Consider the following 288358-nt stretch of genomic DNA (forward strand, 5'->3'; position numbering starts at 1 on the left):
AAAGGTGAAGAAAAAGGCCACAAAATGTATAAATTGGCAACACGACTAGTCCAAAATTTGATGAAAGTGACGTCTGTTTTTGGACGGGAGATTGTGTTGTCATTTAAAGGTATATCAGTTTTCACAAGTCATCAATCCGGAAGTCGGCCATATTGGCAGCACTTAACAAACTGAACTACTTGCAAATTTGGCTTATTATTGCTGCGGATTTTTTTTTTTTGTTATATTAACATATTTTGTATTTAATAAATATTATATATTAAATACTCTACTTTTAAAGCTGCAATCCGTAACTTTTTTGGGGTTAAAAATGATCCAAAATAGCCTACATATTTGAGAAAATACATAACCAGTCAGTGTTCAAAACTCTCTGCTTGCCTTAGCTCAATTCAAAGCGGTAAGCTTATAATAATGTTAATTAGATTGAATTTAGATTGAATCAGCGCGATTTACTGCAATGTCAGAACCACAACAAATAAGTGGATGTTACTTACTTGTTCAGATGACATTTTCCGGTGAAAATTATTATGTTGGTCATACTTCCAAAAAGAATAATCTGCGATTCTGGATGCCAGTATCCACACCCGCGCAACGATTGACAGCTGCACACTCAAACATTGTGTTCATCCATGCCGTGCCGTGTCGAATTACATTTCATTTCACATTAAATTGATAATTCCGCGAATAACCACAATTGCAGATTTCGAACAGAGATGGCGACAAAGAGGAAAAACTCCGGACTGCAGCTTTAAGAAAGTATTTATAACAAATATGCTATTGTCAAGCTTAGACACGTTATTAAACATGATTATTTGCACAATGACATGAAAATTAAAGATAGATATTGCTACAGTAAGTAGTGAAGGATTGAAAGTTTACCTGAGGACGCCAGCTCGCAGTTAATTTCAGAACTAGTTTAAGATTCATGTTTGTGATAACGGCCAAAATTGATGCACCCCACCAAATTCAACACTATTCCCAGACATATTTTGTTTAAAATGGTTTGATTAGGGAAAGGGGAAAAAAGAAAAAACGCTTCGAAACTTTCCTAATGAAATCTTAAGTGATTTCAAACTGTGCAAAGAAGGTGGTAATTAGGAGAGACCCTAACATGGTTGTAAAACGCTTTGGGTACATTAGTAGCCTACTACGAAAAGCGCTGTATAGCCTAAATGCCTCCTTCATTCATTTGTTGTGCAAAGAAACTTACCCAATATCATTTCCATTTTCAAGAAATTAATTTTGGAATTATGAAGTGAATGAATTTCCTGAATGAATTTCCTTCTGAGACGTCTTCATATTTTTGATGCGGATGTGCGGTTGAGTTTCTTAAGGAACGATGGCGTCATCTAGCGGTGATGGAGAGAACAGCACCCGCCACAGGCTGAGTGAGGAATTAGCGCTTCGCATGCGCTTGGAAGGCGTGGTTTTACATCTCTGACACGCGCCCAACATTCTTTCATTGATAATCCGTCGAGTGCACTAACTAGTGCACGAGCAGCGCGTCAATTGCGCACTAATCAAACGGAAAATGATGTGATACAAACGCAGACGTACCAGGTAGGATTTTTATGCGCGTGTGTTCTTATCTGCAGCTCCTACAGGGATACATCACAGTGATGAATTTGCCAACAAGGTCAAGTTATGGGATTTCAATACGAGTCAAGGCAAGGATTTGTATATGAATGGGTGGGTTACAGCATTTTTTTGCGGGAAAAAAATCATTAAACAACATATTGTTTCATGCAAAGCGTTTTGTAATATTTTTCATATGGTTTTCTTAACATAATGGTTTGTATTACTAGCAAATTCTCAGATTAAAGAGATATAGCCAGGTTTTAATTCATTTATCATAATAATGCATGGTGCTATTTAGACTTTATCTGGCGTTTTGTCCTACTGTGTGTGTGTGTGTGTGTTTGTAGGTCAAGTTTTGCCTATATTGTGGGGAACCAAATGTACACTCAAGGATATAAAAACCTGATAGCTTCACCGTGACCAATGATTTTAATTTGTTGGCTATATAAAACTGTAGAATGCAAAATTTTAGTGATTAGGATTTGAAAATCATCTAAGGGTGATGAAACTGAATACATTTGCACACTAAAAAACAGCAGCTGCCAATGAAAAATGTGTGTTTGTGTGTGTGTGTGTGTGTGTGATTGTGCACGCGCACACAACCCAATTTAAAGATCAGTTTGCTAGTATTTGCAATTGAAACGTGAGTGTCTCTTTGTTAATGATTGTATGGATTGGAGTCTGTGGTCTTATTTACAGCCCCAATCAATATGCAAGACTTCGTCCATATTAAATGGATTATTTTAGGGTCATTTGTGTAGAGTGTTAACCAGATTTCTCTGCCTGTATGTACAGTATGTTCCTGTGGGATATCTGCTGGATGGAGAAATTAACATTTAATATATGTGACACTGACGCCAGAACTTAATAATGTTTAACAGTGTGTTCCCCACCCCCATCCTCCTGCAGATGCGACCGTCCTCCGAGCGGCTCCCATCAATGACAGGTCACGATTTGAGACTTGGCGTAATTGACTTTCACGCTTTTGTCAGACAATTAGAGTGAATGTTTCCGCAGTGGCCAGTGAATCGCACTGGCTCAGTGTTTCCTTTTTTTTATTTTAATTTTATTGTATGTGTTTGTGTGTGTGTGTGTTACAGACTTCCTCTAATATTTGTAATCAACTGAAATGGAAGAAAATGTAAAATACTTTGCACTGTATATACACCATAACTATACAAACTTCACCAAAAGTGCTTTCTGCAGCTGAAAGAACTGTTTTGTTCATATATGCATATTAGTGGTTAACTGTTTGTCATTGATATTAGTCCAATGGTTAAAGTAATTGCCAATGTGTACATAAAACGTAAGATGTTGATTCATTTTGGAACTGCTATATGCATCAGTCTATAAACAAAATATTCTTAGTGATCTGATAAATATTTGTTTTATGGATACATGATGCTTTATGAAACTTCTGCATGCTCAGAGTACTATAAAACCATGGACGCTTTTCTAGGATTCTTTGGCGAAACTATCATTGTTCAGTGTTGTTGAGGCTGATCAGCTGTGTCCGACTGTCAGATTTCCATTTTTGAGGCTCCTCGGGGCTATTTGAGTTGCTAAGGTCAAACACAGAATAATTGCTCTCCAGCTCCTCAGAATAGAGAATGATACAGAATGTCTTGGAATAACTTTCTGCCTTTATTTTTTTACTAATAAGAACCTTTCAGTTTTTAAAATTAGTGTGAAGAATATTTAAAAAATCTAAGAACCCTTTCCACTATAAAGAACCTTTTGTGGAATGGAAAGATTCCATGGATGTTAAAAGTTCTTCACGGAACCATCGATGCCAATAAAGAACCTTTATTTTTATGAGTGATATTGGGAAAATGTGTTGTTGTGAGTTATCTAAATCATTTGCTAATGAATAGGACGAATGGAGCATCACCAAAGAAAACCTCTGGGATTGTTTGATTATCTCCAATATACCAAATGTTGAATTAATTTGGCACTAGATGCTTAAGAAATATATGAAACACTGCGTTTTAGTTTAATGCCTTTTGTTTGTGTGTGTGTGTTGAGCCTGTGTTGCGCAGTGTAATTGATGCAACTGTTTTATTTATTGATACAATGCTTTACAGAACAAGTAAAGGATGACACTGCTACGAGTAATGGCTTATGATGGATTAGTTGTGCTTTTGTTTTATTTTATTGGAACTTCCTATCGAGCTGTTCCGTACAGTTATAAATGACCTCAAACATTTACACTGCATCATTGAAATGCTTTACTATTTTTATTGTGTTCCCTTGGTTTGCAGATTCTCACACAGTTCATTCATAATGATCATAAGAAGACAGCAGTTGGTATGTCTCCTCTTGTGTTTCTCAAATTATTTTTTTTATCTCTCTGCTCTAGGGAAGCCTTGAAGGGGACAATATCAGGCTTTCAAAGGGGAACCAAACTGGAATATTTTGACTTTTGGATTTTCATCACATAAAAGGATTTCAACATGGAAAATGTACCAAACCCCAAAAGGACTGTCACTGTCCAGATGATGCCTCAGCTCGCCAGTATAGATGTGCTGGGAAATAAAGAGTTAAATGCTAACTGGGACATTGAGCCAAAGTTAAACTTAAATCAGGATCGCTCAGATCAGGATAATATGCATCTCAATTCCTCCATCAAAGATTCCCACACCACACTTCTTGGAGGGACTGTTCTTGAAGATAAAAACATGCCATCCCATGGCAGTGAAGATCACAGGCGACCTCAAAACAGTAACGCAAACATAAAGACCTCGGGTCAGTGTGCCAAGAGTGCTGAAGGTAGAAAAACTGATTGTGATAGGAATTCAAATTCGAAAACTGTCCTTTCGACATCCAGCTCATCATCTACAACTACATATAATGTTGACAAGGAGGAAAATGCCAATAGCACAATAAAGGCACTTGAGAATGTACAACATGAGCCCAAAGCACAGAGCAAAGCATCAGAAACTAGTGCAATCAAAGAGACACTGCATAATCAAACGCCAAGCCAGACCAGTACCAACAATACAATAAAGGACATGCCACTTTTATCTGGATCAAAAGATGTGAGTTGCAGCACCAGCATAAGCATCAGCAGTACACAGTTTGAAATGGTATCCACCACCAATGCTCCTAAAACCAATCACTCAGCGGCCGAAACATCTGGACCAGTACCTGGGACAAGATCTCAGACCCCACAACCACACGAGATCCATCATATGCCTGTTAAAGAGGACAAATGTAGCAACGACTGCATGAAAAAGGATGTTAAACCACCAGGGACCTCTCAGGAGACTTCTTCTGGATGCCCATTGGTGTCTTCAGCTAGCAGTGCAAGTCACTCGGTCCACACGGAAGTGATTGATGAGGAGGTCCAAACCCAGGGAGCTGCTCCTGAAGAGCAGAAGCAGGTCCACTGTAAACTCTTCCGTGAGGCATCTACTATGACTTCAGCAGTAGAGTTTGGCGACCAACCCGGGACGCGACGGCATGATGTGGAGGTGCAGGCGGTCGCTACGGTCTGCAGTCAGTCTACAGCCACTAGCCCTAGTCTTCTGTCTCTACAACCCCATCGGAGGTCAGTTGGGCTACTACCTGAGGAGACTGAGAGTATAGCAGTGGTTGTTGGGGTGAAGACCCCCTCAGAGGTCACATCTGTCTTTGTATCCAGTACGATCCTCCCTGGGAAGCCTACACAGTCAGACACAGTGATGGTCCATGTAGATGCTGACCTTCAGGAAGAGTCCAAGCTTGGGGCCAAGCCTAAAGAGCCTCAGCACAACAGCCAAAAAGGGATTTCGCCCCTTCAACCCGTTTATCAGATCAACATTGAGACCTGCAGTCAAAGCAAACAGTCAAACAACACTACCTGTCAACTTCAGAGCCAAGGTTCACCTGCGGTTTCAGCATCTGGTCCACATAATGTGGCATTATGTGTGCAGGAACCCAAGACAACATCTGCTCAGGTCTGCCAGGATTTGCCGGTAAAACCGGCCAATGCTCCTGCATCGAAATCCAAGGAGGCAAGTTCTGCAAAACCTCCAAAGGACATGGCAATGACCACTCCTCCAACATCAAGCTCCACACCACAAAGTAAAAAGGTAGAGAAGAAACAGAAGGGAGCTTCCAAGCTGGAGTGTAAGAAAGATGACCAAGAGGAAGAGAAGGCCAAGCAATCCAAGAGTGTAAATGACGTCGTGTGGGACGAGCAAGGCATGACATGGGAGGTATACGGAGCGTCAGTGGATCCAGAGTCGCTGGGATTTGCCATTCAAAGTCACCTGCAGTGCAAAATCAAGGAGCATGAGAAGATCATCACCCAGGCGGTTATCAGAAAATCCTTGTCTTCGCCTCCTGGCAAGAAGAACAAGAGGAGGCAGGTTAACATCAACTTGAGGTCCATGTTCCAAAATGTCCGCCGACCCAACTGTTGCGCACGGCCGGCAGTTCTAGAATGAAAGATTGATTGTCATTAGCCACTTTTCCACTGTCGGGCCAGTGCGAGCCAGGGCTAACAACGTGCTGGGTGGGGCCAATAGCACCAGTAGCCCCACAGTACTGCCCTAAAACCAGCCCTTAACACACCTGCATAAAACAACGTCACACAACCCCAGCGTTTCACAAGCTGAGCTGACTGACATCTAGGTAGATCACAAAATGAGCATGACACAAGCGAACGTTTGGTCTTTACTTAAAGACTTACGATTCTAGCACCAATATTTTACCAATTTTTTACAATAAAAAAATGTTACAGTGACATTAATTATATTAATTTGTGTCACATCAATCACACTCAATCAAACTGGTATTTACCATTTCACATAAAAAGAGAACAAACACCAATGCAGTTGTGCCTGCTTCCTCCACAGGAATGCAAAAACAACTCTATTAAAGCTTTTTAAGTCCAAAGGCTTACGCATTTAGACAAATATTGATCAAATATCCTGTTTACGTCACATTTCTTTAGAAAGAAAGACTAAGCATTTCTATTATTTTCCCACGAAATGATGCGATCTGAGGAGGTGTGAGCGATCTCTCCTGTTATCCTGTCAGCCAGACCAACAGGGGGAGCTCACGAGAAGAAGAAAACAGGAATTATTAGTTATGCGAGTTAACCGGAGTACGTACTGTATATGCTGCCTTCACTATTGGAAATTTCCAACTTCCCACTCCTAAAGCCGTGATTACGAGCTCATTGCATTCAAATTTTGACTTGAGAGGGTTTTCATGACCAATTTTATTTTTTAAATAGGAAACTATGATAATTCCAATAGCATGTGAAGGCAGCATTAGTCCGGTATCAACAAAGGCACAGGGAAGATACAGATAAAACATTAAACCGAATAAATACACAATTATAATCATATATGATTTGTAGGGGTGTAACACACAATATATCACAATACTAAAATGCAACAATATGTTTCGTGGATAGTTCCCCCTCAAAAATATTACTCTGAGAATATTCAAGTTTTCAGCGTTTTAGTGCAATTACTACATGGAACTACTAATGTTGATTATAATGTATAATAATGCATATTTATGGGTCCTGATAATGCCAAATGCCTGATGTTACCAGTAAAAAGTGTCCGATATTATTTTAAATTGATCTAGTCAGTGAAAGCGTGCAAGCATATTCATCTACAATAACTCTGGTGTCACCATTGGGTTACAAGCACCAAGTCAAGTCTATTCATTTAAACCTACAATGTAATATCAAATTTAGCATTTCAATCAACAGTTCATTTTTTGTTAACCTTTTACCATATGTCTTGGAGTATCGCAATAATATCGTATCGTGATACTGTATGTATCGAATCGTGACATGAGGGTATTGTTACACCCCTAATGATTTGTCTACGTTCTGCAAGCAGTCTCTGGTATTTTCCATTAAATGTGTATTAATTGTCGCAACAGTTAGCATACGTAGCTATTAGCATCGCATATTAATATTTTTGCCTCAAACGGTGATTTGAATCCCCATCGGATCGTAAGGAAGTTATTTCAAACACTCGCTGTGTCTGAAAGTGAGTTCGTTTTTTTACGTGTTAAATGTTAAAGTAGCCTAATGTAATAATATAAGAAATGACCAGCGGTGTTGTCGCTCTCCTGACAGACTCAGAAAAGACCTCTCCTGACCTTTGTTCATAACTCAAGCCCCATTTGGCCCGCTTTGGACCAAGGTATTCGGCGGGCCGAAAACCACTGGCCGTTGACCCAGAGGAAGGCCCGGAAGTGACAGTGGAAACGCGACTGGTCCTGGCACGCACTAGCGCTCTGGCATTTGACCTGACAGTGGAAACATGACTATTGAGAGGTCAATGTGATCTTCCATGAGACAAGCATGCTGGGACATTTGTTTCTGAAGAGTTTGCTGAATCTAGAAACTAATGGTTAATTTGAATGTTATGTGGAGAACAGAAAATATTTTTAGATAAAGATTATTTATGGTGATATTAAAGCTGTAACGACGTATAGACTGCTATGGCAATAATTATAATTAATATAACAGTAATGATAATATGTAGTAATCTGCATGTGTATATTAGTTCAGATTGGCAGTCTTCTAACTACCCAAGATTATGCACTGGAGCAGCAGATGTATGCATATTTACATAACATATTTACATATTGTATGCATAACCCTTTTTACCTACTTTATTTAGTTGAATATCTTTTCAAATTTTAGTAGCCTAGATATGATTGGTAAAAACAAATTGTGTTGCATTATTTTATTTGTAACTGTTGATTTATTGTGAATATATATTTACTTGGTGTAAACAGAGCCTGTTTATGATTTTATATTAAAATGATTTGGCAAGCATTTCATAGCTGTGTATTTTTAGCATAGCGTATAGCTAAAACTTTTAAATAATATCAAATAATGATGTGACGTTTAAATATATATCGTGGATTATTGTGGGGGTTTAGATTTCTGTTACATCTGTAGATGTGAATGTTATTTGCAGATGCTAATGAAAAACAGATCTACATCAAACCGAATTTTGATCATTTAAGCATCAAAATGCGCGGCATGATATCCGAACGGGCCGCTGGAGGCCCTATAACCCACAGATAAATGCAAAGAAATGCACATTTCAAAAGTAATCCTTCCCTGTTATTCATACCGTCATTAAGACTGCTAATAGATTCCCTGTGGATCTCAGATTTGATCTTGCTATCACCCTGCAGATGTTCTGTGTGGTTATTAGCGCATTTTTTGCTACACGGTTGTTAGGGTGGTTGCTTACTGGCCCAATCCAAAACAGATGACACCCAGATCTGAGATCTACTCGTCTTTCCTTCAATGTCGGTCTTTTTTTGTTTGTTTGTTTTGTTTTTTATCATCTTCCAGGTGAAAATCTAAAGTCTGATCACTAAGAAAAGTAAAAAGCCACATCATCTGAAGTATAGACCTTATGTAGCCACGCCCCTTTTCAGCGTTGCGCTCGTTTGGTGGACACACGGAGATTTGGACCCTAAACTTAAGTGTTACTGTGATTTTTACTGTGATTCTTTTTTAAATAATCATTTGTCTTATGAATGAGCAAATGTTATTTGATATGTATATACCAAAAATATGTGTATGAAATCAATAATTTACCTTGGTCATAAAGCCAAGTTATCAAACCTTGGTCACCAGTCCACACCAGTTCCAAGTCATTCAGAATGCAACCAAACGCAATGCTTCATTTACAGCAGGGAATTCTGCAGTTCTTGTAACTGCAAACCCAGCAAGTTCTCATGCATTTTTACAGTACATTTGGGAGTCTATAACCCCTGCATCACTGTTTGAAGATCTCTATGGGGCCAGAAGCTTCAGGAGATTACATCTCCTCTTCTCCCAGGTTGTCTGATCAGTTTTGCATCAGCTGTCGTCTCCATCACGGCTTCCTTTTGTTTACTTGCTGCTGCTGCATTAAATAATTGGAAGAGCTCCAGCGCTTGCTCTCATGGTGCCGCTCCCTGTGGAATATTTGCCCTACATATGTTTGTGCAACACACACACACACACCTTGATTTACTCTCTCTGTCCTTCTCCTATACTGCATACCCTCACGTGTTGTCTTTGTATATGGCACGTTACACATTTATGTCCCCTAAAAATCATTAAGAGACACAAACTGGCTACCTTGTTTTTTCTACTGATATCTAACTGTAAAATTAATCCTGTAAAAAAACAGCAAACTACTGGCAGCTGTGGTTGCCAGCATCATACCATAAAAATATGGTGTGTTACTGTTTTTGAAATTAACTGTAAAAAATAATCCTGTAAAAAAACGGTAAACTACTGGCAGCTGTGGTTGTCAGCATGATACTGTGAAAAAATACAGTGTGTTACTGTTTTTGAAATTAATACCCAAATACCGTATTGTCAACTACAGTATAAAACTTTAACTTAACAGCTATATGCTCTAACACAAAAACAGTAACACACCGCATGGTATGATGCTGGCAACCAGAGCTGCCAGTAGTTTACTGTTTTTTTACAGGTTTATTTTATATTGTCAGCTACAGTATAAAATTTTAATTTAACAGCTATATTCTCTAACACAAAACAGTAACACACCGCATGGTATGATGCTGGCAACCACAGCTGCCAGTAGTTTACCGTTTTTTTTTTCAGGATTATTTTTTACATATCGAATAGCTAACTACGCAAATGTCTGAATCCCTTTGAGCTTATTTTCATTAAAAAATAACAATATTGAGCATTATGTAAGCTTTATTATTTATAATGCCTTATAAATGAAATTATAAAACTAAATATATCAAATGTTTATTTTATTTATATTGTGGGGTTAGTCTGAGATTTAAAAAAAATAGAGCTTGGATGATTTCAAAAGTGACCCTAAAAAAATAGATCCATTAAATCTTTACGATTTGACTTTCAATGTCACTGAACTTTATACCATTCTTAACTCTTAACATCCAATGATTCTGTTTATTATTTCTAATCTACAAGATTAAAAATAGACTGCATTAAAAAATTATTAAGATATTGAAGGCAGGATAAAAACGTTGCACTCTTTATAAAAGATACAAGAGCATTTTGGTTATGTGGTGACAGGACTGTCACTTCCTATTTGCCACAATTTGTGAGCGGTGACTCAAAACTATTCAGACTTCTTATTTGTGGAAATCTGACGACTTGCTTTTTTTTTCTCCGTATAAGAGATGTCATCTAAATAAATTATAGTTATTTATAACTATAATTATAAATAACTTTGAGTCTCTTCATTGGCTCTTATTAAATGTTAAATAAATTAAAAAATCTGCAAATAGCTGCAGGGTGACAGACCATCATCCCCTACTTGCAACTGATCTCACACTGAGACGCCGCCTGCCCTTCACTCTCCGCCTCGTCTTATATAAAAACTGACAATATGGCGCTCTTCACTCACAGCTTCGGCTCACAGCAGACCGTGACAGTCCAAATGAGGTGTCAGTAACTGTACATTGTACCTCACACATGACTCTATGGCAGATGATATTGATATAATATTACATGAGATATCAAATCCTTCCATTTACTACCATTTTCTACTTCACTATGTGCCTCGATTGTCTGTATATGGACAGAAAAGTAGACTCTCTCTCTAATGATTATTAGGAACATCATACTAATACTGTGTTTGACCCCCATTCGCCTTCAGAAATGCCTTAAGTCTATGTGGCGTTGATTCAACAAGGTGCTGAAAGCATTCTTTAGAAATGTTGGCCCATATTGATAGGATAGCATCTTGCAGTGGCTCGAAGCTCCCGTTCCACCACATCCCAAAGATGCTCTATTGGGTTGAGATCTGGTGACTGTGGGGGCCATTTTAGTGCAGTGAACTCATTGTCATGTTCAAGAAACCAATTTGAAATGATTTGAGCTTTGTGACATGGTGCATTATCCTGCTGGAAGTAGCCGTCAGAGGATAGGGACATGGTGGCCATAAAGGGATGGACATGGTCAGAAACAATGCTCAGGTAGGCCGTGACATTTAAACGATGCCCAATTGGCACTAAAGGGCCTAAAGTGTGCCAAGAAAACATCCCCCACACCAATACACCACCACCACCAGCTTGCACAGTGGGAACAAGGCATGATGGGTCCATGTTCAAATTCTGACTCTACCATCTGAATGTCTCAACAGAAATCGAGACTCATCAGACCAGGCAACATTTTTCCAGTCTTCAACTGTCCAATTTTGGTGAGCTCTTGCAAATTGTCGCCTCTTTTTCCTATTTGTAGTGGAGATGAGTGGTACCCGGTGGGGTCTTCTACTGTTGTAGCCCATCCGCCTCAAGGTTGTGCCCAAATGCTTTGCTGCATACTTCGGTTGTAACGGGTGGTTATTTCAGTCAAAGTTGCTCTTCTATCAGCTTGAATCAGTCGGCCCATTCTCCTCTGACCTCTAGCATCAACAAGGCATTTTCGCACACAGGACTGCCGCATACTAGATGTTTTTCCCTTTTCACCAACAACCATGCCAGGCTCAAAATTGCTTACATCACCTTTCTTTCTCATTCTGACATTCAGTTTGGAGTTCAGGAGATTGTCTTGACCAGGACAAGAACCCTAGAACCCAAAAACCCACCTTTTCCAAGAGTGGTATAGATGCATTTAAAATGATAACCTTATTTACATGAGTAAACCTCAAAATGAGCAACAAAGTAAACTCTGCACTGAAAAAGTATCTATCAAAAAATGTTCTTGAGAGATAAAACCTCTCCTATGACATGAAAGTGACATTGTAATCCTGTTGATAGCGAGTCATTCCTGGTAATTTCAAGTGAGCAACACACAGTTCCTCATTATCTTTATGAGATAATGAAGTGCCACTCGGTGCAGAACTGTACGCAAAGTTATTTTCTCTCCAGAATACCAGGAAGAACCTCAATGACACTCTTTAAAGAACAAGCCAGATAGTGACACTGCCTTCCAAAGACTCCTTCAGAACAAACCTCTGGTGGAGCGACTGAGCATATATGGGCCACTTCAATGAAAGCAGCTCTTTAAAAAGATCCTCTTTTATTCTCCCAGCTCAATGCCTGAGCACACAGGTCTTGACAGTATGTGTGGCACAGCAAGCTGTTCTTTCTCTTCACTGTTGATTTTTTCTTCCCAAATACAAAGTATTCAGTCAATTGCCGGCCCTTAGGGTGTTTATTTTTAGACACAATAGATCCAGGTATTTGAATGAACTAAGAAGTATTGTGTCTGCAGACATGCAGGAAGGTCTCAAAAGGTCTTAAAATGTGTTTTCTTGCAATGACAGACAACGGCGTCCAAAACAACGGTGAACCGCAAAGACTTTCCCATTAAATGATTAAAAGCACAGAGAGTAAAGATGTTAATGAAATAAAGGTTAAATAGGCTATATCTAAGAATTACATGAATGAATGCTAATATGTGAACAGCTTGTTACGAAAAATTCAAAACTAGACCTTCCAAGACTTCCTAGATTCTATGAAAGCCTGTACACTGATTTTTATGTGAAGGACTCAAGACATTTTGCAGGGAAAATCAAATGGATGTGACGTTGTTGCTCCTGAAAGCATCTTTTTTTCTATGACACATGAAATTAATGCTTATAAAATGTTCGGGATAGTGCTAAAAGAGCCATTCTGTACGGTAATGTAAATGTGTCATGGAAAGTATAATGAATTCAAACTAGTGTCACATAGTCAGACATAATCTAGTCTCAAATATAGGCTTCTTTATAATCAAATAATCAAACTATCAACAACAGTGTAATTTTAATTACCTCATCTGTCGACACAATGCCGGTGAATTGCAGAGCTGGTGAAAACATATCCATATCTCTATGATCAGATGCTTTCTTACTTGTTTTCTCAATGCTACAAATATGTTTATTTTGGTATTGTATGGAAAGTGCACAGCACATACTGTATTTGGGCATTTTAAATGTCACTCTCATCCAGGATGTTCGTTAAAGGGTTAGTTCACCCAAAAATGAAAATTAAGTCATTAATTACTCACCCCCATGCTGTACCAACCCCGTAAGACCTTCGTTCGTCTTCGGAACACAAATGAAGATATTTTTGATTAAATTTGAGAGCTGTATAACTACCACATTGGCTCCTAAGGGACTGCCTCTTGACGGCCCAGAAAGTCAATGAAGAAAATGTTTAAATATCCCAAGTGACTACCGTGGCTCAACTATATGTTTATCAAGCGACGAGAATACTTTTTGTGCGAAAAAACAAACAAAAATAACGAGTTTATTCGACTATTCCTTTTCTTCCTTGTAGGCCAGAAACGAGACTTCCTTAGATTTCCACGACGCATGCGCGAGAACTGAACTGATCAGTAGTGTAAGGAGATCGCAATTCTCGCGCATGCGTTTAGGACTCAACGTTGTCTGTTAATATATCGAAATCGTCTTCCATTGCGATTTCCTGTATATCTAAATATGTTTAGATCTTCACAGTGAAGGGTAACACTTCTGAAATCTCTGTGTAAACAATGAGTGACATACACGCGCAAGATATTACTTACGACACTTTACGGCGCTTGCGCAGACTAAAGACTCTACACTGCCCACTTGTGGTCTAGTTTCAGCAAAGCCAGCTTGCATAAAATTCAGGTAGCTTACAATGATGCTTTGAGAATTCTGCTGAGAAGACCACGCTGGTGTAGCGCCAGTGAGATGTTTGTGGCGGCAGGTGTTAATACCCTGCAAGCCACATTGAGAAATTTCATGTACAAATTTATATGTCGGTTGAATAACTCAGAGAATTATATAATTGTGGCTTTGACCAATATCAAATTTAGCACTACACGGTATGTGTCTAAGTTATGGAAGCATTGGTATAGTTGTCTCCTTTGAAGTATGTATTTTATTGTGTGTATTGTCTTATCTGTCTGTCTTTTTTATCTGGACCGGTGAGTCTGTAATAAAGTTTATATATATATATAAAGCATCCACTTGGGCCTGGCTGTGGTTACAAGAGGTAAAAACGATATAAATACTGTTCGTTTTCTCACACAAACCGCTCGTTTCGTGTCTTAGGCCAATCAATTTGTACTTACATTTACGAGTAAGTACACATTGAACAAATTGTGTGTATATCCGGGGCCTTGAATGAAGTTCAGTCTCTTGTATGTTACGTGTGCACGAGAGTTGCTGGCTGCAGTTCACTTAATGGCCACCGGTGTCGCTAATAATAAATGTTCTGAATAGCCTCTTAAATTATATAACTAATTCATTTAAACTTCACAATCACTGCAGTATTAATAAACAAGACGTCTACTAGTGGTCTACAGCCAAGATACTTCTAATTTAGTTAATCATTTGAGACTGTTATCATTGCTTTCACTTCCGATAAGCCTTCTTAGATAAAACCAGTAAGATTTCCTAAATGTACAACCTGATCTGTCAGACACACGCAGTAAAATGCATCAAGGAGATATACTCGAAGAAATAGCTTTTGTGGTGTTGAACAACCAACCCATCCGAAAGTAAAGTACAGCTCAACAAAGGTCAACACAACATTATAAATATTAGACCATCTGTGGGGAGAACATTTCAGCTGAAGACCATCACACTGTTTCTAGATTGGATAACAAATGAAGTCGAAGAAAGGTCTGACAACAACACTAGAGAAGAGCCTGATCTTCCTATTTGTAGCCCTGATGGCAGTCACGATTGGAATAGTTGTGGTATTTGTCATTGAGAAGAACAACTCAAGTCCAAGAGGTGGGTTACTGTTTACTTCAAAGCTGTTGGTCCGAATCCAGATATATTTAATGAAGATAATGAGTTTTGCACACTTACTTAGTTCTGACTTCCCCTCAGATATAGATACACTTACAGAATCTCAGTGGTAATATAGCATACAACAATAGAAATGGTATAGTTATTTACGATTATAAGGGCATTTAATGTCAAATCAATAGACTTGATCAATGCCACAAAGATGTTTAGCCTACTTGATATTCACTCTGCTACTTCAAATTCATGAAAACAGCTTATTTTTGTTAACACTTTTAATGAAATTCTAACCCAAATGATTTCCTTGCACTCTTCTGATAAAGTCTAACTATACAATTACTTTTGAATGATTAAAGTTATTGAAAAAAACTTTAAATTACTTCTCAGTGCAACTACTGTTTGAATCAGACTCACTGGAAACACTAATGTAAAAATCTGTACCATACAATGCAGCATCCTCCTATTTAGAAAGCATATACATGTAAATTATGAAGTGAAACTGTATAATACTCTCAAAAATAGCCTTCAGAAGCTTTGTGTAATCAAAAGGACGTCTAGTACAAATTAATGTAAAAGTTTCATACTATTTAAATTACACCTAAATCTAAGTATATTTTGTTGCAACAGTTTCACTTAAAATGTACAATGCTTATGTTTCACATAGGCAAACCATTATCCATAAGATAGGCAGTTTGGTAACACTTTGCTTGAAGGGGTGTGCATAAGACTACATGATCTTTAGAATCCTGACATGACATGTTATGAATATGAAGGACGTTTTATGCAAGTTTTATGGTTTTAGAAACCACATAAGCTTTATTGGTTAACATTACATTTAACTGTCAGGTAGTTGGTTTTGACATTGGCTGTGAAACCATTCTAACTTTTTAATGACAAATTCAATTAGTAGCTACCACTGTAGCTAGTTGAGGTCACGGAAAATTTTCATGACAGTTATAATTTTTACTGCATTACAAATGATAAATGCAGAGCAATAGGCCTGTAGGTATTTTTCTTTAGTATACGACACATTATCCTTTCTTTTCAAATTCAGTTACCAGACTAAACTTGCATTATGTTATACGAGGCTGAATCCATGAAATAGCTTCACCTGCGGGGTGCTGCTGAGGAAATGCAATCAATCTGTTTACACAGGCGATGTCAAATTGTATTCCTCGCTCTGTCTCTGTCCGCAGAGGATGAGATCGATACGGGATGTGGGAGTCTGCAGGAGCTGACGGCTTCCTCAGGGGAATTTTCCAGTGGGAATTACCCCAGCAGTTACGACAATGGCATGAGCTGCAGTTGGCACATCACGGTTGAAGCCAATAAGGTACTGCGGGTGACTAGTTAGCTCAGCTCTAGCCGTTAGCTGCTCATTAGGACACTGGCTTACAGTAAGATGACCTAACATGCTTTGTTTTTTTTTCCCTGCAAGCACTTTGTACATTTATAGGCTAAGGCTTCAATTAAGGACTCAAACTTTTTAAAACAATATATTTTTCTTTTTTTAAGCGAGAGTGAATGGAGATGTTTAACTGCTATATTGATAGTGCTGTTTTTGTACTTATTTTATATTTGATTTTCAAGAATTATTTGAGAATGTTTTGAAAGGAAATACTATATTCTGTTTTTGAAAATTCAAAATGTCACGTTTAATTCAATGCGCCACTTTCCTGTTTCTTTGTAACTTAAACTAATTTTTGGTGAATTTTCAAGGGGGTAATCCATCGACCGGGAGTTGAGGCTGGCTGGGTGCCGCCATTTTGTAGCAAAACTTCACTTGAGTTAGCATTTCCCTTGACTCCCATTCATTTTGGCATCACTTTGACTGCAAATAACTTTACATCTGAGGCGTTTGAGACTCCATTTGTCCATTATTTATTTCTAAAGAAACACGACAATGTATAAAATGCTTGTATCCATTACCCATTACCTAATAATCCATTACCTTGTAGCTTATGTTATGGCCCCGTAGAAGCAGTTTTTTGTAAAAGTAGGCTAAAGATTGCGTCAACCAAGCGACACTGTCGCACAGTAGAGAGATTACTGTATGGACGAGAAGCTCGCAGGCAATAGGGGAAACATGGAGGCAAAATCATTCAAATATTTTCAGGTCATAAATGTGTACATATTCATGGAAAATTAGTTAAGTTTTATTTTCTTCTTCCAGGTGATCCATCTGTGGTTTGAAGACTTCTCTATAGAAGACTCCAATACATGTGAGGCCGACTCCGTCACTCTCAAGGATGAACTCGGCACCATTGGTGAGTCTTCCGCTGAGGTTGGTCAAAACCATATTTCTCTTCCCTGCAGAGAGTAAAAAATTGAACTGGAAGTTAATCACCATGAGCGCAGAAGAGATCTGCCTGCATTTATTCCAGAGGGCTTGAGGCAATTAACTTCTTACAGATTGACTGAATGTTACCGGTCATTATTATTTGACTGCTGAGTTATTGCATATGCTGAGCATGTCCTGCCAAATTTTCAGTTTGAATGAGAACGCTGTATTTGGGTATTTTAGTTAAGCGGTTCTCAACTGGTGGGTCACAACCCAAAGTCTTTGTTTTAGCCTGACTAGTTTTAGCAAAATTATGAGAAAAATGCCATAGAAAATCTTTTTTGTTGTTGTCAAAGGCTGTGTTCAATAAAAACTCAACGATTTGTTTTTCTTGCAGGGAAATACTGTGGCTATTCAACGCCTAAACCAATAGTTGCCTTAGGAAACAGCATTTTTGTGTACTTTGACACCAACGACAGATACACAGAGAAGGGATTCAAAGCCCTGTACCGCGCTGTGGCCCCTGAGACAACATCAGGTAATGACAATGAGAGATACATAATGACTTAATTACATAACAGTATTATTAACACGATGGAAGAACAATCATAGATTTAAAAATGCCCGTCTGCTGCACCTTTCATATCATCATTTAGTGACTGTATCTTACTCTGCCAAATACTGAGAGGCTGTTATAAGTGTCTCGCTGCTGCTGACCTAGAAAGAGACGCAGCGCGCGTGTGTGTGTGCCCGTAACTGGGGTGTATTGGGAGGGGGGCTGTCAGAATACCCTTTTGGTGTCTCTCTATGCAGCTAAATCTCTCTCGTTCCCATGCTTCTAGAAATAGTTGGGGTTGGTGGTGTTCTTCAAGGTGACCGTGGGGAGCTGTTGACCCCTGGCTTTCCCGCACAAAACTATGAGAATGGCGCGCTCTACCAGGTGCTTCCAATGATCAATATAACCTCTACACCTGCTCTTGATTTATCACAAACTTTCTTTTTCCTCTTTGTTCCCTGGAGTCTGTATCTTTGTCCTTCTCCCCCCATTATTCTATTGCTGTTCAATATCAGCTGCCTTAAAGGAACAGTACACCCAAACATGAAAAAATCCTGTCATGGTTTATTGACACTCGTGTTGTTCCAAACCTGTAAGACTTTCGTTCATTTTTGGAACACAAAAATGTTTTTTTTTATGAAAGAACAGAGCTTTCTGTCCTTCGTAGACAGCTACATAGCTACCACATTGACTCATCAAAATGTGCATAAAGAGATCGTAAAACTAATCCAAATGAATTGAGTGATTTAGTCAAAATTTTCCAGAAGAGACTAGATTACTTTTATGATGAACGGATTATTCACATATAAACATTCTTTAACTCACACATTAGTTCTGGCAAGCATGTTCCCTTGACATGCGAGAACCAATGAGGTTCATTCTCGTGTTACGCATCATGTTTGAGCCTCTTTAAAAACCAATGAGGTCCATTCTCGTGTTACGCATCATGTTTGAGACTCTTTAAGAACCAATGAGGTTCATTCTCGTGTTACGCATCATGTTTGAGTCTCTTTAAGAACCAATGAGGTTCATTCTCGTGTTACGCATCATGTTTGAGACTCTTTAAGAACCAATGAGGTTCATTCTCATGTTACGCATCATGTTTGAGACTCTTTAAAAACCAATGAGGTTCGTTCTCGTGTTACGCATCATGTTTGAGTCTCTTTAAGAACCAATGAGGTTCATTCTCGTGTTACGCATCATGTTTGAGCCTCTTTAAAAACCAATGAGGTCCATTCTCGTGTTACGCATCATGTTTGAGACTCTTTAAGAACCAATGAGGTTCATTCTCGTGTTACGCATCATGTTTGAGTCTCTTTAAGAACCAATGAGGTTCATTCTCGTGTTACGCATCATGTTTGAGACTCTTTAAGAACCAATGAGGTTCATTCTCATGTTACGCATCATGTTTGAGACTCTTTAAGAACCAATGAGGTTCATTCTCGTGTTACGCATCATGTTTGAGACTCTTTAAGAACCAATGAGGTCCATTCTCGTGTTACGCATCATGTTTGAGACTCTTTAAGAACCAATGAGGTTCATTCTCGTGTTACGCATCATGTTTGAGTCTCTTTAAGAACCAATGAGGTTCATTCTCGTGTTACGCATCATGTTTGAGACTCTTTAAGAACCAATGAGGTTCATTCTCATGTTACGCATCATGTTTGAGACTCTTTAAAAACCAATGAGGTTCGTTCTCGTGTTACGCATCATGTTTGAGTCTCTTTAAGAACCAATGAGGTTCATTCTCGTGTTACGCATCATGTTTGAGCCTCTTTAAAAACCAATGAGGTCCATTCTCGTGTTACGCATCATGTTTGAGACTCTTTAAGAACCAATGAGGTTCATTCTCGTGTTACGCATCATGTTTGAGACTCTTTAAAAACCAATGAGGTTCGTTCTCGTGTTACGCATCATGTTTGAGCCTCTTTAAAAACCAATGAGGTTCATTCTCATGTTACGCATCACGTTTGAGCCTCTTTAAGAACCAATGAGGTTCATTCTCGTGTTACGCATCACGTTTGAGCCTCTTTAAGAACCAATGAGGTTCATTCTCGTGTTACGCATCACGTTTTAGCCTCTTTAAGAACCAATGAGGTTCATTCTCGTGTTACACATCATGTTTGAGACTCTTTAAGAACCAATGAGGTTCATTCTCGTGTTACGCATCATGTTTGAGCCTCTTTAAGGACCTCTTTATTATTTTTTTACTTTGAGGTTGTTAAACCGCCAATCAATCACCGGCCAATAACCTAGCAACCATTCAGAACCACTTAGCAACTGCATAGCAATGTCCTTGCATCTATCCACAACACGGCGGAATGTTTTGCACTCACAAATTATTTCATAACTTCTAAAAAATATTGCTCCATCATGGTTTTTTGACCAAATTTTATGAATAATGACAACAGTGACAATCAGATTGCACATACAGAGGAAATTGTGGAGTTTGTGAGGAGTATTTGAAGATGAGGGGCTTTGATTGTGGAAGTCAGATTGCTGGAAGCTTCCACACAGCGCGGCTCCATCTGGCAGGATATTTACCCACATTAGCTAATCCACCGCCGGCCTTCAAGCCTTGACTTGAAACTAACTCAAGATGCATGAGAAAGCACAATTTCAATCACCAGCCCTGTCAGGATACCCAAATTGCATTTGGATCAGTCTATGTATTGTGCATTTGCTAAAGTCTGCAAAATTCCAGAAGCATTTGAATGCACTGTAATCTACTTATTCCAAGGTTAGGATTAATGTTAAATGAATTCATTTTTTCATTATGTTGCCCAGTGGATGATACGCGTGCCTGATGGGGAAAAGGTCCGGCTAACATTCACAGCTTTTGACCTTGTCCCAGAATCATGTGGTGACTTTGTGGATGTCTATGATGATGCTTCAGGTGGTGCCGCTCAACTGGGTGAGAACTGACATTTACTGAATCCAAAAAGCTTGCCTTTGCTCCACGGTGAACATCTGTGCTCTCGTTTTTATCTGCCAAAAAACATAAATCTCAATCACTGTAGGTCGTTTCTGTGGAAACAAGATCCCGGCTCCGGTGTTGTCTAGTGGCAGTAGTATGGTGGTCCGTTTCAAGTCTGATTCGAGCGGGACTGCTAAAGGCTTCAGTGCAACCTACACCATAGCAAGTGCCCCGCCGATTACAACCACACCAACAACCACCACCAAAACCACAACCACTGGACCAACAACCACCACACCTGCCCCAGAAGGTACAGTATAAGTAAAGTCATGGTATTTTCTACGCATCCCTTACCTGATCATATTACAGGGCTGATGATCACTGAACCTCTGACTTAACTTTCAAATGACAGGAATAAAAATGCTTTTCCCCACCTGAAGAAGCATCTTACATCATACAAGAAAAGTGAATTTAAGGAAGCACCCATAATCAGGGAACTATGTGAGAAGGGTAAATTAATATGTCTTGTTGAGACAATGAAGGCGATTAAACTGAACAAATAATCCATTTATCTAATTATGGCATTAAAGGTTGACCCGGAAGACAACTGTATTGCATGTTAAGTTTATAAGTTGCTTTAAATATGTTGTATATAACTTTGTCTTAGATAATATTATTAAATGTATTTATATTTATATCATATATATAAATTTATACTATAACATTTTAAAATGTTTATATGCGATTGTCTAGATCTTTCCTGCTTTAATTAAAATGTATTTATTATTATTTCACATTGCATTTAAGCAACTACAATATTTTATAAAAAAAATAATTAGTAGCAGTTATATAATTATGTTTAGGGCTGTCAAATGATTAATCGCGATTAATCGCATCCAAAATAAAAGTTTGTGTTTACATAATATATGTGCGTGCACTGTGTATAATTATTTTGTATATATATATATATATATATATAAATACACACACATGCTTGTATATTTAAAAAAAATATTATTTATATGTAAAATATTTATATTTATATATAATATAAATTATATATACATCTATATACAGTATATACATGAAAATATTTCTTAAATATATATAAGCATGTGTGTGTATTTATATACATATATAAAATAATTATACACAGTGCACCCACATATATTATGTAAACACAAACTTTTATTTTGGATGCGATCAATCGCGATTAATCGTTTGACAGCCCTAATTATGTTTTATAGATATTAAAATTAATATTTTAGATATATCTATTTTATTTCAGTTTAGTAATTTTAGAACTTGCACATATATATGTAATCTTTCAAGCACATTTTGCAGTGCCATCATGCTATCTACCCTACATGAAGCCAGATGATATTTTAAAGATTGCAGGTCCTGATGAATTTCTTTTGAGCATTATTGTCTGTTCAGACTCTGGCTGTGGGTCCCCTGGGAAGCTGTTCGGACGTAAAGGTCAGATAAACTCCAAGAACTATCCTCAGGCTTATCCTGCAAACTTGAGCTGCTCTTGGGACATCACAGTGGACGAGGGCTTTCTTGTCAAACTGCACATCACTGATCTGGCCACCGTGGGGGAAGCGGGCCAATGCGGCAAAGACAAACTCACCGTCGTCGATAGTCAGCAGTCACTGGGTAAGACACGACTCAAAAACAAAGATACAATGAAACTATAGATTTATGTTCAGTAAATGGTGCTTGAAACACCCTGGAAACCACCCAAGCATCATGGTGGCGAGTTTTGCAAGGACATTTCTTACAGAAAACATACAAATTTAGTCTGTAATCAAAAGTGCGCTCTAAACAATGTTTTGTTTAAAACCAAAAAAACTTCTAGTTTTGCAATTGCCCAAATCTGCATTATTTAAACTGGGGTTAACGAGGACCTATTATGCTTTTTTTTTTACATTTTCAACTTTCTTTAGTGTATACTTGCTGTTTGACCATTGAAATCATTCCAAAGTTAGTTATTCTCTATATCAGTGCGTAGTGTTTCTGATAACACCTTGAGTGTAATCTCGAGTTTTCTTCTTGGAACAAACACGTCACACGTCACACACTGGTCCAGCCGACCAATCAGAGCACATTGTGCTTTTCAGAAGGACAGGAACTAAACAGAGCGCGTTACAGACTGAGAAGAGAGGTGCTGCAACATTTAAGCTTGAAATCCTATTCTTCTACAGCCCAAAAACAAAATCAAGACTTTGTAAAAGGGCATAATACAGTAGGTCCTCTTAAATATGCGAACAGACTTTTCCTATTCATGTGACACATCTTCCAGTAATTTCATTGGATAAAATGTGTCAAGTCAACATAGCACAAAACATGGCCTATCAGGGATGACCTTCGACTGTGTTGGGGCCCATATCTAACACTAAATGGCACTGCTGGTGCAAGAGTAGCTGCGTTCTCATCGCTCTCTCTTATCCCTTGCACAAAAGGACTGTAAAAACTGATTATCATCAGTCTCAGCGAGGCATGAGCCAGCAGGCGAGTGCGCTATAAATTACGGCTCCTTATTACTGAACATCAAACAGAGCTGTGAGCGGCTGATATGCTTATCTGCAGCAGCTTTTCAAGGACTGCACGCCAGATACTGTCAATAATATTGTCCTGGTGCAGGTTGAGAAAGAATGGAAGAGAAAGTGTGACGGAAAATACCAAAAGTTTGGGATGTTTGAACTAGAAGAAATGGCAAAAAAAGGACAAGTGTTTTACTGGCTTTTTGCAGAGCAGTGAAAGTGTAGACTAGAGGAACAGGAACAGTACACCCCCTCAAATGTCCCTATTGTAAATGCATTGAAAAGAGTGACTAGTGTATTCTTTAACCCTCTGGGGTTCTTCGTTTAACAGTCACACTCGGGAACTTCGGGTCAAAATTGACCCAAAGGGCGGGATTCATATTTAAAAAAGAAAATCATCATTTTTTTTACTTGTTTTTTATAATATTTTTTCTTTTCTTTTTTGGTGTTATTGAGAAAATTTCAAAAATGCAAAAATTTATAATTAGTATTAATGGAATAATTATGACCAAATTTCCCCCCATTGAATATAATAGAAAAAAACTATTTTTACATTTTTTTTAAAGCTGTATTTCATTTTGGAGTCAAGCCTAGGCCTCATAAAAGCAATTTTTGAAATTAGATGGATGCCATCTCGTGGACAAACTGAGTTTTTTAAAAATGCAAAACACGTATAATCTGAATTTTTTGGTGTGTTTGTTTATAAAGGTGTGTGTGTGTGTGTGTGTGTGTGGATGTGTCTGTTTTGCACTCTTGATGTTTTATAGATTCACCTCTTCACTGTAGTGTGCTTTTTTTCAAGATCGTTGCTGATTTGTAGATTGTACGCGCAAGAAAACTCAGTATTTTCACATTTTTGCCAATTTCCCATTCATTTCCTATGCGAGTCATTTTTGAGTCCTGAGTGTGATTATTTTTTTTACGACCACTTAGACTTTTCAAATCCTGTCCCCAATATTTTTGGGTGTTCATATACCAAGTACCATTAAAGTCACCAAGTTTCGGACCATTCCGATGAAGCTACTATTTTTTTTTTTTTTAAACATTATTGACCCGAAGAACCCCAGAGGGTTAAAAAATAATACATGCAATAAAAGAACAAAAATCCAAAGGAGAATTAATTGCTAATTGTTTTAGGTCAACTATCAAACATCTGAGGGCTTTGAAATTCATTAAATGAATAAAAACAAGTTCAGTTTTGGTCCACCATGCAGCAGCAGTCATGGACTGCATGGCTCATTTGTCTTGACATTGTGTCCTTACTTGCCTGTTGCAAGTGTGTGTATACTGTATGTGTGTGTTCTTCACATCACTTCTTCATCCTGGCTGTCAAGACCAATCGGTGTGTGAGTGTTAGTTCTGCTGACAGTCTGTATTACCCTGAAGATAGGAGTAGCACAAACAGTTTCAATGGAGATGTTAACCTGAGCTGCACAGTATATGAAATTCTTAATATTAATAATGAATTTGACTTGTATTGCAGGAATACTGATTAGCACACTTGGCACGAGTTCATTTCTCTCACATAATTAGATGCCATTCAACAAATGAAATAATCATTATCTTCAAATGAAATGGAGATGATGACTTCCTAACTGCATTTTTTTACTATTAAAGCTGAGGTATTAAAACCTGAAGCTGAAGTATTTTTTAAATGCATAACAACTTTTTTGGTTTATTGTTTATTATTGACGAGTCAAATCTACATTAACAACAAAGCTTGCACAGGCCGATCGTTGAGTAAAAAAAAGTATAGCTACCATTATTTTCTATGTACCAATCATAAACTGAAACTTGCGGTGTATTTCGTTTTTATCAAGGAAAATTAAAATATCAAACGGTAAACACTATTCATACTTCTATTCATACAGTTATGGTCCGAAAAGTCAATTCAAGGCAAATGGGAATCGGAATAGTACAGTCAGGAATGTCTGTCAATATTATTATTATTATTATAATAGCCTTTAATATTATTAAAAATAGCCTGTTTATTTCTAAGAGCCAGGAGGAGGTGAGTCTTCTCGTGAAACAAAATGACAATTGTTGATAAAATAAAGTTTAACTAACTTTGTAAGTGGACTTAAAGGAGTAGTTCACTTTTAAAAAAACTTTTGCTGATAATTTACTTACCCCCATGTCATCCAAGATGTCCATGTCTTTCTTTCTTCAGTCAAAACGAAATTAAGGTTTTTGATGAAAACATTCTAGGATTTTTCTCCATATAATGGACTTCAATGGGAACCAAACGGTTCAAGGTCCAAAAGACAGTTTCAGTGCAAACCGCAAACTGTTCAAAGGGCTTTAAACGATTCCAGACGATGATTAAGGGTCTTATCAAGCGTAACTTAAAAAAAAAAACAAAGTTTACGTTTTATAAGCTCAAATGGTCGCCTTGCTCTAATCTGTGATGCGCGTTTGTGACTTTCCTGTTCGAACTCGTTCATCAAAATGAACGAATATTTTCCAGAGTCAACTTGTTCATTTCGTTCGTTGAATGAACCAAAAGACATGAAAAAGATTTGTTCATTTTGATGAACGAGTTCGAACAGGAGAGTCACGAACGTGCATCACAGAACAGAGCAAGGCGAACATTTGAGCTTATAAAACTTAAACTGTATTATTTATTTTTTAAATGAGCGATCGTTTCACTTGATAAGATAGCCCTTTGAATAGTTTGCAGTGTGCACTGAAACTGTCTTTTGGACCTTGAACCGTTTGGTTCCCATTGAAGTCCATTATATGGAGAAAAATCCTGGAATGTTTTCATGAAAAACCTTAATTTCTTTTCGACTGAAGAAAGAAAGACATGGACATCTTGGATGACATGGGGGTGAGTAAATTATCAGCAAAAGTTTTTTTAAAAGTGGACTACTCCTTTAAGTGCAATTGATGCAAAACCAGTAATTTCAATGTTCTGTTGTTGGGCAATAAGATTTTTCTCTCTCTCTCTCTCTCAGGCACACACTGCGGGTTTGTTCTTCCCCCAGTTCTAATCAGTGTCAGTAACAACATGTCGGTGAGTTTCCAGTCAGATGCTCGGCTAGCCGACCGTGGCTTCTCTGCCACATGGGAAGCTGTGTATCCAGAGGACCTTTCTGGTAAAACCCCTTACAAACTCATAAAGACATCTATCTACTCACACCTACGCACACACACCTCGGATGAATCCTGCTGATGCAGCTGCGAGCGTCAACAGCCATCAGCAACCCTGTGTGTCTTGTGAGATTTTATATGTGTGTGTGTGTGTGTGTCCCATGGAGATTTTAAAATCCAGACAATGAGGGTAGAAAAACAATGCAGAATAACCATGGGAAAAGAGTGTGGTCGACACAGTCAAATTCATTTAATCGTCCAATTTTAGCAATGATTTAATACGATTTTAGAAATCTAATTATATGTTGGAAATCTCATTTTAGAGATCTTCAAACTGGAATAGTGCCAAATGGCTCAAATAAATACTCTGGCTGACACATTGGCAATTGAAAGAGCTATATTTCACAGTACATATACACATTCCTGGATTTATGAAAAACATTTCCCCCTTCACCAGATGCTACACCCCTAAAAAAGGAGGGGAAACCATCTGATTGAAAGTCATGCTGATTGACGCCTGCATTAACATGCATTGCAAGTGTTCACAGTTATGCTTGTCTCTATGACATATTCTACTTAGACTCGCAGTAAATTCTGCCTGTAGTTTCCCTCCGCCTCTGCAGCGAACCACAAATGGACAGAGCAAAATGGCATTACATACCGTATACTGTACATGTATTTTAGCATCTTTAATATAATTTTTATAAAATACCAAAATGCTGTTAAAGGGGATCTTTTATGAAAGTCTTGATTTTGTTTTTGGGCTCTACTAGAATAGCTTTTCATACTTAAATATTCATAAATGCATTATTTTTTTCTCATATCTGACATTGTTGCAGCACCTCTTTTCTCGGTCTGTCAGTAACGCTCTTTTTAGTTCCTGTCTCTATGAAGCTCCTCCTTCTGAAAAGGACATAGTGCTCTGATTGGTCAGCTGGATCAGTGTGTTGTGATTGGTCAACCACTGGAGAAATGTCACGCTCCTTTCCATAACCACATGTTTCAACACACTACTAATTAACTCAACCATTTTTTGCTTATATGCCGTATATATATATTGTGACGTGTTCGTTCCCGAAAGAAAACTGCCTTTGGAGTGAATTTGTGTTTTGTAGATTTGCAGACCTGTTTCATGCTCAGTACAGTAACATTACAAAGAAAGTTAAAAATGTAAAAAAAAAAAAAAAAAAAAAAAAAAGCATAACAGGACCCCTTTAAAGGATTAGTTCACTTTTAAATTTTTTTTTTAAAAGTGTCATCCAAGATGTCCATGTCTTTCTTTTTTTCAGTTGAAAAGAAATGAAGGTTTTTGATGAAAACATTCCAGGATTTTTCTCCATATAATGGACTTCATTGGGTACCAGACTTTCCTGTTTGAACTCATTCATCAAAATGAACAAATCTTTTTCGAGCCATTTGGTTCATTCAATGAACGAAATGACTCAAAAAAAGATTTGTTCATTTTGATGAATGAGTTTGAACTTGAGAGTCACGAACGAGCATCACAGAACAGAGCAAGGCGACCATTTGTGCTTATAAAACTTAAACTTTGTTATTTATTTTTTAAATGAGCGATCGTTTCGCTAGATAAGACCCTTATTCATCGTCTTAAATCGTTTAAAGCCTTTTGAAGTTGCAATGAAACTCTCATTTGGACCTTGAACCGTTTGGTTCCCATTGAAGTCCATTATATGGAGAAAAATCCTGGAATGTTTTCATCAAAAACCTTGAAGAAAGACTGACATGGACATCTTGGATGACATGGGTTTGTTTTTTTAAAAAGTGAACTACTCCTTTAAGATCGTACAGACCATTTGCACCAATTGTCTCTACAATCTACTTAATCTGCGGTCACATTTACCAATGTTATGATAAATTTCATGAGCGAAATCCATTCATTTCAATACAAATGGTTGGGTACCCAAAATACCCAACCAAAATACCATGGTTGGGTATTTTGCGCAAGGGCGAAACATTTCCCGCATCGGGTCGGATTAATTAACCCGAAATCGAATTGATGTGAAAGCGACTTCTGTGCATGCGGTACTTCATGCATCACTATTGACAGTGTGCGATGGACCTTTTTTTACTGGCAACATTTTCCTAAAAGTGTCCACACCTTAATAAAGTAAAGCGTTTAAAACAATGCGACCCTGTACTGAGGAAAAACAGCGAAATTTTCCCATTGTCAATGGGACAAAATATATGTTTGTATAAAAGTTTCTCAATTCACCTTCCAGTCTGTCAAAAAGTTAATTTTGGACCATGGTGACATAGACCTGGGGCTAAATCTTGAGATTCCATGTACAAGCTGACTTCTGCTCTAACAAGACACAATTTCGTGACATTTTGCTTGGTTGGATCAACTCTACCTTCTAACTGTCACATTTTATAGCCGTGAGTCTGTCCGAAGGCACCAACCCGCACTTATGATGTCCTGCAGATATCCAGGGATGTGGAGGTTTCTCACAGGAGGAGACAGGCATCATCAAATCTCACAACTGGCCCATGAACTATCCGGCTAACAGCATGTGTCTATGGACCATACGCCATCCAAAGGGGAAGACCATTAAATTGACGTTCACCGATTTTGACGTGGAAGAGCCTGGCATCCTTTTCGGCCAGTGCAACGACAACGTGGTTGTCTACGACGGGACACGACCCGGAGCAAAAAAATACGGTGAGCAAGGACGAGGAATGCTTTGCAAGGACGCCTGTTTATGAGAGCCTTTAAATCAGTTAAAACCGTGACACATTTATAACCTCCATTCAGTCAAACCAGACATGTGTTTATAATTTACCGTCCACTAAAAGGGTAGGACTTGCTTGCTTTTAAGGGCTATAGAAGGCAATACATTCAAATTGACTTTCTCACAGGCCCCTTCTGCGGCTCCAAAACGCCTGCTGTCATCAAAAGCACAACAAATGAACTTGTGATACGTTTCCATGCCGACTTTTTCATTGAGGGAAAAGGTTTCCGTGCTCACTGGACTACCGATTCTACCTTACCTACCCCTACCGAACCTCCGGTGCCACCCAACCCATGGGACGACATCACCATAGGTATGAGCAAAATCCTCATTGGCACGTAAACATCATTTCCAGCTAATATAAATCAAGAGCTGATCATTCTAACCAGATGTCTGTATTGTCACATAGTGATTGGCAAGCACCAAGAAACATCTTTGCAACCCCCAAAACTGCATATTTTATGTTTCCATGAAACAATACTGCACATTTGACATACAATGTCAATCAATTTTGCATGCTGGAGCTAAAAGATCCCATGATCCCAAGCTGACTTATATGACATTTTGCTTGGTTGGAACAAATCCACCTTTACCTGTCACATTTTATAGCTGTTACTCTGTCTAAAGGCACCAATTCACACTTATGATGTCCTGCGGATATCCAGGGATGTGGGTTTGATACATAGTACCTAAGAATAATAATTAACCCCTCAACCAATAAAAACGGCATAATAAACTAATTAAAAAAACCTTATCTCTTTTACCGTACATAAAACACAAGATATTGTTATAAATGTTTTTTTTAATGTGTGAAACCGTCCCAATTCCAGTTCACCTTGTTACATTGGTGCTACTTCCCCTTTAAAATCGTAAGCATACGCCCTAAATCACATGACTTGATAGACGTGACCATAGATAACTATATAAAGGCTAGATATGTCGTCCACGCTGCTGGCCAATGGAGGTCGACGTCTGCACCTGGCGGCCATCTTGTCACAGGCAGCTCGCTCACTCGTAACATTGTGTTAATGGTACACGTACTATTTAAATGACCATAACTTGCTCAATTTTCCACCGATTTTCAAACGGTTTGTTTTGTTATAAACCTCAGAGATGTAGTTATGACACTGCATACTTATATCAATAAAAAGTGTATAAATAAATAATCATCCAGATAATTATAGCCACGTTAATAACGTTTGTAAGAAACCAAACCGTTTGTAAATCCGTCAAGATTTCAACGAGATAAGAGTATTTGTGTTCATGCTGACCATTCATCTTACATCAGCTTGTCTGTGACAGGATGGCCGCCGGTGATGACGATGTAACACATCTAGCCTTTATATACATATCTATGGACGTGACATAATTTCTTCGGAGGGAAATTTCTAAGGTTGTGTCCAAAATCGCCCCCTATAGGGTATAAAGGAATAGTTCATTTAAAAATGAAACTTCTGTCATCATTTACTCCCCATCAAGTTGTTTTCAAACCTGTATGAGTTTCCTTCTTCTGCTGAACACAAAAGAAGATATTGGTTAACAGAAAGTTGATGGACCCCATTCAATGGGGTCCATCAACTTTGTGGTTTCCCTGGAAACATGGTCAATTTTACATGCACCACTCACATTTTCAATATATTCCTGTGCACTACCGAAATATCCTTTGAAAACGCTGCTCTATTTTTCTGGGTAACTTGGAGCGAAGGTAATTGACAGCTGAAATCACTCAGCATGATAGAAATCTCCTCAGATAAAGCCTTCATCTGAATGCACAGACTGGCCTGAGAGCTGTGGGAAGCCCGCGATCCCTCCCGCTGTCAACACTCGCATAGTCAACGGAGAACCTGCCAATCCTCACTCCTGGCCATGGCAAGTGTCCATGCAGGTACGGTCAAGCCTTCGTCCAATCTCAATCTCATTCAGATGTCTTATATGACCGGAAAGTTAATGTTTGTAATGTTAAAGATAAAATGATGTTTATTCAAAGCTAATGATATGTGAAATGAAATGAGATATTACCAGGGTTAGAGTGCTTTAGTTATAATCATGATTGTTGGTTATGTTTGCTAAAGGAAGCATCTGTATTAAAGGGGTCATGAACTGGCTTTTTAAATTTGATTAAATTGTTGTCTGAGGTCAACTTATGACATTCTCTTGGTTTTTGCATTCAAAAACATCAAAATCAATAAGTAATAGGCTATTTTCTACCCTAGTTTTGAGCCTAGCTTCGAAACGCTCAGTTTTTATGGGCGTCTCACACTGAAGACTTGGAAGTAAACGCCCACTGCTGTGAGTGGATAACAGTTTTGCATATTATAATGAGTTTCAACTCACCCGTCGATGCACTTGGGTGAAATTGTTTTGAAAACGTCCAATGTTGTAAAATGGCAACTGGAATGATTCGCCCATACATGTTCGACCCAGAGTCCGTGTGTTGCATCATTCCTGTCGGATCCAATATAGACGGCACAGCACCGTTCTTTACTCTTAATCGGTCTGCAAATCCAGTCTTGTTTACAAAACAATCCTCAGTGAAATGAAGCGAACAGACGGACAATGTTTTACCCTCATCTGCTGGAACGTCATTAAAAATAAAGTTTAACTATGCAGTCCTATTGGAATCCAGAGGAAGCTTATGCAGCGACTGTCTTCTTCCACAACCAGGCACTGCACAATATTCATTCACGAGGTAGGCATCTATGTTATTTAGCTATGCGTGTAATGCGCGAATTGGTGGGCGGGGCTAGGCGTCGATCTTCTTCTGCGGGGGTGGTGTTTTATCCTATTTGTCGTCATAGTTCCCCACTTTGAAAAACGAGTCGTTTGCTGGGCCTGGTGTCAATAAAAGCTTTTATTGGACTAACAAGAACGTTTTCAGTTCTGAAACTTACAGGATCTTTTTATACGGTAATATGATGACCTCTTAGATGTCAAAAGCTCAAGGAAAACTTGATTTCTCAGTTCATCACCCCTTTAATATTGGTCTTACGAAGGACAGGGGATTTGAACAAACCTCTAACCCTAAGTGTTAAACATGGGCTACTGCATAACTAGTAAAAATAGTACAAATATCATTTTTATTCTCATGCATATTTATTGAAGGTTTGGCGTGACTCGGAGCCTTCACCTAAGTTGGGTCACACATGTGGTGGAACGCTCATCCATAAGAACTGGGTCCTGACTGCTGCTCACTGCTTCATCAGGTTACAAAAATGATTTCCACTCTCTGATATTTATATATAACATTTATGTATGTATCTATCTATGAAAGAGACTCTTCTGCTCACCAAGGATGCATTTATTTGATCAAAAAATACAGTAATATTGTGAAATGCTATTACAATTTTTAATAACTGTTTTTTATTTGTGTGTGTATATATATATTCAAATGTAATTAATTCCTGTGATGGCAAAGCTGAATTTTCAGCATCATTACTCCAGACTTGATCCTTTAGAAATCATGATGATTTGATGACCGTTTTGATGTGTGTCGATTTTGATCAGGTATGCCGATGAGCTGCAGCGCTGGAAAATGTGTTTAGGGAAACACAACCTGACCTTCTCTGAGCCAAGCGAGCAGTGCTTTAACGTGCTTGGCATCTATCGCCACGAGGGCTTCCAGTACCCAACTGTGCCAACTGTGGAGTTTGATATCGCCCTGGTGCGACTGGATGGAGAGGTCACACCCACCGACTACGTTCATTTCGCCTGTCTGCCTTCAGTTGAGGAGGTCCTGCCCGCGGGCAAAAGATGCTACGCCACCGGCTGGGGAGATGAAACAGGTTAGTTTACTCAGTGTAATCGCATGATATAGTTGTGTTGTCCAGTGAATTATATTAATTCTTCGGAATTGTAAAGTTTTGTGGTGGTTTTGCTCATTTAAAGCTGCTGTAAGTGGTTTTATTTATGCCACATAAAATGTATCTTACTTGGCAGCACTTGTTAGTCAATCAAAAAACTTGGAGGGGGTTTGAGTTTGCGTTTTGGGGAGGACTTCCTGTTTGTGTGTAGTTCACGTCAGGAAGTAAATGTCTTGATGTCTTCACTTTATTTGGGGAAACCATCTTTATCCTCTGATAGTCATTAAAAGTGACTGTGTGTTTCAAAGTCATTATATTAAATTATTAAAATAAAATACAATCTTATTGTATTTCAAATGCAAATTTAAATGATAATAATATTCTAGCATGCAAAATCATTGTCATTGTTAAGCTAAAACTATATATATATAAAAAAAATAAATTATTAATATTTTGAATACACTTTTATTTTATTTTTTTTTATATTATAATTGTAAAGTTTTAGTATTTTTTCTTGTGCTCTTTTTATTTTATTTTTATTTGTTTTATATTTCATTGATTTAATTTTGTCACTTTTTTATTTCAATTAAAGAATTTTATTTTTAATTGTTTAGTTTTAGTTAACAATAACAACACTGGATGAAATAAAATAAAATATAAATATTAGATTAACTTAAAGAAATTAAATGAAAATAGATGTTTTATCAGTGATGGATTTTTGGTGGGGTTTTATTTTTCTGTCTGCTACTAGTAGCTAATATTATAGAGTGATCTGTCTCAAGGTGTTTTTACACTTAAGGCGATTGGATAGTTTTTCAACATCCCCATCTGAATTTGATTTATAAACATATTTGCTCGATGTATAAAAACAGGCACTAAAAATATAGAGATACTACATATCCAATATATACTCACTCACTGGCCCACATTTCTGACAGTGCTGACTCCCGATAGTCCCCAAAGACTCTGGGGCGATTGCTCCCTCTGCTGTTCACTTTTGATAATGCATCCTAGAATGCACAATCATATTAGGTTAGATTTGAATCCTTATTCATCTTCCAGTGACCAGCTACCTCTGCAGAGCGAGACAATAGGTAAAATAACTACTAATACATAATGCCATCTTGCCCACAGGTAACTCCACTGCTCCTAAAGTCGCTGAGGCGTTGAACCAGGTGGCCCTGCCGGTAGTGCCGTACGATACCTGTAAACGTATGGACTACTGGTGGTTCCAGGTCAAGACCTCCATGATCTGCTGTGGCTACACTTTACCTGATGAGCTCAAATCTGTATGCCAGGTATGGAACGTCTCTCAGATGACGTACAGTTAACATCTGTTGTACATTTATTTATTGGCCATTTCCAATTCTAATTTGTGCAGATTGTCTTACATATCCAATATATACTAAACACTCCAAATATACTGTTATTTGTAATTATACCACCAAATGGAAGAGCGGATCAAACAACAAACCAACCAAAAGCTTATGTAACCGGTCTTACCTGACCCACTGCGACTGGGATTGAGGGCATGAAAGGATGCTAAAGACCGCAGTCTCTAGCGTCAGTTGCTAGTATGCCTCTTGAAGCCATGGCGTGAGGTTTACACACACAGCTCTTACCAGCTTTCCTCCATTATACTTAGCCCCCAAACCTTACTCCCACCTGGGTCACGGCACCAAATTTAACCAATCCTACTTGATTCGAACCGCTGTCTCCGGACGGGAGGTGGGCATGCTAACAAGGATGCTAATAACCGCAGTTTCTAGTGCCAGTCGCTAGTATGCCTCTTGAGGCCATGGTGTGAGGTTTACACACACAGCTCTTACTAGCTTTCCTTAATTACACTTACCCCTCCAAAACTCACTCCCACCTGGGTCACGGCACCAAATTTAACCAATCGTACTTGATTCAAACCCCTATCTCCGGATAGGGGGCGGGTATGCTAACAAGGATGCTAAAAACCACAGTCTCTAGCGTCAGTCGCTAGTATGCCTCTTGAGGCCATGGCGTGAGGTTTACACACACAGCTCTTACTAGCTTACCTCCATTACACTTACCCCCCAAAACTTACTCACATCTGGGTCACGGCACCAAATTTAACCAATCCTACTTGATTCGAACCGCTGTCTCCGGATTGGAGGCGGGTATGCTAACAAGGATGCTAATAACCGCAGTCTCTAGCATCAGTCATTAGTATGCCTCTTGAGGCCATGGCAAGAAGTTTACATACTCAGCTCTTAATAGCTTTCCTCCATTACACTTACCACCAAATTTAACTAATCCTACGATTCGAACCGCTATCTCCCACATGGGAGGCGAGTGTGCTAACAAGGATGCTAAAGACTGCGGTCTGCGCATCTTGAGGCCAGGGGAGTGAGGTTTACGCACACAGTTCTTACTAGCTTACGCTCATAACATTCATTTAATGTGATAGGGTGACTCGGGTGGACCCCTGGTATGCCAAGACAGCCCCTCTGCCCCTTGGGAGGTGCATGGCATTACTAGTTTCGGTCCAATCGGCTGTGTCTTTGATAAGAAGCCCAGCGTCTTCACTCGTTCCTCTGCCTACCTGCCCTGGATTGAGAACATCATTCGCAAAGACATCTATGACCGCATCGGTATGTACGTTAGCATCGCTGGTCGCGAGAATCTTGATTCTTTTGGAATCAGTTGAAGATTTTAGAGTGTATTTTAAAAAGCAAGGTTCTCTCTTTTCAAGTTTCTGGTTGTGGCGGACTGAAGGATCTGGTTGGCTCGGAAGGCATGCTGGCATCAATGGATCATCCATATAGTTACAGTAACAAAGCTTCCTGCCGATGGAATATCCGTGTGCCCACAGGGAAAAACATCTTCCTTCACTTTAGCAACTTCTCCCTGGAGGAGACCTCACTTTGCCTCAATGACAAAGTCACTCTCAGTGATAACATCGGGACTTTAGGTAGCCATATTCCATGTGGCATATCCAAATATACTAGTGTGCCCTTAGATGCCCGCCGTAGTGTTTAGGAAATGTGTATGTGATATGATATACTCTGCATCCTGCCTTTTTTTTCCTCAGGTACCCACTGCAGCACATCTCCTCCGAGAGATCTAGTCACGGCTGGAGACACACTGACTATCAGTTTCTCCTCCAATGACAAAATTGTGGACTCAGGGTTCAGTGCCGCATGGAAAGCAGTGGATCCTACTGACATAGAGAGTGAGTGAAAAAGCAAAACACTTCTTTACCCCCTGAGAGAATATTGCCATTCCATTGAATACATTTTATGCTAAAGATTTGGGTTATGGTCAGTGGTGTTTACTAAGACAAGTGTCAGTATTACCATTGATCAAATTTCATTTGAGCATGGCAACTCTATAACAACCAACATGTAAATGAATGTATTCAAAATAACATCACTTCTCCTCATTTCCAAACTTTGGACCACCTTGTTTCTGTACGTCTCCAGCTGCTGTTGGTTGCGGTGGGCTCTTCACCAGTCAAAAGGGGGAGCTCCAATCACCCAACTGGCCCAATGAGTACCCAAGCCAAGCGGTGTGCACCTGGACTATCCACATCCCCTCGGCCACTGCAATCCATATCGTCTTCACTCACTTTGAACTGCAGGCTGTTAATTTGCTGGTCCAGTGTGTGGATTATGTGGAGGTCTTTGATGCTGCTGGGTCATCACAAGGTTTGATTATAAACCATAGCATAGTAAATGTTTTGTTGATTTTATAATCGGCTGCATTTTCCACTGTCATATTGCATACTGCTTATTTTATTCATTCAGGCAAATTTTGTGGCTCTATCCCACCATCTTTAACTGTCAATGGGGACAAGGCCATCATCCGCTTCCTCAGTAATGATGCCAACCAGGAAAAGGGGTTCCAAGGACACTGGACCACCAGTCCGGCTGTTTTTTCTAAAAAACACATCTAAAGTGGGGAAGTTGTGCGAATGACTGTACATTTTTGTCAGATATGTTGTAGTTTTGGGTAAAATCATACCCTATTGTCAAGTCATGAATTTACCATTATATTCTGTGTAACTATTTTAGTTTGTGTCAGTGTTTATTAAAAACTTCCACTATGATCAGCCTTATTGTGTTCAACAATCATTTTTAATTTTGGAACCCGACTGTTGCACTATATGAAGACCTCACCGATGACATCGCCCTGATGCGATTGGCCAAAACGGTTACGCAAGATCAGACCCAAACCCGAGTCTGCCAGAGATGTTGGTTACGTAACAGGCACGGGGAATGAGAGAGCTCAGAGGAATAATGAACTGTTCATCTGAGTTGATTCATTTAGTTGAGCATCTGTTGTCATTTGTTCTAGTTGCTATTCAGTGATTAGTGAGCATCAGAGAACATTAACGATGCATTTGTTGTGAAGGTGATTAAGATGCGAATGCTGGGTTATACTGTGCCCTTTGACCTTGATGAAAACATTTCAAGCAGTACTTGGACTAATAACTATTAATTATGTGTATTTTTATGTATTTGAATTGAATATAACATTTCCAGTTTTAACAAAAACTGTTAAACTTGATGTATAATTGTCAGTTATACATAAACTGGTAAGATTTTTGCACTCAAAAAAAAATAATAATAATTGAGATTTCTGAGAATCAGCATAAATCTGTTATAAAGTATGAACGTGGGCAAAATATGGTTATCATATACAACAATTTGGATTTATTGATGATTATCCTGGTTATAACATTCAGGTTTATTAGTGCTATTACAAAAACTTACCTGTTTGATTAATGTAGAAAAAGCAAGTTATTAGTTGGTTTATGTTAGTATAATCCAAATTTATGCACATTTTGTATGCAATTCAATTATATAAATCTTAAATTTAAATGTTTTTCGAGTGTAGTAATGTACATTATTTTCTGTCAATGGACCTCCTGGAATCAGCCTGTGGGGAATGACGCTTGAGAAAAAGCTATTGTATGAACAAACTTTGTAATGTCCTTCAGGTGTGTTAATGCTTAACTGGAAATGTCAGTTTAAATTCTGATATTGTACTTCCTTCTAGTGGTTCCTGCTCCTGATTTCATACTCTAATAAACAATCTCCTCTTTTACCTATGGGGCAGTCGTGTCCTAAGAGAGTCACACTTGTAACATGAAAGTTGCAGGTTGTATTCTCAATACTGCAGGAAATGACTGATGATGTGTCAGAATTCACAGTACTCTAAAAAGAGTAAGCAAAAAGACCTACGACTTCCGGCGAGATCTATTTGTCTATTCGATTTATGAATGACAGTGAAGCGACGCAACTGACGCTGTTAGATCACGTGATAATGACAACATGGTGAATATAGTACGTCCAGATTACATTCATACTCAGTACTTATTTGCACTGTTTATTTTTTTTCCCCCTCCTTCATAAATCAGCAATAATAAGCCATGGATAATGTAGGGTAAATTGTTTCTAAAAAAATTCTTTGATCATATCCTTTGGCATATATGGAAGCTTGTTTCCGCCACTGAATAAAAAAATAATAAAAAATTGCAACTTTTTATCTCACAATTGCGAGATATGAAGTCAGAATTGTGAGAAATAAAGTTGCAATTCTGAGAAATAAAGTCGCAATTGCGAGATATAAAGCCAAACAGAATTGGGACTTTTTATCTCACAATTCTGACTTCATAAGACAAAATTCTGAGTTTATATCTTGAAATTCTGACATCTTTTCTCAGAATTGTGAGGCATGAACTCGCAATTTCGAGTTATCAGGCCAATTCTATGGGGAAAAAGACTAACTTTTTCCCCCTTCAGAATAGTTTATATCTCAAAATTCTGACTTTACAACACAATTTCGACTTTATATCATGCATTTCTGACTTTATAACACAATTGCGACTTTATATTAATTAATTCTGACTATATTTCTCAATTCTGACTTTATAACACGCAATTGCGACTTTATATCACACAATTCTGACTTTATATCTCGCAATTCTGACTTTATATCTCACAATTGCGACTTTATATCACACAATTCTGACTTTATATCTCGCAATTCTGACTTTATATCTCGCAATTGCGACTTTATATCACACAATTCTGACTTTATATCTCGCAATTCTGACTTTATATCTCACAATTCTGACTTTATACCTCGCAATTGCGACTTTATATCACACAATTCTGACTTTATATCTCGCAATTCTGACTTTATATCACACAATTCTGACTTTATATCTCGCAATTCTGACTTTATATCTCGCAATTGCGACTTTATTATATCACACAATTCTGACTTTATATCTCGCAATTCTGACTTTATATCTTAAAATTCTGAATCGCAATTGTTAGAAAAAAACCAGAATTGTGAGATAAAAGTCGCAATTACCTTTTTTATTTTTCATTAAGTGGCCCTTGATCACAAAACCAGTCACAAGTAGCACAGGTATATTTCTTTTATTCCAAAGATCATGTTCCATGAAGATATTTTGTACATTTCCTTCCTACCGTAAATGTAAAACACATTTAAACACATGCAAAGAAAGACAAGTTTAAGTGAAATTAAATTATTCTTTAAAATGTTTTCAACAGACACCAAAGGCCCCTCATACCAACACAGAACAGTTGTGAATTGGTATTAAGTCTAGTTCACACTACATGATTTTAAAATGTCGGGATGAACTGTGCGGTTCACACTACATGACTTGCTCTCAGTGAAATCATGAGTGTTCAAGTTGTTTAGCTGTTCACACCACACAACACAACGTGATTGATCCACAACAGGAGGTAACTCACTACAGGAGTTAACAACGCACTACATAGACCACGATCGGATGATAAGAGCATATCATTTGTGACTCAAGCTGTTTCAGTACTATAGTACGGTCTAAATCCTGAAAATAATCAAACAAATAACGAGTTGACAACAACACGATTCTATCTGGTCTAGAAACCATGTTTTGTCACGAAAAACCACGCAATAAAACGAACCAGAAATGACGCGAAACTGCAGAGAAGAACACAACACGCGAATATGGACGTCAGACAGTAGGTGTTTCTCAATGTCAAGGATACTTCCTTGGCAGGACGGGTCCTTCCAAGTCATTTCCTTCAGAGGCTAGGCAAGGGTCCTCTTTAGCATATCGGAGAACATGTAAATGGAACAGGCTAGCAAGTGCACGTCATTGCGTCATTACATCAGTGAAAGGTCCGCTTTGGCGCTGCAAAAATCATAGTGCTGGTGTACTGCACTGTTTAAATACACTTGACAGTCGTTATTTTTTTCTTGTCAGTCCTCATAGAAATAAATAAATAAAGTATAAGGGATAATGTATAACCAGGCAGTTGTTTTAGTGAATTCAACCCCGCAAACTCTAAAGCAGAGGCAGCCTGAAGGGGTTATTCGCAACCGCCTGGCTATTTTCCCACTTATAACATATACCTACCAAATAAATCAATAATTTAACACTAAATATTTATTTAAAAACGAGTTTATTCTTTCAAAAACGATTACCGGAGTGAACAGAACTACCTCCATAGCAACATAATCTAGCTGTTAAAACATGCAATTGTAAAATATGTGACCAACAAAAAAAGGCTATAACGTTATATGAAGTAAAAATTAAAAAGTTATAATCACTAGTAAAAGGGAACAGCTTTAAATCCCCTCAGCAAATTTGAGCCGATATGTTAAATAGTTTAACAAACATTAAATAAATGGCTAAACTGAAATAATACTTTCTTACATTTGAAAGCATATTGCCGTTATCACTCCGACTCCGCTAACGGTCGACATTTTTTAGTTTTTGAACAAGACAGCAAAGCTGCGCATAGGATTGTGGGTGATTTAAGAGCGCGAAGGCTACACATATGCATCCTTTCCTGTGTATGGGATATTTTCCGAACGAAGGACTCAGTCCTTGGTTGAAATTCTGAGGATCCTCGACATTGGAACAGTCCTTCGACGGACGTCGATGACGTAGCATCCTCGAAATTCCGGCTTCCGAGGATCCTTCCTTGACATTGAGAAACGCCTAGAAACTAGTGCTGCACACTGTTTGCTCGACGATCTGCTCTGAGAAAAAAAAATGCAAAAAAGAAAAGAAAAAGTAAGATTTACCTGGTGTCCTCAACCCATGCGTTGCTATGATTGGCTGTACTCATGACATCACTGAGATTGAGTCGCGCGACTGCTCGAGATATCTAGCATGCTAGATATTTTTCTGAGCTCGGTGACTTGTCTGTGAGGTGTCTGCGAGCTGTCTTTGGTGCGTTGTTGGCTCTTTCACACTTACGGGTTGGCGAGCGTTAATCGTCCGCTAATCGCCCGCGATTTGCACGCGATAACACCCTGACTTGTCAGCGACTCAACGATTTGCAAATCGGGCTTAAATCGGGCTTAAAATCACGTAGTGTGAACTAGGCTTTAGATGCAGCTTCCCTTCCTTTGTCCCATTTGGAGAGACTTTCAAAGGTTTGGGCCAACTGGTCATGTGACTCACAACACCAGCCAATTGGAGCGCAGGGCTCAGATTTCATCTGGTGTGGAGAGGAGTCACTAAACTCCACTGAGCTTTTAGGAAAGGGAGGCTGACTCCTCTGCTTAGCCTCTGAAGTTTTCCGATACATACAGTCTGTCCAAAGATGGACAAAAACAACACATTATGAGCTGTGGACTTTGTTATGGGATGCTAAGGAGGCCTCTGTAAGAAAGCAGAAGGATTTGGGGGAATTAATACTGTTTGACCACAGGCTCTTCCTGGAAGAAGAGGGAGATGGGGGCTGGAGCAATAACCATCTGTGTAAGTACAAAAAACATGCTGGTCAACTCCATATAAGGCTGCTAGTTTGAAAGAGTGTGTTTGTGTTTACACATTGAGGAGTTTCTGCATACATCAATGTGAATAAGTGCTGGCTGTGATCCTGGACTTAAACTGGGTGAAATCCGCTAGACTGAGGTCATTTCTTCCCATCTGCTCGCAATGACTCCTGGAAATGAAAACATCTTCTGTCAGCTTCAGTGAAACTTTATATATAAATCAACATTACTTTGGTGCATTGAGAACAGCATCCGAAATGTGTACCTTAAGGGGTATAACAGCTTGTTACTGGGAACTGAGTACAAATTTTTACCTTGTTTACACCTAACAGGCCCACAGTTGTGACTGTAAGGGTACTCTGAAGCCCTCATGTACCTTTAGGGGTAGATAAGGCACAAAGTTGTCCTTTTAAAGGTAACTTTACCGCTGGCAAGCTGTTGAACTTCTGAAGGAACAGTTTTGCACATTTGTTCCTGCAATGTTGTAAACTATATGCTAGTTTCTACCTTATAGTAGCATGGATGTTCTGCAGCTGTTGTTAGCGTTCATTGCTACAACCAGTTGCTCTCAGGACCACACACACTGACACTGCATATGTGCACGCATGCGTGTGAGATATGAATGGACATGCTGAGACTCGCTTCTAACCTAATAGAGTTTAGTTTTTGAGCTAGCTTAACTATTCAGTTAGATGTAGACAAGGTTAGACATGTATGTTGAAGTAACTCATGTGATTTGAGGGGCTTACTGAGGTGTGTTTATCAGACTGTGGGGGAGGGGTTGAAGATCCATTGGCCTCCCCCAAGAGTCAAAGCAGGGGGTGTCATTAACTAATAAGGACATTGTCTGAACCTGTAATGGAAACTTACGCACTGACTTCTTTGTTTCTCTCATTGACTAAATAGCATGACTGTATGTTAATGTTAACACACGTGTGGCCCTTTCACATAGAGTATGAAGTGTTGCGAGGGTTAGGGGTGACTTCATGGACATCTGTTCCTGTAGGTCTCTCATGAGTAGCTCAGACGAGCTTATGTTCTTAATGCCAAATTCAGGGACTTTGGGAAGCATAATGAGATATAGGGCTTCCATGCTAATTAAATATGTACTGTTCTATATATATTTATATATATATTAGTGCTGTCAAACGATTAATCGCATCCAAAATTAGGGATACACCGATATGAACATTTTGACTGATACCGATAACGATAATTCTTTATATTTGAAAGCCGATAACCGATATATCGGCCGATAAATCTAAATCCAATTTTTTTTAAATAATTTTTGGAAGCCTGATTGCAAAAACAAAAGTCTCACAATTAAAATCCGTTCCCTAACACAATTATAATGTTCTCATTATAATTTCATGTAGCCGATATTTATTTTCCTTTTTGATTCCAATCATATTTCAAGCAATTAAGATCAATCATGTTGAACAGTGCGCATCTTAAGTGCCTCAGGTGTCAAGTGTTGAAGGAAATAATTCATTATTTATCAGCTTTAATATATCGGGCCGATAACGATAACATAAAAATGAAAAATATCGGCCGATACCGATATGGTGGCCGATATATCGTGCATCCCCATCCAAAATAAAAGTTTGTGTTTACATAATATATATGGGTGCACTGTGTATAATTATTTTATATATAGCACACACATGCTTGTATATATTTAAGAAATATTTTCATGTATATACTGTGTATAGATTTATATATAATTTATATTATATATAAATATAAATATTTTAATTCTTAAATATACATGCATGTGTGTATATATATATATATATATATATATATATATATATATATAAAATACACACACAAAATAATTATACACAGTGCACCCACATAAACACAAAGATGCAATTAATTGCGATTAATCGTTTGACAGCCCTAATATATATATATATATATATATATAATATCATGTATTACACACACACACATTGTTTTTTCATGTTTTATGGGGACTTTCCATAGACAGAATGATTTATGTACTGTATAGAAGTTTTACTATTACTATTTTATTCTATATAGTCCCCTCCGATTTGGCTCCTGAACTTACACTGACCCTATCCTTCTACTATTGAAACAGAAATAATTGGTATTTGAGCTGATTATGCATTTGAGCATAAAATAAATACATGTGTTCACAATGGAGCCTGGGTTACGCTTTGCTGGAAAAGGACATTTGGTACAGAACACCCAATTAGAAGATCGGCTGAAGAGCACAGAATGAGCAGCAACCTTCTCCTTTACTGAAGGACTAATAACCTCTGAATACTGTACAGTCTGTTGCTCTTTTACTCATCAAGGGTGCATTGTATCTGTATGTCTGTGACGCATAGAATGAATTTTGATGAATGTTACTTTAAAATATTTGATGAAAAAAGCTTTTTGTTAAGCACTCTTTCATGATGCAACTGGATACTTCATAATTGATTCATAAATGGTTTGCTGGTCTTGAGATGATCTAGCTATATATATATATATACATATAGGTTTATTACTGTACATAATAAACATGTTTACAGTTACCTTATATTGTCTCACCAAACTCTTTTCATTGAAAAATAATTACATTTTTTTATATCATTGTAAACATTTGTTCACCATATTAGTGTAACTTCCTGAAAGCATAACATCCAAAGTCCAGACCATAACAAGCCCTGTTCTCTGGCCACAGCTGAGTTTGATATATTGTCAGCTGTCAGCTTGAGTCTGTGTGTTTCCTCTCACCTGGTAACAGGTGCATGGCAACCCCTGCTGAAGTAGACACTCTCTCACACACACACACACTAACTTCCCTCCCTCCTTTTTCCTGCCAGTGACAGATCCACCAACACTGGCAGTGGGAAAGTCTCGGGTATAGAGGCTGATATATGGACTATAGGGGTCTTAATGATGCAGACGGTGGATGTGGTTGACTGCTCCTCTCTCTTCTGCTTTTCAAAGCACAACAAGGCAGCGGTTCAGATTAAGGAGGATGTAAAGAAGATGGTGCAGTTGCCCATGCTTAAACCCTCTCCGGCCACCGGCTCTGGGGGAAAGAAGATCTTCGGCGTGTCCCTGGTGAAGTTGAGCGATCTGGGACTTGTCAAGGACGGAGTTCCTGTGGTGGTCCGGTGTATGGTGGAGTATCTGGAAAAGCATGGTGAGTGTCAAGGTGTTGGTGTAAAGAAATCTGATGGGGGACAATGATAAAGAATTAAAAGTAACCTGAGTTTTTCTTTGGTGAGCAATTATAATGCTTTAAGCAACTAATAACATGTCATAATCTAGCCTGCATTCTTTCAAAGAAATTATCAGTTGTCTGAAATAGGCCTAAGTGTTACTTGGCAATTTATAATATTTTACATTATAATTGTTTTCAGAGGTGCAACAGGTTCTAAAATAACAAATAGCAGAATACTTAAATGTAATCGATATGATTCCAAGCATTACATTATATTATAGCCTACACTGTTTTTAAAAAACAGCACGTTTTCTTTTATATTAGACCTTTTATATTTTTCTCTTGCTATGGTTGTTAACATAAAATATATATCATCAATCATCAATTCATTTTACACGATCAATGGTTAATTTACATTTAGGCCAAAAAAGGGTATTTTCGAGACTTTTGTTTTATAAGAGCATCACAGTCCCGCCCACAGCCGGTGCCGGAAGTAAAAATTTAATACAATTTCTCCATTGACATTTGAGATATAAGCCATAAAAACGTAACCATACATGGTAGACTTAAAACCGGCTACGCCTGTACTAAGCGATTGTATATGCTCATATAAACGCCAAAAGTTCATGGGGCACTAACCTTGTTTTAAGATAAATCCCTTTTATTCGCGATGTATTGGATAAGTACTTCATTACCCAAAATCCTGAACAATCCCACAATCCAACAGTGATGATTCTGATTGGTGGAAGTCGTGTCACGTGTCTGAAACCCCGCGAAGGTACGTGAAGACTGAAGGTGCGTTCCATTCGACCATAAGTGGACTGCGAAGTGGACTTCACAGGGTATTTCGCCATCTTAAGTGAGATTCCAATTCGAAGGGAGCGAACATGTTCAGTTCAAAGGGCACTGCAAACGGCATAGGGAATAAGGGAACATCGATACATCACTTCACAGGAAGTCAGTGAAGTCCACTTCAACTGATATACCGTGTTCAGGGAGTAGGGAGCAGTGAACACTGCATAGGGACCCTGTCGAATGGAACGCACCTTGAATATCGCGTGATGACGTAGGGTTAAGTTCATTGGTCGCACTTCTGAGACGCCCGCGCGCCATTGGATGTGCAGTTGCCACAGCTTAGCTAATGAGCGAGCCAGAAACTCAATGTTTTTGCATGTTGAGCTGCAAATGCGTTTGCTTCAGTAATTCGAGGAAAATGGGTTTCCCTGTACATTCACTATATAAAATTCACTGGAGGAAAAAGTTTACGTGCCCGTCGTCAGATTTGGAAGTCGCTCAAAAGGCTCTTTCATGGTGGTTTTCAGACGACTTTAGTGAGGCGCGGTGGTTTATGGGAGGAGTGGTCCTTTTGCTCGGAAATGAAAACATGTACACAGGCTTGTACCCTCGATTCTTTTGTATTTTCTTTTCGTTTTTTCACTCGAAATGATGTGTTGTATGCTTATCAGAGTTTAGCCGTAGCTGATTATCCTCAGACATGCTCTAGTACTCTTTAGATATGGATTTTACAAAATGTCAATGGGAGAGATGAATGGGAAATTTACTTCCGGCACCATCGCTCTCTCGGGCTGTGGGCGGGACTGTGATGCTCTACAATGGTGGCATGCATTTTTAAAGATATAAATATTTGAGGTCATAGAAAATGTTTACGTTTTTTTTTTATTAGGAAAATAATTTTTGCTCAATTTTTGCTCAAGATCAAGAAAATAATGAGTAAATACATAATCAATCTTTCTTCTACAACGTGTGTTTGTGTTACCATTTGTATTTACTATAGTAAGCCTATTACAGTATATTTACATTGACGGGATGGTCTTCGTGGGAAATTGCGTACATACGTAATGAGTGCTTGGTTAGTTACTTGTCAAAACCTGCTAGAATGATCGAGATAGAAGAGCTAAATCTAGAAGCTCCGGGGAATCTGCCGTTAAAAACAAAGGAGAATATGCTGGCAAAAAGCGAACGCCACAGAAAACCAGATTCAACATTGGCTTGGCTTTTCGGAGATAATGGATTTGAAATGTTGTAAAAGCGACACGGAGATGAAGGCGTTATTATTACTCGTGAGTGAGGTATTTTATTGAACGGATAAACTGCCATATGTAGCGCTAAAATACTTCTCTATTGTGAAGGTGACAGGGTCATTCATCCACACAGTCACGCAGAGCCGAAGCACAGCCACTGCTAAATGAATGCGGTTTTGTTTTCTTTAACCGCTAGAGGGCCAAAAGTTTGTGTAGGCGGTTGACATTACATTGACATTACCTTTAAAAAAAGTTGTTTTTTTTTGTTTTTTGTTTTTTCCAAGAATACTGTGTGGGTATAATTAGTGGACTTTTGGCTGTTGGCTGCTGTGAATGTGAACTGGCAAAAAGTATTTTTTTTTCCCTTCCTGGCAGTACTATAAGAAATAAAGTCACAGCTTTTAGTGAACAACTTCAATTCTTTAGCCATTTAGTAAGCCATATAATTGAAGCCCTAGTCAGTCCCCTGAAAAGCTGTTATAGATACACTTCTAGGTTAAGACGATATTGGTGCAATAGCCTGTATATCAAGCTAATATGGAATTTTTATGTATGTATCTTTTATTTATGTATCTCCGTTTTGTACTGTATGATGTGTTATATAAACCAATGTCTGCAATAAATCCTTATATATTATATTTGTGTGATATTGAACAAAATTCAAACTGGTTATAAACCTGAATCTGTAGTTGTGCTTGTTCTTCACTGGGTGGCGCTGTGCCCTTTCAGATCAACTAAACACTGCACTGGGCCTTCGAGAAAACATGGCAGTGTGTCTCTACTTTTGAGCCTGTGTTTTGAACAATTGAAGTGTTTTACATGAACTTGATTTCTATTTAATTACGTTGAAATATCTTCCCATCTTTGTTTATTGATATTAGCTCTTCATTTGAGCGAAGAGTGGCATACTTTTGTTTATTACTTGCTGTTGAAACGTTTGCGTTTCTCTTATGATGCCGCAATCTGTCAGGTCTTCGTCAGGAGGGTCTGTTCAGAGTGAACGGCAGTGTTCGGACAGTGGATAACCTGCGGCAGAGGTTTGATGCTGGACAAGAGGTGGATCTTCATCAGGAAGCAGACACTTTTGCTGTCGCCAGTTTACTCAAGCAGTTTTTGAGGGATCTACCTGAAGGTCTCATCCATCCCTCCATCCACAATCGTCTCATTCAGCTGCAACAAGGTGAGTCACCTGTAGTTTTCATTCATGGGTGGTGTGGTATAGTGTTTAAAGGTATACTTCAGGATTTAGCATTAAGCTTTGTATTAGTAGAGAACCTGTAGTATTTTTGGATTACCGTGCTTTCTACCCTCATATCCCCCTGAGACGAGAGATTTATGTATTCTTTTGTCTGGAAAAAAATCCTCCGATGACGCAAAAATCGGCATTTTGCGTCATCGGAGTATTTTTTGGCCTGAGACTAAAGACAGTCAGTAGTAGGGCTGTCCTGCATGTTCTCAACCCGCCCATAGAGGGAGGATCTCACTCACAGAATGAACACATAGTGTCGGCCATCTTTTTTTGGAAGCTAAGCTAGCAGGCTCTTGTTCTGTGGCATAGACATATACACTAGACCTCACCTTGGGGCTCTAAGCATGCGTTAAAACCGCCGCCATCTTGGAACAGGGGTCTTGTCATAGGAAGTAGCTAGGTAACACTGCTATCTTTGCCTTTACGTTGAATTCATTGATGGTGGCGGACTTTTGTGCAGCGTATGATGTTCACGGATGAAATCTAAACTAGGAAGAATGTTTAAAAAAAAAAAAAAATTCTTTCTGGAATCAATGATAAATACATGTCTGACCGTTGGAACAAACCAAAAAAACAAGAAAAATCGCATTCATGATGATTTATGGTGATTTTATTACCGTTAGACCTGTGTCTACTACATTGACGCTGATGCATTAAAGTGGAGGGGCTCCCCTGTTTCAAGATGGCGGCTCTATTGACACATTCGTTCCAATGAACTGCCGTATCCAGGGTGAGGTCTAGTGTATATGTCTATGGTTCTGTGGAAAAAGCGGAGTTGTAGGGGTTGCCATCCACTTTTTCCCGGACATGTCCAGCCGTCGATGTCCGGGATTCAGCTTTTGCTTTCTGCAGTCGACATTCATTGTTTACATGCACAGCTTTTGTTTCAATCTAAAACTGAATTCATTCCAATTGGTGAATCTGAATGTAGTGTTTACATGAACACTAAACAAGTGATCGGTTGATGTGCGTTTTAACATTTCTAAGAAAATTCCCGCTCCTCCGTGAGAGATACGAGACCGGTGCGTCTCACAGGTGTTGCTCATCGGTAATCACGCCACCGGCCTCGCGCTTTTCTCCCGCGGCCCTCACTCGTCCCGCTCAGTAAACATAACGAATGGCGACTGTAGAACGCAAAAGCCGAATCACGGACATTTTGGGCGATCTCAAAACACATTTTCGGGCAGACTCATCACTAGTAGCCTAGACTTGTTGTTTAACTACTGCACTCTGTTACCGGTAGGCGTGGCCTCCTAGGGCAGCGAAGCAAGTGCATTCTGGGAGTTGTTGTCTTTTATCCACATGAGCCAAAAATACATTTTCTGGCTTTTCTCAGTCTAGAAAGCTCCAAATTCAAAATAATTTGAACTATCCCTTTAAACTTCTGTGCTGGTAACCAAAATATTGTAGGTTGTAGAAAAAAAAAAACGGTGTAGAAACCGTTTTGAAAGAAAGAAATGGCAAGTAACACGTTGAATTAAAGTTCATACTCATCCCATGTAAACGTTTTTGATATGTTTACATATTATACAATATTATTTACATATAAAATGTATTTTTATTCATAACAGCAAAGTAGGTCAGCGGTTAACCACTTAACTGTCACCGTCCCACAGGTGGGACGTTTGCCACTATATTTTTAAAACAATAATATCTTAGTAAATACCTTAAATAATATTGACAAACTATATATCATTTGAAAGCTTACAATCTCTAGTTTCCATATTTGGTGACTGATTTTCAAAATATATTACAGAGGAGCCATAATTTATCAATATAAAACAAGAATATTTTCATACTCATAAGGCGTGTTCAGACCTTTATTTTAAAATAGCAGTAAACATGAAAAATCATGAAAAAATGGTAGATACCTCAGTTTGTTTCCATGCCAAAAGTTCAAAAGATAGAATCCATTCAATTATTTTGGAAAAAAAAGGTTTGAAATATCAAGAAAAAAATAATAAAATCACCATTTGTGACGTGGCAGCTAGCTATGACTTGCATGCGTGTTCTTTGTATGTGTTTCTTAGAGGTTCAATTCATATCAAAATCTGCCAAACTTCCCATGCTACTTCTGAATAGGATCTCTACTTCAGAAATTGTATGAAAATTGTGAAAATAATGGTTCATATCACTCAAAACACGAATGGAAATGGAGACGCCCTTATATGGGCAGTAATGGAGTCTGATTGTGCCCTAGTGAAAAAGTTTGGTACTGCGCTCAAACAAAATCATACTGAAAGCTCATTTTTTGAGATATCAACCTAAAATTTGAAACACAACTTGTTCAGATTTTTGGCTTTGATCTTTCTGACATTTTAGAGTAGCCCAGGTTTTGAAAATATATATTTTATGTAAAATATGAATAATTAATATTTTTACATTGTACATTTCCATAAACTCAAACTTCTATAACTTTTTTTCTGTCTCACTTTCTTAATTTATTTCACTTCTACAAAAATCTGCCAAATGTCTTCTTTAAAACAAGACCAATCATATGTCTATATTCCAAAGCATTCTTGAATTACAACCATTTAAGTTCGAAATGTGCATTTTCATGTCTATTCAAAAAAAGGGGGGTGACAGTTAACAGGTTAAGTGCCAGTCATAACTGTTAGCTGTTTATCGACTGAAAAGATTTGGGTGAAGGTTATGCTTCTATCTTAAGCACATGAGTCAACTTCAGGCCTGTGACTGAGCAGAGCGGTCTAAAGTTTAATCTAAACTGCATTATAGTAAGTGCTCTAAATCTTGCTTTATGTCTTTTCACACTGTTTGAGGAGCTCTAGGAGGGATTTTGGCTTCTGATTGGTGTAAAAAATTAGACAGGGCTTTAATAAACAGCATTGTTTTACTGGCTCTCATCCAGTGGATCCATTAAAATCAGAAAAAATATTGAATTTGCAACTGTATCATCCTTCACTGACCTCTACAAGGAGACTTTGCTTAATTAATGTGGTCTTGTGTCCGAGATCAGCAGTGCATCGATACTGTAAACGCCTCAGCTTCATATTAAAAACGGCAAAAGACTTGATTTGCTGCAGTTTTTCCTCTCTCTCCCTCTCTGTTGGTGTCCCAATCTCCCTTTTTGTGGCATGTGTGAGACGCTATATATCCTGCGCAGATGGTGCATTTTGGGTGCCAGAAAACAAGGATTAATAAAGACATATTTGTTTTGGACAGTTATCTTGGATTTGATTTCAAACTGACAATGTATTTTTTTTTAAATCATTTGTTATATTGAAAAGAATTTGCCAATTTATTTATATTTTACCACATTTTAACAGCTTTTAAAGGAAAACTCCACCGTTTTTTGAAATATGGCTTATTCACATTCTTTCCTACATTTAGATATGTGTGCAAATTCATTTTTGTCTCAGTGCATGCATTGTTTTAGTTTGACAGGGTCGGCGCTAGCTTAGCTTAGCACAATGAATGGATTCCCTTGTTGCCAGCTAGCATGTCCTGAGTAAAAGTGGTTAAAAAAAATAAACAAACCCACGTAATTACTTCTTGTGGCCTGCGTATTCACAACGAGTACAAATAGATTAACACTCGGCGATTTCCTTGGCAGATATTGACTTGAAGTCGTGCGATTTCATGTGTTGCGTGACGTCTCTGCGCCCAAGTAGCAGTGATTCGCCTTAGCAGCAGTGCTTCGCCTGTGCTTCCCCCTAATATAGTCCCAAGTCAATATCTGCCTAGGAAATCGCCGAGTGTTAATCTGCGTCGCTATTTGTACTTGTTGTGAATACGCAGTCCACAAGAAGTAATTACGTGGGTTTGTTTATTTTTTTTTAACCACTTTTACTCAGGACATGCTAGCTGGCAACAAGGGAATCCATTCATTGTGCTAAGCTAAGCTAGCGCCGACCCTGTCAAACTAAAACAATGCATGCACTGAGACAAAAATGAATTTGCACACATATCTAAATGTAGGAAAGAATGTGAATAAGCCATATTTCAAAAAACGGTGGAGTTTTCCTTTAACATATTTAAATATTTGTGCAAATGAAATGTTAAATTATTGCTAAAAGAATTGCATCATTTTGCCCCTTGTTTTAAATCACCCACATACCCTCATTCACCATTCCCTACATTACTCCACTAATATAGTTCACTTGAAGGAGGGAATGAAAACGAGTTAGTGAATTCGGACACTGAGTGCCGGAAGGGCTGCTGCTTTTTCATAGTTTTAGCTTAATGTTTAATAATTAAAGAAAAATTAAAAGATTCATCTTAAACTCTGTCATAGTAACTAGCATGTTTAAACTTTATTCAATCACTTTAGTAATCAAGTAAAAAGGAAATATTTATACCTGTATGATATTACACTGTACCCACATTGGACCAGCGGTTTGGAAGATGAATGGATCTTCACACTTGTTAATGCGGTGCATTGTGGGATTGAATGAGTGCACTAGATTACGTCCACTATGTTTTCGGACCCCACTACAAACAGCTGTTCCCTCAAATAATGCCCAATTTAAGCATATGGGGGTGATTTTGGACACAGCCATGCTCATAATGAGGTTCTCTTTAGTGGTTATGAAGCAGACATTTTGTCCAACTGTCTATACTAGAGACCGCTTTTGCACTTCCACATTTACTACTCACCTTAAAAGCACCACAAAAAATACTTGTCGCCACTTCCTGTTTTCCAGCTTTTTCCCAACCACTGTTCCTGAGTTCTGCTTCTATTTGAAAATCATCTAAAATAGAATATTATTTTTTTACAATATATGCTCAGAAGATTCAGATTTTAGCTTTACTGGACACTATATGAATGTCTTCCTTTTTAAAAAATCAAACCCTTCGTTATATTTCTGCCAGAATCTGATGAGGATTACTTCTGTAAGGACCTGGGTGAGCTCCTACATCAGCTGCCAGATATCCACTACAGTCTCCTGCATTACCTATGTCACTTCCTGTCCCAGGTGGAACAGGAACACGCTTATAACCGCATGACTGCGACCAACCTGGCCACAGTGTTTGGGCCCAACGTCTTCAAGTAAGTCTCAGTCGCACAGTTCAACACAAGCAAACCAATGAAACTGATCAATGAATTTGATCAATTCAAATCTCTAACTTTACATTTAAGTTTTGTTGCACAGGTTCATTTCTGAAAGCTGTAAATGCTTTTCCCTGAAATAATCAGAATAATTTTAGCATGTATGTGCATGTATCTGCAAGCTATGTGAATCATGTCTCGACTGCCCAATGTCAATAGCTGCATGTTATGTAACATGGGTGTCATGTTCTCAGTCTTACTTCTCATTGGCTGAATTTTGGAGTGATCAGCACTTACACTACACAGAAAACCTGACCAACCCCACATACCAGTGCATAGTTTAAATGCTCTGCTGTGATGAATGATTTTGTTCACACACATATATATCTATATCTATATACTTACATACACATACACTCACCTAAAAGGATTATTAGGAACACCATACTAATCCTGTGTTTGACCCCCTTTCGCCTTCATAACTGCCTTAATTCTACGTGGCATTGTTTCAACACGGTGCTGAAATCATTCTTTAGAAATGTTGGCCCATATTGATAGGATAGTATCTTGCAGTTGATGGAGATTTGTGGGATGCACATCCAGGGCACGAAGCTCCTGTTCCACCACATCCCAAAGATGCTCTATTGGGTTGAGATCTGGTGACTGTGGGGCCATTTTAGTGCAGTCAACTCATTGACATGTTCAAGAAACCAATTTGAAATGATTCGAGCTTTGTGACATGGTGCATTATCCTGCTGGAAGTAGCCATCAGAGGATGGGGACATGGTGGCCATAAAGAGATGGACATGGTCCGAAACAATGCTCAGGTAGGCCGTGGCATTTAAACGATGCCCGATTGGCACTAAGGGGCCTAAAGTGTGCCAATAAAACATCCCGCACACCATTACACCACCACCGCCAGCCTGCACAGTGGTAACAAGGCATGATGGATCCATGTTCAAATTCTGACTCTACCATCTGAATGTCTCAACAGAATTTGAGACTCATCAGACCAGACAACATTTTTCCAGTCTTCAACTGTCCAATTTTTGGGAGCTTTTGCAAATTGTCGCCTCTTTTTCCTATTTGTAGTGTAGATGAGTGGTACCCGGTGGGGTCTTCTGCTGTTGTAGCCCATCCGCCTCAAGGTTGTGCGTGTTGTGGCTTCACAAATGCTTTGCTGCATACCTCGGTTGTAACGAGTGGTTATTTCAGTCAAAGTTGCTCTTCTATCAGCTTGAATCAGTCGGCCCATTCTCCTCTGACCTCTAGTGTCAACAAGGCATTTTCGCCCACAGGACTGGCGTGCCGCATACGGGATGTTTTTCCCTTTTCACACCATTCTTTGTAAACCCTAGAAATGGTTGTGTGTGAAAATCCCAGTAACTGAGCAGATTGGTTGGTTGGCTTCCATTAATGAGAAATTGAACAGGAGTTCCTAATAATCCTTAAGGTGAGTGTATATATTAGGGCTGTCAAAATGAATGTGTTAACACATGCATTGTCAGACCAATTGACAGCACTAATATATATTGTATAAATGTGTGTGTGTGTGTGTGTTTGAAGAAATAGTTTATAAAGGTATATAGAAGCCCATTTTTGCAACATAATTATGATTTACCAAAGCATGATTTTTTTCTTATGATATTAATTAGAAATTATGACAAAAAAAAGTATGTCTTACATGACTTTCGCATGATTGAAACGGTTCATGCCAAAATTGTGAAATACCAAACCATGATTATTTTTTTTCCCAATGTGAGTGATGGGAACATTCCTATACATTTTAACCTAAAATCTTGATTTAATTCTCATTGTATCCGTAATAAAGCATGTTTTATGCAAATCTTATCTCTACCTATATCCTGGCTTTCGACTCCAACAGAGGGGGCCAAAGCCCAGGTTGAATTCTTCGCTCAATGTCAGCGCTAACACAAATAGCACTTACATACTTTCTATGGTCATAAATTCTTTGGTTGTTATTTTCAGCCACAGAAACATTTAGGCTGATTATTCACAAGTGAATTTCTCTGACAAATAACAGCCCAAGATTATTTGAGAGACCATCTGCCCCTACAGAGTTGAATGCAACTAACTATATATTCGGTTTTAGGCAAACACAGTTAAATATTTTCAATGTAGTTTTTTAAGTAAGTTGGACTTAAAGTCATGTGATTTTAAAGAAATTAACTGAAATAATTGATTAAATATAGTTTAAATGTTACCTGTTGCAGTAGTGACGAACCCCAAGTAAGTTCCCAGCTGATGCAATATGAGCGCCACCCCTAATAATATATCACCCAGTCAGTTTCAGGGCATCCCTGTCACCACAGCATGTGTGTTTGACACCTCAGCGTTTGTGGATATGTGATGTGTGTATGTATCCATGGCTCAGTGAGGTGGAAGTGACAAAACTGTTGCCCGTTTTAGCCACATACTTCTCCGACTTGTACCCTAGTACGACATGTTCTTTTTGTCAGGAATAATTAGACCACAAATCCAGCTGTCAGTCGAGCACTCGGCGACCCCTTACAGTAGCAGCGTTTAAAGATTTATGTTTTCCTGTCATGGGGTAGTAGGCCTATCTCATTGTGACTCCACACACTGAGGGGAATAATATTATTTATTTATTTTCCGAAAGTCTGAAATCCGAGCGTTAAAAGATAAATACGACCTCAAGTTATGTCAGTCACGCTTGCCTCCGAAACTTTCGTCCGTCATAAAAAACAATCGGATCGGGTTTGATTTTCTGCGTTTTTCGCATCCGTAGCAAGCAGTTTGAATGGTGTTCGACAATTCAGAGCCACCAAATCATGAATACGAAAAAAAAACGTATTTGAAAATTTCGAACTTGGTGTGCAAGGGTTTTTAATCTTAGTAATCTTTTTTTTTTTTTGACCTTTTACCTAAATAACAATAAATGGAATTTGACTCTGATGTGTAACCTAGATCCCATGAGGACACTTTTATTGCATTTTTTGGTTGATTTTAATATATATATATATATATATATATATATATATATATATTTAATTTATTTAAAATAATTTATATTGCATAGATATATAATATTGTGTGTATATATATATATATATATATATATATATATATATAAAATTGTGTATATATACTGCATATATAATTGTAAAAGTGATATTGTTCCTGATTTTATCATTTCATTTGGCAGCATTCACACATAGTTTTCACAGCCTGTTTGTGTATGTGCTTTTTATTCTGCAGTGTGTCACCTGGTTTTGATGGTATACGGGAACAGAATATCTGTAATAGTATTATGGCTAAGCTGATCCAGAAGTACAGCGCCATCTTTGAGTCTGTGGTGGAGAGAAGACTGATTGAAAAGGGACCAAACATCCTCATGGTCAAAGTGAGTGTTGACACAACGCATTAACTCCCAGTAAACTGACACTTTACTTGCCTTTGGTTGGCAATCATCTAAATATGTGTTAGAGAAAAAAATAGAAATAATTATAAATGGGCAGTGCAAGGGAACTGAATACTCTTTAATGCATATAATATTAGTTCAAACAAAATAAAATTGGGGTTCGAAAACAATGTTTTTTGTCGTATCATAACTATACTGAATTTTTTAGTCCTATTTTTTGTCTATAATTTTATTTTAGTTGTAGTCATTGTAGTACTTGCATTAGAAAGTTAGAAATTTTGCCTTCGTAAATAACTGATAATAATTTTGTATTCTATTTTATTTCTGTTAACATTTAATTGATCTAATTAAACATTTTTTTGTTAGTATTTTTAGTTTTAGTTAATAACAACACTGTTTCTAAACATTAAAGAAGTAGTTCACTTTTAAAAAAACTTTTGCTGATAATTTACTCACCCCCATGTCATCCAAGATATCCACGTCTTTCTTTCTTCAGTCGAAAATAATTTTTTTGATGAAAACATTCCAGGATTTTTCTCCATATAATGGACTTAAATGGAAAACAAACGGTTCAAGGTCCAAAACACAGTTACAAACTCTTCAAAGGGCTTTAAACAATTCCAGACGATGAATAAGGGTCTTATCAAGCGAAACGATCGCTCATTTAATAAATAAATAACAAAGTTTAAGTTTTATAAGCTCAAATGGTCACCTTGCTCTGTTCTGTGATGCACGTTTGTGACTCTCCTGTTCTAACTCGTTTATCAAAATGAACGAATCTTTTTTTCGTGTCATTTGATTCATTCAACAAACAAAATGAACGTGTTGACTCTGGAAATGATTTGTTCATTTTGATGTTCGAATCGGAGAGTCACAAACGCACATCACAGAACAGAGCAAGGCAAGCATTTGAGCTTATAAAACTTAAACTTTGTTATTTTTTTAAATGAGCGATTGTTTCGCTTGATAAGATCCTTATTCATCATCTGAAATCGTCCTTTGTACAGTTTGCACTGAAACTGTCTCTCGGACCTTGAACCGTTTGGTTCCCATTGAAGTCCATTATATGGAGAAAATTCCAAGAAAGTTTTCATCAAAAACCTTAATTTCTTTTCGACTGAAGAAAGAAAGACATGGACATCTTGGATGCCATGAGGGTGAGTAAATGAAGAGTTCAGATGCAAAAGCCTCTAAATGCCATTTGAAATTTTCTTCTTTAATTATGATTTTTATCAAACTTATATATTTAAGTTCAGTAATTTCACTTAAATAACAATTAATAGGTAATTATCATTGCTATTTAAGTGAAATTGCTGAACTTAAATATACAAGTTTGATAAAAATCATCATTAAAGAAGAAAATTTCAAATGGCATTTAGAGGCTTTTGCATCTGAACTCTTCAAATTATCAACAAAAGGTTTTTTAAAAGTGAACTCCTTTAAGTCATATACTCATGTAAGCGATACAAGTTTGAATTGAATGCCACATTTCCCCATCCCATTCTCCCCTCTTCATTTAGGTAGTTGATCAACCAACGTCCGAATTTTGTTAAGACGTGGCTCAGTATGTCAAATGCCTTCAGTAGAGCAGACCAACTGATATCACCACACTCACACACCCCTAAACATGCCACTCTCTCGTGCTTTATCCTGGTTGTCACATGATGGCACGTGTGTCTCCCTGACCTTGCTTTGTTGCTGGCTGCACTGACTCTCCAAAACTTCAAGATGTCATTGCACTTTCTTATCTCTCTTCTGCCACCATCAACAATGTTTGTTTTTTTGCATTTGCACTTCACTTTCAATTGTCACATGGAAGCAATTTCTCCTGATGTGCAGAGCAGTCATGCGCACTGATGCTTCATTGCTGTGGTCAGTGGGTGCATGTGGACTCACGTGAATCCCTGTGTATTGTTTTGTTCCCAGGAGGCCAACACAAACACCGAAAACGCAGAGATGCCGCCTTACAATCCCGCTCCAAAGGCACACACTCCACGTGTCAAGAAGATCAAGGTACTGCTGATCGTATGTGTGTGTGTGCGTTCGCAGTATATGCAACCTGCTACGGTACACTGAGAAGTGTGGGGATGTTTCCATAGTCATATGCACTTATAGTGTCAAACCCTGTTAAATCCCAGTGACGTAGCAACTCAGAAACGCCAGGAATCCAATAACACTACTCACCCTGAGGTGAAAGGTACAATCACAAGACTCAGCTTTCAGTTTAATCCAAATGATGCAGTTCTTAAGTCAGTCAAAGGCTATTTTTTAAAGCCCAGTAATGCAGTCATTTGGGTTACTTTTTCTTTAACAGCACATCAAGATGATTAGAAGGGGATGGGACTTAAAATCGGGGGCTCGTCCGGGAACTTAACACTTGATATTCATATCATGTTGACTTTGGATCGAATTGTTGTTCCCGTCAAAGGCCCCGACGTTACACGTGTTTGTCTTTCCGATTGGTGTTAAAGTTACACCCCTGAGTATCCCACAAAATGTGTTTTTGTGGACTACAGGATGTTTGCTTATGCTCTGAGGAACAACATTGAATGAAAGATGAGGAATAGATCTACAGTAGCTTGTGCCAAGTTCACATCTTAAACACTAAATCAATAAATATATAAAGTCATTTAGTCAGATGTGTATTTGCTCTCTTGATAAAACTGCACAAACGCTTGCTCTCACGCGGCGTCTGTCGTTGCTATGCAACGCCAACGAGTTTTTATTATGAGCGCGCTTGAATCGCGCCTATATTTGAAATTGCGAATTTGCGTGTAATCGGCCTCTTATGGCGACGTGACATTAGCCTAATCCAAAATATTTCCATATGTGGCTCTTTCCTCCTTTCGTTTCAACAAGTGGATTCAGAGAGAGAGAGAGCCATATCAGCGTTATAAAGAGGACGCAACTGTGCACGTTTCAGACATCGCGTCTAGAACAGAACTGGATTAACCTGGTACTCGGTACCTAGAAAAGCTGGTACCGTAACATTTTTTTTTTTTTAGTACCGACTTGGTACCGAAGTACCGAGTTTTTTGACAACACTAGTCAGATGTGTATTTGCTCTCTTGATAAAACTGCACAAACAGGCATCTTGTAATTGAGTAGCCCTCCCCATGCTAGGTTTTCACAATACGTACACTGAATGACAGTTCTGTTTTCTGTTAATTTAATTCCCCTCTCAATCTAATTATGTCAGTTGCGTATGACTGCGGCCATGCGTACGTGCTCAGAGACGCACTGTGTTGTGTTTGTGTGTCTGCTGGAGTCGGGCTGGATCTCGTGTTTGTGTGTGTTCTCTCTATGAAGCAGGGTGAACCGTGACCCTCTTAAATGACTGGCATGATGTTTTGAAAACAATAATATTGTTTCTGTATATTGAGGTGGTACTTGTAAAAGAAAAAACTTGCCGTCTGGCTTTTCAAAGTACACTATCATTTAAAAATCTCTTTTGCTCACCAAGGCGTCATTTATTTGATCAAAAAATACAGTAAAAAGTGTAATTTGTGACATAAAAAAATGTACATCATATTTTAAGTCAATCAAAACTGAATTTTCCCTCCCGTTTTTCACATGATCCTTCAGAAATCTTTCTAATATCCTGATTTTCTGCTCATTAAACATTTCTTATTATCAATTTTGAAAACAGTCGTGCTGCTTAATATTTTTGTGGAAACCGAGATACGTTTTGTTTTTCAGGATTATTTGAATAGAAAGTAAAAAAACAGCATTTATTTGAAACATATATTTTTTGTTACATTATAAATTTCACTTTTGATCAATTTAATGCATCCTTGCGGAATATAAGTATTAATTTCTTCCATAACCCCCCCCCCCCCCCCTTACTGACCTCAAACTTTTGAGCGATTTTGCAGTTCTTAAACTCCCCTGTATTTTATACAGTTTTACTGATTTTGAAATGTCCGTGTTTTTATTAACTTCGATGGCTTTTCACACTGAAAAATGTCAAATGCTGACTGAAATCAAGACAATTTGAGTGATAAAGAGACCTTTCATTATCTTTTATAGTCTAAAATGTCCGTTCATTTCTGAAGCGTCCATCCATTTAACGATACTGAGACAAGGTTGAGTAATGTACAGTGTGAAACGTCTGCTTCTGAATGATTGTTAACCCTGGGTAAATTATGAGGAGTGTGAAACGTGAGGGAAGATGACCCAGGGTTAACTTTTCAAGTGTTTTTCAAGCCGTTTAGATTATATCTCCTGGAGGGCCACTGTCGGGCAGAGTTTAGCTCCAACCTGAACACACCGGACTGGAAGCTTCTGGTAAGACCTTGAGGAACTGGTTCGGGTGTGGTTTGAGCAGGACACTGGCCCTCCAGGAGCACGACTGGACACCCCTGCTCTATGTTAAGATCATTTGACAAATCACTGTCTTTTTGTCAGGTCACTCAATGCACTCCAGTAGAAATAACAGATTCCTCAAGAGAAAAGGAATCAAGTTCGGACAACCCTATTCCGACACCAAGAAAAAAGAAGGTAAGAGTCACCAACATTTAGATATAAACATTTATATTTATATATACATGCAAATATTTCTTAAATTTTATATACAAATTAATTATACACAGTACACAAACTTTTATTTTGGATGCGATTAATCGTTGCCCAGCTCTATTCTTTTTTTATTTAGGGATCAATATCTGTTTTAGAGACTTCAAATATACACTTGTGTTTATTTATATATAAAGTGTGATTCATTTGAGTTCGCTAGCTATTAATTTAAAAATATTTGTTAAGCTACTTCATATGACATATAAAACGTATCACTTCCTGCTTTTAGGACTAATAAATTACAACCTCCATTCGCAAGTTACACAACAACATAATATACAGTTACTTCCACAGAAGAATTAAGTGCTTGTTGTATTTACTAAAGTGAATTTATTATTAAACTTTCTTCGGATCTTCAGAGACTCATTGCGGCTTCCTGTCAGGAAGAGTCTTTGCGTTTGCAAATCTGAAATATTTAGCCATCTTCCACCTTCCTGAAATATCTCAGCCGAGGAAGGTCTTAACACGTTCCGGCTTATGCTGTGTTTTTGTGTTATCTTTGAAATCCAAAGCTATTGAAAGTCCTCTGTTTACATAGACATGTGGTGCTGATCAAACCGAGTTTGACCAGATAAGGCCTGTGGGAGAACCGTGTAATCGGCAAAATGATGTTGTAAACAGATTCAGAATTGCTGATGGAAAAAAAGACATGACGTGACTTTCATGAAAAATAAGACCACTTCCTACAGCGGAGACGTTTCCATTTACATAAGGGGTCAATGAAATCATTCAGCTTAACACGTAGCACTGGACGGACTGGCTTGCTCGGGTTACCTCGTTTTTGTTTTGGGAAAACCAGCATAAACAAACATAACTTTATACAGCAGACATTTCTTGGCCGATTATTTTCAAGTTATAGTTTAATGGGTTTGTTAAGTGGACTGAGGAGATGCATATTTCTTTTGTTTATTGACTTATTTTATAGCATTATGAGTTTGTTTGAGTGGAACTTATCTCTCAAAGGTTCCTTGTATAGGAGAATTTCATTGTACTTGTCTACGTTTTATGATTTGATTTTTCTGTTGTTCTGATCCGAAGCTGAAACATAGTCACAGAAGCGTGAAGGAAATGGTTTGTTTATCATTAAATTTCACTAAACAAGGGTCAAAGGTTACAGAGGGTTTATTTGTCCTTTACTTGAACTTTGCATTGGGATGGTCTTGGGTGTCTAGAATCTAAATGTACAGCATATTTGTGTGCACAGGTAATTTAGGGCTGTCAAAATGGCTGAAAATCTAATATTTAACTTTACAAGGTATATTTTCAGTTATGGGGGAAAAGCTTTTGGCTTGTCTTCTGAGGGTTAGGCAAAAAATATGAATGCACTGCAAAAAGTTTATTCAAAATATCATGACTGTCTTTAAAAAAAATGCATTTCTTTTAAACTAATGTTTATAAATCTAATATTTTTTCATAAATTCCATAAACAATGATGAATTCATCTATATTTATGTTTGCATAATTTTTTTGAGTGTTTTGTTTACTGTTCAGTCAAGGTGATTGATTATCTTCATAAGTCTATGAGTTGAAATGTAACTTGTCAGTTGTTATTGGAAGACTTTCTATCAGTGAGAGATGAGGACAGAGAACTTTTTTTTTTTCCAAAATCAAGTTTTACAGTTTACCCTTAAATATAATTTATTATTGTTTTATGAAAACTATAAATTAAAGATTGGTGACTGATCACCTGGTCTTTTCGTTAGGTCAGCCCAGGCACTTCAGCTGACAATACAGGCCCGTCAAGAGAAAGTGAGTCGAGTCCCGACAACCCTATACCTACGCCAAGAAAAAAGAAGGTAAGAATCACTGCAAGACTCTGCAAAGAGCAGAGAAACATTTATTTTGTGTACCTTAAAGAAATAGATCCCTGAAAATTAATGAAAATTATTATTCTGTTCAAAACCGTAAGACTTTCTGCCTTCTGTGGAACACAAAAGGTCAGTTTTTAATGAAAATGATCACCCTTTTCATCAAAACACACACACACGTGTATATATATATATATATATATATAGTGCTGTCAAACGATTAAAATATTTAATTGCAATTAATCACATTAATGTCATATGTAACTCGCGATTAATCGCATTAATGTCATAGTTAACTTGTGATTAATCGCATTAATGTCATATTTAACTCGCGATTAATCGCATTAATGTCATAGTTAACTCACGATTAATCGCATTAATGTCATATTTAACTCGCGATTAATCGCTTTAATGTCATAGTTAGCTTGTGATTAATCGCATTAATGTCATATTTAACTCACGATTAATCGGATTAATGTCATAGTTAACTCGCGATTAATCGGATTAATGTCATAGTTAACTCGCGATTAATCGCACATTTTTATCTATTCTAAATGTCTCTTGCTTTCTTTTTGTTCCATTATTTTTTTCTCATTTTAATGCTCTTATCAACATGGAAAAGTGGATTGGCTTGCTTTGTGCAAATTGTTTTAATTGAAAACAACAATGGCATATTCTGTGTTCAATTTCACACTAACGTTCTCACTTGGAGCAAATAATCTCTCACACAATGTAACACTGTCCATCAATAAAAGGGTGAAAGAAATACTGACATGGTCCTGGTATTGACGAGGGGGCAGAGAATTCGCATCAGCTGTATGTGTATGTGTGTGTGCTTGGCCATCAGCTGGTATTTCAGACTGGACTGTTACTATGTTGATAGCTCAGTTCATAACAACAAAACACACAGGTCACTTTGGTCTTGTCAATGGAACCATTTGGCAACATTTTAAAGTCTACTTTCCATTCAGAATCTTATTGGCATCCATTTTAAAAGATTAAAAAAAAATTAAAATTTGCTTGACAGATTTTGACAACTAGTTTAACATTTTTGTATGTGATGACTCAAGCAATGAAATGAGGACTATTAGTTTTATATGGAATGACTATTCAGCATTCACAAGTATAGTTAATTTGGACTGATATGACATAAGCAAATGATAATGTCATAAAACAGCAGTGAGTTGTATGAAAGAAATTGATGCATGTCCAAAAGCATTTGCAATTTGTTGGAAGGAATGAGAAACTGCTACTATGATGTGCACAAATGACAAAATGTTGTGGAGGTTGAACTAACTGTTGTGCAAATGTAACTAGTGATGTGAGAAATGCAGCAAAGTGACTGAGAAAAACTGTAAAATAGAAGATAGAATAATATGTAATAATATTCACAATATTGCTCTCTATTGCATTTTTGATCGAATAAATGCAGCCTTGGTTGGGAGAAGAGACTTCTTTCAAAAACTAAAAAAATAACACACGCACACACACAGCAGGTAATGTCCATGTGAAGCCCACTGACCTGTTGAAATTGTGAACGGTAGTGTAATTGGGTGACCTTTTCATTTACGTCCACTATCTTAAAAGATCACGCCACAATTCAATGCCTTTGTGTGACCTTAGTGCTTCAATACACAGTCAGTCGTTTAATGCAGGATTCAATAAAACAATGATTTTCCGGCGCGGTTTGCATCATCATTAGCATATCGATGTCCAGATCTCACCCTTAAATGGGTCCCACATGGACTCGATCGATAGTGTCCTCTTTACCGTGGTTAAAGCCATTTCCCACTGACCCGCCTGTGCCTTCGGGACTAGTTGTGTTGAAGATCAATCTAATCCCATTGCAGTCTTTGTGTTGCGTGAATTTGTTGCACGATCTCATTTGCTCTGTGAGCTAAATCTGGTCATCTCTTCTGCTTCGCTGTGCGAGATTGGTTTGTTATTTAAAAAATCAATGTTTAAAAGTTTAGATTTCAGAGTCAGTTTTGCAGCCGCTGTCCCAGGATGATGGTGCCATTTTCTGCGGACCCTAAAACAAGTGGTTTAGAATAGTTTAAGGTCTGTTTACCAGTAATACATGAGTATTATTCTTTTAAAGGTTAATTAGCTGTTCGGCATCAATAAGTGACAATGAATCGATCTGAATTTGACATGGCTCTTGTGCGGGTCCGTTTTTTTACCTCTTACACTTATTCAACCGGTTTTCGGCGTGTACAGCCTTTATCGTTTAGCAAGGTAAGACATGTGAGCTAAGCTTATTTATAAATACCTTTTACTTGTGTCTTTATGTCAGTCAAAGGGTGTTTCCTTCAGGAATCCAACAAAACCACAGCTTCACCCTCTGTTCCTCTACAGTATCTTTATCTTTCTTTTGCTTTGTATCCTTCAGGTGAAGAAGTTAAAGACAGAGGAAATGCCTAGATGTTTTCCTCAACCGGCGTCCTCTGGTGATCCCGAGTCCAGGCTTTTGTCCCATCGTCCAGACAAAAGCTTGAGGGCTAGAGATCAGTTTCCTCTGCACGGTCCAGGACGGAGCATAAGCTTCAGCGCTGACGGCATGAATCTGACCCCTCAGACCACCACATCCACTGAGACCTTCAACAGGTCAGTTTATACTTATAGCTTTCAAAAGTTTGGTGGCAGTACCATTTTTTTTTCCTGTTTTAGAAAGAAGTCTCTTATGCTCACAAAAAATGCCGTAAAAAAAGTAATTTTGTGAAATATATTAACGATTTAAAATAACTGTTTCTATTTGTATATACACGTATTGCAAAATGTTGTTTATTCCTGTGATCAAAGCTGAATTTTCAGCATCATTACTCCAGTCTTCAGTGTCACATGATCCTTCAGAAATCACTCTAATATGATGACGGCTCAAAGAGACCAGTCTTTGATTCAAAGAGACCGACTTGTAGTTCATTACAAACCCCAACGCAAACTCCACGTGAGACAAAGAAAAGAAAACTTTTGTCTAGTGCCAGGCGTCGGGAATAAGACAAGAGTCAACATCGGGAAGGCTTTCAAAATATAACCATGCAAAATATGAGCTAAACTATACCAGTGTATGCAGGTTAATTCTTTACCTTTACAACAGGGCTTTAGAAATGTCAAAGAAAGATTCAAACCAGACAATAATCCCAGTGAAATCTTTTATTTTATTAACTTACCCCTTGTCCTTCGCACTTGTCCTTTCCAAAAATGTATTTTTCTTCAAAGAGACCGGCCTTTGATTCAAAGAGACCGGCTTGTAGTTCATTACAAACCCCAACGCAAACTCCACGTAAGAAAAGTTTTGTCTCGTGCCAGGCGTCGGAATAAGACGAGAGTCAACATCGGGAAGGCTTTCAACAAATGGAGAGATCTCCGGTCTGCTCTAGGGCTCAAACGGGATCCTATACAGAGTAATAACTTGTTCATGAACGCGTTTCCATAATAATACAATCATAAGTGGATACAGTAAGCACATAAAACAGTTCAACATGGAGATAGATGGAAACAAAAACATAGTTTTCTACTACCCTTGTTTTCCCCTCACACACACATAAGTGTGTAATTTACTCAAATGCCTTTCCTTTCGTTTATTTAAAATGACTTGCAGATTTATAACTTTATTACCTCTGAAGACATTATGACTGTAACAAAAGATTTGTGCGGCTGATGCTCCTTTGGTTATGAACAGCTCGTGCAAGCGTGCGTGTGCTCCATGAGCGTGCACACCTCTGGTTGCAGTTTCGCTTGTCGCCAGAGGGGGCGTAGTTCTGCAAAAACTCAGAGACTTGCGCAATGCACCTTTAATTTGTGCAGCAAAACGGTACGTACTAATGAAAATATAATCATGCAAAATATGAGCTTGTCTGAGAATAAAGGTAAGGAATGAGCAAGTTTCATTCTTTACCTTTACTACAGGGCTTTAGAAATGTCAAAGAAAGATTCAAACCAGACAATAATCCCAGTGAAATCTTTTTTTTTTTATTAACTTACCCCTTGTCCTTCCCAAAAATATATTTTTGTTTAAAAACACCACTATATGTACATGGGTATGTCAATAAGTACAATTGATTTGAGAGTTTCTGTACCTGACACACTTATGTAACACTGTCTGGGGTGAATGTCTTCTCAGACAGGCTAACTAATATTAAAATGGTGTTATGCTCATCATAATATTTCAGCAAAATAATATAATAACATGCTCCACCTTTGGTTCTATTCTACGATTTAGGAACAACATTAAAGTCACCATGAAATCAAAATTGACAATTAAAAAAGAAGCTTATTGCAGTATTTATTTAAAATGATTTATCCGTGCACATCTTTATTTATTTTCTTAAATCGCATCTCCTCGTAATCTTTAATCAAAACAACTTCCCCCTTTGCACTGACATCTCTTCTCATTCTCTTCTCTGATTACGTGTTTACTGAAGTGAGGGCGGAGCAACCTGTCAATCATATGAGATCAACCAATAGCAAACCACAACCATCCAATCAGTTCCCCATGGTATTTGGAGAATATATATATATATATATATTAGGGATGCACCGATATGAAAATTTTGGCCGATACCGATAATTCTTTATATTTGAAAGCCGATAACCGATATATCGGCCGATAAACTTAAATCCAAATTTGTATCTAATTTTGAGAGCCTGATTACAAAAACAAAAGTCTCACAATTAAATCCATCTCCCATTCTCATTATAGTGTTGTATAGTCGATATGACAGATTTGCGCTGCACATGTTGTACCGAACCGTATTTTCATTTTTTGAAGAGATTTCAAGACATAAAACAAACAGTGCTCAACAAGTTTCTCAGCTGAAGGGAATAATACATTATTTATCGGCTTTAATATATCGGCCACATTTTCTTACCAGGCCGATAACGATAACATTAAAAATGAACATATATCAGCCAATACCGATATGCTGGCTGATCTATTGTGCATCACTAATATATATATATATATATATATATATATATATATACACAATTCCCCATTGTAATATTTTATCCAACAAGTCAGCCTTCCAATAATTAACCCTTGAATTCAGAAAACTACAGTTTTTCAGTTGATCGAGCTGTCTTGTCAGCTTGCTGTCACTTTCAGTACGTATATGTGGACCTTGCATCTTCCTGTGGGTCTTTGAAGGGAATAGCAATCCCGCAATCTCGCCTTTGTGCCAAATATTAGACGACAGCATACTTTTGTGACTGCTGTTGGATTATCAGCATACAGACCTCAAGAATGCATTTAGTAAAATGCTCTTGTGGTTGTGCAATAAGGAATCTGTAGATGAATGCATTGATTTAACTGCAGTCAGTAATGATCATAAACATTTTCCTTGATATAGTCAAGTAATTTTCCATAATTTCTCACAGAACAAAAGCTCAGTAGAAGGGCCTTGTTGTTCACTCAGGGAGGTAGTGGCTTAGCAGGATTTCCGTTTTGTAATTCATGACGATAGTCATTATTTTAATACCCTTGTCAGACTGTGTAACACCCCTTAAGAGCTCCAGTGAAGTGGACAAATATTTCCCTTTTATTCAAATTCTCCAAGAAATCTTGCGAAATGTCTTCAGGTATGTGCGGTACCCTAATTCTTAGTAGGCTTTACGGTGAGATGGCAAGGGCCGTTTCACATTTTTACAACAAAAGGGAAGCTTCCCGATAAACATACAAACACACTTTTTTGCAACTTTGTTTGGTAATCATGTGATTTACGAGCTGTTTGGAGCCAAATTGGCTTGGTTTTATTTATTTATTTTTGAATTCCTGTGTAAACGGGACCTAAATCCTTTGGATTGGATGGTTATGATTTAGTGTGGCCAACTCTCTGATTATTTAATTCCCTTTTCTGACACACACACACTTAGAACAGCATTCATGGTAATGTCGCACGTACTCACGAACAGTGCATGCCAAGTCTCTCAATGAATGGACCTTTCAATGATCCCAACATTTCTAGTACTGTTTTTAACACATTCCAAACGTAGTAATTACATGGATTATAACAAGAATTTGGGCCCACAAAAAGGTACACAGTTTTCTACACAATTTGAATATGTACATTGTCAAGTTATTCAAATGTAATGCCCCTTTCATGTTTGTTTATGAATATTATGGATTATTTGACTACGCTTTCAGCTGTGCTGAAAAGACATGTCTCATAGGGGACCTATTATGCTCCTTTTTTACCAAGTGTAATATAAGTCTCAGATGTTCTCATTTAAAAAAAAAAAATCTCATAATGTGGCAGCCAGAGTATTAGGCTGCTGTCACTTTAATACCTGACACACGGATCCGTTATACAGTTAGACATGTGTTTTCTTTCTCAACTTCACTTAACACATAACTGACTGTTTACATGAATACTCGCCAAGACCGGCATTTTGACATTTTGTGTGTATTTGACTTTTTAAGCGCAATAAGCAATGAAAAATAACTCAATTTAGTGCTGAGAGGCGGCTTTATGTGCCACACTTTGGGTCAGAACACAAAATCTGCGGGAATGAGTAAAATTATGCCCTATAAGTGCAATCACATGCTGAAATTCAAGTCCTGTCACGCCAACTATATTCATCTGGAGCAAATGAAAGGAGTGAGTGGAGACGGGTTTGTGTGTAACTAGCTGTCTAGGGTTTACAAAGAATAATGTGGAAGTGGAAAAACATCCCGTATGCGGCACGCCAGTCCTGTGGGCGAAAATGCCTTGTTGATGCGAGAGGTCAGAGGAGAATGGGCCGACTGATTCAAGCTGATAGAAGAGAAACTTTGACTGAAATAACCACCCGTTACAACCGAGGTATGCAGCAAAGCATTTGTGAAGCCACAACACACACAACCTTGAGGCGGATGGGCTACAACAGCAGAAGACCCCACCGGGTACCACTCATCTCCACTACAAATAGGAAAAAGAGGCGACAATTTGCAAGAGCTCATCAAAATTGGACAGTTGAAGACTGGAAAAATGTTGTCTGGTCTGATGAGTCTCGATTTCTGTTGAGACATTCAGATGGTAGAGTCTGAATTTGAACATGGATCATCATGCCTTGTTACCACTGTGCAGGCTGGCGGTGGTGGTGTAATGGTGTGGGGGATGTTTTCTTGGCACACTTTAGGCCCCTTAGTTGCATTGTTTGGGTATTGTCTAAATGCCACGGCCAACCTGAGCATTGTTTCTGACCATGTCCATCCCTTTATGGCCACCATGTCCCCATCCTCTGATGGCTACTACCAGCAGGATAATGCACCATGTCACAAAGCTCGAATCATTTCAAATTGGTTTCTTGAACATGACAATGAGTTCACTGCACTAAAATGGCCCCACAGTCACCAGATCTCAACCCAATAGAGCATCTTTGGGATGTGGTGGAACAGGAGCTTTGTGCATCCCACAAATCTCCATCAACTGCAAGATGCTATCCTATCAATATCGGCCAACATTTCTAAAGAGTTCTGAAGGCGAAAGGGGGTCAAACACCGAATTAGTATGTTGTTCCTAATAATCCTTTAGGTGAGTGTATATATTATGTATCTGATGATTGTTTATCAATGTTTTGTAAAAATCTGCTAAATACGTTTTACAAAAATTCTGTTTAATGTATTTATTTTGGGGTGTATTACATGTTATACTCTTTTTAATCCATTTCCATTGATATTCCTCCCAAAAAGCAAAGCGTTGTTGTCTTTTCTTTTTTTATGGGCCATTCAGCTACTACATCATGACTATATTAGCCATTGTTTATTGATTCTAATGCAGTACCACTGGTTTCTTGGAGATGTGGGTTGTTTTGTTCTCCATAACAATATTGTTTCCCAACACATCTGAATGTGTGGAACATCCACTCCTGAGCTCATCATGTTTTGTTGGCCGGACTCCAGCATGTGGAGTGGATACGGTTCTTTCCAGCTGTAGTAATTACTGGAGACAAGTCAAACAAAAGCCCTAAACTGCGGCACTACGTGTTCATTGTTCTCTCGACAATAGGCACTCTTAGACACTCCAAAAAAACAGTTTTGTTTACTCTGACAAATACACGATATGTGTAGATTGAGCTGTTCAGTGATTCTGACCCCTTTCTTCTCCATTCCAGCTTCCAAGAAGATGAAAGACCAATATCTCCTTTTTACATTAGGTAGGACCCAGTCACAGTTTCTCTCTCTCTTTCTTTCCTTCTGTTCTCCCTGCTGCTGAAAAACATGTTATTTTGGTGGTGTGAATGAACTTTTTATAATCTCTCAAAATGGAAATGATCTACATACGAGTTGTTTTATTGTGTCTCAATTTACGCCCTCAAACTTTGCGTTCATTTTTTTACATTAAGCTTCAGCTGCTTGGTGAATTCTTGTGGTATTAAAGTAAATGTCACATATCTTTTACATAACACAACAAATGAAAAATCTGAAATCCTCTTAGCGTCATGTCAGGGACAGCTGCTAATGGTTTTCCGGTTGAGTACGGTCTGAATCTGGGAGCGAACAGGTCAAAACAAACCTCTCCTGTGGTTGTTTTCTCAGTTCCTTCATGTGTTGACTCATTGCATCAGCTCAGGTCCCCTCTCGTACCATAGCAACTGACCCTTCACACATTTCCCATCGCAGTTTACCCAACCCTCCTGCTCCTGACGCTCACGCTCTCTCTCGGGCACTAGTGCTGTGAACATGAGCAGAGAGCCTTAAGGAATAGTTCACACAAAAATGTAAATTCTCTTTATTGTGTACTTATCCTCATATCATTACCAACGCTTACGACTAAGGTGAAAGCCTTAAAGGAGTAGTTCACTTTACAAAAAAATTTTGCTGATAATTTACTCACCCCCATGTCATCCAAGGTGTCCGTGTCTTTCTTCAGTCGAAAAGAAATTAAGGTTTTTGATGAAAACATTCCAGGATTTTTCTTCATATAATGGACTTCAGTGGGAACCAAACAGTTCAAGGTCCAAAAGACAGTTTCATTGCAAACTGCAAACTGTTCAAATGGCTTTAAACGACTCCAGACGATGAATAAGGGTCTTATTCATCAAACGATCGCTTATTAAAAAAAACAACAAAGTTTAAGTTTTACAAGCTCAAATGTTCGCCTTGCTCTGTTCTGTGATGCGCGTTCATGACTCTCCTGTTCAAACTCGTTTATCAAAATGAACGAATCTTTTCCCTAGTCAGTTCATTCATTTAGTTCGTTGAATGAACCAAATTTCACGAAAAAAGATTTGTTCATTTTGATGAACAAGTTCAAACAGGAGAGTCACGAGCGCGGATCACAGAACAGAGCAAGGCGAGCACTTGAGCTTATAAAATTTAAACTTTGTTTTTTTTAAACGAGTGATCGTTTCGCTTGATAAGACCCTTATTCATCGTCTGGAATCGTTTAAAGCACTTTGAACAGTTTGCACTGAAACTGTCTTTTGGACCGTGAACCGTTTGGTTACCAGTAAAGTGCATTATATGGAGAAAAATTCTTAATTTCTTTTCGACTCAAGAAAGAATATCATGGACTTCTTGGACGACATGGGAGTGAGTAAATTATCAGCAAAAATTTTTTAAAAAGTGAACTACTTTAAGGAGTGCAAGCAAGTAAATATAATATACTAGTGTGTTTTCTGTAACCTTTAACCTCTTGTTCGGGTGTGTACATGGTTGAGGTGTGTTTGAAAAGATGGCAGTCATTGAACAAATCATTTTAGCCTGCCAAGTTTGTTGTTTTATAGTTATTGTGTTTTCTACTGCAACAAAAAGTTAGAAATCTATTGAGAGAGATCTATACAATTATGTTGATCGGCAAGATTTAGTTTTACGTTTTTGAAAGCTGCTCAAGACTGCATTTATTTGATCAACAATACAGTAAGAACTTTTAAAAATCCAATTTTTAAAATCAAAATGGCAAGTCACTTAAGCTTACCCTCTTAAGCTTATATTGATGACATGATAATTGCATTATGATCCTTAAAGGGGTAGTTCACCCAAAGATTCTGTCATCCTTTACTTACCGTAAAGTTGTTCTAAACCTGTATTCGTGTTTTTTATTCTGCTGAACATTAGAGAAGATATTTCGAAACAGTTGACTTCCCCGTTTACTTTTTTCGGTTAGCATCGCTAGTTTGGTTCCCTCCTTTTTTGCCCAGAGCTGTTAACTAGATTTGGGAGATGACTGTATGGAAGAAATGACTTCGGTATCAAGACGAGTTTTCGTGCCAGCTTCGTCTCAGTCCTCGCCCTATGACCGCTGTGTTATGCAAGACCGACAGACCTCATCAAATCATCTTTAGTGCTGTGTCTCATCGCTTATCTGTTCTCACTGCCATATTCTTGCCAGTCTTTAACAGCATCTACGTTTGCATTCCTTTTGGTACTGGTCAATACTGAGAAAATTGTTTACTCACTCACATGGTGTTTAAATAGCGAGTAGTCATCTGTGAGCGGTCAACTGGCTCTGACCATGAGAGCGCTGCTGGTAAAGACTGTTGTGTCTGCAGTATTTCCGGATCCAAAAGATAATGCTGCTATTTTTAGATTGTAAGAGGATTTACCACCACAAAAACTAAAAAAAAAAAAAAAAAAATAAATTTTTTTTTCTGGATGGTCGGAAAGGGTTAGTAATCTAATAGGAGATTCCCTGGCTTCAAAACAATGCAGTGTTCTATTCAATGCTTATACTACGGGGCTGTTGAATCCTTGAATCCGATTGGTTGATGAACGTTCTAAGGTGTGCTATTATTTTCAGGGAAACACACACGGCTACGCTTCCATATCACCTCACCAAGTGATTTCAATTATTTCAAAGGTTCTTACAGACTACAACAGCAAAAGAACAAAAACCTACAACGACACTGACCTAACAAAAAAATATAGTAAACAATAGGATATCTCTGATATCAGTTTACAACTGTTTAAACCTGATTAACAGGGAAACTCATTGAGTTGACTAGAGTAACTATATGTAAATGTATATTACCGTTCAAAAGTTTGGATCAGTAAGAATTAAAACAAAACAAATAAATGACTTCTGTTTGGCAAGAATCCGTTAAAATAATCAAAAGTCAAAGTAAAGATAGTTTCATCGTTGCAATAAAAATGTGTGTATATATATATATATATATATATATATATATATATATATAATATATTATAATATATATAATATATATATAATATATATAATATTTATATATATATAATATATATAATATTTATATATATACATTTAAAATAAATGCTGTAGTTTTTATGAAAAAAGAAAAATAATGTGCTCAAAATGATGTGCACAAAAAATATTAAGTAGCACACCACCCAGAACACCCTAGCAATGCCCTAAAACTACTAAGAACACCTTAGCAACCCCATAGTTACACCCTTTTAACCACCCACAACATCATAGAGATTCATTGTGTATATATATATATATGAGATATATAAATCTCAATGCAGTTTATATTGGACCCATTTACTATATATAAATTGTCAATGGGTCCAATGTTGTTTTTGGCCCCATTAAATTTTATCAAAGCTTAATAATCGAGTATTTTGTCCCTTTTTTCATATGTTCTTCTCTTTAGCTCACAAATCTCTCCTGGACACTGCAGACCTGACTTAACAAAGTAAGTGATTATGCAATGCCAAAATATGACAATTCAATTATTTGAATCAATGATTAGTCAGTCTTCTAGATAGACAGAAGAGTTCCATTGCTCATGTAATTAAAGCAATCATGGTTTGAACATTTACATCCCTCTCTCTCTCTCTCTACCCAGTTTTCTGGAGGAGACCATTCGCTCAGCGGTCGAGCAGCACCTCTTCAACACACGCATGCACACAGGTCAGAGTTCAGAGGGCTTGGATACGACTGCCTACTTTTCTTCTCCTGTGACAACGGCCCGAGAGAGGAGGAGACATCTGCGAGAACAGGAGCAGAACTTCAGGTAGGGGCAGGTTACTCCTGAAATACAGCTTTCCTTGGGTTCTGTTGACTCTGGTGCGGATGCAGCCAAAGGGCATGGTAGCCGGTCTTAGTAGTGGCCAACCAGATATCCAGTCACAACGTTTACATGCTTCTTAGTTGCTCAAGGTGTTTTGCAACTCATCAAAACTGCAATAATTTAATATTTTTGTTGTTGAATGAAATTATTTATATTCAGCAAGGATGCATTAAATTAATATAAAATGACAGATGAGACAGATGTATAACGTTGCAAAGTATTTCTGTTTCAAATGATGTTCTTTTAAATGATATTGACATTGACATTTTGAACTTTTTATTCATTAAAGAATCCTGAAAAGAAAATGATCACAGTTTTATCTCAAAAATATGATGCAGCACAACTGTTTTCAACATTGATAATAAAAAAATGTTTCTTGAACATCAAATTTGCTTATTAAATGATTTCTGAAGGATCATGTGACACTGAAGACTGGAGTAATGATTGGAGTAATTTTTAATGTATTTTTGATTAAATAAATGCAGTCGTATTTAGAATATTTTATTTATTTATTTATTTTGGAAATTATAAATTCAGAAATTTGATACCAAATGGTCTCCAAATGTATATACACCATCTACGTAAATGATATATACCATATAAATTATATGTAATGATATATACACATAAGATGCACTAACACATTAACACTTCATTTTATTCAAAATATATTAAAACTAGGTTTAGTATTAAAGACTGTATTAAAACAAATGTTTTTAAAATAAATACAACAAATTTTTTAAATGTGTTTTATCCATTAACAAGGATGTTCAGCTTCCTACAGCAGACACTGAATATGAATATTAGTAGATAAATATAGTAGATACTTGGCTATTTTATAATAATAATATAGAGTTTATTATTAATAATAATATTATAGTAATATTATAGTAATAATAATATGAAGTTTATTATTATTAATAAGAATAATTATTATTAATAATAAACTTTATTTTATATAGCGCCTTTAAAAGTATCTTAAAGCGCTTCACAAGATTAGAAACATAATAAAACATAAAAATGAAAATAAAAACAAAAACAAACAAAAATGTAATAAAATCCAAAATAAAAACGTTCAATATAGGATTATTAATAATAAGACAATTTTAAACAATTATGTAAAAGACTACCCCAAACAAATAATTTTTAAGATTTTAAGATTATCAGCAGCTCAATCGGCCTATAGCTAATTTTAACTTTACAAAAGTGTTTAGTTAATCCCATATAATCACAGTGATTCATGGAAAAATCACTGAAAAATCTAAATCATTCTTATGAATCTGATTTCCATTCCAGCTTGGGTTGTTGATGACTGGATCTCAGAGCGATCAAACTAATCCTGTTGACAGGAACTCTGAATCAAACTATCTACAGACACACTGCAAACATTAGATTAGTGGCTCAACAGTTGTGCTGTTACATAGATGTAAATAAACAGTCACGCCTGCTTTAAGTAGCTGAGGTATCACGACTAAGGGTTCATTCTACTGTGCTCTTCGGATTCGATCCCTCGAGTAAAGGACAAGCACAGGAAGTCTCATCTCTCATAATTCTGTGGTGTCTGAAAGCGAACGGTGTCTTTCTCAGGGTCGAGGGTGATAAAGAGAACATCCCGTCTCCGGGTGTGGCGGTTACAGAGGAGTGTGACAGACGTCTGCTGCTGCTGCCACACGAGGCTCAGAGAAACAGGAAGCCCAAACACAGTCCCACACTGACTGAGCTCTCTGACAACCAGGACGCCCCCACTGTAAGTCTGATTTTTAGTCTTATCTCCATGGCCTTCTCTGTCTTTCTGCAAGCAAGGCAAGCATCACTATTGCAATTGCTCTTACTTGGTGGTTTTCAACAAACCACTAATCTAAAGTATTCAGTTTAGGAGTGTAACTTGTCCCACATGCAATAAGACTTACAATTTTCGCTTGCCGGACAGTTACGTTTTTTTATTTTTATTTTGCTTGGGCCAGTAAGCAACCAATTGGCATCAGCTGTGCAAGCACTTAAAGGGATAGTTCACCCAAAAATGAAAATTTTGTCATCAGCTGTTCCAAACCTATAGACCAACGCCACTTTTGCGTCATCGAAGGGTAACGCCCCCTTTTGGGGGAAAACACCTCTATACTGTCTATGGGAAAACATACGGATTCCCATGAGAACAGAACTCGCACTAGATCTGCAAAGTTTCTTGATAGCAAAAATGGCACAAACTTAAAGAAGCTAACGTTACTGAATACAGGGTTACAGAGGTTTCCCTTTGAAATGGTCGAAAACTGGATTAATGACCCCACACAGCGGCCAAATATGGACTATTCAGACATCTAACGATACCACTATCTCGTGGAATCACCAAGTAAGTAGCCTTTTTTATTTATTTATTTATCATTTACACACTCACAGTAGCCTATGACAAACTACTAGACGATGAGGCCATGTCACTTGGATCATATTTAACTTGATTTACGCTATTGACAGTTTTGTTGTCGACTAGCTATTAGAAAGACTAAGCTGTTAGCAGCTAACATTACCTTATTAGACTATGTCAATAGCTTAAATCAAGTTAAATATGATCCATTCATCGTCTAGTTTGTCATACTGTGAGTGTTAATGAAAAAAAAAGGCTACGTGCTTACTTGGCGATTCCACGAGATAGTGGTATCGTTAGATGTCTGAATAGTCCATATTTGGCCGCTGTGTGGGGTCATTAATCCAGTTTTTGACCATTTCAAAGGGACACCTCTGTAACCCTGTATTCAGTAACGTTAGCTTCTTTAAGTTTGTGCCATTTTTGCTATCAAGAAACTTTGCAGATCTAGTGCGAGTTCTGTTCTCATGGGAATCCGTTTGTTTTCCCATAGACAGTATAGAGGTGTTTTCCCCCAAAAGGGGGCGTTACCCTTCGATGACGCAAAAGTGGCGTTGGTCTATGAGTTTCTGTCTATTTTTGAACTCGAAAGACGATGCTTTGAAGAATGTTGGTAACCAGACTAGTCACTTTACATTAGAAAATCGATTTCACAATCGATCGGACCAACCAACACAAGTTTCGAAAACGGAAAAAGAGAATCGATTTTAACGGCTGTTTACCAAAAATTTATTTTTACAGTACATGTAGGATTTTGAAAAATAACAATGTCTTTTCTGTTTACCAAATGCTTTTCAATATTCGCTTTTACTTCAATGCAAGTGAACAAGCGCGCCGTTATTTGTTGCTTAGTGACGTGTGTGTTCAAGTAAGCCAGAAATGCACAGATTCTGCGCAATACACTGTATTTAATATATCATGAGGACTCACGAGTTCTCCGTGCAGATTTGGCTTACACAAACTTCCCCAGCAAAGTGAGTAAACATAGAAACACGTCAAATTGGCTCGTGATTTGGCCGCATTACCCGTTTTTATCCGCATTTGGTGGGTTGGAGGGTTAATTTTAATCCCTGAATGTTGCGCTCCTGTTTGTCATTGTGCACAATAAATCATCAGAAGTATTGCTGACTTGTGCGCGTCTCACGCGCCCTCTTTACATTCGTCCTAATGCCTGTTAGAGCCCTGAAATGACTGTTTCTTGAATTGTCATGTTTGTGTGAACTATCCATTTAAATGACGTCCCAAAACACTACACATTAAAGTGTAATGTGGTACGAAACAGTGACAGGAACAGCTAATTATCTTAAAATCCCTCATGTCCTTGTTCACAATGTGTCTCTGTGGAAAATCAGAGGTAAATTGCAGGGCTCGCTTTTGTCTTAATAGTGTTTTGATGAAATCACTGACTCATGTTTATGCTAGGTGTGTGATTTTATATTTTGTATTTACCTCAGCAGATCAGACCACAGTGTTCAAAGCATTTGTCGGCACACCACAGTGACGTGCATTGGACTCCATTAAATATGTTTTAGTAATGTCTTGGTTATACAAAAACATCTCTTGGTCAACTTGTGGTGACCAATGTGTTCATTTTATTGGTAGATAACCAATATAATTAGATGTTCGGTTTGTGATGTAGACAAAAGTCTGACCACATAAAAATCAAAACATAACTTGTGGTAAACCTAGAATTAAAGCAAATGCGTTGAAAATGATGGACTTATTACAGAAATTACAAAGTTCATGTTTTTTTTTTAATTGTAATTTTCAACCAAAGTGTTGTACACAGAATTTATAAACAATTTTTTAGACTTTATATATTTGAAGTTACACTAGTAGGTTGATGCTATCCAGTGCATATCACTTTTACAACTGTTAAACATGATAATAACCCTGGATTTGACTGCTGCAAAAACTTAGGTAATAGCATAGGATTTTAGCACACCTTACTGTCACATTATTTACTTATTTTGTTGTTTATTTAATGTTGGTTGTCTTACTCTTACATATTAAGATACATGTGTTGGTTTTCTTTTAAATCTAGCCAATGGAATGCCAAGAGCCACCTCGGGCTTACGATAGAAATGCTACGGATAACATGGCATCAGCTGACGACAGGTAATTTAAACCCCTCTCAATCCATTATTTGCAGTTCTATGTATGTTGGGGAATGGGTCACATCACGAGAAATCTTATTGAAACTAATCTTGTATAACTGAGCCCCTTGGGTTTCTGAGAACTTGACCATGTAGCCCACATTTACAGTGCAATGTTGCTTATTTAATGGTTTTAACAATACAAGTAAAATCACTGAAGGTCAAATCTTGTATTGTTTCTGACCTTGTGTACCATTCTGCACACTGGATCCCAGCATGTGAAACAATCATTTTTTTTTTTCAAAACAATATCCCTGATCATTTCAGTCTGCTCTTTACAGCATCATTTTAACTAATAGCAATGTTATGCTGCTACAATATCACTAATGAATTATATTTTTTAGGGGGAACCATCAAAAGGGACATGGGTTCAATTTTATTCAGGTGAGTGTAGTCATTTTATTTTTTTTCCTGTATCATATTTCCTGCCATGAAATATATTTTTCTTTCCTGCTTTGTGTATCCCTTTTTTTGTTTTTTACGTTTGAGCACCCTACACAGTTCACTTATTATTATTATTATTATTATTTAATTGCGACAAGTTCCTGTAATCACAGCCTTGTTTTTTAAAAGAAATATGTAGATGAACAACATACTTGTGTGAGTGAATTATTCGCAGAAAGGACACCAAATAGACCGCTGTAATAAATCTTTAGGCTTTCACAATGTCTTTTGATCGTGTGTCACGGTGGCGTTAAGACTGTTTGGTATATGTCAACATTGATATACAGTATCAGATCTTTGGATAAAGGCATTAGTAAAGCATCTGAATTGCATCAAAAACAATTGTATCTATTGGTGTTACTGTGAGAACATTCTGGATTTTAATCCTGGACCCTGCCGTCGTGCCGTCTGGGCTCTGGCAACGTTTGATGTCAATGTGCCAATTGACTAAAACTCTCGGTTTAGTTGTCTTCCTGCATGTTCAGACCAATCGGTTTATAAAGCTGTTACAATTATGTTGCACAGTGTTGGTTGTCCTCCAAGTGCTGATACACAGTGGTCCCATAGTATTTGAACACTTTTTAAAGGATCCTTTAAAGGGATACTCCACCATTTTTGTTCATATTAAACTGTTATTGCCTTAACTAAGACGAGTTGATCTCTCTCGTCTGAATCCGTGCACTCAATAGCTAGCCCAGTTCATTCATTAGGATCCAAGCAGAGAAGCGACCAAACACCTCCACGTTTTTCGTATTTAAATACAGTAGTGTAACTCGACCAAGAATGGTAACACAAAATAAAACGTGCTTTTCTAAGCGTGTAAAGTGGATGACTATAATGTATGGCAGAATACGACAGCAAGTGCTTGGGAGCACTTCGTCTCGAAGCATATATATCATCACTCGTGAAAAATCCTCTCCCTCTCCGGACTGATGATATTACTCTGGAAACTTGTTCCGCCACAGAATGAAAAATTAAAAAGGTAATTGTGACTTGTTTTTTCAGAAAAGATGTCAGAATTTTGAGATATAAACTCGCAATTATGTGTTATAAAGTCAGAACTGTGATGTAAACTCGCAATTGTGAGAAAAAAAGTCTGAATTGTGAGATAAAAAGTCTCAATTTTGTTCGACTTCATATCTTGCAATTGCGTCTTTATTTCTCACAATTGTGACTTTATATCTTGCAATTGCGACTATTTCTCACAACTGCGACTTTATATATCGCAATTACGACTTCATTTCTCACAATTGCGACTTTATATATCGCAATTACGACTTCATTTCTCAGAATTACGACTTTATATCTTGCAATTGCGAATATTTTTCACAACTGCGACTTTATATCTCGCAATTGCGCTTTTTTCTCACAATTGTGACTTTATATCTCGCATTTGCGCTTTTTTCTCACAATTTTGACTTTATATATCGCAATTACGACTTCATTTCTCAGAATTACGACTTTATATCTTGCAATTGCGGCTATTTCTCACAACTGCGGCTTTATATCTCGCAATTGCGCTTTTTTCTCAGAATTGCGACTTTATATCTCGCAATTGCACTTTTTTCTCACAATTGTGACTTTATATCTCGCAATTGACTATTTCTCAGAATTGCGACTTTATATCTCGCAATTGCGACTTTATTTCTCAGAATTGCGACTTTATATCTCGCAATTGCGACTATTTCTCACAATTGCGACTTTATATCTCGCAATTGCGACTATTTCTCACAATTGCGACTTTATATATCACAATTGACCATTTCTCAGAATTGTGACTTTATATCTTGCAATTGCGACTTTATTTCTCAGAATTGCGACTTTATATCTCGCAATTGACTTTCTCAGAATTGCGACTTAATATCTCGCAATTGCGCTTTTTTCTCACAATTGCGACTTTATATATCGCAATTGCGCTTTTTCTCACAATTGCGACTTTATATATCGCAATTGCGACGATTTCTCTGAATTTCGACTTTATATCTCGCAATTGCGACTTTATTTCTCACAATTGCGACTTTATATCTCGCAATTGCGACTTTATATCTCGCAATTGCGACTTTATATCTCGCAATTCTGACTTCATATCTTGCAGTTGTGAGATAAAAGTCGCAATTATTTAAAAAAAAATTTATACAGTGGCGGAAACAAGCTTCCATATATTACTGTAATTCCATATATTACTCAGTATATTACTGAGTTACAATACTCGTGTAACTGTATTTAAATAGGGAAAACGTGGAGCTGTTTGGTCGCTTCTCTGCTTGGATGAACTGGGCTAAGCTAAGGGCTAACAAAGTCTCTCGCGCACCAGAGCTGTGGAGTGCACGGACTCATATGAGAGAGAAATGTATCAACTCGTCTTAGTTAAGGGAATAACATGGTTTAAAATGAAAACAAAAACGGTGGAGTTTCCCTTTAAAATCCATAGAATCTTTCCATTCAACGAAAGGTTCTTTATAGTAGCAAAAGGTTATTGAGACACTTTACAATAAGGTTCATTAGTTAACATTAGTTAATGTATTAACTATCATGAACTAACCGTGTTTTTTATTGTTTGTTCACAGTGCATTAACTAATGTAATGTATTAATAAATGTTGAAATTAATATTAACAAAGATGGATAAATGCGGTAAAGTGCAATTCATTATTAGTTCATGCTAATTAACTAATGTACGTTATTGTAGAGTCAGAGTGTTACCCTTGAGATGATTAAAAGTCTTCAAACTAAGAAAAAAGTGGTTCTTTCTTTCAATGAACCCGGACTGGTTTTTTTCTGGCATTCCTTTTTAGGACCTTTATTTTTAAGTGTATTAAAACGATTAAACTCCTTAAAATTGGATGTCGTGCTTGTGCTATTATTCTTTCAAAAGAAGGTCACTTGGTTTGTTTAATTAACTGATGCAATGACACTTGTACACTTTTAAGAGTTATTCAAGCGATACTTTGAGGGTCAATGAAAGAGTTGATATAGTCACAAACATCCTCTGTTGAAATATTTCTGTATCAAGTAGTCTAAATAAGACTATATAATAAGACTAAATATAGAAATCAAGTTTCTTTTCCCTTTGTCCTTCAAAGATGTTTGCAATTTTCCCTTTTAAAATTAAAGACTACTTTGATAAGGAATATTGGTTTTAAGCCCAAACATGATTGGCTTACATCACAATGGCTGTCATTGTGATGTCACATGCATGTTGAATCAGTGTCACTGCATGTGATGCGTGAGATCTTACTCATTCATCCGCTCTAACAGTTAGAACATGTTGTACACAGCTGTGACACGTACGCAATGCATTGTGGTATAAGAGTTTGCCGTCTCGTTGATTCTGCCAGCTGATTAGAGAACTTTTTCTTTGAACGTTTGCTTTCTACATGGAGCATGGCAATTCAGTAATTTATGGTAAATTCATAAATTTAGTTTCACATTTAATGACTGCTTTTAATGTGCACTCTCTACCTTTGTTCTTATTAAAAGTTTGAATCAGTATATAAAGATATTAATAGTATTTTTTAGAAAAAAAAAGTGACACATCAAGAGCTTTGCCCTGTGGGGTCTGTCATTTTGAGATCACATGACCAGCCAAATACTACTCAATTTCTCTGAGTAGTACGACACCAGACGATGAATAAGGGGGTTATCTAGTGAAACGATTGGTCATTTCAAAAATAAATAAAAAAGTTTAAGTTTTATGAGCACAAATGCTCGCCTTGCTCTGTTCTGTGATGAGTGTTCGTGACTCTCTTGTTCGAACTCGTTCATCAGAATGAACAAATCTTTTTTCAAGTCATGAGATAAGTCCCTTATTCATCATCTGGTGTCATTTAAAGCTGCATTGAAACTCTCATTTGGACCTTGAACCATTTGGTTCCCAATGAAGTCCATTAGATGGAGAAAATCCTGGAATGTTTTCATCAAAAACCTTAATTTCTTTGCGACTGAAGAAAATAAGGCGTGGACATCTTGGATGACATGGGAGTGAGTAAATTATCAGCAAAAGTTTTTTTTTAAAAAGTGAACTACTCCTTTAAGGCCTTTAAGCACAAAAGCATCAAAAGGCATTCAGTTTTATTTAGCATACATTTATCCACTGACATAATAGATAGAAACACCATATACAGCCAATACATGCAATTTACCATTGGAAATACATGGTTTTAAAGCTTTTTAACAGTTATAGCATATGTTAGGACACATATGCTCATCAATTTTTGTGAAGTTCTGACTTTTCCTTTAGGATTTATTGGCTTTTGGCTGTATTTTGCCACAGACCACATTCTAAATGACCCTGTTATAGCGAACAAACTGCAAAATTTCAATAATTATTTTAATTATTTTCGATAATTATTGATCTAGAGTCCAGAGATTAGGCCTAGACTGGTTTGGTTGTGATCGGGCGAAAAACCAGGGACTAGTTCGCAAAAGTAAGTTTTGGACAATATTCGACGTAACTTTTTTTTTTAGGCCCAAATCGAAATCGGAGATATAAATCTTGTCCGTCTTGAGCCACGCATCACAGTGGTGTAAAAAACCTTGAGGCTAAGTCAATCGGTATGGGAGTAATATGAACAATTTAGTACTTTTGGTTGCTGTAGCGCCACTTATGGGCCAATCGGGTTCATACTCTGAGAGGTTCTCCCCAATTTGAGGCCCTACCGTCTTGACTTTGAGTTTCAAGTCTCTAGGCCTTACGGTTTGGGCTGCACGATGCGTTTTTGGGGGATTTTTTTTTCTCTAATAGTACATCTTTAACTGTAGGATTACTCTGTTTGAAATGCATGCATTATGTACAAAAGGTCTCCATACTATTTTTTATTTATTAATTTTTTTATGCATGGCATTTTCAAATAATATGTTCATAATGCATGGAATCTTTTTTTATTTGATTTCATTTTATTCACCTCTTATTTTAAACGCTTAACAACTCTTCAACCTTTGCTTCAGAGCTTTTAGGCCACAGTTTGAGTTTCTAGACCAGATTACTAGTGTTTTGGCATCTCTGGATATGATGAAATGTGTAGATTGAAATATTTATATCCATAACAACTCCAATCTCATCATCAGCCATATAATCTCGTTATAGATGTCTCCTCTTTAATCATTACGTGAACAGGCGATGACAAGATTATCAGATGAGTTGTTTACTGTTGATTGCCCTTGATTGGAGAGATTTCTCTGGGACAAACATCATGTGAAGGCTCCAAATCTGTGGAAAGCCTGTTGATCGGGTCTTTAAGTCGTTTTCGTCATGGTTTAAGCCAAAGCATGTAGTTGTTGTATATACATTAGGTTTACGTTCATACTGTTATAAATGAGCAGCTGGCCTGCACACGAACTGGTGTTTATTTTATTATCAGTTTTGATGAGTGTTGTGTTTGTGCAATGGGGCACATTTCAGGTTAAATGTTTACTTACATTGAAGTGTTTCCAGAGTTTTCACATTCAGGATGTCTGGACCGTTTGTTTCCCATTCTGTTCCTTATCTCCTCTGGAAGTAATAAACATCACGTCTCTTGGCATGTGGGCAGGGGTATTTTACAGAGTCATGTACACAACTTTAACCTGCACAAAGTCCTCATTCCAAGTTTGGATTGACGCATAACCAGGAGTGTTGCAATTATAGGACCATAATGTGCACGTAATGAAAATCACATCGGCAAAAATAGCACGTCTGCAATGGCACAAGTACGTTTCAAATCCAATAGCATTAGCATGAGTAAGCCCTGTGTGCCGTAATTAACTGTTTGTCATGCTGTCGGTACACTGTAATAAAATATTGTTGGTTCAACTTGAAAAATTAAGTTATTAAGTTCATTGGAATGGAAAAATTGAGTTAATACAATGGCGATTGATTTAATCATCAGAAACTCAAAATATGATGTTATCTGATCTATATAAATTATTTAAGTTGATTTGACAAAAGAAAAAATCTTGTGACTACAAATTTTTACAGTGTACTGTACCAATTTTCACTCTTGTTAGTAAATTGAACAAAATGGCAATTAAGAAAGTAGAAAACGTGCAATTTTAATGTAGAAATCTTTCCAATAACCTTTGTTTTATTTGAAACTCTTGAAAAGTCCCCCTTTGCTCCAAAAATAGACCCCATCCCACGCCCTAGTGGCGGAAGTGTGTTTGTTTGTGCGAGTGACCGAGTTGTATGATTTGTCTGCACCCTTCACGACCCCTCCTTGCGTGATTTGATCATCGCCGAAACGGTGGGAGGGGGGGAAGAGTCCCGTCAGTGATAAAGTGAAAAGATTGGGAAGGCATTTCTGCCTGCGTGATTTACGTGCTCGGTATGCTACCCCCCCCTCCCTCTCTCTCTCTCTCTACGGGACACACAGCAGCTCAGAGAGAAAGGGAGGGGTAGAGAGATAGAAAAAAAAAACACAAATTAGCCACACCTACCCTGCACGGAATATGGGTGGGGCTTGAGCAGGGCAGACAGCCAATCAGCAGGCAGGGGTTTGTCCAGTAGTGCCGCCCCCTGCCTCCTCCCAGCCTGTAAGTAGACGAGGGCAGACGCAGGCAGGGTATTGCTCAACCTAAGAAGCGCACTACCCCCCACTCCGCTGTAGTTGGTGTTTATCCTTCGCTCTTTTCTCTGCTAGACGCCTGCCATGAAGATCCTGGAGGCTCTCAGTGGCACAGAGCCGTGCGACGATGTCCCTCGACTGGACCTTTCCACTCTGACAGACGACAGCAACTGGGCAGGTCAGTGTTTTTTTTTGTTTTTTTTTTATTAGTGTCTCACTTTGTTGCTGTCTCTCTCTGCACATGGGCGGCAGCTGCAAGTCTGCCTTGCCCACATTGTGTCCTCATGCAGTGGGTCACTTAATAGAGGAAGAAGATTACAAGTAGTCTGCAATCTGTTTTCCTCCTTAGTCTAGAGAGGCTTATTTTGCATTGCAACGGCGTGCTTTTTTGTGCATTGTTGTTGCAAATACTGAGATTGTAGCCACAGCTACTTCAAAGCCCTGCGATGTCCCTTGAGAATTTTTGCCTCGGATGCCTCTGGGATTTATTGAGTTTGCTCTGGATTCAGCTGCATGTTTTTTCTCTCTTCCCACACTTCCCCTTTCACCATAATTCTCTGTTTGTAAACAGTCGAAAGGCTGTTGATTTGCATATTTGTGCTTTTTTGTATATATGTATATCATATTTGTTCAGAAAAAAAAAAATATATATAATAGGTTTTATTTTTTTATTTAATTCTAATATGTATTGTTAAATATGGATTATAGCACTTTCTTGTTTATTCATCATATTATTTGAGATAAAATGAAATATTCTTTTTTTTTTTGATAGATTATGTATAGATTAATTTATAAATATAGATTATAGACTATATAAATACTATATATTATATATACCGGTATATGTAATATGTATATTTAATGAAGGTATGAGTGTTTTTAATTTTTGGGGGGGGGGGGGGGGGTTAATTTTAATGTATAGATTGATCTATAAATATTTTTTATTCATCAAATCTTAGATAGATAGATAGATAGATAGATAGATAGATAGATAGATAGATAGATAGATAGATAGATAGATAGATTATTGCACTTTTTTGTTTTTGTTTTTCGGGCAAGTTCATGGTGACGAACCGCATTTGTCATCTTCAGTTTGGGCTGTAGGAGGGTGAGCCTAGCAACAAGCGGACGTTGGGCTCTACAAGCGGAGGTCCGGATAGTCATAGCAACCGAGAAGTGAAACAGAAGGAGGTTGAATCCTGTAGTCTGAGAGCTGTTGCTATGTGCACATCACGTCTCAGCCTTTTAAACTGGTCTTGGCTAATCACAGCTGTCTCTTTTCCTGTTTCCTCTCCTGTTCGTGCAGCACGTGCCAGTTGTAGACTTGTTCCAACAATGCAAACACACCCCTTTCACATTGACCTTGGAAATGTTGTAGTTCACGATTTCTAGAGATCTCAGGCACAGACCTCAGGCGTGCCCTAGGCAGTGAAGTGCTCATATATGGAGCTGCCCTGCTGACAGGTTTGCCATGTTGATTCACTGTTACCCTTTACTTTAATATAGTGCTTAATATTGTGGTCACAGCCTTGGCAGGATCTTTATTCTGTATAATGTATTTGTTCTGTGGCACCCTCTAGTGAGAGCTTCAAACGGCTGCTTACATAATGACACATGACTAAAATGGTCCACAAAAAAAAATCGCCCTGTGGTTTTGCAAGGTAGAGACATTCCTGGGAGTGCAACATGTGTTATTTCCTCCATACGCTGTATTTTGTTTAGACAGAAACGTTTTCGAAGGTTTTCTGTTTTTTTTGTGGTAGTATTGTGAAAAGCGTTATCACTAGTAAATTAGTAGAATTTGGAATTAACTTTAATCATTGTATCACTAGTTAATAAGTACAATTTGGAATTAAATTAAATAATTTTAAGGCCATTCAGAAATTTAATTTGGCATTTTGACGACTTATACACAGATCCTTGCAATTAATTTTACCAATGAAATTTCAGAAAACACAATGAAAAAGATTAGTTTTTGGACAATTTTATTGTAATATATATATATATATATATATTTATATTTATATTTATATATATTAGGGCTGTCAAATGATTAATCGTGATTAATCGCATCCAAAATAAAAGTTTTTGTTTACATGATATATGTGGGTGCACTGTGTATAATTATTTTATATATATAAAAATACACACACATGCTTGTATATATTTAAGAAATATTTTCATGTATATACTGTATATGGATTTATGTATAATTTATATTATATATAAATATAAATAATATTTTTTCTTAAATATACATGCATTTATATATTGTGTGTATTTATATATATAAATATATATATATATATATATATATATATATATATATAAAATAATTATACACAGTGCACCCACATATATCATGTAAACAAAAACTTTTATTTTGGATGTGATTAATCACGATTAATCATTTGACAGCCCTAATATATATATATATATTACAACTAAATTTGCTATTTTTGGTGTGCATATTTCCTAGTTTATTCTGCAAATCCTTGCTGTTAATGCAAAATGGAGCAACTCAATTTAGAAAAAACATGAAAACGATTTCAGAATATTTATTATTGAAAAGAGCTATACAAATCAGTCATTTAAATAGTTTTGTGTACTTTACCTAGTTCTATTCTACACATCCTTGCAATCGTGTTTGTTGTGCTGATCAGAACAACTTAATCACACGTAACGTAACATGATAGTTTTGGGACAAGATTTTTTGTAAAATTCAAATAAATAAATTCTCTAGTTTTTTTTTGATATTCAATGTCATGATAACATGATTCTTTTAAAACAAAATTTATTTTGAAATGAACTACTATTTTGAGTAGTTCACGCTCCTTTTTACCTAGTTTGTTATGATGAGTGAAACTTGAGCACTGATAATGTGATCGTGTTAAAATGTGTAAAATACTTTGTTGAAATGTAACAAAAGAAATGTAATGCATTTTGTTGTGCATACACAGTAATATTCTATAAATTGTAGCAATTATGCTAAGTGGAACGAAACCGCAGATGAAAAGTGTAAATGATTTTATACAAGCTAAAAGTGTTTTGTTAACATCTTTGGAAGCGTATGGTCGCTGGAATCGAGTTCACATGTCTGTAAATATACAGTGGCAGTAAAAACAATCTGTAGCTCCAGCTCATGGGAGTGTTCAGGACTGTAACATTGAGCTGCCAGACCTTTGTCCCACTGCAGCCGGTGCCAAAGCACATTGCGGTTGACCCACTGCGGTGCCAAGAGGCAGTGGTTTGCCCAAATGTTTGTCAGCACATCTCATTATAACAGTTGCGTCATCATTAGTTACCTTTCTTTCCTTTTGTCTTTCAGATTCGCATTTCTTTAGTGCTTCTTTCCTTGATTTCAAAAGCCTTTTAAAATCAAGTCACAATGAGGGTAAGGGCTGAGATCTGCTTTTGTTATCAACTTGATATCCCTGAGCCCCGTCTCTCACGGGTGACCTTTAAACTGGCATGTAGCTACTAACATCTAACATACTGCAGCCTTTGCGGACAGGCACAATAATATGTGGCTTTATTTATGTTCTCAATAGCCTACTGAGACTTTGTGAGCCTTTCACTGAAAGGCCATCTTGTAGCACATGCTTGGATGCATTATGCCGGCTCAACAAAATGGCTCCAAATGCGCTGCATGAGGGAGAGATCCACCTGACCCATTAGCTCCTCAAGCATGACTTGTAAGCACATGACACACAAAAATTGCAAAGAACCTGTAGGATTTTAAGCTGTACCAGATTGGTTGCACTGCACAGCACTTTTGAAAAGCATGTTGAGCTGTTTGTTTGTGTGTAGGATTGTGTGTGCATGTATTGAAATAATGCAATAGCATCCCTGCTAAGGTACTGCTATTACTGCTAATATTGTGAGTGTAGGATTAGTTCACTTTAAAAAAAACATTTGCTGATAATTTACTCACCCCCATGTCATCCAAGATGTCCACGTCTTTCTTTCTTCAGTCGAAAAGAAACGAAGGTTTTTGACTTTACTGGGTACCAAACGCCTTGCTCTTTTCGTGACTCTCCTGTTTGAACTCGTTCATCAAAATGAACGAATCTTTTTTTGAGTCATTTCATTCTTTGAATCAACAAAATGACATTCATTTTGATGAACGAGTTCGAACATGAGAGTCACGGACGCGCATCACAGAACAGAGCAAGGCGAACATTTGTGCTTATAAAACTTAAACTTTTTTTATTTATTTATTAAATGAGCGATCATTTCGGTTGATAAGACCCTTATTCATCGTCTGGAATCGTTTAAAGCCCTTTGAAGCTGCACTGAAACTGTCTTTCGGACCTTGAACCGTTTGGTTCCCATTGAAGTCCATTATATGGAGAAAAATCCTGGAATGTTTTCATCAAAAACCTTAATTTCTTTTCGACTGAAGAAAGAACGACATGGACATCTTGGATGAAATGGGGGTGAGTAAATTATCAGCAAAAGTTTTTTTAAAAGTGAACTAAAAATTTATAATGATTAGAAACTGAATTTTAAAAACACCTAAGCAATCACCCACAAGGTTAAAAACACTTTAATAGTCCCATAAACCATTGATGTGATGTATTTTAATGTTCTTTTAGAGTTTAGTAGGTACATCTATTAAAAAAAGTTGTGTTTTTCCTAATGAACATTGCCTTGTGGAAGGGGTTTTACCTTCACTTCAACACTGTAAATAGGCCATCATCAACTTTACAACAGCAGATAAGATCAAGTTCGAGCCATCATGCATCCGAGTTCCACAGGTCACATTGCAATCAGCGTTTATCGCCACATTCTTCTCGCTGCTTCATTAAATTGCTCTTCTGACCTTACTTTATGATCCCGGTATCTGCATAGTAAATAAACACAACATTGCGATATCACAGCATGTGCTCACGATGTTTGATTAATAATCTGTAGTGCATGATACACTTTGTGAGAAATCACACATGCATTGTGTATTTAACAAAGGTGATAAGTGTACTTATCTGTCTCAAAGATAAAAACAACTGTCTGTTGAGGTGAATAACTCACATTCTTGTGGGTGTGACTATAACAATATTGTCCTCAGGATGCCTGAAAATAGCAACACGGTCAATAGAATATTAGCCTAGTTAAAATGTAATGTTCTCCACGTTTGTTTGGCCTTGACTTTACATCAACACAGTCAAAATCTACCACTGGTTCCCTGTTTGGCTTGCTATTACCAAGTGCCTTGTGAAATCTAGGCATGCTGCTTTGTCATTTCCCTCAATTTTAAGTAACGCTTGTGTGTTGACAGAACCAGTGCCAGCCTACTCGTCGTGGCAAAGGGAGAGTATGGACCGCGAGGAAGCTCGCCTGTCTCCCCATGCCGGTGGCAAGCCGATTCGCCAGCTCCTGGAGGAGGACAGCGACCCAATGGTCTCGCCGCGGTTCTACGCTTACGGAGACGGTCGGCAGTATCTGGACGACACAGAGGTTCCTCCATCACCACCTAACGCCCACTCCTTTGTCAGGTAAAACAGCAAACCCTTGTCCGGTTTGAAAGAGGAAATCCTGTGTTTTCGGAGGGTGAAATGAATGCTGTTCTCCATTTAGTAGGCGGAGAAGTTCGTCGTTAGGCTCCTGCGACGATGACCGGGAAGAGTTGACCTCTGCTCAGCTTTCAAAGCGGATCCACGTACTCAAGAAGAAGATCCGGAGGTTTGAAGAGAAGTTTGAGGATGAGCGCAAATACAGGGTGAGTGAAAGCGAGATCTAAGCAGTAAATATTATCTCAGTCCCTTTTTAATGTTGCGACAACTCAAAATCCTACGACTTCTACACTGATAAATCGATCCCATTCTAATCAATGATCTGGAAAACATTGTCGATGTACCATTTTCATGATGAAAGTAACTGGTGCAAAATGTGTTTAGCTCTGTTTGCTACAAATATTGAGTCTAGTGTTTTCTCTACAGCCTTCACACAGCGACAAAGCTGCCAACCCAGAGGTTCTGCGCTGGATGAATGAACTGGCCAAGATGCGCAAAGACTTAAAAGGTATTGAATTAAAGTCGTTTGTTTCATGTAAGCTAGAGCTGCTTGATTCATTGTTAAAAAATCGCGATCTTGATTAAAAACACTTAAGCAATTATTCCTAATTGCGAATGTCTATTAAAACTTTGACAAAATCATTGACGCTGCTGCTGACCCAGAGAGTGTATTTTCAAACACACAGTATCATTATTTCTGTTACAAAAATTTTATCGCAGAAGTACCGTGATAAAACTTTATAGGTCGAATGTAAACAATGTCTACGGTAGCGATCAAAATAGATCAGATCACTTTTTTAAACGTAACATGGTGCTACAAATAACGATTATATCGTCGCTACCAGGTGACGACAAGTTACTGTTAAAAAATGTATTTGGCATTGAGTCATTCAGTCGAGATTTGTTCAAAAAGCGTTGATTCATCCAGTAATGATGAATTATTCATTTAAACCAATTAAAAATAATAATAATTCGGATTAAACATTTTGAATAAACTGCAGCAATTAACATTTTGTTCCCAGATAGCACAAGTCTATTTGATGTAATGTTTACATCTGGAAGACGTATTTTTTAGAGTGTTTGCTCATCTGCAATACGTCTATAGGACGTTTCCTGTCAGATGTCAAATAGACGTTTATAAGAATTCAGTTTAACATGCATTCTAAATCATTACATCTTAAAGACATCTTCTAAACGTCTATTTGACATCTGACAGGAAACATCCTATAGACGTATTGCAGATGAGCAAACACTCTTAAAAAATACTTCTTCCAGATGTAAACATCACATCAAATAGACTTGTGCTATCTGGGTTAGAGCCTCTAGGAAATTGCATGTTATTTTGTTTAGTTGTGTGGTCAGAAGATTTGTGATGTTTGAAAAATACAAAAACGCTATTCTCAATTTATCCAGAATCGTGCTGCTCTAATATAAGCCACGATAATCCAACCTTCATGATGTTTTGTTCAAACAAAATGTTTCGGGTGTAATTTCTCACTTACATTTGTGGGTTGGGCCTGCCAGGAAAACAACATCTGATCTAATCTGCTCTGCTCTGCTCATGGCTTGCAAAGTTCTTATAAACAAGTGGCTCCATGTTCTGGCTCTACATCACAGATCACAAGTTGCTAAAGTCAGAAGAGGATTTGACGCCCATCCCCCGCCAGCGTAGCAACACGCTTCCCAGGAGCTTTGGGTCTCAGCTGGAGAAGAAAGCTCCTGAGACCAAAGCCCCCAAACCCCCTGTGGAAAGCACACTGGATGCAGTCATGAACAAACTGCAGGAGAAACGCGATGAGGCTGGCCGACCCGAAGACATTAAGGTGCGGTTTTAAGGCTTTCTTTTGCCCTTTTTTATTATAAACAAATGCACGCATCTTTAAAATGTCATTCTCTGTTCTCCATTAGGACATGACCCGTGAACAGATTGGAACAGAAAAAGTGGCCCTTCAGAAAGCTCTTCTATATTATGAGAACATCCATGGGAGACCAGTGAGTGTGCATTTCTTAACCTTCAGAACTTATCCACATAGTCTGAGGTTGATTTTAATATCTGTGTTTTTGTCACTCATTCTAGATCACCAAGAATGAGAGGCAGGTCATGAAGCCTCTCTACGACCGGTACCGACTCGTCAAACAAATCCTCTGTAGAGCTTCCTCCATTCCAGTCATTGTAAGTTCTGTTTTTGAAGTTCATTGCATGCTTCTGTCCCAGCTCTGTTTCTCTATTCACTGGAGAAATCTCTCATCTTGGGAGTTCATGTACAGCAAGAGTGTCCAATCCTGCTCCTGGAGGGCCACTATCCTTCAGAGTTTAGTTACAGTCGTGGCTGTTGCAACTTCATTGTTCTGCCTCCTAAGATACCTCACTAAAGGCCTGTTCACACCGGGACGAATTTCGCATGCGATATTCGCCGACGTTTAACGCCTTCTGACTAAACAAAGGGCGCCAATGTGAGTGTGCCCACCGACTCGGAAAATCGTTACGCGTAAAAGCGTAATTTTTTTATAAAGCGCCTCGGGTTCGTTTTTTTCAGTTTGACACGTCGCATCAAAAAATATCCGACCAATGAGATTGGCGCTTTTGCTCACGTGTTTGGAGCTTCTGAAGTTACAGTAAAACACAACTTGGGGGCGCTCAAACTCAAAACGGTCTTGCCAAGCACACATACGTAACGGAGAAGAAGATCTACGCCAAGTAGCGTCACCCTCTACACCATAGACATCATGGTCTACACAGCCAGGAAGAAATAAGACGAGGAAGACGCAAGGCAAGATGAATGTAGAGCTGCGGGTCTCGTTGGTGTCGGAACATAAGAACTATGTGACAAACGCGACTGCGACTACAAACATCTTGATAAAAGAGAACTGATATGGAGTGGTATTGCAGAGAAAATGGGCGCCATCTAATGTCAGGGAACATTCACTCGGCTCATCATCAGTGAAAATCGATTGGATGTGAACACAAAAAACACGTTGAAAAACGCTGACGAATAACGCGTGCTGATATTCGTCCCGGTGTGTACGGGCCTTAAGGCCAAATTGACTTTCTCCTTCACAGGCCTTGTTTACACCGATGCGTTTTGGTTGATCGGATCACATGTGGAAGACTCTAAATACAGGTCCGGGGTCTAAAACGTAAGCTTGTCCACTTTTGACCACTTCTGGAAGATACTCAAACACATTAGACCGGATTACTTTCGTAGTGTAGACGCGCATGTTGTCGAATGTGTTCAAACAGCCACAAAAGACCGCCTACTGACCGAATGTGTGGACACCTTATGAAAGGCGCGCTTGCCAGATGGGACTTAAACTGACGGCTGGAGACCAAAGTTTCGTACCAGTGTACCAAGCACAATGTTTTCTCTCCATTCCTGATTTCTAGCACACACTCAAAACATTCGATTGGTCTTGCAACTGTCAAAGCAGAAACGAAAGCTACTGCTCTCCGACGTGTTTCCGTCATCTCCGGGAGCCTATTTATGTAAACAGGGCAAGCTTATTTTGTCCATTAGATCGAAAGATCTGAAAAAAAATACATACATTTACCCACCCATAGACCCTCCCCATGAAGAAATCAGGACAGAAGTGGTTGAAGGTGGACAAAAGAGAAGGAAAACACCAGGTGTCACCCTCGTCTACTTGTTATCCGATCGACCAAAATGCATCTTAATACCAGGTGTAAACAGGGCCTCGGATGCAATGAAGCAAGATGGCTGACTAAGCAAGAGAAATTTAATTCAGTAGTAAAACATAGTAATGAAAATAAAATTTTTCTGTATACTGTACTGTATTGAAACCATTACGAGTCGAGTGCCCCACATTGGGCGCCATATTTGAGCTCTGCCTATGTAGACCGTTCCAAATCGGCCACTTGTGAGGGTCATTAGGGTTCGGTTGCTGGCCATCTAGGCAGTTGGCAGCATGGCTAGGTTTGGGTATAAAGCTAATACTTATCTGAGCCACGCTAGCAGATATGCATAAGCTAGTATGGTTGTATTAAAGGCTAGCTAGCTTCTATTTCTACTTTATTCATGAGCTAAACCGTATGGATAAATCTCCATGGTATTAGTAGAGAAAATAGCATTAGCAGTAGCACAATATAAGCATTTAGATTTTGTATTGCGGCAATGGCAGTGCCGGGGCTTTTTAGCGCCTATAAGCCCGTCTTTAGCAAGAGCTCAAGAGTAGCTCACTTAGGTCATATCCTGTTGCTGGATATTTGCAACAGTGTTCCTTATAATTCCCAATTCTCTTACATACATACTCTAAAAACTTTAAGCAGCAACCCTGGGCATATCCCCACACCACAGGAAGTGTTTTCCCACACTTAATAACAGACTGTAATATTGGTATGTTCCGAAAACAATTGGCTTATGTAAAACAAAATGGATGTTATGTTTAAACTTATGTGCACATTTGAATTGTCTTTTAGCTTTAGCTTCTTAGTCAATGATATGGTTCTCTGGTTACATTTTCTCTTAGCATCAGTTGAACCGTGGGTTTCCAATTTGGTGAAAATGCCCTAAACCAATTACTTGAAGTGCCACCTTCAGATGTCAAGGTTTCTTTTAATGTGAATCTTCTAGTCCATTGGTGGAGTGAGACCTGCCCTGAAGTGGGCTTATGTGAAGGTAGTTTACCGGGTTGTAATGTCACTATTAACACCCACCACAGGGCTCGCCTTCCAGCAAGCGCAGAGGCCCCCTGCTGCAGCCCATTATCGAGGGTGTACCAGCCCTGTTCTTCAGCGACACAAAGGTGAAGAGCTGTGACCGCTCAATCAACCAGTGATTCGGCTGACCCACCTCCTTTCCCCCCACTAGTTTCCTCATTAACCTAATCATGAATCAGTAACTTGCATGGGCACATACTTTGGGAGTGCTGTGAGATTCGACTCCTGCTGATTCCAAAGCCGTTTGATCACATCCCTGTTGGGTTTTTGGCACCAGGGATGTGAAAACTTGAATTGGTGACTCAAATGGAAGGCAGTGCACTAAATACTCCAACTGAAATGAAAATAATTTAAATTTATTGCACTGTTAAAGCACTGATGCTTTTCATTTGTACTAACACTGAGGCTTGATGCACAATGATTACTAAATGATTCCCATTGAGATTCGCCTTCCAAATCAATGTTAGGCGTGATGCTGCTAAGCCATGGTGGTGTAAACCCTCGGCCATAACTGACCGGCGCCATCTGCTCTTTTCCAGGAGGAGGAGGATGGCTCGGATGACGACGACACCAGGACACAGTTCACGGTCACGGTCAAGCCAGAGCTGAGCATGCTGGGACTTCTCGACCAACTGGATGAGGTCACGGATGGTTTCATCTCACCTGTTGATGAATCATCTCCCTCCAAGAACACCATGGATATGAGATTGTCCAATTTGCATGCTGCTACCATGTGAGTCTTAGGTTTGAGTAGAAACGTATATCTCACAAGATAATGCTTGGACAGATTGTTTTGGGATCCATTTTGAAGATGTGGAAAGAGTCGTACCAGACCTCAAATGGCCAGGTCTCTCTCTCTCACACAAGAAAGGGACTAACCTTCTCAAAAGCATTGTGAGCTGAGTTGATCGTAGAGACCACTGGTGGTTACAATGGTTCTACAATATACTTACAAAGGAAACACAGCCTTGGACTGGTGTATCGTAGAGACCATTAGTGCCAATGGTTTTTACAGCTTACTGACACTTATGATGCTTTTGGAAAATTAAAGGTATAATAAATAAAATAAGGCAGATTTCCCAAATCACAACTGGAAAAGTTGTCATTGGTCAGTGGTAGTTGTCGAATATGTAGCGCAAGATTTCCTTGCTATGCATCATCCCCATTGACGTCTATGAATTTGCGTGTTTTCTGACGTAAACTCTTGTGCGTAAGCGCCCTTACAGACCTCTTACATTTCTTGTATTCATAATTTATCTTGTGGAGCTCCAAGGCCAAATACATACAAATGGCTAATTTGTACATTTAAAAAAGTGAATTGTTTGGTAATGTTTACCGACTATTGAAACAGCAAATTATTGAATTGAATCGCGGCTGTGGGTCGAAAGAATGTTAAACCTTTCCACTCCCTCTTAACCAAACACACAGGCAAGAACTTGTAGAGCAACTCCAGGAAGCCCGTGAGGAAAAGAAAAGAATCCGCCAAAACCTCCGTGAATTTGAGGATGAGTTCTTCAAACAGAATGGCAGGTAAAGAAAACTTTCACAATACAAATACAAAGGTAACTTGTTTGCTCTTCATATGGTGGAATCTATGTCTCTGCAGAGAAGGAAAAAAGATCGTATTATTGAATGTTCTACTTGTGCTTTTCCCATAGAAACGTGCAAAAGGAAGATCGCTCACCCTTGGCAGGGGAATACAATGAATACAAGCATATTAAAGCCAAGCTAAGGCTGTTGGAAGTGCTCATCAGTAAAAGAGACTCCTCCAAGTTCATTTAGTGCTCAAGACTTACTCTGCTAGCCAAGCAAGGACCAGCCACTGCTATCCAGTGGGCACAAAGACATGTTTTTCAGACACATTTGGCTTTTAAGGACACGGAGACATGATTGGTTCACCAATAGCAGATGTACACTGCCGTTTGTTCCACTGTACAGCGAAGAGGACTTGTGGATTCGGAATACAATCACATATTGCGAATCTCCTGATTCCCTTTGAAGCCCAGAAGAATGTTTCGTGTTCGTATTGGTATGTAGAGTTCGTTTTTTTTTTTCTATATTAATATCGCTATAATATAGAAACAATTGTGTTTTCACAATCAGGCACAAGCTTTTGAAGAACATTGAGATGTTGCGTCTTAAATTGTCTTATGTATATTGAGACGAGGAGAGTTTATCATTATAGGAACTTTTAGTATTTGACGAATTGAAGAAAGTAACCAATTAATGGAAGGAAGGCTCTCTGTATATAATTATTTTTTGTTATTTACTGGTGCCATAATTCATGCAAATGGCTTTATTTTGAATATTAATGCTTCTGAGGAAATGCATAATTTGCATTGTTAATCTAATTCCCCTCCGACTTTAAAGCTGTAATCTTTAAGACCATTGACTAAGCTAGATTTTCTTTACAAAAAAAAAAAAAGTGCAAAAAACTCTCTTGCTACGCTGTTAATGGTGTAGAAACGCACAAACCAAGGTTCTATAAACCAGCTTTCATTGTTCATGTTTTGTGTATATTTTTATACTAAATAGTCTCAAGTGTCGAACTGGTCATCACATGAATCTCACTGTTTAACAGTGGTGTGGGCGGATCAAATCCCCTCAAACACATCTCTATTGTTAGCGAGCAATAGAAAGCGAATCTGTGGGGCCTCACTGAGCGTGCCCGGTGAACGCGGATACAAACCGAGTGAGCACGTCACCCCCTTCTCTTATTCTCCAGATTGGAAAACTGTAGCGTGAATTTTGTTTTTACTGAACGTGACCAGAATGATGGATAAAGATGAATACTGTGTGTACATTTTAGTACATGATTGTATTTGTATTTTGTACATATGATATAAAACCAAAATATTTTTTCTGACTATACTGGTGTTGGGTGTTCATTTCAGGGTCATTAAAGAACAAAATAAAATGCTTGATCATCAGAGGTGAAACAATTTTATTGTTCTGGAAAAAAATAGATAAAACAATATATTCCATTTGAAAGCTATAAAAGTAAATATACTTTACTAAAATAACAACGCATCAGTAGCCACTAAGAAGCCCTTGTTTGCATACATTGACAGAAAGGAATACGTTGGATCGAAACACTTCTTTCTATGACCTTCCATCATGTTCAAACAAACACATCTCGCGCAGCTAGATGCAAAACATCACAGCAAACACATCACCGTTTTCCCCATCTCAGAAAACCGCCGAGGAACCGTAGGTAAAGCACTCGGATCCGACGACGTCAGAAAGAAAACTGAGTAGAAAACAAAATTTTACAGCACATGACCTTCCTGTGAGTCAAAATGGGATTCAATTGAAAGCCGGAAGAACACAACCGTTAGAATATTCACATTTGCTGGATTTAAACATCCCATAACTAGTAGACGTCATACATCACCCAGTAGTTATTGCTGGATCACATCCTCAAAGAAACCCCATATCATTCTAAGAGAAATCCACCCCCCACCCCCACCCCCAACGTTAATGAAAATATTTCTGAAAAGCAGCTGGGCATGGCATGCTCATGCACGCCTATTATTAATAAGAGACATTTTTAAGCTAATGACCTGCTACTGTACATAAACTGGAATGGATTCAGGAGCTGTGTAAATGCTTGACGTCCGATTTGAGAGGATTAATCGAGATAAAACCTTTTAATGGATTTGGCCTGTAACTGTCGGTCTGGTGTACCGTGCTGATGGCGCTGTGTTATCGTTACCATCCTGATCCCGGACGAGCCCCCGATTTACAGGCCGTTTCTGAATTGAGCTCTGTTCTACGGTGGGCATTTCATACGCTTAAACTAGTGAATTTGATCCAAATTTCAGTCAAAACGGCAAAATAACATCCGGATACGATTCAAAAACAATTATACTTAATAACATGTACAGAAAGTCGACTCTTTTCATTTATTTAGCCAACTACTCCATCCCAATCTTATAATTTACTTTTGTCATTTTAAAAAATATAAATTTGAGAAGATAAACAAAATTTGTGCACATCTGGAGACGCAAAACCAAATAAGCAAGTCTGTAAAAATAAGAAAATAATAGATTTACTCGTATGAGATTGGAGATGTGCTCTTCTGTGGTTAAATAAATGCGAGAGCAGCGTTCGTTTCCATTTCTCCACAGGTTTAAAGTGCAGTGTGGGCATACAGAAAGCCACCTCTGTAGTTCCCGCTCAGACCAGACTGAAGCCCTCGTACTGCTCCACGGCTTGTGTGAGCCTGTGCCGCAGGGTCTCTTTGGTCTGGTAGCAGGGCATGTCCAGCATGTTATAGCAGGTGTGGGCCACAGGCAGGTAGTACTCTTCCGTAGCTGTGGACTGGAGGACGATGCGTAGACTGGCCATGCCGTGGATGGGGATGCGGTCACTGCCGGTCAAGAACACTGTTGGGAGGACGAAAACAACGCTTGTTTGGTCTGCGTTTTAAAGCGAGACACCACAGGTGAATAGGATAAAATTTTTCATTTACAGATGTCACCATGAAACTTTACCAGTTGATTACTCGCATAAATTGGACAAAAAAAAATGCACTGCAAGTTTTCTGTAATTTTATGTTTAAATATGCTAATCAGGCTATATCTACTTAAATATGCGCTAATTTGCAAATATTTTGAAGTGACTAATCTGACCATTGAGAAAAAAACAACGTTCAAAAATTATGTTTGCATTTTGTTGATATATTCAATGAAAAGACATTTTCAGAGGGGATTATGAATATCTCCTTTTTTTTTTACCCTGTAAATACTGGCAATAGCCTTAAAAAATAGATTTCCGCCCATATTTTTAGGCATAAAATGTCATATAAATCAGGCCAAGAGTGATATATCAACAAATCCCTCTGAACAAACCTTCACAATATAGTTGGTAATACGGCTGTAAAGTTTGGTGTGTGTTGGTGCTACAGAAGTGGAAAATCGTCACTAGAAGTGCGAGAAAAAAAGTTTTGAGAAAACGGCCTTTAAAGATTTTAATGGGATTGCGCATTTCGAGTTAAATGGACCATTTTTCTTTCATGATTGGTTGCTGATTAACAGGAAATGACCATTTTTGGATCCGACAGCATTGAAGAAGAGAGAGAGCTTTCTAGTGGTGTTTGCGATGACGGGGTGCGGATCGCGATCACGGACGGAGCAGCGGGATGATTTACCGTAGAATGCCAACTTTTGAGGAATTAAGGTGAAATCTACACACGCAAACAGACAAAGTGTAGTCTGAAAGACGACATGTTATTGAATTCAAATAGCCCAACATCTCAAAATTGACCATGTTTTTGCCTGGCGCAGTCAATTCAGATCCACTTTCAAACCAAGAAGTTTTCAGCAAAACACGAAGCGTCTCTCCTCTGCAGTTTATGGACAATATATAGTTCTGGTGTACATTTCAGGTGCTCAATATATTCAATAGCACAAACTGTACTTACACAAGAACTGCTTTTTTTTCTCCAAGGGAAACTCATGAAACACCTCCCAAAACATCTGAACTGTTGGGTGAGATGCCGAGAACTCGCCCTTGTAGGAGGCATTCTGGGACAAAACAAAACTCAAGTTTAATATGAACATTAATAGGGCGCTGACAGTCTTAAAATTGTCGGAGCGCGGCTGTGTGTCCCACCTTTTCCATCTCCTCCCAGTTGTAGTTGTTGTTGCCCACCACCATGGCCATGAGCTCAGAGGGCTGGAAGAGAGAGAGGATCTCCCCACCGCAGACCTTCAGGAACCCGCTGGAGAAAGCCGAATACAGCTCCTGTACGGCATCGCTGAACACATACTGCAGATATGCCTGGACAAACTCCTTCCTGAGAGAGGAACACACACACACACACAAAATGATTCATATTCATCTTTGATTAACGTTGCATCTAGCATTTTCTATTTTATTTTACTTTTCAAGAAAATTAAGCGTTTTTTAAATTCTTGTTACCGTATTGTAGAAAAACCCCTCACACGTACAAAAATTCAAAAACTCAAAAAAAAAAAAATATTATTTAAATTTAGCTGGAGCATTTTTTATTGTCTGTGTTGATTTAAGTTTTTTGTTAAATAAAGACGATGCGTGTTATTTAATGATAATTCTTTTATTAATAAAAAATCTGTACTAACTAATTAGAATCTAATCACAGGAAATAATGAGGAAAAAGTAAAAATAAAGCATATCTGCTGAATGTAACTCAATGCACATATTTACATGCACTCACGTCCCAGAGCGAGTGAATTTAGATTGATAATCTGAGCTGGGCTAAAGGCCTGTAATATCTTCAGGAGCTCGTCAGAGCTTGTGTGTGTGTGTACGGGCCTTGATCTGAGCTCAAGATGATTGGCCCTCTGCCTAATCTCACCGTCAGACAGCAGGACGCACGCACATATGCAAACAAAACACACATGCATGATCCAAACAAACACTTTCGCCATTTTCTTAAACCCTTTTTCTATTCTTAACCATCTCAACTTAATGTGTTTCCCGAAATACACACTTGATTGCGGCAACAATTGTTCATACATCCCAAATGTGTGTGCATTTACATGTTTTTGTGTGTGGTTTGGGTTGGATTTGTGTTGATGCAGTCCCATCTGTTCCTGCAGCTTCTGAAACTGTGCAATTTTGTCCCCGCTGACAACACACACACGCACACACACACACTCTCTTTCTCTGACAGACACTGAAAGATGGAGCACAGGCCGGAACAACATGACCTCTTTCAGACCTGCATTTAAAGAGACACACCACAGACTCTATATTCCTAACAATCGCACCTGTTGGTCTTGTCCACAGCGATGTTCTTCCCACCCTGAATCAGCTCCTTGACCTCTGTGATCCCATAATACTCTCTTGTAATCTGTGGACACAGTTTATATATTCATTTACTGATAAGTCAAAAGTCAATTTCACACGTAATATTGTCAAAAGCTTGAAACGGCTGCGATTGTTTAATCTCTACCGCCGCCCATCCCTAATTCTAAATCATAACTCACAAAACATCTGTTCAATATCGTTCTATCATCCGACAGGAAACGTTGACGGGCCATATGGCAAGTGAGCAAACTCTCTTTATCTTCCTCGTGTAAAAGTGCACACATTGGAATAACCGTCTTGGCAGCATGTGTGTGATATGAAGGATAGGTTCAGTTGAATTCGTTGATTTACCAAAGCAGTGAATTGTAAATTGATCAATAATATAAATTAACCTTTGGCTAAGCCCCGCCCCCCTTAGTTACTGTTGCTACATCCGTCAAACTTCATCTGCGCTGCATGCTGCATCCACAGCATGGCTTATGCTGTGACAGCTCTTCCTGCTGAAATGTTATCAAACTTTTGTGAAGTAGCAAATAAAGTGTCCGATAGAAGTAGACAAAAGGGGCTGCAATATGCATTCGAAGGCTATATTCAAGACATACAGGTGAAACGCAAGAAACAACAAGGCATCCAAAACAGAGCCAAAAGCATAAAGTTAAGTTACCGGTCACAGTCAAAAAATGAACCACCGCATTTCCTACTAATGGAGACAGGGGTAACACTGTCGTTTTTTTTTTTTTTTGGCTCGAATTTTTCAGTTTCTCTGACTTTCTTGAAACTCTGGATTCTGGTAGAGGGCCATGGGACTTAGACCTGAGTGCAAAAATGAAGGCTCTAGACCCTTCCAGACCTGAGATATTGAGATATTTATAATGGCATAAATGCTACGTGGGATGTCCATATCTCAGCTCTGGAAGGGTCTAGAGTCTCCATTTTTGCACTCAGGTCTAAGTCCCATGGCCCTCTATCAGAATCCAGAGTTTTGAGAAGATTGGGGATACTTAATTTTTCGCCCAAAACAAAAAACGTAAGGGGTAACACTGTCGTTTTTTTTCGGGTCGAAATTTTGAGTTTCGATATCTCAGCTCTGGAAGGGTCTAGAGCCTCCATTTTTGCACTCAGGTGTAAGTCTCAGTGCCCTCTATCAGAATCCAGAGTTTTGAGAAGATTGGGGATACTTAATTTTTCGCCAAAAAAAAAAAAACCGTAAGGGGTAACACTGTCGTTTTTTTTTTTCGGGTCGAAATTTTGAGTTTCGATATCTCAGCTCTGGAAGGGTCTAGAGCCTCCATTTTTGCACTCAGGTGTAAGTCTCAGTGCCCTCTATCAGAATCCAGAGTTTCGAGAAGATTGGGGATACTTAATTTTTCGCCCAAAAAAAAAAAACGTAAGGGGTAACACTGTCGTTTTTTTTTCGGGTCGAAATTTTGAGTTTCGATATCTCAGCTCTGGAAGGGTCTAAAGCCACCATTTTTGCACTCAGGTGTAAGTCTCAGTGCCCTCTATCAGAATCCAGAGTTTCGAGAAGATTGGGGATACTAAATTTTTCGCCCAAAAAAAAAAAAACATAAGGGGTAACACTGTCGTTTTTTTTTCGGGTCGAAATTTTGAGTTTCGATATCTCAGCTCTGGAAGGGTCTAGAGCCTCCATTTTTGCACTCAGGTGTAAGTCTCAGTGCCCTCTATCAGAATCCAGAGTTTCGAGAAGATTGGGGATACTTAATTTTTCGCCCCAAAAAAAAACGTAAGGGGTAACACTGTCGTTTTTTTTTCGGGTCGAAATTTTGAGTTTCGATATCTCAGCTCTGGAAGGGTCTAGAGCCTCCATTTTTGCACTCAGGTGTAAGTCTCAGTGCCCTCTATCAGAATCCAGAGTTTTGAGAAGATTGGGGATACTTAATTTTTCGCACAAAAAAAAAAAACGTAAGGGGTAACACTGTCGTTTTTTTTTCGGGTCGAAATTTTGAGTTTCGATATCTCAGCTCTGGAAGGGTCTAGAGCCTCCATTTTTGCACTCAGGTGTAAGTCTCAGTGCCCTCTATCAGAATCCAGAGTTTTTAGAAGATTGGGGATACTTAATTTTTCGCCCAAAAAAAAAAAACGTAAGGGGTAACACTGTCGTTTTTTTTTCAGGTCGAAATTTTGAGTTTCGATATCTCAGCTCTGGAAGGGTCTAGAGCCTCCATTTTTGCACTCAGGTGTAAGTCTCAGTGCCCTCTATCAGAATCCAGAGTTTCGAGAAGATTGGGGATAGTTAATTTTTCGCCCAAAAAAAAAAATGTAAGGGGTAACACTGTCGTCTTTTTTTCGGGCCGAAATTTTGAGTTTCGATATCTCAGCTCTGGAAGGGTCTAGAGCCTCCATTTTTGCACTCAGGTGTAAGTCTCAGTGCCCTCTATCAGAATCCAGAGTTTTGAGAAGATTGGGGATACTTAATTTTTCGCCCAAAACAAAAAACGTAAGGGGTAACACTGTCGTTTTTTTTCGGGTCGAAATTTTGAGTTTCGATATCTCAGCTCTGGAAGGGTCTAGAGCCTCCATTTTTGCACTCAGGTGTAAGTCTCAGTGCCCTCTATCAGAATCCAGAGTTTTGAGAAGATTGGGGATACTTAATTTTTCGCCCAAAAAAAAAAAACCGTAAGGGGTAACACTGTCGTTTTTTTTTTTCGGGTCGAAATTTTGAGTTTCGATATCTCAGCTCTGGAAGGGTCTAGAGCCTCCATTTTTGCACTCAGGTGTAAGTCTCAGTGCCCTCTATCAGAATCCAGAGTTTCGAGAAGATTGGGGATACTTAATTTTTCGCCCAAAAAAAAAAAAAACGTAAGGGGTAACACTGTCGTTTTTTTTTCGGGTCGAAATTTTGAGTTTCGATATCTCAGCTCTGGAAGGGTCTAAAGCCACCATTTTTGCACTCAGGTGTAAGTCTCAGTGCCCTCTATCAGAATCCAGAGTTTCGAGAAGATTGGGGATACTAAATTTTTCGCCCAAAAAAAAAAAACATAAGGGGTAACACTGTCGTTTTTTTTTCGGGTCGAAATTTTGAGTTTCGATATCTCAGCTCTGGAAGGGTCTAGAGCCTCCATTTTTGCACTCAGGTGTAAGTCTCAGTGCCCTCTATCAGAATCCAGAGTTTCGAGAAGATTGGGGATACTTAATTTTTCGCCCCAAAAAAAAAACGTAAGGGGTAACACTGTCGTTTTTTTTTCGGGTCGAAATTTTGAGTTTCGATATCTCAGCTCTGGAAGGGTCTAGAGCCTCCATTTTTGCACTCAGGTGTAAGTCTCAGTGCCCTCTATCAGAATCCAGAGTTTTGAGAAGATTGGGGATACTTAATTTTTCGCACAAAAAAAAAAAACGTAAGGGGTAACACTGTCGTTTTTTTTTCGGGTCGAAATTTTGAGTTTCGATATCTCAGCTCTGGAAGGGTCTAGAGCCTCCATTTTTGCACTCAGGTGTAAGTCTCAGTGCCCTCTATCAGAATCCAGAGTTTTGAGAAGATTGGGGATACTTAATTTTTCGCCCAAAAAAAAAAAAACGTAAGGGGTAACACTGTCGTTTTTTTTTCGGGTCGAAATTTTGAGTTTTCGATATCTCAGCTCTGGAAGGGTCTAGAGCCTCCATTTTTGCACTCAGGTGTAAGTCTCAGTGCCCTCTATCAGAATCCAGAGTTTCGAGAAGATTGGGGATAGTTAATTTTTCGCCCAAAAAAAAAAATGTAAGGGGTAACACTGTCGTTTTTTTTTCGGGCCGAAATTTTGAGTTTCGATATCTCAGCTCTGGAAGGGTCTAGAGCCTCCATTTTTGCACTCAGGTGTAAGTCTCAGTGCCCTCTATCAGAATCCAGAGTTTTGAGAAGATTGGGGATACTTAATTTTTCGCCCAAAACAAAAAACGTAAGGGGTAACACTGTCGTTTTTTTTCGGGTCGAAATTTTGAGTTTCGATATCTCAGCTCTGGAAGGGTCTAGAGCCTCCATTTTTGCACTCAGGTGTAAGTCTCAGTGCCCTCTATCAGAATCCAGAGTTTTGAGAAGATTGGGGATACTTAATTTTTCGCCAAAAAAAAAAAACCGTAAGGGGTAACACTGTCGTTTTTTTTTTTCGGGTCGAAATTTTGAGTTTCGATATCTCAGCTCTGGAAGGGTCTAGAGCCTCCATTTTTGCACTCAGGTGTAAGTCTCAGTGCCCTCTATCAGAATCCAGAGTTTCGAGAAGATTGGGGATACTTAATTTTTCGCCCAAAAAAAAAAAACGTAAGGGGTAACACTGTCGTTTTTTTTTCGGGTCGAAATTTTGAGTTTCGATATCTCAGCTCTGGAAGGGTCTAAAGCCACCATTTTTGCACTCAGGTGTAAGTCTCAGTGCCCTCTATCAGAATCCAGAGTTTCGAGAAGATTGGGGATACTAAATTTTTCGCCCAAAAAAAAAAAAACATAAGGGGTAACACTGTCGTTTTTTTTTCGGGTCGAAATTTTGAGTTTCGATATCTCAGCTCTGGAAGGGTCTAGAGCCTCCATTTTTGCACTCAGGTGTAAGTCTCAGTGCCCTCTATCAGAATCCAGAGTTTTGAGAAGATTGGGGATACTTAATTTTTCGCCCAAAAAAAAAAAAAACGTAAGGGGTAACACTGTCGTTTTTTTTTCGGGTCGAAATTTTGAGTTTCGATATCTCAGCTCTGGAAGGGTCTAGAGCCTCCATTTTTGCACTCAGGTGTAAGTCTCAGTGCCCTCTATCAGAATCCAGAGTTTCGAGAAGATTGGGGATAGTTAATTTTTCGCCCAAAAAAAAAAATGTAAGGGGTAACACTGTCGTTTTTTTTTCGGGCCGAAATTTTGAGTTTCGATATCTCAGCTCTGGAAGGGTCTAGAGCCTCCATTTTTGCATTTAGGTGCAAGTCTCAGTGCCCTCTATCAGAATCCAGAGTTTTGAGAAGATTGGGGATACTTAATTTTTCGCCCAAAAAAAAAAAACGTAAGGGGTAACACTGTCGTTTTTTTTTCGGGTCGAAATTTTTAATTTCGATATCTCAGCTCTGGAAGGGTCTAAAGCCTCCATTTTTGCACTCAGGTCTAAGTCTCAGTGCCCTCTATCAGAATCCAGAGTTTCGAGAAGATTGGGGATACTAAATTTTTCGCCCAAAAAAAAAAAACGTAAGGGGTAACACTGTCGTTTTTTTTCGGGTTGAAATTTTGAGTTTCGATGTCTCAGCTCTGGAAGGGTCTAGAGCCTCCATTTTTGCACTCAGGTGTAAGTCTCAGTGCCCTCTATCAGAATCCAGAGTTTTGAGAAGATTGGGGATACTTAATTTTTCGCCCAAAAAAAAAAAAACGTAAGGGGTAACACTGTCGTTTTTTTTTTTCGGGTCGAAATTTTGAGTTTCGATATCTCAGCTCTGGAAGGGTCTAGAGCCTCAATTTTTGCACTCAGGTGTAAGTCTCAGTGCCCTCTATCAGAATCCAGAGTTTTGAGAAGATTGGAGATACTTAATTTTTCGCCAAAAAAAAAAAAAACGTAAGGGGTAACACTGTCGTTTTTTTTTCGGGTCGAAATTTTTAATTTCGATATCTCAGCTCTGGAAGGGTCTAGAGCCTCCATTTTTGCACTCAGGTGTAAGTCTCAGTGCCCTCTATCAGAATCCAGAGTTTCGAGAAGATTGGGGATACTTAATTTTTCGCCCCAAAAAAAAACGTAAGGGGTAACACTGTCGTTTTTTTTTCGGGTCGAAATTTTGAGTTTCGATATCTCAGCTCTGGAAGGGTCTAGAGCCTCCATTTTTGCACTCAGGTGTAAGTCTCAGTGCCCTCTATCAGAATCCAGAGTTTTGAGAAGATTGGGGATACTTAATTTTTCGCACAAAAAAAAAAAACGTAAGGGGTAACACTGTCGTTTTTTTTTCGGGTCGAAATTTTGAGTTTCGATATCTCAGCTCTGGAAGGGTCTAGAGCCTCCATTTTTGCACTCAGGTGTAAGTCTCAGTGCCCTCTATCAGAATCCAGAGTTTCGAGAAGATTGGGGATAGTTAATTTTTCGCCCAAAAAAAAAAATGTAAGGGGTAACACTGTCGTTTTTTTTTCGGGCCGAAATTTTGAGTTTCGATATCTCAGCTCTGGAAGGGTCTAGAGCCTCCAATTTTGCATTTAGGTGCAAGTCTCAGTGCCCTCTATCAGAATCCAGAGTTTTGAGAAGATTGGGGATACTTAATTTTTCGCCCAAAAAAAAAAAACGTAAGGGGTAACACTGTCGTTTTTTTTTCGGGTCGAAATTTTTAATTTCGATATCTCAGCTCTGGAAGGGTCTAAAGCCTCCATTTTTGCACTCAGGTCTAAGTCTCAGTGCCCTCTATCAGAATCCAGAGTTTCGAGAAGATTGGGGATACTAAATTTTTCGCCCAAAAAAAAAAAACGTAAGGGGTAACACTGTCGTTTTTTTTTCGGGTTGAAATTTTGAGTTTCGATGTCTCAGCTCTGGAAGGGTCTAGAGCCTCCATTTTTGCACTCAGGTGTAAGTCTCAGTGCCCTCTATCAGAATCCAGAGTTTTGAGAAGATTGGGGATACTTAATTTTTCGCCCAAAAAAAAAAAAACGTAAGGGGTAACACTGTCGTTTTTTTTTTTCGGGTCGAAATTTTGAGTTTCGATATCTCAGCTCTGGAAGGGTCTAGAGCCTCAATTTTTGCACTCAGGTGTAAGTCTCAGTGCCCTCTATCAGAATCCAGAGTTTTGAGAAGATTGGAGATACTTAATTTTTCGCCAAAAAAAAAAAAACGTAAGGGGTAACACTGTCGTTTTTTTTTCGGGTCGAAATTTTTAATTTCGATATCTCAGCTCTGGAAGGGTCTAAAGCCTCCATTTTTGCACTCAGGTGTAAGTCTCAGTGCCCTCTATCAGAATCCAGAGTTTCGAGAAGATTGGGGATACTTAATTTTTCGCCCAAAAAAAAAAACGTAAGGGGTAACACTGTCGTTTTTTTTTCGGGTCGAAATTTTGAGTTTCGATATCTCAGCTCTGGAAGGGTCTAGAGCCTCCATTTTTGCATTTAGGTGTAAGTCTCAGTGCCCTCTATTAGAATCCAGAGTTTCGAGAAGATTGGGGATACTAAATTTTTCGCCCCGAAAAAAAAAACGTAAGGGGTAACACTGTCGTTTTTTTTTCGGGTCGAAATTTTGAGTTTCGATATCTCAGCTCTGGAAGGGTCTAGAGCCTCCATTTTTGCACTCAGGTCTAAGTCTCAGTGCCCTCTATCAGAATCCAGAGTTTCGAGAAGATTGGGAATACTAAATTTTTCGCCCAAAAAAAAAAACGTAAGGGGTAACACTGTCGTTTTTTTTTTCGGGTCGAAATTTTGAGTTTCGATATCTCAGCTCTGGAAGGGTCTAGAGCCTCCATTTTTGCACTCAGGTGTAAGTCTCAGTGCCCTCTATCAGAATCCAGAGTTTTGAGAAGATTGGGGATACTTAATTTTTCGCCCAAAAAAAAAAAACGTAAGGGGTAACACTGTCGTTTTTTTTTCGGGTCGAAATTTTTAATTTCGATATCTCAGCTCTGGAAGGGTCTAAAGCCTCCATTTTTGCACTCAGGTCTAAGTCTCAGTGCCCTCTATCAGAATCCAGAGTTTCGAGAAGATTGGGGATACTAAATTTTTCGCCCAAAAAAAAAAACGTAAGGGGTAACACTGTCGTTTTTTTTTCGGGTCGAAATTTTGAGTTTCGATATCTCAGCTCTGGAAGGGTCTAGAGCCTCCATTTTTGCATTTAGGTGTAAGTCTCAGTGCCCTCTATCAGAATCCAGAGTTTCGAGAAGATTGGGGATGCTAAATTTTTCGCCCCAAAAAAAAAAACGTAAGGGGTAACACTGTCGTTTTTTTTTCGGGTCGAAATTTTGAGTTTCGATATCTCAGCTCTGGAAGGGTCTAGAGCCTCCATTTTTGCACTCAGGTGTAAGTCTCAGTGCCCTCTATCAGAATCCAGAGTTTCGAGAAGATTGGGGATAGTTAATTTTTCGCCCAAAAAAAAAAACGTAAGGGGTAACACTGTCGTTTTTTTTTCGGGTCGAAATTTTGAGTTTCGATATCTCAGCTCTGGAAAGGTCTAGAGCCTCCATTTTTGCACTCAGGTGTAAGTCTCAGTGCCCTCTATCAGAATCCAGAGTTTTGAGAAGATTGGGGATACTTAATTTTTCGCCCAAAAAAAAAAAAACGTAAGGGGTAACACTGTCGTTTTTTTTTTCGGGTCGAAATTTTGAGTTTCGATATCTCAGCTCTGGAAGGGTCTAGAGCCTCCATTTTTGCACTCAGGTCTAAGTCTCAGTGCCCTCTATCAGAATCCAGAGTTTCGAGAAGATTGGGAATACTAAATTTTTCGCCCAAAAAAAAAAACGTAAGGGGTAACACTGTCGTTTTTTTTTTCGGGTCGAAATTTTGAGTTTCGATATCTCAGCTCTGGAAGGGTCTAGAGCCTCCATTTTTGCACTCAGGTGTAAGTCTCAGTGCCCTCTATCAGAATCCAGAGTTTCGAGAAGATTGGGGATACTTAATTTTTCGCCCAAAAAAAAAAAAACGTAAGGGGTAACACTGTCGTTTTTTTTTCGGGTCGAAATTTTGAGTTTCGATATCTCAGCTCTGGAAGGGTCTAGAGCCTCCATTTTTGCATTTAGGTGTAAGTCTCAGTGCCCTCTATCAGAATCCAGAGTTTCGAGAAGATTGGGGATACTAAATTTTTCGCCCCAAAAAAAAAAACGTAAGGGGTAACACTGTCGTTTTTTTTTCGGGTCGAAATTTTTAATTTCGATATCTCAGCTCTGGAAGGGTCTAGAGCCTCCATTTTTGCACTCAGGTGTAAGTCTCAGTGCCCTCTATCAGAATCCAGAGTTTTGAGAAGATTGGGGATACTTAATTTTTCGCCCAAAAAAAAAAAACGTAAGGGGTAACACTGTCGTTTTTTTTTCGGGTCGAAATTTTTAATTTCGATATCTCAGCTCTGGAAGGGTCTAAAGCCTCCATTTTTGCACTCAGGTGTAAGTCTCAGTGCCCTCTATCAGAATCCAGAGTTTCGAGAAGATTGGGGATACTTAATTTTTCGCCCAAAAAAAAAAAACGTAAGGGGTAACACTGTCGTTTTTTTTTTCGGGTCGAAATTTTGAGTTTTGATATCTCAGCTCTGGAAGGGTCTAAAGCCACCATTTTTGCACTCAGGTGTAAGTCTCAGTGCCCTCTATCAGAATCCAGAGTTTCGAGAAGATTGGGGATACTAAATTTTTCGCCCCCCAAAAAAAAACGTAAGGGGTAACACTGTCGTTTTTTTTTCGGGTCGAAATTTTGAGTTTCGATATCTCAGCTCTGGAAGGGTCTAGAGCCTCCCATTTTTGCACTCAGGTGTAAGTCTCAGTGCCCTCTATCAGAATCCAGAGTTTCGAGAAGATTGGGGATACTTAATTTTTCGCCAAAAAAAAAACGTAAGGGGTAACACTGTCGTTTTTTTTTTCGGGTCGAAATTTTGAGTTTCGATATCTCAGCTCTGGAAGGGTCTAGAGCCTCCATTTTTGCATTTAGGTGTAAGTCTCAGTGCCCTCTATCAGAATCCAGAGTTTTCGAGAAGATTGGGGATACTAAATTTTTCGCCCAAAAAAAAAAAACGTAAGGGGTAACACTGTCGTTTTTTTTTCGGGTCGAAATTTTGAGTTTCGATATCTCAGCTCTGGAAGGGTCTAGAGCCTCCATTTTTGCACTCAGGTGTAAGTCTCAGTGCCCTCTATCAGAATCCAGAGTTTTGAGAAGATTGGGGATACTTAATTTTTCGCCCAAAAAAAAAAATGTAAGGGGTAACACTGTCGTTTTTTTTTCGGGTCGAAATTTTTAATTTCGATATCTCAGCTCTGGAAGGGTCTAAAGCCTCCATTTTTGCACTCAGGTGTAAGTCTCAGTGCCCTCTATCAGAATCCAGAGTTTCGAGAAGATTGGGGATACTTAATTTTTCGCCCAAAAAAAAAAACGTAAGGGGTAACACTGTCGTTTTTTTTTCGGGTCGAAATTTTGAGTTTCGATATCTCAGCTCTGGAAGGGTCTAGAGCCTCCATTTTTGCATTTAGGTGTAAGTCTCAGTGCCCTCTATCAGAATCCAGAGTTTCGAGAAGATTGGGGATACTAAATTTTTCGCCCCGAAAAAAAAACGTAAGGGGTAACACTGTCGTTTTTTTTTCGGGTCGAAATTTTGAGTTTCGATCTCTCAGCTCTGGAAGGGTCTAGAGCCTCCATTTTTGCACTCAGGTGTAAGTCTCAGTGCCCTCTATCAGAATCCAGAGTTTTGAGAAGATTGGGAATACCTAATTTTTCGCCCCAAAAAAAAAACGTAAGGGGTAACACTGTCGTTTTTTTTTTCGGGTCGAAAATTTGAGTTTCGATATCTCAGCTCTGGATGGGTCTAGAGCCTCCATTTTTGCATTTAGGTGTAAGTCTCAGTGCCCTCTATCAGAATCCAGAGTTTCGAGAAGATTGGGGATACTAAATTTTTTGCCCCAAAAAAAAAAACGTAAGGGGTAACACTGTCGTTTTTTTTTTCGGGTCGAAATTTTGAGTTTCGATATCTCAGCTCTGGAAGGGTCTAGAGCCTCCATTTTTGCACTCAGGTCTAAGTCTCAGTGCCCTCTATCAGAATCCAGAGTTTCGAGAAGATTGGGAATACTAAATTTTTCGCCCAAAAAAAAAAACGTAAGGGGTAACACTGTCGTTTTTTTTTTCGGGTCGAAATTTTGAGTTTCGATATCTCAGCTCTGGAAGGGTCTAAAGCCACCATTTTTGCACTCAGGTGTAAGTCTCAGTGCCCTCTATCAGAATCCAGAGTTTCGAGAAGATTGGGGATACTAAATTTTTCGCCCCCCAAAAAAAAACGTAAGGGGTAACACTGTCGTTTTTTTTTCGGGTCGAAATTTTGAGTTTCGATATCTCAGCTCTGGAAGGGTCTAGAGCCTCCATTTTTGCACTCAGGTGTAAGTCTCAGTGCCCTCTATCAGAATCCAGAGTTTTGAGAAGATTGGGGATACTTAATTTTTCGCCCAAAAAAAAAAAAATGTAAGGGGTAACACTGTCGTTTTTTTTTCGGGTCGAAATTTTTAATTTCGATATCTCAGATCTGGAAGGGTCTAAAGCCTCCATTTTTGCACTCAGGTGTAAGTCTCAGTGCCCTCTATCAGAATCCAGAGTTTCGAGAAGATTGGGGATACTTAATTTTTCGCCCAAAAAAAAAAAACGTAAGGGGTAACACTGTCGTTTTTTTTTCGGGTCGAAATTTTGAGTTTCGATATCTCAGCTCTGGAAGGGTCTAGAGCCTCCATTTTTGCATTTAGGTGTAAGTCTCAGTGCCCTCTATCAGAATCCAGAGTTTCGAGAAGATTGGGGATACTAAATTTTTCGCCCCGAAAAAAAAACGTAAGGGGTAACACTGTCGTTTTTTTTTCGGGTCGAAATTTTGAGTTTCGATCTCTCAGCTCTGGAAGGGTCTAGAGCCTCCATTTTTGCACTCAGGTGTAAGTCTCAGTGCCCTCTATCAGAATCCAGAGTTTCGAGAAGATTGGGGATACTAAATTTTTTGCCCCAAAAAAAAAAACGTAAGGGGTAACACTGTCGTTTTTTTTTTCGGGTCGAAATTTTGAGTTTCGATATCTCAGCTCTGGAAGGGTCTAGAGCCTCCATTTTTGCACTCAGGTCTAAGTCTCAGTGCCCTCTATCAGAATCCAGAGTTTCGAGAAGATTGGGAATACTAAATTTTTCGCCCAAAAAAAAAAACGTAAGGGGTAACACTGTCGTTTTTTTTTTCGGGTCGAAATTTTGAGTTTCGATATCTCAGCTCTGGAAGGGTCTAGAGCCTCCATTTTTGCACTCAGGTGTAAGTCTCAGTGCCCTCTATCAGAATCCAGAGTTTTGAGAAGATTGGGGATACTTAATTTTTCGCCCAAAAAAAAAAAAACGTAAGGGGTAACACTGTCGTTTTTTTTTCGGGTCGAAATTTTTAATTTCGATATCTCAGCTCTGGAAGGGTCTAAAGCCTCCATTTTTGCACTCAGGTCTAAGTCTCAGTGCCCTCTATCAGAATCCAGAGTTTCGAGAAGATTGGGGATACTAAATTTTTCGCCCAAAAAAAAAAACGTAAGGGGTAACACTGTCGTTTTTTTTTCGGGTCGAAATTTTGAGTTTCGATATCTCAGCTCTGGAAGGGTCTAGAGCCTCCATTTTTGCATTTAGGTGTAAGTCTCAGTGCCCTCTATCAGAATCCAGAGTTTCGAGAAGATTGGGGATGCTAAATTTTTCGCCCCAAAAAAAAAAACGTAAGGGGTAACACTGTCGTTTTTTTTTCGGGTCGAAATTTTGAGTTTCGATATCTCAGCTCTGGAAGGGTCTAGAGCCTCCATTTTTGCACTCAGGTGTAAGTCTCAGTGCCCTCTATCAGAATCCAGAGTTTCGAGAAGATTGGGGATAGTTAATTTTTCGCCCAAAAAAAAAAACGTAAGGGGTAACACTGTCGTTTTTTTTTCGGGTCGAAATTTTGAGTTTCGATATCTCAGCTCTGGAAAGGTCTAGAGCCTCCATTTTTGCACTCAGGTGTAAGTCTCAGTGCCCTCTATCAGAATCCAGAGTTTTGAGAAGATTGGGGATACTTAATTTTTCGCCCAAAAAAAAAAAACGTAAGGGGTAACACTGTCGTTTTTTTTTTCGGGTCGAAATTTTGAGTTTCGATATCTCAGCTCTGGAAGGGTCTAGAGCCTCCATTTTTGCACTCAGGTCTAAGTCTCAGTGCCCTCTATCAGAATCCAGAGTTTCGAGAAGATTGGGAATACTAAATTTTTCGCCCAAAAAAAAAAACGTAAGGGGTAACACTGTCGTTTTTTTTTTCGGGTCGAAATTTTGAGTTTCGATATCTCAGCTCTGGAAGGGTCTAGAGCCTCCATTTTTGCACTCAGGTGTAAGTCTCAGTGCCCTCTATCAGAATCCAGAGTTTCGAGAAGATTGGGGATACTTAATTTTTAGCCCAAAAAAAAAAAACGTAAGGGGTAACACTGTCGTTTTTTTTTCGGGTCGAAATTTTGAGTTTCGATATCTCAGCTCTGGAAGGGTCTAGAGCCTCCATTTTTGCATTTAGGTGTAAGTCTCAGTGCCCTCTATCAGAATCCAGAGTTTCGAGAAGATTGGGGATACTAAATTTTTCGCCCCAAAAAAAAAAACGTAAGGGGTAACACTGTCGTTTTTTTTTCGGGTCGAAATTTTTAATTTCGATATCTCAGCTCTGGAAGGGTCTAGAGCCTCCATTTTTGCACTCAGGTGTAAGTCTCAGTGCCCTCTATCAGAATCCAGAGTTTTGAGAAGATTGGGGATACTTAATTTTTCGCCCAAAAAAAAAAAACGTAAGGGGTAACACTGTCGTTTTTTTTTCGGGTCGAAATTTTTAATTTCGATATCTCAGCTCTGGAAGGGTCTAAAGCCTCCATTTTTGCACTCAGGTGTAAGTCTCAGTGCCCTCTATCAGAATCCAGAGTTTCGAGAAGATTGGGGATACTTAATTTTTCGCCCAAAAAAAAAAAACGTAAGGGGTAACACTGTCGTTTTTTTTTTCGGGTCGAAATTTTGAGTTTTGATATCTCAGCTCTGGAAGGGTCTAAAGCCACCATTTTTGCACTCAGGTGTAAGTCTCAGTGCCCTCTATCAGAATCCAGAGTTTCGAGAAGATTGGGGATACTAAATTTTTCGCCCCCCAAAAAAAAACGTAAGGGGTAACACTGTCGTTTTTTTTTCGGGTCGCAATTTTGAGTTTCGATATCTCAGCTCTGGAAGGGTCTAGAGCCTCCCATTTTTGCACTCAGGTGTAAGTCTCAGTGCCCTCTATCAGAATCCAGAGTTTCGAGAAGATTGGGGATACTTAATTTTTCGCCAAAAAAAAAAACGTAAGGGGTAACACTGTCGTTTTTTTTTTCGGGTCGAAATTTTGAGTTTCGATATCTCAGCTCTGGAAGGGTCTAGAGCCTCCATTTTTGCATTTAGGTGTAAGTCTCAGTGCCCTCTATCAGAATCCAGAGTTTTCGAGAAGATTGGGGATACTAAATTTTTCGCCCAAAAAAAAAAAACGTAAGGGGTAACACTGTCGTTTTTTTTTCGGGTCGAAATTTTGAGTTTCGATATCTCAGCTCTGGAAGGGTCTAGAGCCTCCATTTTTGCACTCAGGTGTAAGTCTCAGTGCCCTCTATCAGAATCCAGAGTTTTGAGAAGATTGGGGATACTTAATTTTTCGCCCAAAAAAAAAAATGTAAGGGGTAACACTGTCGTTTTTTTTTCGGGTCGAAATTTTTAATTTCGATATCTCAGCTCTGGAAGGGTCTAAAGCCTCCATTTTTGCACTCAGGTGTAAGTCTCAGTGCCCTCTATCAGAATCCAGAGTTTCGAGAAGATTGGGGATACTTAATTTTTCGCCCAAAAAAAAAAAACGTAAGGGGTAACACTGTCGTTTTTTTTTCGGGTCGAAATTTTGAGTTTCGATATCTCAGCTCTGGAAGGGTCTAGAGCCTCCATTTTTGCATTTAGGTGTAAGTCTCAGTGCCCTCTATCAGAATCCAGAGTTTCGAGAAGATTGGGGATACTAAATTTTTCGCCCCGAAAAAAAAACGTAAGGGGTAACACTGTCGTTTTTTTTTCGGGTCGAAATTTTGAGTTTCGATCTCTCAGCTCTGGAAGGGTCTAGAGCCTCCATTTTTGCACTCAGGTGTAAGTCTCAGTGCCCTCTATCAGAATCCAGAGTTTTGAGAAGATTGGGAATACCTAATTTTTCGCCCAAAAAAAAAAACGTAAGGGGTAACACTGTCGTTTTTTTTTTCGGGTCGAAAATTTGAGTTTCGATATCTCAGCTCTGGATGGGTCTAGAGCCTCCATTTTTGCATTTAGGTGTAAGTCTCAGTGCCCTCTATCAGAATCCAGAGTTTCGAGAAGATTGGGGATACTAAATTTTTTGCCCCAAAAAAAAAAACGTAAGGGGTAACACTGTCGTTTTTTTTTTCGGGTCGAAATTTTGAGTTTCGATATCTCAGCTCTGGAAGGGTCTAGAGCCTCCATTTTTGCACTCAGGTCTAAGTCTCAGTGCCCTCTATCAGAATCCAGAGTTTCGAGAAGATTGGGAATACTAAATTTTTCGCCCAAAAAAAAAAACGTAAGGGGTAACACTGTCGTTTTTTTTTTCGGGTCGAAATTTTGAGTTTCGATATCTCAGCTCTGGAAGGGTCTAAAGCCACCATTTTTGCACTCAGGTGTAAGTCTCAGTGCCCTCTATCAGAATCCAGAGTTTCGAGAAGATTGGGGATACTAAATTTTTCGCCCCCCAAAAAAAAACGTAAGGGGTAACACTGTCGTTTTTTTTTCGGGTCGAAATTTTGAGTTTCGATATCTCAGCTCTGGAAGGGTCTAGAGCCTCCATTTTTGCACTCAGGTGTAAGTCTCAGTGCCCTCTATCAGAATCCAGAGTTTTGAGAAGATTGGGGATACTTAATTTTTCGCCCAAAAAAAAAAAAATGTAAGGGGTAACACTGTCGTTTTTTTTTTCGGGTCGAAATTTTTAATTTCGATATCTCAGATCTGGAAGGGTCTAAAGCCTCCATTTTTGCACTCAGGTGTAAGTCTCAGTGCCCTCTATCAGAATCCAGAGTTTCGAGAAGATTGGGGATACTTAATTTTTCGCCCAAAAAAAAAAATGTAAGGGGTAACACTGTCGTTTTTTTTTCGGGTCGAAATTTTGAGTTTCGATATCTCAGCTCTGGAAGGGTCTAGAGCCTCCATTTTTGCATTTAGGTGTAAGTCTCAGTGCCCTCTATCAGAATCCAGAGTTTCGAGAAGATTGGGGATACTAAATTTTTCGCCCCGAAAAAAAAACGTAAGGGGTAACACTGTCGTTTTTTTTTCGGGTCGAAATTTTGAGTTTCGATCTCTCAGCTCTGGAAGGGTCTAGAGCCTCCATTTTTGCACTCAGGTGTAAGTCTCAGTGCCCTCTATCAGAATCCAGAGTTTCGAGAAGATTGGGGATATTAAATTTTTTGCCCCAAAAAAAAAAACGTAAGGGGTAACACTGTCGTTTTTTTTTTCGGGTCGAAATTTTGAGTTTCGATATCTCAGCTCTGGAAGGGTCTAGAGCCTCCATTTTTGCACTCAGGTCTAAGTCTCAGTGCCCTCTATCAGAATCCAGAGTTTCGAGAAGATTGGGAATACTAAATTTTTCGCCCAAAAAAAAAAACGTAAGGGGTAACACTGTCGTTTTTTTTTTCGGGTCGAAATTTTGAGTTTCGATATCTCAGCTCTGGAAGGGTCTAGAGCCTCCATTTTTGCACTCAGGTGTAAGTCTCAGTGCCCTCTATCAGAATCCAGAGTTTCGAGAAGATTGGGGATACTTAATTTTTCGCCCAAAAAAAAAAACGTAAGGGGTAACACTGTCGTTTTTTTTTTCGGTTCGAAATTTTGAGTTTTGATATCTCAGCTCTGGAAGGGTCTAAAGCCACCATTTTTGCACTCAGGTGTAAGTCTCAGTGCCCTCTATCAGAATCCAGAGTTTCGAGAAGATTGGGGATACTTAATTTTTCGCCCAAAAAAAAAAAACGTAAGGGGTAACACTGTCGTTTTTTTTTCGGGTCGAAATTTTGAGTTTCGATATCTCAGCTCTGGAAGGGTCTAGAGCCTCCATTTTTGCATTTAGGTGTAAGTCTCAGTGCCCTCTATCAGAATCCAGAGTTTCGAGAAGATTGGGGATACTAAATTTTTCGCCCCGAAAAAAAAACGTAAGGGGTAACACTGTCGTTTTTTTTTCGGGTCGAATTTTGAGTTTCGATCTCTCAGCTCTGGAAGGGTCTAGAGCCTCCATTTTTGCACTCAGGTGTAAGTCTCAGTGCCCTCTATCAGAATCCAGAGTTTTGAGAAGATTGGGGATACTTAATTTTTCGCCCAAAAAAAAAAACGTAAGGGGTAACACTGTCGTTTTTTTTTTCGGGTCGAAAATTTGAGTTTCGATATCTCAGCTCTGGAAGGGTCTAGAGCATGGGTCACCAAACTAAGGCCCGCGGGCCGAATCAGGCCCGCCACACCCCTTTGACTGGCCCCCCAACCCCTCTGCCCCCAAGTACTTGAACCGGCAATCCCCAAAAGTCGTCATGGCCTATTTTTTTAAATTGCTTTTTGGAAAATAATAACATGTCTGCATTTGGTATTTTGTTGTTTACTGAGCATGCTCACCTGGATAGGCATAAGAGCTGACTAGTTCTATTACTCATGTTGTTGTTATAATTTCAATGTTTATTTATTTATTTTATAGGCCTATTTATTTGACCTTTATTAAGTGCTGTACACAATTATTATAAATAGTAACAGGCCTACCTATAATTTATAATTTTTCATTCATCCTTACCAGTGCCACTCACCTCAACTAGGCAGATGTTTCTTACCTTGACAGGTTTGATGTTATTTGTATTCGAAAATAAATAAATGGAAAATCTGTGGTATTTCAAATTAAAACAAAGTGTGAAGACTCGATTACTACTTTTGCAAACAACTATTAATGATAAACAAATATGGCTGTGCCAGGCTAGTAATCTCTACTATGAGGCCTGCTGGTGGTCAGTTTGGTCTTGGTCACACAATTCTATTTTATATAGCCCTGGCCCCCCATCACAGTCAGGAACGATAATGTGGCCCCCAGAGAAAAAAGTTTGGTGACCCCTGGTCTAGAGCCTCCATTTTTGCATTTAGGTGTAAGTCTCAGTGCCCTCTATCAGAATCCAGAGTTTCGAGAAGATTGGGGATACTAAATTTTTTGCCCCAAAAAAAAAAACGTAAGGGGTAACACTGTCGTTTTTTTTTTCGGGTCGAAATTTTGAGTTTCGATATCTCAGCTCTGGAAGGGTCTAGAGCCTCCATTTTTGCACTCAGGTCTAAGTCTCAGTGCCCTCTATCAGAATCCAGAGTTTCGAGAAGATTGGGAATACTAAATTTTTCGCCCAAAAAAAAAAAACGTAAGGGGTAACATTGTCGTTTTTTTTTTCGGGTCGAAATTTTGAGTTTCGATATCTCAGCTCTGGAAGGGTCTAGAGCCTCCATTTTTGCACTCAGGTGTAAGTCTCAGTGCCCTCTATCAGAATCCAGAGTTTCGAGAAGATTGGGGATACTTAATTTTTCGCCCAAAAAAAAAAACGTAAGGGGTAACACTGTCGTTTTTTTTTTCGGTTCGAAATTTTGAGTTTTGATATCTCAGCTCTGGAAGGGTCTAAAGCCACCATTTTTGCACTCAGGTGTAAGTCTCAGTGCCCTCTATCAGAATCCAGAGTTTCGAGAAGATTGGGGATACTAAATTTTTCGCCCCCCCAAAAAAAACGTAAGGGGTAACACTGTCGTTTTTTTTTTCGGGTCGAAATTTTGAGTTTCGATATCTCAGCTCTGGAAGGGTCTAGAGCCTCCCATTTTTGCACTCAGGTGTAAGTCTCAGTGCCCTCTATCAGAATCCAGAGTTTCGAGAAGATTGGGGATGCTAAATTTTTCGCCCCAAAAAAAAAAACGTAAGGGGTAACACTGTCGTTTTTTTTTCGGGTCGAAATTTTGAGTTTCGATATCTCAGCTCTGGAAGGGTCTAGAGCCTCCATTTTTGCACTCAGGTGTAAGTCTCAGTGCCCTCTATCAGAATCCAGAGTTTCGAGAAGATTGGGGATAGTTAATTTTTCGCCCAAAAAAAAAAACGTAAGGGGTAACACTGTCGTTTTTTTTTCGGGTCGAAATTTTGAGTTTCGATATCTCAGCTCTGGAAGGGTCTAGAGCCTCCATTTTGCACTCAGGTGTAAGTCTCAGTGCCCTCTATCAGAATCCAGAGTTTTGAGAAGATTGGGGATACTTAATTTTTCGCCCAAAAAAAAAAAACGTAAGGGGTAACACTGTCGTTTTTTTTTCGGGTCGAAATTTTTAATTTCGATATCTCAGCTCTGGAAGGGTCTAAAGCCTCCATTTTTGCACTCAGGTCTAAGTCTCAGTGCCCTCTATCAGAATCCAGAGTTTCGAGAAGATTTGGGATACTTAATTTTTCGCCCAAAAAAAAAAACGTAAGGGGTAACACTGTCGTTTTTTTTTTCGGGTCGAAAATTTGAGTTTCGATATCTCAGCTCTGGAAGGGTCTAGAGCCTCCATTTTTGCATTTAGGTGTAAGTCTCAGTGCCCTCTATCAGAATCCAGAGTTTCGAAAAGGTTGGGGATACTAAATTTTTCGCCCCAAAAAAAAAAACGTAAGGGGTAACACTGTCGTTTTTTTTTTCGGGTCGAAATTTTGAGTTTCGATATCTCAGCTCTGGAAGGGTCTAAAGCCTCCATTTTTGCACTCAGGTCTAAGTCTCAGTGCCCTCTATCAGAATCCAGAGTTTTGAGAAGATTGGGGATACTTAATTTTTCGACCCGAAAAAAAAACGACAGTGTTACCCCTTACGTTTTTTTTTTTGGGGCGAAAAATTTAGCATCCCCAATCTTCTCGAAACTCTGGATTCTGATAGAGGGCACTGAGACTTACACCTAAATGCAAAAATGGAGGCTCTAGACCCTTCCAGAGCTGAGATATCGAAACTCAAAATTTCGACCCGAAAAAAAAACGACAGTGTTACCCCTTACGTTTTTTTTTTTGGGCGAAAAATTTAGTATCCCCAATCTTCTCGAAACTCTGGATTCTGATAGAGGGCACTGAGACTTAGACCTGAGTGCAAAAATGGAGGCTTTAGACCCTTCCAGAGCTGAGATATCGAAATTAAAAATTTCGACCCGAAAAAAAAACGACAGTGTTACCCCTTACGTTTTTTTTTTTTTGGGCGAAAAATTAAGTATCCCCAATCTTCTCAAAACTCTGGATTCTGATAGAGGGCACTGAGACTTACACCTGAGTGCAAAAATGGAGGCTCTAGACCCTTTCAGAGCTGAGATATCGAAACTCAAAATTTCGACCCGAAAAAAAAAACGACAGTGTTACCCCTTACGTTTTTTTTTTTGGGCGAAAAATTTAGTATTCCCAATCTTCTCGAAACTCTGGATTCTGATAGAGGGCACTGAGACTTACACCTGAGTGCAAAAATGGAGGCTCTAGACCCTTCCAGAGCTGAGATATCGAAACTCAAAATTTCGACCCGAAAAAAAAACGACAGTGTTACCCCTTACGTTTTTTTTTTTGGGCGAAAAATTTAGTATCCCCAATCTTCTCGAAAACTCTGGATTCTGATAGAGGGCACTGAGACTTACACCTAAATGCAAAAATGGAGGCTCTAGACCCTTCCAGAGCTGAGATATCGAAACTCAAAATTTCGACCCGAAAAAAAAAACGACAGTGTTACCCCTTACGTTTTTTTTTTTGGCGAAAAATTAAGTATCCCCAATCTTCTCGAAACTCTGGATTCTGATAGAGGGCACTGAGACTTACACCTGAGTGCAAAAATGGGAGGCTCTAGACCCTTCCAGAGCTGAGATATCGAAACTCAAAATTTCGACCCGAAAAAAAAACGACAGTGTTACCCCTTACGTTTTTTTTTGGGGGGCGAAAAATTTAGTATCCCCAATCTTCTCGAAACTCTGGATTCTGATAGAGGGCACTGAGACTTACACCTGAGTGCAAAAATGGTGGCTTTAGACCCTTCCAGAGCTGAGATATCAAAACTCAAAATTTCGAACCGAAAAAAAAAACGACAGTGTTACCCCTTACGTTTTTTTTTTGAGCGAAAAATTAAGTATCCCCAATCTTCTCGAAACTCTGGATTCTGATAGAGGGCACTGAGACTTACACCTGAGTGCAAAAATGGAGGCTCTAGACCCTTCCAGAGCTGAGATATCATACTCAAAATTTCGACCCGAAAAAAAAAACGACAGTGTTACCCCTTACGTTTTTTTTTTTGGGCGAAAAATTAAGTATCCCCAATCTTCTCAAAACTCTGGATTCTGATAGAGGGCACTGAGACTTACACCTGAGTGCAAAAATGGAGGCTCTAGACCCTTCCAGAGCTGAGATATCGAAACTCAAAATTTCGACCCGAAAAAAAAACGACAGTGTTACCCCTTACGTTTTTTTTTTTTGGGGCGAAAAATTTAGCATCCCCAATCTTCTCGAAACTCTGGATTCTGATAGAGGGCACTGAGACTTACACCTAAATGCAAAAATGGAGGCTCTAGACCCTTCCAGAGCTGAGATATCGAAACTCAAAATTTCGACCCGAAAAAAAAACGACAGTGTTACCCCTTACGTTTTTTTTTTTGGGCGAAAAATTTAGTATCCCCAATCTTCTCGAAACTCTGGATTCTGATAGAGGGCACTGAGACTTAGACCTGAGTGCAAAAATGGAGGCTTTAGACCCTTCCAGAGCTGAGATATCGAAATTAAAAATTTCGACCCGAAAAAAAAACGACAGTGTTACCCCTTACGTTTTTTTTTTTTGGGCGAAAAATTAAGTATCCCCAATCTTCTCAAAACTCTGGATTCTGATAGAGGGCACTGAGACTTACACCTGAGTGCAAAAATGGAGGCTCTAGACCCTTCCAGAGCTGAGATATCGAAACTCAAAATTTCGACCCGAAAAAAAAACGACAGTGTTACCCCTTACGTTTTTTTTTTTGGGCGAAAAATTTAGTATTCCCAATCTTCTCGAAACTCTGGATTCTGATAGAGGGCACTGAGACTTACACCTGAGTGCAAAAATGGAGGCTCTAGACCCTTCCAGAGCTGAGATATCGAAACTCAAAATTTCGACCCGAAAAAAAAACGACAGTGTTACCCCTTACGTTTTTTTTTTTTGGGCGAAAAATTTAGTATCCCCAATCTTCTCGAAAACTCTGGATTCTGATAGAGGGCACTGAGACTTACACCTAAATGCAAAAATGGAGGCTCTAGACCCTTCCAGAGCTGAGATATCGAAACTCAAAATTTCGACCCGAAAAAAAAAACGACAGTGTTACCCATTACGTTTTTTTTTTTGGCGAAAAATTAAGTATCCCCAATCTTCTCGAAACTCTGGATTCTGATAGAGGGCACTGAGACTTACACCTGAGTGCAAAAATGGGAGGCTCTAGACCCTTCCAGAGCTGAGATATCGAAACTCAAAATTTCGACCCGAAAAAAAAACGACAGTGTTACCCCTTACGTTTTTTTTTGGGGGGCGAAAAATTTAGTATCCCCAATCTTCTCGAAACTCTGGATTCTGATAGAGGGCACTGAGACTTACACCTGAGTGCAAAAATGGTGGCTTTAGACCCTTCCAGAGCTGAGATATCAAAACTCAAAATTTCGAACCGAAAAAAAAAACGACAGTGTTACCCCTTACGTTTTTTTTTTGGGCGAAAAATTAAGTATCCCCAATCTTCTCGAAACTCTGGATTCTGATAGAGGGCACTGAGACTTACACCTGAGTGCAAAAATGGAGGCTCTAGACCCTTCCAGAGCTGAGATATCGAAACTCAAAATTTCGACCCGAAAAAAAAAACGACAGTGTTACCCCTTACGTTTTTTTTTTTGGGCGAAAAATTTAGTATTCCCAATCTTCTCGAAACTCTGGATTCTGATAGAGGGCACTGAGACTTAGACCTGAGTGCAAAAATGGAGGCTCTAGACCCTTCCAGAGCTGAGATATCGAAACTCAAAATTTCGACCCGAAAAAAAAAACGACAGTGTTACCCCTTACGTTTTTTTTTTTGGGGCAAAAAATTTAGTATCCCCAATCTTCTCGAAACTCTGGATTCTGATAGAGGGCACTGAGACTTACACCTAAATGCAAAAATGGAGACTCTAGACCCTTCCAGAGCTGAGATATCGAAACTCAAATTTTCGACCCGAAAAAAAAAACGACAGTGTTACCCCTTACGTTTTTTTTTTTGGGCGAAAAATTAAGTATCCCCAATCTTCTCAAAACTCTGGATTCTGATAGAGGGCACTGAGACTTACACCTGAGTGCAAAAATGGAGGCTCTAGACCCTTCCAGAGCTGAGATATCGAAACTCAAAATTTCGACCCGAAAAAAAAACGACAGTGTTACCCCTTACGTTTTTTTTTTTTGGGCGAAAAATTTAGTATCCCCAATCTTCTCGAAAACTCTGGATTCTGATAGAGGGCACTGAGACTTACACCTAAATGCAAAAATGGAGGCTCTAGACCCTTCCAGAGCTGAGATATCGAAACTCAAAATTTCGACCCGAAAAAAAAAACGACAGTGTTACCCCTTACGTTTTTTTTTTTTGGGCGAAAAATTTAGTATTCCCAATCTTCTCGAAACTCTGGATTCTGATAGAGGGCACTGAGACTTAGACCTGAGTGCAAAAATGGAGGCTCTAGACCCTTCCAGAGCTGAGATATCGAAACTCAAAATTTCGACCCGAAAGAAAAAAAACGACAGTGTTACCCCTTACGTTTTTTTTTTTTGGCGAAAAATTAAGTATCTCCAATCTTCTCAAAACTCTGGATTCTGATAGAGGGCACTGAGACTTACACCTGAGTGCAAAAATTGAGGCTCTAGACCCTTCCAGAGCTGAGATATCGAAATTAAAAATTTCGACCCGAAAAAAAAACGACAGTGTTACCCCTTACGTTTTTTTTTTTGGGCGAAAAATTAAGTATCCCCAATCTTCTCAAAACTCTGGATTCTGATAGAGGGCACTGAGACTTACACCTGAGTGCAAAAATGGAGGCTCTAGACCCTTCCAGAGCTGAGATATCGAAACTCAAAATTTCGACCCGAAAAAAAAAAACGACAGTGTTACCCCTTACGTTTTTTTTTTTTGGCGAAAAATTAACTATCCCCAATCTTCTCGAAACTCTGGATTCTGATAGAGGGCACTGAGACTTACACCTGAGTGCAAAAATTGAGGCTCTAGACCCTTCCAGAGCTGAGATATCGAAACTCAAAATTTCGACCCGAAAAAAAAACGACAGTGTTACCCCTTACGTTTTTTTTTTTTTGGGCGAAAAATTTAGTATCCCCAATCTTCTCGAAAACTCTGGATTCTGATAGAGGGCACTGAGACTTACACCTAAATGCAAAAATGGAGGCTCTAGACCCTTCCAGAGCTGAGATATCGAAACTCAAAATTTCGGCCCGAAAATAAAACGACAGTGTTACCCCTTACGTTTTTTTTTTGGGGCGAAAAATTAAGTATCCCCAATCTTCTCGAAACTCTGGATTCTGATAGAGGGCACTGAGACTTACACCTGAGTGCAAAAATGGAGGCTCTAGACCCTTCCAGAGCTGAGATATCGAAACTCAAAATTTCGACCCGAAAGAAAAAAAACGACAGTGTTACCCCTTACATTTTTTTTTTTTGGGCGAAAAATTTAGTATCCCCAATCTTCTCGAAACTCTGGATTCTGATAGAGGGCCATGAGACTTAGACCTGAGTGCAAAAATGGTGGCTTTAGACCCTTCCAGAGCTGAGATATCGAAACTCAAAATTTCGACCCGAAAGAAAAAAAACGACAGTGTTACCCCTTACGTTTTTTTTTTTTGGCGAAAAATTAAGTATCTCCAATCTTCTCAAAACTCTGGATTCTGATAGAGGGCACTGAGACTTACACCTGAGTGCAAAAATTGAGGCTCTAGACCCTTCCAGAGCTGAGATATCGAAACTCAAAATTTCGACCCGAAAAAAAAAAACGACAGTGTTACCCCTTACGTTTTTTTTTTTTGGGCGAAAAATTAAGTATCCCCAATCTTCTCGAAACTCTGGATTCTGATAGAGGGCACTGAGACTTACACCTGAGTGCAAAAATGGAGGCTCTAGACCCTTCCAGAGCTGAGATATCGAAACTCAAAATTTCGACCCGAAAAAAAAAACGACAGTGTTACCCCTTACGTTTTTTTTTTTGGGCGAAAAATTTAGTATTCCCAATCTTCTCGAAACTCTGGATTCTGATAGAGGGCACTGAGACTTAGACCTGAGTGCAAAAATGGAGGCTCTAGACCCTTCCAGAGCTGAGATATCGAAACTCAAAATTTCGACCCGAAAAAAAAAACGACAGTGTTACCCCTTACGTTTTTTTTTTTGGGGCAAAAAATTTAGTATCCCCAATCTTCTCGAAACTCTGGATTCTGATAGAGGGCACTGAGACTTACACCTAAATGCAAAAATGGAGACTCTAGACCCTTCCAGAGCTGAGATATCGAAACTCAAATTTTCGACCCGAAAAAAAAAACGACAGTGTTACCCCTTACGTTTTTTTTTTTGGGCGAAAAATTAAGTATCCCCAATCTTCTCAAAACTCTGGATTCTGATAGAGGGCACTGAGACTTACACCTGAGTGCAAAAATGGAGGCTCTAGACCCTTCCAGAGCTGAGAGATCGAAACTCAAAATTTCGACCCGAAAAAAAAACGACAGTGTTACCCCTTACGTTTTTTTTTCGGGGCGAAAAATTTAGTATCCCCAATCTTCTCGAAACTCTGGATTCTGATAGAGGGCACTGAGACTTACACCTAAATGCAAAAATGGAGGCTCTAGACCCTTCCAGAGCTGAGATATCGAAACTCAAAATTTCGACCCGAAAAAAAAACGACAGTGTTACCCCTTACGTTTTTTTTTTTTGGGCGAAAAATTAAGTATCCCCAATCTTCTCGAAACTCTGGATTCTGATAGAGGGCACTGAGACTTACACCTGAGTGCAAAAATGGAGGCTTTAGACCCTTCCAGAGCTGAGATATCGAAATTAAAAATTTCGACCCGAAAAAAAAACGACAGTGTTACCCCTTACATTTTTTTTTTTTTGGGCGAAAAATTAAGTATCCCCAATCTTCTCAAAACTCTGGATTCTGATAGAGGGCACTGAGACTTACACCTGAGTGCAAAAATGGAGGCTCTAGACCCTTCCAGAGCTGAGATATCGAAACTCAAAATTTCGACCCGAAAAAAAAACGACAGTGTTACCCCTTACGTTTTTTTTTTTTGGGCGAAAAATTTAGTATCCCCAATCTTCTCGAAAACTCTGGATTCTGATAGAGGGCACTGAGACTTACACCTAAATGCAAAAATGGAGGCTCTAGACCCTTCCAGAGCTGAGATATCGAAACTCAAAATTTCGACCCGAAAAAAAAAACGACAGTGTTACCCCTTACGTTTTTTTTTTTTGGGCGAAAAATTTAGTATTCCCAATCTTCTCGAAACTCTGGATTCTGATAGAGGGCACTGAGACTTAGACCTGAGTGCAAAAATGGAGGCTCTAGACCCTTCCAGAGCTGAGATATCGAAACTCAAAATTTCGACCCGAAAGAAAAAAAACGACAGTGTTACCCCTTACGTTTTTTTTTTTTTGGCGAAAAATTAAGTATCTCCAATCTTCTCAAAACTCTGGATTCTGATAGAGGGCACTGAGACTTACACCTGAGTGCAAAAATTGAGGCTCTAGACCCTTCCAGAGCTGAGATATCGAAATTAAAAATTTCGACCCGAAAAAAAAACGACAGTGTTACCCCTTACGTTTTTTTTTTTGGGCGAAAAATTAAGTATCCCCAATCTTCTCAAAACTCTGGATTCTGATAGAGGGCACTGAGACTTACACCTGAGTGCAAAAATGGAGGCTCTAGACCCTTCCAGAGCTGAGATATCGAAACTCAAAATTTCGACCCGAAAAAAAAAACGACAGTGTTACCCCTTACGTTTTTTTTTTTTGGCGAAAAATTAACTATCCCCAATCTTCTCGAAACTCTGGATTCTGATAGAGGGCACTGAGACTTACACCTGAGTGCAAAAATTGAGGCTCTAGACCCTTCCAGAGCTGAGATATCGAAACTCAAAATTTCGACCCGAAAAAAAAACGACAGTGTTACCCCTTACGTTTTTTTTTTTTGGGCGAAAAATTTAGTATCCCCAATCTTCTCGAAAACTCTGGATTCTGATAGAGGGCACTGAGACTTACACCTAAATGCAAAAATGGAGGCTCTAGACCCTTCCAGAGCTGAGATATCGAAACTCAAAATTTCGGCCCGAAAATAAAACGACAGTGTTACCCCTTACGTTTTTTTTTTGGGGCGAAAAATTAAGTATCCCCAATCTTCTCGAAACTCTGGATTCTGATAGAGGGCACTGAGACTTACACCTGAGTGCAAAAATGGAGGCTCTAGACCCTTCCAGAGCTGAGATATCGAAACTCAAAATTTCGACCCGAAAGAAAAAAAACGACAGTGTTACCCCTTACATTTTTTTTTTTTGGGCGAAAAATTTAGTATCCCCAATCTTCTCGAAACTCTGGATTCTGATAGAGGGCCATGAGACTTAGACCTGAGTGCAAAAATGGTGGCTTTAGACCCTTCCAGAGCTGAGATATCGAAACTCAAAATTTCGACCCGAAAGAAAAAAAACGACAGTGTTACCCCTTACGTTTTTTTTTTTTGGCGAAAAATTAAGTATCTCCAATCTTCTCAAAACTCTGGATTCTGATAGAGGGCACTGAGACTTACACCTGAGTGCAAAAATTGAGGCTCTAGACCCTTCCAGAGCTGAGATATCGAAACTCAAAATTTCGACCCGAAAAAAAAAAACGACAGTGTTACCCCTTACGTTTTTTTTTTTTTGGGCGAAAAATTAAGTATCCCCAATCTTCTCGAAACTCTGGATTCTGATAGAGGGCACTGAGACTTAGACCTGAGTGCAAAAATGGAGGCTTTAGACCCTTCCAGAGCTGAGATATCGAAACTCAAAATTTCGACCCGAAAAAAAAACGACAGTGTTACCCCTTACGTTTTTTTTTTTGGGCGAAAAATTTAGTATTCCGAATCTTCTCGAAACTCTGGATTCTGATAGAGGGCACTGAGACTTACACCTGAGTGCAAAAATGGAGGCTCTAGACCCTTCCAGAGCTGAGATATCGAAACTCAAAATTTCGACCCGAAAAAAAAACGACAGTGTTACCCCTTACGTTTTTTTTTTTTGGGCGAAAAATTTAGTATCCCCAATCTTCTCGAAAACTCTGGATTCTGATAGAGGGCACTGAGACTTACACCTAAATGCAAAAATGGAGGCTCTAGACCCTTCCAGAGCTGAGATATCGAAACTCAAAATTTCGACCCGAAAAAAAAAACGACAGTGTTACCCCTTACGTTTTTTTTTTTGGCGAAAAATTAAGTATCCCCAATCTTCTCGAAACTCTGGATTCTGATAGAGGGCACTGAGACTTACACCTGAGTGCAAAAATGGGAGGCTCTAGACCCTTCCAGAGCTGAGATATCGAAACTCAAAATTTCGACCCGAAAAAAAAACGACAGTGTTACCCCTTACGTTTTTTTTTGGGGGGCGAAAAATTTAGTATCCCCAATCTTCTCGAAACTCTGGATTCTGATAGAGGGCACTGAGACTTACACCTGAGTGCAAAAATGGTGGCTTTAGACCCTTCCAGAGCTGAGATATCAAAACTCAAAATTTCGAATCGAAAAAAAAAACGACAGTGTTACCCCTTACGTTTTTTTTTTTGGGCGAAAAATTAAGTATCCCCAATCTTCTCGAAACTCTGGATTCTGATAGAGGGCACTGAGACTTACACCTGAGTGCAAAAATGGAGGCTCTAGACCCTTCCAGAGCTGAGATATCGAAACTCAAAATTTCGACCCGAAAAAAAAAACGACAGTGTTACCCCTTACGTTTTTTTTTTTGGGCGAAAAATTAAGTATCCCCAATCTTCTCAAAACTCTGGATTCTGATAGAGGGCACTGAGACTTACACCTGAGTGCAAAAATGGAGGCTCTAGACCCTTCCAGAGCTGAGATATCGAAACTCAAAATTTCGACCCGAAAAAAAAACGACAGTGTTACCCCTTACGTTTTTTTTTTTTGGGGCGAAAAATTTAGCATCCCCAATCTTCTCGAAACTCTGGATTCTGATAGAGGGCACTGAGACTTACACCTAAATGCAAAAATGGAGGCTCTAGACCCTTCCAGAGCTGAGATATCGAAACTCAAAATTTCGACCCGAAAAAAAAACGACAGTGTTACCCCTTACGTTTTTTTTTTTGGGCGAAAAATTTAGTATCCCCAATCTTCTCGAAACTCTGGATTCTGATAGAGGGCACTGAGACTTAGACCTGAGTGCAAAAATGGAGGCTTTAGACCCTTCCAGAGCTGAGATATCGAAATTAAAAATTTCGACCCGAAAAAAAAACGACAGTGTTACCCCTTACGTTTTTTTTTTTTGGGCGAAAAATTAAGTATCCCCAATCTTCTCAAAACTCTGGATTCTGATAGAGGGCACTGAGACTTACACCTGAGTGCAAAAATGGAGGCTCTAGACCCTTCCAGAGCTGAGATATCGAAACTCAAAATTTCGACCCGAAAAAAAAAACGACAGTGTTACCCCTTACGTTTTTTTTTTTGGGCGAAAAATTTAGTATTCCCAATCTTCTCGAAACTCTGGATTCTGATAGAGGGCACTGAGACTTACACCTGAGTGCAAAAATGGAGGCTCTAGACCCTTCCAGAGCTGAGATATCGAAACTCAAAATTTCGACCCGAAAAAAAAACGACAGTGTTACCCCTTACGTTTTTTTTTTTTGGGCGAAAAATTTAGTATCCCCAATCTTCTCGAAAACTCTGGATTCTGATAGAGGGCACTGAGACTTACACCTAAATGCAAAAATGGAGGCTCTAGACCCTTCCAGAGCTGAGATATCGAAACTCAAAATTTCGACCCGAAAAAAAAAACGACAGTGTTACCCCTTACGTTTTTTTTTTTGGCGAAAAATTAAGTATCCCCAATCTTCTCGAAACTCTGGATTCTGATAGAGGGCACTGAGACTTACACCTGAGTGCAAAAATGGGAGGCTCTAGACCCTTCCAGAGCTGAGATATCGAAACTCAAAATTTCGAACCGAAAAAAAAACGACAGTGTTACCCCTTACGTTTTTTTTTGGGGGGCGAAAAATTTAGTATCCCCAATCTTCTCGAAACTCTGGATTCTGATAGAGGGCACTGAGACTTACACCTGAGTGCAAAAATGGTGGCTTTAGACCCTTCCAGAGCTGAGATATCAAAACTCAAAATTTCGAACCGAAAAAAAAAACGACAGTGTTACCCCTTACGTTTTTTTTTTTGGGCGAAAAATTAAGTATCCCCAATCTTCTCGAAACTCTGGATTCTGATAGAGGGCACTGAGACTTACACCTGAGTGCAAAAATGGAGGCTCTAGACCCTTCCAGAGCTGAGATATCGAAACTCAAAATTTCGACCCGAAAAAAAAAACGACAGTGTTACCCCTTACGTTTTTTTTTTTGGGCGAAAAATTTAGTATTCCCAATCTTCTCGAAACTCTGGATTCTGATAGAGGGCACTGAGACTTACACCTGAGTGCAAAAATGGAGGCTCTAGACCCTTCCAGAGCTGAGATATCGAAACTCAAAATTTCGACCCGAAAAAAAAACGACAGTGTTACCCCTTACGTTTTTTTTTTTTGGGCGAAAAATTTAGTATCCCCAATCTTCTCGAAAACTCTGGATTCTGATAGAGGGCACTGAGACTTACACCTAAATGCAAAAATGGAGGCTCTAGACCCTTCCAGAGCTGAGATATCGAAACTCAAAATTTCGACCCGAAAAAAAAAACGACAGTGTTACCCCTTACGTTTTTTTTTTTGGCGAAAAATTAAGTATCCCCAATCTTCTCGAAACTCTGGATTCTGATAGAGGGCACTGAGACTTACACCTGAGTGCAAAAATGGGAGGCTCTAGACCCTTCCAGAGCTGAGATATCGAAACTCAAAATTTCGACCCGAAAAAAAAACGACAGTGTTACCCCTTACGTTTTTTTTTGGGGGGCGAAAAATTTAGTATCCCCAATCTTCTCGAAACTCTGGATTCTGATAGAGGGCACTGAGACTTACACCTGAGTGCAAAAATGGTGGCTTTAGACCCTTCCAGAGCTGAGATATCAAAACTCAAAATTTCGAACCGAAAAAAAAAACGACAGTGTTACCCCTTACGTTTTTTTTTTGGGCGAAAAATTAAGTATCCCCAATCTTCTCGAAACTCTGGATTCTGATAGAGGGCACTGAGACTTACACCTGAGTGCAAAAATGGAGGCTCTAGACCCTTCCAGAGCTGAGATATCGAAACTCAAAATTTCGACCCGAAAAAAAAAACGACAGTGTTACCCCTTACGTTTTTTTTTTGGGCGAAAAATTTAGTATTCCCAATCTTCTCGAAACTCTGGATTCTGATAGAGGGCACTGAGACTTAGACCTGAGTGCAAAAATGGAGGCTCTAGACCCTTCCAGAGCTGAGATATCGAAACTCAAAATTTCGACCCGAAAAAAAAAACGACAGTGTTACCCCTTACGTTTTTTTTTTTGGGGCAAAAAATTTAGTATCCCCAATCTTCTCGAAACTCTGGATTCTGATAGAGGGCACTGAGACTTACACCTAAATGCAAAAATGGAGGCTCTAGACCCTTCCAGAGCTGAGATATCGAAACTCAAATTTTCGACCCGAAAAAAAAAACGACAGTGTTACCCCTTACGTTTTTTTTTTTGGGCGAAAAATTAAGTATCCCCAATCTTCTCAAAACTCTGGATTCTGATAGAGGGCACTGAGACTTACACCTGAGTGCAAAAATGGAGGCTCTAGACCCTTCCAGAGCTGAGAGATCGAAACTCAAAATTTCGACCCGAAAAAAAAACGACAGTGTTACCCCTTACGTTTTTTTTTCGGGGCGAAAAATTTAGTATCCCCAATCTTCTCGAAACTCTGGATTCTGATAGAGGGCACTGAGACTTACACCTAAATGCAAAAATGGAGGCTCTAGACCCTTCCAGAGCTGAGATATCGAAACTCAAAATTTCGACCCGAAAAAAAAACGACAGTGTTACCCCTTACGTTTTTTTTTTTGGGCGAAAAATTAAGTATCCCCAATCTTCTCGAAACTCTGGATTCTGATAGAGGGCACTGAGACTTACACCTGAGTGCAAAAATGGAGGCTTTAGACCCTTCCAGAGCTGAGATATCGAAATTAAAAATTTCGACCCGAAAAAAAAACGACAGTGTTACCCCTTACATTTTTTTTTTTTGGGCGAAAAATTAAGTATCCCCAATCTTCTCAAAACTCTGGATTCTGATAGAGGGCACTGAGACTTACACCTGAGTGCAAAAATGGAGGCTCTAGACCCTTCCAGAGCTGAGATATCGAAACTCAAAATTTCGACCCGAAAAAAAAACGACAGTGTTACCCCTTACGTTTTTTTTTTTTGGGCGAAAAATTTAGTATCCCCAATCTTCTCGAAAACTCTGGATTCTGATAGAGGGCACTGAGACTTACACCTAAATGCAAAAATGGAGGCTCTAGACCCTTCCAGAGCTGAGATATCGAAACTCAAAATTTCGACCCGAAAAAAAAAAACGACAGTGTTACCCCTTACGTTTTTTTTTTTGGCGAAAAATTAAGTATCCCCAATCTTCTCAAAACTCTGGATTCTGATAGAGGGCACTGAGACTTACACCTGAGTGCAAAAATTGAGGCTCTAGACCCTTCCAGAGCTGAGATATCGAAACTCAAAATTTCGACCCGAAAAAAGAAAACGACAGTGTTACCCCTTACGTTTTTTTTTTTGGGCGAAAAATTTAGTATTCCTAATCTTCTCGAAACTCTGGATTCTGATAGAGGGCACTGAGACTTAGACCTGAGTGCAAAAATGGAGGCTCTAGACCCTTCCAGAGCTGAGATATCGAAACTCAAAATTTCGACCCGAAAAAAAAACGACAGTGTTACCCCTTACGTTTTTTTTTTCGGGGCGAAAAATTTAGTATCCCCAATCTTCTCGAAACTCTGGATTCTGATAGAGGGCACTGAGACTTACACCTAAATGCAAAAATGGAGGCTCTAGACCCTTCCAGAGCTGAGATATCGAAACTCAAAATTTCGACCCGAAAAAAAAAAACGACAGTGTTACCCCTTACGTTTTTTTTTTTGGGCGAAAAATTAAGTATCCCCAATCTTCTCGAAACTCTGGATTCTGATAGAGGGCACTGAGACTTAGACCTGAGTGCAAAAATGGAGGCTTTAGACCCTTCCAGAGCTGAGATATCGAAATTAAAAATTTCGACCCGAAAAAAAAACGACAGTGTTACCCCTTACATTTTTTTTTTTTGGGCGAAAAATTAAGTATCCCCAATCTTCTCAAAACTCTGGATTCTGATAGAGGGCACTGAGACTTACACCTGAGTGCAAAAATGGAGGCTCTAGACCCTTCCAGAGCTGAGATATCGAAACTCAAAATTTCGACCCGAAAAAAAAACGACAGTGTTACACCTTACGTTTTTTTTTTTTGGGCGAAAAATTTAGTATCCCCAATCTTCTCGAAAACTCTGGATTCTGATAGAGGGCACTGAGACTTACACCTAAATGCAAAAATGGAGGCTCTAGACCCTTCCAGAGCTGAGATATCGAAACTCAAAATTTCGGCCCGAAAAAAAAACGACAGTGTTACCCCTTACGTTTTTTTTTTGGGGGCGAAAAATTAAGTATCCCCAATCTTCTCGAAACTCTGGATTCTGATAGAGGGCACTGAGACTTACACCTGAGTGCTAAAATGGAGGCTCTAGACCCTTCCAGAGCTGAGATATCGAAACTAAAAATTTCGACCCGAAAAAAAAACGACAGTGTTACCCCTTACGTTTTTTTTTTTTGGGCGAAAAATTTAGTATCCCCAATCTTCTCGAAACTCTGGATTCTGATAGAGGGCCATGAGACTTAGACCTGAGTGCAAAAATGGTGGCTTTAGACCCTTCCAGAGCTGAGATATCGAAACTCAAAATTTCGACCCGAAAGAAAAAAAACGACAGTGTTACCCCTTACGTTTTTTTTTTTTGGCGAAAAATTAAGTATCTCCAATCTTCTCAAAACTCTGGATTCTGATAGAGGGCACTGAGACTTACACCTGAGTGCAAAAATGGAGGCTCTAGACCCTTCCAGAGCTGAGATATCGAAACTCAAAATTTCGACCCGAAAAAAAACCGACAGTGTTACCCCTTACGGTTTTTTTTTTTCGGCGAAAAATTTAGTATCCCCAATCTTCTCGAAACTCTGGATTCTGATAGAGGGCCATGAGACTTAGACCTGAGTGCAAAAATGTAGCTTTAGACCCTTCCAGAGCTGAGATATCGAAACTCAAAATTTCGACCCGAAAAAAAAACCGACAGTGTTACCCCTTACGTTTTTTTTTTTTGGGCGAAAAATTTAGTATCCCCAATCTTCTCGAAACTCTGGATTCTGATAGAGGGCACTAAGACTTAGACCTGAGTGCAAAAATGGAGGCTTTAGACCCTTCCAGAGCTGAGATATCGAAATTAAAAATTTCGACCCGGAAAAAAAACGACAGTGTTACCCCTTACGTTTTTTTTTTTTGGGCGAAAAATTAAGTATCCCCAATCTTCTCAAAACTCTGGATTCTGATAGAGGGCACTGAGACTTACACCTGAGTGCAAAAATGGAGGCTCTAGACCCTTCCAGAGCTGAGATATCGAAACTCAAAATTTCGACCCGAAAAAAAAACGACAGTGTTACCCCTTACGTTTTTTTTTTGGGGCGAAAAATTAAGTATCCCCAATCTTCTCGAAACTCTGGATTCTGATAGAGGGCACTGAGACTTAGACCTGAGTTCAAAAATGGTGGCTTTAGACCCTTCCAGAGCTGAGATATCGAAACTCAAAATTTCGACCCGAAAAAAAAAACGACAGTGTTACCCCTTACGGTTTTTTTTTTTGGGGCGAAAAATTTAGTATCCCCAATCTTCTCGAAACTCAAAATTTCGACCCGAAAAAAAAACGACAGTGTTACCCCAGTCGAAGATTGGAAGATTGGAAGAGTGGAAGATTGGAAAAACTTATTTTTTTGCACCAAAAAAAAAAAAAAAAAACGACAGGGGTAACACTGTCGTTTTTTTTTTTTTTTTGGGTAAAAATTTTGAGTTTCTCTGATCTTCTTGAAACTATGCATTCTGGTAGAGGGCCATGGGACTTAGACCTGAGTGCAAAAATGGAGGCTCTAGACCCTTCCAGACCTGAGATATTGAGATATTTATAATGGCATAAATGCTACGTGGGATGTCCATATCTCAGCTCTGGAAGGGTCTAGAGTCTCCATTTTTGCAGTCAGGTCTAAGTCCCATGGCCCTCTATCAGAATCCAGAGTTTCAAGAAGATCTTGAAACTCTGGATTTCAAGATCTTCAAACGTGATTCAAATGTGACCCCTCAAATGAGGCTGCGCTCTGATTGGTCAATCTACATTCTAGGGCGTGGCTTAGCCAAAGGTGAATTAGTCATCAGTCACATTCGCATGCTCTTGACTTGGCGTGGCCTCATTTGAGGGGTCACGTTTAATATGGTGTCCAGTAACTTACAGCAAAGTTCAAACAGAAGGTCTCCTCCACGTCCCCCTCATAGTCCAGCAGCTGCTGAAGACTCCTGCAGACAGATGGACACGTGACAAAACAGTCACTGAAAATATACAGATGCGCAAGCCAAACTTTCATATTCTCAATGTCTCCTTTTATCTGTAGGGTAATCGACAGGCCTTTAATTGTCTTTCTCTCCTGTAATCGCAGCTAAGAGCTCAGCGGCTGCATGGAATAAGAGCAAACCCCGGCTTACCCGAGCTGGGACAGTAGCACATCATCTACTTTTAACAAATGACTCTCTTCTGCCTATGACATTATAAACCACTTATAAATCATGATGTTTGCTTTTCACATAAGCAGCCAGTCGAACTCAGAAAACAGATTCAACTGAGGCCTCAAAACAAGGACTAGAATATCATGTGTATAGCTAGCTGCATGAATACATCCACATTATGTTTAAAGTTACTGTAGTAACATTTAAAGAGCACCTATTATGGAAATTTCACTATTACATGGCGTTTGAACATAAATGTGTGTTGGCAGTGTGTGAGCAAAACCACCATAGAATGATAAAAATCCACCCAGTGTTTTTTTTTACAATCTCAATAAATCAAAAGCACTGTCTCAAAACGAACTGTTCTAAGATTCAGCGCTTTGTGACGTAGAATTGAGCAAGGGGTTTGATTGACAGTGTGGTTGTGGCGTAGACCCCGCCCTCGGTGATCTGTACACACCATCCTCCATTGTTTCAACGACAGCCGGATGTAATAATGACATACAGTAGTAGTTTTCACTTATTTCCGACATCAGAGCCACTGAAAACACAGTGGATGTATTGAATTTTGGAAGTTTAAGTGGCGCCTTTCCTTCATAAATAAGTTTATGTTTGAGCGAATCATTTTCTGACTGACTGTTTTGTGAACGAGGGTCAATTCAAAGCAGGTCTTGCTTCAAAGTTAATCCTCAAGAGTGGAGCGTCGCGATCCAACGACATCTCCAGTAACAGTAAGTGTATTTTATGATTTTTGAACAAATAATCATTTCAGTCGATGTCAGCCAATTCGACAACAAATGTGTCTAAAGTTGTTGTCGTCATCGTCATAGGATGTCTATGTATATAATTGAAACCTTGTTTGTATAGTGTGTTACCACATGTTTATAAATATATATATTTTTAAAGATAGTGTATTAAAAACTGCATATATGTTGTTGTTCTGTAAGTTAGCCATCTTCTCACATTTGCCACAGAAGCACCTGTATGACAAGTAAACATGACGCAACAGGTCCCTCGCATAAATGTAATTTCGCTTGTACGTAGCAAACTTTATCACAGTATGTGTATGTAGTTTCAAAAAACTGCGCCAACGTTAGTGTTTGTGTGTGTCTGTGTGTGAGTGTTGCACATCCATAATTTCAAAGGGGACACGATTACAACTCTATAAGTACATAAATGTATCAAATGTACTGGTCCATTCTCATTTGTGTTTATTCTTCCAAAGTCTCTTCGTCATCTGGGTCTGATCAGAGACTATTTATATATTCCGATTCAAACATGTACGGCTGAATGACATTCAAAACAGCGGGTCTCTCACTCTCTCAGCCCCTCTGCTTACCGACTGCCATAGTTATGCAAGTGACGCCCTCATCCAAAGGCAGGGCGGGGATGTGCAGCTCATTTGCATTTAAGGTCATATAGCCCAAAACAGCTCATTTTAAAACAGGCCCCAAAAATGACTTTTTCAAATGGTTATAATAAATTAACTATGGGGTATTTTGAGCTGAAACTTCATAAATACATTCTGGGGACACCCGAGACCAATATTACATCTTGTAAAAAGGGGCATAATAGGTGCCCTTTAAAGGTTTAAACTTAAAATTGAAACTTTATTGCCCTCTTAACACTGAGGTTTGCTTCCACCAGTCTGTTGTGATTGGTCTACTCTGCTCTGATTGGTCAGATGGCCCAGTATGTTGTGATTGGTCTACTCTGCCCTGATCGCGTTTGAGAGTGTGGCTTAGCCATAGGTCAATTACTGACGACTCGTTTCAGGCAGTTCAGAATCAGTTATTTCTTTTTGGAGACAATAACTCCATTTATTCTACACTTTGATTATTAAACCTTTTACATTCACAAACAGCTATATTACACACTATACAAAAGGTAATACAAAAAAGCATAATAGGGGCACTTTAATGCTGCTATCAGTTAACAAATTCACTTTAAATTGAACGGCAATTTAATTTGCAACATCAAGTGGAAAACAACACAAATACATTCAATAAAATTTAAAATTCAAAACTATAACAAGACTGGCCTATATTTGCATACTTGCTATTTTGAATCAAATAAGTTGAGTATTCTCTTCAATTTCATGTTGCTGTAAATCTCCTTCCTTAGCTCCTGATCAGATTAAAACCCATCCACGGATAAATCCAACAATTTGGCAGGACTGTCAAACACATCTAACTGAGAGAAAGCCAATTAATCCCAGACCCTTTTAAATGCATTAGCACACAAACAAAATCATCTCCCATGGAGTTGTAATTGCCAGGTCAAGGCCAACTGATGGCTGTTTTCATACGGTGATATGACTCATGAAATGTGGGAAACAGCCTTGAAGACGCAAACCACAAACACGATTACAGGCTTGAACCGGACATCAACTCTGAGCCGACTGGTCTCTCCTTCTGCAACCATTTAGTGGTCTGATGTTGACTCACAAACTTCAAAAAGCTTTTTGGGTGGCTTTTAATTAACGTTACATAAAAAAACAACCTGTTTATGTAACCAAAGTGGCAAAGGACAACAGCGTAGGGCAAAAAACAAGACAAAACAGTTCCTCTTCACTGGTCTATGCAGTCCGTTTAGGACTTCGATTTCTCAGTAAAGCCTCGGGGGTCGCAGGAGCTCCATTGATTCAGTCTAACGAGGGCAGTGATACAGTGTTCTGTGGGAGGCCGAGCTCATTTGATCAGCGAGTGATGACTTTTAGTGGAAAAACAACATGTTGCCTACAAGAGCTAAGTGGTACAAGTTTAGATACAGACAGGCTTAATTTAAACAAACTGGATCCGCCACCTGTTTTAAAGAATCCCCAACCTCATAAAATCAAGTCCCGGGCCGAGAAGCTGTGTTTAACTTGTGATATTCTTTTCTTCCCTATTGTGACATATATCCATCTTTTATTTCGTGCCGACAAAGACAAAAAAAGCATCATGTTTTATACCTTCCCTCTGTAGGCGAAAGCTCTTTCAGGTCATCCAGAGTGGGCGAAACATCCAGAAGCTTCTTGTAGAGCACCAGGGGAAAGTGCAGATCCACCACAGTGGAGTTATAGATGGCCAACCCGCAAATGATCCCGATCAAGTGGAACCAATTGTGCTCCACAAAACACTGCAATGCAAACGCACACACATGAGTTATCCATAAAAATACTTCTGCATACCAAGACTCCTTTATCTAAAAGCCATCTTTCCTTTACAACCCTTTAGTTTGTCAACAAAATAAGATCTCGCCAGCAGTGAAAGTAATTGAAACTCTTTAAACTTTGTACAATCACGTGTCGTAGTCTTGTTTTGTACACATTGCAGTGCCCTTGAAGTCATCCTGCCATAGAGAAATCCAGCAGGATCATCATGTTTGCATGGAAACAGCTGAGCTGTTCCAGATTCTTCAAAATCACCAGGCCCATAAGATTATCTGATGATGTTCTCAATCACGCAGCACTTTGAGAAACACCTACTGTATAGAGAAAAGTATTTTTCCATATGTTGTTTCTTTGTCAAAGCATTATAAGCCATGAACCAAACAAACCAGCTACGAGGTGAATCACAACATTACATACTCTAATGTGAAGCAAAAAAGTATTTGGAAACCATAAAAAACAATCGCTTAAAGGAATAGTTCGTCCAAAAATGTCTTTCTTCTGCTGAACACAAATGAAGATATGAAAGAATGTCAGTAACAAGACATTTGGTGGACCCCATTAACTTCCAAGGTGGGAAAAAATACTATAGAAGTCAATGGGGTTACTGACATTCTTCAAAATATCTTCTTTTGTGTTCAACAGATGAAAGAAATTCATGCAGATTTGGAATAGCGTGAGGGTGAGTAAATAAATGACAGAATTTTTATTTGTATGTGAACTATTCCTTAAAGTGAGGGAAAGAATTACAATCAAAAATGATGAACCTCATAAAAAATTAAGAATCACTCCCTTTATTTTAGTTTTACTTCTTCCTACTCCTTTTCGCACATATAATAGAAGTATGTCAACAGCAAAGAATGTTTTTTTTTCTTTGCTGCTCATTTGTTTTAATTTTTCCTAAGTTTTTAAACTTTGTTTTATTTTATTTACTTTCTTTTTACGTTCGAAATAAAGATTTCAAATTCAAAAATAAATCTTACAGATGGCTTCAGTCAAATCAAAACAAAACCATCGATTAACAACCTCTGAACTCACAGTAGGACTGTCTTTAAAAATCAATTTCCTTATGGAGAAAATTAAGTTTTTACTTCCCAATCCTGAATGTTGCTCAAACATTTCAACTGATATTAAGATTTTTGGAGTACCCTGCATATGCAATTAAATTCTGTTTTGAATTCACATTATATCTGGGACATATTATCAAAATAACTCCAAAAAAAGGAGAAAAGATGCAACCCTTTTCATTATCTTAGTTTAATGTTGAAATCAGTATTAAAAACTAAGGCTGAACTCACTTTATCAGAGAACCACAGCAGATTGGACTCTGAATACTGGGTGAACATGCCGTAGATCGGATCCATCAGCTCTTTCAGCAGGAGCAGGAAGAACTCCTTGGTGACTCCTCCAGCATCTACAGCTTCCTCTCCATCAAAGATGACCTGCCATGATTAATATGCAAGTCAAACGTATGTCTAAGTAGGCGTTTCTTGGTCAAAATATGCTACAATGTGGTCTAGAAAAACTTAACTGTGCATTTTGCAATGGGATGACAAAGACAAACCTTGAGTGGCTTCTTCAAGTCTACGTCATTGTAGACCGTGAGCTCCCGGAGAGCGTCACTGACTAAGTGATTTCTGCGTACGTGAAGCACCAGGAAAGGGTTCCTTGCTAGCAAAGGTTCCATAGTCAACAACATGAAGACGTTGTGCAAGTTAGCGCCGCTTACAGCCATCTGTACAGTAATGAAGCAGGCAAAACAAGACTGAATAATAAGTCAGATTCATAAGAGAGATAGTAATATTCATTCACCTGCTCTGAAACCAATGGAAAATCATGTTTTTGCCAGGCTGTAACTGCACCATTGAACTAATGTAATATGTCAGATTTAACTTTGTAGATTAATAGGAAACATTTTGTTTGTCAAAACAACATTTTTTGAAGATAAAATGCATAATGCTTATAAATATATGACATACTATTTGTAAAAGCTAAGATCAGCTTTAGTAAGATTTCTTTTTAAAAGATATTACTACTTTTATTTAGCAAGGACGAATTAAATTGTTCAAAACTGACAGTAATGTTACAAAAGATTTCGATTTTAAACTTTTTGAACTTTTTATTCATCAAAGAATCAACCGTTTTCAACATTGATAATAATTCAAATGTTTCTTGAGAACCAAATCAAAGCAAGTAATGGCTGCTAAAAAAATAATTTTTACATCACAGAATTAAATAACATTTTAAACTACAGCAAAATAAAAAAAAGTTATTTTAAATTGAACTTTCACAATATATTTTTACTCAAATTTTTGATGAAATAAATGCAGCCTTGGTGAACTTCTTTCAAAGCATTGACAAATCTTACCGACCCCAAACTTTTGTCAAAAACGTGAGCAGTACAACAATCCTAAAAGTTGAGTGTTGAGTTGTGTTAGTTCCTTTACCTGCATTTGCAGCTCGGCATCTGTTTGCAGCACGGTTGTCTTGGCTTGCGCGTTCAATATGAACGGATAGGCACATAACGTGACAGAACCCTGGGAAATAAGACTCAGATGATCAAGCTGAGACCATCACAACCGTCTAAAAACAAACTGATATTGAGTTATTAAATAAACAAACCTGCACTGGAGGGTATCGCATTTTCTACAATAAGACAAAACGAGAACATATGTTACAATTCTGAGGTACTTCTATTTTTCAGCTTGGGATGATCAAGATTTGAGGCGTCTATGTGAAACTATAACATTTTGTGTGCATAGTGGGGTCTAGTTCACGTTCACATTAAAGGAGTAGTTCCCTTTAAAAAAAACTTTTGCTGATAATCTACTCACCCCCATGTCATCCAAGATGTCCATGTCTTTTTTTCTTCAGTCGAAAAGAAATTAAGGTTTTTGATGAAAACATTCCAGGATTTTCTCCATATAATGGACTTCAATGGGAACCAAACGGTTCTAGGTCCAAATGAGAGTTTCAGTGCAGCTACAAAGGGCTTTAAACGACACCAGACGATGAATAAGGGTAATATTAAGCGAAACGATCGGTTATTTAAAAAATAAGTTTTATAAGCACAAATGCTCGCCCTGATGCGCATTCGTGACTCTCCTGTTCGAACTCATTCAACAAAATGAACAAATCTTTTTTCGAGTCATTTGGTTCATTCAACGACTGCAAACTGTTCAAAGGGCTTTAAACGACACCAGACGATGAATAAGGGTCTTATCTAGCGAAACGATCGGTCATTTCAAAAATAAATAAAAAAACTTTTATACGTTTTATACGCACAAAAAAAATTAATGAATCTTTTTTCGAGTCAGAACCAAATTTTTTTGTGCGTATAAAACAACGTTTTTTTTATTTATTTTTGAAATGACCGATCTTTTCGCTAGATAAGACCCTTATTCATCGTCTGGTGTCGTTTAAAGCCATTTGAACAGTTTGCACTGAAACTCTCATTTGGACCTTGAACCGTTTGGACCCCATTGAAGTCCATTATATGGAGAAAAATCCTGGAATGATTTCATCAAAAACCTTAATTTATTTTTTCCACTGAAGAAAGAAAGACATGGACATCTTCGATGACATGGGGGTGAGTAAATTATCAGCAAAAGTTTTTTTTTTTTTTTAAAGTGAACTACTCCTTTAACTTTAGCTATGCTTCCATCCACCTATTTATATGCATATTTTGGGTTATAACGCAAAAAAAAAAAAAACACTGGATGGAAATGCCAGGACGCAAATAAATTAAAAAAATGTGACGAAAAAGCTTAAGCGCTGCATTGAGGTGGATAATTTTTTTTTGTAAACGTAGCAGGCGTGTTCAAACTATGGGGGACCCAATTTGCAACTTTGGATGGAAACATATACTGTACATGCAAATGTATAAATTCATAACTGTTCATAATCATAATCTGCAATATGTGCAGCAATATACGCACAATATCAGCTTTGCGCAGAAACCATTTGAGGTAGTCTTCCTGGATGTCCACCAGGGTGGTGATATCAGGGATGTAGAAGGTGTTGTATTCCACATGATGGGCTTTCAGATTGACCTGTAGCAAAATACTTGGATCCATCACTAACAGTAGTTTATCATTCAACAACACAAGCTAAATTATATAAGTATGTCCGAAAAAACATGAAAAACAGCAATGCAGCTGGGGAATATTCAATCAAATAGCTTATTAATAAGCAGTTTATCATTTACTCTTTAAAAACGAGATCTGTCGTGTGGGTTTTGGTCGTACCTTGTGTAGTTTCTCCAGCAGTCGGAGGGCGGCACTGGTGTAGCTCTCCATGAACACAGGCACCAGGAGCGCCTTCCCGCCAGTCAACAGAAACACAACGATGCTTTTGTACATCTCCACTAGTCTGGAGAAAACCTTGCAATCCATCAGGGACCACCAGTTATCTGAGAAACAGCATACAGATTCATTTCAAAAGCCGTTTTGATCTTGGACTTTGATAACGAAGCAACAGTTAGCGGTGTTTATAGGCGGTGAAACGTGTTGGCGACGTCATACCGAGCACTTTGCTAGGGTTGGCGTCCAATCTGAGGATGGCCATGGCTAGAGGGATGGTGAGAGAGATGTAGTTTTTGGAGTCCTGGAGAGCGGGACATTCAGACAGGATCAGGTAGATCCGCATGGCTTCCACGTCAGGAGGAGAGCAGGGCAGCTGGGGGATCAGGAGACTCTCAAAGCTCTTTGTGGCCTAGAAGAACACATTTGAGAGAGGTTTATAGTTTAAATGCATATATAATGATCAAAAGTGACATTTATATTTCTAAAGTATGAACGGTTTTCAACATAGGGATGGGCAACGATTAATCGCGATTAATAGCATCCAAAATAAAAGTTTGTGTTTACATAATATATGTGTGTGTGTAGTGTGTATAATTAATTTGTATATATAAATACCTACACATGCATGTATATATTTAAGAAAAATATGTTATTAATATATCAAATATTTATATTTATATATAATATTAATTGTGAAAAAATATATATAAAATATATACATGCATGTGTGGGTATTTATATATACAAATTAATTATACACACTACACACACATATATTATTTAAACACAAACTTTTATTTTGGATGCGATTAATCGTTGCCCATCCCTAATAATAATTAGTGAATGTTTCATTAGCATCAAATCAGCATATTAGAATGATTTCTGAAGGATCATGTGGAACTGAAGATAGTAAAGATGCTGAAAATTCAGCTTTGAAACAGAGGAATAAATTACATTTTACATAATAATAAATATTTCATAATAATTCTGTTTTTTTACTGTATTTTGAATCAAATATATGCAGCCGTTATAACTGCAAACTTTTGCACAGTAATAACGTATAATCAGAAGATTCCTCAAATGAGATTGGAAAGTTTATCACATTTCACCCAGTTAAAACACAAACAAGGCTTTAAATGTGTTAGAAACTTGATCATGTTCGCAGCCGAGTAATCGCCTTCCAAGTACGCAGTGTGTTAATAAATGATGAGGCAATGGTGACGTATCAAAGCACACACACCTGCTCCAAAAGTCTTGCGAAGGCTGGTTTCATCAGCATTTCAAAAAGCAGCCGGACAGCATTGAAATCGATGCCCGGGACTTTGGGGTTTGTCTTGAAATGTCCGTCATCACTGTGAAAACAGCAGGTGAAAATTAGTTTTCAAATGTTGGTTTGCAACAAGATGTGAAATCTAATACTGTACTAATCTAAGATAGACCAGTCTATTTTAAGCACGTCAGGGTAAGATGGTTCATGGTTCACCTTCTATGATAAACGACTCTTCACACGCCAAGAAAGGTTTTTAATACCAGTCCCGTTTCAATGAGATGGCAATATGTGTTTAACCATAATACAGTTCAGTTAAAATGAATCAATCTGACTCATTTGAACTAGATTCAAATAGATCTGAATAATCAGATTCATTCCAATTCAATTCAGTTGAGTAACATATTCATTTTGAGTAATCTGATTTATTTCAATAAGATTTGGTCTATCTGATTCATTTCAATTCAGAATTCAGGTGGATATTTTCAATTAAAATCGATCTAATGAGTTTGATCCTCTTTAATTTGTAGATTTCAAATGGATCTAGAGTTCATCGTGTGCACCATGTGTCGCTCCAAATGCCCGCCAACCCCGAGTTGGGACATGTGCACAGCAGAGTTTTAATCAAATATTCAAAACCGAATTATAAAATGCAGACTTGACCTCCCAACCCATAATACCCCGTCTGAACGCCAGCGACACCAGTTGTTCCTTATGTAAGCAGATAATCTCTTGAAATGCAGTGCAGATTATGAACATCAAGGACTGCATCCGGCAGAATGAGGTCTCTAGAGGCTCTCGTCAGAAAAAGATACCCATCGAATCATGCTTTCTCTGAAAGAGGGACTGCTCTTTTAAAGGCTGAGCTGTAACCGGGAGCCCTGCGGGGTGACTGTGAAGAATTTGCCTCCTGACATTAAGAAGAAGTCACCTATGTAAAATTCACAAGCGCTCCGTTCTCCATGGTGTCACCCTGTGTGCATATGCTTATTGACATGACATTTACATTTAATTAGATTGAAAATGCAAGGGAGGAACATTTTAACTGCTCACCTTTGGTCCAAAAAGCTGGCATTCCAGCATGCAGTCGAGGACATCAGGAGTATGATGTCACTAGAAGGGGAGGGAAATCAGCATCGAAATCATAACAGATACATTATACACAAAATATTTATTAATTATTGAAAATATTTATTTTCTGCTGATGTAAATAATCACTAATGAATATTATCCAAAAAAAAAAATTGGCCTAACATGTTTTATTTCCTCACCTCCAGATAAAAACTGTTTTTTTTTTTTTTTAAAGAAGTTGACACTTTAACTTTGCAAGGATGCATGAAATTGATCAAAAGTCACAGTAAACCATTTATAATGTTACAAAAGATTTCCCATTTAAAATAAATGCGGTTTTTATCCTACATATCAAAGAATCCTGAAAGAAAAAAAAGTTTCACAGCTTCCAAAAAAATATGACGCAGCAAATCAGAATGATTTCTGAAGGATCATGTGACACTGAATGATGAAAATTCAGTTTTGCATCACAGGAATAAAATACATATGACAAATTGTGATAATATTTCACAAGATTATCTTCTTTATTGTATTTTTGATCAAATAAATGCAGCCTTGGTGATCTTACTGACCGAATGGTAGCGTGTCAGTCAGCATTATGAAAGTTAAATACTTTAGCTAATTCTGCCTTAGAAATGATAAAAGTAGCACATTTCAGATAATAACTGTGACCAACCTGGATGTAGTCACACACTCACTTGGTGATGCTTGAATCGCTGTTGTCATGCAGCTTCATCCTCCAGCTGTCCAGACTCTCAGAATTAATCAGAGCGATGCTTTTGGTGGTGTTCATGATACGGAAATCCTCAGGGTAAAACGAACCCTGTTCTCAAACACACAACGCACACACTTAGAAATTGTGACCTCAGGGTAAAATGAACTCAAATTCCTGATTTGTCCTACACAGTAACTTAAGTAATAAAATAATACAAATCACATCGGTGGCAAAGCAGGCAAAATCAATCTTTCTGTTGATCCTGAAAAACCATCGCATTGTGGTATCGGCGCCACCATGTGGATAAAAGTGGGTACTGACCAATCAACCTTGCAGATGAGATTGATCAAATAAACATTGAATACATCACATTAAAGGAGTTCACTTTTTTAAAAAAAACTTTTGCTTATAATTTACTCACCCCCATGTCATCCAAGACGACCCATGTCTTTCTTTCTTCAGTCGAAAAGAAATTAAGGTTTTTGATGAAAACATTCCAGGATTTTCTCCATATAATGGACTTCAATGGGAACCAAACGGTTCAAGGTCCAAAAGACAGTTTCAGTGCAAACTGTTGAAAGGCCTTTAAACGATTCCAGACGATGAATAAGGGTCTTATCAAGCGAAACGATCGCTCATTTAAAAAATAAATAACAAAGTTTAAGTTTCATAAGCTCAAAGGCTTCTGTGTGACTCTCCTGTTCGAACTCGTACATCAAAATGAACGAATCTTTTTCCGAGTCAATTTGTTCAACTCATTCGTTGAATGAAACAAAAGACAGGAAAAAAGATTTGTTCGTTTTGATCGGAGTCACGAACGCGCATCACAGAACAGACCAAGGCGACCATTTGAGCTTATAAAACTTACACTTTGTTCTAGATATGACACTTATTCATCGTCGGGAATCTTTTAAAGGCCTTTAAACATTTGCAGTTTACACTGAAACTGTCTTTTGGACCTTGAACCGTTTGGTTCCCATTGAACTCCATTATATGGAGTAAAATCCTGGAATGTTTTCATGAAAAACCTTAATTTCTTTTCGACTGAAGAAAGAAAGACATGGACATCTTGGATGACATGGGGGTGAGTAAATTATCAGCAAAAGTCATTTTAAAAGTGAACTACTCAATTAAAGCCTACAGTATGAGCAGGTACAAACTACTCTCGATTCATAAGAAGATATTGAGGAATACACATATGTATTGAATATTCTAGTAAAGTAAATGCGTCAAAAAAAAAAAAACAGTACATACAATATCAGCTGTGGTGTTTCAAAGCAGCAACGTTACCTCCTTGGTAGACAACAACAGGAAACTGTGATCACCTCCACTGTGGATTTTACTGACGGTGTAGCGCTCGGCTTCTGTAGAAAAAGAACATAAGAGATCCTGAGAAATGCCACCTATTAATATCTGACTGTCCCTGTCAATCCACATTGCTTATCACTTGTTTAGAGGATTTATACAGAATGTGACACAATGGCATGGTGATCATATGTACGTACTTGTGTATGTGCTTCCCAAGCACAGGGGTTGAATGTTCCTGACAGGAAGTGGGCTCTTAGCGTTTCCTCTGAGTCCTGTGCCCAGCTGGCCCTGAGTGTTGCAGCCGAAAGCGTAAATCAGGCCTGTGGAGGGCACGAATGCCAGGGTGTGGTGCCTGTGACACACACACACACACACTGTGAAATATCCCATCTCATTCTTACCCGATGACTGCATGCATAATGGTAACCAAAAGTCAAATTGAGAGTATTTGAATGTTTAATATTACAGCCTGGTATGGTAACTTAGGAGTGAGGAATAAAAAGAAGTTACAGAAGTAAAATAATACGATGCCAGCAAACACAGCTTGATAAACTATATTTGCTGGCAATACACAGAAGAGAAACAAGGGATGTATCTGACTGCACACACACCCGCTTAACTCAGAACTTGTAATGCTTCCAACCTGGATGAAGGTCCCGAAATATCTTGGAAATGTGTATAAACTTTCCTTTATACCAGTGGCAATTAGATTATTATATCAAAGATATGAGAATATTTTTTATATTGATATATTGTGTATGTGTATAACTTCAGCATGGTATAAATAAATGAATGTACAAAAATTGATGTGCTTTTTATTATTTATTGATTGCTGTTTAAAAGTTTGGAGACGGAACGATTTATGCTCAAGGCTGCATTTATTTGACCAAAAATAAAGTAAAAACATAAATATTTTGAAATATTATTACAATTTGAAACGCCTGTTTTCTATTTGAATATATTTTCCTGTGAATTTTCAGCATCATTACTCCAGTCTTCACAGAAATCACTTTAATATGACGATTTTCTGCTCAAATCAAATTTCTTATCATTGTCAATGTTGAAAACAGTTTTGCTGCTTAATATTTTTTGTGGAAACCACCATGATATATTGTTTTTCAGGATTATTTGATGAATAGAAAGTTCTTATATAAATCTTTTATAACATCATAAATGCACTGACTGTTACTTTAAGTCAATTTAACGCATCCTTGCTTAATAAAAGTATTTTCTTTAAAACCCAAATTTTTCAATGACCCTGTAATTAATGCACAGTAGCTACTCCAAAATACAAAAAAAATTACTCATACAGTGTCAGTATATTTTTGGACGAGACCCAAACGAAGAAATCTGCACATCAATCTGAAACAGATGGACACAGAAATGTACATATACGTACCGCCCACAAGCGATCTGAGACACCTCGGTGCCCATGAGCTCCATAACTCTGCGTGGAAGAGGCTCGTTGTTGGTGGAATCGTGGCCCAGCTGTCCTCTTGAACCGTCTCCAAATGTGAACAGACCCCCTTCCTGAATCAAACACGGCACAAACAGCAATGCTTCAATGCTCAAGATTGAAAACGAAGCTAGCTCAACAGAAATTCTTATCAACAGTCGCTAAAAAAGATTAAAGATTAATCTTTAATTTGTCTCTTTCTTCAAAATTTTACATATTTTAAAAATGTGGGTAACACTTTACTTGAAGGGGACTGACATGACACCTTCATAACCACGACATACAGTATGTCATAAATATGAAGTAGGGTTTATGCAAGTGTCTTTCGCTCAATAATGACATTTTGAATGCAAATATGACATTGTTTGAGATGTGTTTGTTATGACATCTTGACATAAACCAACACATCATAACCAGTCAGTGTCTTTGTCATGACAACTTGACATAAAATGAAGTTCAACTGTCATGTGGTTGGCTTTGACATTGGCTGTCATGAGGCCATTATAACTGTGTCGTGAATATTTTCCGTGAGCTCAACTACAGTGCTACTAATTGAATTTGTCATTAAAAAGTTATAATGGCTTCATGACAGCCAATGTCAAAACCAACCACCGGACAGTTTAATGTAATGTCAACCCATAAAGCTAAGTGGTTTCTTAAGTTTGATGATTAATCTGCTGTCATGTTTATGACAGGTTGTGTTGTCTTAGTAATGTCAAGTTGTCATGACAAAGACACTAACAGGTTATGATGTATTGGTTTATGTCAAGGTGTCATAACAAAGACATCTTAATGTCATATTTGCATTAAAAATGTCATAACTGAGCGAATGACACTTAAAACTGCATAAAAACTGTCATGTCATGGTTATGAAGGTGTCATGTTAGCATTATGCACACCCATTCAAGTAAAGTGTTTTTCAGCACACTGCTATAATTTGGCTGTATGATCACAACCTTTGTCAAGGCAGCGGTGTGTTCATCTCCACAGCTGATGTACACCACCTTCTGAGACCGCAGGAACTTGATGTGGCAGGGAACAGCACGATCTATGAGATATCAGACAAAAATATTAGGCAATCTTAAGCCATTCTTTTAAAGAGGACCTATTATGCCCTTTTACAAAGTCTTGGTTTTGTTTTGAGGGTTTACTAGAATTTATTTTCATGCTTGAATGTTCGAAAACCATATTGTTCACATATCTGACATTGTTGCAGCACCTCTCTTCCCAGTCTGTCAGTAACGCTCTGTTTAGTTCCTGTCTCTATGAATGTGCTCTTTGGTTCAATGGTGCTCTCAATTGGTTGGCTGGACCAGTATGTTGAAATTTGTCAACCACTTTGAGCATGTTTGTGAAATGTTAAAGGAGCTGTATGTAAGAAATTTATTTCAAATAATCATGTTCATTTCATATACTTATATCACTGACAACAGTAGTCCGGCCAGGATATTGTCATTTAAAAAAAAAAAAAAAGTAGACATAATATGTCCTCTTGAAAAATATTCAATCAATCAATCAATCAAAAAGTTTCAAGAATCATCAGTTCCAATCACACTTTTGGTTCCCAGACGGGTGTGTGTTTTACCTTGCTCGTCATTGAGGCCCAGTTGTCCAGCGCTGTTCTTCCCCCATCCGAACACGGCTCCAGAGAGGGACAAGGCAAAGCTGTGGTCTCCTCCGGCGCTGATGTGGGCCAGTGGGATCCCACACAGAGATTTGAGCGGTTGAGGAGACAGAGTACTCGGCTCTCCCTTCCCTAAACCCAGCTGCCCACTGGAGTTCTCTCCCCACACGAACAACTGACCATCTGAGAAGACGAGGACAGCGGGATCTTCTGTTACTGACACAGCAGAAGTACAACGGAAAACAAAACCACTGAATCGGCAATCAAATTCATCTGCTCTTACCTTTTGAAAGTGCTATACAGTGTTGGTTGCCACACATTACTTGTGAGATTCGATGCTCGCACAACTTTTTAATCAACCTAAATAAATAATAATAAAAAAGGAATACAGAAGTCAAGTTCTGGACTACATCAATCAAATTCACCAGGTTAATGCAACTCCATTTTAACTATTATGATGATGGAGAAGTAATAACCATTCTACATATCATGTAATTGATGACTAGGTTCATGTGGAATGTGTATTTTTCTGCACCAATTGTGAAATTCTATGTAACGGATTTAACACTTTGATTATTAATTATTAAATTCCAACTCAATTCAATTAAAATCAATTTTTTTTTAAAACTACTAAACAATCATTCCCAATGATATTATATCATTTTTGTATAATAATCGAAAAGATGTATTTTGAGAGAGAGTTTTTGTTGCACATGTGTGCAAAAAAACAATCCAGAAGGTATCATATAAATAAATATTAATATTCTAGAGCATTACCAAATTTATTTATTTTTTTCATACTTTCTACACTGAATGTGGAGGGAAATTTGAAGTATTCTCTGTAATGCATTTACATTTTTTTGATGCATGAGTTATTTAAATCAATAGAATATTAATATTAAATTAATATTAGAAAAGAAAATATCATTGTTTTTTCCCCATCAAAACAAAAACAATCACACTAAAATTATTTTGATTAATTGTAAAATAATTATATATATTTATTTATATATATATAAAATCGCATCCAAAATAAAAGTTTGTGTTTACATAATATATGTGGGTGCACTGTGTATAATTATTTTGTATATGTTTATAAATACACACACATGCATGTATATTTAAGAAAAAATATTATTTATATATAAAATATTTATATTTATATATAATATAAATTATATATAAATCTATATACAGTATATAAATGAAAAATATTTCTTAAATATATACAAGCATGTGTGTGTATTTAAATATATATATAATAATAATTATACACACTGCACCCACATATATTATGTAAACGTAAACTTTTATTTTGGATGTGATTAATCGCGATTAATCGTTTGACAGCCCTAAAATATATTAAATATAATAATAATAATTTTATATTATTATATGCGTTTTAAGAGTTACACATCTGTGCAAATGAGATCAACACTTTCTCAGCCACTTTTGTTGTCATACATTTTAAAAAGGCATATTATTAGAAGGACAGACTTACAGAATTATGGAAAAGGGTCAAAGGTCCAGTGAATGTTATGCAGCAAATGGCTACATGAGAGCACTGCATTATTATTGGCAGCTAAATTATCAAAGCATCCAAATATTTAATAAAGAAATTCCTGATTTACTGCCTGGCCAGGAATCTCACAGTCAAATCCCAGTGGTCTTCATCTCATCACAAGATGCGAAACCAAACAAATAACCCTCAATTATTAACTCGCTCTGCTTGTATTGTGCTTGTCAAGTTATTAAAATAACTGAGATGACAAGTGATGAATGTCAGGAAATGCTGTTTCATCTGTTGTGGTTTATTCAGCAACACTAAAGCAAACATTCAATCCACAATAAAACAGAAGAGCTTTCAGTAATAGCACGTTATAACTATCATTAAGTCTAAACCCATGCAGAGACCCCCTCACGAGCCAATTAAATCCTCATTAGATTACCCTATCTAGAGCAGCCTTTACAATGCAAAGGAAGTCAAATATGAGAAAGCATATCTACCACAAAAAAAGGATGTAATAGGTAATGTGGTTTAAAATGCATTTACACTGGAATCAAAATAACAGGAAACAGTGTTTGAAATTGTTCTCATGCAGAGCCAACAAAAACAAGATGTGCATTAAAGGGATAGTTCACACAAAATTTTTAGTTCCTTTCTCATTCACTCACCCTTCATGCCATCCTCAGTGTATACACGGATTTGTGTTTAAATGAAGAAAAAGTGCATCAGGGATGGCATGAGGGCGAGCAAATGATGAGAGATTTTTCATTTTCATGCGGAGTATCCCTTTAATTTGCAGAACACCATATTAATACAAAGTGTTTTTCAAGAAACTCTGATTTCGACATAATGCATGTGCTTCACACTCACAGAGGACTTTCTATTAGGTGTTTTGATCGGACTGCTCACATTTATATTTTTATGAAGCATTTCTGAAAACTTTGCATTAAAAAGTGATGTTTTACCTGGGCACCCGGACCGCCTCTTCAGCCGTACCCAGCCCGAGCTGCCCTCCTTCTCCGGCCCCCCAGGCGAACACCTGCCCTTGCTCATTCACCGCCACAGAGTGAGACTGACCACACGACACGCCGGATATCTTCTGAGCATCCAGAGCTCCAACCAGCTCTATAAGAACACACACGCATACAAATACATCAGATGGAAACATCACACCCCGGTCTTGATGCTGGCGTGGACATTACTCATATCCCGTCTACAGATTTGCGGCGTGTACTGCTAGATTTGTTTGGTGCAGCAAAAGGTGTGTGATGGCTATATTGTTTTTGACTAATTAAAATGGTAGATTTCCCTGCACACTATCCCATTCAAAAGTAAAAAAATAAAAAATTATACTTTTATTTAGCAAGGACGCATTAAATTGATCAAAAGTGACTTTATAATGTAACAAACGTTTTCTATTTCAAACAAATGCTGTTCTTTAGAACTTTCTATTCATCAAAGAATCCTGAAATGAAGGATTTCCGCAAAAATATTAAGCAGCAACTGTTTTCAACATTGATAATAATCAGAAATGTTTCTTGACCAGCAAATCATCATCATATTAGAATGATTTCTGAAGGATCATGTAACACTGATGATAGTAATGATGCTTAAAATTCAGCTTTGATCACAGGAATGAGTTACATTTTACATATTAATAAAATAATAATAAATATTTCATAATAATCCTGTTTTTACTGTATTTTTTTATCAAATATATGCAACTTTGGTGAGTAGAAAAGACTTATTTAGAATATATATATATATATATATACACACACACACACATATATATCTATATCTATATATATATATATATATATATATAAACTCGCTGACGAAAACTTTTGAACAGTAGTGTATATGAAACCAAAAGAAGGCACCTACTGTAAGTGACCAATCAGTCACAATTGTTGGTATGTGTTTGGCATCAAAACACTGTCACATGTCAAGATGAACAATACAGCACTGGCTTAAAGGAAAGCGAAAAAACAAAACAAAAAAAAATCCCCTTTGGCATGAGAATGTGGTAAGATGAAACTGAATGCCTAATAAACCAAAATGGCATCAGAAAAAAAAAACACACACACACACACACACACACACTTTCATTCTCCAAAACAGAATGTAGGGCGAAATTTTTCATTCAAGCTGCAGTTCGGATGGAAGAAAAAAAAAGAGAATAATTGCTCAAAATCTGTTAATAATTATATGCTTTACCCAGTAAATATTAAGTAATAAAGAACAAAACGTCACCAGAATGCGTTTCTACAATCCCATCCTTTTAGAAACAGAATATTGTTTGATTATGTTCTTATTTAACATTTTGGACACTGACGCAGTTTCTTGTCTCCTTTTACACGTCTCTCTCATACCAACTGGCATAACCCGGGCCTTGTATTGAACAAACGGTGCGATCTCATTAGCACAGACATGTGAGGGACCGTCTGCTGCTTGGAATTGTTTTCTTATTAGCAACGGATTAACAACCCTGGACTGGTGAGCCCCAATGCATGCTGGATAAAACTAGATCTGCCGTCATCATTGACTGTTAATACACTGTAACACAATAATCATAATAGTAACAAGCAAGCAGTGTTTTACTATCCAGGCCACTTCATTAGGTCGTTGCCTCATTACTGAGTCTGAGAATGTCAATTTTGATTTTAGGTGAGTGCCAAAATATGATGGCGTTACATGGCATTGTCACATTAAAAGACAGAAATTAATGATTTTTAAACGCAAACATTCATTAAACTACATTCATTAAAAAAGGCAAAGATGTGCAAGTCATCCGCAAAATCTGAATCTATTTGTTGGGGCATAAGCACGCCCCGAAATATATATATATATATATATATATATATATTATTTTTTTTTTATATAGTTTTCGAGCATAATAAATAGGTTTTAAAGTTCAAATAAAATATCTGTGGAATAACAGGTTTGGTGTGAATATTCTAATCTAATTTTTGAGCATCATCATCAAATTCTGAACAGTGCCATGTTCCATAATGTATGTTCGAATTGAATGTATGAATTGTAGGGGCATAATAAATGTGTCCTGAAATATCATATACAATTTTTGAAAACATACTGTATATGTATTCCGAACATTCGACGTTTTAAAAATTTAAAAATTTGAATGGAATTCTGGAACATCACTGCCATGTTCTATGCCATATGTTCAAAATGAATTCATGGCAAAGATACCCTTCTAAACATTAGAATTACATTTTGAAGCCTTATAAATAGGTTATAAAAGTCTGAACCTAATTTCTGTGAAACAAAAAAATTCCAAACGCCCAAATCGAATTGTTTGGCATGTTATATAATATTAATCTTTTGGAGAGACATGAGCATACTGAATATTTGACTTTTTTTCGTTCTGAAAGTGTAATTCAAATTCTGGAGCATCGCTTTCATGATCCACGCATGTTCAAATTCCGCTTATGTCAGTTACCTGGCCTGCATCCTAGCTTGTCATGGCCCAGCTGACCACTCCTGTTGGAGCCACAGGTGTAGACGCTCCCATCATGCAACAGGAAGAGCGAGTGTTGGCTGCCGCATGCCACATCTTTAAGACCCCTCCCATCAAACATGCAACAGCTCCTCGGCTCAAAGAAAGGAGCCTCTGACGCGCCGATGCCCAGCTGACCCGAGACACTGCTTCCCCAGCACAGCATCATGATTCACACATAAAGAGAGAGACAGATGGAAGGATCCGGAATAAGGGAGAGCTCCTAGGCTGTGCCGCCTTGCCGCCTCCGCCTGTAAATGATAGATCTGGAACAGAAGAAAAAGTCTGGCATTAGAGACTTTGGAAGCAGATGAGAACTCAGATGAGAAGAGAAGAGGTCACACCCTATTCCTGTAAATGACAGCTTGTGCGGGCGGCCAGATACTTGAGACTAGAATGCAGATCATAAACATAGATTAGCAAATCCAATTGTCCGAATGTGTACGGAATCATCACAATTGGCTTTTTTCACTATGTGGAATGTACAAATATGTACTAATAAAAGTGGGAATTTATAGACATTAATAGGGGACAGTTATTATTTGAATAAACCCACCTTCATACATAAAGTACATACAAGAGATACGTAAGCAAATAAGGTATGAGAGGCTGTGCTGTATCTTGAATAAGTAACGGCTGAAGGGCGTTGTTAGGCACGACGGGAAGCGGAGTAACCCATTCAGCTTCAGCTGTTACTTATTCACGATATAGAACTTGCCTCGAGTACCTTATTGCATTTATAAAACGGTTACCACACAATACAAATATTAAAGTAAAAAAAAAATGTATTAGTGCAACTTTAATGAAGTAAAATCACTAATAGCGTTCCTTCCGCTAGAAAGAAATAGTCCCTGACCGTGGACCGCAACGTTCCAATGTGTGTTGCGCAGTGATAAATAGAACCGTTGGGTGAAGCGGTCATAGCCGTATTTTTTCATGAATAAAGCACTGCTATTGACCAATCAGAATCAAGGATTGGAAATAACCGTTTTATATATATATATATATATATATATATATATATAACAAAAATCAATAATGAATGTTAAAATTATTTTATTGCACTTGGCACGTTTCTAAATTCTGAATCAAATCCTGGAGTCTTTTCGTTTAAATTAAATATAAATTCTAATTGAAAGTTCAAATTTATGAGCATTATAAATAGCCATGGGTCAGACTGAACGTCATTTCTGCTGAATCATGGGCATGTTCTGAACATTCAAGTTTAAATTTTGAGTATCAACAAATTTCGAACGTTTAAATCTTCTTGGGGCATCATAAACCTCTCTCGAAATATCATTAAATTTGATCTTACTTTCAATGTAAAGAGCTATACGATTTTATATACTAGATTTTTTGTTATGTGTTAAAGTTTGAAGCGAATTCTAAAACATCACTTTCATGATCCAAGCTATATATTTAATATGAATTTATGGAACAGGTACGTTCTGGACATGTGAGGCATTATGGATTCCAAACATTCGAATCTAATGTCCGGGGAATCACATGTTCTGAACATTCGAAACACATTTTTGAGCATCATCAACAAATCTCGCACCTTCGAATCGAAATGTTAGGGCATCTCGTTCCGAAATATGTTATTAAAATGTTGGGCGTTCCGAACGTCCGACTTCTTGCGTATTACTGGTGCGATTTATGGGCGTCAACAATGCATTTCGACCGTTTTAATCCAAATTGCCTATAATATCTAGAACAGTTCTCTAGGTTGGTAGCTCCCACAACTAGGTTTAGAAACACAGCTGATTTGTCCAAATGTGGGTCCAATATGAGTTCGGCCTGCAAGAACAACCCTGGCATATTCCAGTTTCATGGAAGTCAAAACAAGCTATAGTTCATTTACTGCAGACATTAATGCGTAAACATCTGACCAGACTGTCAATGCGTTAAATACTGTACCTCGATACTAATATTCAAGATGATGTCAGAACAAACTAACAACGCAGCGCACTGCCACTCATCAAACTCTCATTTTCTATCACGCAAATGCAGTTTTCTATCTGACACAAGTCAAAAACAAACATGTTCTTAAGTAGCAGATAGTGTTACCTGGTAAAATGCATTTCGTCTCCTCTTTATTTGACCGTATATTACTGAAATGGTTTCAGTTTAATGGTTCCGACAAAAACAAGGAAGTTACGACTCAGATTACGGAGTCACTGATGATCACGTGACTTCTGTCAACCAGCTGTAATTGCACTGGAGTCAATAGAGGGCGACACTGAGTCTTTGTCATTTTGTACATGTGCCACTGATATGTATTTTTATTTTATTTTTATAGTTTATTAACAAGATTGACTTGATTTAAGTGCTGCCTTTAGAAAAACAATAGAAAATCAACAAATACGATGGAAAAAGAGACAATATGCCACTGACATATACACAATAATATACTACAATACATTTATTATTCGATTTTTGCAGGGTATTTATTTATTATTTTGTTGATATGCTTCTTAGTTTTACTTTTTTTTCTCCTAAACTTTCTGCCCCAATCTTACATTTTCTTTATAAAGATTTTATATTTATAGACTTTTAGTTTACTATACTATTTTTTTTATAAAGTCCAACATTTAGCTTGGTCCTTTGTTATTACTTAAGCCTGACTGGCAAGAAAAAATCTGTTGGAGAAATGTTAATATTTCATTGCTATAATATTGGTTTATAAAAATGTAAAAATAAATAAACAAACAAACGTTTTATTATTAAGACATGTTTATTTGAATTAAGTTCATAAATGGAACACGTTACATAGCATTCGGAAAAGAAACCTCTCCACCTCTCCTCTCCACTTAGAGTGATTAGCTATGCTGAATATCTTGCTCCAACAAATCCACTTTTTATCAGATTAAATATATTAAAATTTCACGATCTTGTTGATGTTTACACAGCAGTTGTGATGTACAAGGCTTACAATTTCAAGCTTCCTCACTGTTTACAAGAGATGTTTCGAATCAGAGAATCGAGATATAGCCTCAGAGGAACTGAATTGTTACAAAAACCCATGGCTAAGAGTAATACCAAGAGAAGATGTTTATCAGTTAAAGGAGTAGATTTATGGAACAGTCTTCTTATTCAACTTAAGAGCTCTAAAACTATTAAGGGATTTAAGAAAGGATATAAGTTGAACATTATGGAAAAATATAGAACACTTAAATGAAGAATATAAGAAAAGTAAGCGATAGTGGAAGGATGACATAATTTTGATTGTTGAGGATTAATTTTTTAGTGTCTACATGTTATTGTAATAGTCAGGAAAAGTTGTTGTTGTAAAAGGGGTTAGGCAAAATAAGTCTTGACTTCAGCCTAAACCCCTTCGGTCAGTATTTATGTGTTATTTTTTATTTTTATTTTTTCTCTCTTTTGTGTTACATGATTTATGACATGATTTCTAAATGACTGACCGAAGAAATAAATAAATACAAAAATACAATACTCTTGCGTCAAAGTACTGTAAACAGAAACGTCTTGCCAACAGAAATCTTTATCTGTTTGTGGATATAAATCATAGATATAAACTTTGTTATCTCTCACACACATGCACATGATTGTTGAACATAGGCTGTTGCAAACCCAGCGATTCAACCATCTCGGGTCTCCACCATATACATAATTTATGTGATTCATGTAATTCATAACTGAATGTGACAAGACAAGAAACATTAACATAGTTTTTTCCCCCACATAAAATTAAGAGTGATGCATGTGTGCATATTTTAATATAAAAATATTATTTGCAAATAGTGTCTTTCTTCTAGTTCTTTAAGAGTTCTTCTTATTTTTCTTTATTCCCTTATATCCCTTTACAAAATTAAATACCCCTCTGAAAATGGTTTGGTCCAGCAGTCTTTATCATGGATTGACTATCAAGTTATTAGATCTGTGACTTGTGTCCATGGATGATCTCAGAACTCCTGTCTCTTCCCAGAACCCCCTCTTGTGGTTGATGGCTTCAATGACTTTAGCCCTGAGTGTTTCCTTGTTCTGGTAAACGGGAAGATACAACAGAGTATGGCAGGTGAGGGCTTCTGGTAGATGATCCTGAGTAAACTTGAACAGAGTTCCCACTCTCATCTTCACCGCACTCATACCCAGAATGGGCACTTTCTCAAACCCTGTTATGAACACTTCAGAGAGGAAAACGGGAGAGATTTATTTGAAAGCACTCTGAACGTGTTCTGGCAAACAAGACAAAGTCACAACCTAAAAGGCATAGGAGCAGCCAGAGTAGATGCAACAACAAAAAAATAGATTTCCTCTGGGGTTGTTCGTTTAACAGTCAGACTTGGGGTGTTCGGGTCCAAATGGACCCAAAGGACGGGATTCATTTTTATAAAATAAAATCTTTTTTTTACTTGTTTTTTATAATAATTTTCTTTTCTTTTTTTGGAGTTTTGAGATATTTTCAAAAATACAAATAATTTATAATTGATATTAATTAATTAGCAATAATTATGACCCATTTTTTTTTTTTTTTTACATTTTTTTAAAGCTGTATTTAATTTTAGAGTCAAGCCTTGGCCTCATAAATGCAATTTTTGAAATGAGATGGATGCCATCTGGTGGACAAACTGAGCATTTTAAAAATTCAAAACCCATATATAATCTGAATTTATTAGTGTGTATGTGTATAAAAGTGTGTTAGTGTGTGTGGATGTGTCTGTTTTGCACTCTTGATGTTTTATAGATTCACCCCTTCACTGTTGTGTGCTTTTTTTCTGGATCGTGGCTGATTTGTAGATTGCACGCACAAAAAAACTCTGTATTTTCACATTTTTGCCAATTTCCCATTCATTTCCTATGAGGGTCCATTTGGACCCCGAATGTCCTGAGTGTGACTATTTTTTTTATGACCACTTAGACTATTCACATCCTGTCCCCAATTTTTCTGGGTGTTCATAAACCAAATACCTACCAATCCGATTAAGCTATGATTTTTTTTTTTTTTTTTTTTTTAAATGATGTGGGTCCATTTGGGCTGAACAACCCCAGAGGGTTTTAAATTAGAAATTTAGAGACATAACTACACCACCATATAATCACAAGTGAACTTACATAGAAAGCCCTTCTTCTGATCTGGTGTCAGTTCATCAAACACCTCCCAGAATGAGATGATGGTTGGATGCTTAGCATGAAATCCTTCATATGTTGTGTTCTAATGATCAGAAGATATATTTAGTCAGTATTTACTAGCTCACAAGGTCAAGAGCAGAGTAGTTTTGACTTTTTGTTATGGTGGACCTTTTTGAAGATGTCCCAGTCATATTCCTCATTGCCCACCAGAACTCCTCTCAGCTCCTCTGGCTCAAACATCTCCACCAAGCATCGGTCACACGCACTGAAGAAGCCTTTCTTGAATTCTTCAAATACCTCCTCGACTGATTTATTCAGGATATAATCCACATACTTGTCCACAAAATCCGTTCTGTTGCAGAAATTATATGAAAACAAGTTTGGGATCAAATATTATCCTTCATCCAAGATTAAAAGAATACAATGTTTTAGAGACAGGGTATTTAAAAAAAAAAAAAAAAAAAAAAAAAAACCCTGACCTGTTATTATTTGTGACAATTTTTCCTGGCTCAGCTGGATCAAGTTCGACTTCGGTCCCATCCCATTCGATCTTATGTGTGACGATTAAAAAAACTGTTATTTTTAAATAATATTGGGTCTGATTTAAATTTTACAAACCTTGTGTGCAGACAATTTTGTGCATGAATTCAGCGTATACATTTGAATCATCTACGCAACTATGAATGCAATTATGAATAAAGTAATGAGACCCAATGTGTTACTTCACATGACAACACAAACTAACCGTGAAGTTCATGTCCATTTCCTCAACATCATCGCTGTAGTCCAGGATGTACCGCAAACTCCTGAGAACATCATGTTTCAGGTTCATTAAACAATGTTACTCATTGATAAATAGCAGCAAATAAAACATGGACAAACATTTTAGTAGTCAATATTATACAACAATATACTGAGAGAATCCAGATAACACTGATTGTAAAAACACTCACTTGCCAAGAACCGGACTGAACTCGATCAAGTCTTCCAGACATGGTTTGACGTTGAGAAGCTTCTTGAACAAAGCTAAAGGAAAAGGCAGATTCACTACAGAGTTGTTGTTGAAGGCCAAGCCACACAGAATCCCAAACAGGAAGTACTTCTCCTTCTTCACGCGGAGCTGGTGTGGGAGAATAAGTGATTAAAGCCAAATTGAACAATAATAACAATGTATACAAAAGAGACATTATCTTAGGGGCTGTTCACACAGGAAGGATCTCTGTCCTAAAATCCTAAAAATATCAAAATTGAAAATACTGTGGAAACTAAAACACTTACATCTTGGATGCCCTTGAGGTAAGCTAAAACATATCAAAAATTAATTTCAAAGTGAACTTTCCCTTTAACTAAACTTTGTCACCACCTCATGAAAAGTCTTTGCCTTACCTTTGTGGGAAACCAGCTCAAAGTTTTGTTGTCATTGTCCATGAGCAGCTGAGACGTTGGCCCACAAAGCTCTTTAAACACGTTGAGAAAAAAGTCTCTCTTGTTCACATCTGTTTTTCTCATATCCTCTGTGTAAAACACCTGTTAGATAACCAAAAGAATGTATTCATTAAAACTGCACACAAAGATCACCCTGTGTGTTATTGAATCAAAACATCGTTTTTGTTTTCCTTACCGCCAGCCAATGTCCTCTGAGATATTGCAGGTTGGCCGTCAGCTGAGAGGAACAATCCTCCAGCAGAGCTGTGCGTCTCAGAAACAGCTGAAGACTACCCTGTTATTAAAGCATTTCATTCTGTGATTGAAAAGAACTGAAAATAACTCCCATGATTTATTTTTTTAGGTCAAGACAAAGTTACCTTCCATACTCTGTTCTTCATATAGCTACATTTGGCCTCCAGGTTAAAGATGCATGGAAGTGATATGAGATTTTTTAAGATTGTCTGTAATAAAACAAATAGTAACATCATGCTTTCTTGATCTGAAATGTGCATACATATCAGATATGGCCAAAATTCGTTGGAGCTCACATTATAGTAGTTTAGCTGTGCCACCAATGTCTGGATTTGTCCATTCAAGTTAAACCACAGCCACATGTTATTCACATCTTCATTAATGGTTCGCTGCTGTTGATTTGGGGAAAACAAAATTATCAGGGTTTTTTTCTATAGTGGTAATTAATGTTTGATCTATATATCATTACCCATGCGTGTCAGAAGTATTAGTGCCCTCTTATGTCACTTCTAAAATCGTCTCGGTTACTATTGTAACCCTGTTCCCTGTCGGAGGGAACGGGAGACGTAATGTCGACGTAATTGGGATCACTACAGGGAGCCCTATCAACATTTGAGTATCTACAGAAAGAGCCAATGAATGTTGGCATGCGCGAAGCGCGTCATGCGCCCCCCTCGCTCAAGTTACAGCCATTACGGTAGAGATCCACTTGTCCAACACGACAGTCACGTGTTGTCACGACGCCTCCCCACATTTGTACTTTGATGGGCGTTCCTCAAGTTTACCGCTATGAGCGTGGTTTGGAGCCAGCGGCCAGTCTAGAACAGAGGACCTGCGAAAGACTTCCCCCGTCTCCATATGCTCTACTTCTATTGGATAGTCGCGGCGCGTTCAATGGAATTCATTTGCATAAAGATGGGCATCGGCCAGCTTTTTGACGCACAACATTTTTCTTAATGAAGCGCCGCCTTCCCAGAATGCTTTACAGGCGCGTCAAAGTCGCGTGACGTCACCCATAGGAATAAAGCGGAGCGCGGCGCGACAGAAGTGCCGCACGGACAAGTGGATCTGCAGCCTTAGAGATGCGCGGATGGGCTGTTATTTAATCCGCAACCGCATCACAAAACTCATAATCCGTCCGCCATCCATCCGCACCAATGTTTTTGACCAATTTTCAAAACCGCACCCGCCCGCCATCCGCTGATTGGGCGATACAAGGCGCTGCTGATGACAGCCGCGAGACTAGAAAACTCTCAGAATATCAGCAGTGAACTCCGTCTCCGATCGGAAAAAATAAATAAATTAAACGCGCTTCGGCAAACCTGACTGTGGCGAGAGGGTCATGATTTTGCGAAGTCTGTAGCGGGAGAGAAAGGACGGAGCCGTGCGGTAAGTAAGTAGGTCAAGTGTCTGATTGCAGTAATTGGCGTGGAGAGACCGCATATATAGATTAAATGAATTGGAAATGAGACAGCAAGAGAGAGTTGGACTGGGACTGCAACCGAGACTGAGAAGCAAGTGTTGGATCGCGTGTTCTGTTTATGGTGGCGAATGCGCTACTGTGCGCCTCGTTTCTTTTTGTTTTCTGAATAAACGCGAGTCCCAGTCATGCCGACCCTGTCTTCTTCCTTCCACACACACTGAACCTCTTCACACTGACCTTATCTGATAGGCTACTGTACAATTTTTTCATCGTAGCCTAATAGAAAACGCATTTTGGCACATAATTTGGTTCAACCGCCTGCCCGCCCGAATTTAATTAAAATATTTTTTTTAGTCACATCATTCGCCCCTCACGGAGTTTTTAGTCTACGGCTGTAACCGCCAACCGCGCATCTCTAACAACCATACGAGTACTCCGCAACGTCTGACTACCGAAGGGGTGCAGAGGAACTCTACAAGGTTCATCTAAATGGGGAACTCGACTGGAGAAGAAAGAGCACGTATGTGCTCCGTGTGCAGTGGAGAGGCGCAGCAAGCCGACACTAGAGCGGGAACTTCGGTGTTACCAGCTAGTTGAAGCGAGCACACAGGAAGAAACTGGCTCAACACGTAGGCTATAAAACCTAGCGAACGTGTTAGGTGTCACCCAGCCCGCAGCTCTACAGATGTCTGTCAGCAAGGCACCGTGTGCCAGAGCCCAAGAAGAAGCGACACCCCCAGTGGAGTGGGCTCTCAACCTGGGCAGCCAAGGTGATGGCATCCACTATCCAATGGGCCATCGTCTGCTTGGAGACAGCCTTTCCCTTCTGCTGGCCTCCATAACAGACAAAGAACTGATCTGAGGTCCTGAGGCTCTCCGTTCTGTCCACGTATAGGTGCAGAGCGCAGATGGGACAGATAAAACCCAGGGCTCCTCTGGAGGCTGCGCTTGCAGTTTCACAACCTGGTCCTGGAAGGGAGTGGAAGGAACCTTCGGCACGTTTCTGGTCTAGGGTCTCAGGATCCTGTGAGAGTTAGCAGGGCCGAATTCTAGGCACGACTGAGAATGCATGCAGGTCCCCTACCCTCTTGAAGGAGGCCAATGCAACCAGGAGTACTTTTTTACAAGACAGAATTTTTAGCCCGGCTGATTGCAAAGGCTTGAAGGGTGGTCTCTGAAGAGCCGAAAGGACCAGAGACAAATCCCAAGAGGGTATAGAGAGTGGGGATTTAGGATTCTCGTCCCCCTCAGGAATCTGGCGATCAGCTCATGCTTTCAGGTCAACGACTTACCTTCAACTGCATCGTGATGTGCGGCGATAACGGCAACATACACTTTAAGGGTGGAGGGAAACAGCCTTTGCGCCAACCCATCTTGCAGGCAAGGCTGCGATTGGGCCAACAGTGTTGTAGTCGAGACCACCTCACTCGAGTCCGAGTCGAGACCGAGACCAGAGAGAGTCGAGTCCGAGTCAAGACCGAGTCCATAGAGAGTCGAGTCCGAGCCGAGTCCGAGACCAGAGACGGTCGAGTCCGAGTCGAGACCGAGACCAGTGAGGGTTGATTACCTAATTTACTTTTATTTACTTAGAGAAATCCTTTTTTTTTTTACTGAATTTACTTAGAGTTTAAAAAATATGATCAGTTTAGGGTAAAAAGGCCACATAGTAGGTGGTGTTAAAAGTAATTTTATTACAATTTGTCATGCGCAGTTTCGCACTAGAAAATCACCAATCACTGGGCGTGTCAATCAATTTAAAGAAATATTTTATTAACATACATTAATAATCATGAAAAATATTTTGAATTGAACTCGAGTGGACTCGGGAATAAGTCCGAGTCCTAAAAAAAAAATGTTCGAGTACGAGTCAATTCCGAGTCCAAATGCACACGAGTCCATGACAAGACCAAGACCATTAAAATATGGTCTCGAGACCGAGTCCGAGACGAGTCCGAGTCTCGAGTACTACAACACTGTGGGCCAATACGGCACAACTAACAAGATCTAAGACCTGCTCCTCATCCTCCCTGACCTTGCACAAGGTCTGTGCAGGAAGGTTCACAAACAGGGCTACCTGAGTGATCCTGAAGTGCCTGAAAATCAACTGGACCCAGTAGCACCAGCACAGTTGAGCAGGCAATCTCCATGGGTCCCTCACAAGCGGTGCCGCCGTTGGAGCTTCTAAAGAAACGCACTGGCCTTTCTGTAATATGCTTGCGGCCACCGCTGATCGCGCCGTCGCACCAGCACTGGATACAGAGTTTTTCTTCTTTCTGGAGTCTTCAATATTTGGTGTTCACACACACCAACGTTCATTGGCTCGTTAAGTTGATGGTACTCCCTGAAGTGATCCTGATTACGATGTCAAGTCAACGTTATGTCGAACATGAGCGACTGAGAGGGAACTAACAACAGTACCGTCAATTCGTAGTTTTTTTTTTTAATATAAATTGAGTAATTTCAGTCATTATTGTAAAATAAATACAGTGATTACTGCCATATTTACTGTAACATATATTAGAAAGATATATCATAAATCAAGGGTGTTCAATCCTGCTCCTGGAGGGCCACTGTCCTTCAGAGTTTAGCTCCAATCCCAGCTCCAATTTAACACAACTGACACAAGGTGCTCAAGGTCTTTAGGATGGCTAGAACGGTCAAATCAGGAATGTTCGACAAGTTGGAGCTAAACTCTGCAGGAGTGGGATTGGACACCCCTGCAGTATATAACACAGTAACATCATCGGCCATTGAAAAGCTCATATAGGTTCACCAGTAGATTTTCAAAATGTTTTGGTTCTCACCACATCTTGGAGAACATTGACCTCGTGAATGATGAAATCACTCTTTGAGATGTTTCTGTGTGCACTGCGGCAGACCTTTCCAACAGAAAAACACTGTTATTGAAACTACAATCAAAATGTCATGGTTAAAAGTTTATTTTTAATCTAAGTTTGATCTAATGTTTAATAAAAGCACCTGATAGACCATCTGAAGGATCCGCACAAATTTCAGTAGAAGTTTCTCTATGTAAGAGTCCAACTTGCCAACAGCAATCCTGTCAATTAACATAGCAGCCTCTTTTTGAAACAAGTCCACCAAGATTTTGAGCAAATCATCAGGGAGTTTGGACCAGTACATCTCTGAGAATACAACATGCATGTAACATAAAATTACAAACAGCACAAGGACGACAACTCAAAGGATGTAAATGTCCTCCAGCTTTACCTAACACCTTGAGAACAGCAGGATTCAGATCAAGGATTTTGGAGGCCATTGCTTTAGTGAGTTCAGTTCTTTGTTGTCCCTGGAGTCCTCTGATGAGCTCGGGGAGGAGAAGGTAAAGTCTCAGAGCTTCCACACCAGCTGGATTTGGATTTAGAGACGGCAGGAGTGTCTGTTGAACTACCCTCACTACCTGAGGTACGGAAAAATATCAACTGCGTCTCACTGTTTAAAATGTTATGAACATTTTTGTAAATGCTGGATTTAACATTACCTCTGAGATCAAACTTTCATTGTTTGATAACTTTGCAAAGAATGCTTTAACCAGATCGAAATCCAACCCACAATGCTCCTCAGACATCTGATAATGTTCATCACAACTACAAAGACAGACACTTACATTAACATCAAAGTCATTTTAGTAGGGAGGAACTACTACATAAAACAGCCTATTTACCTTGTTTTGAGGAAACTTCCATTCAGAGAGGCAGCCGAGGAGAACACTTTGTTTATTTCCCTACAAACAACACAAATATACTTTAAATAATATTTATTATCTATTTATAATGTAACATTTATAGTGTATTGATATTAACTCATGTTTAAAATTCATCATGTCCTTGGCACATATTTTTTGATTTAATTATGTTAAAGCTATAGCTTTAATATGTCCGATTTTTGTAATAAAATATCCAAACATCACTTGCACAGTGTGATTTATTTCCTGGCATTCAGAATCACAGATTATTCTTTTTGGAAGTATGTCCAACATAATAATTTTCACCAGAAAATGTCATCTGAACAAGTAAGTAACATCCACTTTTGTTGTGGTTCTGACATTACAGTAACAATCGTTTATCATATCACGTAAAACCGTGCAAATAATACTTTGCTCTCAAATTGTTAATGTTCAACATCAGCACTGCGTGACTACATTTAAAGGAGCCGTAGGCAAGATTGTATGCTTGATGTCGCCATCAAATTGAAGTTTAATTATATCAAGTGCTGTGAGAAAAGGCTACAAATCTCCACCTCCAGCACCCTACCGCACAATATAGTCTACTAGCCGAGACTCCTTCTTTATGTGTACAGATGTGACGTAATGACGCAAAGACATGCTCGAATCTCCCACGGAAATCCACCAGTACCGCTGGAATTAACATTATTACAAGCTTACCGCTTTGAATCGAGCTAAGGCAAGCTACAAAAAAGCTACAGACTGCAGCAAGACTATTTCATGGACCTACAGTAGTTTACACAAACTAAGGAGTCTTAAAGGGATACTCCACTTTTTTTTTGGAAATAGGCTCATTTTACAACTCCCCCAGAGTTAAACAGTTGAGTTTTACCGTTTTCGTATCCATTCAGCTGATTTTCTGATATTTAGACGAATATCAGTAACCAGACAGTTTCTGGTCTCATTGACTTCCATAGTATATATTTTTTTTCCTACTGGAAGTCAATGAGACCAGAAACTGTCTGGTTACTGATATTCTTCTAAATATCAAAAAAATGGCTGAATGGATTCAAAAACGGTAAAACTTAACAGTTTAACTCTGGGGGAGTTGTAAAATGAGCCTATTTCCAAAAAAAGTGGAGTATCCCTTTAAGCATTAGTATCTGAAAGGAAGCACTGTCGTTAAAACGACTTAACACTCACTTCTTTATCACTTTCCCTGAATCAGTTCCAGACACCCATCGCTCAATCATTCTGTCGTCTAATGTCAAAATCCCTCTGCTTGGATTTGGTTTAGACTCATTCCCAGGTTCCTATATCACATAAAAAACATAAGTAATCACATAAGAGCATTTAATTGTTAAACCATTTGTGAATGAAAACTCTAACCTTGAAAAACAAGGTAAAGGAATGATTCTCCCCAGCAATCAGTTTTTTAATCATATGATCACATTCTGTGTGCAACAAAAATGTAGTTTAGTTTAGCAACATCATGATAACAAAAGTTCAAAAGGAAATAGACAATTGCTAAAACATGATTTAATTACCAGTTGAGAGATCCACAGGGAAAGGCACAGACTGCTTGATCATTTCTCCATTTCCCAGCTTCCCTTGCATCCCACATCCAAATGAATAGATCAGCTTTGACGATTCGACTGATACGAGTGTGTGACGTCTTTATCCAAGAAAGAATCAAATGCCTAATTACTATGCTGATCTCAATAAATCTGCACTACTGCATTGAAACAACTGATTGCTTATTAAAAGTCTAGTTTACCTTCCACATGTGACCTGGGACACTTTAGATCCCCACAGTTCAGCAACGACCCGCGGATGATGTTCGTCTTTATATGAGTTGTGCCCAAGCTGGCCAAAACCTCCAGATCCAAATGTGAATACTGTGCCACCCTGTAACATGAACAATTAAAGGAGTAGTTCACTTAAAAAAAAATGTTGCTGATAATTTACTCACCCCCCTGTTATCCAAGATGTCCATGTCATTCTCTCTTCAGTCGAAAAGAAATGAAGGTTTTTGATGAAAACATTCCAGGATTTTTCTCCATATAATAGACTTCAATGGGAACCAAACGGTTCAAGGTTCAAGACAGTTTCAGTGCAAACTGTTCAAAGGGCTTTAAACGATTCCAGACGATGAATAAGGGTCTTATCAAGCGAAACGATCGCTCATTTAATAAATAAATAAATAACAAAGTTTAAGTTTTATAAGCTCAAATGTTCGCCTTGCTCTGTTCTGTGATGCGCGTCCGTGACTCCCCTGTTCGAACTCGTTCATCAAAATGAACTAATCTTTTTTCGTATCATTTGGTTCATTCAGCGAACGAAATGAACGAATTGACTCGAGAAAAGATTTGTTCATTTTGATAAGACCCTTATTCATTGTCTGGAATCATTTAAAGCCCCTTGAACAGTTTGCAGTTTGCACTGAAACTGTCTTTTGGACCCCATTGAAGTCCATTATATGGAGAAAAATCCTGGAATCTTTTCATCAAAAACCAGAAATTAAGGTTTTTGATGAAAAGATTCCAGGATTTTTCTCCATATATATACATTTCAACTGAAGAAAGAAAGACATGGACATCTTAAATGACATGGGGGTGAGTAAAATATCAGCAAAAGTTTTTTTTAAAGTGAACTAGTCCTTTAATTACATTTTCTGTCCAGTTTGTTATATGCTAAATATGGTATTATTCATAATATGGATATCTAAAATATTATGAAATACTACCTTTGATAAAGTGGCAGTGTGTTCCCCTCCACATGAGATGGACACAGTCTTCTTTCGATTCAGACTATTTACAACCGTTGGAACGCGTCTGTCTGTGGTGGAAAAACAGTAAATTCATCACTTCCAATGCTTTCATGTGGATTTGACACAGTATTACACAAATGCAGTACAATTGTATGTGCTTTTATACCATTACTGATTTAGTTGCATGAGGAAATATTCAGACCTGTAGTGTCTCCGAGACCCAGCTGTCCAGCCGAGTTCTTCCCCCATCCGAACACGACTCCAGAGAGAGACAACACAAAGCTGTGGTCTCCCCCAGCGCTGATCTGAGCCAGTGGGATCCCACTCAGACCCTCCACACGTTGAGGAGCTGAGAGAGACCTGGGCTGTGCTTTCTCCAAACCCAGCTGACCGTGAGTGTTATCACCCCATACAAACAGCTGACCATCTGAAAAACCAACAACAGCTCTGCATATCTCAAATGCAAATAACTTTTTATCAACCATAAGATGTTAAAAAAGATTAAACAGATATTATATGAAATGGTTGTGAATACCCCTGGTTAGTGCCATTGAATGCTATGGTCTCCACACGCGATCTGAATCACCTGCCTATTTTCCAGACCTTTAAGAGGACTGCAGAGAAAAGACAATCTGTCAGACATATTATTATAATTCATGGTAATTTATACTCTTATGCCTACAAACATACCTGCACACGGTAGATTTGTCCATAACGAGAACATTTCCTCCATCAGCAAGAAGAACCGCACCAGCTCCTCCACAGACAATCGATGTGAACATGATTCTGTCATTCTTCAGCTGTGGTTGCTCTGGAGTAAATTATATTTTTATCAATTCAACTTCTGTTCAGAAGCGTACCTACAGACACTTTGGCCTAAATAATTATAATTCAATTACCAAATCACAAATAGTACACAGTTAGGCTACTAAATTGACTATAGTCTATAAATGTAAATAAAAGATTCAAGACTGTTGTTTCGTATTATGATGTCAGCTTTATGAATGAAAATGGTGTAATTTAGTACTTAGTCTTCCATCCTGGTCACAGTTTTCACCGCGCAATTTCAGGACCGAGACCTTCCCATTCCTGATAAATCCAACAAAACTCCTTCCAGCTGACATGTCCTGAACTGCTGATTTCGGACACACGGATCGTATTCCACATTTGCCATGTTTGACTTTGTCAGGCTGTAAGAGACCGAAGCCCTCTCTGACCTGCGCTCCCCAGTAGCAGAACATGTTCACATCAGATCTGATGGATGAAACCTTCAGACAGACTCCAATCCGTGGACAGAACAGCACGCTCTCTGAAGAGGCTAAATCGAAAATGAGAGTGACTGCTAGACTGATAAGCAAGTTCTCGACTATTAAGCGAGTTCCCACGAAACGAAAGTTATGTTTGTTGTTATTCTTCCGCGATTAGCGAGATTAATTTATTGATGATGATCGGAAAAGGAAAGCAAAATCACGTGAAATTCCGAGCCTGAATTCAGAAATCTTTGTAAGATATCACTGAACATTTTAACCGTAGCAAAAATACATTTCTTATTTAACTTAATTTTTCATCTATATTTTTTGTGTTTATTTAAAATTAGACAAATCTGATATATTTTGAATCTCCAATCTGTTGTTTAACAGTTGATATATTTCTATGCTTCGCTACTCTAACAGGGTTTAAACCCCATGTTGGGGCATGTTGTAGGCTAACACTGCGTTATAAAGTGCCCCTATTAGAAATATGCTATAATATTCTATACCTTTATGAATTCTATTGAAAAAACATGAGAAACATGTAAAGACTGAGAGTATAAAAGGTGTATTAAAGGCTCCCGGCGAAAGAAGACTTTTATTGTGGAACTTTTATTTTGAAAGTTATTTTAGAGTGCGATACCTGTTGCTTCCAGCAAGAGGCATTATTATTATTCTTTTGCTGTTATTTGGATGTTGTATGCGGATTTAAGGATTTTTAAATCTTTGTAAATAAATATAAAAGATTTACAGGACAGTAAATGTCCTGTTTTGATGTATTTGCTATACAGAATTGTGGGTGATCTGATGTTTTGGTTACACTTTATTTTACGACCCGCAAACAACTGTGTAAGTACACTGAGGTGTACGTTTCTGTAGGTATAAGGGAACAATATGTTAAGTTTTTGGTAATAAAGGGGTAACAAGCACCACTTTCATTTACAGGAGGAGTTACACTTACCCTGTAACTATGCAGAATAAGGGGGTAACAAAGCTACATACTATGTAGCAATATGAAACAACACTATTTGCACTGTAATTGCAGAGAAAGGTACTGTTATACATTTTTTTTTAAATCGTTTTAATTACACAGTATATGACATTTAAGTGTCATTGAAATTTAATAGTATAAGGTAAGTACAAATAAAGTAGGTACAAATTTTGCCTGAAATAGATTAACAGAATAGGTACCTGTTATTTTTTAACTAATTAAATCATTTGCTTGTATATCTGCTTGTTACCCCTTTATTATAATACCCCAAACTTAACATATTGTTTCCTTACACGGAAGCACACTATAATTACAGAAATGTAGCAATTTCAGTGTACTTACACAGTTGTTTGTGGGTCGTAAAATAAAGTGTTAAAAGTAATTTCGATGATATGAGAACAGCCTGGATCCCAGCTTATCTTGTTGTCACAAGTCAAAGTTGAATGAATAACCTTAAATTTGTATATAAAGTGTACTTGAAGGAATGAAATGACATTAAAAACAGGATTCACCCTTCATTTTATTAAACATACTTTCATACAACATAATACAGATTATTTATCAGAATATTTTTTTCATTTCTATTACTCAAAGTTTTAACACATAGATTGCTCATGTGTACCTTTGTTGTATAGAAACTCAGCATCTAATTAATTTATTGGAAGATATATTTTATTGAAAAGAAGGAAAACAATGTCAGTTCCGAATCACATTATTATACCTTTAAATATATACATTTCACTTGTGCCCTTTCTGTGGCATAGAGGAATGTTCAGATTTATCAGAAAGTTTTCTTCATTTCTATTACTCAAAGATTAAATACATAGATTGCACATGTGTTTCTTGGTTACCAAAAAAATAAAATAAAATAGATCCTTCAGCATCAAACTAATACACTGCCACTTGTATGGAATGTTCAGATTTGGCTTTAACCGATCCTCATTTTTCCAGCAGTGAACAGAGGAAAAATGTCCTTTTTGTAAAGCACAGGACAAAAAAATATAACTCACAAATACCTTTTGTATCACCAGACTCTATATGTGGCAAGAAAGACCAGTAAATGTTACAGCTAGATAGATTCTAGAACTCGTTTTGCTTTGTGATTTGACCAAAAATATCGGAGATGTCACAGTCATGTTTTAGTAGCATGATTTTGTGATTAGTGCATCACAGCTGACAAAAGAAGTGACGCCAGAGTCATCCACAAAGCTGTGAGCATACTAGCCAGGACTGGAGACCGGCTAGCTGTAAAAAATAAATAAATAAATGTATTATTAACAATTCACACATTAATTAATCATTTGAGCCAGTAAACAAAGTCTTTGGAAACAGCTTAAAAATCCCTTTATGGACTTCCATGAATTAATAAAATGAATTCATTCATTCATTCATCCAGTTTGCTTTTGCTGACTGTAAACACAACAGCCCACACTACTCATACTCCTCTCATTCTTCATGTTACTTATATTTCTCTAAGGGTTGACGTGATCCGTGTGGATGTTGTAAATTACTTATTGATTAAGGAATATTATTAGAGCTGCTACATTTTTAGAGACATTATGTATAAATCATTACATGAAAACAGAAATAAATGTACACTTACCAAAGACTCCATTGGGATCTGTAATTTTGATGGATGCTGGATCAATTGCTAATTTGACTGTTCCATTTCTGACAGCTGCACCAAGACCCTTAGCCAGCTCCGACACAGTAGGATTATTAGCAACAGTATTGTTGAATACAAGTTGACCATCTACCACAATAGAGCCATTGCTGAGAGGGGACAATGTTCATAAATGAATACATGGAAAAACTGTAATACAACAACTGTAATAATGACTTATAAGCAACTAACCATTAAACTACTAAATCAACCATATGTAAAAAAAAAAGTAAAAAATTGCATTGAGCATTGACTGAATTTAGAATTTTAAAATCATTTTACCTGAACTTCAAAACCTTCGAGCGATTGAAGTTCCTAAAACCTCTGTAAAATCCATTAAGCTATAATAAAAAAAATGAATAAACAGTTCAGGAGATATTACTGAAAAACTAGAGAAACGTTCAAATTGTTTTTCAACTAAAATATTACCGTTATTTAAAGGACAAGACAATTACCTCAGTGGTGATGTTTGTTGCCAGCTTTGTGGCTAAATTAGATGACATATTTGAAAGCTCCGTTTGAAATTGGTCGTTCAGTTTGAAGGTTATATTGTATTCTGCAGAAACTGGAGTCGTAGTCGCTTTTGTGGGCAGAATTGAAAGGAAAATGGGTCATAATTCAATAATATACTTTGTAGACTTACCAAGATACACTCATTCTCAACCACAAGGACAGCATCGTTTATCATCAAACAAGAATGATCATGACTATGTCCTTCATTCACAAAGGATTCACAATGTAACAGACATCTACTGCAACAGGAAAACAATTAATTTGTAAATACACTGACCATTGGTATCTGTGATCTCAGTAGCACTGATGGATGACTCATTAATTTGTAAAGTTAAATTTTCACTCCTGATAGCTGCAACAAGGGTGTCTTTCACTTGCGTCGCATTGGGAGCAGAGCCATTCGTGGCGTCAAACTCGAGGACAGAATCAACCACAATGGAGCCCTTGCTGAGGAGATACACAGTCAGATAATTAACAACCAACTGAAAGATCAAACTGAACAATCAAATGGTCACGTGACTTACAAACTGATCAACTAAACCAGTCGGGAAAGCGTTCACTGATCAAACAAATCATGGATATATCCATCTATGTTAATAACAGGCTATTTGGTAATGACTACAAATGAATGTACTGTTACCTGAACTTCTGAATGACCATGCGGAAGAAATTTGCAAAACGTCTCTTGTAAACTAGAGTAAACTGTAACACACAGATAAATAATCACATACATATAATTTTCCTCGTGCACAAGCATTTCTGTTTTTCAGATCAAATTTCTTAGCAAACTATTCAGCGTGTTAATGCATAAAGTATATCACGAGTGGTATCTATTTTTAATTGCCGATAAACAACATTACCAGAGTCTACTGCTATTGCAATCAACATCCATGCCTCATAAGAGAAAAAAGATTACCACACTGGTGATGTTTTTTGACAGAATTTTGGTCTCAGGATCACTGAGATTGTTGTAGATGTCCTTGAACTCTTGAGTAATACTGAAGCCTAGATTAATCTTTGCCACTTTAGCAGGTGTTGTTTGGGTCGTAACTGGAGGTGGAGATGTTGTTGGTGCTTTGGGTAAAATAAAAAAAAAGGGACAAACAAAAAAGTTCAACAAAAGTGTCTCTGAAGATTTACCATCATAGTTTAGCATGCGGTGAGAAAGCAATCCATACATAAAATATATATATATTTTAGAATTCTCTCTCTCTCTGATTCTGTACATAAATCCTAAACTGTTGTAGCTTGTGTCGGAGTCACTTTTGTTCCATTTTGGGGCAGAATTAAAAGGAAAATGGGTCACAATTCAATAATACTTTGTGGACTTACCAAGATACAATCAATCTCAACCACAAAGACAGCATCTCCTTCAAGATTGTGTGTGTGTGTTTGTGTGATTATCAACAAACAAGAATGATTATGACTATGTCTTTCATTCGCAAAGGGTTCACAATGTAACAGACATCTACTGTAACAGGAAAACAATTAAATTGTAAATACACGTACCACTGGCTTCTGGCATTTCAGTAGCATTGATGGATGTGTTAGTATTAGTAATATTGAAGCTGAAACTTGAATTCCTGATAGCTGCAACAAGGATGTCTTTCACTTGTGTCACATTGGGACCAGAGCCATTTGTGGTGTTAAAGTCGAGGACAGAATCAACCACAATGGAGCCATTGCTGTGGAGATTTCATGTTGAAACAGTCAGATAATTAATAAACAACTGAAATATCAAACTGAACAATCAAATGGTCACGTGACTAACAAACTGATCAACTAAACCAGTCGGGAACAAATCATGGATATATCCATCTATGTTAATAACAGAGAATTTGGTAATGACTACAAATGAATGTACTGTTACCTTAACTTCAGAATGACCATGCTGATGAATGTTGGCAACCGGCTTTTGAAAACATTAGAACACTGTAAAACACAGATAAATAATCATATAAATATAATTTTACTTGTATACAAGCATTTCTGTTTTTCAGATCAAACGTCTGTTCAAATATCCATGCCTCATAAGAAAAACATATTACCTCATTGGTGATCTTAGCTGTCAGATTCTTGGTGATAATATTATTGAGATCGTTGTAGTTTTCATTGAATTCTTGAACAATACTGAAGCGTAGATTGATCTTTGCCACTTTAGCAGTTTGGTTCATCGTAGTTTGACTCATAACTGATGTTGGAGATGTTATTGCTGCTTTGGGTAAAATTAAAAAAAGGGACAAAGTTCAACAAAAGTGTCTCATAATTAATGCTGAAGATTTACCATCATAGTTTAGCATGCGGTTAAATTCAGATCGCTTGGACGTGGCTGTGGTTACAAGAGGTAAAAACGATATAAATACTGTTCGTTTTCTCACACAAGCCGCTCGTTTTGTGTCTTACGCCATCAATGTGTACTTACATTTACGAGTCATTAAATTAGGGCTGAACGATTTTGGAAAATAATCTAATTGCGATTTTTTTTACCAATATTGCGATTGCGATTTAATATGCGATTTAAAAAAAAAAAGTTATTTACCTTCTGTATTAGTCGACAAAGACAAGCAATAAATCATTGTACAGTGGGGATAGGAATCCTTAGATAGCTCATGATCCGATCTACTTTTTTTCTTATTAATTAATCTTAATAACTCTTAAAATATGTATTTAATAACATGTGTAAAAACACATTCTTTAAAAAACAATTATAAAAAAAACCCATTTAATTAAACCAATTACATGTTAAGAATTTTAAATAGGCTATATAAAATAATATAGCTTCAAAATATAAAAGCTAGTAAATAAAGAGAAACAAAAAAAACATAACAAGCAATAAACAAAGAGTGGTCTCAGTATTTAAAAGTAGGCTGTCTGAATGTTTTTCATTCAAGAGCTAGAGTGATTCCCTCAGTTTAGATACGATAAGCTGCATTCACACTAATGCATATATCTCTTTTGAAATTGTAAAAGTGGTTTGTCCTGTGGGTTTAAGAACTGACCGTGTTTACATTAATTTCGCGTCATAAAAGCATTTTGACATGCAAGTACATTTACCAATGAGTCGCTCACGGCCGCATGCACGAGCGCTCTTCACAAAGCACGCGTTAGTATTTTAAAATGAAAGCAGCCTTCACTGTGATTTTCATGGTTTTAATATACAAGCCAACTGCATTCCAAAAGACATAAATAATGCCTCTGTGAAGCATTTGTAAAGAAAATTCCCGCGGGAGAGAACGCGCACTGCAAGAGCAACGTTATAACATCAAGCAAAGCGGCAAAACCTGTTCAATGAAGCCCGCGAATGTCCTTGTAATTCGGCTCAATCCCGAACTTTATGAAATAACGTTACTATATTTTTGGAAGGTTCGAGCGGTGTCGTGTGTGTGAGTGAGGAAGAGAGAGAGCGAGAGAGCGCGAGAAAATAGAAGCAAGCAGATTCAGAACACCGTTCGTTTCTAAAGCACGCGCAGCGTCATCACGCATCTGTGTTTAAAAACTAAGCTCAGACTCGATTCTGAAATTCTCTGAATCCAAGATTGTTGAGGAGAGGAGAGAATAAATAACACAATATCACATACATTAAAAATAAACTGTTCTTTTCTGAACGCCAGACCGCGTAGCGTGGCAAGTTGATACTTTATCTTGCAGACTGCTTTTCTCTCGCGTGTCACGTGACCAGTGTAATCGCAGCTCTTGCGATTACAAAATCGCGTTTCATCATATCGCGATTTTATCGCAAATGCAATTAATCGTTCAGCCCTACATTAAATCATGTTTAATTTCGACTTCTCTGTGCATGCTCTTTGAGGTGGTGACCATAGACCACCATTATATGACTGACAGACAAAAACGGTCTGACCTAAAAATATCAAAATTGATACTACTGCGGAAACAAAGACGCCTACATCTTGGATGCCCTCGAGGTAAGCTAAAACATATCAAAAATTAATTTCAAAGTGAACTATGCCTTTAAGTTAATAAATAGTAGTGATCTTTGTAACGGAAGTGTATAAATCAAAACTAACTTTAGCTGGAAAATAACATTAGGCTATTCTAGAGCTGCTATAAAACCAAAACAATCTTTTTGTTACTTTAATGTCCTAATTATCACTGTAAAGCTGATTTGAAACAATCTATAGTTAAAAGCGCTATACAGGTAAAACTCGAAATATAATAATATTTTGCTGATAGCATCCATGTCATGCCGCTTTGAGGTAGTAATTCATGCAAACGAGGCCCAAAACCAAGTACTGAGTACATAAATGATTATAGCCTACTTTTCCGAAGGCCGTCATTTCTGTATTTAAAATCTTTTTTTTTTTAGTTCATGTAGTGCTGGGCGGTATACCGGTTCATACCGAAAACTGGTGTATATTTTTGTTATGATATTCATTTTTAATATACCGCCATACTGATTTCATTCGCTGCGCCGCGCGCAGGCCACGGGACTTTTTCTGACGGACCGTTTTCAATGTAGCACTTTTAAGCAGCAACTGCATAAAATGAAATCCAAGGGGAGGAGTCTGATCTAGATCCAATTCCTCCCACCTTACAAATACCAAAACCTACACAACTCCACCCCTCAGATCTGGATCGGACTCCACCCCCTGGATCTCGTGTACTGCAATGAGGTGCTACTGGGCGAGGCCGAAGGTATACAGCATAGACATGATATAGATTAATGTGGGCCGCCATTTTAAACCGGTTATCCGCTCCACACAGTGTAATCTGTATGACAGGTGATATACCGTACTGATTTTCCCGTGGGGGTGGGAGGTTTGCAAAGGTCATGTAGCTGTACAGGACACATGGAATATTTTATTCACAAAATATAACCAATAGTAGGTACAGTAATGTTAAATGTTAAATCTTACTTGTGAAAAGTAATTCCCGAGCGATAGTCCGCCGATTTGAGCAGGAATATGCAGCACAGTGCTCTGGCATCTACTGCTGCTATGCAACACAATAGGAATACGACCGGTTCAAAATGGCGGCCGGATTTCTCAGTGCCCAGCGGCCAGGGCATCTAGTCTCTATATGATATATATATACAGCAGTGCTCTGGTGTTACGTTACAGGGAAGATGGATGCTGCAGAACTATTATTTTCCTGTCAATTGTCGAGAGTAGCGCGAAAGAAGGATATCCTCCTCGAGCGCGAATACCTCTGCTCACGCGCGAAATATTTATGTGCCGCGCGCGCTTTCAGATACACGCTGCTCTTTTAAGGATAGGTCTGTTTTCTCTAGGCTCACTCAGAGAATCCTGCATAAACGTGTTCAGTGCAATCGCGAATCTCTCCTCTTCTCCAGATAACAATTTTAGGTTAACTTATAAGAACGTTTTCATAACGTTTCCATTAAACGTTATTTCTAAATGTTCCAGCAAGATTCAAAACGTCCAGTTTTTTAGACGTTGTATTAATATTTCTTGGTTCTAAGAATGTTATTCAAAACGTTATAAGAACATCCAGTTCTCCCGTTATGTAAACGTATAATTAATGTACTTGCTTGGCTAAGAACATCATTCAAACGTCATTAGAACGTTTAATTCTCCCGTAATATGAACGTTGTATTTTAAAGTTATTTTCTGGTTATAAAAATGTTAGCCTATTAGAATGTTAAGAAATGACAATTCTAAATGCTTTGTGAAAAAAAAAACCCGCCATAAACCGGAAAACCGGCTTAATTTTGAAAAAACGTAATATTAATTTTTGGTCAAAGTCAAACCGCCCAGCAGCAGCATTAAGTTTATGTAATCTATTCTAATTTTTAGTCTTTATATTAGTTTCACCTTTTAAGTTGAATTACTAAAAATGAACCTTTGCAAAATATTCTAATTTTTCGTGTTTCACCTTGATAAATAAAGGTGACTTGACTTGATTTCAATGTGACAGCTGTCAACAGACTAAATATCAATCTATTTACGGGTTCTTGTGAAAATCACTTTTTAGAAAAGAATTAGAATATTCACTAACCTTTCATGTGGTTAAAATGATTTTATTTAGCATTTTGGTTTCAGATAAGCCCTGTCTTTTGTAATTCAAGTGCAACGATAAAAAATGATTTGGAATGTACAATTAAGTATCGCTTCTAGATCCTTACCAATTAGACACAGGACAGGTAAAATAATCCTCCACTCCATTGTAATCTTCTTTCAGCAATACGCCTAAAAAAAATGAAGCACACAGTTATGATGATCTAGAGTCAAACATTTCTTCATGCAAGATTAAATAGAGAGGAAAAAAAAATCCACAGGGCTGGTGATCTTGATGCCACAATTTCAAAAAGTATCAAGAGCTGAATAGCACCAAACAAATGCAGTTATATTTACCAAGTACTTGTTTATTTAATAAAACATAATATATTCTACCCACTCCTTTCAAGGGTGCATTAAGATAAATAAAAAAGTGCACACTTAGCCTACATAATAATGTTTGTATTTTTTTATCACATGGATACAAAAGACCAACCGAAAAACTTACTTTTTAGATGAAAAGGCAATCCCGGTTACTCCGTATAGCAAGCTTTTCAAGGAAAGTTCCTGTCTCACGTTAAATGGTCCCCTCTAACAGAGCACAGCAGACAGGTGAGATGGCATTTAAAGGGAGACCGTTTTTTTCTTCTTAAGAAGAATGGACCAATGAGAGTTCAGTTAAGAGTTTGTTGACAAACTTGATTAACAACTTTATCCAGAATAATAGCTTTGTTTCCTGGTGACGGTGGCCTACATGATGACAGACTACATGTTGCATGTTTTTGACCCATAAAATAAATTAATAAAAATGACACACAATAGTACTCTGTGCCATCACTTAGTAAAATGCATGTACTTCAACACCTTTGACTGAAGTTAATGTTTGCAAACATTTTCCCCCATAAAAGTTTTCAAATGTGTTCACAAAAACACTTTCGGAAAGTAAAGCCATTTTCTCTTTTACTGACTTTGAGAAGGTGATACCTCCTCATTCCCAGTAGTTACACAGAATTTTTAACTGTATCTTTTTTTCTAGTCTGAGTAGCTCTATTTTGTGTCTTGCTGTTTTTTTGTTTTGTTTTTTTGTCCCTTTTGCTATTTTTTATATGGTGAATATTTTGATGTACAGTACATTAGTCAATACCCTGTTGTTTTAATAGTGCTTTATAAACAAATAAACTGAATTGTTATAGGTCAGGGTCCTGATTATTATTATTACTATTTTTAATTTTATTTAAATTCAACTTTCATAAAAGCTTACATCAGACATAGACATACAGATCTTATGTAAAACATATAGGTACCGAGTAAAACATTAAATTCTACAAACTATTTTTTTTTTCAAAATATGAGTTGTTTTTATGCACTTTTTATTTCTAGTGATTGAATTCAATGAGTCATGGAATATTTTTAACACATTTACAAAAGAAATTAAAGGAGGGTGTTATAGACATTACTTTAGCTTTATGTAATATGAAACTTCCCAAGAAGAATTAATAACTTTAAAGTGATATCAATTATATCTGAGTCAGTACAATCCAAGAAGAAGATCATAGCCTCATCTATTCTGATTATTTTGTAGAATCTATCAAAAAAAAAAAAAAAAAACATCATAGACACTTGCTTCCAAAAATCCAAAATCCAAAAATCTAAATGTATGAGGGGGTAGGTTTAGGGGTAGGTTTAGGTCTAGGGTAGGGTTATGATCCTATAACGTCATCTAACCGACGTTTAAGGGTACCCTAAAAAGGCGGATGTTGACGTATGGTCAAAAGAAGACGTCAGTTATATGACGAGTTGGGATGAGACTGTGCATTAAACGTATTAAGAAATGCTGATTATCTTGATTAACACACTTTCTGATGTAAGATGTCCTAATATGATTTAGACATTCCTGATATGCCCTTGGAGGCCTCTCAAAAGCAACAATGACGTTTCTATTATGACAACTCTCACACGATTTTAAGCGTGATAATTGATATGACAATGTTAGTGTATTTGATCTTGGTGGAATGCTGATGAATTGCTGTTGCAGAGCAAGTAAACAGGAACTTGCTACAGCCAACACATACGCCGACACACTGCTGTGGCACAAATAGCACATATCAATTACCCATAGCAGATTTATACAGGTGGAGCTAGGGAAGTTGGAAGGTTTTAGGTTTTTAGGTTAGTTTTTTACTTTTAACTCCGAAAGCACGCTGCAAACTGCTATAGTGAATGGTAACCAGCCATTAATGTATTGATCAGCAAGCTCATTGGCTGCAGATGTGACGAACCAGCTTATGCCAAGTGTGTTAATGCTGTAAATATCCTCAGTTTGCGTTAAGAACCCATTACCCTGCGTCATTTATGTGTGTGTGTGTGTGTGTATTTTTCAGTCCGGGATGATATAGGAGTCACTTGTCTTTAGAAACAAAAGGTGTGGTAATAATGTTGTTTTTCAAGTTCTTGAACAAAACTTCGGAAACTACGCAACTGGCTCGTCCAGCAAATGCATTTCTGTGTGACTCATACTGGTTGTTCCAAAACAGAGTAAAAATTTGCTAACCGCAAACATCTCTTCTTGTAATCTCTGGATGCTCTTATATAAATTCTACACAAATGTCTATATGGATTAAATAATAAATGCAAACCCAATAAATAATATTTCCATATCATCATGGTGTCATCTGAACGTGGAAAACTCTTCTCAGTTTTAAACACATCGTTGTCGTGTAAACATACCGTAAATTATATAGAAATTACACTTTAAATCATAACAAAATAGAAAAGTTATTGTATTATTACAGTCGGTTGTGTGGCTGTTTTTAATTGTTGCATCCTTATTTTTCTTAGATTTTCCTTGTGACTTTTGGTAAACAGGCAAGAATGCTTTTCCTCATGCCAAAGCTTCAAAATGAATGGTCACAAGACTCTTATAATTATAGCTGTAGTTTTTTTTAGGTTCCGCCTCAATTCTTTAAAAAAAAAAAAAAAATCACATTAACAAGTATTATAAATGCTTTCATTTTAATATGTTTTTTGTTTGTTTGTTTGTTTGTTTTTGAATGACATTTTGAAACTGGTAAAATCATTGTGTCCATTTTATCACTGCTAAAAATGTTCAACTCTTAGCAAATAATAAATGTGAGGTTTCAGACATGAGGACTGTCCAGAAAAGGAAAAGTTGACACCAGAGTTTGAGTTGACTAGCTCTAGATAGTTTAAAGGGCAGTTCCTAATGTGTTAAGCATGAGATACATATCAATGTATCATTTTATTAAACCTGGTTTCTGCAAGGCAGTTTAACCTGCTTGTGTGCCCCTCCCTTTTGAACAGAAACCCAAAATGACATAAGCCAACTATGAACAGGCGTAATTATAGCTTCTTTTGAATAAAGGCATTTGGCTGTTTTTAAAGTCATGCATACAAATTATATTTTTAGAAAGAATCTATTTGCTTAAAATATGTTTCTTAAATGAATGTATGACATTGTCAGAGCTTGCAAACTGAGTGGAATCAAAGTCTTGCGCTTTTTGCATGTTCCATATCAAGTCTAAAGCAATAGATTTAAAACTCTGAATGAGTTTCATAAACATTTTCTCATAATTCCCAATCTCCACACTGAAAACCTTTTCACATTTTCCCGTACGAGTCTCAAACCTGCATCTCTTTGCTTGTGTCCTCCACCCTCATCATTCCTCAGATTCCACACATTTATCATCTTTGACATGGTTTCAAAGGTATTCAACCTGTTACAGGTTTTGGAAAGCATTTCTTTTCACCATATATCCAATAAACATCTTGATATTACCAGATTGTCTGATTAATAACTTTCTCTCAAATGTTACCATTTTGAAGATTAAAAGGCATACATCAAATAGATGTCTGAGTGATTTGGATGTGCTATCATGTTTATGATTTTTTTTGTTGATAGTTAAGTCACCTTTATATTACTGATAACAGGAAAACTGCAACGCATTTTGGCTGAAGTCATTTCAGTGCCGATTCAGCTCCGTTGAAAAGATAATCAATTATTTGATTTGTTAATTTCATCTATAAAAGCAAATCTGTTCTCATACAGTAGCGTCAGTGCAGTCCTATCAAAATCAATGACATGAATTATTCTATCTAAGTAAACACCTTAGTAGCCAATACCTGTACTAACAAGTAAAATGTACAAATAAAGGAATTATTATTGTTAAAACTTTGCTATCATTAAACAGTCTTCACGTTTTAAAGCTGTCAAATAGGCCTAATGTATTAGCTATCAAGATTAACACAGTAAACCTGGTGACCCACCCATTGTGGAGAGATTAAATTTTATTTTTTACATTTTGCGGTAACACTTTATTCGACGGTCCACTTAAGACATTCTGTTGAGAGTTGACTAGAAGTAACTTTGCAACTACATGCTAACTACCAGTCATTAAATAGTAGACTGCGTTTGCTAACTCTTTATTCTGATTCTCCCCCAATAGACATTCTACTGACTATAAGTGAAACTACACTCTTAGAAGAAAAGTTTCTAAATAGAACCTTAAAAGGTTCTATCAGTGCTACATATTTGGAACCCCTAAAAGGTTCTATACACTCGTAAAAAGGGTTCCATATAGAACCCTGGGGTTTCATAATTGGCCAATAGCACCTTTTACCAAAAAACAAATGGTTCTATATCAGCCCATTCTCACCCCCAAGGCGTCACTTAACTGACGCCTTGGGAAGCATTTGGACATGCTTCAATATCTGACGCTTTAGGCGCCCTTTAGCGTCAGTTAGATGACGCCCTAGGATCGCGTGTACCCTACCCCCACCCCACACCTAAACCTAACCGCGTCCTCTAACTGACGCTTTCCTTTAGCGTCAGTTAGATGACGCCGTAGGATCGCGTCATGTAAGTGACGCTAAAGGGCGCCTAAAACGTCAAATATTGAAGCATGGTCAAAGGTGACGCCTTGGGGTGAGAATGCGTTGTCTATATAGAGCCATTTTGGAGTTCCATATATGAAGCGGGGAATGGAACCATGTAGGTTAACTTAGTCTATTATCCCTAACACTACCAGTCTACTAATATATACTCTAATGAGAATGAGTTGACATGTAATGAGAGTTATATTCAAAAGAATAATGCTGACCATCAAAATAAAGTATTTGATCAGTGAATTATAAAAAGGTGCATCTTCCTCCTGAGAATAGGCCTTCTTTTGTGAACAAGGAGACCGTCATCATGTAGAAAACCAAAAAAAAAAGCCAGGGAAGTCAACAGGTTTGCGCAGTTACACTTTGAAAGCAGCCTCACTTTTCATTGCATTCCTCAGCCTTCACATTACAAGGAGTAGTCAATTTGACTGATTCACCAGTTTGCCATTTACTAACTGCGTGCAAGAGAGTGTCAAGTGAATGGATGATGCATGCACACTTGTTCATGAGATGTAATTTCCCAATCCCCACCCAAACTGAAACTATGTAATATAATGGCACATTAATTGTATGCTTGATTCCAGATATGTAATTGAGTCCATTCAGGCCAGAATAAAAAGAAACAAACCACAAAACAAACAACTATTTATTTGAATTTAGATTTTAGATATTACTGTTGCATGCAATACAACATAAAACTAAGTTAAAATGTTAAATTATGAGAAAAAACAACAATAATAAGAGCAGGGGTTGACAAAAATGGCAGAAGATAGCCTACTACTATAACCAAAAAACATTTACAGGTTTTTAAAATCTCATCCACCAATCACATTCAAGTGATGGACTCCACTCATCTGACATGGAAAGAGTTTGAACTGCCACTCCTTGTAGGGTGAGTCAAAGGAATGAATACAATATACACTAATTTTAAATAAATTAATCATGACCTAGTCCCACCCATTTTCAACATTCATTGAACAGATGAACGTAACACAATGGAAATGGCTTTTGGATTGGCCCGGGAATGCACATGTATCCTTTCAATACAGTTTCAATACAGCAATTCATCTTGGCAACAAGGTTGCTATACATACACTACCAAAATCAAAAGGTTGGGTTAGTAAGAATTTTTGTTTGCCATCAAAGTCACTAGGGCATTACTAGTGTAGCTGTCAGAAATCGGTAACACTTTACAATTCGGGTGCACTAATGTGCATTAATTCATACTTAACTGATGCACAGGACAGATAATCATGAGTTAATATATAACTCATGAAGAACTAAACCATTAATTAATGATTAGCCTACTGCATCAGCAACTAATAAAGAGTCTACATGATTAATAGATTAAGTAATACATGAATTGCTATTAATTCAATGTGTCATTGTGTATTAATTCCTTAATAACATATATTAATAAATAATAGTGTAAATGAATGTGTTAATTACCGCAATTAGTCAAAGCTAGCTATGCACTTCAACTTCCAGTTGTCTGCTTTAATTAATCATTAGCTAATGATTTGCAAAGGTATCATTATGTTATGACTTTACTTGTTGGGGCACATCATTATTAACTAGTCATTTAGTAATTGTAGTAATTTGCACATGAATTTGCACTAACAATGAAGTAATTAATCATGTATTAATGCATATTAGTGTACTGGTCATATTATTTGGAAATTAAAATACAAGGCTTTGGCTCATTCTGGTAATTAACATATTGATTAACACTATTAGTTAAAAAATGAGTTATTATGGAATCAATCCACGTTTACATATTTAATTAATAACAATTTATGTATGAACTAATACATTAACTCTATAGACTCTTAATTAGCTCCTAATGTGGTAATCATTAATGAATATCTTAAATAATCATTAGTTACCCATTAATTCACTATTATCTGTGCATTGTATTGTAAAGTGTTCAAGTCAGGAATCTTGGTGTATCTCTAGAGTCAGACCGTTGTTTCAGTGGTCAGGTCAAAGCAATAAACAAATCAGCATATTATCATCCGAAAAAAAATTGCAAGAATTAGATCATTTGTTTCCAGTCAAGACTTAGAGAAACTTGTGCATGCTTTTCACCAGCAGGGTGGATTATTGTAATGGACTCCTCATTGGCCTTCCTAAAAATACCATAAACCCAGCTGGAGTACTGCAGTAGCTGAGGCCATACAGCCCAGCATCCTCTGAAAAACTCTGCGGAGATTTTAACAGAGGTATGTGTGTTGAACACCATTGAAGACTATGTTAGCATCTATTAGATTTGGTTAAAATGGTTCAATTTGAGTTTTTTCACGGTTTTTTGTCTTATATCTACGCTAGCCTATCTCACGACCAATTCGTACAAATTCGTACGAGTGATTCAAAAGTGGCTAATTCGTACTAATTCATATGACCTTACTCGTACGAATTCGTACGATTTGTCTAAACCCACGTGACAGTTATGTTTAGGGGCGGGGTCAGGGGTAGGTCATTCGTACGAATTCATACGAATTGGCTAATTTGTAAAATATGTACGATTTAGCAAAATCGTACTAATTTGTATGAGTGAGGTCGTACGAATTGTTACGAATTAGCCACCTCGTAAAATTCGTACGAATTCCTGTGAGATCGGGTTGCTTATATATATATATATATATATATATATATATATATATATATATATATAAACCACTACATATTTTATAATAACATTGTACATGTAGCCTACATTAGTATGTTTTAAATAGGGCTGTCAAACGATTAATCGTGATTAATCGCATCCAACATAAAAGTTTGTGTTTACATAATATATGTGGGTGCACTGTGTATAATTATTATATATATATATATATATAAATACACACACATGCTTGTATATATTTAAGAAATATTTTCATGTATATACTGTATACAGATTTATATATAATTTGTATTATATATAAAAATACATATTTTATATATAATTAAAAATATATATATACAAAATAATTACACACAGTGCACCCACATGTAAACACAAACTTTTATTTTGGAAGCGATTAATCGCGATTAATTAGACAGCACTAGTTTTAAATAGAATTATTATCAATGTAGGCTAATATATGTACCAGGGCATTCAGTTACATTTGAAAGGACAATAATAAAGTGTCAGTGTATTTCATAAGACTTTAACATTGCCAACTATATAAAAAATCTAGCATTTCCACATGTTTTACCACTGCTTTCAGTGACAGCTGATTTGCATGGGGACTTTGGCGATGACAGTGATGGCCATACCACACACACTCCCTCCCTTCTTCTCACAGCTATCCACGCCCATTTAAGCTGCATTTTTCAAAAAGACTGAATATTCTTGATTGACAATGTTTTTGTCATTCACTACCTGGGAAAAAAAAAGCATTTTGAAAGTGATTCCAACATGGTTACTTTGTGTCCCACTTATTATTATAGCAGCAGCGTGGACTTTTGCTTTTCTTTTAAATTTCGAATGATTTATAAGTATTATGTTTTATGGCTTTATATAGAACATTTTGTATTATGGAAAGGGTTAAAGATAACAACACTACCAGTCAAAAGTTTTGGATCAGTAAGACTTTAGCCTATTGTTTTTAAAATAAACAGTACTATTGTGAAATATTATTACAATTTAAAACAGCTGTTTTCTATGTAAATATTTAGTATAGTGTCATTTATTCCTGTGATACAAAGCTGAATTTTCAGCATCATTACTCCAGTCCTCAGTGTCACATGATTCTTCAGAAATCATTCTAATATGATGATTTGGTGCTCAAGAAACTTTTCTCATTATTATCAACGTTGAAAACAGTTATTTACATATTTATTTCAAGATTCTTTGATTAATAGAAAGTTCAAAGAACAGCATTTATCTAAAATAGAAAGCTTTTTAAACACTACCGTTCAAAGGTTAAAGTATATCAATATTTTTATTGTGGATCAATTAAAGTCGGCATGAAATCATTTTCATTTTTATGTAATATTGCAGTGTTTATTATAAATGATTTATCTGTGCACTAAATTATTTTTTTTAAATGTATGTAATCTTTAATCAAATACATTACCCTTCCCTCCCCCCTCGAAACGACCTCTCTTCTCTTTCGGTCACGTGCAATGGGGGAGGGGTGCGGCCAGAGACGATGAGGGTGCGGCTATCGGTGCACCGCCTCTCAGAATGTAAACTGGCATTCAAATCTGCCTCCATTTTGTTTGCAACGCCCAACCTTCAACGATCCAATCAATCAATCACGAAGGACGAAATCAAGCCCCGCCCTACATTTTTTTTTCTAATTTCTGAAGCTTTTCACTCGGATACGTCACAACAAGGAAAAATGACAATCTCAACTTCCGTTTCATGACGAGTTTAAATTGAATAATAGTTACAATAAAGATATTTTATAATATTACAAAAGATTCTTTCCCAGATCAGTGTTGTTCTTTTGAACTTTTACACTTAAAATTAAGGTCCCGTATTGCCATCTTTGGTTCCATGGGGAACCTTTAGCATTCAACCATAACCAAGTCTCTACCACATGTCAGAAAAAAGTGAATCCAGAAGTGAATTTTAACTGTTTCTCACTGGGGCAGGGCCCTTATGTACCTTTCAATGTTTGCAAGCTTGAAACCTTTTCAGTTAACACAATCAATCAAGAAGCCAAATAGAGAACAAATAAAATGGAATTCGAATGACAAACAGAAAATCAAGAACTGTGATGTAATCACATGGTCCTGCAAAATCCAAAACTAAATATAGGCATGACTCAATAACTGACTAAACGATGAAACTAAGGCAAAGTTGGTCCGCACCATACACCATGTCATTCGAATCATCTGTGCGTGTTTTTTCCATCTTGCATGTCAAACTAGTTTTTGTGTGTAGCCTATATAATACGCGTTTTTCGTTTCGCGTGCACATGATACGTAGCTATTTTTGTCGTATAATAAGTACGAACTCCCCACCACCCCCTTCCCCCTAAACCTACCAGGGTTTTTCAGGTGAATAAATGCCACGAGAAATGACAATCGTGAATCGTGGTATAGATACGCACTTTCGTGAGACTGTGTTGGAACTGATCTAGAAAACACGTTGAAAATGCAGAATTGCAAGCTGGAGTGGCATAGTAACAAATGTAAATATACAGAAAATATAAAATGTACGGAAATATCTAATAACCTAGAAAATTCAAATACGTTTTCATGATCATATTGTTTAGGTCTCAGAAATAGCCTAGATCCATTTAAAACCCTCATGAAATATCATACATTTTTTCCTGTGTTGACTTATTTGCTTCTGAAACATGTATTTAGGGTGGGACATTATGTTTTTTAATAGGCTAGTCATTAACGTTTCGTATTGTTGTCAGCCATGAACCATGATTTGTTACTTTTAGTCAAAGTTGGTGGTTTTAGAGGGATGTAGGCTATACATTCATGTAAAGAGGAAGTCATTTGTCAAAAATGGGATATTTTTGTTTGTTTTTCTGGAAAAGATAAAAAGGCAAAAAATGTATTCATAATTTACCACATATATGCTAAATGACACTTTACTTTGGTCTATGAGCTAATATAGAAATGAGCCGCAAAACAACCACTTTAATTTTAGATTTTTAATCTGAAACTTAAGAAGAAATTTCTATATTTTCTATATTTATATTATCTGTTTAGGACAACACAACATTCTAATTTACTTTGTTGAGCTGTTGCTTCTGTCCAATGTTATATTTTTTTGACATATATTTTGATCATTTGATTTCGTCTGATGGGGATTTGCTGGGTGATAAGCCTATGTTTGGATCGTGAGTCTCTAGCTTTATGAAAAGCAATAGGCCTATTTCATAGGTATTTGGTGCCATCTTGCTCCAAAATCGAATAGCCTAAATGAACTTAAAGGGATATTTAAACTAAAATGTTGTCATCATCTACTCACACATGTTGCCAAATGAATTTCTTTATTTTGTTGAACAAAAGAAGATGATTGATGGTAAAACAGTTGATGGTAGCCATTAACTTGCATAGTAGCCTACCTATGAAAAAAAATATGGAAGTCAATACTACTGTTTAATTAATTCATTATTTTGTGTTCAACCGGAGAAAGAAACTCATACAGTTTGGAACAATATGAGAGTGAGCAAGTGCTGAGAAGGGCGAACTGGCTATCCCTTTGAAACCTTTGATGGAGAAGCCCCCTATTTTTTATCATTATTTTTTTTTTTTTACAGAAAAATTAATACACTAATAATAATAATACACTAACATTAATTCAAGCATGCTCGAATACACGGCAAATCAAGAATTGTGGCAAACATGTCATTTAGCCTACATATAGCGCAGCAATTGTCAATGCAAAATTACACAAAATAGCGATTTAAACTAAAATCACGGTCACTCTAGGGCTCAGTAATGCTGTAAAATATAGCCTATAGGTTCAGCCCACATAATGCAGTTTTTCTTTTTTTTTTTACTAATAATACAATTATAATGATAACCTTTTAATGACTACTAATGTTTCTACACAAATTATTTTTTTAAATGTAAACATAAATGGTGGCTGCCATAAAAACTGTTTTCATTAATTATTCAAACCATCTTAATGTAACAGTGCAGCGAGCTGAAGAGGAGCTGCTGCTACATCTTTGTTGGATTTTAACAGCAGCAACACTACCATCTTCTGGAGTTAAAGGAGTAGTTCACTTTTAAAAAAAAACTTTTGCTGATAATTTACTCACCCCCATGTCATCCAAGATGTCCATGTCTTTCTTTCTTCAGTCGAAAAGAAATGAAGGTTTTTGATGAAAACATTCCAGGATTTTCTCCATATAATGGACTTCAATGGGAACCAAACGGTTCAAGGTCCAAAAGACAGTTTCAGTGCAGCTTCAAAGGGCTTTAAACGACACCAGACGATGAGGGTCTTATCTAGCGAAACGATCGCTCATTTCAACAATAAATAACAAAGTAAATAACAGCTGTCATTTTAGGTACATTAATGACAAATTCCAGTCATTTACATTTTCATACAGTATTTTTTCTGTTTTCTTAAATTACATAAAAATGAATGTAAAATTATAAATATAATCTGTAATTAAACAGTAACAAAACAGTTAAATGACTGTCAGCCCCCCCCCCCAAAAAACCCAGTAAAATTAAAGTAACATCATAAATTAAATAAACTGAAAAACACTGTTAGCAGTTAATTCCTGCATTATTATGATCAAATACCATCATTGTAAAAAATCGTAAGAAAAGGGTCAATTGTCTGGCAGCTATGGCTGCCATACAAAAACCATAACATTAAAGTAAAATATGATAATTTAAATAAAGTAACAGAAATTTGATGTCACCATGGTTGGGCTCTTGAGCCTTGGATTTTGAACGTTTGAGTATCTCTAGATGCTTAAACTGTGTTGATAAACTTTTATTATGGCATTAAATGCTGGAGAAAATATCAGCACGAAACATGAAAATATCATGTTGGTCATTAAATCATCATATGGTGACCTGATTCACTGATATGACATGAATATGAATATGAATACTGATATGAAAAATCTAAATATATTAGTTGAGATTACATTATACAGATGGACTTTAGTTTTAAACAAAGTAATTGATGTCTTAATTTTTGCTGCCCATGAACCTTGAACTATGAAACATCAGTATTATAACAATCTGATATATATATATATATATATATATATATATATATATATATATATATATATATATATATATATAGTAAAGAAAATTTTTTTTTTTTTTTGTGATTAGTGATTAGTTCATTCAAGACAAATTTTGGACTTAACTAAACACACAGGCTGGATCAATGTTATAATTCAGAACATTCTTAATGATGTTTCTGAAAATGATCAGATCTTTAAATCCTCATCTTAACATTAAGTTTAGTAGCCTAATCTTTTTTTATATAGGCCTAGCCTATATATATGGCAGTCATAGTTGATCAACAGAGTGCGCCAGAGAACTGCCCTGCAACTGGTTGTCAATGCACACTGTTCTACTAAATCCACTTTTTTTGACCCAACCCAACCAATCCCCTCTTCCCAGCAAACAATGGGAACGTAAGTTTTTGGTTCCCAGAACGTTCCCTATTGGTTCCCCATAAGTTTTTTTTACGTAAATAGAACGTTCCCTTAAGGTTAGGGGGATGTTCCTTTTAGGAGAACCTACAAAATAACCTACAGGGAAGTTCCCAGAACGTTCTTATTTGGTTCCCAAAAAAATAACCAAATAGGAACCATAGCCTACATACAGTCGGCAACGCGTCATAGTTGGGGGCGTGGGGGAAAGCAGCGCGACCATCCTATCTATTAGAACGACAAAAATGTCATATTGCGAGTCATTGACGTCTGCCGACGGGCAACGGTACATTGCAAAATGAACTGTAATAGGTTATGATTGCCGTTATTTAATTAAAAACTGGGTCAATGACCCAACCAAATGGCCGGAGGTGTCGTTTCCAGACTGTTATCTGGTTGAATCTCAAGACGCGTAGCTACCCGGCAACATAACCCTAACTCAATCAACTTACGTATAAGTTACTATAAGTCCATAAAACCTTGTCACGAATTGTATGCTTCACTCCAAAACTATTAATCCTTTTGTAATCCTTTTCTGTGTTAGGCCCTCTGCTATTTTCAATGGGCTCTATGCACGGCGTTATTTCCGGTGAAGGATTAAGGATGCTCGATAACTTCCGCCGATCATAGTCCAATGCAATACCGAGAATTTATATTGAATTTTATACTCCATGGTTATACTAATGAAACATTAGTCACAAAAACAGATAAAACAGACACCCCTCGTTGTGTTTATGCTTCTTTTTAAAATTATATTAAATAAACATAACTATATATAAAATTACACCTAAACGTATGTACGTTTCGTTTCAAAGACGGGAGGACAGTATATTGAAGACTCTGCCATAATCCCGTTTTCTCCGGTTTTCCTCCGCTTTAATCTCCACAACCGGAAATGGACGAGCATCCTTACGTCAAATGCGGAACTTATGCGTGCATATAGCCCATAGCCACTTGGTAATATTATAATAAAACATGGAATTGGTTTCCAATGCTATGCGGATGATACTCCGCTATATATTTCATCATGAGATGAAACCTCTAAATTATAGTTTAGTAGTTGACAGAGTGTGTTAAAGATATAAAAAAAATTGGATGACTTGTAATTTTCTTCTATTAAAGTCAGATATCTTTCCTGTTGCTCAAACAGTAGTTTTGGCTCTTGCAACATCAAGTCCATGGATTCAATTCCCAGGGATAACAAGAACTGATAAGAATGTAAAATGTGTACTTTGGATAAAAAAAAGTCGCTTTGGATAAAAGCGTCTGCTAAATGCGTAAATGTAGATAACTGAGGTATTACTTATTGGATCAAAAAACTGTACACAGAATCTTTCGGAATACAATTTGTAGTAGGATGTGCTGTTCATCCTCAATTGAAGACCTTGTCTTTTCATAATAAAATCCAAATTTTTTGTTACACACACGACTTCCTCCACCTCAAAAAAATCGCCAATCTACGGAACATGTTATCTCTTTCTGATGCAGAAGAATTTGGTCATGCATTCATAACCTCTAGACTAGATGGATGTAATACATAACTGGTTGTTCTGCATCCTCAATAAACAAGCAAGAATTAGTATACGTGTGTGTGTGTGTGTGTGTGTGTGTGCGTATTAGTGCTGTCATATGTAGCCTATTACACTGTGTTCCAGAATTTCAAGAACAAGTTCAGTGAAGTCCATTAGGGTGTGGGGTGTAAATCTTTTGACAGCTGCATCGTTGCCCCAACCAGTTCTTTTGGATAAGAATGTTTTACATTTTCCACAGTTTGTGACATCAACAGAAAAAAGGGAGAATGATGTTAAAGTGTCATCATTTTACTTGCCTGTTTTTAATGCTGTTACGAACAGCTCAACACTCTTTGCACATTAGCATCAAAGTCAAAGTCAAAGTCAACACAGTTGTTATACATTTTTGTAAAACAAAGCAAAACACAAATACACTGTATGAAAATACCTACACCCAAGAAAAAGAAAAAAACAGGTTACAGAACTTGTTAGGCCTCATTCAGCATTTGGTGATAAATGTTTCGAAATAATTCCATAGGTTAGCCTAAAGGCATGAACAAATTCTAAAGAGCAGTTATGCTTTACTTTAAAGTAATGAACTCACATTTAACAATAGTAGCTATTGCTGATTGTTGAGAACAAACCTTTTGCAGGCATCCGTACCAATTTGGTTTATTAGGATCAATAAAGTATTTATTGTGGATTAATTATGCATTTCCTGTGTTTAAATGTACAATATGCAGTACTGTAATAAAATATCCAAAAATCACTTGCCCAGTGTGATATATTTCCTGCAGTTGTGTACATACAGTATCTCAAAAGTCTCCAAAGATTTTTTTATTTCAGAGAAATTCCAATTTTAAATATGTGGCCGTCCCAGAAAAAAATATCGCCTGTCAATGACGCAATATCCTTTCCTCTGTTTCCGTTCATACTGCTGTAGCCATGACGTAACCATGGCGATAGACGTGGCCGTCCCGGAAAAAATGTCGCCTTCCTGCGCTTTCCTGCAGTTGTGTACTCAGAGTATCTAAAGATTTTTTTATTTCAGAGAAATTTTAATTTTAAATAAGTGGCCGTCCCAGAAAAAAATATCGCCTGTCAATGACGCAATATCCGCGCTTTCCTCTGTTTCCGTTCATACTGCTGTAGCCATGACGTAACCATGGCGACAGACGTGGACAACTGCGTAGTGCGTAACGTTTAGCGGCACGCAGTTCTTGTTTCTTTCAAACATAGACCATGGCAAGCAGACTTTGGTACAAAATAGTAGAACCAAAATGAGGATCAATATCAGCGCAGCATTTTTGAGATGCCGAGAGTTCCACGTCCGCGACTAACTTGGACTCAACAGAGCTTCACGAGTCACGACTTGACAGCTCTATTAGACAGGTGGCGAAAGTGCATAAAACAAATCAATGTTATATAACGTTAGCACAACATGATGAAATGTTAGAATATGGGCAATGTCATTCTGTGTTGATCTAGCTTACTGCTAGTTTCGTATAGCAAAAAAAAACTAACATGTAGTCTAACATTACAACTTTCAACACACATTTAAATGCCGTTTAGTGTGATAGTGTAACGTTAGACCAAGTGAAGCACCGTTACCTCACAAGTTTAATTCGTCTAATAAACTGACCTGTGTGAGTAATCCAGCACTTGCGGGTTGTTCGGTAGAAAATAAATGTCCTTATTCCTTAATATCCGCGGGACTCGTGTGTCTCTTTAGCAATCAAGACCATCCAACTGTAATGTTATAAAATATGAATGTTTGCACTCATCCATAAACATTATTAGATCCATCAGCAAGTCCCATCATTCAGCTCATCACTGCGTCATCAACCTACGCCTTTGTTAACCTTGTGGCGAAAACCTACATATTGTGCCTTTTTAATTATTTTTCATGCTACAAAGACAAACCCTAAGTTTATCTAAAAGGCATTACTTACAGCTGCCATAGAAATCTAAGCACAAACTCAAGGTCATTGTAGCAGGGGACCTAAAATATCACATTGCATTGCAAAGTGCTCCTCTAAATAACTGACATGTGACATGTCTTCATATTTCAACAACTTGAAAGGTTCTGGGGCGACATGTAACCTTTTCATTATATTCAAATTTAGTTCACTTACTATTCAAAACAGAAGATCTAAATAAGATTACTACCTTTCAAGATGAGTCTCATTCCTGGTTGTTTCTCCACCTACAGCTAAAAAGATATTTTGTCTTTATTTTCTTTAATATCTTGTTGTTTTCTTGTAACAGTTGTTTCGGAAGCCGTGAAGTGGATGTTGTAATTTGTGTATTGTTTAGCTATACTGAGTAAGGGGAGTTAAATATTTTATTTGGGATTTTTCTTTTGCTAAGATTCACTTTTTGTGAATTAGATTCACTTTCTCAACCCCTCTTGAGATATGAATAAGTTATGCACTTTACAAAGTTAAATGTTAAACTAAATTAATATTTAGGTAAAAAAAAAAATATTTCGAATTCCTGTTTTTACCTTAAACGTGCTATCAATCACATCAAATGGCGCTTTTAGATCAATGTACAAGATTACCTTAAAGTTTCAGCAATATCTCAGTGATGAATAATTCTCAAGGTTTCTAAAAATATAAGCTACTTTGAATGTTGTTTTAACATTTTTGACATTCAACATTTTTCAACATTTTGAAATGACAGCATGTGTTCAATTTCACACTAACATTCTCACAAGTTGGAGCAAATAATCTCTCACACGGTTCATCAATAAAAGGGTGAAAGAATACTGACGAGGTCCTGATATTGACGAGGGGGGCGGAGAATTCGCATCAGCTGTGTGTGCTTGGCCATCATCAAGTGGTATTTCAGACTGGATGATAGCACAGTTCACAACGACAAAACACACAGATCACTTTGGTCTTGTCAATAGGACCATTTGGCAACTTTTTAAAAGTAAACTTTCCATTCAGAATCTTACTGGCATTTCGGCGCCTCAAAACGTCCACTCAAAACGTAACGTTAACCAACTATTTGGCCAAACCGAGTGTGTGCGGCGTGCCTGTTGTTTTGTTTCCGGTCTAGCTAGATCCGCTTGCGCTTTGTTAGACAAAGCAACAAAACGTCCTCGCGCGGCACAAGCCATTAAAATTAGTGCTGGGCGATACCGGTTCATACCGAAAACCGCTGTATATTTTCGCTATGATATTAATTTTTAATATACCGCCATACCGATTTATTTCATTCATGCGCTGCGCGACACTGTTTCAGACGGTCCCTTAACAATGTTGCACTTGTAATCGGCGACTGCGAGGCAAGGCTGAGGGTATACAGCAGTGCTCTGGTGTTACGTTACAGGGAAGATGGATGCTGCAGAACTATGGCGTTATTTTCCTGCCAAATGTCAAGAGAACACTATTGTAGCGCGAAAGTATATTCATATGATGCGCAAGCGCGAATCTCTCTGCTCGCACTCGCGCTTCTTAACGTTCTTGCTTGGCTTTAAGAACATCATTCAAACGTCATTAGAACGTTCAATCCTCCAGTTATATAAACGTTGGATTTTAACGTTATTTCCTGGTTATAAGAATGTTATTAGAATGTTAAGAAATTTTCGTTTATACTGGGCGCTATTCTATTCTACAATATTCACAAATGACAGTAAAATAGACAATCCAAAGTCAATTTATTTCAGCAATTCCTCTCTCAACCAATAGAAAACACCTTTGAACACCTGATTATGCATGAAAAAAACCTGTCATAAACCGGACAACCAGCTTACTTTTTTTTGTAAAAAAAAAAAAAAAAAAGTGATTTAAAATTTTGGTCAAACCGCCCAGCACTAAATGAAATGATGGGTTTCATAGCGCATGCCACGTCCTGTTGCAAAAGCATGTGAAAAAAACTACAAAGTTTACTATAGGCCAAAAAGAAATGGGTTAAACTGGGTTTGCCTTAACGCCGTTAATAATGTTAACTGACAGCCCTAATTGGTTTCTAAAGTCATGAATGCCAAATTACAAAGCATTAGATAACTTTTATGTTTCGCAGGAGCACAGCCTCATGACTCAGTTTATGTATTGCCAACAGAAAAACATAAGCCCTTAGGGCACTTTCACCCTCAAAGAATGAGTGAATGCTTGTGAATGCTAAAGACTGAAGAGATTTAACCAACACCCATCTTGTACTTGTGTTAAGACTATTTCACTCAATAAGAGGTACAGTCAATGACAGCAAAGAACAAACATTTATCTATATTTGCACACGTCCACAAATATAGATTGAATGAATATTGATACAAAAACAACAACAAAAAAACATAATAGAAACACTAAAAAAGTATCATTGAATTGTGATCTTTGGTGTCTAAAATTTCATAAACACTTGAAAGTCTCAATGCATTTTTTAAAAGGTTCACTAATGAGGGCTGTCGATCTAACTCATTCATTTAAGTATTTAGAAACGCGAATAAAATTATTTAACAATTCATACAGTAATGACTCATACAGGTGAGTGGTGATGACAAACATGAAGAAGGGCAAAAACTCAACTGCGTGATGGAGCCTATAGAATGCAGTTAAGCCCTTAAGGCCAATTTATACTTCTGCGTAGGGTGCGCGCAGTAGGTACGGCGTAGCATACGCACAGACGCGTCCCATACCGTGTACCCTTCGCCGTCGCCTGACGCGCACCTCTTCAAAAATGTAACTACACGTCGCGACGACGCGGACCGCAAGATCGGCGATTGGTCGGCTTGGTAGCATCGCATTTCCTCCTATGCATTTCCGCACGTACCTTCTCACGCATTTCCACCACTATCTATGATTTCCACACTTACCATCTCCTTCGACGTCTTCTCTCATTTCTGCCTTTCAGTTTTAGTAATTTCACTAAAGTGAACTGTTTTTCCACCTCAATAAGCTCCAACTCCAACATTATCAGCTGTCTTTCAGTCGCTATTGCTTGTAGCCGCGAGGAATCTAAACACAGTGGAACATTAAAACGCTCTCCCTCCTTTTGTGGACTCGGATATCCTAGGTGCTACCAAAATCCGAGAGTTTTGTGACCTTAAAGAGCATGATGAATAGTAGGGCAATAGAAGATCAGTTAAATAAACAGGAGCTAAACCATTTAGGGGCTTATAGGTCAGTAATTCTTTATAATTGATACAAAACTTAATAGGTAACCACTGTAGATTTGTTAAAATTGGCGTTATATGATCATATTTTCTTGACCTAGTTTGAACCTCTGCTTCCGTGGGCTCCCTTCTCCTGAAGCCAGTTTCACCATGAGCCCGGTTCAAGTGTCGGCTTGCCTCTCCTTTGGACTGGATATGTGCGCCTTCTACTCCACTTGAGTTCCCTTAAACCAATCCCTGTTGAGTTCCTCCACACCCCTCCGACATCGGACGTGCGGAACATCTGGTGTTAGGCCTACCTCTTGTAAGCAGTGTGGAACCTGTGTTAGGCTGAGTTCATATGCAGCAGTCCCTATGGCAGGGCTGGACTGGCCATTGGGCATACCGGGCATTTTCCCGGTGGGCCGACGTGCTTTGTGGGACGATACATCTCATACTTTCATTATTTATTTATTTTTGTCTGAACGGCCCATAAAACTCATACATCGGCGGCCCGTGTAATTGGCGGCTCTGGGATCTTGGTGTCCTGCATTTTTTTTTTCTCGCAAACCGGCACATGATGAAACGAGTAGATCGCGTAAAGCCATTGTTTATTTTCTTGACTGACACTGGGCTGGTCCAATCACATCTTTAAATAGCTTTGAGTGAGCGAGGAGTGTCAGTTTGTATCTGTCAAAATAGTCAAAGCGGTGGAGAAGAAACGCAGGGAATGTGCAGAGAAATACAGTGGGAAAAAAAGTTCAACTTCAAAGGCCCTTCAAGTGTCTGATGAGGATAGTGAGGAGTATTTTCCTCTTGTGACCACAGCCACGTCCAAGTGATCTGAGGGAGCGGGCGCTTTTGAGGTAAAAACGATATAAATACTGTTCGTTTTCTCACACAAATCGCTCGTTTCGTGTCTTAGGCCATCAATGTGTACTTACATTTACGAGTCATTAAATCATGTTTAATTTGAATGGGCATAACCTTTGAACGGTTTGACCTAAAAATATCGAAATTTAAAATTCTGCGGAAACAAAGACACCTACATCTTGGATGCCCTTGAGGTAAGCTAAAACATACCAAAAAATAATTTCAAAGTGAACTATCCCTTTAACAACGTTCAGTCTGACCTTCACGGCCTTCAAAGGATGCAGCCAATTGTATGGAAGCTTAATACCGCCACAGAATACGAAAGTAAAAAGGTAATTGCGCCTTTTTATCTCACAATTCTGACTTTTTTTCTCTTGAAAAACACAATTTCTTGTAATAAAGTCAGAATTGTGAGACATAAACTTACAATTGCGTGTTATATAAAGTCACAATTGTGACTTTATATCTTGCAATTGTGAGTTTATATCTCGCAATTCTGAGAGATAAAGTCAGAATTGCAAGATGTAAATGTAGACTTAAAACTGTAAAAAAAATATTGTTGGTTTAACTTGAAAAAGTAAGTAACCTGGGTTGCCTTAAAATTTTAAGTTGATTGAACTGGAAAAAGTGAGTTAATACAATGAAGGAGAATGATTTAATCATCCGAAACTCAAAAGTATATGTTATCTGAACTAAATAAATTATTTAAGTTGATTTGACAAAAGAAAATATGTTGTGATAACAAATCTTGAAAATATTTTTTTACAGTGAATAGCTTCCCCCTATTATTGTTGAATCACAGAAGCGACACCAGTTACTTTTGCCAAGAGATTTATATTTATTATGTATCATGTGTCAGACAGAGAGAAACACAGGCATATAAGAATATACTACACGAGAGGAGGTCATTCCAGATTTCTCTATTCCCCATTTCTCATCCCATCATGCTAGCTGTAAATGGTTTCTCTGGGTTTCTCCTACCTTTCCCCCATAATCTCTATATTTCTCCTTCCTCTCAGCCCATTGTAAGGGGTTTACAGTCAAAGACCGAGAACCAGATATGAAGAATGAAGACCCGGAGTCAGAATGATAAAAAATTAAAGAACTGAATATAGTTTGCAGTGTAATCAGCAGAAGCATATCTCCATCGAATATGCCTTTGACACTCAGAGGCACGTCATGACCCGTCAGGTTACATATTTGGGTTGCTGGGGGCCAGTATGTCCAAAACAACAACTCAGTCAATCTTCAAAAATGGCAGTGGTTCCTTAAGACTTACACATACACAGACGCACTGCTTTTCCAACACAGTCTCACTAAAGTACGTATCTATACCACGATTGTCATTTCTCGTGGCATTTATACACCCAAATTGGTTTTTGCATACATATGCTACGCACTGAAAACCCCCCTGGGTAGGTTTAGGGGGAAAGGGGTGGGGGGTGGGGAGTTCGTACTTATTATTCGCCAAAAAGTGCGTATCATACGCACGCGAAAAACGCGTACCATATACACGTAAAAACTAGTTTTGGCGAATAAATGCCACGAGAAATGTCATTCGCGCTATATATACGAACTTTCATGAGAAAAAGTTAGTATCTACTTTTCGTATTTAAGGCTCGCTTTTTTGTATCTAAGCCTTCGTATCTAAGGCTCGCTTTTCCAAGGTTGGATTTGGCCAGGCTCTAACTATAAACAGGAGAGCTGTCACAAAACATCAAGATAATGCCTTCTTTCACTCAAGGATAGCTAAACTTTAGTGTAATTGAAGTTTAACATCAAACAATTGGCTTCAATGGCCCGTTTTCACTGTAAAAAATGATTTTTTTGGCGAAGTAAATACTACTGGAAAAAAAACCCAATGTAATTTACATGAAAAATTTGGTTCAGACAAGAATAAAAAAACCAAAGTGAATTACATATCAGTACTTAATTCAAGTGAGTAGAAATGAAAGTGTAAATATCAAATATAATTAATTAAAAATTACTAAACTTTTCTGATACTGGGGATCCCATCATGCACCGGACCTTGAATAATTCACGAGGTTCATTTTTCACTGTTTTCCAGCAGTATTTATCATTGATTTGTGTTGTCAGTATTAGTAACTTGCCATTTTTTTGACATTTTGAGTATTTTTTTTTTGCTCAAAATGCTTCAAACACAAAATGCTTCAAACACTTTGCTTCAAACACAAAAACGACCCATCAAATGTTACCGCCATTGCGTATTGTCTACCAAGTATTGAGGTCTTTGCATTCACATGATGCTTAACAATATCTGACATGCTGTAATATAAATTACTTAGATGATCTAAGTAAAGCACATACTATAAATGACTAATAAAATTCAATGTTATTGTTTAAGTGAAATGTAATGCAAAGGCAAAGGAAATCGATATTAATAAACCTTTTACTAGCCAAGTTAAAATGAATTATTTTCTGTAAAGTTTACTTAATTCCATATTCCAAATTTTACTTCAAGATTTGGGTTTTACTTGGCAAATGTTTTTAAATTTACTAGCATTATCTGAGTGATAAAAAGTTAGCTAGCTTTTTTCAAGTAAATCCTACTCCAATTTTTTTTCAGTGTATGTTTTAACACTTTGGAGACCTTTCTCAAACACAAAACAAATCCCTATTTAGATATTAAATACAGACATTAGAAAATACATGAAAAGAACATTTCAGTAATCACACTAGTAACTTCTATACAAAGTAAAATCTCACAAGCCTAGAGAAGTCATTCAACAGAAAAATATTGATTAGATTCACCATCATGCCTTTGTTTCTCTAATGTAGTAAGATTGAGCATGACATCACACTGTAAAAAACAATAAGTAAAATTTATTTAATTTTTTCAAGGCAAGTTTTTTGAGTAAATTTCATTAAGTAAACTATACTTTACAAAGTTAAGTGAAATTAACATAAAAACTAAGTGATTTTTATTTACCTAATTAAAGATTAAGTAATATCTATTCTATTTAATTGAATTTTTCTCAGTACAACTTTTCACTCTAACAATATAACATTGAATTAGACCACACTGTTACAGTCACTTTAGGTAAAGCATGTGTGAATGCAGACCTCAATACTTGGTAGACAATACACAATGACGGTAACATTTGATAGATCATTTTTGTGTTTGAATGTGTGATTTTAAGTAGAAAATGAACTCCAAATGTCACAAAATGGCAAATTACTAATCCTAACAACAAAAGTAATGATAAAATAGTCTAAATACAGCTGGAAAACAGTGAAAAATCAACCTTTTTTTATTGATGGGAACACCAGTATCAGAAAAGTTGAGTAATTTTACTTAATTTAATAATGTTGATATTTACGCTGTCATTTCTACACAATTGAATTGAGTTCTACTATAGAATTTACTTATTTTTTTTAGATTCTTGCCTGAACTAACTTTTTTCATGTAAATTACATTGTTTTTTTTCTGTAGTATTTACTTCACCACAAAATCATTTTTATCAGTGCACAGAGAGACTTACAACTTCCTTGTAAGGTAGCAAAAAATTGTTCTTATGTTTAAAAAATGGAATTTCTATGTCATACATATACACGTGGTGGTACGTTCCACTTTGTACATTAAGAAACTATTTTTTCAATTTTGCAGCAGTTGAAACATTCATCATTCATTATCATATAATCATCATTGGAACATCTCTGCTAAGTGAACATTGCACTCCAGCTCTCTGCTCAGGACACATGTACACACATAGTCTGACTTCACATGAAATTATTATGAAAATGAATAAAAATAACATTAAACAGTACATTTTTAAGTCTTCAGTAAACTTCAGTAGATTGTTCTTAGTCATTTTCACCAAGCCGTGAGAACAGGGATCGGTTTGACGTGCAAATGTACCCTGTGACTGACCTGTGTCATAAAGATACACAGCACCTGCATTTTTTTGTACTGAGGGGTAGGAGGGGTATTCTGCTGAAGTCACTTAACCAGTTAACCAGGTATTATTTTGCTATATTTTTGGTATTCAATACAGAATATTAGTGACAGCCTCTAAACATACTTGAGCACTTGTGATCTACTAGTAAAGAAAACACATCCAACATCCATTTAGTGACTCAAAGTGGATTATGTAAACATTTATGGATTCATGAAGGTGAGTATTTTGGTTTAATTCATTCATTTAAAATTGGGTAACTGATTTAAAATGAATTGTTTAATATGTTTTGCTGTGCCCCACACTGATAAAAGTATGTATTAATATGCTGAATAATTTAGAAAGGTTGTCATACTACGCTTTCAAGGATTCTGTAGCTCCAAATTACAGTCCCCAAAATTGCATGTTTTTTTTTTTTTACAGTATTCATAAGTGAATGCATTTGGATTAAAGCATCTGCCAAATGCATAAATCAAAACACCTGAATAATTTAACATTTATCTTGTTGTGCTATGCATTAATAATTATTATAACGTTAATGTCTTACGAATATTGATTAAGTCATTAATTACTGAATTAAGTGTGTAATGACTGCATCAAATCATATTAATTAAAAATGTATAAATTAGTATTAATGAATGAATGAATCAATTAATGTATGTATGTATGTATGTATGTAAAATTATACTATAACTGAATAGATTAGAAAGAAGAGTGACTACTTGCCACCTTTAAAGGTACCCCACTGTATTTGGAATTTTTTATTTATTTATTTGTTTATTGCACCTATAAAGTTAACAAATGCAAATAAAGCAAAAGGAGAATAAAGCACTCATAGCTAATTCTTAAGATGTAATTCCGCGAAAAGAAAGTTAAAAAATAGTCTAATCACACAATTTAGTGTTACAAAGATCAATTAGACAAATTACATGGAACATTGCTTTTTAGTTTTGATCAAATGTATTATAAAGGAACTGTTAAATTAAGTGTCAATAGACCACAGTGTAAAAAAATATTACACATAAATAAACATTTTTCTTTTGTCAAATCAACTTAAATAATTTATGTGGTTCAGATAACATAATATTTTGAGTTTCTGATGATTAACTCAATTTTTCCATTTCAATTAACCTAAAATTTTAAGGCAACCAGGTTACTTCACTTTTTAAGTTAAACCAACAATATTTTTTTTTAGTAATTATTACTCAATTATAATTTGTTCAATTTAATTAATAATATTGGTTGTAATCTGTTGCCACAATTTTTATTGATTAGATAAAGCATGTTCATTTTTTACAGTGTAGAAGACCATCAAAACCAATATGAAAATAAATTGAGCAAATTTTGGGGAAAAAAAAAAAATCAGTAAGTATTATATATTTATTAAACAACTTCATTCAAACCAAGAATGATAATGTCACTATCACCAGCATCACAGACTGTTGTTCATTGCCATTCCAAAACATTTTGTAACAGATAACTATAAAGACTTTTATATAAGTATAAACTATTTTAGCGTCCACTCTTATTTCTATTCCTCTGTCCTGTAATTGTTATAGTGTTGTGTGGGTTATTTTATTCATTTTAATTTAAAATGTCCAAATCATTACTGTTATCATGCTTAGTGTAATTAAGCCTTTATACACTCTAAACAATTCTGAGTTGTTTCAACCCAAACTTGGGTCAAATATGGACAAACCCAAATGTTGGGTTAAAAATGTAAATTCAAATTTTAACCCAACTTCAGCTTTCCCTTTCAACTGTACATTTTTTAATTGCATTTTTAAACCAACTTTTAGGTTTGTCCATATTTGACCCAAATTTGGGTTGAAACAACCCAGCATTTTTTTAGAGTGACTATTTTCAGTCATGAATCATTTCCTCCCTAGATCGTGAAGAATAAGTCAACATGAAGACATTATTGATATTTGCAGTCCTGTTCCTGACTGGTAAGAAACCTGTTTTCATAATATTCATACACTGTAAAAAAATATTGGAAAAATAAGGAGATGATTGATTTGAAAAAAAAAAAAAAATACATTTTCTTTATACAAACAAAAAATAACTTTTAAACATCCACAGCTATAATGTCAGAGTCTAACCATCCAGGAACAACAACTGTTACAGCATATACTAGTACTACGACTAGAAGTGTAACACCACCGATGACAACTACTGGCCATGACAGTACTAGTATAACAGATGAGATAACGCAATCGACAAGCACAAGTAATCCTCCAGATACTACAACTAAAACAACTCATGAAAGCACGGTTTTCCCGAAAACCACATCAGCTGTTCCAAGAACAACCGGTGAGCCATTAACATTTACAATGTATGAGACATCATCTGTAACTGAACCAATCACAAACACAGGAATGGCAATGCAATCAACAAGTATGAGAAGTCCTCCAGATAAAACAAGGGTAGAATCAACAACAATGACTCCCGAAAGCACAATTGCCATGCCGGCAACCTCAGATCCGACTAGTGAACAATTAAAACCTACAACCGATGAGACAACTGGAACACCACCACAGACGGCAACAGTAACAGATCCAGCCACAACCAATGGGCTTTCAGATACACCAGTCGTGATGCTACCTAAAACCTCAGTTGAACAAGCCACTGCTTCACATTTAATCACTACCACCCTAGCACCTCTTGATCTTGATCCCGCCATGGAGAATGAGGGCTTTATTTATCTACATTTTCGAATGACGCTGGATTTCATAGAAGATTATTATTACAAAACAACACATGAATATAAAGAATTGGAAAGAGATGTAATAACCGAGGTAATGTACATTTGCACCCTTGCACATATACTTTACACTCAATTTGGAAATGAAACATTTAGATTAGAACATCCAAATGTTTCATGACATACAAATGGAATGTTCTGCTTTAATGTATATAATATTTTTTTTTATAGTTTCTGGTCTTTGTTTGCTTTTTCAGCTAAATCAAGGATGCAAATCTCAATACCCATTTACGTTTCGGAGATCAATTGTCATCCGTTTTTGGTGAGTAAAAATTAACCTGATGTTGACATAAACATACTGTACAATAATAAGGGAGATTAAAAGGACTGTACCTTTTAACACTTCTTTATGCGTTTTAGAAATAGCCATCTATAAAATGTATTCACACTTACAATCAAAGAAGCCGTCTACATAACGTCATATCGGGAACACTTTACAAATGTATATTACAGTAATATTACGCATTATAATAACGCATTACTATTAACATTTAGTAATATTACACCCATTACAGTCACAGTACAATGCATTTTAACCTGAAATTAAAGTTCACTTTTAAAAAAACTTTTGCTGATAATTTACTCACCCCCATGTCATCCAAGATGTCCATTTCATTCTTTCGTCAGTCTAAAAGAAATTAAGGTTTTTGATGAAAACCTTCCAGGATTTTCTCCATATAATGGACTTCAATGGGAACCAAACAGTTCAAGGTCCAAAAGACAGTTTCAATGCAGCTTCAAAGGGCTTTAAACGACACCAGACGATGAATTAGGGTCTTATCTAGAACCATTCGAGTCATGACTCGAAAAAAGATTCGTTCATTTTGATGAACGAGTTTGAACAGGAGAGTCACGAACACTCATCACAGAACAGAGCACGGCGACCATTTGTGCTTATAAAACTTCCACTTTTTTATGTGTTTTTGAAATGGCCGATCGTTTCGCTTGATAAGACCCTTATTCATCGTCTGGAATCGTTTAAAGCCCTTTGAAGCTGCACTGAAACTGTCTTTTGGACTTTGAACCGTTTGGTTCCCATTGAAGTCCATTATATGGAGAAACTCCTGGAATGTTTTCATCAAAAACCTTAATTTCTTTTCGACTGAAGAAAGAAAGAAAGACGTGGACATCTTGGATGACATGGGGGTGAGTAAATTATCAGCAAAGTTTTTTTTAAAAAAATTGAACTACTCCTTTAAGTGGTTCAACTTCATTCCAGTGCCAGAAAAAAAAATGCAGTAAAAAGAGAACATCTATTTCCTGTAGCTCAAATTCGATGAATGACTGCATTGACGGATTCTACATTTTTGAGATCATATCATGTGTTTATGAAGCCTTTGGGTGTTTTGAACAGCAGTTCAGTCTGTATTTCTCACAACAAAATGAGAAATGACTTGGGCTGCTTCAAACAATTACAGAGTAGGCATGAGAGAGGTGGTGCTTTTTTATTGAATGTATTGTATATAATACAATTAATTTAATTTCAATTAATTATATTAATATGTTTAAATGAATTGTAATTGATCTTGCGGCCCCACTGAAGGTCGGATCACCGGTCTAAAAAGTATGCTACACCACATCGACCTCCACCAGATGTAGGCCTATAATGAGCAAAAAACAGCATTTTTGAATACCCAGTGGTACTCCGCGGTTATTTTGGTTAAAATGTTACTCAAAAAGTAATGCAGACGTATAGGCTAGTGTAATGCATTTCAGTTCAGAGACACAGACAGTTGTGATGAAACTCATTACATTAGTTACTTTTGTAGTTGTCACTTACTTTTAACGGCAGTAGGCTAACTGCTAATATATAATTTATTACATTTTGGAAGTAACTTGCTGAACTCGTTCATAACACAACACGTTTGACAAGAAAGAGCAACAGCTGTAAAATGTGTTTAAGAGCATCATCATTATTACCCAATATCTCATCCGTAAGATTATTACATATCGTTGTGAGACTACTGGTTTTGAAATCAAACTGTCTGTGTCTTGCATTATTGTATAGGCTATTTCACTATAGCCTATACAATATAGCGGTATACTGTTGATTTCATAACTGAATAGTGTCATCTTTGACTTCATTGTAAAACAAATACATTTAATTGTGTGCAAACAATGAAATGTGCAAACTGTAATTTCTCTTAAAAACTGTGCCTACAATAAAAGGAAAATATTGAACAAGAAAGGGACGAAGCAGAACTTTATCTAATTAGATACAAAAAAAAAAATCATATGAGGAGACAGTTTTACTTTGGTGAGATTTGTAGTTTAAAAAAAGGTAATGAATCACAAATTATCATAGTATGTCATTTCAATGGGCTATATGCACGCATAAGTTCCGCATTTGACGCAAGGATGCTCGTCCAATTCCGGTTGATTATGGCAGAGTCTTCAAAATTTACTGTCCTCCCGTCTTTGAAACGAAACGTACATACGTTTAGATGTAATTTTATATATAGTTATGTTTATTTAATATAATTTTAAAAAGAAGCATAAACACAACGAGGGGTGTCTGTTTTATCCGTTTTTGTGACTAACGTTTCATTAGTATAACCATGGAGTATAAAATTCAATATAAATTCTCAGTATTGCATTGGACTCTGGGGATTCCCACCCCAATCAGTAGTCTTGTTTTTAATAGTTGTTTAAAAAAAATGATTGATTATATGATTGGCTGTCTTAAAAAAAAAACATATTAATATTATTCAATTTGACCACTACTAACATGGGTCAATTTCCCTTTCATTAGGCCTGGTTCTGTAGGGGTGAGCAGTCAGATCATTTTTGAAAACCAGACTGTGGTTCCTAGCACAACAGATATGGAAGAGTCACTGTTAGAAACTCTTAGCTCATCCTCTTTAAATGTCATCGTATCAAGTATTGTTGCTGGTGAGTATTACATTCTGTTTTACATATATGTTTCCACATAAAATATAATTCACATTTTCCATGAATATTGTGAAAATGTATTACTTGTTTATTATAAAACATCAATAAATCAGGTCCTCAATCTGAAGACGCCACAACTGAGAAGCCAACAACCTCTCAAGAAGGCACATATCTTTTCACAACCTCAGAAACTGTTCAAACAACAACTCCTCAAGAATCGATGTATGCAACCTACAAAACAACAAGTGTCACAGAAACAGTCACAAGCAATGGACTTGGAACAAATATGCCCGAGACAACTGATTTTTCAACAACTGAAAAGCAAGCAACAACAGCTGAACGAACAACACTTCAGCCAACAATGACAGAAACTTCTCAAACAACAGCTGGTGAGATGTCATTATTTACAGTCTCTGAGACAAGTCAATTCAAATTTATTTGTCTAGCGCTTTTTACAATACATATTGTTTCAAAGCAGCTTTACAGAAAGTGCATTTCAGAAATGCACATAGAAAAACTTGCGTCCCGAGATAACAGCAGAAAAGCAGATGGGAAATAATTAGCATAGCCGCTGTTCATAATAATGCATTCGATCTGATTCAACAGGTAGCATTATGTGAATGCTTAGCTAAAGAGATGCATCTTTAATCTAGTTTTAAACTGGGACAGCGAGTTTGAGCCTCGAACAATATCAGGAAGGCTATTCCAGAGTTTAGGAGCTAAATGCGAGAATGCCCTCCCTCCTTTAGTGGACTTAGATATCCTAGGAATAGCCTCGAATTTAGTGATCTTAAACAACGCGATGGATTGTAGGGCGATAGAAGGTCCATTAAATACACAGAAGCTAAACCATTTAGTGCTTTATAGGTCAGTAGTAATACTTTGTAAGTGACACACACTCTTAGAAGAAAAGGTTCTATATAGAACCTTAAATAGTTATCAGTGCTACGTATTTGGAACCCCTAAAAGGTTCTATTCACTCTTAAAAAAGGGTTCCTCTGGGTTCTATATATATACTTGGCCAATAGAACCTTTTACCAAAAAAAAAAAATGGTTCTATATAGAACCATTTTGGAGTTCCATATATGAAGCGGAGGATGGAACCATTTCTGGTTCTAAATAGAACCATTTCAACTTAATAGGTTACCAGTGTAGAGATGATAAAATCGGTGTTATACGATCATATTTTCTTGACCTGGTAAACTAAGAACTCTAGCGGCTGCATTTTACGCTGACCCTAGCTTGTTTATTGAGGATGCAGGACAACCGGCTAATAAAGCATTACAGTAATCTATTCTCGAGGTCATCAAAACTAACTTTTCTGCATAAGAAACATACAGCATGATACATAGCTTAGCAATGTTTCTAAGGTGGAAAAAGGCTGTTCTTGCAACATATGAAATATGATGTTCGAAAGACAAGTTATGATCTACTATAATGTCCAGGGGCCTCATTTATAAAACTGTGCGTAGGATCCTTACTAAAAGTGTATGTGCGCCCGAGAAGCCAAAAATGGCGTACGCAAAAAGAATATTCAGACTTATAAAACCGTTCGTACGCCAGAACCTGCGCAGAATTCCCTTTATAAATCCCAGGCAACGGAAGAATGCGCACACACGCGTCTCGTCCCCGAAATAACCATATATGGAGATTACAACGCCTAGTTTTACTATGCATATCCTCATCTGCATTTCATTTGCATATGATTATTCATCCACTGTTTAACGGTACAAGACCTTAATAAAATATGAAATACGGATGTACCGTCACATTATTACAAACATCATTTTTTTAGTAGCCTATCCTTGCCTTGTTTTTGAATAAATAATTCAAATAGTGTTACATACATTTCAGAGAAAGTTTTTCTCAATCTTTTACTGTAGTGGATAAATTAAATTAAAGTTGTATTGTAAGAGGTTTTGAGGTTGTAGTTTTTTCAGTGACATCTATTTGTTAGTCTGGCCACAGTGTTAAATAAAAACCTTGGATTATTTTGGTTATTTTCTATTAGTTTGCGAAGATGCTCAATCCTGGCTACTTTCAGGGCCTTTTTTGCAACGTGACATACTGTCTTTCCACGCGAGTCTAAAGACCTCTAAATTAGTTTGTTTCCATTTACGCCAGTGGTCTCAAACTCAACTTAACCGGGGGCCGCTGGAGATAGAATCTGGGTCAGGCTGGGCCGCATCAAGTATTCCACAAAAATAGTATTCAAGTATTCAACTCAATTATACAACTGATCCAATCTTCTCAATCTTATTTCTTGTGAACAGTTCCTCTGAATTTCAACATTCCTTTCTGTAAATGATTGGTTCTTCATGAGCTGTCCTTCTGACAGCTGAAGTTCATTTTACATGCGTTCTTTCTCTTTTCCTCATAACACATCTTTGTGATACTCATATTTGCTCATGTCCTTTTTTATTTTCTTTATACAACACATTAATGATGTTAAATGTTTTTTTGGAAGGCACATTTTCTTTTATTATTATACTTATACAAAAATATTGCTTTTGAAACCTTCTTATCAACCTTTTGGACACATATTACAAGCTAAAAAATGATTATTCTCACATTGTTTTAGAGCAGTGGTCTCCAACACGTCGCTCGTGGCCTGATTGATGGTACGCATATCGCGCTCACATATTTTGCACGCTCAAGTTCGTTATTTCAAACATAGATATATTATTGAGACTAGATGCCTTATTGGCTGCTGGGCACTGAGAAATCCGGCCGCCATCTTAAACCGGTCGTAATCCTATTGTGCCAGAGCACTGTGCAGCATGTTCCTGCTCAAATCTGCGGACCATCGCTCGGGAATTACTTTTCACAAGTAAGATTTAACATTTAACATTACCTGACAAAAGTTTGTATTTTGTGAATAGAATATCCCATGTGTCCTGTATCATAGCTACACGTATGACCTTTGCAGCAAAAAAACCCGTGTGAAAATCAGTTTGGTATTCAGTGGGATATGATTAATTAAATGTGCTGACAGCTCATATCACCTGCCAAACAGATTAGAATCTTGAGAATTTTGAGAATCTATCTATAGTGGTTGGAGGGATTGTTCTGCCTGGTCGATAACGTGGCGCAACATGGCAAATTTCAGCAGTACGTACGTAGTATGCAAGTTACCATGAAATGATCAGTGACATCATCACTTTGCTGTATAATTAACTAAATTGGTTGGATTGGTTCCATATGATATAATTAAATCTAGTGTATGATTTAGATGATGAGTGGGACCACTCAGGGTTCAAAATGACTTAGGACTCTTGGGGGGTCCCCTAAAATGTATATAGGCCTAATTATTAAATGATAAGAAAAATCTGAAGACTACCTTGCTACACTGTGGACCGGTGTCAGGGTTTTTCTTGGCTCAAAATGAAGCAGAGGTGGAAAAATCGTATTCAGGATCTCTAGACAAACTTCACAGTTTTTGGACTACTTGAGGTGAACTGATCTAGTACCTTTTAAATAGTACATTGACTTGTTATAGGTCAAAAAATGAAAGAAAAATTAACTAATTAATCATGATCATGTAATAGCCATTTTAACCCTCTGGTGCTCCTCATTTAGGAGTCGAACTGGTGCTCTTCACAGTCAAAAGTGACCACATTTATAATCTATTTTTCAATTAATGCAGTATTTCAAGTTGAAAAAGAGACTAGGCCTTAAAAAAAATATGTACAGCGCTCTCTATAGAGAGGCTTGTGAATTCCCTAGTTGTTTTCGGACATAATTGATTAATTTGTTTAGGCTAATTTGTTTACATTCTCAATTTCATTCTCAAAGATTACTTTTAGTCAAACTTTAGAATTAAATAGGGAAAAATCTTATCCTTTGATCTTGCTATCAGCCTTTAATCTTACTCTGTATTTGTGTGTACTGGCTTTTTTATCCCGGTGGGGACTTAAACCTAAATGCACAAAGAGTCATGGGGACGCGGTGTCACTGTTGACACATGGGTACACAAACTTATTAAAAAAGTTTTGCAGAAAGTTTTGTGTGATGGGTAGATTTAGGGGCAGGGTTAGTGTGTGTGGTTACCCCTCAACTGTTGTGTGTTTTTTTTTCTGCATCGTGGCTGATTTGTAAATTGTACACACAAAAAAAATCTTTTTGATTTTTAGGCTATTTTTGCCTATTTCTTATTCATTTCCTGAATCGTGCCCTGATGTGTTGTATTCATACACAAAAGGCTATAAAAGTCACCAAGTTTCATACCATTCCAATGAAGCTACGAGCTTTTAAAAATTTCCACATGTAAAATGTTTTGGTCAAAAGTTACAGAAGAGCACCAGAGGGTTTTAAAAGAACAAAAATAGGAAAATATCAATTCTTTACTAAATATAATCTATTTGTCGGCATGTCTAAATAACAGATACAGAACTTGGAGATTCTACAATTTTGCCAACAACAACCACATCGACAGCTCAATCTATGGCTGTTGTGGCAACAACATCTACAAACACAGTCCCTATTTCAGTCACAACATCTGAAATGCCATTGACAACAAGTCAAAGCACTACAGTTTTGCCATCAACTTCTCCAAGCTCAAGCCATGATGATGCAACAACATCTGAAATGCCACTTACAACAACTGAAAATAGCACTACACTATTGACAACAACCTCATCAACAACCTCATCAATGGTTCAAACAAGTGTTTTGCAATCAACTTCAAGCACAAGCCTTGATCTTGTGGCAATGTCTGAAATGGCAATTACACCAACTGAACTAAGTACAACAATTTTGCCAACAACATCATCAATGGTTGAAACAACAAGTGTTTTGCCATCAACTTCCACAAGCACCATCTATGATGCTGCAACAACATCTGACATGCCATTGACAACAAGTCAAAGTACTACACTTTTGGCAACAACCTCATCTACGATTGAAACTTCAAATGTTTTGCCATCAACTTCTAAAAGCACAAGCCATGACGCAGCGACAACATCTGAAATGTCAATTACAACAACTGAACAAAGTACTACATTTTCGCCAACAACCTCATCTACAGTTCAAACAACAACTGTTTTGCCATCAACTTCTACAAGCACAATAAGTGATGCTGTGACAACATCTGAAATGTCAATTACAACAACTGGACAAAGCACTACACTTTTGCCAACAACCTCATCTACAGTTCAAACAACATCTGTTTTGCCATCAACGTTTACAAGCACAACCAAAGACGCTGTGACAACATCTGAAATGTCAATTACAACAACTGAACAAAGCACTACACTTTTGCCAACAACCTCATCTACAGTTCAAACAACATCTGTCTTGCCAACTTCTACAAGCACAAGCACTGATGATACAACATCATCTGAAATGTCAATTACAACAACTGAACAAAGCACTACACTTTTGCTAACAACCTCATCTACAGTTCAAACAACAACTGTCTTGCCAACTTCTACAAGCACAAGCCGTGATGATACAACATCATCTGAAATGTCAATTACAACAACTGAACAAAGCACTACACTTTTGCCAACAACCTCATCTACAGTTCAAACAACATCTGTCTTGCCAACTTCTACAAGCACAAGCACTGATGATACAACATCATCTGAAATGTCAATTACAACAACTGAACAAAGCACTACATTTTCGCCAACAACCTCATCTACAGTTGAAACAACAACTGTTTTGCCATCAACTTCTACAAGCACAAGCCGTGACGCTGCGACAACATCTGAAATGTCAATTACAACAACTGAACAAAGCACTACATTTTCGCCAACAACCTCATCTACAGTTCAAACAACATCTGTTTTGCCATCAACGTTTACAAGCACAACCAAAGACGCTGTGACAACATCTGAAATGTCAATTACAACAACTGAACAAAGCACTACACTTTTGCCAACAACCTCATCTACAGTTCAAACAACATCTGTCTTGCCAACTTCTACAAGCACAAGCCGTGATGATACAACATCATCTGAAATGACAATTACAACAACTGAACAAAGCACTACACTTTTGCCAACAACCTCATCTACAGTTCAAACAACATCTGTTTTGCCAAGTTCTACAAGCACAATAAGTGATGCTGTAACAACATCTGAAATGACAATTACAACAACTGAACAAAGCACTACACTTTTGCCAACAACCTCATCTACAGTTCAAACAACAACTGTTTTGCCATCAACTTCTACAAGCACAAGCCGTGACGCTGCGACAACATCTGAAATGTCAATTACAACAACTGAACAAAGTACTACATTTTCGCCAACAACCTCATCTACAGTTCAAACAACAACTGTTTTGCCATCAACTTCTACAAGCACAAGCCGTGACGCTGCGACAACATCTGAAATGTCAATTACAACAACTGAACAAAGTACTACATTTTCGCCAACAACCTCATCTACAGTTCAAACAACAACTGTTTTGCCAACTTCTACAAGCACAATAAGTGATGCTGTAACAACATCTGAAATGTCAATTACAACAACTGAACAAAGTACTACATTTTCGCCAACAACCTCATCTACAGTTCAAACAACAACTGTTTTGCCAACTTCTACAAGCACAAGCCGTGACGCTGTGACAACATCTGAAATGACAATTACAACAACTGAACAAAGCACTACACTTTTGCCAACAACCTCATCTACAGTTCAAACAACAACTGTTTTGCCATCAACTTCTACAAGCACAATCAATGACGCTGTGACAACATCTGAAATGACAATTACAACAACTGAACAAAGCACTACACTTTTGCCAACAACCTTATCTACAGTTCAAACAACAACTGTTTTGCCAACTTCTACAAGCACAAGCCATGACGCTGTGACAACATCTGAAATGACAATTACAACAACTGAACAAAGCACTACACTTTTGCCAACAACCTCATCTACAGTTCAAACAACAACTGTTTTGCCATCAACTTCTACAAGCACAAGCCGTGACGCTGTCACAACATCTGAAATGACAATTACAACAACTGGACAAAGCACTACACTTTTGCCAACAACCTCATCTACAGTTCAAACAACAACTGTTTTGCCATCAACTTCTACAAGCACAATCAATGACGCTGTGACAACATCTGAAATGACAATTACAACAACTGAACAAAGCACTACACTTTTGCCAACAACCTCATCTACAGTTCAAACAACATCTGTTTTGCCAAGTTCTACAAGCACAAAAAGTGATGCTGTAACAACATCTGAAATGACAATTACAACAACTGAACAAAGCACTACACTTTTGCCAACAACCTCATCTACAGTTCAAACAACAACTGTTTTGCCATCAACTTCTACAAGCACAATCAATGACGCTGTGACAACATCTGAAATGACAATTACAACAACTGAACAAAGCACTACACTTTTGCCAACAACCTTATCTACAGTTCAAACAACAACTGTTTTGCCAACTTCTACAAGCACAAGCCATGACGCTGCGACAACATCTGAAATGTCAATTACAACAACTGAACAAAGCACTATACTTTTGCCAACAACCTCATCTACAGTTCAAACAACAACTGTTTTGCCATCAACTTCTACAAGCACAATCAATGACGCTGTGCCAACATCTGAAATGACAATTACAACAACTGAACAAAGTACTACATTTTCGCCAACAACCTCATCTACAGTTCAAACAACAACTGTTTTGCCATCAACTTCTACAAGCACAAGCCGTGACGCTGTGACAACATCTGAAATGACAATTACAACAACTGAACAAAGCACTACACTTTTGCCAACAACCTCATCTACAGTTCAAACAACAACTGTTTTGCCAACTTCTACAAGCACAATCAATGACGCTGTGACAACATCTGAAATGACAATTACAACAACTGGACAAAGCACTACACTTTTGCCAACAACCTCATCTACAGTTCAAACAACATCTGTTTTGCCAACTTCTACAAGCACAATCAATGACGCTGTGACAACATCTGAAATGACAATTACAACAACTGGACAAAGCACTACACTTTTGCCAACAACCTCATCTACAGTTCAAACAACATCTGTTTTGCCATCAACTTCTACAAGCACAATCAATGACGCTGTGACAACATCTGAAATGACAATTACAACAACTGAACAAAGCACTACACTTTTGCCAACAACCTTATCTACAGTTCAAACAACAACTGTTTTGCCAACTTCTACAAGCACAAGCCATGACGCTGCGACAACATCTGAAATGTCAATTACAACAACTGAACAAAGCACTATAGTTTTGCCAACAACCTCATCTACAGTTCAAACAACAACTGTTTTGCCATCAACTTCTACAAGCACAATCAATGACGCTGTGACAACATCTGAAATGACAATTACAACAACTGAACAAAGCACTACACTTTTGCCAACAACCTCATCTACAGTTCAAACAACAACTGTTTTGCCAACTTCTACAAGCACAATAAGTGATGCTGTAACAACATCTGAAATGTCAATTACAACAACTGAACAAAGTACTACATTTTCGCCAACAACCTCATCTACAGTTCAAACAACAACTGTTTTGCCATCAACTTCTACAAGCACAAGCCGTGACGCTGTGACAACATCTGAAATGACAATTACAACAACTGAACAAAGCACTACACTTTTGCCAACAACCTCATCTACAGTTCAAACAACAACTGTTTTGCCAACTTCTACTAGTACAATCAATGACGCTGTGACAACATCTGAAATGACAATTACAACAACTGAACAAAGCACTACACTTTTGCCAACAACCTCATCTACAGTTCAAACAACAACTGTTTTGCCAACTTCTACAAGCACAATCAATGACGCTGTGACAACATCTGAAATGACAATTACAACAACTGGACAAAGCACTACACTTTTGCCAACAACCTCATCTACAGTTCAAACAACAACTGTTTTGCCATCAACTTCTACAAGCACAATCAATGACGCTGTGACAACATCTGAAATGACAATTACAACAACTGAACAAAGCACTACACTTTTGCCAACAACCTCATCTACAGTTCAAACAACAACTGTTTTGCCATCAACTTCTACAAGCACAAGCCGTGACGCTGTGACAACATCTGAAATGACAATTACAACAACTGGACAAAGCACTACACTTTTGCCAACAACCTCATCTACAGTTCAAACAACATCTGTTTTGCCAACTTCTACAAGCACAATCAATGACGCTGTGACAACATCTGAAATGACAATTACAACAACTGAACAAAGCACTACACTTTTGCCAACAACCTCATCTACAGTTCAAACAACAACTGTTTTGCCAACTTCTACAAGCACAATAAGTGATGCTGTAACAACATCTGAAATGTCAATTACAACAACTGAACAAAGTACTACATTTTCGCCAACAACCTCATCTACAGTTCAAACAACAACTGTTTTGCCATCAACTTCTACAAGCACAATCAATGACGCTGTGACAACATCTGAAATGACAATTACAACAACTGGACAAAGCACTACACTTTTGCCAACAACCTCATCTACAGTTCAAACAACAACTGTTTTGCCATCAACTTCTACAAGCACAAGCCGTGACGCTGTGACAACATCTGAAATGACAATTACAACAACTGGACAAAGCATTACACTTTTCCCAACAACCTCATCTACAGTTCAAACAACATCTGTTTTGCCAACTTCTACAAGCACAATCAATGACGCTGTGACAACATCTGAAATGACAATTACAACAACTGGACAAAGCACTACACTTTTGCCAACAACCTCATCTACAGTTGAAACAACAACTGTTTTGCCATCAACTTCTATAAGCACAAGCCATGACACTGTGACAACATCTGAAATGTCAATTACAACAACTGAACAAAGCACTACATTTTCGCCAACAACCTCATCTACAGTTCAAACAACATCTGTTTTGCCATCAACTTCTACAAGCACAATCAATGACGCTGTGACAACATCTGAAATGACAATTACAACAACTGAACAAAGCACTACACTTTTGCCAACAACCTCATCTACAGTTCAAACAACATCTGTTTTGCCATCAACTTCTACAAGCACAATCAATGATGCTGTGACAACAACTGAAATGTCAATTACAACAACTGAACAAAGTACTACATTTTCGCCAACAACCTCATCTACAGTTCAAACAACATCTGTTTTGCCATCAACTTCTACAAGAACAATAAGTGATGCTGCGACAACATCTGAAATGTCAATTACAACAACTGAACAAAGTACTACATTTTCGCCAACAACCTCATCTACAGTTCAAACAACATCTGTTTTGCCATCAACTTCTATAAGCACAAGCCATGACACTGTGACAACATCTGAAATGTCAATTACAACAACTGGACAAAGCACTACACTTTTGCCAACAACCTCATCTACAGTTCAAACAACATCTGTTTTGCCATCAACTTCTACAAGCACAATCAATGACGCTGTGACAACATCTGAAATGTCAATTACAACAACTGAACAAAGCACTACACTTTTGCCAACAACCTCATCTACAGTTCAAACAACAACTGTTTTGCCAACTTCTACAAGAACAATAAGTAATGCTGTGACAACATCTGAAATGACAATTACAACAACTGAACAAAGTACTACACTTTTGCCAACAACCTCAAATTCCCCTGCCCGGATAACCATGCAATCAACAAGCATGAGCGAATCAGTGGTTTCAACAGAAAAATACACCACAACTCAACAGACAACACCCAAAACCACCCTCGCATCTCTTGATCCCCCCACGGAGAATGAGGGATATGTTTATCTAAAATTCAAGTTGGTGCTTGATTTTCTACAAGATTATTACGACAGACAATCATCTAAATATATTTTACTGGAAAGAAAAATAACAACAGAGGTAATTCATTGTATATTTACATTAAATTTTAAAATAGAACATCAAATACAGTATTGATTAAAGTAATACAGAACATGTTGCTTAATTCTAATAATGTGTGTGCATTGTGTGTGTGTGTGTGTGTGCATTGGTTTTACTGCTCATTTCTCGTTGCAGCTTAATCGAGGATTCAAACACCAATATCCTTTAACCTTCCGGAGATCGATTATCATCCATTTATGGTAAGAGAAGCAATAAAATTTACTGCATTCATTCATAAAATACTTATTGAATTTAAAATGAATGAATGAGGTAAACATTACATTACATGATTGTTGAAATGCTTCACGTCGGGCTCCTGATCACCCCGTTGAAATTAAATCCCATCACCAGCCATTTTTGTCCAGAAGTAGGTCATTTTAAATAGGCAATTTCAGATTTATATTTAGCAAGTAATGTTACTGCTTAGATAAAAAGAAAGTCTCTTAACGAACCACTGGGACGAAAATCAAGTTTTCTCTGCAGCAGGGGAGTCTCAAGAGAAGCCGGGTTATCCCTGTATATTTTTCTGTTGATATGCAATACAGCGGGTGAATTATGTATATGATGTATATTACGAATAATATGATGAACTATCTGCCTTTTTCCACTGATGTTGTAAATTGTTCAAAACGTTTGTAAGGATAGTGAATTTTTAGAAGGCAGACAGATGGCGAACGGGAACAATGTTTGTGGAACATTAAAAACACATTATGAGCTGTTTGATAACATAAGACACGTTTCCATTACAAATTTGCTTAAAACTTATGCCAATAACTATTGTGAAATCACTGCATTTCTATTATCCGATTATCCGGTGTGCGACTTTCCAGTCCAAAGATACCGTGTCAACTTTAAAGAATGATAGACTTTTACAAACGCCAGATGACCTGTAAATGCAAAGAAACTGTTTCCATTGTAGTTTTGCAAAATATTACTTTTTTCGAATTGCCTGAATAACCACCTCATACGAGCAATGTTCCCTCTAAGCCGCACACCTCTAATGTCACGGCCACGCACTTCTGAAGCTGCGGCCGTGCAGAAAATAATAAAATGCCACGTAGAAGACTGACGCGAAATGTGTGGAAATCCATTTGATTGTAGTTTAAGTGAGAAGTAATTTCAGTGCTCTGGCCAACCGCTATAGAGTGAAAACTGGTGAATGCAGTTTACAGCTTTCATAGAAAGAGAATGACGTGAGCGCGTGTGATTGGCAGTGAGTCGTGTGTGCGGACCAAATACCTTCAATACGAGAGGGAACGAGAAACGTAAATACATGTGAAATAAAATCAAATCATAATGTTTTAAAGAAGAGTGATTTGATTAATGTGGTGGAAATAATGGTTGATGGACACAGAACGGTGAAGATGTTTTTGTGTGTGGGGGAGTTTCAGGCATGGTTAAATTACTATAAAAGAGTTCACATATTCAATTTTCTTGAAAATATTTTGCTATTAGATCTATTTAAATGCTTCAGTTTGTTTTCATATTATAATAATATAATAAGAAGCCAAATTGAAGCATTTAACCTGATATATTACATCACTTCAAATACTTCAATTCGTTTGTTTTTTATATTATATTATATCATATTATATTATATTAGGCCTATATTTTATTATATTATAACCCTAAATAAATAATCTCACACAGGTATTGTTTAGGTTATATTAGGCCTATATTTAATTATATTATAAGCCTAAATAAAGAATCTTATAGGGTGTTGTTTGGGGCTCATTGCCATTAAAAAGTTTGAAAAACCGTGCTAAAGGAAATATTGGAAATTCATAAGGAATAAACAATCATTTAACTTTGATGGTTTAATTCTTAATAATCGCTAATAGACAAGTCACCGCTCTCAAGCTGGTCAATGTCCACCCCTACAAAACACACCAGATCAAGTGTGTGACCCTTATTATGAGTAAGAAAATTTCACATGTTGAATCATGTTAATACAACCAAGTACCTCTACGAATTCCACCGTTAGATTACTATTAAAATTATCCACAAAGATATTAATGTCTTCAGTGAGAATCAGCCATTTATGAAGTCATTTGGCTGGTGCCAAGTCTCTTAGATAAAAAATAAATCCAGTGCAGTTCAATATGGTATAGTAGACTAGAGCACTCTAATTGTTCAAAGAACAAACATTTAGATGTGCAAATCGTGAAGTGTCGAGTCACATTTTCTGACGGGTCATTTGTGGATAATACAAGTTTGCATTGCAAACACAGCGTAATGAATGCTTTTTTGTTTCCAAGTTCATTGACCGAGCGCATAAAACTTTAATGCCACTCCCAGTCCCAATAGTGTCAACATTCTGCCGCGACTCTCTGTGCAAATATTTCAGGCGACGTAGAAGTCGAGACAATTTCAGGGTCTTTTGAACACAGACGTCAGCACCTACATGACGATCCAACAAGAGAAGTTCAGTGAAAGAGTATCTTATCATAATGAATTCCAAATGTTGAAGGACCCGCTCTCCACGAAGCCCAGACCGGGTCAAAACGATGATGACGATAGCAGGGAAATCCACATGATAGAAACAGAGAAGTCCAATTTGGCTTACTCAAAGCGTTTTTGGCAATAAAGACTGTCCTCAGATCAGCCTTACCCTTGATGACTTCGTTTGTGAGCGCCACGCCACATCCCATTCTTTTTGTGGGGGAGCCGAGACGCAACACTCTGTTTCTGCTGCGCCCGGTGTGAGGAGCTTGTCGACGACCGGGACTGCTCCCGCCCAGCAGCCCCAGGGACATGAACGCAGAGTGGGAGGTACTTCTGGAATGCCGCCATCTGCTTTTTTTCTTCTTGAAACCTATCCATGACCAAATTTACAGAGTCACCGAATTGGCCAGAAGGAGAAAGCAGGGCGCCCAGAAGGAAGGTTTTCTCTTTTTCATTCATACCAGAAAGATTGAGCCATAAATGTCTCTCCGTGGCCACGAAGAGACAAATCTGCAGCCTGACGCAGTTCTCAACTTGCGTCAGCGCTAACCTCCTCACTCTCACTAATGTCCTTTAACAAATCGGCCTGACCTGTCGCCGAAGACGCCTTACCAACCAAAGCCGAGGTATTTCTGAGAGGCTTGGAAGGTAACACTGGTGCTTTAAAAAGGTCTAGAAAAAACGGTTTGCACAAGCGTGGAGGTTTTAGACAAGCAGGTAGAAATCGTTCATCGAGATTTTAACTGTTTAACTGCACGAGTGAGAACCTCCATAAGCAAGGGTCCTCAGTATCCCCTGTCCCAATACTGACAACATCCAGCTCCTCAGAACTAGATAATTGTAGTATGGGAGCCTCAGCATGGGCGGAAGAAACCGCAGTGCCTGCTTCCAAACCCTGAACTGAGGCTGTGGATCTGGCAAGTGGAGGCTAGGAAAGGACAGGGCCCGTCTCAAACCCGCTATCAGATCCATTTACGATCCCCATGACTGAAGCACGGCCCGAGCCGCGGGGAGCGCGAGCCGAAGCAATCTCCTCGAAGAGTGATCGGCGGCAGTGGATTATTCTTAGAGGCAAACGCTCGCAATGCTCACAATCAGCCCCTTCGAGAGCTAACGACCTCTGACATATATAGCAATTGTAAGTCGCTTTGGATAAAAGTGTCAGCTCAATGAATGAAAATGTAAAATATGACGTTCCGTCTCGCCATTGGACTGATTCCATATGTGCTTCAGGACGCACTGACGCAGGGGCGTTCACACAGCGTTTGACGCAGCTCGAGTTCCCTTGAAAGGGAAATGGTTTGTATTGATGTCTTTGCGAAGGGTCAGTTGTGCAGTAAAAATTACCCCATAGCACCACCTAGTGTCCAACCAGCACTAACATCGGTAGCTAGAAGAGCTTTACTGTCCAGTGCGAAAATTAAATAAGGGAAAGTCTACGAAGGACTAGACTGAAAATTGGGTTTTGTATTTATGTTTACAAGTTGAACAGACATGAGCTATTGTTGCTTTTTTCAGCCTATGAAATTAACCAAAAATAGCAGTTAGCTTTTCAGAAGGCAAAGTCTTTTGTCATGACTCACTCCAAGTCTCTCACTCATGTCTACTTGTGAGTGTTATCTTGTGGCACATGGACATATTTTTTTTTCAAACTGTGCTTGTAATTGTTTTGTTATATAAGCACAAATGCTTTTTTTTAAATGTAAGTATACACCCATGTTACAATTTTATTTTTGCCTATTTTCAAATAACTGTGGCTGTACAAATACAAAGCAAAGGACACACAATGACAATTTATTTATAGTGAATTATAAAAGTGGATGAAAAAAAAAATATTTAAAAGTTTAATTTAGGTTCCAGTACAATAGTATATAAACTGAGAAAGTCTAGTAGACTGAATTTAGCATTTGAGGTATAAATGAGCAGATTACTGGGACTCTTTGTCTTTAATGGCTCTGGGAACCCCTGGCTCAATCTGAATAGTTATACTCAGAGTGTCTCCCCCTCAATGTAACCCGGAAGGGGTTACCTCAGTGTACTTCCGAGTCTCCTGGTCTTCGCTTCTGAGTTTTCAAACACTTTAAAAGAAAAAGTTCACAGCAGAAGTCAAGACAAAATAAGTAAATTTTGTTTTCTTATCTTGACGTTTTTTTTTTCTCTCTTTACTCATTAGGCCTGGCTCTGTAGAAGTGTTAAGTCAGATCATTTTTGAAAACAAGACATGTCCCGATGAAGAAGACATAAAGAACACATTAAAAGAAGGTCTTGATGAATCCCTTATATTCTTAGATGTCATCCGATCCAGCATTGTTGCTTGTGAGTATAATATTCTGTTCTTATAGCTTAGTAAGCAAGTGTAAGTAAGTGTATACAAGTGATACCATGTCAAATTACTAAGAAATATAAAACCTTTTAATGTTCAGATGTAAAAGAAGAAAGAAAACATTAAAAGGGTTCCTTTTTTTAAAAAAAAAATCAGAAGTTCATTAGTTTTACAGTTTTTTACAAATACATAAATTATACTAAAAAATTACATAACATGAATATTTTTCATATTACTACCTTTTGTCAGATAAACACAATTATTGTTTAACGTCTTCTAGGGTTGGGCCGATGGCTGACAAACGCTCAAACGCTCATCGCTCTATTGCACATTTATCGCTTTTATGTCACAATATTTGCTTGACTTGTAACTTGCTTACCATTTCATGATGAACCATTTTATATAACAATTCTCAAACGTGTAAGTGAGTTTGTTTTGTCATTTTTAAAAAAAAAGAAAAAAATCTTGATCTATAACGTGAGATGGGCACTGTGTTTGGGCCGCAGATCAGACATTTCTGTCTGTTGGATGTATTACAGTGCGGGAATTCATCAGTTTCTCCTGAAATACATGAAAGTAAGTGGCCCAGAAAAATAGAGTTGACTTTATAATCATTTAAACTGTGTCTCTCTGACATGAATAAAAACCGTCGTCAAATATTTGAATGGGTTGTTATCTTATTTAGGGAAGTGCGGGGCACAACCTAACACTTTTTGGTTTTGGCTCAATTAATTAAAAATTAATTAGGTTAGATTAATACTTTTTTTACACAAGCAACATACACATCTCTGATACAAATGCACACTTAAAGTTTTTTTTTAGGACATACCATTTTCGTACATTTGCACTTAAAGTGACAGAAGTGCAAATGTTACAACTTACCCCATATGCGGGGTTAATTGTAACAGACAGAGGGGTTAGTTGTAACACTTGTGGGTAACACACATAATTCAGAACTATTTTATTTGTATAGTTTGATATTGTTTGTGCATCTGTATAGACAGATACCCATACATATCCCTCATCCAATCATCCTTCTATTATGGATCAATATCATGGATAGAGACATAGAAAAGGGCTGCATAGTTTTGCAATAAATAATAATAAATAAAATTATAAATATTGTAATTTCAATTAAATTAGATTTGTGTGTGATAGCTGCATGATGTACAATTATTATTAATAATAATAATAACAGTAATGATAATACAAATGAGCTTAAAATAAATATGTAAATGGTTTATTGCATTAATAACAGGCCATATTTTTTAATAAATAAACAAGTTATCATTCATAGTACACTCAATTTTAAACATTTTCAATCCCAACATTGTTTGTGAAAGTCTAACAAAGTTAAATGTACACTCAAACCTGAAAAGTTGTGTGGCTCCGTTTTCATTTGATTATCATTGTACGCTTGGAGGCTTATTTAGTTGAAACACTCTGTTACAACCAACCCCGCTGTGTACTACATATTTTAAACATAGCTAACAGTCGCTAGGAATTGCTGACAAGTTTCAAAACGGTGCTATGTTTGAGCCAACAAGACAGTGATTAAGGCAATATAAAGTTAGATTTGGAAACGTATACACCCAACTCAGAAACCGAAAAAAAAACCTATGATGAAAAAAATTACTTTTATGGTGTCAAAACACTCTTTGTCCAGTATCTTCACGAAATATTATCAAAACTTTCCGCAAATTCACGTGAGACCGTCTTCTGGCAGCAAGAGAAAAATAGCGGAAAGACGGCCGGCTTGATCCTGACGAACTATGTAAATGGTCCGTGTTACATTTAACCCCGCTTTAGGTTGTGCCCCGCGCTCCCCTATCTACTTCCATAGACACCATTGTGTATTTTAAAAACTAAAAATGTATTGTTTTGCTATTATATATTATATATATATATACTGGTTTTTAAATGTCTGAAACCTAAAATAAATATTATGTGGTTAAAAACACTGAACAGTTGTGATATAGCCTATGACAAGCGCTGCGCGCGTCCGTCTTTGGCTCAGCGCCAGCCATAGTGCGAAAGCACGCAGTTTGAATCTTGCAGTTATATCACTGTACATTCGCTCCATAGACTCGCTCTGTTTCGCTGCTGCAGAGCGTGCCGAATTCAAAATTGCTGATAAGATATAGAGGAAAATATGTTGTGGAAAATGAGAATATTACGAAAATACCCCCTCCCCCCACTCCCTCCCGATATCATCGTCCATCGCGATGTTTCACTATAGACATCGTCTGATGCCAAATTGATAGACATCGCCCAACCCTAACATCTTCTTTACGACATCCAGTGTTACAAAGGTGATTGCTAAGCCACCACAAGTAGCCCAATGGAGATTGAGAAAAAAAGATTATTTCTGGAACACAAACTTTAGAAATTTTGGACCACTTGAGATAGACCTGAGATACACTAACAATGACTTGTTATAGGTCAAAAGATGGAAGAAAAACTAAATAATCATGATCAAGTCATAGCCATTTTAAAAGAAACAAAACATGAAAACATTAACTATTTACTAAATAAAATCTATCTCTTGACATGTCTAAATAATAGATACAGTACTTGGATATACCACAACTGAACAGCCAACAACACCACCTCAACTTGCAACATCTGAAATGCCAATTACAACAACTGAACAAAGCACTACACTTTTGCCAACAACCTCATCTACAGTTCAAACAACATCTGTTTTGCCATCAACTGCAACAAGCACAATCAATGATGACGCGACAACATCTGAAATGTCAATCACAACAACTGAACAAAGCACTACACTTTTACCAACAACCTCATCGACAGTTCAAACAACATCTATTTTGCCAACTTCAACAAGCACAATCAATGATGCTGTGACAACATCTGAAATGTCAATTACAACAACTGAACAAAGTACTACATTTTCGCCAACAACCTCATCTACAGTTCAAACAACATCTGTTTTGCCATCAACTTCTACAAGCACAACCAATGACGATGCAACAACATCTGAAATGTCAATAACAACAACTGAACAAAGCACTACATTTTTGCCAACATCCTCATCTACAATTCAAAAAACATCTATTTTGCCAACTTCTACAAAAACAAGCCAAAAGGCTGTGACAACATCTGAAATATCAATCACAACAACTGAACAAAGCACTACACTTTTGCCAACAACCTCATCTACAGTTCAAACAACATCTGTTTTGCCATCAACTTCTACAAGCACAATCAATGACGCTACAACATCATCTGAAATGTCAATTACAACAACTGAACAAAGTACTACATTTTTGCCAACAACCTCATCTACAGTTCAAACAACATCTGTTTTGCCATCAACTTCTACAAGCACAATCAATGACGCTACAACATCTGAAATGTCAATTACAACAACTGAACAAAGTACTACACTTTTACAAACAACCTCATCTACAGTTCAAACAACTTTTGTTTTGCCAACTTCTACAAGCACAACCAATGACGATGCAACAACATCTGAAATGTCAATAACAACAACTGAACAAAGTACTACACTTTTTCCAACAACCTCATCTACAGTTCAAACAACATCTGTTATACCATCAACTTCAACAAGCACAACCAATGACGCTGCGACAACATCTGAAATATCAATAACAACAACTGAACAAAGCACTACACTTTTACCAACAACCTCATCTACAGTTCAAACTACATCTGTTTTGCCATCAACTTCTACAAGCACAACCAATGACGCTGTGACAACATCTGAGATGTCAATTACAACAACTGAACAAAGCACTACACTTTTGCCAACAACCTCATCTACAGTTCAAACAACATCTGTTATACCATCAACTTCAACAAGCACAACCAATGACGCTGCGACAACATCTGAAATATCAATAACAACAACTGAACAAAGCACTACACTTTTGTCAACAACCTCATCTACAGTTCAAACAACATCTGTTTTGCCATCAACGTTTACAAGCACAACCAAAGACGCTGTGACAACATCTGAAATGTCAATTACAACAACTGAACAAAGCACTACACTTTTCCCAACAACCTCATCTACAGTTCAAACAACATCTGTTTTGCCATCAACGTTTACAAGCACAACCAAAGACGCTGTGACAACATCTGAAATGTCAATTACAACAACTGAACAAAGCACTACACTTTTACCAACAACCTCATCTACAGTTCAAACTACATCTGTTTTGCCATCAACTTCTACAAGCACAACCAATGACGCTGTGACAACATCTGAGATGTCAATTACAACAACTGAACAAAGCACTACACTTTTTCCAACAACCTCATCTACAGTTCAAACAACATCTGTTATACCATCAACTTCAACAAGCACAATCAATGATGACGCGACAACATCTGAAATGTCAATAACAACAACTGAACAAAGCACTACACTTTTGCCAACAACCTCATCAACAGTTCAAACAACATCTGTTATACCATCAACTTCAACAAGCACAACCAATGACGCTGCGACAACACCTGAAATGTCAATTACAACAACTGAACAAAGCACTACACTTTTGTCAACAACCTCATCAACAGTTCAAACAACATCTGTTATACCATCAACTTCAACAAGCACAACCAATGACGCTGCGACAACATCTGAAATATCAATAACAACAACTGAACAAAGCACTACACTTTTGTCAACAACCTCATCTACAGTTCAAACAACATCTGTTTTGCCATCAACGTTTACAAGCACAACCAAAGACGCTGTGACAACATCTGAAATGTCAATTACAACAACTGAACAAAGCACTACACTTTTCCCAACAACCTCATCTACAGTTCAAACAACATCTGTTTTGCCATCAACGTTTACAAGCACAACCAAAGACGCTGTGACAACATCTGAAATGTCAATTACAACAACTGAACAAAGCACTACACTTTTCCCAACAACCTCATCTACAGTTCAAACAACATCTGTTTTGCCATCAACGTTTACAAGCACAACCAAAGACGCTGTGACAACATCTGAAATGTCAATTACAACAACTGAACAAAGCACTACACTTTTCCCAACAACCTCATCTACAGTTCAAACAACATCTGTTTTGCCATCAACGTTTACAAGCACAACCAAAGACGCTGTGACAACATCTGAAATGTCAATTACAACAACTGAACAAAGCACTACACTTTTGCCAACAACCTCATCTACAGTTCAAACAACATCTGTTTTGCCAACTTCTACAAGCACAATAAGTGATGCTGTGACAACATCTGAGATTTCAATTACAACAACTGAACAAAGCACTACACTTTTGCCAACAACCTCATCTACAGTTCAAACAACATCTGTTTTACCAACTTCTACAAGCACAATAAGTGATGCTGTGACAACAACTGAAATGTCAATTACAACAACTAAACAAAGCACTACACTTTTGCCAACAACCTCATCTACAGTTCAAACAACATCTGTTTTGCCATCAACTTCTACAAGCACAACCAATGACGCTGCAACAACATCTGAAATGTCAATTACAACAACTGAACAAAGCACTACACTTTTGCCAACAACCTCATCTACAGTTCAAACAACAACTGTTTTACCAACTTCTACAAGCACAATAAGTGATGCTGTGACAACATCTGAAATTTCAATTACAACAACTGAACAAAGCACTACACTTTTGCCAACAACCTCATCTAAAGTTCAAACAACAACTGTTTTACCAACTTCTACAAGCACAATAAGTGATGCTGTGACAACATCTGAAATTTCAATTACAACAACTGAACAAAGCACTACACTTTTGCCAACAACCTCATCAACAGTTCAAACAACATCTGTTATACCATCAACTTCAACAAGCACAATCAATGATGACGCGACAACATCTGAAATGTCAATAACAACAACTGAACAAAGCACTACAATTTTGCCAACAACCTCATCAACAGTTCAAACAACATCTGTTTTACCATCAACTTCAACAAGCACAATCAATGATGACGCGACAACATCTGAAATGTCAATCACAACAACTGAACAAAGCACTACACTTTTGCCAACAACCTCATCTACAGTTCAAACAACATCTGTTTTGCCATCAACTTCAACAAGCACAATCAATGACGCTACAACATCTGAAATGTCAATTACAACAACTGAACAAAGCACTACACTTTTGCCAACAACCTCATCTACAGTTCAAACAACATCTGTTTTACCAACTTCTACAAGCACAATAAGTGATGCTGTGACAACATCTGAAATTTCAATTACAACAACTGAACAAAGCACTACACTTTTGCCAACAACCTCATCTACAGTTCAAACAACAACTGTTTTACCAACTTCTACAAGCACAATAAGTGATGCTGTGACAACATCTGAAATTTCAATTACAACAACTGAACAAAGCACTACACTTTTGCCAACAACCTCATCAACAATTCAAACAACATCTGTTTTTCCATCAACTTCTACAAGCACAACCAATGACGCTGTGACAACATCTGAAATGTCAATTACAACAACTGAACAAAGCACTACACTTTTCCCAACAACCTCATCTACAGTTCAAACAACATCTGTTTTGCCATCAACGTTTACAAGCACAACCAAAGACGCTGTGACAACATCTGAAATGTCAATTACAACAACTGAACAAAGCACTACACTTTTGCCAACAACCTCATCTACAGTTCAAACAACATCTGTTTTGCCAACTTCTACAAGCACAATAAGTGATGCTGTGACAACATCTGAGATTTCAATTACAACAACTGAACAAAGCACTACACTTTTGCCAACAACCTCATCTACAGTTCAAACAACATCTGTTTTACCAACTTCTACAAGCACAATAAGTGATGCTGTGACAACAACTGAAATGTCAATTACAACAACTGAACAAAGCACTACACTTTTGCCAACAACCTCATCTACAGTTCAAACAACATCTGTTTTACCAACTTCTACAAGCACAATAAGTGATGCTGTGACAACATCTGAAATGTCAATTACAACAACTGAACAAAGCACTACACTTTTGCCAACAACCTCATCAACAGTTCAAACAACATCTGTTTTGCCATCAACTTCTACAAGCACAACCAATGACGCTGCAACAACATCTGAAATGTCAATTACAACAACTGAACAAAGCACTACACTTTTGCCAACAACCTCATCTACAGTTCAAACAACATCTGTTTTACCAACTTCTACAAGCACAATAAGTGATGCTGTGACAACATCTGAAATTTCAATTACAACAACTGAACAAAGCGCTACACTTTTGCCAACAACCTCATCTACAGTTCAAACAACAACTGTTTTACCAACTTCTACAAGCACAATAAGTGATGCTGTGACAACATCTGAAATTTCAATTACAACAACTGAACAAAGCACTACACTTTTGCCAACAACCTCATCTACAGTTCAAACAACAACTGTTTTACCAACTTCTACAAGCACAATAAGTGATGCTGTGACAACATCTGAAATTTCAATTACAACAACTGAACAAAGCACTACACTTTTGCCAACAACCTCATCAACAGTTCAAACAACATCTGTTTTACCATCAACTTCAACAAGCACAATCAATGATGACGCGACAACATCTGAAATGTCAATAACAACAACTGAACAAAGCACTACACTTTTGCCAACAACCTCATCAACAGTTCAAACAACATCTGTTTTACCATCAACTTCAACAAGCACAATCAATGATGACGCGACAACATCTGAAATGTCAATCACAACAACTGAACAAAGCACTACACTTTTGCCAACAACCTCATCTACAGTTCAAACAACATCTGTTTTGCCATCAACTTCAACAAGCACAATCAATGACGCTACAACATCTGAAATGTCAATTACAACAACTGAACAAAGCACTACACTTTTGCCAACAACCTCATCTACAGTTCAAACAACATCTGTTTTGCCATCAACTTCAACAAGCACAATCAATGACGCTACAACATCTGAAATGTCAATTACAACAACTGAACAAAGCACTACACTTTTGCCAACAACCTCATCTACAGTTCAAACAACATCTGTTTTACCAACTTCTACAAGCACAATAAGTGATGCTGTGACAACATCTGAAATTTCAATTACAACAACTGAACAAAGCACTACACTTTTGCCAACAACCTCATCAACAATTCAAACAACATCTGTTATACCATCAACTTCAACAAGCACAATCAATGATGACGCGACAACATCTGAAATGTCAATAACAACAACTGAACAAAGCACTACACTTTTGCTGACAACCTCATCTATAGTTCAAACAACATCTGTTTCGCCATTAACTTCAACAAGCACAACCAATGACGCTGCGACAACACCTGAAATGTCAATTACAACAACTGAACAAAGCACTACACTTTTGCCAACAACCTCATCTACAGTTCAAACAACAACTGTTTTACCAACTTCTACAAGCACAATAAGTGATGCTGTGACAACATCTGAAATTTCAATTACAACAACTGAACAAAGCACTACACTTTTGCCAACAACCTCATCAACAGTTCAAACAACATCTGTTATACCATCAACTTCAACAAGCACAATCAATGATGACGCGACAACATCTGAAATGTCAATAACAACAACTGAACAAAGCACTACAATTTTGCCAACAACCTCATCAACAGTTCAAACAACATCTGTTTTACCATCAACTTCAACAAGCACAATCAATGATGACGCGACAACATCTGAAATGTCAATCACAACAACTGAACAAAGCACTACACTTTTGCCAACAACCTCATCTACAGTTCAAACAACATCTGTTTTGCCATCAACTTCAACAAGCACAATCAATGACGCTACAACATCTGAAATGTCAATTACAACAACTGAACAAAGCACTACACTTTTGCCAACAACCTCATCTACAGTTCAAACAACATCTGTTTTACCAACTTCTACAAGCACAATAAGTGATGCTGTGACAACATCTGAAATTTCAATTACAACAACTGAACAAAGCACTACACTTTTGCCAACAACCTCATCTACAGTTCAAACAACAACTGTTTTACCAACTTCTACAAGCACAATAAGTGATGCTGTGACAACATCTGAAATTTCAATTACAACAACTGAACAAAGCACTACACTTTTGCCAACAACCTCATCAACAATTCAAACAACATCTGTTTTTCCATCAACTTCTACAAGCACAACCAATGACGCTGTGACAACATCTGAAATGTCAATTACAACAACTGAACAAAGCACTACACTTTTCCCAACAACCTCATCTACAGTTCAAACAACATCTGTTTTGCCATCAACGTTTACAAGCACAACCAAAGACGCTGTGACAACATCTGAAATGTCAATTACAACAACTGAACAAAGCACTACACTTTTGCCAACAACCTCATCTACAGTTCAAACAACATCTGTTTTGCCAACTTCTACAAGCACAATAAGTGATGCTGTGACAACATCTGAGATTTCAATTACAACAACTGAACAAAGCACTACACTTTTGCCAACAACCTCATCTACAGTTCAAACAACATCTGTTTTACCAACTTCTACAAGCACAATAAGTGATGCTGTGACAACAACTGAAATGTCAATTACAACAACTGAACAAAGCACTACACTTTTGCCAACAACCTCATCTACAGTTCAAACAACATCTGTTTTACCAACTTCTACAAGCACAATAAGTGATGCTGTGACAACATCTGAAATGTCAATTACAACAACTGAACAAAGCACTACACTTTTGCCAACAACCTCATCAACAGTTCAAACAACATCTGTTTTGCCATCAACTTCTACAAGCACAACCAATGACGCTGCAACAACATCTGAAATGTCAATTACAACAACTGAACAAAGCACTACACTTTTGCCAACAACCTCATCTACAGTTCAAACAACATCTGTTTTACCAACTTCTACAAGCACAATAAGTGATGCTGTGACAACATCTGAAATTTCAATTACAACAACTGAACAAAGCGCTACACTTTTGCCAACAACCTCATCTACAGTTCAAACAACAACTGTTTTACCAACTTCTACAAGCACAATAAGTGATGCTGTGACAACATCTGAAATTTCAATTACAACAACTGAACAAAGCACTACACTTTTGCCAACAACCTCATCTACAGTTCAAACAACAACTGTTTTACCAACTTCTACAAGCACAATAAGTGATGCTGTGACAACATCTGAAATTTCAATTACAACAACTGAACAAAGCACTACACTTTTGCCAACAACCTCATCAACAGTTCAAACAACATCTGTTATACCATCAACTTCAACAAGCACAATCAATGATGACGCGACAACATCTGAAATGTCAATAACAACAACTGAACAAAGCACTACACTTTTGCCAACAACCTCATCAACAGTTCAAACAACATCTGTTTTACCATCAACTTCAACAAGCACAATCAATGATGACGCGACAACATCTGAAATGTCAATCACAACAACTGAACAAAGCACTACACTTTTGCCAACAACCTCATCTACAGTTCAAACAACATCTGTTTTGCCATCAACTTCAACAAGCACAATCAATGACGCTACAACATCTGAAATGTCAATTACAACAACTGAACAAAGCACTACACTTTTGCCAACAACCTCATCTACAGTTCAAACAACATCTGTTTTGCCATCAACTTCAACAAGCACAATCAATGACGCTACAACATCTGAAATGTCAATTACAACAACTGAACAAAGCACTACACTTTTGCCAACAACCTCATCTACAGTTCAAACAACATCTGTTTTACCAACTTCTACAAGCACAATAAGTGATGCTGTGACAACATCTGAAATTTCAATTACAACAACTGAACAAAGCACTACACTTTTGCCAACAACCTCATCAACAATTCAAACAACATCTGTTATACCATCAACTTCAACAAGCACAATCAATGATGACGCGACAACATCTGAAATGTCAATAACAACAACTGAACAAAGCACTACACTTTTGCTGACAACCTCATCTATAGTTCAAACAACATCTGTTTCGCCATTAACTTCAACAAGCACAACCAATGACGCTACAACATCTGAAATGTCAATTACAACAACTGAACAAAGCACTACACTTTTGCCAACAACCTCATCTACAGTTCAAACAACATCTGTTTTACCAACTTCTACAAGCACAATAAGTGATGCTGTGACAACATCTGAAATGTCAATAACAACAACTGAACAAAGCACTACACTTTTGCCAACAACCTCATCAACAGTTCAAACAACATCTGTTTTACCATCAACTTCAACAAGCACAATCAATGATGACGCGACAACATCTGAAATGTCAATCACAACAACTGAACAAAGCACTACACTTTTGCCAACAACCTCATCTACAGTTCAAACAACATCTGTTTTGCCATCAACTTCAACAAGCACAATCAATGATGACGCGACAACATCTGAAATGTCAATAACAACAACTGAACAAAGCACTACACTTTTGCTGACAACCTCATCTATAGTTCAAACAACATCTGTTTCGCCATTAACTTCAACAAGCACAATCAATGACGCTACAACATCTGAAATGTCAATTACAACAACTGAACAAAGCACTACACTTTTGCCAACAACCTCATCAACAATTCAAACAACATCTGTTATACCATCAACTTCAACAAGCACAATCAATGATGACGCGACAACATCTGAAATGTCAATAACAACAACTGAACAAAGCACTACACTTTTGCTGACAACCTCATCTATAGTTCAAACAACATCTGTTTCGCCATTAACTTCAACAAGCACAATCAATGACGCTACAACATCTGAAATGTCAATTACAACAACTGAACAAAGCACTACACTTTTGCCAACAACCTCATCTACAGTTCAAACAACATCTGTTTTACCAACTTCTACAAGCACAATAAGTGATGCTGTGACAACATCTGAAATGTCAATAACAACAACTGAACAAAGCACTACACTTTTGCCAACAACCTCATCAACAGTTCAAACAACATCTGTTTTACCATCAACTTCAACAAGCACAATCAATGATGACGCGACAACATCTGAAATGTCAATCACAACAACTGAACAAAGCACTACACTTTTGCCAACAACCTCATCTACAGTTCAAACAACATCTGTTTTGCCATCAACTTCAACAAGCACAATCAATGACGCTACAACATCTGAAATGTCAATTACAACAACTGAACAAAGCACTACACTTTTGCCAACAACCTCATCTACAGTTCAAACAACATCTGTTTTGCCATCAACTTCAACAAGCACAATCAATGACGCTACAACATCTGAAATGTCAATTACAACAACTGAACAAAGCACTACACTTTTGCCAACAACCTCATCTACAGTTCAAACAACATCTGTTTTACCAACTTCTACAAGCACAATAAGTGATGCTGTGACAACATCTGAAATTTCAATTACAACAACTGAACAAAGCACTACACTTTTGCCAACAACCTCATCAACAATTCAAACAACATCTGTTATACCATCAACTTCAACAAGCACAATCAATGATGACGCGACAACACCTGAAATGTCAATTACAACAACTGAACAAAGCACTACACTTTTGCCAACAACCTCATCTACAGTTCAAACAACAACTGTTTTACCAACTTCTACAAGCACAATAAGTGATGCTGTGACAACATCTGAAATTTCAATTACAACAACTGAACAAAGCACTACACTTTTGCCAACAACCTCATCAACAATTCAAACAACATCTGTTATACCATCAACTTCAACAAGCACAATCAATGACCCTGTGACAACATCTGAAATGTCAATTACAACAACTGAACAAAGTACTACATTTTTGCCAACAACCTCATCTACAATTCAAACAACATCTGTTTTGCCATCAACTGCAACAAGCACAATCAATGATGACGCGACAACATCTGAAATGTCAATAACAACAACTGAACAAAGCACTACACTTTTGCCAACAACCTCATCTACAGTTCAAACAACATCTGTTTTACCATCAACTTCAACAAGCACAATCAATGATGACGCGACAACATCTGAAATGTCAATAACAACAACTGAACAAAGCACTACACTTTTGCCAACAACCTCATCTACAGTTCAAACAACATCTGTTTTGCCATCAAATTCAACAAGCACAATCAATGACGCTACAACATCTGAAATGTCAATTACAACAACTGAACAAAGCACTACACTTTTGCCAACAACCTCATCTACAATTCAAACAACATCTGTTTTACCATCAACTTCAACAAGCACAATCAATGATGACGCGACAACATCTGAAATGTCAATAACAACAACTGAACAAAGCACTACACTTTTGCCAACAACCTCATCTACAGTTCAAACAACATCTGTTTTACCAACTTCTACAAGCACAATAAGTGATGCTGTGACAACATCTGAAATGTCAATAACAACAACTGAACAAAGCACTACACTTTTGCCAACAACCTCATCAACAGTTCAAACAACATCTGTTTTACCATCAACTTCAACAAGCACAATCAATGATGACGCGACAACATCTGAAATGTCAATCACAACAACTGAACAAAGCACTACACTTTTGCCAACAACCTCATCTACAGTTCAAACAACATCTGTTTTGCCATCAACTTCAACAAGCACAATCAATGACGCTACAACATCTGAAATGTCAATTACAACAACTGAACAAAGCACTACACTTTTGCCAACAACCTCATCTACAGTTCAAACAACATCTGTTTTGCCATCAACTTCAACAAGCACAATCAATGACGCTACAACATCTGAAATGTCAATTACAACAACTGAACAAAGCACTACACTTTTGCCAACAACCTCATCTACAGTTCAAACAACATCTGTTTTACCAACTTCTACAAGCACAATAAGTGATGCTGTGACAACATCTGAAATTTCAATTACAACAACTGAACAAAGCACTACACTTTTGCCAACAACCTCATCAACAATTCAAACAACATCTGTTATACCATCAACTTCAACAAGCACAATCAATGATGACGCGACAACACCTGAAATGTCAATTACAACAACTGAACAAAGCACTACACTTTTGCCAACAACCTCATCTACAGTTCAAACAACAACTGTTTTACCAACTTCTACAAGCACAATAAGTGATGCTGTGACAACATCTGAAATTTCAATTACAACAACTGAACAAAGCACTACACTTTTGCCAACAACCTCATCAACAATTCAAACAACATCTGTTATACCATCAACTTCAACAAGCACAATCAATGACCCTGTGACAACATCTGAAATGTCAATTACAACAACTGAACAAAGTACTACATTTTTGCCAACAACCTCATCTACAATTCAAACAACATCTGTTTTGCCATCAACTGCAACAAGCACAATCAATGATGACGCGACAACATCTGAAATGTCAATAACAACAACTGAACAAAGCACTACACTTTTGCCAACAACCTCATCTACAGTTCAAACAACATCTGTTTTACCATCAACTTCAACAAGCACAATCAATGATGACGCGACAACATCTGAAATGTCAATCACAACAACTGAACAAAGCACTACACTTTTGCCAACAACCTCATCTACAGTTCAAACAACATCTGTTTTGCCATCAACTTCAACAAGCACAATCAATGACACTACAACATCTGAAATGTCAATTACAACAACTGAACAAAGCACTACACTTTTGCCAACAACCTCATCTACAATTCAAACAACATCTGTTTTACCATCAACTTCAACAAGCACAATCAATGATGACGCGACAACATCTGAAATGTCAATAACAACAACTGAACAAAGCACTACACTTTTGCCAACAACCTCATCTACAGTTCAAACAACATCTGTTTTACCATCAACTTCAACAAGCACAATCAATGATGACGCGACAACATCTGAAATGTCAATAACAACAACTGAACAAAGCACTACACTTTTGCCAACAACCTCATCTACAGTTCAAACAACATCTGTTTTGCCATCAAATTCAACAAGCACAATCAATGACGCTACAACATCTGAAATGTCAATTACAACAACTGAACAAAGCACTACACTTTTGCCAACAACCTCATCTACAATTCAAACAACATCTGTTTTACCATCAACTTCAACAAGCACAATCAATGATGACGCGACAACATCTGAAATGTCAATAACAACAACTGAACAAAGCACTACACTTTTGCCAACAACCTCATCTACAGTTCAAACAACATCTGTTTTACCATCAACTTCAACAAGCACAATCAATGATGACGCGACAACATCTGAAATGTCAATAACAACAACTGAACAAAGCACTACACTTTTGCCAAAAACCTCATCTACAGTTCAAACAACATCTGTTTTACCATCAACTTCAACAAGCACAATCAATGATGACGCGACAACATCTGAAATGTCAATAACAACAACTGAACAAAGCACTACACTTTTGCCAACAACCTCATCTACAGTTCAAACAACATCTGTTTTGCCATCAACTTCAACAAGCACAATCAATGACGCTACAACATCTGAAATGTCAATTACAACAACTGAACAAAGCACTACACTTTTGCCAAAAACCTCATCTACAGTTCAAACAACATCTGTTTTGCCATCAACTTCAACAAGCACAATCAATGACGCTACAACATCTGAAATGTCAATTACAACAACTGAACAAAGCACTACACTTTTGCCAACAACCTCATCTACAGTTCAAACAACATCTGTTTCGCCATTAACTTCAACAAGCACAACCAATGACGCTGCGACAACACCTGAAATGTCAATCACAACAACTGAACAAAGCACTACACTTTTGCCAACAACCTCATCAACAGTTCAAACAACATCTGTTTTACCATTAACTTCAACAAGCACAACCAATGACGCTGCGACAACACCTGAAATGTCAATCACAACAACTGAACAAAGCACTACACTTTTGCCAACAACCTCATCAACAGTTCAAACAACATATGCTTTGCCATCAACTTCAACAAGCACAATCAATGACGCTACAACATCATCTGAAATGTCAATCACAACAACTGAACAAAGCACTACACTTTTGCCAACAACCTCATCTACTGTTCAAACAACTTTTGTTTTGCCAACTTCTACAAGCACAACCAATGACGATGCAACAACATCTGAAATGTCAATAACAACTGAACAAAGCACTACACTTTTGCCAACAACCTCAAATTCCCCTGCCCGGATAACCATGCAATCAACAAGCATGAGCGAATCAGTGGTTTCAACAGAAAAATACACCACAACTCAACAGACAACACCCCAAACCACCCTCGCATCCCTTGATCCCCCCACGGAGAATGAGGGATATCTTTATCTAAATTTCAAGTTGGTGCTTGATTTTCTACAAGATTATTATGACAGACAATCATCTAATTATATATTACTGGAAAGAAAAATAACAACAGAGGTAATTCATTGTATATTTACATTAAATTTTTAAATAAAACATCAAATACAGTATTGATTAAAGTAATACAGAACATGTTGCTTAATTCTCATAATGTGTGTGCATTGTGTGTGTGTGTGTGTGTGTGTGTGTGTGTGTTTGTTTGTGTGCATTGGTTTTACTGCTCATTTCTCATTGCAGCTTAATCGAGGATTCAAACACCAATATCCTTTAACCTTCCGGAGATCAATTATCATCAATTTACGGTAAGAGAAGCAATCAAATTTACTGCATTTGTTTATAAAATATTTATAGACTTTAAAATGAATGAAGAAGGTAAACATTACATTACATAATTGTTGAAATGCTTCACGTCGGGGTCCTGATCACCCCGTTGAACTTAAATCCCACCACCAGCCATTTTTGTCCAGTAGTAGGTCATTTTAAATAGGCAATTTCAGATTTACATTTAGCAAGTAATGTTACTGCTTAGATAAAAAGAAAGTCTCTTAACGAACCACTGGGACGAAAATCAAGTTTTCTCTGAAGCAGGAGAGTCTCAAGAGAAGAGGGTAATCCCTGTATATTTTTCTGTTGATATGCAATACAGCGGGTGAATTATGTATATGATGTATATTACGAATGTTATGATGAACTATCTGCGTTTTTCCACTGATGTTGTAAATTGTTCAAAACGTTTGTAAGGATAGTGAATTTTTAGAAGGCAGACAGATGGCGAATGGGAACAATGTTTGTGGAACATTAAAAACACATTATGAGCTGTTTTATAACATAAGACACATTTCCATTCCAAATTTGCGCAAAAGTTATGTCAATAACTATTGTGAAATCACTGCATTTCTATTATCCGATTATCCAGTGTGTGACTAAAACGTCATTATTTTCCGGCATGCCGCGGCCTGACCTGTCGCCGAATACGCCTTACCAACCAAAGCCGAGGTATTTCTGAGAGGCTTGGAAGGTAACACTGGTGCTTTAAAAAAGGATGCCGATTCAGAGGAAAGGAGACTAGCAAGGGTCTCTTCAGCTCTAGGCATAGCTCCATAAAAATACGGACCGGTTTCTTCCTGGATTTTGACACCTTGGTGTGGAGGTCTGGAAAAAACGGTGAGCACTAGCGTGGAGGTTTTAGACGAGAAGGTAGAAATTGTTCATCGAGTTCAAGACGAGATCTCCTGCCTATCTACTGGCCACTCAATATTTAACTATTGTTTAACTGCACGAGTGAGAACCTCCATAAGCAAGGGTCCTCAGTATCCTCCGTCCCAATACTGACAACATCCAGCTCCTCGGGAGCCTCAGCCTGGGCGGAAGAAACCGCAGTGCCTGCTTCCAAACCTTGAACTGAGGCTGTGGATCTGGCAAGTGAAGGCTAGGAAAGGACAGGGCCCGTCTCAAACCCGCTATCAGATCCATTTATGATACCCACGACTGAAGTGGGACCCGAGCCACGGGGAGCGCGAACCGAAGCGATCTCCTCGAAGAGTGATCGGCGGGAGCGGATTGTTCTTAGAGGCAAACGCTCGCAATGCTCACAATCAGCCCCTTCAAGAGCTAACTGGGCATGCTGCACTCCCAAACAAGCAACACATAGAAGATGTGTTTCCCCACTCGTAATGTAACGAGAGCAGGGAGGACCACACTCCCTATGTAATTGTTCTCTAGCCATATTCTCTCTTTTTCTCTCTCTCTACTGGCCCCTGACTAAGCCTGGGTTCTCCCAAGGTTTTGTTTCTCCCTTGGGTCACCTGATGGAGTTTTAGGACACCTTTAGGTCAACTGATGGAGTTTTTCAGTTCCTTGCCACAGTTGCCTTTGGCTTGCTCAGTTGGGGATATTCAAATTAATTAACCAATCAATAATACCCTTGATCAGCTCTACCAAATGTGGATGTTTTTCCACAAAGAAACGAACGTTGTTATTATGTTTTGATTTATACTGTGAAGCTGCTTTGATGCAATCTATATCGTGAAACGCATTGTATAAATATACTTGACTCATCACTCGCCTATAGGGGGGTGATGGTGCAGTGGATTAGACAAATGCCTTTGGTGTGAGAAACTTTGGTTCGAATCCACAATGAGATACCAATGTGTTCCTGAGCAAGACACTTTACCCCTAGCTGCTCGAGAGGCGTACGACCTCTGACATATATAGCAATTGTAAGTCTCTTTGGATAAAAGTGTCAGCTCAATGAATGAAAATGTAAAATGTAAACATAAAATATGACGTTCCGTCTCGCCATTGGACTGATTCCATATGTGCTTCAGGACGCACTGACGCAGGGGCGTTCACACAGCGTTTGATGCAGGTTGAGTTCCCTTGAAAGGGAAATGGTTTGTATTGATGTCTTTGCGAAGGGTCAGTTGTGCAGTAAAAATTACCCCATAGCACCACCTAGTGTCCAACCAGCACTGACATTGGTAGCTTGGAGAGCTTTACACCATGCCCTAACTACACGCGACGCGATAAAATTCCAGCGACTGCAAGTGTGTTAAAAATCACAACCATTCAGAACAGTGTGCAAGCGCACTGCTGGCCCGCACTCGCATTGGAAATGGGTAAAGGACATAATCAAATCAAGAAATAACATTATTAAAAATAAAAACATTAACAAAATATACTCATTGACTAATTTTGTTATGAAGTACAGTTGTATGTTTGCATAGAATTCATTTTGAACGCTATATTATATGATTTCAAAATCTGAGGTAAATTATCCGTTATCTTGTGGCACAGTGACCTATTTTTAACTAAAAATAAATAATGTGTACTCATAACCAGTGTAATTTCTTCATTCTGTCAGCCGTGAAGTTGCAGAAATAGGAACCGTTTCTAAATTGGAAACTTCGCGCGTCGCCGTCGTGTCTGGTTAGGACAAAAACTCTGATTATAACATGGGAAAGATACCTTTTATCGCATGTCACGGCGTTGCGTTGGAAAGGACACACAATGACAATTTATTTATAATGAATTATAAAAGTGGATGAAAAAATTAAGTGGCAGGTAAAACAAGAAAGAAGTGTAGGATTACATTTAAATGTTTAATTTAAATGTTTACTTTAGTTTCCAGTACAATAGTATATAAACTGAGAAAGTCTAGTAGACTGAATTTAGCATTTGAGGTATAAATGAGCAGATTACTGAGACTCTTTGTCTTTAATGGCTCTGGGAACCCCTGGCTCAATCTGAATAGTTATACTCAGAGTGTCTCCCCCTCAATGTAACCCGGGAGGGGTTACCTCAGTGTACTTCCGAGTCTCCTGGTCTTCGCTTCTGAGTTTTCAAACACTTTAGAAGAAAAAGTTCACAGCAGAAGTCAAGACAAAATAAGTACATTTTGTTTTCTTATCATGACATTTTTTTTTTTCTCTCTTTAATCATTAGGCCTGGCTCTGTAGAGGTGTTAAGTCAGATTATTTTTGAAAACAAGACATGTCCCGATGAAGAAGACATAGAGAACACATTTAAAAAAGGTCTTGATGAATCCATTATACTCTTAGATGTCATCCGATCCAGCATTGTTGCTTGTGAGTATAATATTCTGTATATCTTAGTAAGCAAGTGTAAGTAAGTGTATACAAGTGATGCTATGTTAAATTACTAAGAAATATAAAACCTTTTAATGTTCAGATGTAAAAAAAAATAAGAAAGAACACATTAAGGCTCAATCCCAAATTCACCCCTTGGCCCTACCCCTTAGCGCTACCCCTCCGTTTTGCACGTTCAGGTCTAGGGCTAGGGTGTCCCGATTCTTCTTGAGATCGAGGGGTAGGGCGAAGGGGTAGGGCTACATAGCCCTCGAAATGGAGTTTTTTCAGAGGCACACTCCAAATGGAGGGCTAAGAGAAAAGTTCACGGAATGCATGGGAAATCACTGGCGAGATGAATTGCAAACGGTTAAACGTTTAAAGTTAGGGGCAGATGATTCTACCACGCACTTTATTTACTCTTATAATAACACTATAGTCGTTTAAATTAAGAAATGGTATAATAAATTACCTTTCCGATCAGAAAAGACATACATTTCGAGGAAGGGATGTTATAATCATCATGTTTATTCAAAGTTAAGAGCAGCTGCGCTGATTGTCAGTTGTTGTCATGGAGAAATCCTGTACAAACTCTGTAACGGCAGAGCCATCGCCGACGACTGATGACGTATCGGGTTTATGAAGGGTTGTTCCATTTCGTAGGGGAATATTTCAACCCCTTGGCCCTTGTAACTCCGTTTGAAAGGCCAAGGGGTACACTCGAAAACAAGGGGTAGGGCCGAATTGGGATTGAGCCTAAAAGGGGTCCTTCTTTTGAAAAAAAAAATCAGAAGTTCACTATTGTTACAGTTTTTTGGAAATACATAAATTATATTTAAAAAATTACATCACATGAATATTTTTCATATTATTACCTTTTGTCAGATGTACAACATTTTTGTTTTATGTCTTCTTTAAGACATCCAGTGTTACAAAGGTGTTTTCTGCTGAAACAAGGTGATTGCTAAGCCACAACAAGTAGCCCAATGGAGATTGAGGAAAAAAAGATTATTTCTAGAACACAAACTTTAGAAATTTTGGACCACTTAAGATAGACCTGAGATACACTAACAATGACTTGTTATAGGTCAAAAGATGGAAGAAAAACTAAATAATCATGATCAAGTCATAGCCATTTTAAAAGAAACAAAACATGACAACATTAACTATTTACTAAATAAAATCTATCTCTTGACATGTCTAAATAATAGATACAGTACTTGGATATACCACAACTGAACAGCCAACAACACCACCTCAACTTGCAACATCTGAAATGTCAATTACAACAACTGAACAAAGCACTACACTTTTGCCAACAACCTCATCTACAGTTCAAACAACAACTGTTTTACCAACTTCTACAAGCACAATAAGTGATGCTGTGACAACATCTGAAATGTCAATTACAACAACTGAACAAAGCACTACACTTTTGCCAACAACCTCATCTACAGTTCAAACAACATCTGTTTTGCAAATTTCTACAAGCACAACCAATGACGCTGCGACAACGTCTGAAATGTCAATTACAACAATTGAACAAAGCACTACACTTTTGCCAACAACCTCATCTACAGTTCAAACAACATCTGTTTTGCCATCAACTTCTACAAGCACAAGCAGTGACGCTGTGACAACAACTGAAATGTCAATTACAACAACTGAACAAAGCACTACAGTTTTACCAACAACCTCATCTACAGTTCAAACAACATCTGTTTTGCCATCAACTTTTACAAGCACAAGCCACGATACTCTGACAACATCTAAAATGTCAATTACAACAACTGAACAAAGCACTACACTTTTACCAACAACCTCATCTACAGTTCAAACAACATCTGTTTTGCCATTTTCTACAAGCACAACCAATGACGCTGTGACAACATCTGAAATGTCAATTACAACAATTGAACAAAGCACTACACTTTTGCCAACAACCTCATCTACAATTCAAACTACATCTGTTTTGCCATCAACGTTTACAAGCACAACCAAAGACGCTGTGACAACATCTGAAATGTCAATTACAACAACTGAACAAAGCACCACACTTTTGCCAACAACCTCATCTACAGTTCAAACTACATCTGTTTTGCCATCAACTTTTACAAGCACAAGCCACGATACTCTGACAACATCTGAGATGTCAATTACAACAACTGAACAAAGCACTACACTTTTCCCAACAACCATATCTACAGTTCAAACAACATCTGTTTTGCCATCAACGTTTACAAGCACAACCAAAGACGCTGTGACAACATCTGAAATGTCAATTACAACAACTGAACAAAGCACTACACTTTTCCCAACAACCTCATCTACAGTTCAAACAACATCTGTTTTGCCATCAACGTTTACAAGCACAACCAAAGACGCTGTGACAACATCTGAAATGTCAATTACAACAACTGAACAAAGCACTACACTTTTACCAACAACCTCATCTACAGTTCAAACTACATCTGTTTTGCCATCAACTTTTACAAGCACAAGCCACGATACTCTGACAACATCTGAGATGTCAATTACAACAACTGAACAAAGCACTACACTTTTCCCAACAACCTCATCTACAGTTCAAACAACATCTGTTTTGCCATCAACGTTTACAAGCACAACCAAAGACGCTGTGACAACATCTGAAATGTCAATTACAACAACTGAACAAAGCACTACACTTTTCCCAACAACCTCATCTACAGTTCAAACAACATCTGTTTTGCCATCAACGTTTACAAGCACAACCAAAGACGCTGTGACAACATCTGAAATGTCAATTACAACAACTGAACAAAGCACTACACTTTTACCAACAACCTCATCTACAGTTCAAACTACATCTGTTTTGCCATCAACTTTTACAAGCACAAGCCACGATACTCTGACAACATCTGAGATGTCAATTACAACAACTGAACAAAGCACTACACTTTTACCAACAACCTCATCTACAGTTCAAACAACATCTGTTTTGCCATCAACGTTTACAAGCACAACCAAAGACGCTGTGACAACATCTGAAATGTCAATTACAACAACTGAACAAAACACTACACTTTTACCAACAACCTCATCTACAGTTCAAACTACATCTGTTTTGCCATCAACTTTTACAAGCACAAGCCACGATACTCTGACAACATCTGAGATGTCAATTACAACAACTGAACAAAGCACTACACTTTTCCCAACAACCTCATCTACAGTTCAAACAACATCTGTTTTACCATCAACGTTTACAAGCACAACCAAAGACGCTGTGACAACATCTGAAATGTCAATTACAACAACTGATCAAAGCACTACACTTTTCCCAACAACCTCATCTACAGTTCAAACAACATCTGTTTTGCCATCAACGTTTACAAGCACAAGCCACGATACTCTGACAACATCTGAGATGTCAATTACAACAACTGAACAAAGCACTACACTTTTCCCAACAACCTCATCTACAGTTCAAACAACATCTGTTTTGCCATCAACGTTTACAAGCACAACCAATGACGCTGTGACAACATCTGAAATGTCAATTACAACAACTGAACAAAGCACTACACTTTTGCCAACAACCTCATCTACCGTTCAAACAACATCTGTTTTGCCATCAACTTCTACAAGCACAACCAATGACGCTGTGACAACATCTGAAATGTCAATTACAACAACTGAACAAAGCACTACACTTTTACCAACAACCTCATCTACAGTTCAAACAACATCTGTTTTACCAACTTCTACAAGCACAAGCAGTGACGCTGTGACAACAACTGAAATGCCAATTACAACAACTGAACAAAGCACTACACTTTTGCCAACAACCTCATCTACAGTTCAAACAACATCTGTTTTACCAACTTCTACAAGCACAATAAGTGATGCTGCGACAACAACTGAAATGTCAATTACAACAATTGAACAAAGCACTACACTTTTGCAAACAACCTCATCTACAGTTCAAACAACATCTGTTTTACCAACTTCTACAAGCACAATAAGTGATGCTGTGACAACATCTGAAATTTCAATTACAACAACTGAACAAAGCACTACACTTTTGCCAACAACCTCATCTACAGTTCAAACAACAACTGTTTTACCAACTTCTACAAGCACAATAAGTGATGCTGTGACAACATCTGAAATTTCAATTACAACAACTGAACAAAGCACTACAATTTTGCCAACAACCTCATCTACAGTTCAAACAACAACTGTTTTGCCATCAACTTCTACAAGCACAAGCAGTGATGCTGTGACAACAACTGAAATGCCAATTACAACAACTGAACAAAGCACTACACTTTTGCCAACAACCTCATCTACAGTTCAAACAACATCTGTTTTGCCATCAACGTTTACAAGCACAACCAAAGACGCTGTGACAACATCTGAAATGTCAATTACAACAACTGAACAAAGCACTACACTTTTCCCAACAACCTCATCTACAGTTCAAACAACATCTGTTTTGCCATCAACGTTTACAAGCACAACCAAAGACGCTGTGACAACATCTGAAATGTCAATTACAACAACTGAACAAAGCACTACACTTTTGCCAACAACCTCATCAACAGTTCAAACAACATCTGTTTTACCAACTTCTACAAGCACAATAAGTGATGCTGTGACAACAAATGAAATGCCAATTACAACAACTGAACAAAGCACTACACTTTTGCCAACAACCTCATCAACAGTTCAAACAACATCTGTTTTGCCATCAACTTCTACAAGCACAACCAATGACGCTGTGACAACATCTGAAATGTCAATTACAACAACTGAACAAAGCACTACACTTTTCCCAACAACCTCATCTACAGTTCAAACAACATCTGTTTTACCAACTTCTACAAGCACAATAAGTGATGCTGTGACAACAACTGAAATGCCAATTACAACAACTGAACAAAGCACTACACTTTTGCCAACAACCTCATCTACCGTTCAAACAACATCTGTTTTGCCATCAACTTCTACAAGCACAACCAATGACGCTGTGACAACATCTGAAATGTCAATTACAACAACTGAACAAAGCACTACACTTTTCCCAACAACCTCATCTACAGTTCAAACAACATCTGTTTTGCCATCAACTTCTACAAGAACAATAAGTGATGCTGCGACAACATCTGAGATTTCAATTACAACTGAACAAAGCACTACACTTTTGCCAACAACCTCATCTACAGTTCAAACAACATCTGTTTTACCAACTTCAACAAGCACAATAAGTGATGCTGTGACAACAACTGAAATGCCAATTACAACAACTGAACAAAGCACTACACTTTTGCCAACAACCTCATCAACAGTTCAAACAACATCTGTTTTGCCATCAACTTCTACAAGCACAAGCAGTGATGCTGTGACAACAACTGAAATGCCAATTACAACAACTGAACAAAGCACTACAATTTTGCCAACAACCTCATCTACAGTTCAAACAACATCTGTTTTGCCATCAACTTCTACAAGCACAACCAATGACGCTGTGACAACATCTGAAATGTCAATTACAACAACTGAACAAAGCACTACACTTTTCCCAACAACCTCATCTACCGTTCAAACAACATCTGTTTTGCCATCAACTTCTACAAGCACAACCAATGACGCTGTGACAACATCTGAAATGTCAATTACAACAACTGAACAAAGCACTACACTTTTCCCAACAACCTCATCTACAGTTCAAACAACATCTGTTTTGCCATCAACTTCTACAAGAACAATAAGTGATGCTGCGACAACATCTGAGATTTCAATTACAACTGAACAAAGCACTACACTTTTGCCAACAACCTCATCTACAGTTCAAACAACATCTGTTTTACCAACTTCTACAAGCACAATAAGTGATGCTGTGACAACAACTGAAATGCCAATTACAACAACTGAACAAAGCACTACACTTTTGCCAACAACCTCATCAACAGTTCAAACAACATCTGTTTTGCCATCAACTTCTACAAGCACAACCAATGACGCTGTGACAACATCTGAAATGTCAATTACAACAACTGAACAAAGCACTACACTTTTCCCAACAACCTCATCTACAGTTCAAACAACATCTGTTTTACCAACTTCTACAAGCACAATAAGTGATGCTGTGACAACAACTGAAATGCCAATTACAACAACTGAACAAAGCACTACACTTTTGCCAACAACCTCATCTACCGTTCAAACAACATCTGTTTTGCCATCAACTTCTACAAGCACAACCAATGACGCTGTGACAACATCTGAAATGTCAATTACAACAACTGAACAAAGCACTACACTTTTCCCAACAACCTCATCTACAGTTCAAACAACATCTGTTTTGCCATCAACTTCTACAAGAACAATAAGTGATGCTGCGACAACATCTGAGATTTCAATTACAACTGAACAAAGCACTACACTTTTGCCAACAACCTCATCTACAGTTCAAACAACATCTGTTTTACCAACTTCTACAAGCACAATAAGTGATGCTGTGACAACAACTGAAATGCCAATTACAACAACTGAACAAAGCACTACACTTTTGCCAACAACCTCATCAACAGTTCAAACAACATCTGTTTTGCCATCAACTTCTACAAGCACAAGCAGTGATGCTGTGACAACAACTGAAATGCCAATTACAACAACTGAACAAAGCACTACAATTTTGCCAACAACCTCATCTACAGTTCAAACAACATCTGTTTTGCCATCAACTTCTACAAGAACAATAAGTGATGCTGCGACAACATCTGAAATGCCAATTACAACAACTGAACAAAGCACTACAATTTTGCCAACAACCTCATCTACAGTTCAAACAACATCTGTTTTGCCATCAACTTCTACAAGCACAAGCAGTGATGCTGTGACAACAACTGAAATGCCAATTACAACAACTGAACAAAGCACTACACTTTTGCCAACAACCTCATCTACAGTTCAAACAACATCTGTTTTACCAACTTCTACAAGCACAATAAGTGATGCTGTGACAACAACTGAAATGCCAATTACAACAACTGAACAAAGCACTACACTTTTGCCAACAACCTCACCTACAGTTCAAACAACAACTGTTTTGCCATCAACTTCTACAAGCACAAGCAGTGATGCTGTGACAACAACTGAAATGCCAATTACAACAACTGAACAAAGCACTACACTTTTGCCAACAACCTCATCAACAGTTCAAACAACATCTGTTTTGCCATCAACGTTTACAAGCACAACCAAAGACGCTGTGACAACATCTGAAATGTCAATTACAACAACTGAACAAAGCACTACACTTTTGCCAACAACCTCATCTACAGTTCAAACAACATCTGTTTTACCAACTTCTACAAGCACAATAAGTGATGCTGCGACAACAACTGAAATGTCAATTACAACAATTGAACAAAGCACTACACTTTTGCCAACAACCTCATCTACAGTTCAAACAACATCTGTTTTGCCATCAACTTCTACAAGAACAATACGTGATGCTGCGACAACATCTGAAATGTCAATTACAACAACTGAACAAAGCACTACACTTTTGCCAACAACCTCATCTACAGTTCAAACAACATCTGTTTTGCCATCAACGTTTACAAGCACAACCAAAGACGCTGTGACAACATCTGAAATGTCAATTACAACAACTGAACAAAGCACTACACTTTTACCAACAACCTCATCTACAGTTCAAACAACATCTGTTTTGCCATCAACTTCTACAAGCACAAGCAGTGATGCTGTGACAACAACTGAAATGCCAATTACAACAACTGAACAAAGCACTACACTTTTGCCAACAACCTCATCAACAGTTCAAACAACATCTGTTTTGCCATCAACTTCTACAAGCACAAGCAGTGATGCTGTGACAACATCTGAAATGTCAATTACAACAACTGAACAAAGCACTACACTTTTACCAACAACCTCATCTACAGTTCAAACAACATCTGTTTTGCCATCAACGTTTACAAGCACAAGCAGTGATGCTGTGACAACAACTGAAATGTCAATTACAACAACTGAACAAAGCACTACACTTTTGCCAACAACCTCATCTACAGTTCAAACAACATCTGTTTTGCCATCAACGTTTACAAGCACAAGCAGTGACGCTGTGACAACAACTGAAATGTCAATTACAACAACTGAACAAAGCACTACACTTTTGCCAACAACCTCATCTACAGTTCAAACAACATCTGTTTTGCCATCAACTTCTACAAGCACAACCAATGACGCTGTGACAACATCTGAAATGTCAATTACAACAACTGAACAAAGCACTACACTTTTGCCAACAACCTCATCTACAGTTCAAACAACATCTGTTTTGCCAACTTCTACAAGCACAATAAGTGATGCTGTGACAACATCTGAGATTTCAATTACAACAACTGAACAAAGCACTACACTTTTGCCAACAACCTCATCTACAGTTCAAACAACATCTGTTTTGCCATCAACTTCTACAAGAACAATAAGTGATGCTGTGACAACATCTGAAATGTCAATTACAACAACTGAACAAAGCACTACACTTTTGCCAACAACCTCATCTACAGTTCAAACAACATCTGTTTTACCAACTTCTACAAGCACAATAAGTGATGCTGTGACAACATCTGAGATTTCAATTACAACAACTGAACAAAGCACTACACTTTTACCAACAACCTCATCTACAGTTCAAACAACATCTGTTTTGCCATCAACTTCTACAAGCACAAGCCGTGATGCTGTGACAACAACTGAAATGCCAATTACAACAACTGAACAAAGCACTACAATTTTGCCAACAACCTCATCTACAGTTCAAACAACATCTGTTTTGCCATCAACTTCTACAAGCACAAGCAGTGATGCTGTGACAACATCTGATATTTCAATTACAACAACTGAACAAAGCACTACACTTTTGCCAACAACCTCATCCACAGTTCAAACAACATCTGTTTTGCCAACTTCTACAAGCACAAGCAGTGATGCTGTGACAACATCTGAAATGTCGATTACAACAACTGAACAAAGCACTACACTTTTGCCAACAACCTCAAATTCCCCTGCCCGGATAACCATGCAATCAACAAGCATGAGCGAATCAGTGGTTTCAACAGAAAAATACACCACAACTCAACAGACAACACCCAAAACCACCCTAGCATCTCTTGATCCCCCCACAGAGAATGAGGGATATCTTTATCTAAAATTCAAGTTGGTGCTTGATTTTCTACAAGATTATTACGACAGACAATCATCTAATTATATTTTACTGGAAAGAAACATAACAAAAGAGGTAATTAATTGTATATTTACATTAAACTTTAAAATAGAACATCAAATACAGTATTGATTAAAGTAATACAGAACATGTTGCTTAATTCTCATAATGTGTGTGCATTGTGTGTGTGTGTGTGTGTGTGTGTGCATTGGTTTTACTGCTCATTTCTCGTTGCAGCTTAATCGAGGATTCAAATACCAATATCCTTTAACCTTCCGGAGATCAATTATCATCTATTTACGGTAAGAGAAGCAATAAAATTTACTGCATTTATTCATAAAATACTTATTGAATTTAAAATGAATTAATAAGGTAAACATTACATTACATGATTGTTGCAATGCTTCACGTCGGGGTCCTGATCACCCCGTTGAAATTAAATCCCATCACCAGCCATTTTTGTCCAGTAGTAGGTCATTTTAAGTAGGCAATTTCAGATTTACATTTAGCAAGTAATGTTACTGCTTAGATAAAAAGAAAGTCTCTTAACGAACCACTGGGATGAAAATCAAGTTTTCTCTGCAGCAGGAGAGTCTCAAGAGAAGAGGGTAATCACTGTATATTTTTCTGTTGATATGCAATACAGCGGGTGAATTATGTATATGATGATTTCAAGAATGATAGACTTTTATAAACGCCAGATGACCTGTAAATGCAAAGAAACTGTTTCCATTGTAGTTTTACAAAATATTACTTTTTTGAATTGCCTGAATAACCACCTCATACGAGCAATGTTCCCTCTAAGCTGCGCGTGTGCACGGCCGCACACCTCTAATGTCACGGCCACGCACGAGAAACGTAAATACATGTGAAATAAAATCAAATCATAATGTTTTAAAGAAGAGTGGTTTGATTAAAGTGGTGGAAATAATGGTTGATGGACACAGAACGGTGAAGATGTTTTTGTGTGTGGGGGAGTTTCAGGCATGGTTAAATTACTATAAAAGAGTTCACATATTCAATTTTCTTGAAAATATTTTGCTATTAGATCTATTTAAATGCTTCAGTTTGTTTTCATATTATAATAATATAATAAGAAGCCAAATTGAAGCATTTAACCTGATATATTACATCACTTCAAATACTTCAATTCATTTGTTTTTTATATTATATTATATCATATTATATTATATTAGGCCTATATTTTATTATATTATAACCCTAAATAAATAATCTCACACAGGTATTGTTTGGGTTATATTAGGCCTATATTTAATTATATTATAAGCCTAAATAAAGAATCTTATAGGGTGTTGTTTGGGGCTCATTGCCATTAAAAAGTTTGAAACCCCGTGCTAAAGGAAATATTGGAAATTCATAAGGAATAAACAATCATTTAACTTTGATGGTTTAATTCTTAATAATCGCTAATAGACAAGTCACTGCTCTCAAGCTGGTCAATGTCCACCCCTACAAAACACACCAGATCAAGTGTGTGACCCTTATTATGAGTAGGAAATACCCGGCAGCTCCATCATTGGTTTCTCTTCATATACAAGACAATTCTGGGCAAGGCACCTCTCTATTTGTCATCCCTACTTCATGCTGCTCATAACACCTATCACACAAGATCAAGTAATTTGATTAAATTTAGTATCCTCCCTACTTCTACTACCTTTGGACATAATGCCTTCCGCTTTGCATCAGTACATGACTGGAACATACTACAAAATACCCTGAAACTTACATCTCTGATCCCAATCTCCACCTTTAAGCAAAACCTCGAAAAATACATAGTTAACTCTTGTTCCTGCTGACAATCATGAACCATATTTATACACATATTTAAGCACTCTATTCATTTTCTTTTTCCTCTTTGTTGTCTATCTTTTTTTATTTAGTTGCTTGTTCTATGTGTTATGTGTTCGACTATGTACAGCGGTACATTATGTTCTTATTTTTTCCTGTAGCCACTTGGCCAGGTCATGTTTGTAAATGAGAAGTGGTTCTAAAACATTTTACCTGGATAAATAAAGGTTAAAAAAAAAAAGAAAAAAAAAAAGAATAGTTTTGCTCAGAGTGTTTTCTCCTCAATGTAACCCGGGAGGGGTTACCTCAATATACTTCCAAAGCCTCCTGGTCTTAGCATCTGAGTTTTCAAACACTTTAGAAGAAAAGGTTCACAGCAGAAGTCAATACAAAATAAGTAAAAAAAAAATTCTTATCATGACATTTTTTTTTTCTCTCTTTACTTTTCTCTCTTACTTTTACCTAGGCCTGGCTCTGTAGAGGTGTTAAGTCAGATAATTTTTGAAAACAAGACATTTCCCGATGAAGAAGACATAGAGAACACATTTAAAAAAGGTCTTGATGAATCCATTATACTCTTAGATGTCATCCGATCCAGCATTGTTGCTTGTGAGTATAATATTCTGTTCTTATATCTTAGTAAGCAAGTGTAAGTAAGTGTATACAAGTGATGCTATGTTAAATTACTAAGAAATATAAAACCTTTTAATGTTTAGATGCAAAAAAAGAAAGAAAACATTAAAAGGGGTCCTTCTTTTGAAAAAAATTCAGAAGTTCACTAGTGTTACAGTTTCTTGCAAATACATAAATGATATTAAAAAAATATATAACATGAATATTTTTCATATTATTACCTTTTGTCATATATACACAATTATTGTTTTACAGTACGTCTTCTTTACGACATCCAGTGTTACAAAGGTGTTTTCTGCTGAAACAATGTGATTGCTAAGCCACCTCAAGTATGGAGTGTGGAGATTGAGAAAAAAAAAGTTTATTTCTAGAACACAAACTTTAGAATTTTTGGACCATTTGAGATAGATTTGAGATAGACTAACAATGACTTGTTATAGGTCAAAAGATGGAAGAAAAATTAAAAAAATCATGATCAAGTCATAGACATTTAAAAAACAAACAGAAAAGTGAAAACATTAACTATTTACTAAATATAATCTATTTATTGACATGTCCAAATAATAGATACAGTACTTGGATATACCACAACTGAACAGCCAACAACACCACCTCAACTTGCAACATCTGAAATGCCAATGACAACAACTGAACAAAGCACTACACTTTTGCCAACAACCTCATCTACAGTTCAAACAACATCTGTTTTGCCATCAACTTCTACAAGAACAATAAGTGATGCTGTGACAACAACTGAAATGTCAATTATAACAACTGAACAAAGCACTACACTTTTGCCAACAACCTCATCAACAGTTCAAACAACATCTGTTTTGCCAACTTCTACAAGCACAAGCAGTGATGCCGTGAAAACATCTGAAATGTCAGTTACAACAACTGAACAAAGCACTACACTTTTGCCAACAACCTCATCTACTGTTCAAACAACATCTGTTTTGCCATCAACTTTTACAAGCACAATTAATGACGCTACGACAACATCTGAAATGTCAATTAAAACAACTGAACAAAGCACTACACTTTTGCCAACAACCTCATCCACAGTTCAAACAACATCTGTTTTGCCAACTTCTACAAGCACAAGCAGTGATGCTGTGACAACAACTGAAATGCCAATTACAACAACTGAACAAAGCACTACACTTTTGCCAACAACCTCATATACAGTTCAAACAACAACTGTTTTGCCATCAACTTCTACAAGCACAAGCAGTGATGCTGTGACAACAACTGAAATGCCAATTACAACAACTGAACAAAGCACTACACTTTTGCCAACAACCTCATCTACAGTTCAAACAACATCTGTTTTACCAACTTCTACAAGCACAATAAGTGATGCTGTGACAACATCTGAAATTTCAATTACAACAACTGAACAAAGCACTACACTTTTGCCAACAACCTCATCTACAGTTCAAACAACATCTGTTTTGCCATCAACTTCTACAAGCACAAGCAGTGATGCTGTGACAACAACTGAAATGCCAATTACAACAACTGAACAAAGCACTACACTTTTACCAACAACCTCATCTACAGTTCAAACAACATCTGTTTTACCAACTTCTACAAGCACAATAAGTGATGCTGTGACAACATCTGAGATTTCAATTACAACAACTGAACAAAGCACTACACTTTTGCCAACAACCTCATCAACAGTTCAAACAACATCTGTTTTGCCATCAACGTTTACAAGCACAACCAAAGACGCTGTGACAACATCTGAAATGTCAATTACAACAACTGAACAAAGCACTACACTTTTGCAAACAACCTCATCTACAGTTCAAACAACATCTGTTTTGCCATCAACGTTTACAAGCACAACCAAAGACGCTGTGACAACATCTGAAATGTCAATTACAACAACTGGACAAAGCACTACACTTTTGCCAACAACCTCATCTACAGTTCAAACTACATCTGTTTTGCCATCAACGTTTACAAGCACAACCAATGACGCTGTGACAACATCTGAAATGTCAATTACAACAACTGAACAAAGCACTACACTTTTACCAACAACCTCATCTACAGTTCAAACAACATTTGTTTTGCCATCAACGTTTACAAGCACAACCAAAGACGCTGTGACAACATCTGAAATGTCAATTACAACAACTGAACAAAGCACTACACTTTTACCAACAACCTCATCTACAGTTCAAACTACATCTGTTTTGCCATCAACGTTTACAAGCACAACCAATGACGCTGTGACAACATCTGAAATGTCAATTACAACAACTGAACAAAGCACTACACTTTTGCCAACAACCTCACCTACAGTTCAAACAACATCTGTTTTGCCAACTTCTACAAGCACAATAAGTGATGCTGTGACAACATCTGAAATGTCAATTACAACAACTGAACAAAGCACTACACTTTTGCCAACAACCTCATCTACAGTTCAAACAACATCTGTTTTACCAACTTCTACAAGCACAACCAATGACGCTGCAACAACATCTGAAATGTCAATTACAACAACTGAACAAAGCACTACACTTTTGCCAACAACCTCATCAACAGTTCAAACAACATCTGTTTTGCCATCAACTTCTACAAGCACAAGCAGTGATGCTGCGACAACATCTGAAATGTTGATTACAACAACTGAACAAAGCACAACACTTTTGCCAACAACCTCATCTACAGTTCAAACAACATCTGTTTTGCCAACTTCTACAAGCACAATAAGTGATGCTGTGACAACAACTGAAATGCCAATTACAACAACTGAACAAAGCACTACACTTTTGCCAACAACCTCATCTACAGTTCAAACAACATCTGTTTTACCAACTTCTACAAGCACAATAAGTGATGCTGTGACAACAACTGAAATGTCAATTACAACAACTGAACAAAGCACTACACTTTTGCCAACCTCATCTACAGTTCAAACAACATCTGTTTTACCAACTTCTACAAGCACAATAAGTGATGCTGTGACAACAACTGAAATGTCAATTACAACAACTGAACAAAGCACTACACTTTTGCCAACAACCTCATCTACAGTTCAAACAACATCTGTTTTACCAACTTCTTCAAGCACAATAAGTGATGCTGTGACAACATCTGAAATGTCAATTACAACAACTGAACAAAGCACTACACTTTTGCCAACAACCTCATCTACAGTTCAAACAACATCTGTTTTACCAACTTCTACAAGCACAATAAGTGATGCTGTGACAACAACTGAAATGTCAATTACAACAACTGAACAAAGCACTACACTTTTGCCAACAACCTCATCTACAGTTCAAACAACATCTGTTTTACCAACTTCTTCAAGCACAATAAGTGATGCTGTGACAACATCTGAAATGTCAATTACAACAACTGAACAAAGCACTACACTTTTGCCAACAACCTCATCTACAGTTCAAACAAAATCTGTTTTGCCATCAACTTCTACAAGCACAAGCAGTGATGCTGTGACAACAACTGAAATGCCAATTACAACAACTGAACAAAGCACTACACTTTTGCCAACAACCTCATCTACAGTTCAAACAACATCTGTTTTGCCATCAACGTTTACAAGCACAACCAAAGACGCTGCGACAACGTCTGAAATGTCAGTTACAACAACTGAACAAAGCACTACACTTTTGCCAACAACCTCATCAACAGTTCAAACAACATCTGTTTTGCAAATTTCTACAAGCACAACCAATGACGCTGCAACAACATCTGAAATGTCAATTACAACAACTGAACAAAGCACTACACTTTTGCCAACAACCTCATCAACAGTTCAAACAACATCTGTTTTGCCATCAACTTCTACAAGCACAAGCAGTGATGCTGTGACAACAACTGAAATGCCAATTACAACAACTGAACAAAGCACTACACTTTTGCCAACAACCTCATCTACAGTTCAAACAACATCTGTTTTGCCATCAACTTCTACAAGCACAAGCAGTGATGCTGTGACAACAACTGAAATGCCAATTACAACAACTGAACAAAGCACTACACTTTTGCCAACAACCTCATCTACTGTTCAAACAACATCTGTTTTGCCATCAACTTCTACAAGCACAAGCAGTGATGCTGTAACAACATCTGAAATGTCGATTACAACAACTGAACAAAGCACTACACTTTTGCCAACAACCTCATCTACAGTTCAAACAACATCTGTTTTACCAACTTCTACAAGCACAATAAGTGATGCTGTGACAACAACTGAAATGTCAATTACAACAACTGAACAAAGCACTACACTTTTGCCAACAACCTCATCTACAGTTCAAACAACATCTGTTTTGCCATCAACTTCTACAAGAACAATAAGTGATGCTGCGACAACATCTGAAATGTCAATTACAACAACTGAACAAAGCACTACACTTTTGCCAACAACCTCATCTACAGTTCAAACAACATCTGTTTTTCCAACTTCTACAAGCACAATAAGTGATGCTGTGACAACAACTGAAATGTCAATTACAACAACTGAACAAAGCACTACACTTTTGCCAACAACCTCATCTACAGTTCAAACAACATCTGTTTTGCCATCAACTTCTACAAGCACAACCAATGACGCTGCAACAACATCTGAAATGTCAATTACAACAATTGAACAAAGCACTACACTTTTGCCAACAACCTCATCTACAGTTCAAACAACATCTGTTTTGCCAACAACTTCTACAAGCACAACCAAAGACGCTGCGACAACGTCTGAAATGTCAGTTACAACAATTGAACAAAGCACTACACTTTTGCCAACAACCTCATCTACAGTTCAAACAACATCTGTTTTGCCATCAACGTTTACAAGCACAACCAAAGACGCTGCGACAACGTCTGAAATGTCAGTTACAACAACTGAACAAAGCACTACACTTTTGCCAACAACCTCATCTACAGTTCAAACAACATCTGTTTTACCAACTTCTACAAGCACAACCAATGACGCTGCAACAACATCTGAAATGTCAATTACAACAACTGAACAAAGCACTACACTTTTGCCAACAACCTCATCTACAGTTCAAACAACATCTGTTTTGCCATCAACTTCTACAAGCACAACCAATGACGCTGCAACAACATCTGAAATGTCAATTACAACAATTGAACAAAGCACTACACTTTTGCCAACAACCTCATCAACAGTTCAAACAACATCTGTTTTGCCATCAACTTCTACAAGCACAAGCAGTGATGCTGTGACAACAACTGAAATGCCAATTACAACAATTGAACAAAGCACTACACTTTTGCCAACAACCTCATCAACAGTTCAAACAACATCTGTTTTGCCAACAACTTCTACAAGCACAACCAAAGACGCTGCGACAACGTCTGAAATGTCAGTTACAACAATTGAACAAAGCACTACACTTTTGCCAACAACCTCATCTACAGTTCAAACAACATCTGTTTTGCCATCAACGTTTACAAGCACAACCAAAGACGCTGCGACAACGTCTGAAATGTCAGTTACAACAATTGAACAAAGCACTACACTTTTGCCAACAACCTCATCTACAGTTCAAACAACATCTGTTTTACCAACTTCTACAAGAACAACCAATGACGCTGCAACAACATCTGAAATGTCAATTACAACAACTGAACAAAGCACTACACTTTTGCCAACAACCTCATCTACAGTTCAAACAACATCTGTTTTACCAACTTCTACAAGCACAATAAGTGATGCTGTGACAACAACTGAAATGTCAATTACAACAATTGAACAAAGCACTACACTTTTGCCAACAACCTCATCTACAGTTCAAACAACATCTGTTTTACCAACTTCTACAAGAACAACCAATGACGCTGCAACAACATCTGAAATGTCAATTACAACAACTGAACAAAGCACTACACTTTTGCCAACAACCTCATCTACAGTTCAAACAACATCTGTTTTACCAACTTCTACAAGCACAATAAGTGATGCTGTGACAACAACTGAAATGTCAATTACAACAACTGAACAAAGCACTACACTTTTGCCAACAACCTCATCTACAGTTCAAACAACATCTGTTTTACCAACTTCTTCAAGCACAATAAGTGATGCTGTGACAACATCTGAAATGTCAATTACAACAACTGAACAAAGCACTACACTTTTGCCAACAACCTCATCTACAGTTCAAACAACATCTGTTTTACCAACTTCTACAAGCACAATAAGTGATGCTGTGACAACAACTGAAATGTCAATTACAACAACTGAACAAAGCACTACACTTTTGCCAACAACCTCATCTACAGTTCAAACAACATCTGTTTTGCCATCAACTTCTACAAGCACAACCAATGACGCTGCGACAACATCTGAAATGTCGATTACAACAATTGAACAAAGCACTACACTTTTGCCAACAACCTCATCAACAGTTCAAACAACATCTGTTTTGCCATCAACTTCTACAAGCACAAGCAGTGATGCTGTGACAACAACTGAAATGCCAATTACAACAACTGAACAAAGCACTACACTTTTGCCAACAACCTCATCTACAGTTCAAACAACATCTGTTTTGCCATCAACGTTTACAAGCACAACCAAAGACGCTGCGACAACGTCTGAAATGTCAGTTACAACAACTGAACAAAGCACTACACTTTTGCCAACAACCTCATCTACAGTTCAAACAACATCTGTTTTGCAATTTTCTACAAGCACAACCAATGACGCTGCAACAACATCTGAAATGTCAATTACAACAACTGAACAAAGCACTACACTTTTGCCAACAACCTCATCAACAGTTCAAACAACATCTGTTTTGCCATCAACTTCTACAAGCACAAGCAGTGATGCTGCGACAACATCTGAAATGTTGATTACAACAACTGAACAAAGCACTACACTTTTGCCAACAACCTCATCTACAGTTCAAACAACATCTGTTTTGCCATCAACTTCTACAAGCACAAGCAGTGATGCTGTGACAACAACTGAAATGCCAATTACAACAACTGAACAAAGCACTACACTTTTGCCAACAACCTCATCTACTGTTCAAACAACATCTGTTTTGCCATCAACTTCTACAAGCACAAGCAGTGATGCTGTGACAACATCTGAAATGTCGATTACAACAACTGAACAAAGCACTACACTTTTGCCAACAACCTCATCTACAGTTCAAACAACATCTGTTTTACCAACTTCTACAAGCACAATAAGTGATGCTGTGACAACAACTGAAATGTCAATTACAACAACTGAACAAAGCACTACACTTTTGCCAACAACCTCATCTACAGTTCAAACAACATCTGTTTTGCCATCAACTTCTACAAGAACAATAAGTGATGCTGCGACAACATCTGAAATGTCAATTACAACAACTGAACAAAGCACTACACTTTTGCCAACAACCTCATCTACAGTTCAAACAACATCTGTTTTACCAACTTCTACAAGCACAATAAGTGATGCTGTGACAACAACTGAAATGTCAATTACAACAACTGAACAAAGCACTACACTTTTGCCAACAACCTCATCTACAGTTCAAACAACATCTGTTTTGCCATCAACTTCTACAAGCACAACCAATGACGCTGCAACAACATCTGAAATGTCAATTACAACAATTGAACAAAGCACTACACTTTTGCCAACAACCTCATCAACAGTTCAAACAACATCTGTTTTGCCAACAACTTCTACAAGCACAACCAAAGACGCTGCGACAACGTCTGAAATGTCAGTTACAACAATTGAACAAAGCACTACACTTTTGCCAACAACCTCATCTACAGTTCAAACAACATCTGTTTTGCCATCAACGTTTACAAGCACAACCAAAGACGCTGCGACAACGTCTGAAATGTCAGTTACAACAATTGAACAAAGCACTACACTTTTGCCAACAACCTCATCTACAGTTCAAACAACATCTGTTTTGCCAACTTCTACAAGCACAATAAGTGATGCTGTGACAACAACTGAAATGTCAATTACAACAATTGAACAAAGCACTACACTTTTGCCAACAACCTCATCTACAGTTCAAACAACATCTGTTTTGCCATCAACTTTTACAAGAACAATAAGTGATGCTGTGACAACAACTGAAATGCCAATTACAACAACTGAAAAAAGCACTACACTTTTGCCAACAACCTCATCTACTGTTCAAACAACATCTGTTTTGCCATCAACTTCTACAAGCACAACCAATGACGCTGCAACAACATCTGAAATGTCAATTACAACAACTGAACAAAGCACTACACTTTTGCCAACAACCTCATCTACAGTTCAAACAACATCTGTTTTGCCATCAACTTCTACAAGCACAAGCAGTGATGCTGTGACAACAACTGAAATGCCAATTACAACAACTGAACAAAGCACTACACTTTTGCCAACAACCTCATCAACAGTTCAAACAACATCTGTTTTGCCAACAACTTCTACAAGCACAACCAAAGACGCTGCGACAACGTCTGAAATGTCAGTTACAACAATTGAACAAAGCACTACACTTTTGCCAACAACCTCATCTACAGTTCAAACAACATCTGTTTTACCAACTTCTACAAGCACAATAAGTGATGCTGTGACAACAACTGAAATGTCAATTACAACAACTGAACAAAGCACTACACTTTTGCCAACAACCTCATCTACAGTTCAAACAACATCTGTTTTGCCATCAACTTCTACAAGAACAATAAGTGATGCTGCGACAACATCTGAAATGTCAATTACAACAACTGAACAAAGCACTACACTTTTGCCAACAACCTCATCTACAGTTCAAACAACATCTGTTTTACCAACTTCTACAAGCACAATAAGTGATGCTGTGACAACAACTGAAATGTCAATTACAACAACTGAACAAAGCACTACACTTTTGCCAACAACCTCATCTACAGTTCAAACAACATCTGTTTTGCCATCAACTTCTACAAGCACAACCAATGACGCTGCAACAACATCTGAAATGTCAATTACAACAATTGAACAAAGCACTACACTTTTGCCAACAACCTCATCAACAGTTCAAACAACATCTGTTTTGCCAACAACTTCTACAAGCACAACCAAAGACGCTGCGACAACGTCTGAAATGTCAGTTACAACAATTGAACAAAGCACTACACTTTTGCCAACAACCTCATCTACAGTTCAAACAACATCTGTTTTGCCATCAACGTTTACAAGCACAACCAAAGACGCTGCGACAACGTCTGAAATGTCAGTTACAACAATTGAACAAAGCACTACACTTTTGCCAACAACCTCATCTACAGTTCAAACAACATCTGTTTTGCCAACTTCTACAAGCACAATAAGTGATGCTGTGACAACAACTGAAATGTCAATTACAACAATTGAACAAAGCACTACACTTTTGCCAACAACCTCATCTACAGTTCAAACAACATCTGTTTTGCCATCAACTTTTACAAGAACAATAAGTGATGCTGTGACAACAACTGAAATGCCAATTACAACAACTGAAAAAAGCACTACACTTTTGCCAACAACCTCATCTACTGTTCAAACAACATCTGTTTTGCCATCAACTTCTACAAGCACAACCAATGACGCTGCAACAACATCTGAAATGTCAATTACAACAACTGAACAAAGCACTACACTTTTGCCAACAACCTCATCTACAGTTCAAACAACATCTGTTTTGCCATCAACTTCTACAAGCACAAGCAGTGATGCTGTGACAACAACTGAAATGCCAATTACAACAACTGAACAAAGCACTACACTTTTGCCAACAACCTCATCAACAGTTCAAACAACATCTGTTTTGCCAACAACTTCTACAAGCACAACCAAAGACGCTGCGACAACGTCTGAAATGTCAGTTACAACAATTGAACAAAGCACTACACTTTTGCCAACAACCTCATCTACAGTTCAAACAACATCTGTTTTGCCATCAACGTTTACAAGCACAACCAAAGACGCTGCGACAACGTCTGAAATGTCAGTTACAACAATTGAACAAAGAACTACACTTTTGCCAACAACCTCATCTACAGTTCAAACAACATCTGTTTTGCCAACTTCTACAAGCACAATAAGTGATGCTGTGACAACAACTGAAATGTCAATTACAACAATTGAACAAAGCACTACACTTTTGCCAACAACCTCATCTACAGTTCAAACAACATCTGTTTTGCCATCAACTTTTACAAGAACAATAAGTGATGCTGTGACAACAACTGAAATGCCAATTACAACAACTGAAAAAAGCACTACACTTTTGCCAACAACCTCATCTACTGTTCAAACAACATCTGTTTTGCCATCAACTTCTACAAGCACAAGCAGTGATGCTGTGACAACAACTGAAATGCCAATTACAACAACTGAAAAAAGCACTACACTTTTGCCAACAACCTCATCCACAGTTCAAACAACATCTGTTTTGCCATCAACTTCTACAAGAACAATAAGTGATGCTGTGACAACATCTGAAATGTCAATTACAACAATTGAACAAAGCACTACACTTTTGCCAACAACCTCATCTACAGTTCAAACAACATCTGTTTTACCAACTTCTACAAGCACAATAAGTGATGCTGTGACAACATCTGAAATGTCAATTACAACAACTGAACAAAGCACTACACTTTTGCCAACAACCTCATCAACAGTTCAAACAACATCTGTTTTGCCAACAACTTCTACAAGCACAACCAAAGACGCTGTGACAACATCTGAAATGTCAGTTACAACAATTGAACAAAGCACTACACTTTTGCCAACGACCTCATCAACAGTTCAAACAACATCTGTTTTGCCAACTTCTACAAGCACAACCAAAGACGCTGCGACAACGTCTGAAATGTCAGTTACAACAATTGAACAAAGCACTAAACTTTTGCCAACAACCTCATCTACAGTTCAAACAACATCTGTTTTGCCATCAACTTCTACAAGCACAACCAAAGACGCTGCGACAACGTCTGAAATGTCAGTTACAACAATTGAACAAAGCACTACACTTTTGCCAACGACCTCATCAACAGTTCAAACAACATCTGTTTTGCCAACTTCTACAAGCACAACCAAAGACGCTGCGACAACGTCTGAAATGTCAGTTACAACAATTGAACAAAGCACTACACTTTTGCCAACAACCTCATCTACAGTTCAAACAACATCTGTTTTGCCAACAACTTCTACAAGCACAACCAAAGACGCTGCGACAACGTCTGAAATGTCAGTTACAACAATTGAACAAAGCACTACACTTTTGCCAACGACCTCATCAACAGTTCAAACAACATCTGTTTTGCCAACTTCTACAAGCACAACCAAAGACGCTGCGACAACGTCTGAAATGTCAGTTACAACAATTGAACAAAGCACTACACTTTTGCCAACAACCTCATCTACAGTTCAAACAACATCTGTTTTGCCATCAACTTTTACAAGAACAATAAGTGATGCTGCGACAACATCTGAAATGTCAATTACAACAACTGAACAAAGCACTACACTTTTACCAACAACCTCATCTACAGTTCAAACTACATCTGTTTTGCCATCAACGTTTACAAGCACAAGCCACGATACTGTGACAACATCTGAAATGTCAATTACAACAACTGAAAAAAGCACTACACTTTTGCCAACAACCTCATCAACAGTTCAAACAACATCTGTTTTGCCATCAACTTCTACAAGCACAAGCAGTGATGCTGTGACAACAACTGAAATGCCAATTACAACAACTGAACAAAGCACTACACTTTTGCCAACAACCTCATCTACAGTTCAAACAACATCTGTTTTGCCATCAACTTCTACAAGCACAAGCAGTGATGCTGTGACAACAACTGAAATGCCAATTACAACAACTGAACAAAGCACTACACTTTTGCCAACAACCTCATCAACAGTTCAAACAACATCTGTTTTGCCATCAACTTCTACAAGCACAAGCAGTGATGCTGTGACAACAACTGAAATGCCAATTACAACAACTGAACAAAGCACTACACTTTTGCCAACAACCTCATCAACAGTTCAAACAACATCTGTTTTGCCATCAACTTCTACAAGCACAAGCAGTGATGCTGTGACAACAACTGAAATGCCAATTACAACAACTGAACAAAGCACTACACTTTTGCCAACAACCTCATCTACAGTTCAAACAACATCTGTTTTGCCAACTTCTACAAGCACAATAAGTGATGCTGTGACAACATCTGAGATTTCAATTACAACAACTGAACAAAGCACTACACTTTTGCCAACAACCTCATCTACAGTTCAAACAACATCTGTTTTGCCATCAACTTCTACAAGCACAACCAATGACGCTGCAACAACATCTGAAACGTCAATTACAACAACTGAACAAAGCACTACACTTTTGCCAACAACCTCATCTACAGTTCAAACAACATCTGTTTTACCAACTTCTACAAGCACAATAAGTGATGCTGTGACAACAACTGAAATGTCAATTACAACAATTGAACAAAGCACTACACTTTTGCCAACAACCTCATCTACAGTTCAAACAACATCTGTTTTGCCATCAACTTCTACAAGCACAAGCAGTGATGCTGTGACAACAACTGAAATGCCAATTACAACAACTGAACAAAGCACTACAATTTTGCCAACAACCTCATCTACAGTTCAAACAACATCTGTTTTGCAAACTTCTACAAGAACAATAAGTGATGCTGCGACAACAACTGAAATGTCAATTACAACAATTGAACAAAGCACTACACTTTTGCCAACAACCTCATCAACAGTTCAAACAACATCTGTTTTGCCATCAACTTCTACAAGCACAAGCAGTGATGCTGTGACAACAACTGAAATGCCAATTACAACAACTGAACAAAGCACTACACTTTTGCCAACAACCTCATCTACAGTTCAAACAACATCTGTTTTGCCATCAACTTCTACAAGCACAAGCAGTGATGGTGTGACAACAACTGAAATGCCAATTACAACGACTGAACAAAGCACTACACTTTTGCCAACAACCTCATCAACAGTTCAAACAACATCTGTTTTGCCATCAACTTCTACAAGCACAAGCAGTGATGCTGTGACAACAACTGAAATGCCAATTACAACAACTGAACAAAGCACTACACTTTTGCCAACAACCTCATCAACAGTTCAAACAACATCTGTTTTGCCATCAACTTCTACAAGCACAAGCAGTGATGCTGTGACAACAACTGAAATGCAAATTACAACAACTGAACAAAGCACTACACTTTTGCCAACAACCTCATCTACAGTTCAAACAACATCTGTTTTGCCATCAACTTCTACAAGCACAAGCAGTGATGCTGTGACAACAACTGAAATGCAAATTACAACAACTGAACAAAGCACTACACTTTTGCCAACAACCTCATCAACAGTTCAAACAACATCTGTTTTGCCATCAACTTCTACAAGCACAAGCAGAGATGCTGTGACAACAACTGAAATGCCAATTACAACAACTGAACAAAGCACTACACTTTTGCCAACAACCTCATCTACTTTTCAAACAACATCTGTTTTGCCATCAACTTCTACAAGAACAATAAGTGATGCTGCGACAACATCTGAAATGCCAATTACAACAACTGAACAAAGCACTACACTTTTGCCAACAACCTCATCAACAGTTCAAACAACATCTGTTTTGCCATCAACTTCTACAAGCACAAGCAGTGATGCTGTGACAACAACTGAAATGCCAATTACAACAACTGGACAAAGCACTACACTTTTGCCAACAACCTCATCTACAGTTCAAACAACATCTGTTTTGCCATCAACTTCTACAAGCACAACCAATGATGACGCGACAACATCTGAAATGTCAATTACAACGACTGAACAAAGCACTACACTTTTGCCAACAACCTCATCAACAGTTCAAACAACATCTGTTTTGCCATCAACTTCTACAAGCACAAGCAGTGATGCTGTGACAACATCTGAAATGCCAATTACAACAACTAAACAAAGAACTACACTTTTGCCAACAACCTTATCTACAGTTCAAACAACATCTGTTTTGCCATCAACTTCTACAAGCACAATCAATGACGCTACGACAACATCTGAAATGTCAATTAAAACAACTGAACAAAGCACTATACTTTTGCCAACAACCTCATCTACAGTTCAAACAACATCTGTTTTACCAACTTCTACAAGCACAATAAGTGATGCTGTGACAACTGAAATGCCAATTACAACAACTGAACAAAGCACTACACTTTTGCCAACAACCTTATCTACTGTTCAAACAACATCTGTTTTGCCATCAACTTCTACAAGCACAAGCAGAGATGCTGTGACAACAACTGAAATGCCAATTACAACAACTGAACAAAGCACTACACTTTTGCCAACAACCTCATCTACTTTTCAAACAACATCTGTTTTGCCATCAACTTCTACAAGCACAATCAATGACGCTACGACAACATCTGAAATGTCAATTAAAACAACTGAACAAAGCACTACACTTTTGCCAACAACCTCATCCACAGTTCAAACAACATCTGTTTTGCCAACTTCTACAAGCACAAGCAGTGATGCTGTGACAACAACTGAAATGCCAATTACAACAACTGAACAAAGCACTACACTTTTGCCAACAACCTCATCAACAGTTCAAACAACATCTGTTTTGCCATCAACTTCTACAAGCACAAGCAGTGATGCTGTGACAACAACTGAAATGCCAATTACAACAACTGAACAAAGCACTACACTTTTGCCAACAACCTCATCTACAGTTCAAACAACATCTGTTTTGCCATCAACTTCTACAAGCACAAGCAGTGATGCTGTGACAACAACTGAAATGCCAATTACAACAACTGAACAAAGCACTACACTTTTGCCAACAACCTCATCAACAGTTCAAACAACATCTGTTTTGCCATCAACTTCTACAAGCACAAGCAGTGATGCTGTGACAACAACTGAAATGCCAATTACAACAACTGAACAAAGCACTACACTTTTGCCAACAACCTCATCAACAGTTCAAACAACATCTGTTTTGCCATCAACTTCTACAAGCACAAGCAGTGATGCTGTGACAACAACTGAAATGCCAATTACAACAACTGAACAAAGCACTACACTTTTGCCAACAACCTCATCTACAGTTCAAACAACATCTGTTTTGCCAACTTCTACAAGCACAATAAGTGATGCTGTGACAACATCTGAGATTTCAATTACAACAACTGAACAAAGCACTACACTTTTGCCAACAACCTCATCTACAGTTCAAACAACATCTGTTTTGCCATCAACTTCTACAAGCACAACCAATGACGCTGCAACAACATCTGAAACGTCAATTACAACAACTGAACAAAGCACTACACTTTTGCCAACAACCTCATCTACAGTTCAAACAACATCTGTTTTACCAACTTCTACAAGCACAATAAGTGATGCTGTGACAACAACTGAAATGTCAATTACAACAATTGAACAAAGCACTACACTTTTGCCAACAACCTCATCTACAGTTCAAACAACATCTGTTTTGCCATCAACTTCTACAAGCACAAGCAGTGATGCTGTGACAACAACTGAAATGCCAATTACAACAACTGAACAAAGCACTACAATTTTGCCAACAACCTCATCTACAGTTCAAACAACATCTGTTTTGCCATCAACTTCTACAAGCACAAGCAGTGATGCTGTGACAACAACTGAAATGCCAATTACAACAACTGAACAAAGCACTACACTTTTGCCAACAACCTCATCTACAGTTCAAACAACATCTGTTTTGCCATCAACTTCTACAAGCACAAGCAGTGATGGTGTGACAACAACTGAAATGCCAATTACAACGACTGAACAAAGCACTACACTTTTGCCAACAACCTCATCAACAGTTCAAACAACATCTGTTTTGCCATCAACTTCTACAAGCACAAGCAGTGATGCTGTGACAACAACTGAAATGCCAATTACAACAACTGAACAAAGCACTACACTTTTGCCAACAACCTCATCAACAGTTCAAACAACATCTGTTTTGCCATCAACTTCTACAAGCACAAGCAGTGATGCTGTGACAACAACTGAAATGCAAATTACAACAACTGAACAAAGCACTACACTTTTGCCAACAACCTCATCTACAGTTCAAACAACATCTGTTTTGCCATCAACTTCTACAAGCACAAGCAGTGATGCTGTGACAACATCTGAAATGCCAATTACAACAACTAAACAAAGAACTACACTTTTGCCAACAACCTTATCTACAGTTCAAACAACATCTGTTTTGCCATCAACTTCTACAAGCACAATCAATGACGCTACGACAACATCTGAAATGTCAATTAAAACAACTGAACAAAGCACTACACTTTTGCCAACAACCTCATCTACAGTTCAAACAACATCTGTTTTACCAACTTCTACAAGCACAATAAGTGATGCTGTGACAACTGAAATGCCAATTACAACAACTGAACAAAGCACTACACTTTTGCCAACAACCTTATCTACTGTTCAAACAACATCTGTTTTGCCATCAACTTCTACAAGCACAAGCAGAGATGCTGTGACAACAACTGAAATGCCAATTACAACAACTGAACAAAGCACTACACTTTTGCCAACAACCTCATCTACTTTTCAAACAACATCTGTTTTGCCATCAACTTCTACAAGCACAATCAATGACGCTACGACAACATCTGAAATGTCAATTAAAACAACTGAACAAAGCACTACACTTTTGCCAACAACCTCATCCACAGTTCAAACAACATCTGTTTTGCCAACTTCTACAAGCACAAGCAGTGATGCTGTGACAACAACTGAAATGCCAATTACAACAACTGAACAAAGCACTACACTTTTGCCAACAACCTCATCAACAGTTCAAACAACATCTGTTTTGCCATCAACTTCTACAAGCACAAGCAGTGATGCTGTGACAACAACTGAAATGCCAATTACAACAACTGAACAAAGCACTACACTTTTGCCAACAACCTCATCTACAGTTCAAACAACATCTGTTTTGCCATCAACTTCTACAAGCACAAGCAGTGATGCTGTGACAACAACTGAAATGCCAATTACAACAACTGAACAAAGCACTACACTTTTGCCAACAACCTCATCAACAGTTCAAACAACATCTGTTTTGCCATCAACTTCTACAAGCACAAGCAGTGATGCTGTGACAACAACTGAAATGCCAATTACAACAACTGAACAAAGCACTACACTTTTGCCAACAACCTCATCAACAGTTCAAACAACATCTGTTTTGCCATCAACTTCTACAAGCACAAGCAGTGATGCTGTGACAACAACTGAAATGCCAATTACAACAACTGAACAAAGCACTACACTTTTGCCAACAACCTCATCTACAGTTCAAACAACATCTGTTTTACCAACTTCTACAAGCACAATAAGTGATGCTGTGACAACAACTGAAATGTCAATTACAACAATTGAACAAAGCACTACACTTTTGCCAACAACCTCATCTACAGTTCAAACAACATCTGTTTTGCCATCAACTTCTACAAGCACAAGCAGTGATGCTGTGACAACAACTGAAATGCCAATTACAACAACTGAACAAAGCACTACAATTTTGCCAACAACCTCATCTACAGTTCAAACAACATCTGTTTTGCAAACTTCTACAAGAACAATAAGTGATGCTGCGACAACAACTGAAATGTCAATTACAACAACTGAACAAAGCACTACACTTTTGCCAACAACCTCATCAACAGTTCAAACAACATCTGTTTTGCCATCAACTTCTACAAGCACAAGCAGTGATGCTGTGACAACAACTGAAATGCCAATTACAACAACTGAACAAAGCACTACACTTTTGCCAACAACCTCATCTACAGTTCAAACAACATCTGTTTTGCCATCAACTTCTACAAGCACAAGCAGTGATGGTGTGACAACAACTGAAATGCCAATTACAACGACTGAACAAAGCACTACACTTTTGCCAACAACCTCATCAACAGTTCAAACAACATCTGTTTTGCCATCAACTTCTACAAGCACAAGCAGTGATGCTGTGACAACAACTGAAATGCCAATTACAACAACTGAACAAAGCACTACACTTTTGCCAACAACCTCATCTACAGTTCAAACAACATCTGTTTTGCCATCAACTTCTACAAGCACAAGCAGTGATGTCGTGACAACAACTGAAATGCCAATTACAACAACTGAACAAAGCACTACACTTTTGCCAACAACCTCATCTACTTTTCAAACAACATCTGTTTTGCCATCAACTTCTACAAGCACAAGCAGTGATGCTGTGACAACAACTGAAATGCCAATTACAACAACTGAACAAAGCACTACACTTTTGCCAACAACCTCATCTACAGTTCAAACAACATCTGTTTTGCCATCAACTTCTACAAGCACAAGCAGTGATGTCGTGACAACAACTGAAATGCCAATTACAACAACTGAACAAAGCACTACACTTTTGCCAACAACCTCATCTACTTTTCAAACAACATCTGTTTTGCCATCAACTTCTACAAGCACAATCAATGACGCTACGACAACATCTGAAATGTCAATTAAAACAACTGAACAAAGCACTACACTTTTGCCAACAACCTCATCCACAGTTCAAACAACATCTGTTTTGCCAACTTCTACAAGCACAAGCAGTGATGCTGTGACAACATCTGAGATTTCAATTACAACAACTGAACAAAGCACTACACTTTTGCCAACAACCTCATCTACAGTTCAAACAACATCTGTTTTGCCAACTTCTACAAGCACAATAAGTGATGCTGTGACAACATCTGAGATTTCAATTACAACAACTGAACAAAGCACTACACTTTTGCCAACAACCTCATCTACAGTTCAAACAACATCTGTTTTGCCATCAACTTCTACAAGCACAACCAATGACGCTGCAACAACATCTGAAATGTCAATTACAACAACTGAACAAAGCACTACACTTTTGCCAACAACCTCATCTACAGTTCAAACCACATCTGTTTTGCCATCAACTTCTACAAGAACAATAAGTGATGCTGCGACAACATCTGAAATGTCAATTACAACAATTGAACAAAGAACTACACTTTTGCCAACAACCTCATCTACAGTTCAAACAACATCTGTTTTACCAACTTCTACAAGCACAATAAGTGATGCTGTGACAACAACTGAAATGTCAATTACAACAACTGAACAAAGCACTACACTTTTGCCAACAACCTCATCTACTGTTCAAACAACATCTGTTTTGCCATCAACTTCTACAAGCACAAGCAGTGATGCTGTGACAACAACTGAAATGCCAATTACAACAACTGAACAAAGCACTACACTTTTGCCAACAACCTCATCCACAGTTCAAACAACATCTGTTTTGCCAACTTCTACAAGCACAAGCAGTGATGCTGTGACAACATCTGAAATGTCGATTACAACAACTGAACAAAGCACTACACTTTTGCCAACAACCTCATCTACTGTTCAAACAACATCTGTTTTGCCATCAACTTCTACAAGCACAAGCAGTGATGCTGTGACAACATCTGAAATGTCAATTACAACAACTGAACAAAGCACTACACTTTTGCCAACAACCTCATCTACAGTTCAAACAACATCTGTTTTGCCATCAACTTCTACAAGCACAAGCAGTGATGCTGTGACAACATCTGAAATGTCGATTACAACAACTGAACAAAGCACTACACTTTTGCCAACAACCTCATCTACTGTTCAAACAACATCTGTTTTGCCATCAACTTCTACAAGCACAAGCAGTGATGCTGTGACAACAACTGAAATGCCAATTACAACAACTGAACAAAGCACTACAATTTTGCCAACAACCTCATCTACAGTTCAAACAACATCTGTTTTGCAAACTTCTACAAGAACAATAAGTGATGCTGCGACAACAACTGAAATGTCAATTACAACAATTGAACAAAGCACTACACTTTTGCCAACAACCTCATCAACAGTTCAAACAACATCTGTTTTGCCATCAACTTCTACAAGCACAAGCAGTGATGCTGTGACAACAACTGAAATGCCAATTACAACAACTGAACAAAGCACTACACTTTTGCCAACAACCTCATCTACAGTTCAAACAACATCTGTTTTGCCATCAACTTCTACAAGCACAAGCAGTGATGGTGTGACAACAACTGAAATGCCAATTACAACGACTGAACAAAGCACTACACTTTTGCCAACAACCTCATCAACAGTTCAAACAACATCTGTTTTGCCATCAACTTCTACAAGCACAAGCAGTGATGCTGTGACAACAACTGAAATGCCAATTACAACAACTGAACAAAGCACTACACTTTTGCCAACAACCTCATCTACAGTTCAAACAACATCTGTTTTGCCATCAACTTCTACAAGCACAAGCAGTGATGTCGTGACAACAACTGAAATGCCAATTACAACAACTGAACAAAGCACTACACTTTTGCCAACAACCTCATCTACTTTTCAAACAACATCTGTTTTGCCATCAACTTCTACAAGCACAAGCAGTGATGCTGTGACAACAACTGAAATGCCAATTACAACAACTGAACAAAGCACTACACTTTTGCCAACAACCTCATCTACAGTTCAAACAACATCTGTTTTGCCATCAACTTCTACAAGCACAAGCAGTGATGTCGTGACAACAACTGAAATGCCAATTACAACAACTGAACAAAGCACTACACTTTTGCCAACAACCTCATCTACTTTTCAAACAACATCTGTTTTGCCATCAACTTCTACAAGCACAATCAATGACGCTACGACAACATCTGAAATGTCAATTAAAACAACTGAACAAAGCACTACACTTTTGCCAACAACCTCATCCACAGTTCAAACAACATCTGTTTTGCCAACTTCTACAAGCACAAGCAGTGATGCTGTGACAACATCTGAGATTTCAATTACAACAACTGAACAAAGCACTACACTTTTGCCAACAACCTCATCTACAGTTCAAACAACATCTGTTTTGCCAACTTCTACAAGCACAATAAGTGATGCTGTGACAACATCTGAGATTTCAATTACAACAACTGAACAAAGCACTACACTTTTGCCAACAACCTCATCTACAGTTCAAACAACATCTGTTTTGCCATCAACTTCTACAAGCACAACCAATGACGCTGCAACAACATCTGAAATGTCAATTACAACAACTGAACAAAGCACTACACTTTTGCCAACAACCTCATCTACAGTTCAAACCACATCTGTTTTGCCATCAACTTCTACAAGAACAATAAGTGATGCTGCGACAACATCTGAAATGTCAATTACAACAATTGAACAAAGAACTACACTTTTGCCAACAACCTCATCTACAGTTCAAACAACATCTGTTTTACCAACTTCTACAAGCACAATAAGTGATGCTGTGACAACAACTGAAATGTCAATTACAACAACTGAACAAAGCACTACACTTTTGCCAACAACCTCATCTACTGTTCAAACAACATCTGTTTTGCCATCAACTTCTACAAGCACAAGCAGTGATGCTGTGACAACAACTGAAATGCCAATTACAACAACTGAACAAAGCACTACACTTTTGCCAACAACCTCATCCACAGTTCAAACAACATCTGTTTTGCCAACTTCTACAAGCACAAGCAGTGATGCTGTGACAACATCTGAAATGTCGATTACAACAACTGAACAAAGCACTACACTTTTGCCAACAACCTCATCTACTGTTCAAACAACATCTGTTTTGCCATCAACTTCTACAAGCACAAGCAGTGATGCTGTGACAACATCTGAAATGTCAATTACAACAACTGAACAAAGCACTACACTTTTGCCAACAACCTCATCTACAGTTCAAACAACATCTGTTTTGCCATCAACTTCTACAAGCACAAGCAGTGATGCTGTGACAACATCTGAAATGTCGATTACAACAACTGAACAAAGCACTACACTTTTGCCAACAACCTCATCTACTGTTCAAACAACATCTGTTTTGCCATCAACTTCTACAAGCACAAGCCACGATACGGTGACAACATCTGAGATGTCAATTACAACAACTGAACAAAGCACTACACTTTTGCCAACAACCTCATCTACTGTTCAAACAACATCTGTTTTGCCATCAACTTCTACAAGCACAAGCAGTGATGCTGTGACAACATCTGAAATGTCGATTACAACAACTGAACAAAGCACTACACTTTTGCCAACAACCTCATCTACAGTTCAAACAACATCTGTTTTGCCAACTTCTACAAGCACAATAAGTGATGCTGTGACAACATCTGAGATTTCAATTACAACAACTGAACAAAGCACTACACTTTTGCCAACAACCTCATCTACAGTTCAAACAACATCTGTTTTGCCATCAACTTCTACAAGAACAATAAGTGATGCTGCGACAACATCTGAAATGTCGATTACAACAACTGAACAAAGCACTACACTTTTGCCAACAACCTCATCTACAGTTCAAACAACATCTGTTTTGCCATCAACTTCTACAAGCACAAGCAGTGATGCTGTGACAACAACTGAAATGCCAATTACAACAACTGAACAAAGCACTACACTTTTGCCAACAACCTCATCTACAGTTCAAACAACATCTGTTTTGCCATCAACTTCTACAAGCACAAGCAGTGATGCTGTGACAACAACTGAAATGCCAATTACAACAACTGAACAAAGCACCACACTTTTGCCAACAACCTTATCTACAGTTCAAACAACATCTCTTTTGCCATCAACTTCTACAAGCACAAGCAGTGATGCTGTGACAACAACTGAAATGCCAATTACAACAACTGAACAAAGCACTACACTTTTGCCAACAACCTCATCTACAGTTCAAACAACATCTGTTTTACCAACTTCTACAAGCACAATAAGTGATGCTGTGACAACAACTGAAATGTCAATTACAACAATTGAACAAAGCACTACACTTTTGCCAACAACCTCATCTACAGTTCAAACAACATCTGTTTTGCCATCAACTTCTACAAGCACAAGCAGTGATGCTGTGACAACAACTGAAATGCCAATTACAACAACTGAACAAAGCACTACAATTTTGCCAACAACCTCATCTACAGTTCAAACAACATCTGTTTTGCCAACTTCTACAAGCACAATAAGTGATGCTGTGACAACATCTGAGATTTCAATTACAACAACTGAACAAAGCACTACACTTTTGCCAACAACCTCATCTACTGTTCAAACAACATCTGTTTTGCCATCAACTTCTACAAGCACAAGCAGTGATGCTGTGACAACAACTGAAATGCCAATTACAACAACTGAACAAAGCACTACACTTTTGCCAACAACCTCATCAACAGTTCAAACAACATCTGTTTTGCCATCAACTTCTACAAGCACAAGCAGTGATGCTGTGACAACAACTGAAATGCCAATTACAACAACTGAACAAAGCACTACACTTTTGCCAACAACCTCATCTACAGTTCAAACAACATCTGTTTTGCCAACTTCTACAAGCACAATAAGTGATGCTGTGACAACATCTAAAATTTCAATTACAACAACTGAACAAAGCACTACACTTTTGCCAACAACCTCATCTACAGTTCAAACAACATCTGTTTTGCCAACTTCTACAAGCACAATAAGTGATGCTGTGACAACATCTAAAATTTCAATTACAACAACTGAACAAAGCACTACACTTTTGCCAACAACCTCATCTACAGTTCAAACAACATCTGTTTTGCCATCAACTTCTACAAGCACAACCAATGACGCTGCAACAACATCTGAAATGTCAATTACAACAACTGAACAAAGCACTACACTTTTGCCAACAACCTCATCTACAGCTCAAACAACATCTGTTTTACCAACTTCTACAAGCACAATAAGTGATGCTGTGACAACAACTGAAATGTCAATTACAACAATTGAACAAAGCACTACACTTTTGCCAACAACCTCATCTACAGTTCAAACAACATCTGTTTTGCCATCAACTTCTACAAGCACAAGCAGTGATGCTGTGACAACAACTGAAATGCCAATTACAACAACTGAACAAAGCACTACACTTTTGCCAACAACCTCATCTACAGTTCAAACAACATCTGTTTTACCAACTTCTACAAGCACAATAAGTGATGCTGTGACAACAACTGAAATGTCAATTACAACAATTGAACAAAGCACTACACTTTTGCCAACAACCTCATCTACAGTTCAAACAACATCTGTTTTGCCATCAACTTCTACAAGCACAAGCAGTGATGCTGTGACAACAACTGAAATGCCAATTACAACAACTGAACAAAGCACTACAATTTTGCCAACAACCTCATCTACAGTTCAAACAACATCTGTTTTGCCAACTTCTACAAGAACAATAAGTGATGCTGCGACAACAACTGAAATGTCAATTACAACAATTGAACAAAGCACTACACTTTTGCCAACAACCTCATCTACAGTTCAAACAACATCTGTTTTGCCAACTTCTACAAGAACAATAAGTGATGCTGCGACAACAACTGAAATGTCAATTACAACAATTGAACAAAGCACTACAATTTTGCCAACAACCTCATCTACAGTTCAAACAACATCTGTTTTACCAACTTCTACAAGAACAATAAGTGATGCTGCGACAACATCTGAAATGTCAATTACAACAACTGAACAAAGCACTACACTTTTGCCAACAACCTCATCAACAGTTCAAACAACATCTATTTTGCCATCAACTTCTACAAGAACAATAAGTGATGCTGCGAAAACAACTGAAATGTCAATTACAACAATTGAACAAAGCACTACACTTTTGCCAACAACCTCATCTACAGTTCAAACAACATCTGTTTTGCCATCAACTTCTACAAGAACAATAAGTGATGCTGCGACAACAACTGAAATGTCAATTACAACAACTGAACAAAGCACTACACTTTTGCCAACAACCTCATCTACAGTTCAAACAACATCTGTTTTGCCAACTTCTACAAGCACAATAAGTGATGCTGTGACAACAACTGAAATGTCAATTACAACAACTGAACAAAGCACTACACTTTTGCCAACAACCTCATCTACAGTTCAAACAACATCTGTTTTGCCATCAACTTCTACAAGAACAATAAGTGATGCTGCGACAACATCTGAAATGCCAATTACAACAACTGAACAAAGCACTACACTTTTGCCAACAACCTCATCTACAGTTCAAACACCATCTGTTTTGCCATCAACTTCTACAAGAACAATAAGTGATGCTGCGACAACATCTGAAATGCCAATTACAACAACTGAACAAAGCACTACACTTTTGCCAACAACCTCATCTACAGTTCAAACAACATCTGTTTTGCCATCAACTTCTACAAGAACAATAAGTGATGCTGCGACAACATCTGAAATGCCAATTACAACAACTGAACAAAGCACTACACTTTTGCCAACAACCTCATCTACAGTTCAAACACCATCTGTTTTGCCATCAACTTCTACAAGAACAATAAGTGATGCTGCGACAACATCTGAAATGCCAATTACAACAACTGAACAAAGCACTACACTTTTGCCAACAACCTCATCTACAGTTCAAACAACATCTGTTTTGCCAACTTCTACAAGCACAATAAGTGATGCTGTGACAACATCTGAGATTTCAATTACAACAACTGAACAAAGCACTACACTTTTGCCAACAACCTCATCTACAGTTCAAACAACATCTGTTTTGCCATCAACTTCTACAAGCACAACCAATGATGCTGCAACAACATCTGAAATGTCAATTACAACAACTGAACAAAGCACTACACTTTTGCCAACAACCTCATCTATGGTTCAAACAACATCTGTTTTGCCATCAACTTCTACAAGAACAATAAGTGATGCTGCGACAACATCTGAAATGTCAATTACAACAACTGAACAAAGCACTACACTTTTACCAACAACCTCATCAACAGTTCAAACAACATCTGTTTTGCCAACTTCTACAAGCACAATAAGTGATGCTGTGACAACATCTGAGATTTCAATTACAACAAAAGAACAAAGCACTACACTTTTGCCAACAACCTCATCTACAGTTCAAACAACAACTGTTTTGCCAACTTCTACAAGCACAATAAGTGATGCTGTGACAACATCTGAGATTTCAATTACAACAACTGAACAAAGCACTACACTTTTGCCAACAACCTCATCTACTGTTCAAACAACATCTGTTTTGCCATCAACTTCTACAAGCACAAGCAGTGATGCTGTGACAACAACTGAAATGCCAATTACAACAACTGAACAAAGCACTACACTTTTGCCAACAACCTCATCAACAGTTCAAACAACATCTGTTTTGCCATCAACTTCTACAAGCACAAGCAGTGATGCTGTGACAACAACTGAAATGCCAATTACAACAACTGAACAAAGCACTACACTTTTGCCAACAACCTCATCTACAGTTCAAACAACATCTGTTTTGCCAACTTCTACAAGCACAATAAGTGATGCTGTGACAAC

At 37.7% G+C, this 288358-nt stretch overlaps 7 protein-coding genes across 15 annotated transcripts; 3 read left to right on the forward strand and 4 right to left on the reverse strand.

The window, feature by feature from the left end:
* The first annotated feature begins 1402 nt into the window (after positions 1-1402).
* Positions 1403-8374, forward strand: gprin3b (GPRIN family member 3b). Of its 2 annotated transcripts, none has more exons than XM_039686944.2 (2): positions 1403-1560; positions 3938-8374. In XM_039686944.2, the coding sequence occupies exon 2, from the start codon at positions 4032-4034 to the stop codon at positions 6006-6008; it is 1977 nt and encodes a 658-aa protein (XP_039542878.2). In that variant the 5' UTR covers positions 1403-1560; positions 3938-4031; the 3' UTR covers positions 6009-8374. The 2 variants fall into 2 exon arrangements, with proteins under 2 accessions (XP_039542878.2, XP_039542888.2); XM_039686954.2 differs by having other exon boundaries at positions 1557-1689.
* Positions 8375-14952: 6578 nt separating this feature from the next.
* Positions 14953-37302, forward strand: LOC120489820 (ovochymase). Its single transcript, XM_039686966.2, has 20 exons — positions 14953-15263; positions 16475-16611; positions 17452-17545; positions 17957-18097; positions 18402-18499; positions 20903-21029; positions 21136-21342; positions 22470-22691; positions 26536-26676; positions 29115-29351; positions 29549-29734; positions 31197-31306; positions 32524-32624; positions 32926-33203; positions 34356-34519; positions 35659-35842; positions 35944-36162; positions 36283-36423; positions 36674-36898; positions 36998-37302. Exons 1-20 carry the CDS (start codon positions 15134-15136, stop codon positions 37144-37146), a joined length of 3291 nt encoding a protein of 1096 aa, XP_039542900.2. The 5' UTR covers positions 14953-15133; the 3' UTR covers positions 37147-37302.
* A 4437-nt stretch (positions 37303-41739) lies between these two features.
* fam13a (family with sequence similarity 13 member A) lies at positions 41740-99804 on the forward strand. Of its 7 annotated transcripts, none has more exons than XM_089132004.1 (27): positions 41740-41988; positions 44843-45168; positions 48202-48411; positions 53314-53491; positions 56732-56876; positions 58821-58907; positions 61302-61394; positions 63173-63265; positions 65670-65884; positions 71372-71413; positions 74831-74872; positions 75026-75193; positions 76838-76997; positions 79654-79727; positions 80110-80149; positions 86825-86927; positions 90078-90143; positions 92028-92244; positions 92327-92468; positions 92689-92770; positions 93880-94085; positions 94171-94254; positions 94340-94435; positions 96940-97023; positions 97477-97670; positions 98366-98467; positions 98596-99804. In XM_089132004.1, exons 2-27 carry the CDS (start codon positions 44916-44918, stop codon positions 98717-98719), a joined length of 3300 nt encoding a protein of 1099 aa, XP_088988130.1. In that variant the 5' UTR covers positions 41740-41988; positions 44843-44915; the 3' UTR covers positions 98720-99804. The 7 variants fall into 7 exon arrangements, with proteins under 7 accessions (XP_088988130.1, XP_088988131.1, XP_088988132.1 ...); XM_089132005.1 differs by having other exon boundaries at positions 92330-92468; XM_039686977.2 differs by having other exon boundaries at positions 41741-41988; positions 44970-45168.
* A 57-nt stretch (positions 99805-99861) lies between these two features.
* Positions 99862-161477, reverse strand: herc3 (HECT and RLD domain containing E3 ubiquitin protein ligase 3). Its single transcript, XM_039687048.2, has 25 exons — positions 161354-161477; positions 159230-159552; positions 156732-156891; positions 154543-154619; positions 154221-154442; positions 153592-153683; positions 152579-152709; positions 151377-151531; positions 151162-151235; positions 149855-149979; positions 149139-149198; positions 148059-148170; positions 147038-147227; positions 146762-146925; positions 146453-146566; positions 145137-145160; positions 144962-145051; positions 144079-144249; positions 143813-143956; positions 142317-142483; positions 139093-139156; positions 103693-103775; positions 102554-102737; positions 102363-102465; positions 99862-101325 (listed from the first exon to the last, which is right to left on the reverse strand). Exons 2-25 carry the CDS (start codon positions 159453-159455, stop codon positions 101117-101119), a joined length of 3141 nt encoding a protein of 1046 aa, XP_039542982.2. The 5' UTR covers positions 159456-159552; positions 161354-161477; the 3' UTR covers positions 99862-101116.
* A 510-nt stretch (positions 161478-161987) lies between these two features.
* herc56.1 (HECT and RLD domain containing E3 ubiquitin protein ligase 56.1) lies at positions 161988-175297 on the reverse strand. Its single transcript, XM_039687061.2, is given in 26 exon segments — positions 161988-162083; positions 162741-163431; positions 164360-164459; positions 164546-164729; positions 164857-164927; positions 165123-165183; positions 165331-165497; positions 165764-165904; positions 165999-166097; positions 166183-166266; positions 166354-166449; positions 170285-170359; positions 170460-170623; positions 170709-170898; positions 170980-171085; positions 171163-171222; positions 172366-172475; positions 172552-172616; positions 172710-172837; positions 172940-173070; positions 173909-174000; positions 174135-174359; positions 174468-174489; positions 174492-174546; positions 174623-174743; positions 174960-175297. Coding segments are annotated over 25 exon segments (3036 nt in total). The 5' UTR covers positions 175174-175297; the 3' UTR covers positions 161988-162083; positions 162741-163156.
* Positions 175298-176827: 1530 nt separating this feature from the next.
* Positions 176828-178410, reverse strand: LOC148978487 (uncharacterized). Its single transcript, XM_089132012.1, has 4 exons — positions 178292-178410; positions 178119-178177; positions 177777-177946; positions 176828-177418 (listed from the first exon to the last, which is right to left on the reverse strand). Exons 1-4 carry the CDS (start codon positions 178337-178339, stop codon positions 177333-177335), a joined length of 363 nt encoding a protein of 120 aa, XP_088988138.1. The 5' UTR covers positions 178340-178410; the 3' UTR covers positions 176828-177332.
* Positions 178411-178570: 160 nt separating this feature from the next.
* On the reverse strand, positions 178571-184924 carry LOC120489873 (uncharacterized). Of its 2 annotated transcripts, none has more exons than XM_089132011.1 (8): positions 184833-184924; positions 184453-184516; positions 180398-180561; positions 180220-180281; positions 179859-180034; positions 179266-179423; positions 178990-179051; positions 178571-178796 (listed from the first exon to the last, which is right to left on the reverse strand). In XM_089132011.1, exons 2-8 carry the CDS (start codon positions 184490-184492, stop codon positions 178586-178588), a joined length of 873 nt encoding a protein of 290 aa, XP_088988137.1. In that variant the 5' UTR covers positions 184493-184516; positions 184833-184924; the 3' UTR covers positions 178571-178585. The 2 variants fall into 2 exon arrangements, with proteins under 2 accessions (XP_088988137.1, XP_088988136.1); XM_089132010.1 differs by having other exon boundaries at positions 180398-180564.
* Positions 184925-288358: the final 103434 nt, after the last annotated feature.

Source organism: Pimephales promelas, chromosome 6 (genome assembly GCF_988280905.1).
Source record: "Pimephales promelas chromosome 6, fPimPro1.hap1.1, whole genome shotgun sequence".
NCBI lineage: Eukaryota > Metazoa > Chordata > Actinopteri > Cypriniformes > Leuciscidae > Pimephales > Pimephales promelas.

Coding starts and splice junctions, on each gene's coding strand:
- LOC120489873 (XM_089132010.1), bottom strand. CDS start 184,492: ATGGAGTGGAGGATTATTTTACCTGTCCTGTGTCTAATTG. Junction 180,565..184,452: donor ACCTGTCCTGTGTCTAATTG/GTAAGGATCTAG, acceptor TTTTACCCAAAG/CAGCAATAACATCTCCAACA. Junction 179,424..179,858: donor TGAAATGCCAGAAGCCAGTG/GTACGTGTATTT, acceptor TTTTACCCAAAG/CACCAACAACATCTCCACCT.
- LOC120489820 (XM_039686966.2), top strand. CDS start 15,134: ATGAAGTCGAAGAAAGGTCTGACAACAACACTAGAGAAGAGCCTGATC. Junction 31,307..32,523: donor CATGGCAAGTGTCCATGCAG/GTACGGTCAAGC, acceptor TATTTATTGAAG/GTTTGGCGTGACTCGGAGCC. Junction 34,520..35,658: donor AGCTCAAATCTGTATGCCAG/GTATGGAACGTC, acceptor TTAATGTGATAG/GGTGACTCGGGTGGACCCCT.
- LOC148978487 (XM_089132012.1), bottom strand. CDS start 178,339: ATGTCATCTAATTTAGCCACAAAGCTGGCAACAAACATCACCACTGAG. Junction 178,178..178,291: donor CAACAAACATCACCACTGAG/GTAATTGTCTTG, acceptor TTTTTATTATAG/CTTAATGGATTTTACAGAGG. Junction 177,419..177,776: donor AGATCCCAATGGAGTCTTTG/GTAAGTGTACAT, acceptor TATTTTTTACAG/CTAGCCGGTCTCCAGTCCTG.
- fam13a (XM_089132004.1), top strand. CDS start 44,916: ATGATGCAGACGGTGGATGTGGTTGACTGCTCCTCTCTCTTCTGCTTT. Junction 65,885..71,371: donor TCCACTGAGACCTTCAACAG/GTCAGTTTATAC, acceptor TCTCCATTCCAG/CTTCCAAGAAGATGAAAGAC. Junction 74,873..75,025: donor TGCAGACCTGACTTAACAAA/GTAAGTGATTAT, acceptor CTCTCTACCCAG/TTTTCTGGAGGAGACCATTC.
- herc3 (XM_039687048.2), bottom strand. CDS start 159,455: ATGATGCTGTGCTGGGGAAGCAGTGTCTCGGGTCAGCTGGGCATCGGC. Junction 147,228..148,058: donor TCGCAAGACTTTTGGAGCAG/GTGTGTGTGCTT, acceptor GTGTTCTTCTAG/GCCACAAAGAGCTTTGAGAG. Junction 145,052..145,136: donor TGCGATACCCTCCAGTGCAG/GTTTGTTTATTT, acceptor CTTATTTCCCAG/GGTTCTGTCACGTTATGTGC.
- gprin3b (XM_039686944.2), top strand. CDS start 4,032: ATGGAAAATGTACCAAACCCCAAAAGGACTGTCACTGTCCAGATGATG.